Source organism: Pinus tabuliformis, chromosome 7, assembly GCF_031772625.1.
Source record: "Pinus tabuliformis cultivar Carrire ecotype Pingquan chromosome 7, CPIR1, whole genome shotgun sequence".
Lineage (NCBI taxonomy): Eukaryota > Viridiplantae > Streptophyta > Pinopsida > Pinales > Pinaceae > Pinus > Pinus tabuliformis.
In genome coordinates this window covers 211486735-211731148 of record NC_142293.1, presented here as the reverse complement: position 1 = coordinate 211731148, position 244414 = coordinate 211486735, and the positions used below count along the sequence as shown (strand labels likewise).

General features: G+C 37.8%; 3 protein-coding genes and 3 pseudogenes across 5 annotated transcripts; 2 read left to right on the top strand and 4 right to left on the bottom strand.

Annotated features, from left to right (window-relative positions):
• Positions 1-4076: 4076 nt before the first annotated feature.
• Positions 4077-5163, top strand: LOC149246604 (protein CPR-5-like). Its single transcript, XM_089455720.1, has 2 exons — positions 4077-4370; positions 4467-5163. Exons 1-2 carry the CDS (start codon positions 4092-4094, stop codon positions 5028-5030), a joined length of 843 nt encoding a protein of 280 aa, XP_089311846.1. The 5' UTR covers positions 4077-4091; the 3' UTR covers positions 5031-5163.
• A 13957-nt stretch (positions 5164-19120) lies between these two features.
• Positions 19121-21451, top strand: LOC149246603 (protein PIN-LIKES 7-like; annotated as a pseudogene).
• Positions 21452-30296: 8845 nt separating this feature from the next.
• On the bottom strand, positions 30297-34681 carry LOC149246602 (topless-related protein 2-like). Of its 2 annotated transcripts, XR_016265576.1 has the most exons (7): positions 34237-34681; positions 34025-34143; positions 33243-33404; positions 32584-32678; positions 32135-32474; positions 31018-32030; positions 30297-30838 (listed from the first exon to the last, which is right to left on the bottom strand). XR_016265576.1 is itself a non-coding variant. In XM_089455719.1 (5 exons), exons 3-4 carry the CDS (start codon positions 32707-32709, stop codon positions 32223-32225), a joined length of 378 nt encoding a protein of 125 aa, XP_089311845.1. In that variant the 5' UTR covers positions 32710-33404; positions 34025-34143; positions 34237-34681; the 3' UTR covers positions 31413-32030; positions 32135-32222. The 2 variants fall into 2 exon arrangements, 1 of the variants encoding a protein (XP_089311845.1); XM_089455719.1 differs by lacking the exon at positions 30297-30838 and having other exon boundaries at positions 31413-32030; positions 32584-33404.
• A 390-nt stretch (positions 34682-35071) lies between these two features.
• Positions 35072-129867, bottom strand: LOC149246601 (uncharacterized). 2 transcript variants are annotated; one of them, XM_089457981.1, is made up of 7 exons: positions 128998-129867; positions 40134-40375; positions 37492-37548; positions 37282-37317; positions 37063-37164; positions 35860-36975; positions 35072-35763 (listed from the first exon to the last, which is right to left on the bottom strand). In XM_089457981.1, the coding sequence occupies exons 1-7, from the start codon at positions 129167-129169 to the stop codon at positions 35200-35202; spliced, it is 2289 nt and encodes a 762-aa protein (XP_089314107.1). In that variant the 5' UTR covers positions 129170-129867; the 3' UTR covers positions 35072-35199. The 2 variants fall into 2 exon arrangements, with proteins under 2 accessions (XP_089314107.1, XP_089314106.1); XM_089457980.1 differs by having other exon boundaries at positions 35860-37164.
• Positions 129868-167913: 38046 nt separating this feature from the next.
• On the bottom strand, positions 167914-176231 carry LOC149246600 (protein PIN-LIKES 7-like; annotated as a pseudogene).
• Positions 176232-177453: 1222 nt separating this feature from the next.
• On the bottom strand, positions 177454-194619 carry LOC149246599 (protein PIN-LIKES 7-like; annotated as a pseudogene).
• Positions 194620-244414: the final 49795 nt, after the last annotated feature.

Genomic DNA, 244414 nt, shown 5'->3' with positions numbered 1-244414 from the left:
AGTAGCAAGCAGGCTTGGTGAAGGTAGTGGTGAATGCTATCATCTTTTGAAGAAGTTATATGCACTAAAGAAGAGTTGTAATTGAGGTTGTTGCTCAAACAAAGAGATTGGTATCTCTTGCTAAGTTGGTGTTTAGTGGTGGGGATCGGTGTCTCTAGTAGGTTCGTGCCTATGAATATTTGCGGTGGTGGGGATTGGTTTCTTGTGCCTACGAAGATCTATAAGAGTAGGTTGGTGCCTGCAGAGAATTATAAAGATAAGTTTTATTGTTTTCAATTGAAAGGGTTTCCACATAAATCTTATGTTCCATGTTCTATATTAATAGATCTCATATGTGATTGTTTTCTTATGGTTGATGAATGTTTGAATAAGTGAAAAAATTGTCTTATACTGATCCCCCCTCTTAGTATAAGCGTGTGCTCAACAACTTTGATGTTTTTGAATTTTGTTTCTAGATATGAATCATTGTCATTGCCATTTAGCTATATTTGCCCTTATATACTATATACATGAGCAAACTTTTCTTATTTGGTGGCTAAGGGTTTGTATTTACATTTTTTAATTAAAATTTGCATATTTTTTTGTACCTTTTAGTCAATCAATTCTTCATCCTAGTTTTTTGACTGGTCATATTGGAGTCCTGGTTAGATCCTTGGTTGGTTTCAATTGATTCTAACTTTGGGTGATCTCACTCAAATTTAAGCAACGCGAATCAACACATAATTGACCAAGTTGAATCTCGAGGCTACGTGGCCAATGACATCGAATGTAGTTAGGGCACATAATGAGACCATCCTACAATAGTAAAAATTGCCCATAATAGAATGCCATTTTTGGAGAAAGAGCTCGAGAAGGGGACTTCCATGTGATTAGTATTCACTACGTTGACCACCTTGTTGATCTCTTCTTTTAGAGGGAAGAGGTGATGAGAAGTGTCCACGATGTCCTTGAAGTGAGGGAAATGCTCAATATAAGTTCTAATGGAATAAAGGAGTTAAGAAGCTTCGGAGAACCAACACTCTTTATGTATAGAGAGGCCTAAGGAGTTAATCTCCTCTAAAGAGAAGAAACAGGATTTTCTTGGGAGCACCATTTTGGGGGTAGCAGTAAATTCGTGCTTGGCTTGATGAATTGATCTAGTTTAGATTATTTGATTCCATTTTCAACAAACTAATCCCCTACTAGGCTACTTCTTTCAAAAAATCTTTGGATATACACATGTTAGATGAAGTCATTAACCTGTCATTCAACAATGTGCTTGAAATGGTTATGCTCTCTACTTGGTACTCTAATGGAGGAATGCAATGTAGTATAATAGATTAGAATGGCATTTTATTAAGGTGTCCATGAGTTCAACTCGCCTATGGGATAAAACAACTTAAATCTCGTTGCAACATTACTTCTAAAAATGGAAGAAAAAAATAAATATGTGGAAGAGATCGTATCCCTTATGTGAATATCTGAAAGTGTTACATTATTCATTTGGATCTGACCCCCAAAGGTGGGTCATCTATTCCTATTATTTGTCTCCCAACTTCTCATGTGCATTATCCTTGTAGTGCTCTTTGCCCTGTCCTCTACTCGGGTCTCCCCAAATGTTTCTTCCCAACTTTTGTTTTTTAATGCTGCTACCTTCCTTATGTGGGAGAGAGGCAAGTAAAACTTTAGGCCTGAAGAAATAGGCTTCACAACCAACCCTTGGAGTTAATGAAAGGTGGGGAATCATACAGCCCCAGGAGAGGCATTCGTATTTGTTCTGGACAAAATTTTCTTATCTAGATTTAATGAATCATAGGAATGGAGTGTGGCTTCCTTAGTTTTGAACTTATTTGTGAAGTTTTTTATAATCTTTTCTGCAATATGAAATATATCTGATGTTTTACTTCTGAAGTGAAATGGGGAATTTTCTTTGTTGCTTTTGACTCATAAGTTACTGAGAAACTAAACCAGACAGGTTTTGGTGCTATTGTTCTCATAATTAAATTATGAATCATGATCCTATTTTCAGGTTTGGAAAGCAGTAATCAAAAGGGGAAGTTCATTTCAGCAGATGAGCTCCCAAGGGTGAGTCTTGTTTCAAACATCTGATTTCTCTAGAAATTAGAGGAATCTACCAGGGATTGATATTCTTGCATGATTTTAAAGAACCTACTGAAGCTAGAAGCTCTTTCTTTTTATGTTTCTTTTACGATTTACGATGGATTTGCATGAAGCATTCCTTTGTTTTTTTAAGCAATGTATTGTTTCTACAGTCCTATTAACCGTTCAGTGTTTATTACTGTACATTAATAAATATTTTATTTCATTTGTTTTAGCTATGAAGTTACACTTCAATTCTGAGCTAGTATAAAATCATGCACATGTTTTGATGTAATGTTGGTTGTCTTACATTTTTTAGCATCAATTTTTAATTTATATGTTTAAAATGGTTTAATGTATTATATGCTCAATGAATGTTTCAATTATACTTCAGTTTTTGTTAGTTTACAAAACTTTATCATATATCCTTTCATAAATATACACATTGGTTGATAAGTTAATATTGTTTGTCAATATCCATCCACCCTAACATAATTTAATACATACGATAATATATCATAACATTAGCAATGGAAAACTATATTGTTGGTAAAATACCACAAATACTTATTAATAATCAAGCTAAGATATGGCATAATATATTAATAATTATAGAATTAAACATTTTCAATTATAATCTTCTCTGTATTTTAGTTATCCCTGTAAGTCTATCCATTCAGGTTATGATTCTCGTGAATATTTAGCATGCCATACAGTTCTTGCATTTAGTTTTGCTGCATTTTACTCCTGTAAAAATCCTTTTCTTGTTTGGTCTAAACTGCTCTGTTGGATTGCTTTGTGTTAATCCATCATTTGATATATATATATTGCAGCTCATGGGACTGGCAATAAAGGAATCGTTGTCCCAGGTCAGTTTTATTTTCCAGAAAAGGAACCATATAGGTTTCATGTTTTACTCCTTAAACTATTATAGACGGAAGCAGAAATGTTGTGGCTGGAACTTAGGTGATGTTTTGCTTGTTCAGATCTTAAATACTGAAAGCAGACAGTTTGCAAATGACTTTGAAGCATCATTCAGAAGCACCTTCAACACAATGCGGCTAATGAAGCAAGCAATCCGTGATGATGATAAGATATCATGTGATTCTGAAGGAAAGTAGAATGCAAACCCATTTGGGCAGATGGCTGATAGTTCATTACGTGGTTTTGTAACAGATGTCAATAGTCACAACATGGTCGTAGAGTGTAAAACAACACGGAGGAAAAAACGAAGTAAGAAACAATGTCAACTGCAGTCAGATGAAATGGGGAAAATGCAAGAAAAAGTATGCAATCTCGATACTGCATGTGAGTATGCATGGAAGACTGGAGATGAAAATTGATTACCCAGTTTACAGGAAAACTTTTCGAAGCAGCAGAGCTTCATGAAAGCTGAATCTCAGGTTGGTAGCAAATTTTCAGAGGGAATCGAAAATTGCAAGGGTCAAGCCTCTGAAGATAACTATAAAGTTGTAGATAGTGAGGGTGCAACCTCGCAAGTAACTCTTGCTGGTAATGTGCAGCAGAGTAATTTTGATCATGTGAAGTCCGAAGTAAATGTCCATAGTTGTGGTGCTGGTTTTGGGGAAATTGAAAGAAGTAACTCGGTTATTAAAGATGTGGAAGTGCAGGCTGCACAATGTCCAAAGTTTTTAATGGATAATTCCTTTTCTGTATTGACTGAAAAGACTACAGCTACAGCAAAGGGTTCTGGAGAGAATAGTGTGTCTAATGTCAGAGCGGAAATACATGGGAATAAAGAAACATCAGGGATTCTAGTGGATTGTCAGAAGGTTGTGTTACATGGACATCCACAATGTGAGGAAATCTCCGATAGACAACTGAGGAATTTTTCTGGCTCTTTACCTGAAGCAGCTATGTTATCTGTATTCTCAGATAGAACGGACATTTCCGATTGACAATTTCGACAAAATGTTCTTAATGTATTTGATAAGTTTGTGAGGGAACAAGAAAGAAGCAACCAATTAAAATCACTCGAGCTCATGTAAAAAATGAAGCAATTAAAACTTGAAGAGGAACAACTTCATATTAATTCAGAGTCGAATATGTTGGCTAGGAACAAATTAATGTTTAACCATTCCAAAGCATTGTTTAAAGAGAGTGCATTCGTAAATGAAAAACAAAAGAGGGCATATGTTGAGCTTAGCAGACAATGTGCAGATGAATTGGCGACGGGGATGATACTCATGCTCCTTGCTTTAGCCTACGGTGTTTCAAGATATTCACGCTCACTCCTTTCAGAAGCGATCACATCATGCCAAGCCACCAAGGTAATTTAGTTGATGTGTATAATATCAAGTCTCAAGATAAGTTGTATATTATTCTTTACATTTCTGTGATTGTTGTTTTGTTCCAATTGTGTGTAGGAATCACAAAAGTCTTCGTGGTTTTCCAACCCAATGGACACTGTAACAGGAAGATTCCGAACTATTGCATGCGAAATTATGGTAATATCCCGTATGCTAGCAGGTGCTGGTTTTGTTTCAGTGATCGTCTATTTATTATTCCGCCACACAGTCACAAGCTCTAGTCAGGCTAAGCCAGCAACGATTATCTTGGTTTTACTAGGAGGCTTATGTGGTTGGGCAAGCAAATTCTCTGTGGATAGCCTGGGAGGAAGTGGATTTCATTGGCTTGTACATTGGGAACTGCTTTGTATTCTGCACGCCTTTGCCAATTGTTTTACATCACATTTATTTTGTTTTCTGAATGGCCCGACTTCAAACTCTAGTAGGAGCAGTTTGACACCCTCATGGATTCGTAAGTTTGTTTTCCATGCTACACTAGTTTTAGTTCTTCCAGTGATGGCTGGACTTATTCCGTTTGCTTCTGTTAGGGATTGGACAAAGCATTTTTGTGATATGTTCAAGGATCACGTCCTTGAACCAGTGAGCATGTCTCTGGCATATGGTCCAAGACGTTTTCTCTAGGTGTATTTCTGGAGCATTGTATTTTAGAGTGTATTTTAGGAACTGAACGCTGTCGTTAAGTCCGCAGCTAGCTGTGGATGTAAAAGCTTGTAAAGAAACACTTTCATCAACTGGCCACTTTTTTGTCATGATTCTGTGTACAGTCGTGCAAATCTTCTTAGTACAAGAAGTTGTTCTGTTCCATTTTTCTTGAGCAATAAGCAATCTCATATATTTATTGTAGCACTCAACTCAAATTCGCTGAAAGCTAAGTCTGATATCCATTACAAGGACACATGTTTCCATTTTAAGCCATGTGATCCAGTTAGTCATCATAATGATCATGCATATGGATGAATATCTTGAGGATTAAGACATATAGGAAGGGTATAAATTTGATAGGCACTCCTAAGGACACATGTTTCCATTTTAAGGCATGTGATCCAGTTAGTCATCATAATGTTCATGCACATGCATGAATATCTTGAGGATTAAGACATATAGGAAGGGTATAAATTTCCTGGGCACTCCTAAGTGTTTGTGTTTTTTTTAAACTGCCCTTTTCAGGATATTTATTTTTACCTCTCATTTAAATATAATGATGTATTATGTACTTTTTGTTATGAATATAAGAGCAACTTTTTTTATGAATATAAAGGTAGCCCATTCATAATATAGAATTATTATAAATTTGCATTTAAAATAACATCATATAATTTTGAATATATTTGAACTTTGACAAAACTTAACAGATTACCTTAGATTTAACAGCCTAGACATCATTCCAACTTCTTTTTATGCTTCATTCCCTCATAAATACAATCACTGTTTATGAACAACCAAATGTTGAGCAGGAAGCATGCAATGATACCAAGATAGATACAATTTATGGGAAGAGGAAAAGTGCTTAAAGCTGCAGTTCACATTCATATTAAATTCGCCATTCAAGAATCACACCCTAGCAGTAGGTAGAATTCCCAATATTTTCTCCCCTCAGTGGTAGCTATCTCAAGTCGCAATCATTATTTGTAGTTCATGGATACCATCCCCATTCTCGACATTTTGTGTATTTATATTTTAAAAAATATAACAAGGTGAATAGAAAAATGTAACAGCCAAAAGGAGTAAACTCAGGGCCCAATAAATCAAATGAATTATTAATTGTGTGAGGACTCGCATTCTCATGGCCATTATGTGAATCAACATGGTGTGGAATAAGGTACATTTGTACTGTTTCCCTAGTAAAAATTGTCATGTTTTAATTATGAGTAAAAATGATCTTCAAATTCAAGAGAAATTTTAGACTTTTTCATTTGAATATGCAATCAAAATTTGTGTGTTTTTTCATGCAGCAGATATCTTCAGCCTTTCACACACCTACTTTGCTTTGACATGACTGATTGTTGAAATTTATTAAAATGATATCATTCATCCATACACATGTATTTACAAATACAAGTTTCATTGAATTGAAATGCATAGCAAATGTAATACACAGATATTTGTACACTTAAATTTTCAGTTTGCCTTTTAATTTGACAGTTTAAGTGCACATCAAACATGCTGCAGTGTTAAAAAGGGCCCTCTGACGAAAAGTATATATATGGCTACTTGTAAATTTTCAATTTTAAATGCACATCAATGATGATGTGATAAATAAGAATATGTAAACACCCATCAAATTTAATCGTTGCATAGAGGTTTGTTGTTTTTTTGTTATATATCAATATATATTTGTCATTGGCATAGTTTCTACCGATTACAAATCATTAAACTTGACAATTGAATAGTAACTATTTTGAACACTAAGAGCTTAGGGATAGTCCCCTAATTCATGTCATCATTAAATTAAACAATTAAAACTATATAATAAATATATTAAATATGATATCAAGTTTTTAATTATTTATATAAGTTTTTAGATAAATTATTTAATTTATGTATCTTTTAAATATATTATTATTTTTTATATAAATGATGAATTATATATCCTTAAGTTTATTTTCAATTTAAAAGGTAATATATAAATTTATTTTAATATCATACATATGTAGTTAATTCTCATAGATAACACTAATAAGCTTAGTAGTAACAATGCTTAAAATTAAATGTATTAACAGTTGGCAATCTTAATGCATTAATAATTGATATTTTAGTTGGATGGTAGATTAATTGTTTTCTAGGTGGTTGGGCATCAACACCATGATGTAGGGCATGATTTCAATTGTTACATCATTAGAAGACTATATGTAAGGTCCCTAGAGCCCATGCTCGATACACACCTAAGGAATATGTGATATCGCATGATACTCCACTAGTCAAAATGGACGTTCGAGGTGCTCAATCCATGATTTGGGTGCCATGCTGAGTTGCGATGTGATGAGCACAATTGCACGACACTACCGTGCCCATATCAACAGGTAATGAATCATCTCATGCTACATCCATTGGTTAGTTGCACAACAATGTGCACAGGTCAATAAGAGTGATGTTGCGGTGGCCACAACCAAATTTGGGGTTTCCAATGTACAGCACACGAGCGAGATGGTTAGATTGAGTTGGAATGAAGCGCGGACAAGACATTTGTTAAACGCGTGTGGCGTGCAAGAGATATGTAATCTTGATTAGTTATAATTTGACATGGACACAAAATGAACGGGCGTGTGTTGTTCCATTCCACCCAACCAATGCAACAATTGATGGGCACATGCATCACATGTATATATTCAGAGTGGGGGAAATAAATCAATGGATAGCTCAAAGCACACAAACCACAGATCGTTCAGGCTGAGCGCGTGGTGAACTCCTCGTAGAGTTGACATGACAAAGAGCGTGAGGTGAAGGTTGTGCCCTATCTGTGAGGTAGAGGTGTGTGGGCCAAACGCTGGGGTTTTGTTGGTTTGTTCTAGGCCACTAAGATTATGTTTTGTGTTGGAACACGAGCCCCAAATTTTGGGTTTTCTCAAAGATCTAAAATTTGGGGATCGACAAAGTTGGGTTGGTTTTTGTAACAAAGTTTATTATTAAACTTATGATTTGAGTATTAGGATGGATAATTCCCATTTTACATTGTCTCTTGCATGTGGTGAACTTTTGCAATTGATCATAAGTAAAAGATTGGTTAAGTTAAATTTCAGTTAATAAATGAGCGAAGGCATGGTCCAAGTCTAGTATGCCCACTCTAGGCAATCCATTGGGAAGAACCGTGTTGGTGCCACATGGCGGGAGGATTTCTGGGACCTTGGGTTATGACGACATCTCTAGAGTCATGACACTATATAGGAAAATAAAGGGGGACATATTGCTACTGAATTCACATGATGGACTCTCATGCAAATAGAAGGCACATTCCATAACATCTCCTTCCACAACAATTAACAAGCATACTTAAATTTGTTTATTAAACAACGACTATTTTGATGTGAATTGATTGACCAAATTTTACCAAATTGACATAGCTTCTCTTCAAATGTGTCAAATTTCAAATTTGATCAATGAAATTTAGTGACTTAGATTGCAACTAATATATACATATCAAAGAAATGTTTTTAAATATTTTTAGATTATTTTTTATCCCATATAATGATATTGTCAAGATTCACAAGAAAGAGTGTGAGAAATGAACAAAACCAACACAAACCCAAACTCCACAATAAAGAGAAAAACAAACTAGCACTAGAGAAACGCGAGAGGATATATCAACTATGAAGGGTGCAAACCTAAATAAAGAGCGAACCAAACCACCCTTCACAAGATGATCAATTACAAAACCTTTAAGCAAAACCATTTATTAATGATTATTGATCACAAGATGATCAATTACAAGAGAGTTGTATTTATACATCACTTAAGATTGGGATGGTCTCCCCAAGAGAGGTTATCAACTTGTATGTATAAGGATGACCTTGATATTGGTTTTAACTGAAGCTTATACCATTTTCAACATCCACTAGTAAGCCAAATTAGCAGCCATGAAAAAAGTGATGAATACAAATATGAGTGAGTGATATGTTTTCCTTTAGGTTCTTCTCGCTCACACAAGGAAAAATGGCAAGGCATAATGTGGAGGAAAAGTTCCTCTGCAACTCAATCATTGAGCTATGTCTTGGGCTTGGGGGTGGGGCATACTACAATGAACAAAATATCCTCTTGTAGTGCACATGCCAAGTTTCAAGAAGATAACATTGTTGTAAGCTCAAAACTAAAAATAAAGATTTGAATTGTAGCTTTTGGGAGTAATTGTGAAGATTAACATGGAGCTTGAGGAGTTTTTGGCCATGGAAATCATTTTTTGAATCATAAGCACCATATAGAGAGCCACGTACAAACTCTTTCCCATGGTTGCAAATTTCGAACAACAAACTTGTTAAGAATTTAAAACAAATCCAACAAGCCTAAATGAATACCCATTAAGCAATTTTACATAGTAATTACAAAAGAAATGGTCAAAAGCTTTTATTTCATCAATAATGACAATAATATTCTATTTTTTAAGGTCACAGCCAAGCCAGACAACGAATTGGTGTGTGAGACCCCCTTGTTTATGGGCCAAGGGACCTGCCTTTTCGCAACAGTTTGACTGTTAAATTCTACGAAAGTGAACATACTCTACAACCCTCTAGATTTGAACCTATGACCTCTTGCAAGGAAGCAATGTTTTTAACCATTAGGCCCACTCAATACATCCATTGACGGTTTTATAGAAGGTTTATACCATTAAGGTTTATTCCCATTTCCTATCTTCCAGGAAATCCAAGAAGATAGCCCAAAAAAGGAGTCCATGAGGTCTTTCCAGTTGATAGAGCCTTTCTGGGATAAAATAGACAAGGATGATCTAAACCATGTAGTGACAAATTTCTTCTTTAAATACAACCTTTATAATTTGTTGCCACATATTGAAGCCATTTATTTTTCAACCTAAAATTTGATAGGGAACTTGCAACCGCCTCAGATATATGCAATAGCCCGCAAGCCACATATATCAGAAACTCATAGTTCGACCTAGGACCAAGACGTTTAGAGGCCACTAGAACTGGAGCTAGATCCCAGACTCCAATGGGACGCGCATCCTTCCAACCTTACTATGACGGGCCATGTCTCCAGGGACATGAACCCGGGTGGATGGGATCGCAAACCACTCCCTACCACTCGAGCTAAGCACCTGTTGATGACTAGAGCCATTTATTACTCTCCATAGAGTCTTCATAGATAAGGAAGTTCCAAACGTAAATGTATTCTTAAATCCCCAACCTCCAAAGAATTTAGGTAGAGAAAGGGATTCCCACCTAACCAGATGTACTCCTTTCTCCTTTTTTCTAGTCCACAAAATACTACACATTTTATGTCCTAATATATTAACGATAAATTTATGGATTTTTGAAAGTGCCATCCAATAAACAAGGTTACTTTCAAGGAAAAACTTTACAAGTATCACCCTTCCCCCAAAAGAGAGCCACATGAAACACTAGTTATAATTCTATGATCAACCTTTTTAAGGAGCCAAGTCCAATCCTCCTTTAAGTGACAATTTGGTTTCAAGAAAAATCCCAGGCATTTAAGACCTTTGGAAAGAAGCTCCACTTCAAAAGTTAGTATGGACTTTATGAGATTGAGATTTTCATCCTGGGCTCTGTTTTGGAAAAAAAAAGCAGATTTTTGTAGGCTAACCTCCATATTGGAGGCTTGACAAAAGAGAGAGATAATTTTGGCATAACATTCCCATTCAACAGAAGATCCATTTCCGAAAATTAAGATATCATAAAAAATAAAAATAAAAAAAGAAAAAAAGATGAGTTATTTGCATTGATCTAGTCACTTTGACCCCTTTTAAATTCCCAACACATTTGGCTTGAAGGATCAGTGTGCTCAAACCTTCAACTATTAACAAAAAAAGTAGAGGAGAAAGGGGACAACCTTGTCTCAGCCCCTAATGCTACGACAAAAGTTGAAATGGGAGCCATTAATCACCACTTCGAAATTGGTCGAGGTTACACACCCCATGTTCTAGTTGGTCACTTCCATATTAAGGCTAGTTTGAAGAGAATCAATCTAAAAGAGTCCAATTGACTTTATCATATGCTTTTACCAGATCCATTTTCAAAATGTGTGCATTGTTTTGTTTTATTTTTTTGTTCCTGTTTTTTCTTTTTCTTTAATTTAATAGAGTAGAGCGTTTCTTGAGAAACTCCATTAACATCGTGGATTTTCCTGTTTGGAAAGAAACTAAATAGTTTCAAAGAAATCATCTTAGCAAGTTTTTCTCTAAGATGAATGTATAATATATATGCAATAATCTTATATATTAAGTTACACAATGAAATGCCTGAAGTCATTAAAATTCTCAAGTTTTGAACTTTTGGAATTAGAGTAATAAATGTGGCATTAATAACACCTTTAATAGATCCTTTCCTTCTAGCTTCCTCCACCACATGTAAAATCTCATTCCCCATCAGATCAAAGAAAGCTAGGTATAGCTCTACTGTCCACCCATTTGGTCCGTGACTTTTATCTTGCAAACTACTTTAACACCCCTTAACTTCTTCCAAAGTTACATATTTGCCAAGTCTAGCGGAATCATCCTTGAAAAGAACTTTAGAAAATTTTGAAGTACTTTCAATTGGGCAGAAATATTATTAATACCAGGATTTGTAAAAATATCCATGAAATGCTCCTTTGCTTCCTTCTCTAAATATATTTGGGACCTTCTAATTATCCCCTTCTCGTCCTTAATCTCCTTGATAGAGTTGTGATTTATTCTATAGTTTGCAAACTAGTGGAATTTATTTTTTATATATATATTTATTTCCATCCTCGCCTTTATCCAAATAGCTATGCTTTTCATCCTTCATTCCTCTTCTTCTGACTTTAAGATCTGGGATATTTTTCTCTTCCAAATTGCAGAGGTAACCTCTTTAGGAAAAATTATATTCACATAAGCTTGAAAAATTCTATCAAATTCAGATTCATTATGTATAAGATTTGCTTTCTGATCTTGTTTTTTAAGCTTATCCCATTCCTTCACCCTAAGTTTTAAAAATTTCATCTTATACACCCAACTTTACATGGCTGAATCGAAAGCTTTGTTTGAAAGCTCTTGCTGACTCTTTCTCATTAGGGAAACAAAAGACACATCCTCCATCCACGTGGGATTGAATTTGAAAGGATAATGTATCTTATAAGTATCAAAGTCCAATTGGAGGAAGATTGGGGAGTGATCAGAAATGTTAGCCGGACAGGTCCAAGATTAGAACCTACCAAGACTTTTCAAGAGGGAATCAACCAAAAGGAATATTACCAATCTTTTAGCTATCCCACTCTCATCCACCCTGCTAGTTGTCTAGGCCATTCCCATAGGGGAAGGTCTGATATCAACAAGGTTAGAATCTTGAACCAGTGGAGAGAAATAAGGAGCTAAGGGGTCAACCCAGGCCCTAGCTCCCCAAATTTTAGAAGTCGAGATGGTGAAAGTGAGGTCCCCAACAAAAATGATGGGCTAATCAAGTAGAAAGCCACTTTCTTGCAACTAGTTAAAAAAATTTCACCTATTATCACAAGGTCCATAAAGTTAAGTAGCTTTATGGGGGTGTTCAATGCTTCTAGGGAGCCTTCCAAGATGATACTAGCCCATGAAAAGTAAGACTTAAGATCAACAACATTAGGATTCCATGTAGTCAACAGATCCCTTGATAAATCCACAATATTAATAGCACAAGTCTTTCAATCTAAACAAAGTTAAAAGGAAATAATCACAAGCTTTGCACCCTACCACCATTGTTTCCCGAATAATGACAATAGACATCTTATGATCTTTAGAGTTATTTTGAGGGAGTTTTTCTTACTTTATCCCCCACTCCCCTAATATTGATCAACATCACTATCACAGGGGACCTTCCTAAGAGGGCATCTTAGCTCTAAGCGCCCTTTGTTCCTCAGAGAAAGACATATTTTCGGAATACAAACCTCCTTTGATAGCACCCTCCTAGGCCAAGGCTTTCTTGTTATGTTTTTTCTACCTAATGGTCACATTGCTAAAGGAAGAGTTCAAATTCTGACCCTTCGTCTATTTAGGCTCTAGATTTGAGTGAACAGGGAGAGGAATGAGGTTTAAATTTTCTTTAAAGGAAGGAGATTGAGGAAGTCAAGCAGGTTTGAAGAGAACCATGTGCTAACACTAGGGGAGTATGAGTATGAGGGAGTAGAATCATACCCCAAATGAACAAGAAGGTCACCAATCAAGTCAGAGTTCCGAAAAGGCAAACCAGAGGAAGAATTAGTGAAACTATTGGTGCAAAGAGAGGACAATGAAACATCCGACTTCCTTAGCACAATGTTAACAAACTTTTCAAGACCAAAGAATTTTGGATAGGTCTTAGGTACCACCACCAAGTTAGGCAAAGGAGGGATATGATCATGATATAAGTTATTATGATTGCTAAGATTAAAAAATTCTATGTTATTAACAATGTAAGAAGCAGTAGAAGTACAAGAAGAAAAATGTGAAGTACCCATTTCAAACTTTTCTACCAATAATAGCTCCTCAGAGGAAAGAAGCTTTGACAACATGCTTTTGATTTCTTCCCAAAATGAATGATCATCCTTCAAGCAATCACTATGATCAACCCCTTTCAGATCACCAAGCCTAGGATGAAAATAATTTCATTGATAAACGAATGGAAGAAAATAAGAACCTTCAACATTAGAGCACTGAAACTATAGGAAAGCTCCACTGCTCACAGGGGGGCCCTGAATCATCCACACCTCCAACAACAGGATGAGACCCATGAGATTAATCCTTTGTGCTAGCCAAATCTTCAAAAGTAAGATTCCCATGAATATTTCCCAGTACTCCCTCCTTTGACTTTGCTAGAACATTTCCATCGTGAAACTCGACAAAAAAAATGTGTATTCAAGACCAAAAGAATCATGAATAATGGAGGAAGGTCCACCATAGAGTTTGACCGCCTGATTTTGACTTCAAAAATTAGGGCAAGAAGCCTTAAGACAACATACAATACATCTGAACAAGACTCTACAATAGTCCAAACACTGACGAAATGTCTTCCCATGTGTAATTTCAATCTCCCTTAGCAGATCGAATGTGAAAACACACTCCACCAAAACTCGAAGAATCCGCTTTTCAAACCTTACCAAGACCAAGTTGTCAAAGAAAATGAATTTGCCAATCACATTAGCCACCTTGATAATAATCTGCCTCTTCTGGAACTGCAAAGGAAAAGCCACAAGTTTACCCATAGGTTTTGGGTTTTAGGTTTCTTAGTGAAGGGGTCAAAATCCACGTGCCACCTCTTTAACCATAAGTTCCCACTGCTAATCACCCAGTTTTTGTGTAAAATCAGTGCCAAGTGATTCTTTGCTAGAAAGTGGAAGTGTTTCAAATTGTTGACAAGGAGACACACACACAAGGTGTAACCAAGTAAGGGTTTTGAGGACCATGTAACCCAAATCATGAGTTGGTCTGTAAGGAGATAAAATTACCAACCAAGGCCTTTCTAGAGAGGCCTCCATATGATCCAAATCCATGTCGACCCCAAATGTAAGAGTAGTTTTCTCCATGTGAGCCGTCAATGATTTTTCTTTTCTAGTGATTTTGTCTTGTCTCTGCGCTCTCACCGTGACCCTTGAATCTTGGAATTATTCCTGAAAAAGACAACCATCCCCGAAGAATGCAGAATTCGGTCTCTCCACAGGTGTGGAACCACATGACTAGAGTGTCGCAGAAGCCCTAAGCTTTGGAACTAATTTCTCAACAATCCACAAAATGGGTTTTGAAAGACTATTAAAAATTATGTTGCATTGGTTTTGGGGATGGGGGAGCGATGGTTATGTAGGACACATCCCCAGAACGGCTAGAGCGTGCCCCCAAATTTTTCAGTGGACGATGGCTTGGGGACGACAATATATATATATATATATATGCTAGAATTCAATATTAACATTTGTAGTGGTTTCAAGCTTGTAAGCATACCAAGCTATACTTCATAGTATTATGCACAGCCCTTACTACATGAGGGAGTGCCCGAAAACGGGCCGAACGAACAAGCACAAGTCACACGAGCAGTCACAACTTAGTATTTTTGGCACGACCACATGTGCTCTGACGCCCACAAGTGACACGACCGGACCCGCCTGAATATGTTTCCATGGGCGCCCAACTCGAACGAAGGCACAAAAGAGCGCTCGACAAACGCGTTGCACGAATGAGCACAAGGTACATAGGTGGTCACAACTTAGCATTTCTAGGACAACCTCGTGTGCTCGGGTGCCCACAAGTGACATGACCAAACCCACCCGAACGTTTTTCCATGGGCACCAACCCGCCCGAAAGATATTTGGGGTTTCCATGGGCGCATGCCCCAAACAAAGGCATGAGGAAGTGCTCGAAAAATGGCTGCATGAACATGCAGAGGACACACGGGCAGTCACAACAGCTTTTCTAGCATGGCCCATGTGCTTGAGTGCCCACACACCACTCGACCTGGCCCGCCTCACCCCGCCCCGCCCCACCCCAACGCATTTCCATGGGCGACAAGCACCCAAAAGGATCAAATTCCATAGCTTGCAAACCTCTTTTATCTGCAAAAAAATAAAATAAAAAAATGTACTTCAATTAAAAGGCGCTCCAAGAATGTCTCGAAATCCGAATATAACAAATTAGTTGGAACGACAATGTACCTAAAAATAGCTCGAAAAACCATTAAATGCAAAGAAGAAAACTCGGAAGAACGGGATGATATCATTTGACAAGTATTTATATATTAAATACCACCTCATTGTCATGTATAGGTAGGCATTAAGGCCACCTCAAGTAGATGGGCATATGTGTAGAATTTCTAGTTCAAACCTAGTGGTCATGTGTTTTTGGAAGCTAACTACATAGAAAGAATTGTAGTTTGTAGGTTATATTTTCGACAAAATGCCAAAAATTATGCGTTGAACATAGCATATGTGTTGGTCATGGAAGCATGATTTGGTTATAACCTGAGATTACATAAGTGGAGAAGGGATTACCCCTGTAAAGGGAAAACGTCCAGTGAGTACCATCACAGAGCAAGGGTTTCGCAGAGGAAGGGAAACTCAGAGCTAGGGTTTTCAGCAGCCATCACTTTGGTTTTCGACGAAGCTCTCCATGCCAAAAGACTGAGCTAGGCTTCTCACAAACTGGTCGCTGATTTGAGGTATGATTCTCACAAGCCTGCATCCACCAAAATCCAAATAACTCTGGCACCAACATGCCAACAGAACTAGGGATCACCGGCTCGGAACAAATGATTCACCATTACTGAGTTTGGGATCATCATCACAGAGCAAGGGCTTCACAAAGGTAGGGAAAAATCTGAGCTAAGATTGGTCAGAGCTAGGGTTTCGAGAGCTTCATGGCATTTTGCAGAAGAAAAGGAAATCGAATGAGATAACTCCCCACTGATAGCCACACCCAGAATAAATTACAAATGCAAAGGCGGAAATGTATATCCAACTTGTTCCCTATGGAAGTTTGGTCATTTCGGCGCCCGATGGAATTTTGGTCATTTTGGCGAATAAATTATTTAGCGGCTAAGTTGAACCCATCATTCATAGCCTATCGTTGATACCCTCTATGTATTTTATAGCTTATTATATAATCTATCGCTGATACCCTGTCTGTATTTGATAGTTTATGATGATACTCTATCTGTAGTTGATAGGTTATTGAGCTATTTGATATTATTATACCTTATCGAGATTTGATAGCCTATTGATGATATCCTATCGGTATTTGATAGCCTATTGATGATATCCTATCAGATTATGGGATAACTTATCAGTATTTGATAGTTTATCTCTGAAAGCCTATCGATTATGTGATAGCTTATCAATATTTGAAAGTTTATCTATGAGAGCTTATCGATTATGTGATAGCTTATCGGTATTTGATGGTTTATCTCTGATAGCCTATCGATTATATGATAGCTTATCTCTGACAACATATCGATTATATGATAGATTATCGGATTACGGTGATAATTTATTGTTGATATCTTATCGGATTATGGTGATGATTTATTGTTGATAGCTTATCAGATTATGATGATAATCTATCAGGGTATTTGATACCCTATTGGATAATGCTGATACGCTATCGGTATTTGATAGCCTATTGTTGATACCCTATTGGGTAATGTTGATACGCTATCGGTATTTGATAGCCTATTGTTGATACCCTATTGGGTAATGCTGATACCCTATCGATATTTGATAGCATATAATTGATACCCTATCGGATAATGCTGATACGCTATCTGTATTTGATAGCCTATCGTTGATACCCTATCGAATAATGTTGATACGCTATTGGTATTTGATACCTTATAGGTATTTGATACCCTATCGGTATTTGATAGCTTATCGTTGAGACCCTATCAGATTATGCTGATAGCCTATCGTTGATACCTTATCAGATTATGTTGATACCCTATCGATATTTGATAGCCTATCGTCAAGACCCTATCAGATTATGTTGATACCCTATCAGTATTTGATAGCCTATCATTGATACCCTTTCAGATTATACTGATACCATATCGGTTTTTGATAGCCTATTGCTGATACCGTATTGGTATTTGATATCCTATCGGTATTAGATAAGCTATAGATGATAGCCTATTTGTATTGGATAACCTATCGTTGACACCCGATCTGTATTGGATAGCCTATCAGTGATAACATATAATATTTATTAGATAACCTATCGGTGATAATCTACTTTTACTCTGATAACTTCTCCACTGAAAGGAAACACTGCTTATATGCCTGAGATAAGCGGCCAGATTTTGAAGATCCGATGGTCCATATTGCCCAAGATCCGAGGGTCCAGATCTGCCATTATCTGACAGCCCAGATCTTCCTGAGCCGACGGATCAAATCTGTCGATATTTGACGGTCCAAATATGCATAGATCAACGGCCCAAATCAACCCAGATCTGACGGCTCATATCTGCCAAATCTGACGGCCCAGATTTGACGATATTGGACGGTCCAGATCTGCCAAAATCGGATGGCCCAGATCAGCCAAATCAGATAGCACACAGTTTTTAGATCCAAAAGTCCAGATCTACTCATTCGGACGACTCATATCTATCGACATTTGACGGTCAAGATCTGTGTAGATTCGACGACCTAGATCTGTAAGATTTGATGGCCTAGATCTGTGCATATTGAACAGTCTAGATCTGCAAGATCTACGGCTCAGATTTTTTGGATCCGACGACCCATACCACTTGATATTGGGCGAACCAGATCGACCAATATCTGATGGCCCTGATCTGCCAAGATCTGACAACCCAAATTTGATGATATTGGATGGTCCAAATCTGCCAAAATCCGATGGTCCAGATCGGCCAAATCGGATGGCACACAGTTTTTAGATCCAACGGCCCAGATCTGTGTATATTGGATGGCCTAGATCTGCAAGATCTAATGGCCCAGATCTGTGCATATTGAACGGCCTAGATCTGCGGCTCAGATTTTCTGGATCTGACGGCCCATATCGCCTGACATTAGACAGCCCAGATTTGGCAAGATTGGACGGCTCATATTTTCCAGATCCAACGGCGCAGATTGGCCAAGACCCAATGGCCCAAATTTTCATGATCTAACGGTGCATATTTTCCTAGATCGGCCCAGAGCGGACTGTAAGGTGCTTGCATGCTTTAGCAGGGATGAATTGCTTCCTCTCGGTCTAGACCAGTAGCATCGTGCGCTAATATGTGATCTTGGACGCCTGTTCCAACAATGGCGATCTAGATAATGATGAAAGATTTATATACTGATGAAAGGGGACCCCGACTTCCTTGCCTGTGCTGAGCTTGGTAACAGAGGCGAATCCTCATGAGGCACAGGGAGAATCGCGCTTATATGCCCGATAACTTCTCAGTGCGACAACTTATCTGCAAAAAAATAAATTTCCTTATCTGCCGCATAGCTCATAGCTTATAGCTTACTTATAGGTCCAATAGACTTCTGGTAATACAACAAATTGAAGCGTGCCTTAATTTTGTTGGAATTCCTTACGAATATACGCCTGAGATGACAGGACAGATGATTAGTGGTGTACAATGACTACTCTTTTATTAGGATTTTGCAAAGTTGTGGATCGGCAGGTTTGGCCTCATCAATTGTAGAAGGATCTCTCTCCAGAGATATCCTCGGTTAGATCGTCTCTAGAAAATGGGGAAATTGGTGCTTTGATCGGCTATTTTCTTGGGGGAAAATGATTAAGTCGCGTCTGAAAAGCTTTCCATTTATTCATTTGTCTGCAAATAGAAGTCCAATCACACGAACTGTGTCACAGTTTGAACTGGTAATATTTCTAGAATTTATCTGGAAGGATCGATTGCATGGTTCTGCTAAGCATTGGTGGATATTGGTTGAGGGGTCCGAGAAATATTTTGATAGACTGTCAGAAGAACGAAAGAAACTTAGTGTTCATTGTATTTCAAAAATTTATATAGGGGAGATGGTTTACTTCATGGCAACATTTTTATACTACTTAAGATGAAGTTTAGCGATTTAATGAGATTAAGATGAAGTTTAGAGAAATAATGAGATTACTCATAGTGAAGTTACAATGTTTGGTTTTAGTTTTCATTTTATATTAACATTCCATTTTCATGGATTTCAAATGGAGAGAGTTGAAACATATAAAACTGAAAAGTCCAAAAAAGTTTGGAGTTTCCATTTGGTTGACTATATTTACTTTTAGATAGTTATACTCCTTATCCCTATTGTTAAATTGGATACGCTACTGAAAACAAACAAACAAACAAACAAACAAAAATCCTAAAGCCAATGTAAGGAGGAGACCAAAAGTCTAAATAAGTTTGTTTGGGAATTTAGATATATATGTTTCAAATAAAAGTTGATTCATATATTTGTGTTCTAGTCTGATATGAGGAGAACAAAAGTCTAAATAAGTTTGTTTGGGAATCTAGATATATATGTTTCAAGTAAAAATTGATTCATGTTTTTGTGTTCTAGTCTGATATTCTATTGGTTATTGCAGGTTGCAGGATTTATCGTTGGAGCATTCGCACAAGCAAACAAGCAAAGGCTTTACTTGTTAGTTTTCTTCTCCTCTTTGAGTAATCCAAGACTCCATTTCTTTACTGGGGTATGCATCTCTATGATCAATCTTTAGTACATCTTGTGTAATGTTGAATTTTATTTTATAATAATAAGTGAACATTATAGTTGCTACCTCCGATAGGTCATGGTTGAATGTATCGTTGAAAAACATAAGCGTTCAGTTCTTGAATTAGCTTACTTTCCTTTTTCTCAGCTTTTTCGTCAAGTATATTTGTTTCTAACCATTTCAGAATTGATTGATATTTGGTTGTTGGGAACCAATATGAAATGCTAGAATCAAGCATTTACACAACTAAATTTCTGATTGTCTATCTTTGGTGTAGAGATGGAACCATCCCAGGCATCACCTTTGTATTGGGAGGAAATTTAGTCAAATGTACTCTATATTTGTCTTGAAAATATTTATAGTCAGAATGTAGCGTTGTTGTTTAGGCTGGATGTGAAAGCTTTTGATTTTGTTGATCGTAATAATGCATTATGATTAACGATAATATATTTCCTTTTCCTTTTCATTGCTAAATGATGTATAATCCAACGCATGGCTATCTTTACAGGTTTAAGCTCTTTAAAGCTAAGACCTGTGATTATTGTACTAGTTATCTGTGTGAAGCTCGTATTACTTCCATTGATTGGAATATTCGTAGTTAAAGGAGCATCCGATCTTGGGTTATTTCCAGAAGATCCATTGTATCACTTTGTTATAATGATCCAATACGCAGTCCCACCAGCTATGAATATTGGTGAGTAGCATGGTTCACATATCTCAACTGTACATCCAATTTTAATCACATGATTTTTCCAATTCATCATCATATTTTCATTTCAACTATCCTAATAGTTACTTTGACAGCTCAATTTTTTTTGTTAATTTAAGAAGTCCCAACAATGGGACATGTTCTACTCATTGTTGTTTTATTATTTGATCAAATATTGAAAATTATAGAAATTAATAACTATCAGGTTACACCAAAATCAAGCAACTAGTCATTGTTATTTTATTATTTGATCAAAGACTAAAAATTATAGAAATTAAGAACTATCAGGTTACACCAAAATCAAGCAACTTATCTCATGCAAACAATTCTAGTTTGGTCAATACATATTTCTAATTTTCTAGTCTTTAAGCATATGAGTTCTTTCTGGCTAAGAGGAGGTGAATTTGTGTTAATGCGGGAACAATGTCACAATTATTCAATGTGGGGGAACAAGAGTGCTCTGTGTTTTTCTTATGGACTTATCTGCTGGCAGCTATTTCCATCATCTTCTTGTCAACAGTCTACATGTGGATATTGTTTCCATAAAAAAATTCTAAGTTCATTTTGTAAAGCTCATTGGATGCATCATTCAATGAATATTGAACACTGATTAGTGTTCTTTGGTTCAATTCATTCTTTATATTTATATAATGCATTGTGGAAATTCCCTTTTAAGAATATCATTCATCTTCTTCCCACTTGGGATGGTTCAAGAATATCATTCATCTTCTTCCCACTTGGGATGGTTCAATAGTTCTCTGGAAAGCATTATATATTCTTACCAAAAGTCTAAATAAGTTTGTCTGTATTGGAGTTTGTATTGGAGTTTTCAATAGTTCTCTGGAAATCATTATATATTCTTACCGAAAGTCTAAATAAGTTTGTCTGTATTGGAGTTTGTATTGGAGTTTTCATTAGATTGACTATATTTTTCAGATAGTTGTACTGAAATTACGAAAAATAACAAAATCCTAAAGCCAATATAAGGAGGAGACAAAGTTTGTCTATATTGGAGTTTTCATTTGATTGACTATATTTTTCAGATAGTTGTATTGCTTAATGCCTAATGTTAAATTGGATATGGGAGTTGCATACAATGTTTGGGTTTTACTTTTCATTTTACGACAAGTTGCAATTTAGCTTTGCTTGCTAAAGTGATTTATAAAAACCAAACAAAGTAGAAAAAAGAATATTCTAAGCTCTTCAAAATGTTTGGGTTTTAGTTTCCATTTTACGACAAGTTGCAATTTAGCTTTGCATACTGAAGTGATTTATAAAAACCAAACAAAGTAGGAAAATGAATATTCTAAGCTCTAGAGTTGAAACATATAAAACCGAAAAGTCAAAAAAAGTTTGTCCCTGTTGGAGTTTCCATTTGGTTGACTATATTTTTTTTAGATAGTTGTAATCCTTAATCCCTAATGTTAAATTGGATAAGCCATTTGGTTGACTATATTTTTTTAGATAGTTGTAATACTTAATCCCTATTGTCAAATTGGATAAGCTACTGAAATTAAAAAAAAAAAATTAACAAAATCTTAAAGCCAATGTAAGGAGGAGACCAAAAGTCTAAAGAAGTTTGTTTGTATTGGAATTTTCATTTGATTGCCTATATTTTTCAGATAGTTGTATTGCTTAATGCATAATGTTAAATTGGATATGCGAGTTGCATACAGTGTTTGGGTTTTAGTTTTCATTTTACGGCAAGTTGCAATTTAGCTTTGTTTTCTAAAGTGATTTATAAAAACCAAACGAAGTAGAAAGATAAATATTCTAAGCTCTTCAAAATGTTTGGGTTTTAGTTTTCATTTTAATATTAACATTCCATTTTCATGGATCTCAAATGGAGAGAGTTGAAACATATAAAACTGAAAAGTCCAAAAAAGTTTATCCCTATTGGAGTTTCCATTTGGTTGACAATATATATTTTTAGATAGTTGTACTCCTTAATCCCTATTGTTAAATTGGATAAACTATTGAAATTATAAAAAAAAAATAACAAAATCCTAAAGCCAATGTAAGGAGGAGACCAAATGTCTAAAGAAGTTTCTCTATATTCGAGTTTGTATTCGAGTTTTCATTTGATTGACTTTATTTTTCAGATAGTTGTACTGCTTAATGCCTAATGTTAAATTGGATATGCGAGTTGCATACAATGTTTGGGTTTTAGTTTTCATTTTATGACAAGTTGCAATTTAGCTTTGCTTGCTAATGTGATTTATAAAAACCAAACAAAGTAGAAAAATGAATATTTTAAGCTCTTCAAAATGTTTGGGTTTTAGTTTTCTTTTTATATTAACATTCCATTTTCATGGATCTCTCTCAAATGGAGAGAGTTGAAACATATAAAACTGAAAAGTTCAAAAAAGTTTATCCCTATTGGAGTTTCCTTTTGGTTGACTATATATTTTTTTAGATAGTTGTACTCCTTAATCCCTATTGTTAAATTGGATAAGCTACTGAAATTATATTTAAAAAAAAAAAAAAAAAAAACGTAAAGCCAATGTAAGGAGGAGACCAAATGTCTAAAGAAGTTTGTCTGTATTGGAGTTTTCATTTGATTGACTATATTTTTCAGATAGTTGTAATGCTTAATGCTAAATTGGATATGTGAGATGCATACAATGTTTGGGTTTTAGTTTTCATTTTACGACTAGTTGCAATTTAGCTTTGCCTGCTAAAGTGATTTATAAAAACCAAACAAAGTAGAAAAAATGAATATTCTAAGCTCTTCAAAATGTGTTTCGGCAAGACTAACGCTAACATAAACATACTATTCACACACTATGTATCACATGGATGCTTATCAATTTTATCACATCATATGGTCACAACCTTGAAGGGCAATCTTACAATAGACGAATTAAGTGTTGTGGATCCATCATCTAACCATATTTTTTTGTACCAATAAAGCATTAACTAAGTTTGTCACTATCTTCATTTAATCCACATTCATCTGGAAAATTTAGTTGGTTAATGGTCTAACCATGACACTCAAGAAGAGCATGTTTCCGAATATTTCACAAGGTTTATGTCATATTGCTACATCATCTTGTTGTTTTGTGCTAAAGAAGGTTTGTGTTAGTCATTCTTAATAAACAATCTCATTTTCAAATGACGTTCAGGCTATTACTTATATGACAAAAATATATGCATGTTATCAATTGCAACATGGTAAGGCATTACAATAGTGACCCAATAAACAAGTTGATAGGTTGTGGTTGGCTAATTTAACATAATCATTTTGAAAATAGTGTACAATGCAATTATGTGACCAAACATGGTGAATGAAACAATAATTTTAGAAAAGGTTTCCCTAAAGGGACATTGTGGTAGTGGTATTAAAGACTAAACTTATTTAAAACAAATAATGGTAATGGATCTAGGGATAAGCCAATACTAGGGAGAAATGAAATTCATGCACATGGAACATTTGCAATCATAATTTTGGTATTCATCTATTCAAAACATCATAATTTTGATATTTATCTATTATTGTCATTTTAATGTGTTATTAATAAATACATTTCATATGGTTATATCAAACATTTTTCAATTATCAATAAATTTTAGTTGTTCAATTTATGATTAAAGTTGAAATGATATTTTTGAAATGCATTTATGAATTTAATAGGTTGATTACAAAACATTAATATGCATACTAACTATTAAAATATTAACTTTAGTTTTTGAAGAAATGGAATGTCCATTATAAGGTACAATATTAAAATATTAACTTTAGTTTTTGAAGAAATGAAATGTCTATTATAAGGTACAATGTTGACTTGATAGATCAATTCAACAAACATTCTAATCCATTGCAAAATACAATATTATTATGGACCACGCAACTCAAACTAATTGTAAAAATCTAATATAAAATTGTTGTGATGCATCTCTTAAATGGCTCACTTAACTAAATTCAGATTCAAAACATAAAATTCATATAAAGATAAACATTGGATATAAAGCTAAAATGTTTCCACTACATAGTTAATATCATATAATAAAATTACAAATAATATTCAATAATAATAACTAGTTACAATAATTAAGACATCCGAATGCTATTGGCAAGCATGCAAGCTTTTAACATTGCTAATAGTTGAGTAGTGATTTCTTTTTAAAGAATAAATAGATTCTATTTCCTCTACATAATTTCAAGAGAAATTAATAAATAGCTCAAATTAGAGAATAATAATTATAATTATAATGAGAATATAATGAAATATTATTATTCTACAATGCATAACATTATATAAAAGAATCATTATTCAAATATTGCAAAGATATTCTCTTTACATGGTATTACCATTCTCATATGCATTGAGATTATTTGCAACCAAAAAACAAAACAAACAAAAACAACTAATTAATTTTTTTCTCATGCCCTTTATACAATGCCTTCTATTGAATTTGCATTGCATTTTTGAAAGGGATTTTGGAACCTTGTAGTAAAATCAAGCTGACATAAAAGTATCATCATTCAAATATTGCAAAATATTTCTCTTCATGATATACCATTTTCATGCACACATTATTTCCAATGATAACAGGAAACAAAATGTGAAAATTTTCTCCTACTCTTTATACCTAGCCTTTTGTTTAGTCTACTTTGCATTTTTGAAAGGGATTTTGAAACCTTATAGGAAATTCATGCTAGCTAGTTGGATATAGGGATACTATGTGTTGTGCAAAATAAAACTAGCCCACATTCACTTTACTGGCATCCCATCTTTATTGAAAGGGTATTTTAAAACCTTATAGGCAAATCATGTTGGCATAAGAGGCTCATCATTGTGAAAATATTATGTTTAGATAGTAAGTGTAATTTTTTGTCTTGCTGAGCGTCGGTGGATATTGGTTGAGGGATTCAAAAAATATTTTGATAGACTGTAAGAACAAAAAAAAGTAGTCTTTGTATTTCAGAAATTTATATAGAGGAGATGTTTTACTTCATGACAACCTTTTTATACTAATTGTCTTGAGTCAAACAAATCAAATCATTAGAGGATAATCCTTGCTTAAAGAAACACCACCCCCCCCCCCCCCCCCCCCCCCCCCCCCGGGGAATTTGGGTGCCAAAGTTTGAGCTGGTTCCCGATTGAGATTGTTATCTAGTTCAATGCCAACTTCCAACTTGAAGATTGCTCTTCATACCCACTTATGGTTTGCCCTTCTTTGAAGACTAATAAAATTGTTTTTTCATCTTACAACCCTGTTTGGTCTTTCCCAATTGCTTCCTACATTGGCACAGGGGAAAAAAATTAACCATCCAAACTCCACTTTTCTTGTAAATGAATAGAATACATCGCCTTTGAATTTGCATTTTTATGACATGAATGAACCTGCTAATCATGGCAAAAAGGAAGGGGCAGTCCTTCAATGTTTTGGCATGACCAATTTTCATCAATGAAACTTAGATATGTTATGCCTTCCATTCCATGAGGAGCATTTGCTATTATACAAGAGCTTTTTGAGCATGTCAAAGCTAACATAATTCTTGCAATCATGGGTGAACATGATCCTTGCAATCATTGGTGTATCTGATGCTTTTGAAAAATGCCTAGCTTGCAGAATGGTAGATGCCACCGTTTATGATAATGATGACAAATTTGAAGGTAGAGAGAGATGATATCCTTGCATGGATCTCCCACTCCCATAGGGGTAAGTGCTCACTTACCCCGATGTGCCACCGCACCAACCTTTTGATATTACTAGGCAAAACATATGGTAGTTTTCCATTGGATCTCATGAATGAATGACATTTTTTAAAGAGAATATATATATATATATATATATTCAAATCTATAACAAGAGATTAACAATCCTATCATAAGTAATAAGTAATAAAAGTTATACCAAATTATATGATTTTTTGAAAAATGAATTCATACCTCATATAATAGGTTTTATATGAATTTTTGAAAAATGAAGACGGAAATTAAAATCAATGCCAATGAAAGCATTGATTCATGATCATGAAATTTAGCTCTGTTTTTCCATATATTTAGAAGAATTTCATGATCAATAAAAAATCTTGTTAAACCCTATCAATAAGTAATCAATGTTTCATCAATTAAAATTATGTGTCAACCTATAAGAACATCGACTAAAAGGTCATTGAGCACAAGACATTATTTCCATTTGAAAACAATGTAGTAAATCAAAATGTCTCATTGCAAGGATGTTATTTCTTTTTGAAAACAACGTAGCAAATCAAAAAATCTCATTGCGGACATGTAAAAGGTATCAAAAGCTTCCCGGTTTTCAAACTTTCAACGTTATTTCCATTTGGAGTGTGTTGAATAAAGTTGTGTATGCTATAAAATAGGGCTTAACAAATGGAGAAGAGGAAACAATGTAATATATCAAAATGCTCCCTAGCAGACATGTAGATGGTATCAAAACTTCCAATTGAAGAATTTTTTAATTTCACTAGTTTTACTGCTAATCATATTCTAACAAGAACCTTATCCGATTGCTTCTTAGCAAAACAATGATGACAATCTGCCAATTTACAATAAGATATCCATTGATATTCATGCATTCGTAGATAGTTAAATCAAAATTTTCCCTAGCAAACATGTAATGGCATCAAAACTTCCAATTGAACATTTTTTTAATTTCACTAGTTTGATTGCTAATCATATTCTAACAAGGACCTTATCAGACATATAGATGGTATCAAAACTTCCAATTGAATAGTTTTTTAATTTCACTAGTTTGACTGCTAATCATATTCTAACAAGGACCTTATCCGATTGCTTTATAGCGAAACAATGATGACAGCCTAGCAATTTACAATAGGATATCCACTCATATTCATGAGTTCGTAAATAGTTACAACCGCTATAAGCATACGAGTCTTGTAAATAAGATAAACTTGGTAGTTCTGGTAAATAGCATAAACATATGCAACTACCAAGAGCATAAAGAAGCCTCTAAGTGTGCGAGTCTTGTAAATAGCATAAAACATCTAATAGCATAAAACTTGTTCAACTACAAATAGCATAAAAAAGCCTCTAAGTGTGTGAGTCTTGTAAATAGCATAAAACATCTAATAGCATAAAACTTGTTCAACTACCAATAGCATAAAGAAGCCTCCTATTAAGTTGATATAAAATAGCATAAAACATCTCCTATTAAGTTGATATAAGCATGCGAGTCTTGTAAATAGCATTTAAGTTGATATAAGCATTAGTCTTGTAAATAGCATAAAACCTCTGCAACATTGATATAAAAGCATGCGAGTCTTGTAAATAGCATTTAAGTTGATATAAGCATTAGTCTTGTAAATAGCATAAAACCTCTGCAACATTGATATAAGCATGTGAGTCTTGTAAATAGCATTTAAGTTGATATAAGCATGAGTCTTGTAAACAGCATAAAACCTCTGCAATGTTGATATAAGCATGCAAGTCTTGTAAATAGCATTTAAGTTGATATAAGCACGAGTGATGTAAATAGCATAAAGCCTCTGCAACTACCAATGGTAAAAAGGAAGCCTGATATCCAAAATGCATAAAACCTATGCAACTACCAATAGCATGCCGTTGAAGCCTCCTATTAGGTTGATATCCAAAATGTGTTATTACAACTTCACAAGGTGCCTCTGCAACTACCAATGGTAAAAAGGAAGCCTGATATCCAAAATGCATAAAACCTATGCAACTACCAATAGCATGCCGTTGAAGCCTCCTATTAGGTTGATATCCAAAATGTGTTATTACAACTTCACAAGGTAAGGGTCTCGTCAATCCCTTCCACAAGTCCATCAAAAACAAAACACAAAGGCTGCAGCAATATGAACATTATTGCATCAATTGAAAAACTGCAGCAATATGAGCAATATGCACAGTGTTGCATCAATCGAAAGGCTGCAACAATATGAGCATTATCTTCACAAGATAAGGGTCTCATCAATCCCTTCCACAAGTCCATCAAAAACAAAACACAAAGGCTGCAGCAATATAAACATTATTGCAGCAATTGCAATAATATGAACATTATGCAGTGATTGCAACAATATGAACATTATCACATGAGCATTAACTTCACAGGGTAAGGGTCTTATCAAAAACAAAACACAAAGGCTGCAACAATATGAACATTATTGCAGCAATTGCAACAATATGAACATTATTGCAGTAATTGCAACAATATGAACATTACCACATCAAGTGAAAGTTTTTTCTGTAAATATTTATATCAATATATGATATATGAGCATTATATGAACATTATTGCATCAATTGAAAGGCTGCAGCAATATGAGCATTATCACATAATTGAATGTTTTTTTTTGTAAATATCTATATCAATATATGAGCATTATCACATAATTGAATGTTTTTTCTGTAAATATCTATATCAATATATGAGCATTATATAAACATTATTGCATCAATTAAAACGCTGCAGCAATATGAGCATTATCACATCAATTGAAAGTTTTTTCTGTAAATATCATGACTATTATATGAGCATTATTGCATCAATTAAATATCGTGAGCATTATTGCATCAATTGAAAGGCTGCAGCAATATGAGCATTTATGAACATTAGTATCCGTGTAAATAGCAATATGAGCATTAATATCCGTGTAAATATCTCTATCAATGTATAAGCATTATATGAGCATTATTGCATCACTTGAAAGTTTTTTTTTTTTGAGAATTAATATCCATGTAAATATCTGTATCAATATATAAGCATTATATGAGCATTATTGCATCAGTTGAATTTTTTTTGTAAATACATTAATATCCATGTAACTATCTGTATCAATATATAGTATAAGCATTATATGAGCATCAGTTGTTTTTTTTTTTTTTTTGGGGCGTAAATACTCTAAATATCTGTATCAATATATAAGCATTATTGCATCAGTTGAAAGTTTTTTTTTCCCTGTAATTTTGTAAATATCTATCAATTGAAAGTTGTTTTTTTTTCATTATATGAGCATTATTGCATCCATTGAAAGTTTTTTTTTCATTATACGAGCATTATTGCATCAATTGAAAGTTATTTTCCTGTAAATATGTGAACATTATGTAAATATCAATTGAAAGTTTTTTTTTTTTCTTCCTGTAAATATCTGTATCAATATGTTTAAGCAATAATGTCATTAAACAAGAATGTTCCTCTAGTCAATTGCGGAAATAATATGTTTACCATAAAAAGTGCTGACTTAAGCCACGAAAATTAAAACACAGCCAACGTTGAATCAACTGCAGAAATCTGCATAATTAATGTTTTCACAATTTAATTACTTCAATCTCAACTCAATAATATTCAACCAGGTTTGTCTGAATGCACATACATATGACAAAAAACTCAGGAAAAAAACTCGTGTGGTACAAAGAAGGGTTTCAATGAGAAACCTCGGAAAGAACATTCATAAATTATGCTCCAATGACAGACTTTCAATTTTTACACGACCTATGTTCCAATAACAGATTTTCAATTTTTACTTGACCCAGAAAAAATTGGGACCAGGATTGCATTTTCATTTACGTTTGCTGAACAATATCTGATGAAAATTACAATCTTGATAGAATGTCTCAACAACTGGAACACAAGTGAGGCATTTCACTGACAAGACAAGTGAGGCATTTCACTGACAAGACGCTGCCATTATTCATGGTATTCTTGTAAATTAAGAGTGCACTTCAAATTGTTCTTATGTTTCCATTGAATTACCTTGAGGGTGGTGCCGAACCTTGGTTACTTAATAATGGATTTAATCCGACAGCACCATTATTTGGGGGAGGTCCAACACCCCATTTCCCTTCTTACTCTGAAGGCGCCAAAACATGAACTCTGTTTTTCCAAAAGCAAATTGATTCGGTTCGGACGGATGTGACTGTTTTTCCAAAAGCAAATTGATTCGGTTCGGCCGGATGTGATGCAAGCGAATAGGCACTACCGCTGAATAAATAACCAAACAATAAATTAAATCATAATATGCCTTGTCAAAATCCAAATCTAAAAAATAGATGTATCGAAATAAATAACCAAACAATAAATTAAATCATAATATGCCTTGTCAAAATCCAAATCTAAAAAATAGATGTATCGATCATGACAGAATGAAAGAGGCCATTTACCTGTTCATTCCCGATGGTAAATATGCAGAAGGTGCAATGGGGCAGTGAGGCCTCAAGCTTTCTGCATCAAACACTCCAACTGCACTTTAACAGAAGCTCGCATAAACTAGGACACTGTCGCATGAGTATAAGGCACTTGAAATAGGAGCAGATATTCATTGCATTAATCCTTGATCACAAGATGTCATTAATTCACATAGTACCATATGACTATCGGTGCTCTTCTCATTCCATTCTCCTCTAAGGAAGATGCATGGAACACTCATGTTTCCTTCAAATGAAGTTTGGATCTCCACTGGGAACTCTATTAAAGATCTCATCCTAGAACATTTTCTCTTCTACCTTGACTTGTGCAAAAAGAGCAATTTCTATGTAGAAAAATCATACTGGAGCTCTAACATTGGTAAGGGCGTAGTTCTAAGACTCGGACTCGAACTTCAACTCAATCTCTTGGATTCAATTACTCCGCTTTAACTCAAAACAACTAGGATTCAATAACTCAAGTTTCAACTTTCAACTCAAATCATTCTAGTTAATTTAAACTGGTCTGTTACCAAACAAGCACTAAAACCAAGTTGAACTGGTTATGTACCCAACAAAACCTCAAGTCAAATTAACTCGGTGCTATCAACTCAACTCGTTTAACTAGCTCCGAATCAAAAGAATCCAAGTTTTGAAACTAAAGTCAGGACCAACATAATAACATCTAAGTGGAGTTCAAAATCGAAATTTATTGCTCGCATAAACTAGGACGCTGTCGCATGAGTATAAGGCACTTGAAATAGGAGCAGATATTCTGCATCAAACACTCCAACTGCACTATCACAGAAGCTCGCATAAACTAGGACGCTGTCACATGAGTATATGTCACTTGAAATAGGAGCGGATATTCTGCATCAAACACTCCAACTGCACTATCACAGAAACTCAGAAGCTCGCATAAACTAGGACGCTGTCACGAGTATATATATGGCACTTGAAATAGGAGTAGATAGGGGATCATGAGGAGACCACTGCAAATGCAAACATGTAACAAGGTCATCCAATCAGATACAGAAGGTAAGTGACATTATATTATTGTCTATGTTTAATTTCAACACTGCTTACAAGTACTTACATAGCACAAGCGCTCCAACTTTCCAACTTGGAAGCATCATATATGGCAAAGCCGGCTCTCTTGCACAACCAACAAGTGATATCGATCATTATGAAACTGTACTCTTGTATCCCCCACTGGTGGTGACGATCTTCCTGGTTGTACAGCTTTTGACTTTCGCTTGTGTCACCCATGCCCCACGGGTATAATTGCCAAAAGACGTGGTTGTGAGCACATGAATATTTCTACTCTGGGCATCAGCTCCAGAAGATACCAACACATTCAAAAACATGTGAAAAGGCCCAGGTGAAAAAGACAGGCCTGTGAGTTGCTTTTGGTGGCCCTTGAGCTTTGCTTTTACCTGTAAAAATTGCAGCAAGTTCAGAGCAAGCCACTTAAAGGTGAGTTTTTGTAAAAGGGCACAATGAAGAAAAATGATAAGGATTGAAAGAGATATACACAGGCAGCACCTCATCAACTCGAACATTGTATATTTGAATTGATGAATCCTCGATGCCAATTGCAATGATGTTATTGTCCTGATGGTGGAAAGCCAGAAAAGTGGCTGCAGGAGGAGGTGGCATAAAAGTTGTCATGACCTAGCAGCAGAAGAAGCTAGGTAAAATAGAATTAACGAGAAGATTAGAAAGGCAAGCTGCCCAGTTTGGATGCCTATTCAAAAATGTTTTCTCTATCTATTCTGTTCTCCCAATTTCGATAACTACGGCTTTGCAGTCCAAAAGTGACAGGCAGTACCTAAGGATCTCTCCACGGAAGGATATATCTAAATCTAGTAATTGTACTAAAACAAAACAAAATGTCTTTCCGCGTTGTTTTTACCAGGTCAGGTCGACCTTTCAGGTGAATAAAAAAGAAGCAAACAACAACTACTAAAGAACCCCACATTTCCGGATGGATTCCCGTCACTCTGCAACCATTTCCATAGCTTATGGAGAGCACTGGATGTCAGTGCTAAGACAACAGCACTGGAATTGGCGTATATCACTTTTACCACCCGCAAGAAATAGCACATTACTTGTTTGGATCAATATCGACAGAATTTGTAGAACATAAAACTGTAAGTATGTCAAACTTTAGTGTTTTCTGTAATGGAGGGATGATTGCATACCTTGCTCGCTTGCATTCTGTCAGGCAACCTGAGAGACCTACAGTGACCCGAATCAATGATCTCAGTCAATTTCCAGTTCTTGCTCTTGTCTGTGAGCTCATCTAAAAGCCTTCATTTAAAATCTGGGGTTCGACTGTCTGTCTATACTACTCTGCACACATGCTGTCTCGAGTGTCAGAAAATTGTTAGAATTCATTGATCATATCATCCTATTCCTCTACAAGATATGCCAAAATAATGGCTAATAGAGCATGTCAAATATGCCAAAATAATGGCTAATAGATCATGTGAAATGGGAAAAGAACAAAATCCTATGCCATATGGAAACTTGAAAGCAACAATATCTGAACTCTTGAGTGAAAGTTTAGAAAATGATAAGATATAAAGCAACAATATCTGGACTCTTGAGTGAAAGTTTAGAAAATGATAAGATATATGTAACAAACTAAACTGAATAATGCTGGACCAATATTCTAGATCCTAATGAAATCATTCTAGGAGAAAGCTCTTACAAAATTGGTCATTGACAAATCCTATGGCATATGGAAACTTGAAAGCAATAATATCTGAACTCTTGAGTGAAAGTTTAGAAAATGATAAGATATAAAGCAACAATATCTGGACACTCGAGTGAAAGTTTAGAAAACGATAAGATATATGTAACAAACTAAACTGAATAATGCTGGACCAATATTCTAGATCCTAAAGAAATCATTCTAGGAGAAAGCTCTTACAAAATTGGTCTAGATCCTAAAGAAATCATTCTAAGAGAAAGCTCTTACAAAATTGGTCATTGACAATGCAGGTGGAAGTCTTTCTGAACGTTTCCGGAACGTTCTATAGCACTACGAAGGGAACCAGGAGCAGTGACTGCAGGAGGCATGGCATTCACAATTGGAGTCTGCATCGTAAAAATGACCTAGTTAGAGTTTAAACTTTAACATTAATTAGCAGTGCATGTACACAGTAAATGTGCATGGATGAAACAATTTACCTTTGTTGCCACTGTCTTTGGTGGCACCCTCGTTATCTACCAGTTTTGTATTCACATGAGGAAGTCAATACACATGAGCCATGAGACTGTCCTTAAAACCCCAAGTAAATATATATTCTCATCATGGAGATGAATTATATCATCACCAACATACCAACCACCTTACAAGAACACCACCTGAACCAAGATGTCCCGAAATTTTATTCCTGCAGCATCATACACAAAGCAGTCCTTCTACAATCCCCCAAGTGCAATGTTGAAATTCAGGATTATTTGGTTTCATTCATTCAAAGAAAAAACTAGCACTATAGTCTATAATAAACCCCATAGAGTCCATGCATACAGATCAACATCTATCTAATCAATGCCTTGCTTCCTTTCAAATAGAAGACTAATGTTATAAGAAAGTAATCTGAAATACAATTTTGTAGACAATACGATAGGAGTAATATATCATTTCAACCTGTAAATATGTTTTTATACATATTTTCACATCTTAGCAAAATGACCTTCAAGCTTTTCCAATTTCCTCCAATCCTAACCCAAAAAACACTGAGAAAGTCATTCATTGTCAAAGATAAACAACTATCGTCTCTACAAATTTAAGAAAACTAGTGAGATTGATCCTGTTCAAACTGAAAAGATCTACCATCTCTAATTTTTCCTTCATTTTCCCAGCTGATAGATGCTCAGCTTTTTCCTCATTAGAATTTCTTAAGTTCCTAAATTCAAGTTGAGCGCTACAATAAACATATGAGATTGCTTATTGCTCAAGAAAAATGGAACAGAACAGCTTCTTGTACTAAGAAGATTTGCACGACTGTACACGGAATCATGACAAAAAAGTGGCCAGTTGATGAAAGTGTTCCTTTACAAGCTTTTACATCCACAGCTGGCTGCAGACTTAACAACAGCTCTCAGTTCCTAAAATACACTCTAAAATACAATGCTCCAGAAATACACCTAGAGAAAATGTCTTGGACCATATGCCAGAGACATGCTCACTGGTTCAAGGACGTGATCCTTGAACATATCACAAAAATGCTTTGTCCAATCCCTAACAGAAGCAAACGGAATAAGTCCAGCCATCACTGGAAGAACTAAAACAAGTGTAGTATGGAAAACAAACTTACGAATCCATGAGTGTGTCAAACTGCTCCTACCAGAGTTTGAAGTCGGGCCATTCAGAAAACAAAATAAATGTGATGTAAAACAATTGGCAAAGGCGTGCAGAATACAAAGCAGTTCCCAATGTACGAGCCAATGAAATCCACTTCCTCCCAGGCTATCCACAGAGAATTTGCCTGCCCAACCACATAAGCCTCCTAGTAAAACCAAGATAATCGTTGCTGGCTTAGCCTGACTAGAGCTTGTGACTGTGTGGCGGAATAATAAATAGACGATCACTGAAACAAAACCAGCACCTGCTAGCATACGGGATATTACCATAATTTCGCATGCAATAGTTCGGAATCTTCCTGTTACAGTGTCCATTGGGTTGGAAAACCACGAAGACTTTTGTGATTCCTACAAACAATTGGAACAAAACAACAATCACAGAAATGTAAAGAATAATATACAACTTATCTTGAGACTTGATATTTTACACATCAACTAAATTACCTTGGTGGCTTGGCATGATGTGATCGCTTCTGAAAGGAGTGAGCGTGAATATCTTGAAACACCGTAGGCTAAAGCAAGGAGCATGAGTATCATCCCTGCTGCCAATTCATCTGCACATTGTCTGCTAAGCTCAACATATGCCCTCTTTTGTTTTTCATCTACAAATGCACTCTCTTTAAACAATGCTTTGGAATGGTTAAACTGTAATTTGTTCCTAGCCAACATATTCGACTCTGAATTAATATGAAGTTGTTCCTCTTCAAGTTTTAATTGCTTCATTTTTTGCATGAGCTCGAGTGATTTTAATTGGTTGCTTCTTTCTTGTTCCCTCACATTCTTATCAAATACATTAAGAACATTTTGCCGAAATTGTCGATCAGAAATGTCCGTCCTATCTGAGAATAGAGATAACATAGCTGCTTCAGGTAAAGAGCCAGAAAAATTCCTCAGTTGTCTATCGGAGATTTCCTCGCATTGTGGATGTCCATGTAACACAATCTTCTGACAATCCTCTAGAATCCCTGATGTTTCTTTATTCCCATGTATTTCCGCTCTGACATTAGACACACTATTCTCTCCAGAACCCTCTGCTGTAGCTGTAGTCTTTTCAGTCAATACAGAAAAGGAATTATCCATTAAAAACTTTGGACATTGTGCAGCCTGCACTTCCACATCTTTAATAGCCGAGTTACTTCTTTCAATTTCCCCAGAACCAGCACCACAACTATGGACATTTACTTTGGACTTCACATGATCAAAATTACTCTGCTGCACATTACCAGCAAGAGTTACTTGCGAGGTTGCACCCTCACTACCTACAACTTTATAGTTATCTTCAGAGGCTTGGCCCTTGCAATTTTCAGTTCCCTCTGAAAACTTGCTACCAACCTGAGATTCAGCTTTCATGAAGCTCTGCTGCTTCGAAAAGTCTTGCTGTAAACTGGGTAATCCATTTTCATCTCCAGTCTTCCATGCATGCTCACATGCAGTATCGAGACGGAATGCTTTTTCTTGCATTTTCCCCTTTTCATCTGACTGCAGTTGACATTGTTTCTTACTTCGTTTTTTCCTCCATGTTGTTTTACACTCTACGTCCATGTTGTGACTATTGACATCTGTTACAAAACCACGTAATGAACTATCAGCCATCTGCCCAAATGGGTTTGCATTCCACTTTCCTTCAAAATCACATGATATCTTATCATTATCGCGGATTGCTTGCTTCACTAGCCGCATTGTGTTGAAGGTGCTTCTGAATGATGCTTCAAAGTCATTTGCAAACTGTCCGCTTTCAGTATCTAAGATCTGAACAAGCAAAACATCACCTAAGTTCCAGCCACAGCATTTCTGCTTCCATCTATAATAGTTTAAGGAGTAAAACATGAAACCTATATGGTTCCTTTTCTGGAAAATAAAACTGACCTGGGACAACGATTCCTTTATTGCCAGTCCCATGAGCTGCAAGTATAATTGAAACATTCATTAAGAATATAATACATTAAACCATTTTAAACATATAAATTAAAAATTGATGCTAAAAAATGTAAGTCAACCAACATTACATCAAAACATGTGCATGATTTTAGACTAGCTCAGAATTTTAGACTAACTCAGAATTGAAACAAGACTCACCCTTGGTAGCTCATCTGCTGAAATGAACTGCGCCTTTTGATTACTGCTTTCCAAAACCTGAAAATAGGATCATGATTGATAATTTAATTATGAGAACAATAGCACCAAAACCTGTCTGGTTTAGTTGTTCAGTAACTTATGGGTCAAAAGCAACAAAGAAAATTCCCCATTTCACTTCAGAAATAAAACATCAGATATATTTCATATTGCAGAAAAGATTATAAAAAACATCACAAATAAGATCAAAACTAAGGAAGCCACACTCCATTCCTGGAGCATTGTATTTTAGAGTGTATTTTAGGAACTGAACGCTGTCGTTAAGTCCGCAGCTAGCTGTGGATGTAAAAGCTTGTAAAGAAACACTTTCATCAACTGGCCACTCTTTTGTCATGATTCTGTGTACAGTCGTGCAAATCTTCTTAGTACAAGAAGCTGTTCTGTTCCATTTTTCTTGAGCAATAAGCATTCTCATATGTTTATTGTAGCACTCAACTCGAATTTAGGAACTTAAGAACTTCTAATGAGGAAAAAACTGAGCATCTATCAGCTGGGAAAATAAAGGAAAAATTAGAGATGGTAGATCTTTTCAGTTTGAACAGGATCAATATCTCACTAGTTTTCTTAAATTTGTAGAGATGATAGTTGTTTATCTTTGACAATGAATGACTTTCTCAGTGTTTTTTGGGTTAGGATTGGAGGAAAAGCTTGAAGGTCATTTTGCTAAGATGTGAAAAGATGTATAAAAACATATTTACAGGTTGAAATGATATATTACTCCTATCGTATTGTCTACAAAATTGTATTTCAGATTACTTTCTTATAACATTAGTCTTCTATTTGAAAGGAAGCAAGGCATTGATTAGATAGATGTTGATCCGTATGCATGGACTCTATGGGGTTTATTATAGACTATAGTGCTAGTTTTTTCTTTGAATGAATGAAACCAAATAAGCCTGAATTTCAACATTGCACTTGGGGGATTGTAGAAGGACTGCTTTGTGTATGATGCTGCAGGAATAAAATTTCGGGACATCTTGGTTCAGGTGGTGTTCTTGTAAGGTGGTTGGTATGTTGGTGATGATATAATTCATCTCCATGATGAGAATATATATTTACTTGGGGTTTTAAGGACAGTCTCATGGCTCATGTGTATTGACTTCCTCATGTGAATACAAAACTGGTAGATAACGAGGGTGCCACCAAAGACAGTGGCAACAAAGGTAAATTGTTTCATCCATGCACATTTACTGTGTACATGCACTGCTAGTGATGCACCTTCTAAGAGACATCATCCAGAACCCGTGGCTCATTCCTGGGTTGCCACGTGTCTTGCTGACATAAGCCTTGACTGTTGACCATTGACCATTGACACTTGATCCACTTTCATCTGCATTTGAAGACTTTGATCCGAAGGCAAAACTGAATCCATTTTGGATCAATCAAGAACATAAACTTCTAACCCTAAAGCTCCATCAACCAAACATCTGCAACAATGATGAGAGAACCAAGTACTAAGAAAATCCACTACATAAGCCACATCTCATCCCATACTACTAGTATCCAACCCTTGGGTGGCTAGAACAAGGCAAGCATATGTGAGAAGACCACCTGGAAGCAAGCCCAATCACAATCCAACAAGAAGAAATGAGACTCCCCCAACCAAAGATCTCCATCAAATGATATAATGCCATGAAGAGATGGGGCTCCTTAAAGATGAATCCTCCCAAGTCAGACCAATAGCTCCAACAAACAAGAAGCAAATCTCCATCAATCTGATGAAAATCACAGGTGGAACCTCCTACAAAATGAGGTATAAAAGAGTAAAACTTCAGTGTATTGTTGCATGTGAGATTGTTGGTTTTGTTGTATTGTATTCTTGCTCAAATACATAGTAGCAGGAGGATGATAAAGTACAAACATAAGATAAACATGCAGCAGAATTTAAAAATGACACCAACGAAGGAATAAATAAATTTAAAGCATGTTGGTGAATCAGGTTGGCCATAGACTGACTGATTACAGACTGGTCCATAAAGTTATGCAAAACAAGGACCAGCCCAGCTGCTTCCTCTCTGTATCCTAAATACTACAATTCTTACACAATACCACAGCCTAAACACTATCTGCAAAATATGAGATATGAATACTATTTCTTAGCTAAACTGAATAATCAGATAATTAGGTTATATGAAATATGAACAAAATAATGCTCTTAGAATTTTTCTTGACTTGTCACTAACATCACCAATCAAAGGGGACAAATTAAAAATCAACTATATCCCAAATTCTCAGAAGGGCAATCTCAGAGTTCCATTAGCAAGTGGGAAGGATGCTTTCTAAACTTCTTTCAATCAGGTAATAAAATGTATGTAGCATAGCAATTTACAGGAACCATTTTGTTTATACAAATCACATTCTAATATTGCTACTGGCATAATGAAGTGTTCCCAGGGTTTGGTTCCAACCAGCTGAAACCATTTCTAGCAGACTTGTGTTTGGGTGTAATCTAGATCTACTTGGGATTTACACTGTGTTGCCACATCCATACTTCTGTTATGCTGGCCAATTCATCCCATTCCACTATGAATACAACCAATCTATAGAATTGAAATGCAGCAGGTTAAGGTTTCTATCATACTTACCTCAGCTAAAACAGAGGCAACTGCCATGCCAAGAGGATAGCCAAGAGCTCCAACCATATTGTCCTTTTGCAAATTTATAAAAGATTCTCTTCTATCTTGTTCATTTAGTGACTCTGCTGAAGTTGCACTTTCTTTGGAAGCAAAGAATTCAGCAATATTCTCTACTGCCATTTGTTTTGCTGAAGTTGCACTTTCTTTGGAAGCAAAGAATTCAGCGATATTCTCTACCCAACACGTCATACCTGCAGACACCATGGGTACAAATTTCAACTCAGAATATGTAATCCAGTCAAACCTAATTATTCTATAAGCCATTTCTGATTATAAAGGACTCCCAAAATTTGGAGCCATCACAAAACCTAGAGTCATGGATTCATTGGCATCAGTATGCAAGCATGAAGGATATCAATATGCATATAACTAAGAAATCTGCAACAGTTAGGTTTGCCAGTACAGGGGTACAGGTTGCACTATGTTCATAGTTCACACATACATAGCACATACACAATACATCCAACACAGGTATATACACACACATTTCACATTTACAGGCCTTGCAAAGCTGGTTTGAGGATTCTGATATAAAGAAACATAGGTCTCTTTCCTTGTGTGGTCTCCTGGACAGTTTCTCTTACTAGGAATGCTTCTCTTTTCCAGAAGAAAACCGTCTCCCCCACGGCTTCTCTAAAACATTAAATTCACCTATGAAGACTTAAAATTGCCTTCTAAGCTTAAGCCTCAAATAATTTTGGGCTCACTTGACATTGATAAGTCATTTCCCTCTTCATTCATTGAAGGTGCTTGTGAAAGGACCCCTGATGTCTGTGGGGCTGTAGGGGTTCTGATCTTATCTAATACTCGGTACTTATCCTTCAAAGCAAATCTGGGAAGGGGTACATAACAAAAGGTAGAATTATGGGCCCTCGCAGCTCTGCTTAGGATTGCCTTAGAAAGGAATTGAATTGAACTTTCATGTTTCTATTGGTTCAAAGCTAAGTTGCATGGAAACGGATACGGCAAATTTTCAAAAAATCTGGATATGATATGGCAAGAAATGGCACATAATAAATAAATAAAATATATATATATATATATATTAAAGATAAAAATTTCATATTTCAGAATCTAGATTAGATATAAACTTTAAAGACTAAAAATAGTAAATACATATTACATAATCAATATCATCTATGATTCTATTTCTATGATGATAGAGTGAAATGAAAATCAGAGTTCTGTAAACTTATATGATATATGAATCATGATATAAATTATAATCATATATCAGACTTCAAAAAACTTAAAAAGACAAGATAAGCGCACTGTAACTACTTATCAGTCATCCCACAAGATTAGTCAAGCAAATTTTATGCCAAGAGCAAACTTCAAACTCAAAGCACTAATTATATCAGCATGCTGCAATTTTATATCAGACCTTCTAGAGCTCATATGTCAATCAAAAATATGACGAGGTCAGCCCACGAGATTGCTCATAATTCAACACTAAATGCAAGGAAGAGAAGCAAATATATAGTTTGATGCTAAAGTTTAAACACATTAAAAGAGATGCCACTGTGAACAAGAAGCTAGACTGCTGTAGCCTACATCAGACCTCTGCAATTTTTGTATCAGACTACTAACAGTAAAGATTAGTCACCAAAACTTGTATAAAATGATAGCCAAATGCTTCACAATTATAAAATGAGTGTTCACTGTTATGTGACTAATTTAGAGTATGTTTAGGGTTGTTACTATGGCTTCTTTTGATGATTAAGGTCTGTAATAAATTTGTGGCATAAGACAGTGAACAAATGGGTGACAGTGGATGAGAAATAAGGCTATACAAGCAAGGGGGGATATCACTTCAAACAAAGCAGGAGATAACCAAACTGCTTTCTCTATGTTTTAAAGATACATATTATATCTCTATATACTTTAAAATTTTAAATCAGTCCCTGTAGAAGTGGACACTCTACACTGTACAGTCTTTGAAAAGTAGTAAAACTGTAAAACTTTATGAGCATGGTCAGAAGACAGAAGTATAGCAAAGGAGTGGAAAGAAAAGTGTTCATAAGGCTTCCAATCTGGTTTCCAGGACAACCAAATAACTGCATAGAAAAGCATGGAAACTGAGTACTACATTCATCTGGGACAACATAGTTAGCAAGTAAAGTTTAAACAAATAATAGTTTACATGCACATTAATTTGATGACTTGAATTGTCTTAAGCCCCTGTTTCAAGAAAATTCACCTAAACAGTTACATCTTACAGACCATCAGGAAGAAAAGCTTGGAGTATTTCTCAACTCAAACTATGATACTTTTTATTTATTAGCCCCAAAGTACTGCATAATTCTATATAGCAAATGGCAAATGGCGGCAAATGGCAAACGGCAAATGGCAAATGGCAAATGGCGGCAAATGGCAAAATGGCAAACAGCAAATGAAATGGCAGCAAATGGAAAATGAAATGACTTGTTTTAGCCTTTAGGTTTGCATAAGTTTAAAGTTAAAAAAATCCCGGTTAGCTGTGTTGTTCCCGGCTGGCAAATGCGGCCAATCCAGTAAAACAATTTTTTTTCCGGACAAAGCGTATCACGAAATTGGCATACGTTTTAATTTTTTTTAAATACGTTTCAACATTACGCAAAACGTTTTAATTTTTTTTAAACGGCAGGTATTTTTTACAAAAACACCGGTTGAAAAAAAAAACAGCCTGTATCCAGGGAAAAAAACGGAATAAAAACGTTTTTCCGGCATTTCATACCCAGATCCATATCTGAAACGGGAAAACGCCGTTTTGGGGGTTAGGGTAGCCGTTTCTGGCAACTTAGGTTCAAAGTTAATAATGACTGGATGTTGGCATCCAGTAGAGTGCAATATCTAGAATTGTATCCTTCTTATGGATAAGTAAAACTTCTGGAAAGCAGGTTTAAAAATGCCTTACTATCATATATTCAGGGAACTCAACAGGTTCACTGATTGGTTGTCAAAAGATTGGTTGTATAGTCATGAGGGTACTATACACTTGATGGAGCATATGTTGATTTGTAAGGGTCAACAAAAGAATCGATGGAACCAAATCTCACCCAAATTTTGAAATAGCCTCAGAAGTGTGCCAAAGAGGGATATAGTGCAATCGAGGAGTATAAAAACCAGGCACAGATGCTGAACACAGAAATACACAAATGTGCCTAAGAGAAAGACGCCAATCAAAGAGATAAGACCAAAATTAAGTGCACTCAGGGTTATAACACACTGTTTCAGATGAAGAATATCAAAATATGAGATGATACATATGAGAGCTTAAATTGTGTATTTATACACAGTTAAGTGGGGCATTCATTCGAGAGAGGCTTATCAGCCTATAAAACAAGGGCAAACAATCCAAGAGGGTTATTGAGCCTACATATCAAGTTTGACTAGTTCAGCCTTAACCATACCCAGTGATACAATAAAAGAATAAAGAATATGGCATTAGCCATAATCACAAGCAACAATGATACATGAGCTATGGCCATATGTACAGAGTACACTAATAATTCTAACAGCATAGAGACAAGGAAACCCTTCCCGTGGTTTCCAGGTCCATCGACATATGAGCTATAAAGGCCTGGGTTTTTTCATGTGTCATCTGTTTTTGCTGTAAAACTGTTTTGGAAATTTCTTACAGGTTCTTTTTCCTGTTCTGTTTTGCTGTACTTCTGTACCATAAATCTCAGGGTTCTGTCCCTCGACATCTTACTGATATTTGGATATTTATCAGCTGTTTTATTTTGGACTATAAATTCCTAGGGGTTTGTCCCAGAATATCTTACTGATTTCTGTTTTGAACAGTATTTTTAGGACATATACTTTAGATGTGCCCCCCAGCACCTACTGAATGTAACTTTCCCATTTCTGCCTTGCATAAGAAATAACGATATTTTCTTGGAGAAAAAAATACACACACGTGCTGTCAATTGGATGTAGCGCGAGTGAAAGTGAGGAAAATTTGTTACCCTCCCACCTTGGTTCAGATCCCACTTTGTGACATGTTTGCTCTAACTGAGCTGAATGTTGATGACCTTTATATGTTCTGTTACCCACCATTTTGTGGGTGATATCCCTAGAAAAAAAAATCTAGAAGATGGTCGGCAACCCCTTGGAGCCATCAACTAGCTTGTTGTGCCATTTCTCCGCCACCTAATCCAGCCATGTGGTCCCTTACCCATCTGTCATGGTCATATGTTTGAAGGTGGGCCTCCCAAACCTGAAGGTATGCCTTGTCATTTGGTAATTGAGTATTGTAGTTTACTTATCATGGAAACTTTTGGTCATGGATTAATGGGGGGATTCGGCGGAAAGAGTGGGCTAGGTCTGAGCTCTTGTCCCCTAAAACTCTTTTGGATATTAACCTTGGACCCTAGTCCTGTGGGATCTCTTTTACTGACCTTTGGGCTTTAGGGATGGTACTTCATGGGAAACCCTGATTTTGGTTGCATGGTCACGCTCCCTCATCCACACATATCACACCCCTTCCACTCATTATAACCCCATTCATCATTTCTCCCACCTGAGTCCATATTCCTCCATTGGGTTTGTTGTCGCACAAAGTGTATAGGCACCGCAACAACGCTCAGAGTAAGGGTTGTCACTCTAATCCTTACTCTGTTTAGACTCTCTCCTAGACAAGTCAATGGAAGTAGTCCCTAAGGTGAATAAATGAGAAAAGTCTATAAAACACAAGCTCTAGGAGACTTAAAGATGGACAATTTGACGAACGTAAATGAGTCCTGCTTAACTGAGATGAATAGATTAAACACTAATACAACCAAGACACAACCACAAGATAGAAATGAGTATAGATCAGTGCCTTAATATTCATAAACTAAATGAGAACAAGTTACGCAGAGCAATTTATAATGTAGCGAAGGTGACGATCATGAATGATTAAATGTAAACGCCCAAAACTGCAACATATCTAACAATTAAATCCCATGCAGGATAATGAAAATTAAATGCTAAGAAATGATTCTAGATTAAAAATGATTTTCTTCAATAACCCAGATCTAGAATTAATTATCTTTCTCCTATAGCCAATATAATTTTCAAAACATTAATTGCACTTGCCAATAGAGAAATCAATACCACAAAAATCAAAATTTACACTTAACACCAATGACACCAAGGAACTTTAAATTCGAATGTTAATTATCCCTTAGGCAATCAATTTAATGTGGTAAATGAAGAAATTAAATTTTTATGTGACAAAAGTAAATCAAAAGGGTTAATAAATTGAAATTTTAATGGGCCATAGGCCACATTAAATTTTTTAATGTGAAAGTGCAAATCCTCTTTTAATTTAATTCCTTAGCCATTCTAAAGTCAAAAAAATGAACTTTTTTAATTTTTTAGATTTTTTAATGCTTGTAAAAATTTTAAATTTTTTAATGTTTAAAAAAAAACAAAAACAAGGTCATAAATGCAACAAATGGTCGAGACAAACACATTTAGCACGTGGGAAAAAGCCAATAAATGAGCTCTACCCCATTATCATGGCCATGACCCTGGTTCCTACAGGCCCTAGATGAGCCTCCTTTATCATTCAGGAACCCATGACTGTCCCAACTCCTAGTGGGCAATGAACCGCCCTACCCTAAAGGGGGTATCCACTGCTATACCTTACACATCATGCTCTAATCCCATAAGCCTCGAGCAGTTAATCAAAAAAAAATCATAAAAGGAAAAAGGCATATAAAGAAAGGTGGAAAAATTAAGGTCGGGGCACCTCATGTACCACGATTGCTCCCTCCTATACAATATATGCCCAAGCGTAGGCTTCCCTTTTGCTAGCTACCCTAGTACCCTAGCATGTGGCTCAGAGTTGCCCCTTTTCTTTCCCTACTCCATTCATCTCTTTATCATATGCCACCACCCTTTGAAGGATGTACCTTGGACATACTATCCCCTTTAAAGGTAGAAACCACCTAATAGGATACTTGGTTAACCCCATTTGGAGCTTGGAGACATTAGCACATGCCAAAGCCCACTATGGAAGGGCATGCCATTATGAAGTGCCCACCTGTTGTCCATGGTTTGTAAGCTCTTTAACTCGATTTCCTTTGATGACTTGTTGTACTGGAAGGCTAGGGGACGCATTGGATCTTATGCAAGATTGCAGATGGTCTCCATTTTGGGTTTGGTCTCCCTATACGGGGTCCTAACCCTCCCGAGGGCTACATTGGCACATGTAGGGTGTGTGTTGAGAGCCATGGACCTCCACAGCAGTAGACAACACTCAATGGATCCCCAAAATGTTCAAATATTTCCCAAGATTCACCTATTGGAGGAGGAAGATGCACCTAGTTCACCATGCCCAGTCGGCCCCATAGTTGTACATACACTTGGCAAATGACCCAAGACTTGTATACCGATGTGGCATCACTTACATCATCATCTAAGCCCTTACAGATGGTCTACAAGCATCTTCGACCTACTTGGAGGCCCATGAGGTTACTTGTGTGCCCTCACACCCAATGGGAACACCACAAATTATTATTTGGAGAACAAGGGTCCAACCCCTTGTCCACTACTTTTGGGGGTCCTATTCATCATTGTGGCACTTATGGACTTCATCAAGCTTCTTAGAAGGCCCAACGACATGTATTATTGATCATTTGACCTCTTGAAAAGTTTATTCTTTTGTTTATCAGCTAGTTTGGTGGGCTTGTCACCAAAAGTTAGTTGTTTTGCACATTATTTTATTTTAGGGGCTAATGTAGGCCCAAGTAGCTAAATCGAACTCATTAGAAGTGTATAAATAGAAGTAATGAGGATTAATTTTAGCATCATCACTTGGATTTGGAACTAGTATCTCTTTAAAGATTTTCGCTATCTTTCTTGGAGGACGAGTTTTTGGAGCATGGAAGTTTTCTGGTCCGCAAAGCACCAGAAAAGGAGACCAGGTTTAATCTAGAATGCGCGAAAGAAACATTTATGGAAGCGAAGAAAATGTTTCGCTGACGCCTCTACTTCAGGGAGTCAAGAGAAGCCGTCTGAAGAAATGGACCCGTCCATGATTACCACATTCTTGGAGACCTGCATGAAACTGTTCCGCAATAGCAAGGTTGTCAAGGGACTGTAGGAGCTAATCAATAGGTGCGCTGGCAAAGAAAACGCTACTGACGAACCCCGCATAGTTAGAAAGCTTGGTAAGCATAAGGCAAGGATTGGACATGAGATGAGACTCACCGCGCAGACAGGAGAATATGAAATGGACCAAGTTATCTTGGACCTAAGGTCTGACGCGAATGTTTTGCCTAAACAGACGTGGGAGCGAATGGGGTGACCGATGCTACAATGGTCTCTGATTCAGTTAAGGATGGCGAATCAGCAAAAAATCACACCAATAGGGAGGTTGCAGGGGGTAATAGTTGATATTGAAGGCGCGAGCGCACTAGCTGATTTTGAAGTGATAGAGATTGTGGATGACAACAATCCTTACCCCACGCTCCTTGGGATCGATTGGACCACTGACATGAATGGGGTAATCAATTTGAAGAAGCGAAAGATGATGTTTGAGAAGAAATCGCTCCGCGTAGTGGTGCCATTGGACCCTGCAAAAGGACCGTACTATACTGAACCAGTCCGCGATTATGAAAGTGATGACGATTTGGACCAGATTTACAAAATAATGACACGGGATCAGGATTGGGTGAATCCGACAGCAGACGGACGTATTGCGTGGGACCGCGAGAGCTCCTACACATCAGATTCAGACGAAGAACTGGAGCACTGGCAGAATCGACTGCATGAAGTATCTACGTTGCGTTGTAATATGATGACCAAGTCATTGCGTTGTGTATCATCAGAGGTAAGAAATCTACCTTACTATGATGGGTTAACTGATGTTGATCACTTTTTGGATGCATTTGAAAAGGAAGTGCCAGAGAAGCATCGCTTCCAAGCATTGGATTAGGCGCTACGCCCTACGCCCGCAAGGTGGTGGGGTACGCACAAAGATAGTTTTGATGATTGGCACAAATATAGGAGGATGATGAGGGTCTCCTTTGGTCATCCAAAGGTGCGATTAACAGAAAAGTATGATGGAAGAAATGATTTGTGCGACCATTTGGCCAAATGGACTAAGTGTGTAGAGCGAAGCCTCAACCGGAGTGGGTCCATCTGTTTTGTCATACATTGGATGTTATACCAATGAATTGGTACTTGGAGACGGAACTTCACCATGGCACTAAAGAATGGGATATCCTGCGCCAAAGATTTTTTATGACGTTCAGTTTTGAGGATGGATTTGAGTCTATCGATGAAGCATTGCAGGAGGTTAAGACAACAATTTTCAGGATACCACAGGATCCTCTAGATTTGATTCAACCTGATTGTACTACCCAGCTGAGCCACGCGCTGGAGTGCTACAATGTGACAACAGAAGAAGATTATGAAGACCCGAGGAAGATTAATATCTTGGAGACTAAAGGTCACCGCGAAGTTGAAGGACCGCAGCTAGAGAACCCTGACATAACTGAGCCGCTCAAAACTAGACAGGTGAACATTGACACGGAGGCAGAGCCGAAGTTTGCAAATATTGGGGACTACTGGGATGACGCAACAGTAGATAAGGTCGCCGAACTACTCTGCGAATATCAAGATCTGTTTCCCACGAAGTTTTCAGATCTAAAAGGGATAATAGGGGTCCTGGGTGTCATGAAGATCACCCTAAAACCAAACGCCTATGAAGCAAAGACCTTACCGCCTCAATCCGAAGTACAAAGAAAGGGTCCACTTAGAGTTAGACAAGATGCTCACGACAGGTATTATTGAACCAGTGGAAGAATCTGATTGGGTGAGCCCAATAGTGGTTCAGGAAAAGAAGCAGAAGGAAGAAATAAGGATATGCATAGATCTCAGCAAATTGAATGATGCCTGCATGCATGATCCCTTCCCAACTCCGTTCACCGATGAGGTCCTGGATAATGTTGGCGGCAAGAAGCATATTTTCGTTCACTGATGGATTCTCTAGGTACCATCAGTTCAAGATCGCGCCAGAGGATAGAAGTAAGACGACCTTTGTGACTAAATGGGGATGCTTCCAGTATACGGTGATGCCTTTTGGGCTGAAGAACGCGTCGACAATCTTTTCGTGCATAGTCATCGCAGCGTTCAAGGATTTCATTCACAAATTTCTGGAGGTATACTTTGACAATTAGACAGTGTTTGGATTGGTAAAGAGCCATGTGGCAAGTCTGCGCTTGATGCTAGATACACGCCAAAGGTACCAGATTGCGCTCAATCTGAAGAAATGTTTGTTTTGTGTCCCTTATAGGATCTTGCTGGGCCATGTGGTATGCAGACACGGCTTGATGGTAGACCCTGCAAAGATCGCGATCGTAATCAATTTGGAGGTGCCAAGGAGTGTGAAATAGTTGTGCGCAACATTGTGGCACAAGGGATACTATAGGAAATTCATCAAGAGCTATGCCTAAATCACTTTGGAAAAATTGTTAAAGAAGGATATTACGTTCTGTCGGAATGAAGAATGCTAAAAAAGCTTGGTTGTGCTAAAGGAGAAAATGGTCACCATGCCAATCCTAGTCTTCCCAGATTGGAAGAAGGAATTTCATGTGCATGTGGACGCATCATGTATTGCACTGGGAGCAGTACTGACACAGGCCGGTGAAGGGGACTTGGATCACCCTATAGCGTTCGCAAGTAGGAAGCTATCCAAAGCTGAGAAAAATTATTCCACGACAGAGCGCGAAGGATTAGCTATGGTGTACGCGCTCCAGAAATTTAGGCATTATCTGTTGGGTGGACATTTTAAGATGTATACAGACCATTCTGCATTGAAATACCTAGTCAATAAGCCAGTGTTGGGGGGAAATACATGCAGGTGGTTGTTGTTGTTCCAGGAATATGATTTTGAAGTCATTGTGAAACCACAACGATTGAATGCAGGACCTGATCTTCTGTCGCGCATTGAAACTGGTGAAAAGCCTACTAATTTGGAGGAAGGACTGCTGACGCACAGCTCTTTGCAGTACGTGTCGCGGACAGCCACTTTGAAGATATTATACACTTCCTGACGACGGCTCCAGAAGAATATACAAGTCAACAGAAGAAGGTACTGGTGGTGCGTGCGACAAACTTTTCTGTCATTGCAAGGCACTTGTACAAAATGGGATCAGATGAAATATTACGACGTTATGTGCCAGAGTTTGAACGAAACAGCATCCTCGCTGAGGCTCATGGCAGAGCCGTGGGATGTCATTATGCGGGAAACACAACAGTGCAAAAGATTCTACGCGTTGGGCTATGGTGGCCGACCTTGCATAAGGATTCAAAAGCGTATTGTAGGGCATGCGACGCATGCCAAAGGACTGGCAAACCCTCGCGCAGGGATGAGCTCTCGTTGAATCCGCAGATATCGCTACAGCGGTTCGAGAAGTGGGCGATTGACTTTGTAGGACCAATTCAGCCTCCAGGGAAGAAGACGGGTGCGTGGTACATCATCACCGCAACTGAGTACTTAACCAGATGGGCGGAGGCACAACTTGTGAAGAACTGTACAAGCACGACAGCAGCCAAATTCATCTTTGAGTACGTGCTGAGAAGGTTTGGTTGCCCAAAAATTTTAATGAGCGATCGCAGTACACACTTTTTTAATGTAACGATCAGCGCGATGACAGAAGAGTTTCAGGTTTACCATCAGAAGAGCACAACCTATCACCCGCAGGCTAATGGAACAGTAGAAGCATTTAATAAGATACTGGAGAACGTGCTAACAAAGGTTTTCAATGTTCAAAAGGAATGACTGGGATGTGCGCGTACCCGCGGTACTATGGGCTTATAGAACGACTTGCAAGAACCTAACTGGATAAACGTCGTGCACGCTGGTTTATGGCATAGAAGTTGTGATGCCGATGGAGTACATTGTACCTAGTCTGCGCATAACAGCATTTACAGGAATGGCGGATCGCAGAGCCCTGGAAGAGAGGCTCGCACAACTAACAGAGCTTGAAGAGGATAGATTTCTAGCTGGATCCCCTGTTTTAAGAAACGGCCGTTTCGAAACCGAAACGGCCGGCTTGATCCGTTTCGCAAGCTCGGAGAGTGACCCGGCCATGGAAACGGTCCGGTTGGCCGAGTCACCCATGACTCGGCCGAGTCATTCAATGACTCGGCCGAGTCATGGGTGACTCGGCCAACCCGGCCGTTTCCGATATGACTCGGCCGAGTCACAAAGGAACGGCCCAGGCAGCGTAAACAGCAAAAAAAAATATTTTTTTAATGGATTTTTTAAATGTTTTTTGTTTGGTTTGGACCCCAAACAGTTATATGAATATGCTAAATGATTTTTGGGGTCCATTTCCCCCTCCCAAACCCTATTTAACACACCCAAGTGCTCTCATTCACTCACAGCAGTCTTATGCATTTGAGTGAGAGTCTTCTTTGAGAGTTAGTGAGCAGTTCTTGAGCTTGTTTTGGAGCAGCAGTGAGGAGTCTTGGAGGAGCATTGTAGCTGGAGTGAGGAGCTTCTTGGGCAGCCATTTGGAGCAGCATTGAGGAGCTGATTCTTGGAGCAAGCTTGAGGAGGCAGTTTGTGCTTGGAGGTATTTTTTTCCACCTCTATAAATCTGTTTTTGCTTAGTAAATTTTAGGTGCATATCTAGAAAGCTTAGAGAGTGTTTTTTGTCAAATAAATGAACATTGAATCAATGTTTTTTTTTTGTCATTTTCAGATTGTTTGCTTTCATTTCCTAGTCAAAAAATGGCACCTAGAGCAAGAGATCCTGCTTGGGCATATGTTGAAATGGTTGATAGTCAAATGCAATGCAAATTTTGCCATAGGAAAATTAAGGAAGGTCCTGGGGGCATTAATAGGCTGAAACAACACTTGGCAGGGATTAGAGGCCAAATTACCCCATGTACCTCACCAGAAATTGGGGAGATTAGAAAGAATTTGTTGGCCAGCTTTGAGAAATTTAAAGAAGATAAGGCTAGGCAAAAAGACATACAGGCTGAAATTGGAAGGAAGAGGGAGATACAAAAAATGATGGCTACCAACCCCCACTATGATTTTGAGGCATCCAACCCTTTCCGATATGTTCCTCCTTCTTTTGGTTCTGTTCAAGATAAGGGAAAGGGTAGAATGAATTTGAAAAAGGGTGATGTGACTATCAAAAGTTATTTCACTCCCTCCTCTCCATCAGATGCACATGGTCCTAAAGTTAGTAAAACTCAATGCAGCCCACTTTAGATGACCATTGGAAGAAAGAATTGAGGGAGACTGCTTGTGATTACATAGCTAGATGGTGGTATGATGCTGATATCCCCTTTAATGCTGCTCGTTCACCATATTATGACCCTATGTTTGATGCCATACATGCTGCTGGAAAAGGCTTCAAAGGCCCTAATATGCATGAGCTAAGGGGGTTTCGTTTGCAGAAAGAAATTCAATCCATTAATGAGTATTTGCAAGAATTCAGGGACTCATGGGCAAGAACAGGGTGTACCATCATGTCAGATGGATGGACTGATCAAAGAAACCATACCATCATAAACTTTCTTGTCTTCTGCCCACAGGGAACCATGTTTTTAAAATCAGTTGATGCATCTAATAAGATAAAAGATGGCCACTTGTTGTTTCAGCTATTGGATCAGGTTGTTGAGGAGGTGGGGGTGGCTAATGTTGTTCAAATCATCACAGATAATGCCTCTAACTATGTTCTTGCTGGTAAACTGTTAGAGGAAAAACACAAGACCATATTTTGGACCCCATGCACTGCACATTGCATAGACCTCATGCTTGAGGATATTGGAAAATTAGATTGGGTCAAAAACACTATAGATCATTCCAAAAGCATAACAAAATTTATCTACAATCATACATTGGTTTTGAGCCTCATGAGGAAACACACTGGGGGCAAGGATATTATTAGGCCTGCCATCACTAGATTTGCTACACATTTTTTGACATTGCAATCTATGCTTTCCCAACATAGAAACTTGCAAAAGATGTTTTCCAGTGATGAATGGAATCAAAGCAATTGGTCTAACAAACCAGAAGGCAAAGAATTGAAAAGGAAAGTCCATGAAGAAACTTTTTGGAGAAAGGCAGCAGAGATTGTGAAGCTTGTTGAGCCACTAGTTAAGGTGTTGCGGTTGGTGGATGGGGAAAGGTTGGCTATGGGCTTCATTTATGAGGCTATGGATCAAGCAAAGGAGCAAATAAAGACGGTATACAAGGATAGAGTGGCAAAGTATGGGCCCATTTGGGCAATCATTGATGAAAGATGGAACAATCAACTCCATCGCCCTATACATGCAGCTGGGTATTTTTTGAACCCACGATATCATTATAAAGCTAAGGAGTCAGGAGCTTTGAGGGGGGAGGTCAGAGATGGACTGGTTGATTGCATTGAACGCATGATCCCATTGGAGTCTGATCAGCTGGAGATACACCGACAGGCCAATATCTTCAGCAATGCAGCAGGTATCTTTGGGAAGAACCTAGCAAAGATTGCAAGAGAAGCAGATGAGCCAGGTAAACAAAAATTTCAATTTTCAAATTCTTAATAGTTTTACTTTTTTTTTAAAGTTTGTTAAATCGTTTATAATTTGAAAGTTAGATATAATTTGTAATTTTGTTGAGCTAACTCATTACACTCCTATGTTTTTTGCAGCACAATGGTGGGAGGCCTTTGGTGGCCATTGTCCTGAATTGCAAAGGTTTGCAATTCATATTTTGAGTCAAACTTGCAGTGCATCTGGGTGTGAGCACAATTGGGCTGTCTTTGAGAGGATTCACACAAAGAAGAGAAACCGTTTGGATCAAAAACGGTTAAATGATCTAGTTTTTGTCCAATACAACCTTCGGCTCAGACGAAACCATTTGCTGAACAAAAGACCTGATTCAGATCCCATTATGTTGGAAGACATTGATCCAACATCAGATTGGGTAGTGGAGAGTTGTCCAGCAGAGTTTGATCCTGATGAGGATCTTGATTTAGATTTAGATCTGGAGACATCAGTTGAACTTGAACATGCTGTTCAACTTCAGCCTATTTAGTTGAATGCAGATCCCAATCCACCAGCCTCAGTCTCACAGCCAGCAAGGACTCCAGTTGTAGGTGCCTCCTCTGCTCAGCCACGACAAAAGCGCAGCCGCATATCTACTCTATCTCAGCTTGCATCTGCTGCAGTTGCACAGCTTGCTAGTGGTACCACTTCTACAGTTGCAGTTGGGGATGATGATGATGAGGAGGAGCCATGGGGCCCCCTGTCTGACTCTGATCATGATGATCCAGAGATTGATCGACGTGATCTTGGCTCCTCTGACAGTAGCTACTAGCCAGTGGCCCAGTAGTACTGTAGTACTAGTACTAGAGTCTGGTCACCGTCATAGTTTACTTTTGTTGTAGAGGCCATTTCTAGCCTCCTTGGTCATGTGTTTTTTGTTTTGAGTCTTCGATCATGTATGACAGTTGACTATGTATTGCCATTGGGTACCATTTTGATATAATGGATTGGTTCATGAGCCTACTTTGATCATATGTTGTCTTCCATCTATATTATAATGCTGTGTGTTTGGAAACATGAATGAAAATCTTTAAAATTATGTTTAAAATCTTTAAAATTATGTTTTTTTATAAAAAAAATAAATATTTAATGTATTTTTTACAAGGACTGAGTCATTGAAATCGAGCCGGCCGAGTCATTACCGTTTCGAAGTCGGAGTCGGAGTCGATCCTCGGCCGAGTCGGAGTTGGAGTCGGAGTCTAAAAACATTGGCTGGATCCCATCAACAAGTTCAAAAGGAGCGGGAAAAGGCATGGCACAACCGGCACATCAAACTACGCACCTTCAAGGTAAATAATTTAGTTCTATTATATGACAGAAAGTTTGATAAATTTCCAGGAAAATTTCAGATGCATTCGTTGAGGCCATATGTCATCAAGGAGATTACCAATGGTGGAGCAGTTCAGTTGGTAAAGTTGAATGGAGAACCATTCTCAGGGCGAGTGGATGGCAACCGATTGAAGCCATACGTCGGCGATCCAGCTAGATGACTACATGATGGAAGCACAGTCATAGCGCTCCAGGCAGTTGAAAGCTGGCGCGGGACTATAAACTACACTGCCCGGGTTGGGGAGTTGCGCGAAATGAAGGCATGTCACAGCGTCAGCGAAAACACGCAGGGCGCTGCGCTATCCAAGAAGGGACCGCGCAGGGTAGCCGAAAAGTGACTGTTATGGTCACTGTTCATGACTTCACAGTGGGAAAATGGCTAAATGGAGCGCGGGGCGCATTTAAGTCGGAATTTAAGGGCGAGATCTGTGAAAATTTGCCGCCAATCCAGCATTTATGAACGAATTTGAGGGGCATGGTCGGATTTGAATTCGAAAATGCCTATAAATTACAAGTGGCTGCCCAGCAAAAAACACTTAGCATTTTGAGAATTGAGGTGTTGAGCTCTCAGGCACATATGAACCGTGAGTACTTTGAGGCTTTGATAGTGAGTTCAGCGTTTGAGAAGTTGCCAAAGGAAACGCAAGAGTTTCTGTCTAGTATCTTATCGACGCCCGCAGAAACCGTGATCGCTGGAGAAGCAATGGCAGCTGAGGGAACTGCCCCACAAGTAGTAATGGCAGCTGAGGGAGCTACCGCAGAAGTAGTAATGGCAGCTGAGGGCGCTGCCCCAGATGTTGCGAGCATCGAAGTACTGGCAGAAGTGCCTAAATCACCGAGGTCGCCCAGGCCGAGGCCTATGTCGACCAAAGAGGGTCCAAAAACAAAGAAAGATAAGCAGAAAGCGCCACAGCCAGTGCGCGCATCACCCAGAAAGCACCCACAGAAGGAAAATCCCACCGTACAAGAGAAGGGCAAGCTAGTTGACCTGGAGCCTGAAGAGGATGTTGAAGAAATCCATATGGATGAGGAAGACATTGACATGGGGGCGGAGGACGTTGACGTTGAGGGGTCCGACCCTATCTCTAAACTGCCCGAGTACATTCCTCCACGCAGAGGCAAGACAAAGGTTCCGAAGGACATTGATGAAAGCAAGGTCACACTGCATACAAGGACAAAATCGTCTTTGAAGGACCGCGCCTAGGGCGCGTCCCCCATTTAAAATTGGAGGATTGGGATTTGGCTGATACAGAGATGCATCGCGTCTTCTATAAAGACTTCGGTGTGGCCACATTGGAGCCAAGAAAGTGGGTAAAAGGGGTGGATAAGGCTAGTTTGTTAAACATGTTGTGGGTACCACATTACAACCGCATGCCCACAACCATGATAATGATCAAGCAGATGATGTGCTTGGTGCACGATGGGTACCTGTGGCTAGAGGAGCCGATACCAATCACTAACATGTTGATCCATAGGATCACTCGGCTGCTGCATGCAGGAAAAAATCAGGCCATGGCATTTGGGGGAAAGACAGGTGAGCGCGACCTCGTCGAAACAATGAAGGATAAATTTAAGCTCGCTAAGAAGCCACGCGACTACTCCATCACTAGCATAACCAAACCCGCGGTCAAGTTAGTCGCTCAAATCCTAGCAGGAGAGATTATGAGGATGTGTCGTGGAGATGAAGTGTTGGCACCAGTGGTGTCATTAGCGGCCCAATGCGCGGAGGGCATATAGTTCAACTGGGCAAGCTACCTCTGTATCGAGTTCCTCGCGAACTGCAGAGAGGCGCGGGATCAAAGCAAAACGTTTCACTATGCATGGTTGTTGTTGTCCATAGTGTTGGTCGCGTGGGAGTTACAAGAGGATAGTCAATTTCATTCGGTCGCCCAAGACCTACCGAAAGCAGCGAAGTTTGCTTCACTCTATGCTACGAAGGACCCCCAAAGGGTCATGGACAGCAAGGTCTTTTGGATCTTCATGGAAATGAATATCCACATCGACATCAACCGCAAGTTGCGATTGTTACCCACAGTTCTTGCTCAGCTGACAGAGTATGTGGAGTTCTAAGTGAACTTCCACCATGTCTCCATCCGCGTGCGGAAGGATCCTAAACAAAAGTGGTATGACCTTCCATACCTGGGTCCTGGCCACAAACGACGCGATTGCAGCGGTCCTCGGCCACTGGCCGACGGATTGGCGCACCGCTTCGGACTTGACAGCTGGGTCTAGCAAGTCTGCAGCAAAGCGAAAAAAGGAAGAGGCCAGGCTAAAAATGGAACAATTGGCCGAGAAAAGGAACGAGGAGGTTGAGGATAAAACCAAGGCAGAGCGCGCTACCGCGAAGCAAACAGGAGGACAGGAAGAAGAGGAGGAGCGCGGCTCTGACAAGAGTCAAAAGTCGCCTTCCCCGGAGACAGAGGAGGAAGAACAGCAATCAGAGCAGGGAGGAGCGGACCCGGAGACTACTCCATTCTGGATGAAGAGCACCAGGGAACAGGAGAAAGTAGGGTCGCGGAAGAAGTCCAAGGCCAGCAAGACTTCCCCTGACCCAATCACCTTGGCTAAAGGTGATTTGAACAACATTGGTCATGTGGTAAGGGACGCAACCATGCAACTGCTGCAATAGTTCGAGCAGCAGCAGAAACAAGCCTTGGGCGCCATTCAGACGGGTCTGCGCGAGCTGCAAATACAAGCATTGCAGGTACAGACCAATGTGGGACGGAGCAGCGTGGCGTCAACTAGTTTGGCGCCTGGCACCTTAGAAGCAGCAGGGATGGTGCGTACACTGGATCCCCGGGCAATAGCGCTGCCGGACGGAGCACTGACTATAAAAGCAGAAGCTGACAAGGCCACTGTCAGCGCCCTCAAGGGGGTTGGACTCAATTTGGTCGCGCTTCCAAGTGAAGCCCTTCACACTTTGCAGGATGGTGTGATCACAGAACTTCGGGCCCGCAAACAGTGCGCGCTACACATTATTAGTGAGCAGAGGGTGAACAACGCTCAGATGGTTGTACAAAAGAACTCCGCTGATAAATCTCTTTAAGGCCATCACGGACAAGAATGAGTGCACGACCAAGGTTGTGGCTGAGGCATGCAGGTCTATCCCAGAACTGGAAATTCCCAAAGATGAGCCAGTGGATGTGAGAATTCAGAAGCGAGTGTGCGAAGTGAGAACAAAGTTGGCAAAGGTTCAGTTTGAACTGAACCTTAAGATTGTAGAACTTGAGTTGAAGGCCCAGCCTTCGACTCCGCCAGAAGTCAGAGAGCAGCGTGAGGCAGCTGTTAAGGATGTCGTTGTAGCCATAGATAGCGCAGTAAAGGATTGCACTGCGCTCTTCGAGCAGTCACTCGAAGTAGTCACCAGCTTACAGGAAGATCCCAATGTGCAGAGGCTGGAAACAGAGGTGCAAGAGCTACAGCAGCGATATGACGAGGTTAAAATGACGGCGCACACCATTGCCATTACCCAAAGGCTAGCGAAGCTACAGAAAGCAAAGGCGTTGAAAGAGCAGGTGGACGCAGCACAGCACACCAAAGCATTATTGAAGGCTCGATTGAAGCCTTGGCTAGACGAAGCATATGTGCTCACAGCCACCATTGAAGGCAAACTGGCTAGTCTGTAGGAAACGCAGCAGAAGGTACAGGTAGATGGCGGAGGGCCAGCGACGAAGCAACTGGTCGAGCAAATGAAGCAAGCGGCAACACAGTGCACTGCCGAAGTTGCAGTGGTACAAGTGGAGCTAGGAGGTCTTCGCGACAAAATCTCCGCGCCAGCAGAGTGACTCGAGGGCAAGTCCCCAGATTTGTGTTGGGGCCTGTTGGGAACGGGTCCCCTGAGGTCAATTTTGGGGTTAAAAGCCCAAGTTCTGGGGTAGAAAGCCCAAATTTTGTAGGAAAGAATGTAAAGTCTCCGCATTTTGTGCCCACGGAACACGAAGATGTAAGCAATCAAAAAGGGTTTTCCGCCCTCAGTTTAGATAGTTGTGTCGGCTTGATGAGATCAGCCCTTGGTTCGCGGACCATGGGATTGTATAAAAAGGGAGTCTTAGAAGAGTCTAAGGCAGCTAAGTCACAAGTTTTGGTAGAATTCTGAGTAAATTCATGGGTCTGTGAGCACTAAGAGCGAAAAGTCTTAGCGTAGGAAGAGGCTCTGCAGCTGAGTGCGCAGAGGCCTAGGGTAGAAGTCTGCATCTGAGTGCGCGGACCCCTGCAATTGTGTGCGCAAGGTAGCCAAAGTCTGTACTGGAAATCTAGATTATCAATAAAGAGAAGTATTCTGCAATTATCTGTGTATGCGTTATTTTACTTTTGTTATGAATGTCACGATTATGTTATGAACTAATGCTATATTGATGTGCGAATCTATGTATTTTACTTTGTCATATGAACGCAAGTGGGAATATTTGTTTACACGAAGATCATCGTAATGCATGTTAAAATAACCAATACTAAAGCAAATCTGAGTAGATACAGAAGTAAGAGTAATTACCGAGGCGCGCAAGAGCCTGATCTATCTATTTAGGGTCTGCGAAGGTTGATCGAAGACCTTCACAGAGGCTTCAAGGACAAATAAGAGAAGTACTTTGGCAAGCCCTAAAGGGCTTATCGATCTACGTGAAGGAAGGTTAGGGCATATACCCGACATCACAACCATCTCAGGGTGCAGAAACTTGGTTGCTGCATCCCCCCATACTGCGTCGGGTGAGACTTCAGTCTACACTCAACGGATTGATGCCAAAAGGGCCAATAATGTAGGGATTTGCTTGGCTACTTAACGCTGAATCTAGGTCAGGGCCCATCAAGCCAACATGATGACATATCCATTGATGCCCTTGGGAAGGAAAAAATTATTTTCCCTTACATAGGGAGAGGTAGTTGGAAGTGCTCGATTTTCCTGTTAGGAAAGGCCCAATCTATGATACCAAGGAAATCGAAAAGGCTCCTCCTTATGATTCTATATTCAAATCACCTAAGCCTTTAGATTATGATTTTGGGAAAGAGAAACCTATTGGATATAACACGCCACCCTCCCCTTTACCTTCTTCCCTTGTTCATCATTTTGAGAGTGATTCTTGCGCTTGTTCTCATATGATCTCAAGTAACCTTGATCCCTTTCCCCTTTCTGAGTATAGTGTCAAGGAAGAACCCCTCATTAAATATTCTTTATCTCCTTGGGCACCCCCTCAAGATCATGATCAATCAATAACCTCCCCTTTCCACTGTGATCATCATAGGCAACCTACTCGTGTTTCTCCATCTCATCAATCTCCTGTTCCTACTAATCATAACCCTATAGAGGCCATAAAATATGACATAATTAATAAGGACCATCATATGCCCGAGGTTGACATCCATTAAGAGTTAATGGGCCTAATCGTTGACATCTCTATATTTTGGTTAGAAGAGATGATCTCATGGACTAGATTACATCCTTTTCTTACCTCTTTTCACATGATCATCCATGTGTGGGCATTCTATTTTCCTACCTCCCATCGGCCTTATCATCCATATGATTCTATCCACATTCCCTTTGGCATTTGCTACATGAGTAATCATATAGGATGGCATATTTATATTGATTTAATGATATGTTGGTTGCACTGGCTTTATTATTACACTTAGTATTAGTTTTGTACCATATGCATGATAGGGTAGGATGGATTGCATACAGATTTTCACATTAGATCTAATGTCATATGATGTTTCTCATGATAGATTAGCTGCATTTAGATTTAAAACTACATTTGAAAGTTTATTTTTATGAGTCGATTTTATGGGTCTAATCCAAGCATGTGCAATCATGAGACGCAGCGAAAGTATGTTGCCCCGTGTTTTCCATCTATGTGCAAGTAACAGGTCTACAGTGTACCAAGAGATTGTTGGTGTTCTCGTGACCTCCCGTTTGTGTAACTTCGCCCACTGTTTGATAGATCACGTCCCAGTTGGAGCCAGATGTTACCCACCATTTTGTGGGGGATATCCCTTCGCCCACTATTTGATAAATCACGTCCCAGTTGGAGCCAAATGTTACACCATTTTGTGGGTGATATCCCTAGAAGAAAAAAATTCTAGAAGATGGTCCTTAGCCGGCAGCCAGTAGCCCCTTGCAGCCACCAACTATCTCGTTGTGCGATTTCTCCACCACTTGAGCCAACCATGTGGTCCCTCACCCATCTATCATGGTCGTATGTTTGAAGGTGGGACTCCCAACCTGAAGATATGCCTTGCCATTTGGTAATTGAGTATTGAAGTTTAATTGTCATGGAAATTTTTGGGCATGGATTAATGGGGGGATTCGGCGTAAAAAGTAGGCTAGGGGTGGTACTTCATCGGAAACCCTGATTTTGGTTGCGTGGTCCCACTCCCTCATCCTCATATATCACGCCCCTTCTCCTCATTATAACCCCATTCATCATTCCTCCCACCTGGGTCCACATCCCTCCCACACCTTAGGTCGGGCCTGGAACGATGCCCCGAAGGTTGATGCAACTGAAAAGAAAAGTAAGAGCATAATTGGCCACATTCAACAAGAAAATGTACCACAAAATGCAAAAGATGGTCAGGACAAACACATTTAGTACGTGGGCAAAAGCCAATACATGAGCTCTACACCATTATCATGGCGATCACCCTAGTTCCTATAGGCCATAGATGAGCCTCCTTTATCATTCAGGAACCCATGATTGTCCCAACCCCTGGTGGGCAATGAACTGCCCTACTCTAAAGGGGTATCCATTGCTATACCTTACTAAGAAACATTTGGTGGTTTTTGACCTGGAGGGGGTTTTCCACCTAAAAACCTTGTGTCTATTGCTTTATCTTTCTGCATTGGTGTACGGTGTTGTCTACTACATTTTATATCTGATAAAGCATAATAATAATAATGTTGAAAAATAACTATGCTCTAAAAAAAATTAATAAAGTGCTAATTGCTAAGAAACACTGATTCACCCCCCTCTCAGTGTTTCCAACAATTGGTATCAGAGCAGGTTCCTTCAATAGCATCTTAACCGTTGGAACGAATATCTTTGAGTACAAAGGTGGGAAAATTGAAGAAGAAAGTCACCAAGAATTCAAAGGAAGTTTCAGGTACTGTAACAGTAACAGTCTCCAAATCTGAAGAAAATCAATTTTGTACACCAACTCCCGAATTTGATGAAGATAATTATTGGATATGGGAATCTAGAATGGTAGTCCATCTGGAATCTCATGATGTATGGCAATATGTTGTTTCTGGAGACACATCTACCGACAAAGCTAAAAGGTACAATATGAAAGCCATTAATGCCATTTTTAGTGTCCTGCTAGATCCTGTAAAAGCAAAAGTTCGTGAATGCTCAATGACCAAAATTCTTTGGGAAAGACTCCATAATTTCTACTCAAGGAAGCATGCAGGTCAAGGTATAGATGTTGACAATCACGCGGATCCTGATATCAAGGAATCAAACAATGATGACAGTGAAGAAGTTAAAGAAATGAGTGAAATAGAATTTCAAAATGAAGTCGTCAGAGTTATAAAGGAACTCAAGAGTGAAAAGGAAAGGGCTAAAATTTTGGAGGAAGAACTGAAGATAGCAAAAGGACATGTCATAAGACTTAACAAAAAGAATGAAGAATCTGAGGAAATTATCAACAGTCTTAGAATCCAGTTAAAAGAATTCGGAAAATTCGAAGAGTCGAAGAATCGTACACTCAAAGAAGAAGTTGCTCTATTGAAACTCCAAGTGCATGAAGCAGAGCACAAAGAGAAAGATTTGGCAAGTCAACAAAAGGAATTTGATAAAAGGTACGTATTTGAAGTTGATCAAAAGCAAAAGGATTTGGATACAACTATTACAAAAGTAGACAGTCTCAGGAAAGAAAATGAAAAACAGAAAGAATAGATACAGGTCCTCAACAAAGAAGCAGAAAGTTTACCCTTCTAATGCTACAAATAGAAGAAGCAGAAATAAGACAAATCTTGAAAAGTTGGTTTCAAGAAGACCTTGCTCAAAAGCAAGAAGAACTTAACGTAACCCTTAATGAAGTTAACAAGTTCAAGGAATCGCAAAAGGAACAGTTGCAGGCTATGGGCAGGACAGATAAAAATTGGCAAAAAGAGCAGGTAAGGCTCCAGTTGATGAAGGTACAAGCTCCACATCTTCACAAAGTGAGATTGAAAAAAACATTGATCAAAGTAATGAATGAGAATATAAAATCATCCAGGTACGTTCGTCCATTTAATGGTTATTGTTTTTCTTGTACTAACTTTGGACATATGGCTAAGGATTGTAAAGTTGTTGACAGGTACAATTATCAAGGACCACTGACTTTGAATGCATCATCTAGGTACGCATGTTCATTTAACAGTTATTGCTTTTTATGTACTGGCTAAGGACATATGGCTAGGGATTGTGAAGTATTTGGAAGGTACCATTATCATCCACAAAGCAAGTTTGCAAGATCATGAGACAGGCTTCATGATGTATTTGTCAGTAGAGAGTTCGTGCCAAACAGGCCAAGCATTGAATGTTTCAAATGCTATAACTATGGCCACATAGCTTGCGATTGCATATATCAAATGGAATCTCCTATGGACAACATTGAAGGCTTCAAATGTCATAACTATGGGAACAAAGCTCAAGATTACAGGTATAAGAAGGTATGGAAAGAAAAACAGGAACAAGAAGATCAAGCAGATAAGAACATCTCAGCAATCATACTTTCTAAATTCGTAAGGGCGAAAGGTAATGATGAATCAACAAGTACATTGGACAATGACACGAGTCAGGAGAATCCAACCGAAAAATTGGGTGATACATTATTATGAAGATATATTTGTGGCACAGGTCTACAATTGACAAATAGGCAACATGGGAAGAATAGCAGCATCAAGACAGATCTGTCAAATACATAACAGGTTTATGGGGAGAAGAACAATTTAAGGATTACAAGTCCACAGTGATCGTTATTCAAAGATTATTAGAAGAAGGCTTTAGGTCAGGGGGAGCACTGGCAAGTTACAGATCTACAGGATGCAGGCAGATTGTCGAGGGGAGTCACACTTTGCCATTAATATCAAAGGGGGAGAGAAATCATGAGAAGGAGATTGATGTCATGAGAAGAAGATGGAAGCATGAAGTCAGGGGGAGTTGTACTCGCGGGAGGAGTACGTGTGTTGCCATCAATGACAAAGGGGGAGATTGTTGGATAGTGTTGTCATTGATGTCAACCCTAGAGTTTGTATAGGTTTGACTTTGACCGAAACACCTGTCATTGATGTCAAATTGATAATGAATGCTTCTTATAATTGTCTGGATTACATCAAGTTGGCAACTCCATTGTTGGATATTTGAAAACCCTATTCCTAGGGTTTGGGTTCCCTGGACTAACAACGTACCCTGACTTTGTCGAGGGTTTTTGAAGTGGCAAATCATTGAGTTTGTCTTGGAGATCCATGTCATTGGATTCTCCTCATCAAGAAGTTTCTGATGATATGTGGAACGCCACGTAGTTCCTCCTGGTTTGTGAGATATTCACATTTTAAGTTGAAGACCCCAATTCCTAGGCTAAAACCCTAAGGGGTGGTGAATTGGCATTATTTCATTAGTTGAAGGCATCAAATATCAAAAATATGGGTCACTTGTCATATTTTGAGGAGAGATCATGTTTAGCGAGGGTATCCAACCAATTAGCACATACAGAAGATGCCCCTCATTAAAATGTCTACTCTTTACCAAAAGGGAAACACTCCTTCTTACTTAGGGCTTAAGATAATTAATAAGTTATGTTTATAAGAGACGTCAAAAACTCAAAAGTGATTTAAACTCCTCCAACGTATATCTTGTGAAGCCCCTCCAAAACATTATAAAAGAAGACCTAAAACCTCCCAAATCATATCAAAACAAACTTTCATGAGAGAATGTTATGAAATATTCGGTCATCCTGAGGTAGCGAAATTGCAGAGGGTAGGGTTTGGAATCCATGAGGCAAGAGGCAGCGAAAATTGCAGGAGGTAAGGATCTTGTTTTGTTTTTATTCCTTCTTTGGATTGGGACCTCACTGGGGCATACCTTCCTCTCATAACACTTGGATTATCCTTGGATCATTCTAAGTTTATTTCATACTTTAGAAATAGTGATCCTTGACCCTCTGTTAGGGCTTGCCTCAACACTATACAGTGACCTTACATCAACCATTTTTGAAGAACTTGATTAAGTCTTGTTATCATTCTCTTGGATCGTCTCTCACTAAGGCCAGAACAACCTCTTTACACTGCGGCTTGACCTCCTCTCTTCACAGATTAGGGCACAGTTCATATACAGCACTTAACGAACATTTCACCACAGACCTTCCTGGCAAGGATTTCTCTTGGATTGATATGAGACCTTTATTTCAGACCTTGGGCACACATTGTTCATAGATAAAAGTCTCCTTTTGTGGGTATTATCTCTGCAACATTACAAGACAGTGAAGGGTTAGGGTCCCTCTTGTACTTGTGCTTTACTTTTATATTGGAATTCGTTTGGTTCTAAAGGATTTGATTATTGGTTTGTAGTCTTGTGTTATGACCAGTCCTAGGAACCATATAGACAGTGAAACTATAATTTGACACGTAGACATATACACTTGAAAGTGACATATGTAAAGACACCTTAGTCAGAGGTCCTCTTGTCAATATATGACATTGAATTTCACCATAAGACGGTAGCAGTAATCTCTTTGTATATCAATGAGTAAACTCAGGAATCAAATGCACTAAGCTATTGATTAATTTACTTGTTGACAAACCTTTCATTGCATTTTGAACCAAAGTTCAGTAACAAATAATCATTGTGCCATAACACTCACCTCATGTGACCCTGCAACAATACAAAATAGTGAGATTGTAATGATGATAATGACTTTTGATGACTAGATTTTGTTGACATATAGACATCTTTGTGACAGTACTAGTGTAATAGTGAAAACATTGACATGACTTGACATAACTCTTTGCCTTGACTTGATGTAATGGCAACAGTGCTATTGTTCATATGATTTAGTAGTGGAACTATGCCATTCACTATAACGAATTGAGGATTGTAACAATAATACAGTAGCCTGATTGTATTGACTATGGTAACATGTACATTAACTATGTGTATGACAGCTTGACATATTGACATTGACTTGACACGGTGACTTGATGTATTGAAAGTTGTGACAATAGTTGACTTGACATAGTGACCTTGTAAGACAAGTGCAACAGTGAAATAAAGTAGTTCCTTGAGTGTAGATGTGCACATAACATGTGACCTCATGTTAGCTACAGTATTTGAATCATTGATGTAAACATTTAAGCAATAGAACTATGCCTATGACAATCAATATATATCTAATGAATTGACAGTGACCTGAGATACAGTGTTAACAATTGATGTGACTATACCTCTTGGTGTTCGTCACATGTGATGAGACAGCAAGTGACACACTGACATTGATATAATATCTTGACTTTGACTTGACATATCAGTGAGACAATTACATGACTTTTACATGACCTATTGACTTGACTCATATACTGGAACAATGAGTTTACACTTAGAGTTGACAATTGTTTTGACTTTGACTTAACACATTGAGTTGACAATTAGTCTTGAGTCTTGACCTTCACTTAGTAAATTGGTAGTATTGGGTCTGGTCAAGCATGTTGTAGCATGTCTAGTTGATGTGATGCATTGATATGACAGCAATTATGTAACAGTATTGCAGTTGGTTTATGACAGGCTCATTGGACAGTGATATACGTGACTGCAGTGGGTGATGATGGCTCCAGGACATTGACTATCTAAACAGCAGTGTTTACACATATGCTGGTAGCCCTCCCTTGGTCTAGCTTGAGAGCTTTGAAGGCAGGTCATAGGGATGACCTAAGGCTCCTGGGTTTGTGCCATTATTTGATAGCAATTCCAGATGTTTGCAGAATTATGAGCAGTTTGGTACAGTGCGGCAACGTGATGTGTTGACTGTCTCATCAGCATATGATGCTTATCCTTACATGAGCAGTGCAGTAAAGTGACCATTGCAGGTTCATTGGTTTGGTATAGCTTGGGCAGTGATCAGTGGTTGGGCAATGGAGTGGTCAGATTGAGCAGGGTTGTGCAAGAATGTGCAGTGTGATCACTATTGTGCATTGATCAACAGTACAGTTGCAGGACTTGATAGGATATACATCTTCAGCATAGCAGCATTCACTTATCTACTATCTTATTATATTGAAGCAGAGCATTGGGGGATCTAGTCTGAAAATTGTGAAATGTGGTCCGTCGGCTCGTTTAGGGTGGCAGGGTGGTGTGAGGCAGGTGATTAGAGTAACCTTCAAGTTGGAGCCTGAGAACACTTCAAGGAGAGAGGGTGGTGCTAGGGCAGGTCGTTCCCTGCACAGGGTGTTTTGGCATCCTTTCAGTTGGGTCTGATAAAATACAAGGTGATGAAGCATCCTTCTGACAGCAGCTAGTAAACAGAGTGTTGGGGCACTCGTCAAGTGCTGGTCTGACTCACAGGTCATAGGGGTGTCCTTCCAATTGCAATAGGATATTAGGGTGTAGTAGCGTCCTTCAAGTTGTAGCCTATAAATCAGGGGGTTACGACTTCCTTCAGTTGTGGCTGAGAACTTGATGTAATTTGTATTTCTTTTAAAAGAGAATAAGAAGAAAATTACTACGAAGCGTTTGGTGGTTTTTGACCCCAAGAGGGTTTTCCACCTAAAAACCTTGTCTCTACTATTTTATCTTTTTGCATTGTTGTATGGTGTTGTCTACTGCATTTTATATCTAATAAAGAATAATAAAAATGTTGAAGAATAAATAATGCTCTGAAAAAGATTAATCAAATGCTAATTGCTAAAATACTTCAGTATTTCCAACAGTTCTAGTATTGAACATGAGGTGGGTGGCAAGCTCATTCAACCTTTTCTTGGGATGGAGAATTTTTTTTCAACAAGAGAACATCTGAAAAAGTCAAAGAGAATACCTCTCTAGCTAAGAGAAAGCATTGAATTTCAGTAGTTGCGGTCGATATTCATTTATTTTAAAAGTCCTAAAAATTAAAGGAGAAGAAAACATAAATTTGATTTTTTAAGTTGTCTCCAAATTAAAGAGGGAAAACTCAACATTTGAATTTCCAAATTTCCTCCAATAATCGGCTCCAATTGCTTAAGTTGGCCCAACCCAAGGACATGTGCACTCGGGCACTCTAATCTACTATATATACACCATTCATTTCCTCCATGCGCACCAATTCGGATCACATCATCAACATATCTTTTATTTATACATACGAAGGAGTTAAGGAAAGACGTCGAATTTCTTTGAAGAAGTCTTTTGTGGCAGCCAAAGCATCTTGGTTTTGAGATTTGATCTATCTTGAACAACAGTTGACCAAAGTCCCTAAGGCATAGTTTGACAAAATTTCATGAGGTCAGGTTGGCCAAAGTTCTAAATGTTGAAGAATGTAAGTAGTGTCGGTCTTCATAATTGTATCCATTGAAAACTTCTAGGGTTTATGCCAAGTGTCATTGTCCATGTCACATTGTAAAAGACCCTTCTTGGGATTTATGTGTCAAAGAAGAAATTTATTTTATTATAAAATAAGTCAATTAGGCCTCCTCCACCAAGTTGGCCTCAAACTGGACAAGTCGGCCTAAACTAGGGGGTAGAATCACTATATAAAGGCAGCAACTCGACCTCGTTTGTCATTCACTCACAACAAGTTCGATCTGCAACTTTTGGGGCCAAAGAAATTGTGAATTCCAAGGAAGAAGAAGGAAAAGGATAGTGAAGGAGAAGAAGGTCTCTCACAAGCATAAGCAATTGAAAATTCTCTTTTCTCCCACACATGTGAAGCTGTGAAGCTGCTAGAGGGGCCGAAATTCTGAAGTTGCTGGGAGGCCGAAATTCTGTAGTTGTTGGTGAAGTTGGGGGTTGAAATTCTAAGTTGATGTTGGGTTGAAGTTGTTGGACAAGAAGAGACTACTGAAGTGTGCTAAAACATATTCGAAGGTTGACTTGATGGAGGAGGAAGGTTTTTTGGTCTAGGGTCTTGGTCTATCTCAGTTGAATTACTGAAGGAAGAGTTTTTGACTGGGTTTTACTTTTCCCCTATATAGGGGTTTTTCCATGGCTGTGCGCCTACATCTGGTGTCCTTGATCTTCGTGTTTTGGTTTTGGTAATTGCTTGATGAACTAAGATAAAAGAAGAACATAAGAAAGATAATAATAATTTAAAGAAATCATAAGTAATTATCAACAAGAGAAAACCTTTCTACCTTTCTGATATTCTAACATGGTATTAGAGCTGAGGCAAAGAAGGAAGAAAAAAGCAAGTTAAAAGATCTATTGAGGAAAAAGGAGATCAAGAAAAAGGGATCATATAAGGAGATAAGTCTACCATCTACAGGAACTATGTCAAACTCAATGAAGGGAGAAAACAAATTAGGAGAAGCCTCCAACTACAAGGCCTGGAAAAAGAGGATTGAACTCATTCTCAAAAAGAACAAAGTTTTGGATCTCGTTCAAGGAAAAATCAAGAAGCCTACAGATGAATCAAGTGAAGCAGAAAAAGCAAAGTTTAGAGAAATTGAAATCTTGGCTATGAACCTTATAGTGGATGGAGTTAAGGATAACCTATTTCCATACATATCCAACATAAATTCCGCTCAACAAATGTATGAGACTCTCTCCAAGTTATTCACAATCAAGATCATTGGTCATATAACAAGCCTCAAGAATGAATTAAGAACTGTTAAGATGACAAATGATGATATTGTTTCATCATATTTTATAAGGATATCTAGAATCAGACATGAACTCCAAGCAATAGATGCAGTTTTCCAAAAAAAGGAGCTCATAATTACTACCCTTCTAGGACTACCAAAATCTTGGAGTGCCTTTGCATTAGGACTTAAAAGTTAGAAGGATACTCCAACATTTGAATAAATGTGGAATGCTTTTCAAGAAGAAGCCAGAATATCGTTAGTAAACAACAAGGAGGAAGAAGAAAACACCTCAAATGCCTATTTTGCTCGTCACAAGAAGGGAACCTTCAAGAAGTTCAAAGGACCAAAGAAGAAAGTCGACCTATCCAAGATTGAATGTTACAACTGTCACAAGATGGGTCACTACAAAAGCCATTGTCCAGAGAATGCAAGAAATAAGAAGAGAGAGGGAACATGCAAATGTTGCTGATGAAGATCGACCCAAGAAGAACAAGGCAGAAGAATTAGAAGTCGGGGACTTATACTACTAAGTCCTCTCTCTCTCACATAGCCCTCTTAGTCTTTTATTTAGGTTTGATGTGCTCATTTTTGTCTTAATTTTTATACATGCACTAATAAAGAGGCACTTTGATTACAAAATAATGTTTTTCTCTAATAAAAGAAACCATAGCCAACATAAGTTCTTCTTTGAAGGCAACATTCTTGAATAAGTAAATGAATACAAGTACCTCAAAATCGATTTCAACAAGAAGCTTAATTGGGAGGAATGCAGAAAGAAGAAAATCTTAGGAGGGTGGAAAGCATTATAAGCACTTCAAAGCAAATATAGAGAGGCAACATTATGGGATTGTAAAACGATTAAAGTGTTTTTTGGACTCCTAGTTTGTCGAGTGATATTATATGGGTGTGAATTGTGGGCTAACAACATCCCTCTCTCAAAATGTTAACAAATTGAGAAAATCCAAAAATGCTTGATCATGAGCAAGTTCAAAATAAAAAGGTCGGTTCCTTATTAAATATTTATGCGTGAAACAGGAGTAGCTCCCATCGAAGCAATTGCTATGGTGCATCTTATGAGGTACCCAAAAAGAATTGAGCAAATGAGAGTAGGTAGATGGCCTAAAGTTATCTTCAATGAATGCATGAGTGAAAGAAACAAAAATCATGGATGAGACAAAACAACAAATGGATGCAAAAATAGAATATTTATCTCAATGTATGTCTCACAAATAGCAAGGAGTTAAATAATTTTGTTATGGAAAAGTTCCATAAGCGTATATGGGGAAAAGAGTTGGTTAGAAAGAAGTACTATGTTCAGGAATTCAACCCCACTTGTAATATTCAACAAAAAGAGTACATTGGTGATACTATTCCGTGGAGAGCAAAAATTCTTATTGTTCAATTAAGAACTAAATTGCATCAACTTTGGTGTGAAACGAGACAGTGGAAAAGACCTAAAGAAACTTGGGAAGAACAGTGTGTACTTTTGCACTTTTGCACTTTTGAAGCAGTGGAATAAGAGGAAAAACATTTCATTTTGAAATGTGATGCTTTAAAAGACATCATAAACAATTATGACAATATATTAGCATCGATTTCTTGAAATAACTTTTAAATTTCACCGCAAAACGCTCATTCATTCATATATTAAATTAACTTTATTTTCATTCAGCTTTGTTAAAATTAAGAGTGTTCCTCACCCGCCCAAACTTCTAATATACAGACCGGTTTGATTCCAAGCCGGTCAAAACTCTCCGTTTTCTTTTTGAATTTTAAAAGATGCAAGGGCAGACCTTTTCCAGATGATTTAATGGAGAGAGGCTCTGTGTCTCTGTCAAGCCTCATTATTATTGTCTTCCTTCTACCTATGTCGGAAGCAGAGTCGATCTCACACGAGCGTTCGGATAACAATCTTTCTATGGATGTTTCCATGGAAAACCATGAAAACCCATTGGGGATTGACCCAAAACAGGTCACACAAGAAGAATTTAAATTCGACAAACATGTAAGCAACGAATTTTCAGTGAGAAATGAAGTGGGTTTGGATGAATTGTCTCAGTGCATCCGAGTAGGCCAGGAAAAGGGCCCACTGGAGCGCTGGATAGACTGCTTCAATTCATCGGCTTCGCAGGTCAGAGCGGATTCTGACCATGTTTTGTTCTCACCCAAAACACAAAGTTCATTCATGGAGGACGAAAACCGTATACAGTTCTTGACTGTGGAGGAGCAAAGAGAGAAAGAGAAGGCAGCGGAGGAATCAGATACAATGGAATTCTCCATGTGTGTCAGCGGAATGCAGAGATCTCCCGCCAAATTCCTGCATTCTTCAACAGAAGGAGAGAACATTATGTCAGAAATTACAGAGCATGATACCGTGCAAGCTGATGGAATAGTTGGTATGAAAGAATCTGGATCAGTTATTAACAATAACGATAATGCGGATTCTGAATTGCAACCCCTGGATGGAGAGGAGCATGAAGCGCGCAACATGGAGAATTCAGCATTTGAGTATCTTAAATTGGCTGTAGAGATAGTATCTGATGGATCCAGCTTAGAGAAATCGGAACATGCGAACACCAATGGGGTTCGAAAACTTCTTCAAAGGTAATTGTGAACATATTTTCAGCATTGGGCCAGTCAAAGGTTCAATCTTTTTCGTGATTGTTTTCATTTTTATTTTTATGGTGAAAAATAATTTGAAATTCTACATTTTTAATTGATCGCAAGCTGTTGCTCTTCTTCACCTTCTTCATCTGGGAACCTGTTGGGCCATTGGACTTCTAGGAAGAGCAATAAACTTTGGAGGTTGCAATCCATACTTTTAGGCCACTGCTAAGAGTGCCCATCATGAATGGTCATATAGTTCAGTTGCAGTGCAGTGCATCAGCCAAGGGTAGGCCTTGGGTTTGATTCCTAGCTTGTCTAGTTTTCAACATGGTATCAAAGCGAGGCTGGCTGAAGTGTGGGTTGAGGGGCCTACTGTAGATAACAATCTGCGCAGCTAGATTGAAATCTTGGTGTTCTATTTTTGAATGTTGGATCAGAGCAACGCTTTCAAAAGAAAGAGAAAATGAAACTGTAGAACTTTTAGAATTCTAGCATTGGCCCTTTAGAAATTAGAGTGGATTAATTAGTCATATTTGTGGGTTCTCCATTTTAATTATCTCTCACTTTTAGAGTTATAGGATGTGGCCTTTAGAATGGATTATTTTGGCATATTTGTAGGTTCTACAGCTTAAATATCTTTCATCTTTAGAGTTTCATTTATCATATTCGTGGCAGTGTCAATCGCACATCAACCGCTGACTAATAATCTTTCTTTGGATGTGTCCATGGAAAGCCAAAGAGCGTCGACGGGGAACGATCCAGAGCAAGTCACACAAGAAGAATTGGAATTCGACAAGCATTTGGGCAATGAAGATTTAGTGAGTAATGAAGTGTATTTGGATGAATTGTCTCAGTGCATCCGAGCAGGCCTGGAAAAGGGCACATTAGAGCGTTGGATGGACTCCATCAATTCATTTGGTTCACACATCACATTGGATTCTGACCATGTTTCACCATCACCTAAAACACAAATTTCATCCACGAAGGAAGAAAATGGCTCAAAGGTCTCGATTTTGGAGGAACAAAGAGAGAAGCAGAAGGTAGAGGAGGATTCTGATACACTGGAGGCTTCTGTGTGTGTTAATGGAATGCATACTTCTTCTACCGAATTCCTGTCTTCTTCAGCAGAAGGAGAGAACACACTGGAGGCTTCTGTGTGTTTTAATGGAATGCAGACTTCTTCTGCCGAATTCCTGCCTTCTTCAGCAAAAGGAGAGAACACTATATCAGAAATAGCAAAGCTTGATCTTGAGCAAGCTGATGAAATAATGGGTATGAATGAAGCTGGATCAGTGATTAACAATAACGATAATGCTAATTTTGAGCTGTCGTTCCCAGAAGAAGAGGAACATGAAGTGCCCAACACGGAAAATTCAGAAGTTAAGTTTCTTAAACTGCCCTTAGAAGTGGAATCTGATGGACCCAACATAGAGAAATTGGAAGATGCTGACAGCAGTAGGGTCCAAAAGCTTCTTCAAAGGTGATTGCTCTACGCTCTTCCCTTTTTGTGAGCACATTTTCAGCATTGGGCCAGCGAAAGGTTAAATCATGCTATTGTTTTTATATTTATTTTTATGGTGAAAAAAATCTGAGGTTCCCTATTTTTAATTGATCACAAGCTGTTACATAAAAGTTTGATAACCAAGTGATGGTAAAAGTTATTGTGGTTCTTGGCCTTTTGTATTTACCTTGGGTCATTGCTAGAGGTGCCCATCATGAATGGTCATATACATCAATGCTACTATGGCGCATCAGCTGAGGGTAGTCCTCGGGCTTGATTCCTAGCTTCTATAGTTTTCAACATGTTATCAAAGCGAACCAGCTGAAGTGTGGCTTGAGGGGGCTATTGGAGATAACAATCTACAAATCTAGATTGAAATCTTAGTTGTCCAGTTTGCAATGTGGTACCAGAACAAGGCGAGGCTTTAAACTGGATAACCTTGTGCGTTATTTTCTGAGCCCGAGTCTCTCCAGGTTAATTTGATTTTATTTTTAGAATTCTATCCCATGGCTTTAAAGTTTAGAGCGAATTAATTTGTCATATTTGTAAGTTCTCGGGTCTAATTATCTTTCACCTTCATAATTATAGTATGTGGCCTTTGGATTGGGTTGATTTGTCATATTCGTATATCTATTTAAATCCTATTTTCATGTTAAGTCTAGGTCTTCTGTTTGTAGTTTTATGGGCATGTTTGTTGCATAAATGTTCTAGTGTAAGACTTGCTTTTCTTCTCCTAATTCTACCTCATAGCAATATAAGCTTATGAGGTTTGAGTATTGGTTATATTGGTTTTTGGTTTGAATATTGGTATTTTTCTGCAATGTATTCCAATATGAAGGTATCGCATTTGGCTACTATAAAATGTACAAAGATAAGCAAGGATTAGGAGTGCTAGGGTATCTTTGCGAGAACTTTAAAAGAAATAAAAGAGTACAAAGAGAGTGCCGAAAGTGATGCCATTGAAATGTAGAGTGCCCGCCAGGAAAAATTGGGTAGAGGTCTATGTTTAAAGGGTAACAGGGAAGCAACCCAAAACTAGCAAACTTGTCAATGACTTTTTCGGTGGCTCTTCTAAGATCCAAGGCTAAGGAGGAGTTTGTCCTAAGGTTCTTGCTATCCATTGGTGTTGGTTTTGTATCATTATGTCCTTTGATCATCTTAGTATTGGAGTTTTTTCTCATGATGCCTCTTGCAATTGGAGTTTTGCCGAGGTTGGAGGTAAGAGGTGCCAATTTTGGAGTTATACTAAGTTTATATGTAGAGGTGAACCATCTCATGAAGAAGCAAGATGACACATGTTTGGTTCTTGCACTATATCGAAATCCTCAAGAATCCACAAAGGTTTTTAAACAAGGAAAAATAACCACCAGGGATTTTATAATAGATAAAGCATCTAAAGATGAAATGGTCTTTTGCATACACAACCTCTTGATTTTTCAAGACATTCTAATCTGATAATCATTTCTAATGATTTCTTGTGTTCACATTTATCATTAAACAGTTACATAGAAGATCTCAAAAATAGAAACAATAATGACAGTAGGATCATAGAGAGACAACCAAACACGAGACACAAATTTTACCTTGGGATGTGTGGCAGAAGGATGGGGAAGTGTTTACGTCTCAAGGCAAGTATGCAAATGAGATACTCAGGAGATTCCACATGGAGAAGTGCAAGCCCTTGCAAACTCCTCTAGCTGTTAACTGGAGGAAGGAGGATGCTACTTCAGGTGAGGTAGTAGAGGCTATTGTGTATCGGCAGCTTGTGGTTTCATTGATGTATTTAGTGAGCACGCAACCAAATTTGTGCTTTGCGGTGAACCAGCTAAGTCAAGCTATGGTTCAACCTACCAAGCTGTTTTGGAAGGCAGTGAAGCATGTTTTGAGATACCTCAGAGGCACATCTCAATTTGGATTATGGTATAGACGATCAGAGGGAGTGAAGCTACAGGGCTTCACAGATGCAGATTGGACAGGGAGTCCATCAGATCGGAAGAGAACATCAGGAGGAATTTTCAACCTTGGTTCAGCTGCAGTTTCTTGGTACAGCAGGAAACAGAGATCAATTGCACTCAGCTCAGCAGAGGCTGAATACATGGCTGCAAGTCAGGCAGCATGTGAGGCCATTTGGATGCGGAAAATTCTAGTTGGTTTGTTTGATCAGAGGATGGATCCAATTGTGATCTATTGTGATAATCAAAGTTGTATCAATCTCTCTGAGAATCCAGTATTTCATGACAGGTCCAAGCATATCGACATTCGGTATCATCATCTCAAAGACTGTGTGGCGAGGAGGATCATGTTGTTGCAGTATATTGACAGAGGAGCAAGATGTTGACATTTTGACTAAGGCATTGTCAAAGTGTAAATTCGAGTTCCATAGAGACAGGATTGGGGTGGCAGATAATCCCTTTCTTGTTGAGAGGGAGTGTTGAAAATAGCAACAAGAAATGCTAAAAATAACATTGCTATAGATAGCGTTTCAGGATATATTCCAATTTTAATTTGTCCTTGAATTAAAATTTGAATTTAGTCTCACCAGCTGTTTGAAAATTAATTAATTAATTCATCTTAAGTTAATTAGTTGGAGAAATTCAAACATGAAGTCTTTGTGAAGACATGCAACAGTTATCCCTTTTATTGAGGAAGTTATCCCTTAATTAAGGAGATAAGGATGAGTTGTATTTGAGTTGTAATTAGTTAGCTCAGTTAATTGAGTTAAGTCCAATTAAATTGGTTCCAAACAGTTGGAGGAACTAATTGTGAGTTCAGTCAGTTAATGCATGCATGCATGCAACTAGTGTTCTCCAGATAACTGAATATTCTCTCATAAATAACTCATGCGTGTCAGTTCAGACAAAGACCCAGTTGAGATTAAAGGCAGGGATAATGTACTATCAGTTGCTAGGATTTTCCTATAAGAAAATCTCTTGCATGTAGAAGAAATTAATTCCTTCAGGATTGCGCAGTTTCTACAGAGGTCAGAGCAGTGTGTGAAGTGAGAATCACACATGTTACAGCTGGAGGACCCAGGAGAAACTACGCAAGGAAATAGGAGGCTTGGAGGACAAATGAGAAGACATCTGTGTTGTCTATTCTATCTATGGGCAGCAGTGAGGGATTGTACTAAGAGCTGGATAGCTTGAGAGCTAAAGCTTTGTGTAATCCTGAGATATTTCCACTTGTATGATAATACAGATAGCGGGGTTTTTAGTTGAGGCTTTCCCCAGAGTATTCTTCTGTGTTTCATGTGTGATTGAATCTTCTTCTCTGTTATATGTGTTCTGTTTGATCTTGCTCAAAATCGATTAAGCTTCCGCAAGTTTGATTGTAGAAGTAGATTAAGTATTTTGCTTTAGTACATTGCATTATCAAGATTAATCTATAGTGAAAATTTCTACAGGATATGTATGGAATTAGGTTATCCTTAACTCCATCCACTATAAGGTTCATAGCCAAGATTTCAATTGCTCTAAACTTTGTTGTTTCTGCTTCACTTGATTCATCTGTAAGCTTCTTGATTTTTCCTTGAACGAGATCCAAAACTTTGTTCTTTTCGAGAATGAGTTCAATAATTCAAATGAGATAGACCAAGACCCTAGACCAACAAACCTTCCTCCTCCATCAAGTCAACCTTCCAATATGTTTTAGCACACTTCAATGGTCTCTTCTTGTCCAACAGCTTCAACCCAACATCAACTCAGAAATTTCGGCCCCCGACTTTACCAACAACTTCAAAATTTTGGCCCCTCTAGCAGCTTCACCTGTGTGGGAAAAAAGAGAGAATTTTCAACTTCTTATGCTTGTGAGAGACCTTCTTCTCCTTCACTATCCTTTTCCTTCTCCTTCCTTGGAATTCACACTTTTTATGGCCACAGAAGTTGCAGATCGAACTTGTTGTGAGTGAGTGACAAATGAGGTCGAGTTGCTGCCTTTATATAGTGATTCTGCCCCCTAGTTTAGGCCGACTTGTCCAGTTTGAGGCCAACTTGGTGGAGGAGGCCTAATTGACTTATTTTATAATAAAATATATTTCTTCTTTGACAAATAAATCCCAAGAAGGGTCTTTTACAATGTGACATGGACAATGACACTTGGCATAAACCCTAGATGTTTTTATTGGAGACTTTGACCTAATAGTTGTTCGTTCATGTGAAGAGACAGGTCCTTTGCGTAGGTCGGCTTGTCTTTTTGGAGGGTCTACTTGCAAAATGGAGGGACAAATGACACTTTTCAAAAATTCAAATTTTCTTTTTTATAAGGGTCACGAAGAACATGCCCTTTTTCATCTTCTTTTGACCAAAACAAAGCATGAAGAACATGCTAGAAAATAATATTTTTTCTTCTTTTTGCTTTTACAAGAATTATATATTGATATAAGTACCATGACAATTATCAAGATTGAACCTAGTTACAATTTAAACACTCCCTCTTAATGAGGGAGGTATTCATAATGACTCATCGGGATCTTCTCAAGTTGAAGACTTTTATAAGAAAGGATCTGGGTTGATAATCATTAATGATGATAACATCCTCATAACCAACATTGTCAAAATACCAAGGCCTTGACAAGTAAGCTCTGTCTCTCCACTAAAGCATAGCAAAATGTTGGGAGGCATTCAAATAGGACACCACAGCCTCTCAAGGCACATACTACACCTATGTTCACCAAAGTATGTCCTCACAAGATCATTTCCTAATCCATTGTCACAATACGTGACACAAGGAAATATCAATCCCCAGACCAATCTTCTATCAGATCAATGTACTTGAATTATGGTTATTAGTCCTTATCACATTACAAATCTCAAGAATGTCGGTTCATGATGCTTATCCAATCGACCATTCTCCTTATATGTGTTCATGTACTAGACTTATTGTTGTTAGTCCTGGCCATAGTATATGACACATGGACAACAAAGGTGTCCATCCTCAGTCCCTCTCAACCTAAGAGGAGTAATCCACAAGCCCAATCTTGTGTTAAAAGTATGCATATTTTCCTTACATTAGCTACTTGTTTATCTATGGAGATATGTTGTAGCTTCTCATCTCTTATTTGCACCATACTGTTGAATCATAAAGCACTTTGACCTTCCATGAAAAACTAGGTTCTCTAACAATTTTTCTAGGGTATTACGATCGAATCCAACACATCGTCAAATTTTCCATCAAACATTTTACGGAACCAAACTGCTTCAAAGCTAATAGTACAAACTGCCATATCTTCTGGCTCGATGCAACGGAATCTTGCTTCATCTTTTTCCAAGAAACCATACTAGAACCAAACCATCAATAGTATTTGTATTTATCAGCACTACCAACCCCATTGATGTATCCTCAAGTCCCAGGTTGTAGTGTAAGATCCTTCATGTCAAATTTTGCTTCCAACACCCTAAGTCCATATTTCTTCTTTTGACTCTTGAATCCTTCTTTCCCAAAATACAAAATCTTCTTTAATTATGAGGCTCCTTTTTCAAGATCTTGGGATAATTTTTCTAATTGAGGCAATCAACATAACATGATCCTCTCCCTCTTACTGTCAGAACCTTCTTGCATCCATGTTGTCATTTGTTTCATTCTACAGTCAATCATGGCATACTTTAAGTTGACAACTCTTTGGTTCTTCTTCTAGTCCACATCTGGAAAGTCCTTTTTGCTTCAGCTGTTTCATTTGCTACCAATGTCCAGGAAACTCTTATCATTAACATGTAAGCCTTACTAGGAGGTTATAGAAGAACAAATATAATTAAGCACATGAAAATATCAATAGTAGAAATTAAAAAAGGCGATATAGAGTACTTATCTTCTGGGAAGTGAATCAACTCCTTTCTTGTAATCACCCTAATCCTCAAAATGACATTTTTGTCATTCTCAAGAGTCAGTGCTTCTTCTTTCAGTGGAAACCACTGGTCCTAGGGTTTTTTTCCTAGAGTTTTCAAACTTCTACTAGGGTTTACAAACCCTAGATGCTTCAATATCCAAAGTCTTCAATACCTGACAACTTTCAAATTGCAAGTTATAAATGTATACTAATGTGTCAATAACAAGCCCCAAAAATGCCATTTATATGCTTTCTATATTAGAGATGCAGCTCATCGATGCTTTTGACTGACTTACTCTAATTGTAGTACAAAACTTTGGCCTACATATGCAAAGAGAGAATATAACACTTGCCATATTGATTGTGTCTTTGTCCTCGAGACAAGAGACACATGCATTGTAGCATAAATCCATGAAAAATGATACACTTATAGATCTCTGAGATCATTCTTTAGATGAACTTAGGAGTCATTAGTTGTAAGAGAACTTAATCTAAGTCTATGTCGAGTTCTTGAAATAACAAGAAATTATATGTACCTCAACCTTACTTGTTCTCCATTTTTCCCTTCGAGTATGGGTACCACATTATAACTTCTTTGGGCTACTTCAAAGAGATATGCTTACAACAAACTCAGAATTCTCATCATGGTAGCTCAACTCTTCAATACTTTGCATAAGTGTCACAGTCCTTCGTATGAGCCAAGGGTATAGACATCTAGTATTCATTTGGAAACAAGAACAAGATAATTTGCTATGGATTAGATCCTCAACTATACTTCTCTTTGCTACAGACTTTGGACTTCATATCTTTGTGAGATGAAATGTCTTTATGGCTATTTTCACATAGCATATCTTGTGTCATAATTCGGATTTCGTGGATGTTATGTCATAGGACATGTCATTGTTCTATAATTTGGATAGAGTTTTCAAACTTGACCATTCTATAGGATGACAAAGATTGGACCTTTATAGTAAGAAGGAGACTTGTCATTGTACAATATCGAGATGCAACAGTGCCATTTTAGCTATATACCTTTGATCTACCATAGGACATGTCTTTACACACATGGATAATAAACATGTAGAGTTGGCTTTGATTCAAGGAGAAATACGGCCATGTCATTGTTCCAAAGAATTTCAGGTCACTATAGTCAATTAGGAGGCTCTATTATTTTTTTTGCTCAGACAGAAGACTCGAATCATCCACATAGCTCGGACCACTTATTCCTTGGTTTGGATTTAGATACAGTTCCACAGAGGTGACAAACTCGGATGCCATTTGTTAATTTTAGGTATGTTATATGCTAGAGCAATTTATTTCAGTTTCTTTTCCAGATTAGCAATCACATAAACATAAAGTAAACTGCAGATAGAACATAAATATAAATCGCAGAAGACAAGCCAAGACAAGAGGACAAAAGATGTTTCGCCAGCCAGGGACAAACCCCAATGTGGGGAAACCCTTGATCAATTCTTCTTTTATGTTCCTCAAAGTTCAGCAGAGAAAGTGAGAGAGATAGTACATTTACAATAGAAGTCAATATTTTGACTTTTGATATCGCATTAGATCAGTTGAAGACATATTGCTTCAACTGATTCTCTAAGGTGACTCCTTCACCTATCAGAGTGCTGCCTTTCGTCCATTTGCTGCACATAACCGTGTGACATCATGCTGTACTGCACATAACCATGTGACACCATGCTATACTGTACATAACCGCGTGACACCATACTGTACAGGTCCTCCTCACTGTTGCACCATTGAAGCCATCACTACAGTATCACTGAGATCAGTCTTGACATTATGTCAACGAGGTCTTCTTCAACATGATGATTGTGCCTTATATCTTCATCATCATTGAGACAGTGATCCTCATTAATGCTTTTCATCAAGTAGTCCTAGTTATTATATCATTCCTCCATTACTAGTTTGCTGGAGCTTTAGGACTATTTCTTCATATAGACTGTGATATTGCACCTTATGCCGAGACAGTAACATATAGAGCTAAATCTCAATGTGATGTATGATCTCTCTGTATCCCTGTGATCATCACTGACATTGACTGTTGTCTACTGCAGGAATACCTTCATGATCTTTATGTCCACATCCGAAACTTGTCTTAAAGATGAGCCCAGACTTGGTTATGGATACCACGTTCAGACTGTGAGTGTACCCAGACTTTGTTGTGGAGAACTTATTTGTTGCTCCATGCATCGAGGTTGTGACTGCACCTAAAACCCAAACCAGGTGCAGTTAAACCCTGCAGCTCCTCTCTTCATGACTGCGTCTGCTTTCTTCATGACTGTGGCTTCCCTTTCCAAGACTGCAGCTTCATGCGTTGACTGTGGTTACACCTCCTCATTGTTGCGGGTCCTCTTCTTCATAACTGCAGTTGTACGCCTTAACTGCGGCTTCACCTCCTCGTGACTGCGGTTATGACTGCGGCTTCCATATGAAAATCACTGCGTGTAGGGAGTCTCTGCCCTACGTATAAATGACTTCCAGAACAGCATATAACATTCATAATGACCAGCATATAACATCCATTATGAACAACGTATAGAGACATCATAGGTCTCCATGACCTATACATAAGTGTATTTATGATCTGCGTATGTCCTGCCTTTATGACCTGTGGCTAGGGCATGTTTGTACTGCGGCTAGGGCATCATACACTAGTGTATACTCTCAGCGTTTTTCCTTCTCCAAAAACCCAAAGACTTGGAGAGGAGATCACATGAAGAATGTCTCAAAATGACTTCATATCCTCTTATATTTATACTAAAAACGTAGAGGTTGAATAGACACGTCGATTGGGCTTCTGAGCCTACATAAGATGCTGACCGACTTAACAATTTGTCCATAACATAAATAAATTCATAACTTCATAAATACTTATCGGAATCGGATGATCTTTAGATCAATCCTACACCTCTCGATGAGAGGGATCCAATAAAATTATCAGCTGTCATCAATAAGATGACCCACATGGAGTTTGGCACTAGTTGCCAATTTTAACACCATTAGATTACCATACCACAAAGATGATGCTTAGATTTTCATAGATCAGATTGACTAACAATTGATTTGAATAGTATAGGTTGTAATATGGATTCGGACTTAGTTTCAATCTTAAGAACTTCAAAAACCCTTAGAGAGTTTGGAGTTCAGATTCCTTATTCCTCAAATCCCAATCTTAAAGATAGGATTACCACGAATTTAGCCCACTGTACCAACCACATAATTTTTTGTCAATATCAGAAACTACGCATAAGATAGTTGCCTAAAACTTTGCATAGCTCCCTTAGATTTGTATCACAGACTTCACATCCCATATATCGTATGCCTTTTGCAAAGAATTAGATACCTCATAGATCTTTCCAGGTCAGCATATTTCCACAAAAGCTAAACACCATAGGTCCACAAACAGTATGGAGGATAAGTGCCACAGAGAAACTCACATTGAAAGTGGTGACAATGTCTTCAAATCAATCTTTCAAATAGTCAATCCTAGCTCTAATACCATGTTCAAATTTTATTGAAAGATGAATTTCTAGTCATGATAAGTCATGATAATTACTTTTGACTTGTTTATATATGTTTTTCCTTTAGAATTTACTTCATTTACTTGTGTCATTAAGAAATTGTACATTTCATAGATATAAAAAAAGTGCACAAGAGGCAAGAGATGCCAAATATTAAGCTAGAAGCTAGGGAAAAACCCATAAGGTGAAAACCCAACAATCCTTGTAGATTTTTCGTCAACAAGAGAAATCCAAGTCAAACTAATTAGTGATCCAAATGCCAAGTCATCCCTCCATCTATCCATAATATTGTTCAAAGATTGTTCCACAAATATGTTCTTAGAATGATATGTTAGGTGCCCCGAGATCTGCCACAATAAGTTTCGGTTATGTGCCTCAAGATATGCCACAAGAACCTCAGTTATGTGCCTCAGGATCTGCCATATAAAGCTTGGTTATGTGCCTGAGGATCTTCCAAAGAAGCTCGGTTATGTACCTCAGGATATGCCACAAAAGCTCGGTTATGTGCCTCAGGATCTGCGATAGAAAGCTCGGATCATCATAGAGAGAAGGTGCCATAAAATACTCGCATTAACCAGAGCAATGTGCCTCAAATTTGTGTGCCACAAAGTCGAATTGTCTTCCACAAAAGAGACCCAAATGGATTTCCAAAAGATGGAGAATAGATGCCAACATATAGTTGTTCGTCCATGTGAAGAGACAGGTCATTTGGGCAGGTCGATTTGTCTTTCTTGAGTGACGACTTGGCAAAATGGAGGGACACACAAAATTTTGTGTCAACATCAGAAACTTCGCATAATATAGTTGCCTCAAACATGGCATAGCTCCCTTAGATTTGTATCATAGACTTCGCATCATAGATAGTTGCCTCATATTCATATCGTTTTTGCAGAGAAATAGATACCTCACAAATCTTTCCAAGTCAACATATTTCCACAACAACAAAAGAATTTATTCGTCGAAAGGGAACATCACTTAACCGCCTAATAACTTATACCTCATATAAATTATATGTTGAAAAGAACATTGAGGGGCACAGATCCTAGGAGCCTGAGCCCGCCACTTGTGATCCTTCGATCGCCCATATCGAAGGGCCCTCAACCCGCCACTTTTGACGCATCAAGAAGCATATATGAGGGCCTTGAACCCGCCACTTGTTGCCCATGCAACACCCAAATCTGCAATTAATTTGTGACCCATCCGGCGTGTTAATTCGATGAGTCTACGCCCACCATTTTTCAACATGTCAAAGCATCATAGGGGCCTAATCCAAGGGACTTGCACATACCACTTGTCTCCCATCGAGCATCGCAAGATTCAACAAGCCTAAGCCCACCACTTCTCCCCCATATAGAGAGTAGAGCCAAGGGCCCTGAATGTACCACTTGTCTTCCATCAAGCACTCAGATTTGAGGGCCCTGAGCCCACCACTTGTCGTCCATCAAGTGCCCAGATATGAGGGCATTGAACCCGCCACTTGGCACCTATCAAGAGAGAAAATATGAGGGCCCTAAGCCCGCCACTTAGCACCCATCAAGAGGACAGATTCGAGGACCCTGAGCCCGCCACATGTCACCCATGCACTTTACAGATCCAAGGGCCCTTAACCTGCCACTTGTTGTGCATGCAACACCTAGATCTGAGGGCATTGGGCGGGCCACTTGTCAACCATTGAGCGCCCAAATCCGGCGACCTTAAGCAGGCCATTTTTCACTTATCACGTGCGCAAAACCAACAAGCCTAAGCCTGCCACTTGTCATGCATTAGAGGGCCTTAAGCAGACCACTTGTCTTAAATGCAGTGACCTAATCCGAGAGACCTACACCCACCATTTGTCATCCATCAAGCACCCAAATCTGAGGGACCTAAGCCTGCCACTTGTCCTCCATCCAAAGCCCAAATCTGAGGGCCCTGAGCCCGCCACTTCCATCAAGTGCCCAAATCCAAGGGCCTTGAGCTCACCATTTTCGTCAAGCAGCTAGATCCAAGGGCCTTGAGCCTGCCACTTCCATCGAACACCCAAATCCAAGTGCCCAGAGCCAACCACTTGTCTCCCATGCAGTGCCATGATCCAAGGGCCCTAATCCCGCTACCTTTCACCCATCAATAGGGCAAATCCGAGGGCGATGACGGAAGCTGCAAAGTCAAAGCTGTCGTTGATGACGGAAGCTGCAAAGTCGAAGTTGTTGCTAATGCCGAAAGTTGTATAGTCGAAGCTGCTGCTAATGTCGGAAGCTGCAAAGTCTAAGTTGTTGCTAATGTCGAAAGCTACTAATAATGTCGAAAGCTGCCAAGTCGAAGTTGCTAGGGTCGAAGTGTTGCTGCTACTAGGTCGAAGATTGGATCGAAAAAGGACAGTTTGGCTTGGTATGGAGGTCTTTGTCTAGGTTGAAGAGTGTCAAGTAAAACTACTCAAGGAAGAGATTTTGACTGGGTTTTCCCCTAGATAGGGATTTTGCCCTGGCAGAGTGCCCACATCTTGTGTCTTCTGTTTTTGTGATCTTCATGCACACATAATTTGGTCGTTGCTTGATGAAAGATAATATAACAAATAAGCAAAAGAAGCCAACATAATTCACAAGTAATTATCAACATGGTATTAGAGCTAAGGTCAAAGAAGATTGATTTCTGAACATGGTATTAGAGGTAAGGTCGAAGAAGATTGAAGATCACTTTGTTGGCTTGAAGGAAACGATTACTCCCTCTATGATAAGAATGGGATTCAATACTGCAAGAAGTTGTATCCCCTAGGAAGTTCTTGGGTGCTCTTACAAGTTCTCTTAATAATGATAATGCATGGACTATTGATAATGAAGCACCTAGGAATATGACAAGGAAGAGTAATCAACTTCACACTCTATCAAAGGAATCATCTTCTCATACAGTGGAATCGGAAGACAACAAAAGCTATGCTATTGAAGGCCTAGGAGAAACTAATCTAAGGAACCTCTCGAAGTTGATTAAAGGATCATATAAGGAGACCTTATAAGGAAAGAAGCTTATCTTCAAGGATAATGTCTAACACAATAAAGGGAGAGAACAAATTAGAAGGAGCATCCAATTGCCAATGCTTGGAAGAAGAGGATAGATCTCATCCTTGAAAAGAATAAATTCTTGGATCTAGTAAAAGGAAAAGTGAAGAAGTCTACAAAATCAAGAAGTCTAAAGGGCCAAGAAAGAAAGGACAAGGATCAAGCAAACTTTGCCAAAGAAGTTTCACCAAAGAAGAACATGATGGAAGGACCCAAAGTCAAGGACCTATTTGTTAGGAACTCTTAGGGACTCTATCCCTTGCATGTCCTTCTACTCTAAGTATCCCTCAAGCTTGGAGGGAGCCCTTACCAACTTCCAAAAGATAAGTATCTTATTACCTTTTCATTTTTAGTTTGTATGCATTAAATATTAATCACATTTATATTCATATTTTCCTTGTTTAGGAAAAACTTGTTGAAAACTCAAGGAAGGAGGACTCACAAGACAAAGCATTGGAATTACAAGGTTTGTTAAGAAACAAAAAGGTATGTCTTAAACTATAATTTTTTGCTCTCTTCATGATATTCATTCTTGATAAAATATTACTAACATCATTGTGTCTAGCTCTCATGAATCATAAAGATTCTTGATTGGGTGATTCATCGTTAGATAAACCTACCCTCCTCATATCTCTGATTACCCCTATGTTACCCTAGAAAGTTTCTTTGTGAACCATAAACTACCTAGGGTTATTGTTGAAGTCAAAAGTAAATTGTTTGATGCCTTGATGATGTCATGTTTCGGATTTTGGTATGGGTATGGAAACCCTAATTTATTAAGGTTGAATGATGTATGAAATCTCAAACCTTTGAAGTATTGATAATCTAAGGTTTGCTATGTTTAATATTAAAACACTAGATCATTAGGGTTTGGTAGGGTGTATAAGCAAGACCCATCCGATCGAAACCCTAGTCTGATAAAGTTTGTTATTTGTGCCTTTGGGTTTGACTAACACATGTTACGATATTCTTGTACATGATGATGGAATCCTAGATGTATGAGTTGACCTAATCATTGACGATTATGAATCCTAGGGTTTGGAACTAAGCCCTAGTCGAAGTTTGATATTCTAGGATGATAGTGTCTATGCATTCTAGGGTTTTGTAGCTAAACCTTAGTAGAAGTTAAATTCTCTACCATACGATTTGACAAATCTGGGATTTATGAAAGGTTCATAAAAACCTAAAATTGTATTGTGATTAGTTTGATTGTTGAAAATTAGTAAATGAAAATCTAGGGTTTACATCAAACCTTAATAGAAGCTAGTCGTGTTGTTGATTGAGTTGTGATTGGTTTTGATTGTTGAATCTCATGTATGAAATCTAGGGTTTGTATGAAATCCTAGTAGGAAGTCTAACATATGAATTTTGAAAGTTGTTAGATGCATTGTTATACTAGTCTCTAGGGTTTGCTATATGTTATAAAAGAGTTTTTCATATCTCTAAAAGAAATATTGAAGCCCTAGATATAATGAGATTGATATCTTGAGTTGTCGATGTGATTTAAGATTTGTAACAAAACCTGGGCAAGAAGTTGAGGTATAGAAGTAAAGTCTCTCGTTGATTCTGTCTATAAATTCTAATGCTTCCATTATTGTATGATTTTGATGAGGTTAACTTCATGCTTCTATAGATTTGGTTGTACTTGTTATCTAAGTTATGCAGGTACATAATCTTCAAGATGGTGAAGATGTTCGTAAGTAAAGTTGATATGATAAGCATGATGAAGAAAGTTATATGAATGATGATGGTCATGATAACTTTGATGAGAATGATGGAAGCCATGAAAGATTCTTCGATAAAGAAGTTGATCTTCCGAGGTTAAGAAGGAGCTTGGGTATATTCCTTGTGTAGGAATGATTAGATCCTCCATGGTTAAGAGGAAGTGATGGATATGGTTCTCTACTTGATGTGCCATGCACTAGACCAAGACTAATAGTCGTAAGTCTTCGTGAAGGCCATAAGTGAGAGAAGGACACATCACTCTTGTCTTCATGGAAACAAATCTCGAATTAAGAGGGAGGGCATAATATAGTCATGATGGACGCCTTCAAAGAAGAAATTGGAAAATGTATTTTTGAGGGGCTGCTAAGATAAGAAAAGCCAGATCAGTGTGCAAAATATGTTGCTGCATGTGAAGTAGGAAAGGAAGATGTGTGATTAAGGAATCTTTTGTCAAGATTCATTTGAAAGTCCTACTATGATTAAGAAGCAACATCAGTTGTCTGAAATACCCCGAAGGTTTGTGTTTACTTATGTACATTTGAAAGTTTGTTACTAATTGGGGTTGTGCTTGTACAAGTAAATCTCTCAAAGGTTTGATAGCATCTTTTTTCATGCTTAGTGTTATCAATCAATTTGATTGGAAGAGATTTGTTACCGATTGTAATAATCGGGAAAGTTGAGGCTTTGTGTGTGAGACACATTGCCTGGGACGACATTTGGCCAGCACTTTGTGATGATGTCTAATTCCCAGAGTAGGGAGGGTGGCGTTAGTCATGGAGCTCTGACTTCGGATACCCACCTAGATCCCTGGGTTGATGGTTAGTAAGTAAGCATGATGATACCTAGAGAGTTTGAAAGCTTTAGTCCATCATAGTCCCACTTGGATAGATTGCCCTGGTCAGGAATTTAGTCTGTGGCATTGTGGTGCCTAAACTGTTGAGAGACCTTGGATAGATTGCCCTGGTTACGAATCTAGTCCATGGCATTGCGGTGCCTAAACTCTTCATAGTTCATATAGTTTAAGATCTTTCGTATGAATACCTCTCTAGTTAAGAGGGAGTGTTGAAAAATGTAACTAGTTTCGGTCTTCATAAAATGTATTTGTCAAAAGAATTTTTATTATTGTTACAATGACTTATTAAAGCATAGGCTTCATGCTAAGGTCATTATTTTATTAGTCAAAGTCCTAGGATTAATAAAGAGTCATTAGAGTCATTGTATATTTTATGAGACCCTTCTTGGGCTTTCGAAAGATGTAAAAAGAATTATTTTTGAGTCAAAAATGAATTATGTAACCTCCACACCAAGTCGGCCTCAAAAAGATCAAGTCGGCCTCTTCGACCTCATTGGAAGGCTATATATACAAGGCAGTTCGATTGCATTTGGGGCATCTCACTCTCTCTCACAGAGTTCGATATCCGAAGTTGGAAGCTAGGAAAAGTGCAAAGTTGAAGAAGTTGGCTAAAAGGAGTGCTAGTTTGGTCAAAGAATGAAGGGAAGGACAAAACCATAGTGTCAGGGTTGTGCAGCTAAGAAACTTACAAAGGGACCATTCCCTTTTACTGAAATCCAAACTACTGATATTCTTCAACTGGTCCATTCTGACCTATCTGGTATGTTGCCCGTAACATCATTGGGAGGATATTTATAGTATGCAATCTTTGTGGATGACTTCTCATGGAAAATATGGATCTATTTCTTGAAGAAGAAGGATGAAGTGTTCAAATGGTTCTGCTCTTTCAAAGCATTGGTGGAAAATCAAATAGGGAAGAAAATCAAAATATTGAGGACCGACAACGAAACCGAACATGAATCAAATGAATTCAATGACTTTTGCAGAGAGGTTGGCATTAAAAGGGAGACAATTGTTCCATACACTCCTAAGCAAAATGGCGTTGTTGAAAGGAAGAACCGAACAATCGTGGAGGCGACTCGTGCCATGCTCCATGATCAAAGCCTACCAAAGTTCTTATGGGGAGAAACTGCCAACACTACCATGTATGTTCAAAATAGGAGCCCATCAAGCATTGGATTTCAAAACACTTGAAGAAGTTTTCACTGGTAAGAAACCTGATGTTTCTCATTTTAGAATATTTGGTTATCCCGTGTATTTTCATGTGACTAAAGTGAAGAGAAACAAGTTGGAAGCATCTGCGAAGAAAGGTATATTTGTAGGCTACAATCAAAATTCAAAGGCATATAGAAATGATGTCCCTGGTCAAAGAGATGTGGAAGTAAGCCATGATGTCACCTTTGATGAAGACACTGCCATTGGGAAAGCCAGAGATCTCCATATCCCAAGGAAGGGCAACGATGATGCTGCAGAAAAACAAAATGAACCTCCGATAGATGAAACTACGCCCAAGGTTGAAGGCCCGATGGAACCCATTGATCCACCTCCTGGTGACCCTCTACCTCAAGGAAAAAACCTTTGTGGCTCAAAGATACTCTCGAAGATGTTGAAAAACACACTGCTCCAAGAGGGACATTTCGCGAAATTAAGAAGCCAAACAGGTATCAAGGGTACTTAGCTACTATGAGTATTATTGTTCAATCTGAGCCATGTACATTCGAAGAAGCCGTAAAGCACCAAGTCTAGAAGGATGCAATGAATGAAGAATATGAATCTATCATGAAGAATGATGTCTGGGAAGTGGTGCCTAGATCCAAGGACAAATCTATAGTCACCTCAAAATGGCTATACAAAATTAAACATGGAGTTGATGGGAGTGTTGAAAAATATAAGGCCAAGTTCGTTGCTCGAGGCTTCACTCAAAAGGAAGGAGTGGACTATGACGAGATATTTGCACAAGTTACCTGATATACAACTATCCAATCTACTATTGTTCTCTTTCCTCTCAAGGATGGAGCCTACATCAAATGGACGTTAAGACCGCTTTCTTGCATGCCTCGCTTAAGGAGGAAGTCTACTTGGAACAACCTTAGGGGTTCGAAGTACATGATCGAAGGACAAACGTATGCAGGTTAAAGAAAGCCCTCTATGGGTTGAAGCAAGCCCCTAATGCTTGGTATGAGAGGATTGATTGTTATCTTATGCAGTTGGTATTTACAAGGAATGATGTTGATCCTAACCTATACTTCAAAGTTGAAAAGGACATGCCTCTCATTTTGGTCCTTTATGTAGATGATCTCATTCTCACAGGTGCATACCTTCTCATTTATCAATGCAAGAGGGAGTTGGCTTCCGAGTTCGAGATGAAGGACCTAGGTCTGATGCACTACTTCCTAGCAGGGAAAATTTTAAGGATGGAAAATTATCTTTAAGTTTAAAAACATTAGTGAATCTCACTAGTCCCTAACATGCAAACTATAAAATGTTTATTGATATATTTGTAAAACTATTCAAATTTATAATGATTTTATATAGTCTCTATATAATGTTGGCGATTTTTAAGGTAAAATGATTTTATATTGTAAAATTTGGGCGAATGATTTTTATAAAAAATGAAAATTGGCGAATCTTTTTTGTGGGAAAATCATGGAAAATTAACCCACCTGCGAATATTAGCCCCTAAAATTTTCCATGATTTCTAGGCCTGGAGGTCTAGCAAAAGCCAGGTGAGATTTTCCTTTCTCAAGGAAAACACATTGTGAAGTTGCTCGAGAGATGTGGAATGGTGGATTGCAAGTCTGTGTTTACTCCGACGGAACTCAACTTCAAGAAGCTATGTAGAAGTGTTGTTGGGCCCGAATTGGCAAACCCTTCTGAATATAGACAACTTGTAGGGGCCCTAATGTGCTTGGTAAACTCTCGTCCAGACATATGCTCCATTGTGAATACGTTGAGTCAGTTTATGGTCGAGCCTCATCACATATATTAGATTCTTGCTAATAATCTCTTGAGATATCTTCGTGGCACAATCAACTATAGACTAAGATACACTGTCAGCAATTTGAGGCTACATGGATATACTGATGTTGACTAGGCTAGCAGTGTGGTGGATCACAAAAGCATGTCTGGATGTTGCTTCTAGTTGGGGTCTGCTTCAATTCCTTGGATGAGTAGGAAGCAGAAATCAGTTGCTCTAAGCAACGCCAAGGCTGAATACATTGCAGCTACTATAGCCTGTTGCGAGGCTATCTGGTTGAGGAAGCTCTTTAGTGAGCTATTTCAGCACATGTTGGATATCATCGTGATCTACTGTGACAACCAGAGTGGGATTCGCCTTTCAGAGAATCTTGTGTTCCACAACCACTCCAAGCACATTGATATCAGGTACCACTTTATCCGGGTATGGTACAGCGGGGAGCAATAAGGCTCCAACACATCAAGACTGATGAGCAGGTCAGAGACATCCTCACAAAGCCCTTAGGGAAGGTCAAATTCTTAGCCTTCCGAGAAAGACTTGGAGTCATGGAAAGACCCTCCTATGAGGGTCTCGCTTGAGTTGGACACTAAGCTCTAGGAGCTCCTAGGGGCTTGGGGTACATCTTGGAGCTATGAGCAACCATAGGGTGAGTGGTTCACATTTCCCTATTAGTGCGATATGTACAGGGTGAGTGGTTCACCTTCCCCTGTGATACCCCATGATGGTGGACATGTGTGTAGGGCAAGTGGTTCACCTTCCCCTACGTATAATAACACGTGTGTAGGGTGAGTGGTTCACCTTCCCCTATAATTGACATATGCATAGGATGAGTGGTTCACCTTCTCCAATGGCATATGCTCCCCAGCATACATCCTACCCATGTAGTCCGGGACTCATGGGAAGTACCTCTCATCTGGCCAATGAGTTGGGAAAAGTGGATAAGGACCATAGCACTACCGATGGACGCATCATGTACTATTGTACTCCCTATGTCTAGGATGCATGGTGTTCAACAACTTGATTTAGGATCAATTGAGGTTCTACCTCTAGACTGACTTTTGTCAGTGGAGAGTGGTAAGGTCTTGTGACTCACTCTCGATCAATTCTTCTTCATTATTACATCATGGTTCAGCAAAGTTGAGATGAGATGACAGAGATGGTACATGAAGACAGGATGGCAGTATGATCAATGATGGATTGGTAGGTGGAATTCTCTCTAGTTGAGAGGGAGTGTTAAAATTGGCAACTAGGGCCAAATTCCACCTTGGGACAGCTCATTTGATGGAGATGATGATTGCATTAAATTCCTTTTTTCGAGAGGACCAAAATTGATATAAATATCATCTCATTTGGACAAGCAAAAGTGTGATTTTGAATTTATGCCCACATATGTGCAAATTGTTCAGGTCGGCCACATCAACATGTAGGCTCAAGAAGCCCAATGGACGTGTCACTTCACCCTCAACGACTTGTATAAATATAAGTGACCTCTCACCTTATTTGGCGTCATCATCACTCACACATTCTTCTCTCTCCTTCTCTCATTGATTCGTACAACTACTGGGCTTATTTGGCATCATCATCACCCACACATTCTTCTCTCTCCTTCTCTCATTGGTTCGTACAACTACTGGGCAGATCTTTTCTCTCAGACGTGTATCAAAGAGGATAAATTTTTTTGGGCAAATCGTAAGGCCGAAATTTTAGAGTTGTTGTAGGGTTTGATGAGTGTCGACCAAACACTTTAACTCATCCTTTGACTACTTTTTTGTGGGAAAAAATCGTTTTTTGGCAAGCCATATAGTTTGGCACAGAAACCAAGGTGATCTAAGCACTTTGACGCAAAAATAATTGCAAGTTGATCGCAGATTTCAAGGCTGGATTTGACCAAGTTTGACTACCGACCTTGGGACTGTTTTGGGCTGATTTTGACCATCTATTCAGGTTGAGTTTGATTGGGTATGACCGAGCTACTGTGAGGATGTTTTACTACTATGTTGACCATCTTCGACTTTCTGGTTAGGACTGCAGTTGACTACAGATTTGACAGGGTTGTTTTGGCTTTGATTTGGCAAGTCAACTTTGACTTTTTGTGCTCGCTCTCTCTGTTGAACATTTGATATAATAATAAGAAGAATTGAACAAAGGGTTTTCCCCATCTTGGGGTTTTTCCCTGGCATCCGCCAAATTTGGTGTCATCTTGTCTTGGCTTGTCTTCTGCATTTTATTTTATGTTCTATCTATAGTTACCTTCAATGTGATTTATGGTTAATGTGATTGCTATTGGAAAACTAAATTGGAAATTGTCATTGGGTTGCTAAAGGAACATTGAAGTAATTGTGTTAAGCATAAAACTTACCATTGTTAACTAAAATTAACATGGTCTCTGATGGTGATGACACTTATTCCTATGACAAGAATGTTACTTCTTGTGGCAGTGATATGGCAACAGCGCTTTAGAGATCAGATCGTTAAGTTCATAAACGTAGTTGTGAACTGACTTGCGCTGGCCCTAGGAGGTAAACATAGTTGTGAACTGACTTGGGTTGGCCCTAGGAGGCAAACATAGTTGTGAACTGACTTGGGTTGGCCCTAGGAGGCCCGATGTGATTGATTTATCTCATTCGTACTATAGTTTGTATCTCAGTTGATCATTTGATGAATATCTAATAGAAGAAGAATCTGGTTGGGTTTTCCCCCCTTTTGGGGTTTTCCCTCGATCTCTGACCTAAATCATGATGAAAAGTTTTGAAAGTGCAATTATCTACAGTGGAGAACAATCAAGCGTAAAAATTAACAACTTAGCCTTATGAGGTCATTCACAAATAATCAGGAGTTATGACCTATAAGCTCCCATTTAGCTACTAGCTTCATTTCTCTTCAACCCATTATCAATTCTCAATTGGAGATGACAGGAATATTTATAGGAAATAGTGTCCAAATCCATTCAACGAAAAATAGGTAGGGTCAACTATTGCTCTATTTGTTATAGCAAATCCTTCTAGGATTCAATATATGCAAATTGTGTCATGAGGGAACCTTGGTGAAAGTTCTTAGGTTTGTTGATGGCAACAAGCCCACCATGGGTTACTCGTATGAGAAAAATGCACAGATCCAAAGATGTAGTCAACACATATATGAGGAGCAAGGTGAGGAGGGAAAGGAAAGAAGAAAAATGGAGTCGATGAAGCTCTAGGAGCACATGGCCAAGGGTTCCTAGTTGTTGTTGCTTTTCCTTGAGAATCTACAATATTGAGCAGTACGTCGTGAGAACCGTGAGAGCAGTTTGTTGATGTGTTGATGTTGTTGCAGATTTAGAGTTTCAAGTTTTTAGTTGTTGAGCTCGCTTGGTTGATTTGCTTTGTGCCAATTTTTTTATCTAGTGGTGTTTGTTATGCAGTCCCTAATTAAAACAAGCACGTTGTTGAGCTCAATGTTGGTACAATGGGCAGTCTTTCCAACCCTGGCATGGATGGTCATGGTTCTCTACTCTATGGTAGATTTGCAAAACGGGCAGATACAATTCATTCTCTTAATTTGGGATTTGCCGCCTCTGCAAAGACGAATGTTAATTCCCTTAAGGAAAGAGGATTGATTGGTAAATTCACCAGACTTTGACCCAATTATAGCTCTGTTTTAGAATGAGGGAGCCTATTATTACTTTATATTATGGAAAAATATTATTTTTTCTTTTGTTTTGAAAGCAAGGAGCACAAGGATCTAATTTACAAATCTGGGCCGTAATCATGGGCTCCACAGGAATGTTTCTAGTTTACTAGACTTTGGATTTTAATCCTTCCATGGAAATCTCTTATGCACCTATCTAGATTAGATTGTCGTATCTTCCCTCATTTTGAAACAACAATGGTATTTTCAAATCCATCGATAACAAGTTGGGCTGCTACATTTCTTTTTTTCTCTAATGGAAAATCAAGTGAGGCCCTCTCGAAGGGACCACACCACTCGGCCAAATTAATCCAAGCCTAGCCCCAAGAGGGTCAAGGAGAATTGAACCCGTGACCTCCCAATGGCAAGGTGCTTTAGCAACAGGCCATCGACCAATTAAGCTAACCCTCGGGGCTAAGGCTGCTACATTTCTAGTTCTAAGGGCAAGGATAAAACTTCTCTTATGTCAGAATTTGTGTTGAAATGGATTTTGCAAAAGGACTCCCTAAAGCGATTTAGTTTGGACTTGGGAGGCTAGTCCCAGGTTCACGCTCTAGATTGTGAGCAAGTTCCTTTTAAATGCATTTTTTGCCATGAGTATGGGCACTTTGCAAAACATTGTCCAAAAGCTATAGCACCTTAGTCTCCTTTTATCCCTTCAACTTCTCAAAGTAATGATGAGCAACAAGCATTCAAACCAATTTCAAGGAAGCACAAGAATCATTTCATTTAAGAGGCCTCATTTGAGCAAGTATGAATCTAATCAGCATCCTCCGGTAATAGATATGAAGCTTTGAAGTCCTCAACCAGATCAAGATCAAATAGCTTGGCTTCAGAGAACATATGTTCTCACGTTGAGGAAGAGACTAGTTCTAAGCTAAGTTACCAGAAAACGGATACGGGTACGGGGTTTGAAACGGATACGGCAAATTTTCAAAAAATCTAGATACGATACGGCAGGAAACGGCACATAATAAATATATATATATATATATATATTAAAAATAAAAAATTCATATTACCATTCATATTTCAGAATCTAAATTATCATCTATGATCTATCATGATTCATCATCATCAATTCAAGTTTCAACTTTCAACTTTCAACTTTCAACATATGCCATATGGCATAAACATTCAACATTGCCATCATCATTAACGATTATTATAACATTCATGATTCAAGTTTCAAGTTTCAAGTTTCAACATATCATCAAGTTTTTGTTTCAAATTTCAAACATCAAGTTATCAACATGACAAGTTACACAAACAATGATGAAAGGAATGTTGCAAGGCAAAAGAAGTTCGAGGAGAAAGCAGCAGCTTTGTTAGAGAAGTTGGTTGCATTTGTAAAAGATTGCAGACAAATAGAGAATGGAAGATGGAGGCCTGAAGCAGAGGATCCGAAAGTGCCACGAATATCTCTTCTTCAGACTTCTTATCCTTGTCTAATGATCCATGACACCGATGATTCAAAACATGCTGTTGTCCTTTTGGCTTGCCTCTTTTCAAGTGTTTGGATTTTATCTTTAATTCTATTTGATGATGCAAGGGTCACTCCCCATTTTATTGATTTTCTCTGTCAAATTAGACTCCAAGGAAAACGTGCATATGGTCGTAACTTTAGTTTTGGTTGTATGTTTGATCATGGTTTGATTGCCACACTTATCAAGAAATACCTTTGTTTGTTTCGGGTTCAATTCAAAATTTTGGATCTCATAAAGAGATGGGATACTTCTGTATTGTAGATCTGTTTATTAATGTTGGATAAATAATATAATGGTCATTTTAGCAATTAGGAATTTCATTATTCAATATTGTAGTCTACCTCTCTTATCATGACACACCAATAAAATAATGTACATATGTGTTAGGTAAGTTAATTGAGTGATAGAAGCTAGATACACTCTATAGCCCCTCAAGGTAAGTTATTTGAGTGATAGAAGCTAGATGCACTCTACAGCCCCTCAGTGCACTTTACAGCGTAGTACTGTTGAGATGTGTAAATTTATTAGCAGCATCATGTGGAATGGAATCTACAAAATGTTAATTCATGAATCATGGAGCTACAAGTGCAAAGATGCCAATATTTCAAGACAGTGGAAGACGTCTGTAGGCATCAAATTTGATAGCCAAATTTGCCCCTACAGCGATGGGTACTCTCCAACAGGCCAAAGATGTATAGTATATACTATACATTGGCACACACACCCACGCCCAATATCAAATATTAGTTTAGTTTATGCATATATATATATATATATATATATACAGTGTACACTGTACAGTGTACACACGTCACACATACATATATAGTAGAGGGTGTGTGGCATGTGCTCACTCACTTGTCTTAACAGGAAAATTGAAATGTAACCCCTGTAGGGTATTTTTATTTTATATATATATATAATAAGGCTCAATCCCCATTACAAGATTTTCTGTGCACTGTAATATTTATCTACAAGCATGTAAATACTACAGTAAGCTTGGATTTCTGCCTAATCATTAGCCTTGACTTCATACCCATAGTCCACAGGAGCAGGAGTTAACTTCCAGAATTTCACACAGATATTACTAGTAGTATCTAGGTTTCATATCTTCCAGTGCTCAGAGCAAATAGCAATTAGTAGAACAGTCACACATATGCGCATGTATACTCTTGCAACAAGGGATTGGATATATTAAATACCGTCAACCAATTGATGTCTCTGATGCATCCTAGTGGCATGCACAACTGTAGATGAATCGAACGATAAAATCATAAAAATAGACAGCTGGTCAGTGATAAGTTGTGTACCTTGTCCAACGATGCTGGCAGGTTCAAACTTCAGTCACTCCACGCAATGAAAATGACAGAAAGGCAATGTTCACTCAGCAACATTCCAGGGCAGCAATCACGCTTTCAGTCCAGGAATATTCCAATGAGCAGTTCCAAACTTCCAAAGTTCAGTGACAGGGAGCGAAACTCTCAGCGGCGGCACTGGGCAGTGAACTCAGCGGCAGCAGTCAGCGCTCTTGAGACTTGTCGTTTAGGGATTAGGTTAGGGTAGATACTAGTAACTAGAATGAATAATAAAACCGTGTCGTAAAGTGAAGTTCAAAACCTAAAATGCCAGATTTTGAAAATCTGTTCCCGGCGGGCAAGTGATAGCGACGAAACGTATTGAAATTTTTTAAATACGAATCACGATTTTGCTGAAACGTTTTGAAAATTTCGAAATACGTTTTAGGTTTTCCTGAAACGTATCAATTTTTTTTAAACGGGAGGTTTTTTCCTTGAAAACGCCTGAAAAACGTAAAAAAAAAAATCGATACGTTTCCAAATCACCAAAAACGTTTTTTAGCCGTTTTTTTGCCGTTTCTGGGGTGAATACGTATCTGATACGTAAAACGGCGTTTTGGCCCTTCAGGGAGCCGTTTCCGGTATCTTAGGTTCTAAGGCTATTGAAATAGCTCTCCTTCAAATAAAATGGAAGAAGAGGCCAGTTCAAAGAAAGAGAATGAGGTCAAGCTCTCATGTTCATCTAAATATTCATATGTTTTACAAAGCAATCAATGACTATCCCCTCCATTAACAAGAAATAGAAAGACCAAAGCAAGAAATCTCGAAAATCTAGCGCCCATCATTCTTTAACCTCCTGTGATTCTAGTGGGGGTCAATTCTGATTAAATATTAGAAATGTTTTATTTGTGTACCACTTGTGCAAGCAATTTGTAAGAATCTACTCTTGTTCTCGAGAAGCAATAGGCTCAAGTCTCATAAAGTCTAGTTTTGGATCCCCCCCACTTCTTCGTTTGTCGAGAGGATGGTTGTTTTACCCGCACCCTTTCTAGAATCACGAAAAAGTTTTTCCTTGTAGTATTCATCTCAATGTACTTCAACTACGTGTTCTAGTTGCAGATTTTACCTTAGTACAAATTTATTGTTCTAGTTAAAAAAGGTGAGGAGGGAAGCACATCATTATATGGGATTTGATTGATGATATATGGAACAAAATGTAGCATTTCACAGTTCACAAAGCAAGAAGTTCACATTGTTTTTCTCTAGTGAATTTCACTACAAGTTTCACCAATAACATTATTCACCAAGTTCTTTAGTTATTTGTAGAAAATGGTACTAGACCTATAGGCGCATGCAACCATATAGTTTGAGTTAAAGAATTACAAGATAGCTCTAGTATTATTTGGCTATGATATAGAAATGCGAGTAAGAACATTTACATGGCTAGATAAGCAATTTCACTTCAACTTTCCAATTGTATGATTGATTATTTAGCTTTAAAGTTCACATTTTAAATATTATTAATAACATTATATTGTTGGGAAATTTAATTTACTTGTTCTCTTTTTTGCAAAATCCATTTCAGCACAAAACCTCTTGTGTCAAAATTTGTGTTGAAATGGATTTATAAAAGGACTCCCTGAGGCGATTCAACTTGACTTGGAGGGTTAGTCCTAGGTTCAGGCTCTAGAATATGAACAAGTTCCTTTTAAATGCAATTTTTGCCATGAGTATGGGCACTTTGCAAAACGTTGTCCAAAAGTTATAGCACCTCAGTGTCCTTCTATCGCTCCATCTTCTCAAAGTAATGATGAGCAAGAAGCATTCAAACCAATTTCAAGGAAGCACAAGAATCATTCATTTAAGAGGCCTAATTCCAACAAGTATGAATCTAATCAACATCCTCCCTCCAATAATAGATATGAAGCTTTGAAGTCCTCAAACGCAGAAGTCACAATTCAAGAAGATCAACCAAATCAAGATCAAATGGCTTCAAAGAACATCAGTTCTCACATTGAGGAAGAGACTAGTTCTAAGGATATTGAAATGCCTCTCCTTCAAATAAAAAGGAAGAAGAGGTCAATTCGAAGGAAGAGAATGAGGTCAATCTCTCTTGTTCTTCTCCTTCATATTCGAAAGTTTTAGAAAGAAATCAACGATCGTCCCCTTCATTAACAAGAAATAGAAAGAATGAAGCAAGAAATCTCCAAAATATAGTGCCCATCATTCTTTAGCCTCCCATGGTTCTAATGGGAGGTCAGTTGCGATTAAATATTAGAAATGTTTTATTTTTATACCATTTTGTGCAAGCAATTTGTAAGAATCTACTCTTGTTCTCAAAAATAAATAGGCTCAAGTTCCAGAAGGTCTAATTTTGAATCTCCCCCAATTTCTTCTTTTGTCGAGAGGGGGATGGTTTTTTGCCCCCCTCTTTCTAGAGTCAAGGAAAAGTTTTTCCTTGTACCATTCATCTTGATGTACTTCAACTGCGTGTTCCAGTTGCAGATTTTTGCTTAATACAAATTTCTTGTTCTAATTAAAAAAAGGTGACGGGGGAAAGGCCAAGCACATCATTATATGGGATTTGATTGATGATATATGGAACAACATGTAGCATTTCACACTTCACAGAGCAAGAAGTTCACATTGTTTTACTCTAGTGAATTTCACTACAAGTTTCACCACTAACATTATTGGCCAAGTTCCTTAGTGTGTGTAGAAAATGGTGCTAGACCTATAGGTGCATGCAGCAATATAGTTCGAGTTAAAGAATTACAAGAGAGCTCTAGGATTATTTGCCTGTGATATAGAAATGTGGGTAAGAACATTTATGTGGCTAGATAAGCAATGTCACTTCAACTTTCAAATTGTATGATTGATTGTTCATCTTTAAAGTTCACATTTAGACTTACTAATAAGAGTATATTATTTGGAAATTTAATTTACTTGTTCTCTCTTTTCCTATTTTTTTAGATGTATGGTGGGATAATTATGGTGGACAAAGATCAAATCTTCAAAAAATTGTAATCAGTGTGCCAACACAATTGGAGTTTCTTTGAAAAACACACTCATGAAAGCATAATAAAACAGAGTATCAACATCGCAATGATATGATGCATGTTTACGACATCCTTTAATTATGGGTGGGGTAGTTGAAGAACCCACTTGATGTACAAGCCATTTACCTGGATGCGATTCATCCCACTTCTAACTCAATGTTGAGGAGGGTGAGAGACCTATTATGGAGGATTCATTTGCCTGGTTAGATAAGAAGGATGAACGAGCGCAAGACAGGCCAACTCACAACCAACCAATGCACAACCAACAAAATCAAGTGTAGGAACCACAAATTTCTAACTCCATTGGACATGCAAATCCAAGACCCTCCAGCAATAGGCCCCAAAAAAGAGCCAAAGGTCATTAACGCATCCATATTATAGTTTTATTTTTTGTTTTATTTTAAACGCTTGAATTTTAACTCAACCCTAGTCAACTATTGAAGGTTAATATATGACATATGTGACTGGACAACCTATATATGATAACTGAATACCTTTTTTTAATAATTATGTCACAATGTAATTATCTGATGATTTAAGTTCATGTTTTCATTTAGTTGAAAAATATTGCTTTATGAATCTTTTCTTGGTCGACAATTTTTTGTTGAATTTTCCCAATTTTCATTTTTCAAACCCCTACCAAGTTGATTGTGACTGAGATTTCTATAACAATACTCACAATCTTTAGGCACAAATTGCAATCCATTGACTCCTAAATCCATTTCAAGAAAAAATTCACCACACAAATCTATCAGCTTTCAAGTGACTCCAAAAGTCTTTACACCACATGTTTAGGGGTGCTTAATGAGATTTGGGATGCATGGTGTATGTTTAGCCCTTGGATGGTTTGAGGTGGATTTGCACATTGGATATTGCTTAATTAGTGATTGATCGACCTTAGTTAGGTGATTGCCTGGCATTCTTCCTTATGGCTTTGGAGTTCACTTAATAGCTTAAGTGGCATCCTTCATGATGGCCACATGATGATGTTGCTCGCTTGGAGAAAGTTGTCCTTAAGAGAAGGAGCATATTACATCTTTGAGGGGGGCATCAAGCGCTAGACAGCATGGGGTAGCTTGAATTCCTATATGGAAGCTTGAAGTTGGCTTGGGGAAACTTGGTTGTGATGGTGTTCATGCAAGGGGAGTGGACCTAGTGGAGTACATGGCTTAGGAGGAATGATGGAGTCCCATACAAGCATATGTGCTTTTGGCGAAGCATGGACACACCTTGTGTAGCTACCTCATCTTCAAGCCCTTATTGTGTATGACATCACCTTGGAGCTTGAGATGTGTACACTTGGAGTGGAGTGCTCCAATTGTGGCTGCATACACGTGTTTATTGTAGGTTGCTTATATGGGCATTGGCCTACATTATATTGATCTCCCTTACCTCCCATATACATAGAGGAAGGAGAGAATTCACCACATTCATTATTGTACTCATCATTCTTATTCACTATTGTGTTAGAGGAGACTAAGTTGCACGATACTGGGAAATGGATACACATTTTCAAAATGGAAACAACTAAAAATGTGAGCCCCCAAAAATTTGGAAAGGAGGAAACATGATGTGTGTGTGTGTCTATAAACAAAGAAAGACAAAAAATCAACCAAACACCAAATTGGTGTATGAGACACCTTTGTTTGTGGCATAAGGGACCTACCTCCATGCAACAATTTGATTGTGCTAAAGCCTACAGAGGTGCACATACTCTATCCCCCTCTAGATTTAAACCTATGACCTCTTAGGATGAAACACATGTTTTTAACCATTAGACACACTCAATATATACACGCACACACACATATATGCATGTGTATATATAGAAATATATATACATACATAGATATATACACACACACACACATATATATACATGTGTGTGTGTATAGTCTCATTTTATAAATAGCACATTATAGTGAGCCTTGAAAAGAAAGCATTACGAATAAATAAGCAAGAACATTTAAATGACAAGCAATGTTCCACCATTTCTTATATTGGGATCTTGATCAATATTATCACCCTTTGCATCTATCTCAATCCTTGAGGCACATTAGTCAACACCATGCAATTTTCATGAAACTACCTAATCCAAGCTTTAAAATATGGTAGAAAAAGCTTAACATACCTAATCAATGATTTTGGCTTGAGTGAAGAGTGCACTTTTGCTAAGGCCTGGGCAAAGGAGTCTAAAGATCAATATCACCAACATCAAGGTACATAAAGATCTTGGTGCTCTTAATTAAATGTCAATCCCATACCATTATACATGATGGAATCTAATGAAAATGTTGCAATCCTACCAATCCAAAAAACTGTTGAGTCTGTTGAATTTTGAATGAGATGTGAAATTCTACTTTCTCCATATCAAGTTTGATGAGGTTTGAACCACTCTCAAACATCCTGAAGCAATTAATGTCAACTTTAAAGAAAATTTGTTAGTCTTAGAGGCTTCTAAATATCTCATCAATTCATAATTAACCTTTAATGAAGCATTAAAACAAAAAAAGTGGATCCCAACAATCAAATTATGGCAAAGTCTGACAATTTTTTTTGGATACCTGTTTCAATCTGCACGAAACGCATTTTCCACACATTAATTGCATTTGATATGGATTGAAAAATGTTTTAAACACACTTTAGTCATGTTTCAACGTTTCAATACAGAAACCTGACTAGTACGAGGGGGTGTGTTTCCTACAACTTAGGTTAGAGATGTGACTAAGACAAGCGCACTATTCATTCTCTCTCTCTCTTATATCTTCATTTATATCTGCTTTCTCTCTCTCATGGAGTTGCTAAAGTTTCTTAATCATCTCACAACATCTCGAAGTCTACAGTTAGGGTTTCATCCCTTGGGGTATTGAAATTAGAGTGTTGAGATTAAACCCGAGCGATATATTTGGTGAAGAAGAAGAGGAGGAAAATATGTCTCACCTTGGAGGACTTGTTTGAGTGCTTAATGGATGTTGGAGCTCCTTGGTTGAGCTAAAGTGTTTTTTTTTTTTTGTTTTCCCCAGCTAGGGTTTTAGAGAGCTAATGGATTACACTAGCCTTGCAATAGACCTATGGTATGTACTCATACAACCACTTCTTAATGAAGTTCTCAGTTATTCAATAGGTGTGTAAATCACAAATTTGATTTTCTACCATCTACGTTCTTTATGCTTTGTAATTTCGAGCTATCTAGACTTCCCGATTTGACGTAAGGGCAATTACCTTAAATGATTTAACATCAATGTTATCCGAACTGAATCATTCACTGAACCAGCAAAGCCCAAAAATGTGAACTAGACCAAAACCTAAAAAACCAAGCAAAAAACCAATCAACCATAAAATACATAAATATACAAATTTTGAAAAAAAAATACATATTCATGTGCATCCATGTGAATCCAAACCATTATACACAACTATGCAAACTTTCTCATATATATAGCTAGTAAGGGTGCATATAACCAAAATAGCACAAAGTGCAATCCATCTCTAAACCAAAAATACATCAACAAACAGGTTCTAGATGACCTCTAGAGTCCAAAACAAATCATGCTACAACAAATACCTACATATCATCAAAATCATTGCCTTTATTGGGATCCTCATCATCACTATCACCCTCTAAGCATTAAAATAAGATAACAAAAAAATCTTAACATGTCAAATCGAGATTTTGTTTGAGTGATGTGTACATTTTTACTAGGATCGTGACAAAGAAGTTCAACAGTCAATGCCACCAAAACTGAGGTACATAGAGAGCTTGGTGCTCTTGATTAAATGTCAGTTCCATACCCTCATATATGATAGACTCCAATGGAAACATTGCAATCTCCCCAATCCAGATATCCTAAAAATTGTTAAGTTTGTTGGATTTTGAGTGGGACTTAAAATTCTACTTTCTCCATATGAAATACAATGAGGTTGGAACTACTCTCAAACATTCTAAAATAATTAATGTTAATGTTAAAAATTTAAGTAAAAGCGATAGATTTAACATTACCATTAATTGCATTGCATTAGTAAGGCCCTAAAGGTCGAATATGATGAAATATAACGTATCTATGGTCGACATTTCTCATTGCATACTCAAAGAAGAAATCAATTTTTGGTCACTTTCAAGTCAGCTCAAATAAGCCCTTCAAGTCGGCTCCTGTAAGATCATCATGTTGGCCCCATTAGGGCTAACTAGCCCTCACATGACGCCTATTTATACATGTTTGTTGGCAATCATTTCAATCATCATCAATCACAACTATTCAGTCTGCAATTACAAATAATTACAATCCTCTATTACAGAGATATTCACATGTGCGAAGAGGATAAAGAGGGTTCTTTTGACTACGGTTTGGATCTCCTCCAAAGGCTCGTTGACTACAGTGACTTGGGTCTGGTTGGGATCATCTATACTTCTATTTTGTTGACTCTTTTCTGGCCAAAGATTGCAGAGAAACTCGCTCCTTTTGAGGTGACATAATTCTGAAGTTGATCTAGGGTTTTGGACAGTTTGTTGGCAACTTTTGTGGTTATTTCAGTTGGAACTTCGACCTCCTATCACAATGACTTCAGGCTTATTTTTCGACCTCCTTGTGCAAACCTTACTCATTGACAAAAGTGGAATTTCTCTCCTTCTATGAGCAGACTTTGATTGGGTATTTCATTGTTGACTATTTTGGATTTGTTGGAACATTTTGATGTACTATTGATGGACTGAATCTCTCTCTCATAAGGAAAGAATTTTTGGGTTTTCCCATTGTGGTTTTGCCCTGGCTATGAACCTAATCTTGGTGTCCTTTGTCTCTTGCTTATTGTCTTTTGTTCATTGTTTACTATGATCTCTATTTACTCCTCTTGTTGAAGAATTAATGGTTGAAGTTTTTCATGTATAACTACTTGTTGAATAACGTATAAAGAATAAACAATTTATATCAACATAAGTAGTTATCAACTATGAAAAACTACTCTAGTAATTGCAACACTTGAATTTCAACAGAATATTAGGCTGCCCCACTCATAAATTATTGTTTTCTTTTAAAAAAATTGTGTTCCAAGGGTCCTTAGTCACATTGTACAAAACTAGCCAGTTCGGTGGAAAAAGGTCGATTAGGTACTGAACTAGTCTTTTCCAGTCCCTGGCAGTAGTTCAGACCAGTTTTTGCTTGAAAACAATCAAACCACCCAGTTCATTCCAGCCTAGTCCGACTCTTATAACATTGTTTAACATTGTAATCGAATAAGATAAGGGTTATTTTACTACTCGAAATAAGAGTTTTCAGTTTTGGTTTATGTATAATAAAATTTTCCTAGAGGGCTGAAACTTATCAAGAACACTTCAATATATTTTTCTCTTGGATTGCCTAGAAAATTGGGGCATTAAGAATTGAAATATTGTCCACTGCCACTGCTGTTTTATTTTGTATTTCATAACAACCCTGAGGCAAAGAAATAACTGTGCAACTTCAGTCGAGTTTGGGAAATGAGAATGCAAGCTTCTAATGAGAGGAATTAAGCATTCAAGATAGGATCCATGATGAAATTGTCCCAGTAAATTGTATCCACCAAAAATACATTTTCTATGTTGACTCTCAAGATGTGTCTTGGGGATATGAGAGATTTTGTTCACTTCAATGTCAAGCATTGCGAATTTATGTGAACCAATTGAAAAGGATTGGCGGACTAGTGCCTTTGTTGCAAGTCCTTTTGTTGATTTATTTTCTTGGATTTTAGAACAGATTTAAGTTTACATTTTTGTGAAACTGGGTTATATATTTTCTTTTATAGATGAATGTTACAAGTGCAAATAGTCCAAAAAAGCACAACTCATTTAACAGATTGGAACCTCAAGGTTGAGAAGCCGAGTTTCTATTTTGGTGTTTGATATCATGAATGTTTTCTTTAATATAAATGCCTAACATTGTATGCGTGTTCCTAAATACCATCAATCACCCAGAATCTTAAAGGATTTGAAGTGGTATTCTCTAGTTGTTTTTAAATATTTTTTCTCTTATTGTCTTTCTTCTTTTAGAAATTCCCTAAGCCAAAACAAATGCAGCTTAGTGTTGATTTTTTGGTAGCTTGGGAGGTACTCCAAGCCCTAGGGTTCAGGGTTTAGAGGTTGGATCACCACAAAAGTGCTTTGTGGGCTTGGAACCCAAGGTGTGGGCTTTGCACCCAAGCTTGTGGGTGTGAAACCACGAGGAGATTTTGACATGTGATGATTTGAGATGATAGAGGACCTCGAGAGAAGAAAGAGGCAACAAAAATCACTCAAATCCGAGGTGTCTATGATGAGATATTATTTTTTCTTTGTAGCTGGTGGGTTTTGTGGATGACAAGTCATGTATGCTTGTGTTGTATGACAATTGTACAAGCCCTCCATGATGGTTTGATGAAGCCCTTGTATTAGATATAAATATAAGGTGATTGTGAGGTCATTTCCTCACATCCAAGTGCATCACTTCATAGATAATACATCTCTTATGCAATCAAGCTAGAGAAGAAGGCTAGACGTGGAAGAGGAGGGCCTATTTTGTGTCTCTTGAGGTATCTTTCAAGGTTGAGAAGCTACAGGTAGGAAGTTGCAGTCCTTGAGGGAGTTTTGCATGGTGTCTTAGCCTTGTTTTGCATGGGATCTCTCTTCTACAGGTGGGTCGTAGCTCTAGAAGGCTAATTCAGGTAGGCCACAGGCCTAGAACAGCTTGGACAGGGGGCCGAAAGGTTGAGGAACAATCCAAGTAGGCCGCATGCCTTGTCTTTTGGGAGCAAGTGGCTCGTGAGGCAGGTTTGAGGGCTGGAATTAGCCCAAATCAGCTAAGGAGAGTGGAAAGAACTATTTGAAGGGAGGTCGCAGCCTTTGAGAAGGTATGGAGGTAAAAAAGAGAGTTGTAGCAGCTTGCCAACAACACTAACCAGGTGAACCAGACCTACAATTGTACTACATCAGCCTTTAAGGAGTAAGGAGGTATGTTATTGATGTATTTATGTTGAATTGATGCTAGTGATGAGGTCCTAGATTGGACATTGGTATTGGGCATTTGAGGTCTGGTGGAGGGTAGCGTGAAAGTGCCCAAGTCTGAGCCCTAAGTGCAGCAACTTGATGGGCAAAGGTGTTAAGTTTAGGTATGATCTATGCTTAGAGCAATTTATTTCAATTTTCACAGTTAGCTCAATATATTTTCCAGATTAGCAATCACATCAACATTAAAGTAAACTGTAGATAGAACATAAACATAAATCGCAGAAGACAAGTCAAGACAAGAGGACACAAGATGTGGTGCTAGCCAAGGACAAACCCCAATGTGGGGAAACCCTTGATCAATTCTTCTTATATGTTCTTCAATAGTTCAGTAGAGAGAGAGAAAGTACATTTACAATAGAAGTCAACACTTCGACTTGACAAGATAAGAACATAGATCTTCTCTAAGAAGATGTCTCATGAGGTAACTGATATGGACTCATGTGATTCCATCACCCTATCATAGTGTTGCATCATGTTGCACCATCATACCATGTCCATCATCACAGAGTTGCACCATGTTGCATTATTGCTGAGTTGTACCCCATCATGTTGTACCCATCTTGTTGCTCTTCATCATCATGTTGTTGCACCATATCATCATGTCGCACCTCCTTGTGTTGCATCTTCAAACTGTACCTTATTGTGCCCATCAAGCTGCATCCCCTTGTGCTACATCTTGATACACTTATCTTGCACCTTGGTATTGTTGCACCTTGATAAACTTGTGTTGCACACCCTGATACACATATGTTGCACCTTGATACATTGCCCATAACAACTCTTGCTATGGTGCTATGGCCTGCGGCCTAGCACATAGCAACAAACGTATAGTGTCCAATCATTATTAACACAGCAACATTTAGTCCATAGAAATGTCAATTCTTGAACAAGTTGTAACGCTACAATTCAGGGACTGGTTAGGGTACTGACCATAGTGCCTAACAGCCCATCTAAGCTGGCCTAGAATTGCTCTTAATGAGTGTGGTTGTTCTTCAATGGATACTGCCCTCCACGCTTCATCATTACAGTCTTCCTTGATATAGTAGACCTCCCAAATAGTCCCACTAATGAACTGTTGTAACCTTCTCTTTACTTGTGGCTAGGGCGGTCATGAGACTGCATATAAGGAACCATTCAGATCCCTTCTCACAACAATCTAAGGGCACATGAAACCCTCCACAAATGCGGCCTAGAATAGTGTTAATCAATGTTGTGAAAAGCGCGAGCGGGATTAAATCGGCGCCGGGAACGAATCGGAAAAAATCAGAAAAATCGGGAAAAAATCGGAAAAAAGCGGGAATTTGGTACAAAAATATTCATTTTTTTTCAATTTTTTTAATATCTAAACCATCTACAACATAAAATAAATACATTGACACATAAATATGATAAAAAAACTAATATATAAGATGTTTAATATCATTTCTAGCGCTAAAATCACACATAACATTGAATCATGTCCTGAATAGTAAGTCCTGACTCCTGAGTCCCAACTCAGCCTCAAAATATCAACAAAAAATATGATAATGTATCTCATCATGTCATAATGTCATATACAATAAAATGAAGTCTAATCCTATTGATTTCCTCTGCCCCTCTTGCGAGAAAATGCCACAGCTTTCCCTTTCCCTCTAGATGTAGATGTTGGTGCCTGTGCTGGTGGAGATGGCAGTGGAGTCTGATGTGCTCTAGAAGCTGAAGAACTAGAAGTAGGAGCTATAGGAGATAGACCACGTCCTCTACTGGTGGCAGGGGTAGCCCGAGCAGGTGGTGTCACCTGGAAACATTACAATCTCCCAATCCTGAAATCCTGAAAAACTGATAAGTCTGCTGGATTTTAAATGAAATCTAAAATTCTACTTTCTCCATATGAAATCCAATGAGGCTGGAACCACTCTCAAACATCCTGAGTCATTTCATGGTAATGTTAAAAATTTAAGTAAAAGGATGAAAATGAAGATTAAGGAGAATGTCACTTTTACTTTAAGAATTTAACATTACCATGAATAGCATATCCAGATTCCATACTAGGGCCTAGACTTTATCATTAAGCTGCCCCACTCAAAAATTATTTGTTTCTTTCAAAAAAAATTGCATGAAAAAACCCAAATGACCAAATGAAAAACCAAAAAAAAAATTATAAAATCGCGCTGTCCCAAGCCCCCACGATTTTTTCGTTAAAAATCACGATTTTTTCGAAAAAATCGCGATTTTTTGAAAAAAGCACGATTTTTTCAATAAAAATCGGCAAAAAAAAATAGGCGATTTTTTTGTATAAAAATCGCGATTTTTTCATTAAATCGCGATTTAATCGCGCTTTTCACAACACTGGTGTTAATGTCATTGCGTTTAGGCCTTCGTTCGGCCATGTATAGATTGTGTTTAGGGCACGTTTAACCCTTCCTTAGATATGCAGCTAACGCTCCTTTAAGGCCTCCTCATGTCTGCGGATTAGGGCTACCTTGTTGCGTGTAGAAGTTCCCCTAAACAATGGGTAGATCTCCCTTCTTTGTTGCGACTAAGAAACCTCTTTTGACTGCGGTTTAGGACATCCTTCAGCTGCGGATTAGAACCTCTTAGATCTGCGGCCAGATCTCCTACAAGCCTGTGGCTAGGGCTCTCCTAGATGACCCTTCTTTAGGGCTGCGAAGAAAGCATCTCCTCTAGACCTCCTCTTCCACTAAAAACCCAAACAAGTGTAGAGTGAGATCACAAGAGACGATTATCAAATGACTTGAAGTCCTCCTTTATTCACACTAAAACGTTGAGCATAGGTGGGGTTTATTTGGTCGCTGGCCGACCTTGACGAATTGTCCCATAACACAAATAAATTCATATCTCCATGAATACTTATCGGAATCGGATGATCTTTAGATCAATCCTACACCTCTCGATGAGAGGGATCCAAGAAAAATATCAACTGCCATAAATAAGATGACCCACATGGAGTTTGGCCCTAGTTGCCAATTTTAACACTCCCTCTCAACTAGGGAGAACTCCATCCGCTGATCCATATGTCCGACTGTACTATTTCTACCATCAGTGCCTTGCATTGCTCTGCTTTGCTTTGCTGGACCATGAAGAAGAAGAATTGATCGAGAATGTCTCATACCATTCTCTACTGACCTGAAGTCAGTTTCATCTTACTGACCCCAAGTCAGTTTTATTGATCCCAGATCAATATCACAAGAGAGTGTCTCAAACCACTCATACTGATCCCAGATCAGTTTCGTTGATCCCAGATCAATGAAGGTCATCCTAGCATAGGGAGTACGGTAGATACAACGACACATCCATCGATAGTACTACTATGGTCCTTAACCCCATTTCCTTGCTCATTGATCAGATGAAAGGTACTTCCCATGAGTCCCAAACTACATGGGTAGGATGCCTCGACAAGAGAACTAATCATCCTGTCCACAGGAGAATGAATCATCCTGTCCCACAGTCGCCACGAGAGAACTAATCATCCCGACCCACAGGACAACTAATCATCCTGTTCCACAATTGCCACAGGAGAACTAATCATCCCGTCCCACAGGAGAACTAATCATCATGTTCCACAGTCGCCACGGGGTATCACAGGGGAAGGTTGAACCTTTCACCCTGTACATAGCCCACCACCAAGGGACAGTGAGTCACCCTGTGGTCGTATGTCGTTCCAATAAGTACCCCAGCCCCCCAGAGCTCAATGCATGCAACATACAGGACCCTTATAGGCAGGTCTCTCAACGACTCCAAGTCGTTCGGGAAAGTCACAGATTTGACCTTTCCTCGGGGCTTTGACAAAATGTCTGCGACTTGTACATCAGTCTCAATGTGATGGAGCTTCCTCGCTCATCGACTTACCATATCCTAGATAAGGTAGTATCTGATGTCTATCTGCTAGAGCAATCATCGAATACAGGATTCCTCACTAATCGAGTCCCCCCTGGTTGTCACAGAGGATCACGATGGTTTTCATCGTGTACAAACAGCTCACTGAAGAGCTTCCACAACCAGGCAGCTTCACACGAGATCATACTCATAGCTATGTATTTAGTCTCGGCGGTGCTTATAGCAACCAACTTCTGCTTCCTGCTCATCCATTATATCGAAGCAGAATCCAAAAAGAATCAGCACTGAGAAGTGCTCTAGTAATCCTCCACACTGCCTACCCAGTCAGCATTCAAATAATCATGCAGCTTCATATTTCCGGCAGTGTATCTCAATCCATGAGAGATTGTGCCCTGAAGATATCTCAGGAGATTCTTGGCACCAATCTAGTGAGGCTCAACCAAATATGAGGTCACCATGCTAACTGCCAAGCATATATACGGGCGGAAATTCACCAAGAACATCAATGCAGATGAGTTTATGAAACTCAAAGGCATTTCCCAAATCTTGTCTGGCATCACCACCATATAACTTCTAAAAGTTAAGATTCTCGAGGTAGTCACGAGCTTGCAGTTTACCATTCCATATATGAAATCCAACTCCCTTTTACTTCTGCAAGTGAGAGGGTTTGCACCTGTCAGAAATAGGTCGTCCTTAGAAGGTGCCGGTATGATAGATCTATCATCCACAACCTTTAAACAATGGTTTGGATCGGCTTCACTCTTAGTGAATCTCAGCTTCATCTGACAGCTATCAATCCTCTCATATCAAACCCGGGGTGGTTAGCTTCAAGCCATAGAGGGCTTTCTTCCACCTGCATACATGAGATTCCTGATGAATCTCAAACCCCACGGGTTGTTCCAAACCTGTGAACCTGCTACATGAGGGGAATGGTCCCCTTGTGAGATTTTCCTTCGGTACATCTCAGACATGTGCCTTCATGCTCCTTTTGAATTCAGGCATTCCTGTCATCATCTGACTCACAAACCTTCGGTGCTATGTGTCAACTGACATGGTCCCCAATGAACTTTCTGCAATTTGATACAAATTGCCAACCCTGAACCCATGAGTAAAAGCATCTTTGAAAATTCTATTTTCGAACACATACCTTTCCATCGATGAATGCCACCCTGAAACCTTTGACTTCCATTGTCGAAATGGACACCAAGTTCTTCTTGCGATCAGGTACATAAAAGAGATTTTGTAAATGAATCGAGTTACCCTCATTCAATTGAGTGGTAACATTCCCTACACCCTTTCCATTCCCACGATTGTTTCCATCTCTACCAAATTAGAGAGAGCACCCTTCTATCTGATGAAGTGCCTTGAAGCACTATAATCGACAAGCCATATTCCCAAAGAATCTGAAGGAGAGAGCCAATACAAGATAGTGCTTCTTTATCTTGTCAGAAACAACATTTCATTCTTCATACCTGGGGTTCCTTGCTTTCTCTGAAGAGTCGGCCATTTCCTTGATGACCTGCATTACCTATCATTCCTCTGACCATTGAAGATGTCGATGGCATGATTGTTATCATCATCAAGTGATGTGTCTCTGCCATTCGGACACTCCTTCGCATAATGGCCGAACTAGTTATCTGCCTTTCCTTACACCCTGAGATCTAGTCTTCCCAATGAAGTGATCTTTAGGTAGGCCATGTTCCGTTGCGCTATTCTGATAATATTCTCTGCTTCGACCTCACCCTCGGTGAATTTGAAGAGGGATGAGGAATCCACAAATCCTTTTGTTCTTTCTCAACTGTCTTCGGTGATTGCTCTTTCACTCTTGCTTGGGCTTTGTCTTCACTCACCTCTGATACCCAGTGTTCCACGGGGACGTGTCCCCCAGGGTCGGGTGCGCGCACCCCTCGCACCCGGGACGGGAGTCTCTTGGGGGTGCGTTTCCCCACGCAACCTTTTCGGGGAGTCTTGGGGAGACGCAAGGGGGTGCGTTTCCCTAGTGTGGGAGTCTAGACTCCCCAAGACTCCCCAAAAAGGGTGCTTCTGGGCGTCCCCCTTCAGTATGGGAGTCTAGACTCCCCAAAAAGGGTGCGCCTGGGCGTCCCCCTTTAAATTTGTCTAATAAGACTTAAAAATTCAAAATTCAAAATCAAAAATTCAAAACTCAAAACCATTAAATTTTATTTTTTTTAAACTAAATAACTAAAACTTAAAAGTCTAAAAAAAAAATTAAAATTAAAACTAAATAACTAAAACTTAAAAGCCTAAACCTTAAAGTTAAAAGCTCATTTCATTTCAACCCAAAGTCATTTCCATTTCACTCTTAACTATTTTTGAGTTTGAACTTTGAAACTTTGAGTTATATAGATTTAGTGTTCAAACTTTGAAAATATACTAGTATGTTTTGCTTTCAATTTAGATTCTAGAATGATGGATGATGTATTTAGTTTTTAAATCAATGTAGATTGTAGAATGATGAACCATTGAATGATGAATGATATCGATCAATGTATTTGAATATTTTATTATTGATTTTTATTTTTGTTTTTCGAATCTCATGGTATGTATGAATAATAATTAATTCAATAATGAGACTTGTCACTTGAATATGTCATATGAATGATGTATGTACCAAAATGAATGATGAGGATGGATCAATGATTCAAATTTCAATTGTCTATTTAATATTTTTATGCTTTCATTATTGAACAGTGAACAATGAATATGAACTTGAATTATATATATATATATATATATATATATATACACCTCGACAACTCCCCGCACCCCCAAAATTTCCCTAAAATTTGAGGGTACTCCCACACGTCCCCCCTGTGCGTCTCCCCGCACCCGCGTCTCCCCACACCGGAGTCTTGGTGGAACATTCCTGATACCATGTTAAGTTTAGGTATGATCTATGTTTAGAACAATTTATTTCAATTTTCACAATTAGCTCAATATCTTTTCCAGATTAGCAATCACAACAGCATTAAAGTAAACTGTAGATAGAACATAAACATAAATCGCAGCAGGCAAGTCAAGACAAGAGGACACAAGATGTGGCGCTAGCCAGAGACAAATCCCAATGTGGGGAAACCCTTGATAAATTCTTCTTATATGTTCTTCAATAGTTCAGCAGTGAGAGAGAGAGAGATAGTACATTTACAACGAAAGTCAACACTTCGACTTGACAAGATAAGAACATAGATCTTCTCTAAGAAGATGTCTCATGAGGTAACTGATATGGACTCATGTGATTCCATCATCCTATCATAGTCCTGCATCATGCTGCACCATCATACCATGTCCATCATCACAGAGCTGCACCATGCTACATTATTGCTGAGTTGTACCTCATCATGTTGTACCCATCTTGCTGCTCTTCATCATCATGTTGCTGCACCATATCATCATGTTGCACCTCCTTGTGCTACATCTTCAAACTGTACCTTATTGTGCCCATCATGCTACATCCCCTTGTGCTGCATCTTGATACACTTATGTTGTACCTTGGTACTGTTGTGCCTTGATACACCTGTGTTGCATGCCCTGATACACATATGTTGCACCTTGATACACTGCCCATAACAACTATTGCTATGGTGCTATGGCCTGCGGCCTAGCACATAGCAACAAACGTATAGTGTCCAATCATTATTAACGTAGCAACATTTAGTCTATAGAAATGTCAACTCTTAAACATGTTGTAATGATGCAATTCAGGGACTGGTTAGGGTACTGACCACAGTCCCTAACAGCCCATCTAAGCTAGCCCAGAATTGCTCTTAATGAGTGTGGTTGTTCTCTAATGAGATGTTGCCCTCCACGCTTCATCATTACAGTCTTCCTTGATAAAGTAGACCTCCCAAATAGTCCCACTAATGAACTGTTGTAACCTTCTCTTTTCATGCGGCTAGGGCAGTCATGAGACTGCATATAAGAAACCATTTAGATCCTTTCTTACAGCAATCTAAGGGCACATGAAACCCTCCACAAATGCAACCTAGAATAGTGTTAATGTGATTGCGTTTAGGCCTGCGTTCAACCATGTATGGACTGCATTTAGGGCACGTTTAACCCTTCCTTAGATATGTAGCTAAGGCTCCTTTAAGGCCTCCTCATGTCTGCGGATTAGGGCTACCTTGCTGCGTGTAGAAGTTCCCCTAAACAATGGGTAGATCTCCCTTCTTTGTTGTGGCTAAGAAACCTCTTTTGAATGCGGTTTAGGGCATCCTTTAGCTACGGATTAGGGCTCTCTTTTGCTGCGGATTAGGGCTCTTCTAGCTACGGATTAGGGCCTCTTAGATCTGCGGCTAGATCTCCTACAAGTCTGTGGCTAGGGCTCTCCTAGGTGACCCTTCTTTAGGGCTGCAAAGAAAGCATCTCCTCTAGACCTCCTCTTCCACTAAAAACCCAAACAAGTGTAGAGTGAGATCACAAGAGATGATTATCAAATGACTTGAAGTCCTCCTTTATTTATACTAAAAAGTTGAGCATAGGTGGGGTATATTTGGTTGCTGGCCGACCTTGATGAATTGTCCCATAACACAAATAAATTCATATCTCCATGAATACTTATCAGAATCGAATGATCTTTAGATCAATCCTACACCTCTCAATGAGAGGGATCCAAGAAAAATATCAGTTGCCATAAATAAGATGACCCACATGGAGTTTGGCCCTAGTTGCCAATTTTAACAAAAGGTGGTTGCTAGGAGTGGCAGTTTGGAGGAGCTCAAGGTTTGGCCAACCAAGAGCAGATTGGATAGTTCGTGCTCATTGTTGGAGAAATGACGATGATGATAGGTGGTAGCCATCCTGCCCTATGTTAGTCTTCATTGGAGTGGTGCAAAAAGACTATAGTGGGAAGAAAAGTCCCAAAGAGCTAAGGAGAGCAGAAGTGGGTAGAAGTCTCAAAGTGTTGTTGCCTTGAATGACAAAGCAGCAGCTAGTGAGCATGAAGACCCTATGTGTTGGTTGTAGAGGGACTTATGATTAGCTAGAAGGCAGATTAAAAAGTTGAGGTTCAATGGCCTAAGGGACTTGGTGCATTGATAGAGGCAAGTGTTGCAAAACATAAGCAAAGGACCCGCAGTGTACAAGATACAACAAAGAAGTTGTGATTGTGCACTACTTCAACTAGATCTTCAATGTATCTTGTATCTTGTATTCTTGTACTAGTGGATATTTGAGGGCCATTATCCCTAGTACAGGAGCCCTAGACTGTTGTATTATCAAATTGATTAATATAACAAAGTTGGGTTATTGTAAAATTGTGTAAAAAGTTATGTATATTTTGTGCACTAGTAGATTTACTGTTGTATAATATTTCGTTGTGCAAAGTAGACTTGTTGTGATACTTGGTTTGGTAGCATTAGTGATTTAAGATTATATTCTAGACACCAATATCATGGGAAAATGACATTTAGGATGTTACATGCTTCAACCAACTTAGGACTGATTTCATTTCTGCTTTGGGAAAGAGAGGCACTTGAGAGAATTTTGGTGCAACTAAAACAACCATAGAACCATACCTTTCTCATGACACACCTTGATTAACTTTCTTTTTCTTTGATTGATAAATGACCCCTTGATTATAACTGTTAGCAACATGTTCTTCGCTTAGGTTAATTACTTCAATAATTCTTAAGAGCCCAGGTTTAATCCATTTTCTTTCATTAGCGATCACATAAACTATTATCTCATTAACAATAATTGAAGAAAGAACATAAACAACATATGCAAAAGACAAGCCAAGACAAGAGAACACCGAGATTGGCTCAAGCCAGGGAAAAACCCCAAGATGGGGAAACCATTGATCAAATCTTCTTATTATTAATACCAAATGTTCAGCAGAGAAAGAAAGGGAGAAAATACAAGGAATGATAAGGAGGTAGCCCAGGCAAGTCTTCCATTCTGCCTTCAAACAATAGCAACCAGATTCTGCCCTAACCAAAGATCAATAGTAGACAGAGCATCTACAAGGAAGTCTCCAAATAGAGTTTAGTCCTAGTTAAATTAGTGTGGCCTTCATAACTCATTATAATGAACCCAAAACGAATATATATTAGGTAGTCAAGCATGGTCAATGGGAGATCTCGAACCTGGTTAGGAATTGATTATAATCCACATTAGCCCATTCAAATTCCTTCAACAAGGTTTCCAATCACTGCGGCTAGCATCCTTCTTCATGTTGCCTATCATGGCTGCCTGTAACTTGATTTGTTGTGGGAATAAGTCCTAATAGCTCCTCCAACTAGCCCAAAATAGGCCTGTGGACCTCCTATAATTATTTCAAGGCTTGCGGCCTATCCAAACAGGGAGAAAACTACACAAACCATCCACTGATATGCCTCGGTCTACCCCGCTGCATTTCAGACCCATCAAATCCCACAAACAGATCTCCAAACAACACTTAGCTACCTCGACATTGTCCTCCTTGTGCTACGGCTCCCACAGAAGATGATAGCTTTGAGTTTGATGCCCAAACGGTGTGTCTAATGAGAATGGAGGACACCTATATATATAACAATTTGTCCTTATGGAGGTGAAGCCAACCTTGACACTTGGAGGCAAATTTGAATTTCAAATTTTCAATTTCCCCCTTAATAAGGTCATGTCTTATAGAATTTCTTTTAAATAAATAAATATTTTTCCTTATCCAAATTCAATGATCTTTAGGTCGATTTTGGTCCTCTCAAAAAGAGGAATTCAATGCCATAATTATATTCCCCAAAGGAGTTGTCCAAAGTGGAATTTGGCCCTAGTTGCCAATTTTAACAATAACAAAGTGGCCTACTTTTGGCTTTAGGTGTCACAACAAATGGGTATCTATTATGCCAAATTCAACTAGGACACTTACACAAAATCCGTGAGCCATCAAGGTCACTAGGACTTCCAACCAGGCAGTGGGACTTCCAACCAGTCACAGATGCAGTATTTACCTCTGCTAGCAGCATGAAAGTGGCAACATCTATAACGCCAAGGTCTAAGCACTAAAAGTGCTTGAATTGACCAATATATGACTGACGATTACTTTGTTTATGTTGATTGTGATGAAAAAACAGCATATGGCTAAGCTTTGTTCAAGAAACTGAGCTCATAAATCAATTGGGTTTCCTTGGGTTTCCTTGAACTAATTGGGTTTATGCTTTTGGTTATCTAGACAACAACGATATTTGAATGCTAAACAATACAGTAATAAAAATAAAGTAGACAGAGTAGAAAAATATATTCCACGTGTTCCAGCCACTCAAATAAGATATTATGGAGTCAGAGTTGTGCATGAATCTCAGAAGGATAAATTCAGGAACAATATCATTTTCAATTTCCTTTATCATTGATTAACAATATCAAATTTACATCAACAAACAATGTTTTGCAAGCCCCTTGTTTCTCAAATATAAAAATATTTGTAGTTCAGTACAACTAAATTTTCAATTTTCAACAAAAGCCAAACAGGATAACCAATTACAAAAAGAATTCATTGGAACAAAATAAAAGAACTCAGAACCCTGCTAAATAAATAAATATGTTACGGCTTTCTAGTTATCCTCTGCATATTTAAAAGCGTATACGAGCCTTCAAAGATGTATAGAGCATTGCCCATTTTAGAATATGATAAAAACTCAAATCGTCTCTAGGGCAATTTTATTAACTTGCGACCCGGATGCGGGTGACAATCCAGGCATTTATAATGATTAGACTGATGGGCGGCGAGAGGACGAGCCACATGGCCGTCTGCGTTCCCTCCCATGCCAGCCTGAGCCGAATTCATGGTGGCCTGCAAGCTTCATTTAATGGGTACTCTGGCCGAGAATTACCCATTATGCACACAGATATGGACTCCACTCGCCATAATGTTGCTCCTCCCCCCTGCTCCATTGCATTTGTCCGCCTCAGGCTGCTGAACCCTGTTCTCGCACTGTCACCGGGAGTCGTTGCTGGTTAGTAAGTTGTGTAGACCTTGGCAATGGGCATCACTACTCCCAAACCAGGCTCTGCAATTTGACATCAGCCCAGCCTTCCCTTGCTCATCCTCTGCTCAATTCATCAGCCAACTCCCCCACTGATAGCTCGGCTTGGCATTCTACCATGGCACGCATTCGTCACCGAATACGAAGCCGAAGAGGGGGAAGTCATGGTGGTAGTGTCTGCCCTCCTGCGACGCCAAGCCCTGACCCCGCCTCCCCCTCCCCTTCCCCTGACATTCCCAACCCACATGGCTCCCTCTCCGGCAGGTATCCTGATACCCGCAGTGGCCGTGGACACGCACAGCTTCAAGGTGTTTGCCGAAGAGACGTTGCGGTCCACACTGCCAACTTTCCTCTACCCCCTCACCCGGCTCCCCACTCGACCCAATTTCGCTTCCGCAGCACCCTGAATAGACCTATCATTACAGCCACCATCACCATCGTTTTCTCTGAAGAAAACGAGCCGCAGGATGCCCCGTCGGGAAGTACTGGAGCACAGCAACGGGAGGCTCACAGGCTCAGGAGTGATCGTGATTCAGGCAAGCAACCGATGGACGAGGAGATGGTTACCCTGCATGGCAAGGCTCTAGGTGGCGGTCAGCATGCTGTGGAAGGAAAATCTGGAGACACGCGACCACCTGGTGGCAGAATGGTTGACGCGTCAGGACCGCATGCAGCTACTGGCAGCTCTGGTGGCGTTCAAACTGCTCGTGGGCCACAAATCGGCGTGTCGGAGGAGGAGGATGACTGGTATCAGTATGCATGCCTCATCGAAGAGGAGCCCGCCCCGGACGACCTCAAGTGACGACACGTGGCAGCCAGGTGTCACCCTTATGCCAGCTGGGGTCTCCTCTGCTGACTGGCTCTTTTCTGTTATGGTTGTTCTGTTGAAACTTCTCTGGGTTTATTACCATGTTTTGATATTTCCTGTTTTTAAGACTGATAGCCCACATGTGGGTATTTTTGCCTTTGCGGACTGGTTTCCCCATCGATGGGGCAGTCAAGTTATTTTTTGATAGATGATGTTCAATACTGCTGAGGCCTGTGCTTCATTGTAAACATGTTTTGTTTCTTATTAATAGATTAAATTTACTTAGAAAAAAAAATTTATTAACTTGCGGTATGTTTAGAGCCAATGAGCTTCACGTTCAGTATTACTTAAAATGAACCAAATTTAATATACATGGTGGCCTAAAATTACGGTTTGGGGTTATTGACAACCATCATGCCCTAAAATTAAGGCTTCAGGTATATAGGCATACATAAAGACCTGAGGTTAGGGTTAGGCTTAAATCCTTCATGCAGAATCGGATTTCAGCCAGAACCCTGATCTGCCCCCCGAAACCCGCCATACCAATACAACTTTCTCTCTGAGAAACCCCAAATCCAAAACCCTGAAAACCCTAGACCAGCTGCAGTTTACAGCAAATCAAATGCAATCACCCAGAAAATATAAAACAAAAATCATCTGACCTCGATAACCAATAAACCTACAGTAGCGGTCTTCCAGAGCTCAAAATGCTTGTTGCCTCTACGGAAAAAATACTCGATGTAGATGAAATCCTTTTAATCTACAGACTATGCATTTTTCCAGAACGAAAAAGCTTAATTATATTATATAAGGTATATAATGGACAAATAGTACATCATGTGTGCTTGAGGAAATAGGAGCAATTTGTACAAAATATTCTAGATAAGATGGGAAAAACATGGCCCATCAGAATAGTCAGTCATTTAACTTGCAGATAGAAGACAAAAAACAGCTTCATAAAGGAATATAGTATCCTATGTCATAACAGCTATATTCAGATGTGTCGTTTTAACCTCGACAAAAAACATAAACACAAAACTTCAGTAGCCTGTAAAGATAAAAAACAAGACAGGGCATACCTGGGTTCAGTAATGAAAATTGTAGTTAAGTACCAAGGAGGAAAAATTCCTGGATGGAGAAAATTTTCACCTCAAATATTACCTTCATGTACCAGATACCTGATTTCGATAATTACCTTCATGTACCAGATACCTGATTTCGATAGGAGACATTTCTTGGACAAATTATCAGCTTGTTGGTTCTGAGATCTGTAAATATGTTGAATGGAGTTTCCTTCCATCCTCCTCCAAAGATACATAATTCTGTCCATCCAACCTACAAGATGAGGTTTATTGATAGGGCTCTTTCCCAATACATAATCAACAATGATTTTAGAATCTCCGTAAATCGTAATGGAATGAATGTTTAGGAAATGGCAGAAGGAGAGAAGTCCCGCGAGAGCCATCGCCTCGGCTTTGCAATTGGTACCCTTTCCCCCATTCCAGGAAATAAGATATTGTAAGTTTTCCTCCATAATGATATGAACCCCATAGCTGCAAGAACTATTTTGAGTTGCTCCGTCAAAATACGCTTTTGGAAACTTATTATGATCATGAGTTTGTTCTGTATGATTGGGCTTTTTTCTCTTGGAAGATTTTGCAGGTAGAGAGTTATAAAGGGATACAATACTATCGAGAACACCGATGAAGGCTCCTTTTTGTCCTTAAAAATAATATGATTCCTCCATCTCCATATGAACCATAGGACAATAATAACTATAGGCCGCCGGGACTCTTTCTGACAGCTCCACCAAATGAATGCTTCTTTTATAGAGGCATGAGCAGTATGAGGGAAACCAAAACAATCAGCCAGGGCACGCCAAAGTTGTTGAGTTTTATGACATTGAAAGAACATGTGGTAGTTGCTTTCCTCAGTAGATTTGCACATTAAACAATACCCGAGCCCAGACCAACTCCTCTTCTGCAAATTATCCCATGACAGGTTTTTGTTATGGAAGTCCAGCCATGAGAAGAATATGGTTTTGGAAGGACATCCAGATTTCCAAAATATTACTGGAAAGATTGGGGTATTAAGAGCAGCCTTTAAACTTATCATGTTTAAGTAAATATCCTTTGCACAAACAGGCACCATTCCCTTTGTGTTCTTCCAAATGAGGACGTCATCTTCCAGAGAACGGCAAATGCCACAGTTTCTCAAACAGTCTCTGATCTTCTCCCACTGCTGAGCTAATACATCAGACATCCCCATACTCTCAGCATCCTTCCAGAGAGGGAAAGGGCCCTGCCATGCTGCAATAAGCCTGTTCCAATAGAAATAACCTTTCCTATGAAAGAAATTTAGGAACATCTCAGACAAATTGATATCATCCCCCCCACTCAAGAATGGGTCTATCCCAATGAGCATCCTATTACCAGTCTGGAAACTCCATACCAAATTTTTTAAGTAAGCCTCTACCTTATGAAAACTCATCCATATTGTCGATCCGTAAGCGGATCCAATCTTTCCCAACCTGAACCAGTAAGAAATATCCTTGTTGGCCATATATTTTTTTTATTGTATTGCTCCAGGGACCTTCTCCGAAAATACCTCTCCAAAGAGACTTACATATTAATGCCTTTCCAAAGGTTCGCAGATCCAAGACGCCCCATCCTCCAAAACTCTTTGGCAAAGAGATATCTAATAGTCTAAATAGGTGATATTTTCTTTGCTCTCACTAACCACCCCATATAAATTTGCAGTTAACTTGTTCATCATATGAATGATACTTGTAGGAAGATAATATAAGTGAGCCCAGTATACAGCTAATTGAGTTAGAACCGATTGAGCTAAAACGACTCTACCTACCAAGGAAAGGCTTCTGAATTCCCATCCTGAAATCCTTTTATAATACCTGTCTAGTATCCATTGCCAGTCCGATTTAGCATATCCCTTAGCTTTTAACTAAAATCCTAAGTATTTCATTCTATCTTTGATGGACCGCGCCTCTATCCCAAATAGAAAGGACAGACATTCTATAAGTTCCATATTAACATCATTATGATAGAAAGATGATTTGGATTCGTTTATTTGCAAACCTGTAGCTTTTTGAAACCTTTCCAAGATGTCATGAAGACATTCCCAAGTAAGTCTACATAACACGCTGAAAATAAGAATGTCGTCTGCAAATAAGTTATGGGATGTATAATTATTTCTGCAAATCTATGGACGACATCTATTCTCATCAACCGCCTTGTTGATATGGAGACTTAATGAATTCATTGCCAAGATGAATAATAAAGGAGATAGGGAACAGCCTTGACGCAGTCCTCTGGCAGCTAAGAAATAAGAGGAAGAAAGCCCATTTATAATGATAGCATAATTAACTTGTTCCACACAGACCATGATCCAGTTTATCATATTAGATTTCAAACCAATTTTTGCAAGTAAACATCTCAGGAAATCCCAGTCTAGGCAATCATATGCCTTTCGAAGATCAATTTTCAATATGACTGCTTCACTTTTTCTCGTATGCATGGTGAACAGACTTTGTTGTGTGTTCACAACCGCATCCAATATATTCCTTCCTTTTAAAAAACCATGCTAATCCTTAGTTAAATATCTTGAAAAAGTGTCCTTAATTCTTTCAACAATGATTTTAGAAATGATTTTGAAGGATATATTACAGAGGGATATAGGTCTGAAATCCTAAAAGGAATCTGCTTCCGATTTTTTTGGAATGAGTGCTATTAGAGTGGAGGAAGTGAGCTGATGTATGCTGCCTGAAATTCGAGAGCCTTCAACCATCCTCAGCAGATCATGTTTAAAAAGGTCAAAGAAATGGATGAAGAATTCAATCATCTAGCCATCCGGGCCACACTTATCCTTCTTAAAGGATTCCATGACTCCTAAAAGTTCTTCCTCCGTTATTGGCTGGAAAAGGCACTCATTTTGCGCATCATCAAACATTTGTGGATAAATATCAATGCCCCGTAAAATGTCCTGTATCCTACTATCCCCCGATCTCTTATAATGATTTTCAAAAAATTTAACAGCTTCGTTTGAGATGTCTTATTGTGAGTGAGGAAAGCCTCCCTGACCATCATTTATCTTCCATATAGTGTTTTTCTCACGTCTGGAGCTTGCAAACCTGTGAAAAAATTTTGTATTCATGTCCCCTTCTTTAAGCCAAATAGCCCTGCTTTTCAGTCTCCATGATACTTCTTCCTGATCCAGGATCTTTTTCTTTTTCCTTTCAAGCTCTTTTATACGGCATCTCATATTAAATGGAAGTAAGTGAGCAACCAATACTCCAGAAATGCTGTTCAATTCCAATTGTATTTCCTGGAGAGCCATTCTGTTAAGTTGTCTTTTTTTGTATTGCCATTCTTTAACAATCTTTCTAATGGAAGATAGCTTATCCCTAAAAGTCATATATGGGGGCATATTATCTCTAGGAGATAAGTCCTTCCAAGAATTTTTTATAAGATCATTGAATTTCGGATCTTCTAACCATGGTCTGTTAAACTTGAACAGGTGCCCTTTTCTAAAACCCCTTTCTCTCCAACTAAGAAGTATCGGTTTGTGATCTGATATAAAGCAATTTTCGATGGTTGAAATCAGCATACCCAGTCTGTCAATGATGCTAACATGTAGAATAAATCGATCAAGTCTTTTAGCAATATATGCCCCTTCTATCCTTCCATTCTCCCACGTAGGTTGCATTCTAGGTGGATTTATGTCAACAAGATTTCTGTGTAACGGCTCATATTTAATACGATCAGCAAGTGAGTCTTTTTTCCTGCTTTTCCCCCATGTTTCTCCAGAGTTTAAAGTAACATTTAGATCCCCCGCAATCATTAAAGCTCAATGTCAAATATTTCTGATGAGAATAATTTATCCCAGAATGGGAGCCTATTCTTGTAGGGGGCGTAAATGTTCAAAATGTTAATAGGACAGTCCATGCCCCGAATAGAAGCAGAGATAAAGATGCCAGCAAAACATTTATATGCTTTAGCCCTAATCCAATCGGGGTCCCATAATACCACCACTCCCCCCGATAGACCATTAGCCTCAGAAGCAGCAATATGCCAGGTAGGGAACATTTTTCTGAAGTAGGAAATAGAAACAGGAGTACTATGCATGGTTTCCTAGATTAAGATAATTTTAGGCTGGGCCGAATAAAAAAGATTCTTCAGGGCCAAAAAAATTTGGTCTGGCCCAAGACCTCTTATATTCATAGAAAGAAAGAGAGTCATTGAGAGTTTTGCTCGGGCAAACTTGCTCTAAGAGGCTCATTCTCAGACAGATTGATGATAGGGACATCAATAAGAGAGAGGTCGCTTATTCCTTTGCCAGCAAAATCCATCCTGACCCTGAAGTGTCTGCTACCCCTATTGTTTTTTCTCCTCACCGTGATGTTTTTATCAGAGTTTGGACTTATATGAGGAGAAGAAGGTTTCCCAGGTTTATGAATAGTTAGGGGCCGAAGTTCAAGCAATTTTTTGTTCAGAAGGTAATAAAGGTCGCTACCTACAGAGTTAGTAGGTGAAGATACTGGGGAATTTAGGGGGGTAGCTGATACGTAAGGCTCTTTTCCTTTCTCAGATGGAATTTTTTTTTTTTGGTGACGGGGAGGATGATGGGATAAATGTAACGTGCGAACCCACAGTAAATTCATCGTACGAATGGGGGAGTGGATTAGGGGATGGAATTTCTTTATCAACAGGGGGTTCTGGAGGGGGCATGCAAAACTGGTTATAAGCCTTCTTACCGAGTGGGGAAGCTGACCTTCTGGAGCATTCATGCAAGATACAGTGGCTTGGAGGATTTAGAGACGGGGAAGAAAATTCTTAGAATTTAACTTACATAGGGACGGTGGAGTCTGGTTGAATTTATCTCCAAGAACAATTACCCTTACCGGCCCACCAAATTCGGTGGGAGATAACTGATTTAAGGTGATAGCTTTGACATGCCTATGATATGAGACTTCATCTTATATCTGTTTGTTGTTGGCTGGAATTTTCCTTGATACATCCGACCATGAAAATTGACAGGTCGACGAGGGCAGTTTTTGATTAAATGACCTGTTCTATGGCATGCCGAGCATCTGAATGGGACTCCCCAGAAGTCCAGTCTCTGATTTATCTTTAAGTCTCCCCAAGATAGCTCGATGTGATCTAGAAACCCACCTCTATAAGCTTTTTCTATGAGGATCCATGCCACACGCTTGTCATTTTCCCCAAGACATTTTGGATCAACATAGACACATCTTCCTATAGCATCTCCTATCTCAGTTAGAGTTTCCTTTGACCAAAATTCAAGAGGAAGGCCAAGAAGCTTGACCCATATCAGGTTGTTTAAGGGAGTGTTCTTCAACGGATTGTAACCAATGTACCATTTGTAAAGTGCGAGAAAGCTCCTTCCGTGTATCCATGGGAGATGTTGAATAATATCCAGATCTCCAGCACTCGAAAAATGAAAACAATACTAGTCTTGCATGAGTTTTGCTATTATAGTGATATAACCCAGCAGTGGTTTCCATTTAAGTCCAAGCCATTTTCGCATCATGGCTTCATCCATCTCTGGAAAATGCCATCGACCCACTAGGGCATATTCTTGGAGACTCGCAATGCGATCAGTCAGATAGATGCTGTCAAGTTTAATTGTCACGCGCATGGAATGGTTTTGACAAGCTTCAGGTTATTTTTACGACGAATCTATGGTTCACCGTCTATGTATTCCCTCCGTGGATAGTCGTTTTGGCTATCTTCCTGCACTTTCCCCACTTGTGACAAGTCATCACCATCCAGGTCATCAGTTGGTAGAGAGGGACAGACCACCATTTCTGCCAATGTGGACTGCCAATCTCTTGACTGGATGGCAGCACCGTGGCAGGCCTCGGCTTGAATACTGGCTCGCATGATAGCCTCCGTGGCCAATGTATCCGAGGAAAGGTCCATGCACCCAGACACAAAAGTACAAAGACGTCACACCCCCCGACTTAGTTAGAGGATCAGGAAATCCAACACGGATTCTTTCCAGATCGGGTTATAAATAGAAAATGACACTTACTAAACATAACACCAAGGGAAGTTATTGACAGGAGAGGGAGGGAAAGTCTCACATAAAGTGAAAACTGACATTCGAAGCCTCGAGAATTTAACAAACACGCTTTCCAGGAGAAAACGAGTTCTGATGTAGACAAAAATCTTCACGCAATAAAGAGTGGTGACGTTCTCATGTAGAAGATAAGAAAAGAAAAGAGGAAATTCAAAAAAACAACGACTGCTACTCACCAAGTAGGTCTGACAAGATCTTCTAAGGTACAATTTTCACTGAAACCCAGAAAATTTGAAAACCCGCCCAATGCTGAATCCGGCCTCAGAAAATAAAGACGTGAGTCGGGAAAGTTTTCCGGCCCGAAATAACCATGTTGACAGAAGAGAGCAGACACACAACTCTCGGAAGACCGAGGATTTCAAAACGGTAATCCGGAAAACTACAGCTTTAAGAGGAATTAGGAAAATTTATGCAGTAACAAATGCATCCCATGACCATTATGTCATAGCCACCCTACCAACCGGGAAAATTTTCAAAACGAAAATCCGGTACCGGAAAAATCAGTGTTCCCCTCGGGTCTGAGAAAAAATGCTTCAAAGCAATACAGCAACAGCAAATTTCATTGACACACCGCCATGGACCAATCTTAAAGCGTAAGTCTGTACATAGCTTGGATATAACAAAATAATTCTTGAGGTTGTTTATGGAAACCCACACCCAACCCAGAGAATGAAACCCCGACATAGATATTGAATTGGTAAACCTCAGGAATGTGTTAATGTCAGAGTAAAAAAATCCAATGTTCCAGACATTTACAGAAAGTTTAGAGCTATCCGCGAAAGATATAGTGAATAAAACAGTCCACATAAGGCTTGAAACATGTTTACATTATCCAGGTTCAAGAACAAAACAATGCAAACAGAAATAAACATGGGAGTTTTCATAGAAACTGACCTGTTCTCCGAGTGAAGAGCACCGCGAAACTTAGGGAGAAAAGAACTTCCTCTGTGCAGGGGCGCAAAAGAAGAAATATAAACTGTGGCGGTTTTGAAAACAAAGTTAATATATGAGCAGAAATGGGATATAACAGAGCAGAGATAGTTCCAAAAACACAGTCATCTGACATTCGTCCCCAGAGACGACCAACATCCCCGCATTGTAGAGTAGGCAGGGGATGAGCCAAACCCCGTGCAATAGCTAGGATCGTCGATATATGGAAGGTATCAAAGCCTGTGAGGGAGACACGTTGAGGAGGACAGAAGGCCAAGCGTCAACCTACCAAGGTGCATGCGAGAAGTGCATAGGGTATGCGTAGATAGGCGAGAAGCGTCGCGATTGGATCATATGCGGGCACGATCCTGCGGAATTGGCTGAACAGAAGGCCGGCAAGACATACCTGATTGGTCGCGTCTCAGTGCTCTCCACTCGGCGCTCACATGGACATTATTCGTGACCTAGCCCTACAGTCATATCGCAGACTGACCAAGGGGAATAAACAACTTTCTATCAGGCATGAAGGCTTCCCCTAAATTCAAATCAAAATGAGAGGGAGGGCAAGAAAATAAGGAAGGCCTGGCCGCCAGCGTAACACCTACTCACATTTTTTTTTTTTGGGGGATCGGGCTGCTCGTAAGAATCCTCTGTATAAACTCAAAACCTGCCTTTGCATTCCCGAGAGCCTTTGCGCAGGCGCCACCAACGACACATTCTATAAATTATGGTGCGAAGGCTAGAAGGTCTGTAAAACCAGCGAAGTACCAAGATTTCATTAAGGCTGAGGGAGGCATTGAATACTACCCAGTTGAATACCTACCCAGTTTTCACTAAATCACTGAGATAAATACAACGTCGTTTATGAGGTTAATGTGGTTAAATACTCATAATGCCGGTTCTTATTTTGTAATGTATTTTTTTAATTATTTTTTAAGCTCATATATTAGTGAAATATCATTATATTTATTATTTAATAAAGGATTAATTTTTTTCAATTTGTATATATTAATTAAAATGCTATTTATTAAACTTTAGAGAGTAGAGGGATGCATTAATCGCCTCAACATTAATGTATCCAAAACATTCACTTTGAGCGAATGGTGGCGCCTCGGGTTTGCCCTTTGTCTATCCACAATCTAAGAGATTGTGATGATGGAAAGTTCCTCTCAACTCGGCACTTATGGCCCATCAGGTTGTGGTACACATGTCCACTTAATGGCAATAATGGTTTGTCTGCTAAGAATGTTAAGAATGTTAAAAGTTTGGGCAACAGAAAGCAGGAATGTTGGTTGTAAACAACTAAAGGCAATAGATGACAGAGGGGTTAGTTAGAGCATCCTTTCACAGTCATTATGGTGAGGGAGTGTGGCAAACCTCATTGGGGAAGGAGAGGCAGAGGCAGACCACCTCTCCCTCCCCAGCACAGCCAAGGCATTGAACAATATGATGAAAGCATCCCTCGTCACTATTGACACCTAGTTGCATAACTATTTGATGATAACATCCCTCATCACTACCGATGCAGACCGAGAGGCCTAGGAGATGGGCATCACTAGTGATAATGTGTGGTCTCTCTACAATATGTTGGGTCGCCACCTCATAGACCAGGAAGATGTTACTATTGTGTTGGAGGGACATGTTTGGGACCTAGACTTCACATTTGTCATGCCTGAGTTGCGTTGCGAGCCATCATTGGTGCTTTGGGGCTTCAATTCCATCATATTTCCTCATCTACAAAGAGCTCCTCTCCACAGAGCCCTGTGGATTCTACCTCACAAGATACCAAACCTTGTAGGTAGCATACACGTCGCACTGAGGGCCAATCCTGATCGAGACCTCTACAACAACACAATACAATGGAGAACATTCTTATGGATCTTAGAACATCTGGCAGTAAGGAAGCTCATACTAGTGGCCTGAATGGTGTCACCCATCCTCTGCCTATAATGCACCAACCACCAATTGGGCACTCTTTGCCAATAATGCAACATTTGCCAATAATGCACCATTTGCCAACAATGCACCCTTCGCCAATTGAGCACCTTCACATGAGGACTATTGTAATGATCCTAATTCTCTTGCTAAGTAGGTGGACATCCCAGTTTCGGTACATGCATGTATATAGTGTGAATGAGATATTGTTTGCCTTGCATCTGTATGGACATTATAAATATTTGTATTACCCTATGGCTATTGTGAACACCTTATAAGTTATCTCGGTATACATGACCTTGAAAAATATTCTTAACAACTAAACTAACCCAATTCAAAGACACCAATTAGAAAAAAGGAACAACGGTAGAATGTGACACTATTTATCAATAAATGGTTCTTTGTATGAGGTGCACATTAAGGTTATACGCCTAATTTTATTAATAGGATTGGATAGAGTACATATGATTCAACATAAACCTGATCTAGTGGATATAATTCAACAAGCGAGAGTGAATAAACGAGGATAGGCTCACAGACATGAGGTTCATGGTGTAGTGAAGGAATCTCTAACCACCGGCAGATATTAGAGGATTCTTGCCACATGGTGGAGGATATTTGCAAACACATTTTTCCGAACCAAGAATGAGCCTAGAAGAAAGTGTCAAATGGCAGAAAAATTTACTAGCCTGCAAACCCATCAACGGTGACAGGGCTAAGAGGGGCAAGGGGACACCTCTAACTAGTCCAGCATGGTTGGGCCATAACTACCATGAGTAGGAGTTGAATAGTAGAAAAGGAGGGAGTCATGAGAAGAGAGGGGGGGCACGAAGAGCTAAAAGTAAAGGTGGGTAGTGAGAGAGATAAAAGGCAGTAGCAAAGAAAGGGAAGGGACTCGCAGTAGGGGGGTAAACGTGATACCCCATAAGGCATGCGATGGAGTGTACAATTACACGTGCTCATTTCACCCTTTTGTTTAATAGTTGCGGTCATGGTTGTACTCTAGATGGCACTTCGTCCTTACTGCAACCACGATATGCTCTCGATTCCTAGATTGTGGTTGCCTAGCTCCATCACACTAATCATCTGTCCTTTTATTGAAATGTTAAAAAGGGTATGATTTGTTTCTATTAACTTTTTGTTTTTCACGATTCGTGTGGAATGTTCAGTTCCTGCTACTAACAAGATAAGGATTTCTTAAAATGGCAGATGGTAGAACTATAACAACTAAACTTGTCAATACCTGGATTTATTAGAACCATTTAGAATGACTTTGCCCTAATTGATACGATGTTATGTTTACTTATTAAAAACATATTAAATGGTTGAAGCTTTAACAGTATTTTGGAACGATTATGAAAGTTGCAACAAACTTCAAACCAGGGATGAGACTTAAACCCCATGGAGTATTTGGTCTCTGAACATAATAGGATGGATGCACCATTGTAAGAGCATTACTTAAACATCATTTGAAAGCAGAAGTTGGTCATTCTTGCAGAAGTGGGTGGGGGCTTTTGTTCTTGAGATCTCTTAAAGACTAGTGGGTGGAGAGTGCAGACCTCTGGCTACCCTAGACTAGTCTCCTCGATGGGTACTCAAATTGCAGTAGACTTTGGATTCTCTACATTGGGTGGAGTTACTGAAGCAACAACCACATAGTGGAGGTAAGCCTCTAGAATCCCATATCTGAGTGAGGGTGGAGGTTATCACCTTTGGAGCCCCCCACTAGCTGGTGGGTGGAGGTGCACTACTTTTGGAGTCCCTAAACTGAGTGAGGGTGTAGATTCTCATCTTTGGAACCCCTCACAAACTAGTGGGTGGAGGTGGTTGCCTCTGGAGTCCTTAGACCAACTTGTAATGAAGTACCTTTTTCCACAGGGGGGAGGTCGAATTAGGCCTCTAAAATACTTGAAGGTCTAGACACGAGGATAGGAGAGTTATGAGTCTGGCCTCATGCCCATTATAGGTCACACACTATTGAATGTCTTAATCACCAAGGTTGTTCAACACATCTAAATGGTTCCAACTCACCTCTATGTACTAAGTTACAGAACAACATAGCTGACAAGCAGAAGTGGCTTTCTTGTTATGTTGATATCTCAGTATGATAACACATGGTTTTCCTGACATATGAACCACGACAATCTTCCTAGACCAGTTTACTTGTTAAGTGCTCAGATTTAGCACACTCTAGACTCCCAACATTAGGTGGAGTTGCTAAATAATCGTAAGGTGGAGATTAATATTTGGAATCCCTTAAGCAATAAAGTGCGGAGACAAATATATGGAATCCCTAGCGTGGTCACTAGGACATACTCATATGCTAGATAACTGTAGTTGTGACAGTCTGCCAATGGTTGGTAGAAGAACTATTGGCCTTACACCAATGACCATATAGCAGACCCATTACCTTGATATCCCCTTCATGACTAGACCATTCACCTGATTGTGCATGATTACACTAGGTATGTTCTTCATGTATGCCACATGCTTGAGTTGTTTAAGTGTTGTGTATAGTTATTAAATCTGCAAGGTGTGGAATAGTCAGCATGATGCTAAAAACATGCACAAGGATTCAAAACAGAGTACTAAACATTAGACACAGAGGTTAAATAACTACATTCCATAAGTCACACGCCCAGTACAAATCTCTTTGTCATTATGCCAACACATGCCTCTTTAAGTTTGGTGTAGCATTCTAATGGATTAGTTTCATGATGGAAGGTCTTTGTTGGTTGTGTTAACTAGTTCTAAGTATTCTTTTGTTCATGGAATGTCATAGTGATCCCATCACTTTGTTAAATAATCTCATACAGTTTTAAGTTCCAACCTTACAATAATGATATTTTTCTCTTGGGAAAAAAGCATTTAAATGGCTAGATACAACAGTGAAATCTGAACGTTGTACCTAAAATAATTCTTAGTTGATGCACTTGTGCACTGTGTAAAAAGGGTCCTTCAAATGTTCAAGGCTAGTGTCAATTTCCTTGACATTGTTGAATATAAATCGATGAAGTATGTAGGTCTGCTCTTTCACTTATTTGCATGATAATCTTCACATCGCTCCTCTAAAATCATAGATAGAAGATTGCAATAAGTTAACACCTTTTGATGCCAAATAATGAGCTTAATTTTGGAAACAATCTCGTTGCATTTTTAGGAAGGATCTGTGCTTTTTCTCTGAGAATTGCATAAGTTAAGCACCAAACGTATAGAGGGTTGTTACTTTTTCTCACATGCACATAGTGAAAATATGTAGCTGATTTTTACTTAATGTACAATATAAATCCCTAGCATTTTCGTGCTATTACGTAGAACCTTAAAGGCGTGCAATGGTTAATTGCCTTGATTATCGCTAGTATTCATTTTTCTCCCCTAAGGACGTGATCCTCTCAAGGAGTGTGTATCTACCAGAGGGTAGAAAAGTTCATAATCTTTTCACATGGATAGCCAAAAAAACACAAAGATTGTGTGTAAGTTTTGTAGCTATAAATTGCATTGCCATCTTATACAATCACAGAATATTGACATAAACCGTGTAGGAATTAATATAATTAGAGTTATGTGTTGTTCACCATGATGTTTTGGGGTAAATAATTTACTATAGGTAGTATGTAAAACAAAATCAGAGTTATGGGTTGTTCACCATGATATTTTGGGTAACTATTTTATTGTTGATGGAATGTAAAAACAATACATTGTCATCTTACATTTACATTGGGTATGTTGTTAGAGATTTTTGAACTAACACTATGCAATGAGTGTGATCTGTCCAACATTTCGAATGGTGACTCCATCCATCATCAAGGACCGCATAGAGAAATATGAGTTAACAATTGTTGGAGACCTTATATAGGAAAATAGTTGAATGTTGGATAATGGTCAATAATTTTTTTATTTAATAGAGTAATATTTGACGAGTGTTTTGAGATCAACAACTATTTAAATGTTGGATTAACAGTGATAATTGAATTAAATGAATAGTTGAAATTTGGACAGTTTTTTGAAATTTCCAACAAAACAAAATCAAGATTATGATTTTTGAAAAAGGATTTAGAGAAATTATGAAATTAGCAAGTTTAGAAATAAGATATTTGATAATAAATTTGTGTTTTTAGTTTTTAATTGAAAATGGGGATCTAGATAAGAATAAAAATTATTGAATTATCATCAAGAAAATAATAATTAGTATATATTAAAAAAATGGAGATAAAAATGAAATTAATAATGATTAGGACTATTGAAGATTTTGAATTTTTTGAAAATTAACAGGACTAGAAAAATATTTAAAAGTTGTTATTTTTAATTTAAATTTTATTTTTTTAGAGAGTTGGCAAGAGGATCTAGATAAGAATTAGGGAATTATAATCAATATGTGGAACCTAATAATATGGGCACTATTATATAAAAATTCAGTCAAGAATTGTTGATTAAATGTGTCTATCTGAATCAGGATTAGATCAAAGAAATTAAGATAGGTAAGGGGGGTTTGATAACATCAAAAATATTAAATTATAAAGGGTTGATGTCCCAAAAAAGGACCATGAGATTAAAGGGAAAGGCTTGAACATAACACAAAAAGAGGGAAATGGCAAAGAATATATGTAATTATAGATATTAAATCAAAATTAATTGGATGGCCACAATTTTAACCAAGATGAAGGGAAGGATAAAGAGGAAAAAACAAAGTTTACGGATGGGTGAGATGGTGGATGACAGGCTTCCAGGATTGGCTGAGCTTGTAACCATCCTGCCCATTAAAGTTATTAGGGTTCTTCTCGATTTCTAGGGCTTCTCGAATAATATGGGAGTTGTTGAAAGGAGCAGAGGCTATGATTTTGGATTGATTAAAACAGTTTAAGTGCTACGAAAAGCATAAAAATCATGTTTATACCCCACAAAACCCTCATGTGATTATTTCGATCGACCAAAGATAGTTTAGATCCCATGCAAAGATTAGGGGTTTATGAAATTCCTTGTTCCTGTGGAAAAACTTACATTTGTCAAATGGGACGTCCTTTCAAAGCCCGCCTCAAGGAACACTTTGCTGACACCAACCACAATCGACTTTCAAAGTCAGCCATTGTTGAACACTCTTTTAATTCCAAGCACTTAATCAATTTCAATCAATCCAAAATCATAGCCTCTACTCCTTTCTACAACTCTCATATTATTCGAGAAGCCCTAGAAATCAAGAAGAACCCTAATAACTTTAATAGGGAGGATGGCTACAAGATCAGCCAATCCTGGAAGCCTGTCATCCACCATCTCACCCATCTATAAACTTTGATTTTTCCTCTTTATCCTTCACTTCATCTTGGTTAAAATTGTGGCCATCCAATTAATTTTGATTTAATATCTATTATTACATATATTCTTCACCATTTCCCTCTTTTTATGTTATGTTCAAGCCTTTCCCTTTAATCTCCTGGTCCTTTTTTGGGACATCAACCCTTTATAATTTAATATTTTTGATGTTATCAAACCCCCTTTACCTATCCTAATTTATTTGATCTAATCCTCATTCAAATGGACATATTTAATCAACAATTATTGATTGAATTTTCATATAATAGTGCCCATATTATTGGGTTCCATGTATTGATTATAATTCCCTAATTCTTGGAAATTTCAAAAAACTGTCCAAATTTGAAATATTCATTTAATTCAATTATGACCGTTAATCCAACATTTAAATAATTATTTATCTCAAAACACTAGTCAAATATTACTCTATTAAATAAAAAAATATTGATTGTTATCCAACATTCAATTATTTTCCTATATAAGGTCTCCAGCACTTGTTAACTCATATTGTTCTCTGTGGTCACTGATGATGGATGGAGTCACCATCCGAAACGTTGGACAAATCATACTCATTACACAGTGTTAGTCTGGAAATCTCTAACAATATGATTGACTGTGGAAGTCTCCAATCACTCATTGGGTATGTTGTTATGTGAGCAATGGCTCTCGAACTTAGGCAAAGTATAATTTTAGGAGTAACCATGATACTGGACTTAATAAGTAGTCGCAAAAGAATTAACAAGGGAATTAATTGTGAGTGGTGTTGTATGCAAAATCCACCTTCACCAGTTTCCTCACCCACGATTCTGATTGCATAATTTGACTACACTACTACATAAAGCAATAAATACTTGTCATGTGTTGTCATGGAAAATTGAAGAGTCATTATTGGTTAGGTAGTTGAGCATGGGTTTCTTTGGTGACTTATAGATACACTTGTTACTTACACATACAACGTCGTCTATCTACTCAACGCATGTGTTTGAGGATGATCAAATGTGTATGAGAATGAAGGATTTATAAGAGGAGGTGTCAAGAAGTTTTATATGCATAAATGAATTTTGGGCTTGCTTTGTGTCCATAGATCAAGACCACACTTGTCACTGCAGGTGAGCTCAAGTATTTTCTATGTTTGATGTGAAGTTAAAACATGGTCTACTTGTAATTTGGTCAGGGTTGCTTAGTGTTGAACCTACAAATGCATAACTACCCAGATTTAACTTTTTACCAAGATTTAATATTCAGCCCATATTTCATGTTTTACTCCCATATTTTGTTTCATTCGAGTATTTTCATCATTGTATACCTTAACTACAATGAAACCACTGCCTATGAGTGGTTATTGATGGTAATTTTGTAATAGGTAGCATGTTAGAAAGACAACTCATTTTTGACATTACCAATGGTTGGAAAGGAACAAAAAACAGAAAAGGAAAGGAGACCTTAGATTCCATTCCCAAGACAGTACATTGGGAATCGACTCTTCACAGTAACCACCTCACCTTATGAGGGTGATAAGGCGGTTGGTTTCAAGTGATATCAAAGCTCCCAGGTTCAACATTTGGACCTAATGGGATTTATTACGAAAGGAATGGGAACTAAAGGCTAGAATCAAGAGAATGTCCATCTTTGACCACCTCTCAAAGATGGAGAAACTTGGAATACAATTAGGTGAATAATCATCGTGGTATGAATCACCAATGATAAGTTAAAAATTACAAATTGAATAAAGAGATGTATAGGAGGTTCAAGGAATTATCCAAGTTGTAGTCACTACATAAGCATGACATCCTTAGCCCTACATTGACATGTATAATGAATTTCATGTATGATCTATTAGAGTTGAATTAATGCTAATAAGGTATGATGTGTGATATGTGACGGGGTTTCTCCTGCAATTGAGGCATGGTCGTAAGTACTATGCCTTTGTAATGCCTAGATGATGTCATGTAAAATGATGTGTGTGTAAAAAAATCCATGGGAAGAGCTAGTCATAAAACTAACATTTAGCCTTGCTTGTGAAACACTGGCAAGAATTGTTGGGTTGCTTTCTTTGTGCATTTCTGTCAAAGAGAGAAATATTTCTTAAGGACAGTGATATAAGTTGAGAAACAACTTTTGTAGGAAAGGTTTTGAACCGAAAGGAAAAACAGTACGAAGGGTAGAACTTTAAGAGCACCCAAACACATTTGTCCATATGATTGGGTATGTTTGCATATTATCAATAAAACAAGACTGCAATCAGGAAGTGATAATCCAAGAAGGTAGGAAATAAGAGGGGGACACATATCACCCCTTTGGTGCAGAGGAATTCATAAATCCTTTAGGGACTAGCTGGCATAAGTCTTCAATGCATGCTTGAATGCAATGCAAACTTGACATGTCCTCTTGGTGGCTAAACCAACAAGTGAAACCAAATAGTGACTAAAAGGGTGTACATTAGTCTTGCACCCTATTAACTAATTTTAGCCAAAGTAAGACTGATAAATATTCAAACCACCTTATGTATACTTATCCCCTAGGTTGGGTAAATTTTCTCTATGAATTGTTGAGAAGGTGGAATTGTTTGAAGTGACATATTTACCTCTTTCTATTGTTGTTTCATATCATGTTTTACAATGACCTGAAGGTTGAAAACTTATAGGGATAAGACCCATGACACCTTCTAGGCTAAAAATGAGAACTTTTGTGTCGTGTAGAACTATGAATTTCATAGACACCTCCATGCCAAGACATTGTTTATGAATCTATAATGGGTGCCAAATTAGTAGTGCAATTAGTGCACAACAAGGCAAACGGGTGAGAGGAAGTGCTCAAAGTCAAATTCTCTAAGAGGCCATGAGGACTTGTTGTCTCAAAATTCCCACTGGCACATATTTACTTCAAGACTTCTTAGACAACTATGAGCTTTGTCATTATAAAGTTGTAATGGTTGTTGTCTATAAGCTCACGATAGTGGTTTATTCGGGTTCAAGAGTAGTTAGACGTACCTGGGCTCTTGAGGGACTTTTAAACCATTAGTGAAAATTATGAGTTCAAGATCTCAGTAAGAAAAAAATGTTGTAGTTAATGCACTTATCAGTTTATCATTTGAATGTATTTATTATGCACTTACCAAGTTATCATTTAAAATCATCTCTAGGAAATTGGCATTACAGACACCGAAGGTAATGTGTATAATGATTTTATATAGAATTTTGACAACTTTCCGTTAGTAACAGTCAAGGGAGTATAACACAACTTTGTTGTGTTTTATTCAGAAACCCCAGGGTTTGGATGATATGTACGACATATAACTGTGTTGAACCTCTTGTTTCACTTCTCCACAAAGATTTCATCTCGGTTCAAGAGGTAGGTGCATGTACCCTTGACAAGATATTGGATGATAAACAATGTGTAGATATTGTTGTTGCTTCTTGTGTTATGGCTCCTCTTATTTGATGAGTAGTTGGTATGGGTGATTCATTATGTGAAGTTGCAGTAATATGACTACCACCTTCGCTTGAGATTCTCAAAACTCGTGTAATTGATTATACTTTGAAATTTTTTATCGTTATGTCTAATTCTCCATGCTCTTATTCGCAGTTCCATTACGAGTCTTGGATCCTAACAAATACAAATAGTATAGGAAAAGGTGTAATGTTAGCTTGACTTGTGGAGCCCTCTTTTCCTAATACTGATTTGTCCAAAGTGGAGTACAACATATAAGGAAAACATAATTAGAAACAACTTTAAACATATTGAAGAAATCCCAATGATTTGGTCACCAAAAAACTCAGCTTAACCAAGCCATTGAGTGAGTATTATTTCTTGAATTGCCATCTCAAACTGTACAACAACTTTAAATACTAACTTTGTTCTATTTAAACATGTGAATCAATTAATTTATTTCCAAAAAATATAAATAAATAAATAAATAAAAAATAATAATTTTCAGGGGTATGTTGTAAGGAGGTATGTTACAAGTGGAAGTATAGCCACTTGATCTCTCACAGTGAGTGCAAGTTTAATGGTGAATGCAAAGTGGAATTAGGAAGAATCACCAATGTTGCCAAGGTATTCCTTCCTTCACTTTAAGATGGCAAAGTACCAACCCTAGCATAATTTCTCCAACCTTCCTAAACCCACGAATACATGATGCTAGTGCAAGGTTGTGAAGTTAATATCAATCTGTACTAATATTGGTTCTAGTTGATTAGTACAAATTCATATGACAACTCAATTAACTTGATTTTAAAATGCTTAAAATGGTCAACACTTTAGAAGTTTCCCTTTCCTCAAGGATGATGTAGGTGTTGTCATGCTTTTATATTGCCATAGGGCATGAGCATAATAGATCCTAGGTCGGGTATGATTGTCCTAAACCATTCATAACATTAGTAAAAGTTGCTACAAGCTACTGCCTTTTCAATAGGTAGGCAAGATATCCAACAACCAAATTAATACATAAAGCTCAATTAAAGAGACTGATATGAGGCAATGTAATTGAGTGAATCCACCCATCAGTAGAACATATGCAAAGGTATACTTTCATGGACAGACACTAGACATACCTGTCTACATCTACAAAGAATTGGAGTCACATGACTAGAAATATAAAATGTAGCATAATGGCCACTATACCTAGGGAGCTTACTCGACATAATGGCTAGAATGAATGACAGAAAAATATGACCAAGCCTGTAGGATGAGATCAACTTTTGCTAATACTTCTAAAAGCCCAGTTTAGAGATGTTGGTTCTATCTTAAGAGTCGTATAAACAAGAATACAAGAAGTCCAGATGCTTCAATCGTATCTCAATTATCCTTCGCTGGAATGTGTGGTTACCATGTGCTCAACATGTATAGTTGCATTCTTTCGTGTTTTTAGAATTTGGTTTATATGATTGGTGTTGGGATTTGCTTATGATATATGTTAGGCTAGCCCTAAGATTTTTTGTACTATGATTGGTGTTAGTAGTCTGCTTCTTGCCCACATTTGAGGCTAGTAATCTTAGAGAAGGTTGCACCCATTTCAAGGGATTAATTGTTTGTCACATTTCATAGTGTTATATTTTGTTGTGAATGAATGTAATTTTCTTATTCACATACTTGATTAACTACACCCTAAGGGTTGTTGTATTGAACCAGATTTTCTTTTTGGTATTTATTTAGTTGAACTTGCCAAAACTAAGGTTTGCATACCTAAATATTTTAGTGCAACCCTGAGTTTGGAGGTTTTGTGTAAATTGAGGTAGCAATTTGAGAACTAGGAAGCCTTTCAAAACCTCTACAAATATCATTTAAACATTGGGCTAGGCTAATAATGTCCCAGTGAATAATTCTGACATAATAGATCTTGAAGGGAGTTGTTTCCTAACATCCAAGGGCATTGGTTTCCCCACTAGAAGAGATGGAACTAGGGATGAATTGAGAAAATGTGGAATGCTTTCCCAATTGATAACGCACTACAAGTTTCCATCTAACAGTACATGGCGATGTCAAAAATCTCTAACCCTTCCCTTCTAATTCAAATATGCATGTTATGGTCCTATGAAGGTCACAATGAGCATGCATGATCACCTTACCTTGTGTCTTTAATACCAATTTAACCATTGCCTTCTTGCTAAGCCCAAAGATGAGTGCATTATAACTAAGTGTCGAGCCATGGCGAAGAATGAAAAGAAAAACTTGTTGTAGCACAGAGGGATCAAGCCCTGAAATTATAAGAAAGATTGGGCAACCTCATCCTTTTGCAGATCAAGCCCTAGCCACAGAAACATCTAATTGGTGTGGATCTCCCTCTAACGCGATTGGTCGCGAGAGTGTTGACATGGCCCGAAGGTGGAACCTGGAAGGAATACCCTGAAAGATTGTTGCAGGAGGCAAAAGGGGCTAACTGAGATGGTGACAATCGAGACATGCTGGCGGCCACGCAACCTCGATTGTTATGTTATTGGTTAGGGAGGGACCTGCTTGATAGGTCATCACATTAGGTTTCCCCAAAGCACTCGCATAAGGTGCAAGCAGAAGGGAGTGGGATGAGGTGGCGGTGCCACTAAGTGTCCCAATTGGGAGCAAGGGTCGTTAAGGGGTGTGGCCCACCAAACCAACGTGGCCAAAAGATAGAACCCAGAGGTCTTACCCCAAAACATTTCTAAGGGCATGAGCAAAGAAAAGTCGAGTGAAAAGAAGTGGGATGATGTATCCCATAAAGGGGATACGTGGTTGGGCCCGCACTGTCATTGTGGTGCTATTGGGTTAGGGACTGGCCACTTGCTAAGTCAGCGCGACGAAGTTCACCCGGAAATTTAAAGTAGGAGTCAAATGTAAAGCGTCAGGAGGTAAGCTAGCGGGATGACGTAAGTCACTCCACACAATGGTACGCACCATCCTATTGGTGGAGAAGGGTCCCGCCAACCATGTTGGCTCGATGCCATGACCCCATAAGAGATTAAGAGGGTCGACAATTTGCAAGCGTCAGGATGAAGGCAAACGAGATGATGTGGGAGTGGTAGTGGTGGCAGCGAGGAGTTGGTTGTGGTGGATCAATGGGGAAGAGGCCATACAACCCCACCATTCAATAAGCCTGGTAAGTGAAACCTGGCGGGAAGTAAAAGGGGCGCTTTTGGTAGTGCGCCAGAAGGGACCGAACGGTGTGACTTCGGTCGGCTGCATGGCCATACACACAAGCCCGACAGAGCTCTCCTTAGCGAGAGGAAGGACCCAGAGCCAGGTCATCCCGACATTGTGCTGGAATAATTGCAAGCTTCCGGAGAGGATGAGTGGGGTAATGCATCCAATAGGACCCACCCGGAAGGTGTAACTTCGGTCGGCTATGTGGCCATACACACAAGCTCGACAAAGCTCTCATTGGCGAAGGAAGGACCCAAAGCCAGGTCAACCCGACTTTGTGCTAGGATAATTGCAAGCTCCGGGAGAGGGTGAGCGGGGTGATGTGTCCAGTAGGACCCACCCCAATGCAGGGAGCAGAAGTCATTTGATTTTGGCGGGCATAGTTAGTATATATATGGAACCATTAACTTAGAATTAACGAAAAAAATAATAATAAATAATTAAATAAAATAAAATAAAATTAATTAATTAATAAATTAATTAATTATAACTACCCCATTCCTCTAATAGTAACACCACCTAAGGTGAGGGGTTAGGTGACGTTACATATATTTATAAATATATTCACAGTGGCTAGTGCTTCAAATTTGGATTGCGGGCTTTATTGATCAGTTGGAACAAATGTTGGTGACATTGTAGTTTGGGAAGTGGAATCTCGAGAAAAATTAGCTTGCAGGACCTTTAAGGTTTGGGAAATTTGGCCTATTCCATTCACATGCATGTAGATGATTTTTTTTATAAATTAATTTTGTAATTTAAATTGAAAAAATGCACATGTATGAATTGATCTTGAAAATATTTTAGAGTTCTTTATTGGAATTGATCATTAACATTGATCTTAGGTAAACTCTTATACATGTTTTGTTATGTTTTTATAGGATGCTCTTGTGAAAATTCCACTTGTATCAGCGAATCGTTATATTTGGAGTCCAGATGGGGCAGTCCTTGGTAACTTAATCTCCACTTTTATTCCTTAATAAGATGTTTTGATATCATTTCCTTCTTTATACAATAATGTGAGTGATTTGTAATAATTCCATCTACAAATGCCTCTAACCTCCTTTTTGGTTGGTTGCACACCAATATAATGGTGTGCTACGCCCTCTATTCAGATATTGACATGCTTGCATTTGTGTTGTAGGAGTTGTGTTTTCCAAGCATATAGTTCACATATATTCTTAATGGTGCGCTACGCCCTCTATTCAGATACTGACATGCCTGCATTTGTGTTATAGGAGTTGTGTTTTCCAAGCATATAGTTCACATATATTCTTATACTGGGGCAGGCGATTTGAGACAACATCTAGAGGTTTGCTTACATGCTTAAAAGCCAACCTGTACATTCTTTGTAGGTGTGTAAAATTAAGTTTTTATTGAAAGTATAATCTATTAACATTGATACAATTTAAACAAATTGACACACATGCTGGTGGTGTGAATGATATTGCCTTTTCACACCCCAGCTACCAACGTTTCATAATAGTTACATGTTGGGATGATAAGACCACCAAGGTAATCTGCTTTCTCATATGTGTCAAGACTCATTCTAATAGTAGTTTATTTATCTATATATGAGAATTTTAAAAAAGAAAAGGAAAACAATATTGTCTATGCTCGCAGGTGTGCAATGCAGTAACTGGTCAAAATCAATACACATTTGAAGGCCATGAAGCAGCTATATGCTCTGTATGTTTTGTTTGTCCTCACCACTAAACATATAGAGCATATAGCTGCTTCATGGCCTTCTACAACTATTGATTGAAAGATCAAAGCCTAGTTGTATGATCTTGCGGGACATAGGGTGGACTATAATGCTCCGGGCCTTATAGTGCTGATGGAACAAGGTAAAATGTTAACTTGGGATGGTGTCTAGTTTGTAACGTGTCTTCGTGTGGATCTAAACTGTACTTTCTCCAATTTTCTATATTTGCTCTGTCAAGTCCATGTCCTTTCTGAAGTTACAAGTATATAATCATTTGTATTTTTTGTTAGGCTTTTCTCTTGTGGAACAAGTAAAGATGGTGACTCACACCTAGTTAAGTGGTTGAGTGGAATGAAAGTGAGGGTCTACTTTTAGGAAGTGTTCCTTAGGTGTTGTGCAATTTGATACAACTAGGAATAGGTTCTTGGCAACTGGTGATGAATTTCAAATAAAGTTTGGGAAATGGATAACACCAACATCCTAACAACAATTGATGTTGAGGGTAGTTCGGTAAGAAGTTATTTTTGGAGATGAGGATGGTTTATTTTTAGAGTTTCAAAACATTATTTTAATTTTTCTTGATCACATCTCAATGTATAATCTTGCTTTATTTCCAAAAAGCTCCAGGCTAGTCCCCGCCTTCGTTTCAATGAAGATGGTTCCCTATTGGCAGTCATAATGAATGACAATGGCATAAAGAACTTACCCAACGCAAAGGGATTTCACTTAATTTGCATGCTGGAGAGTAGATCCTTTGAAGGAACAGGCTGCCACCAGAGACAATGGCAACAAAGGTAAATTGTTTCGTCCATGCACATTTACTGTTACTGTGTACATGCACTGCTAATTAATGTTAAATTTTAAACTCTAACTAGATCATTTTTACGATGCAGACTCCAATTGTGAATGCCATGCCTCCTGCAGTCACTGAGGATGGTCTAATTTTAGAGTTTCAAAACATTATTTTAATTTATTTTTTTATCACATCTCAATGTATAATCTTGTTTTATTTCCAAAAAGGTCCAGGCTAGTCCCCGCCTTTGTTTCACCGAAGATGGTTCCCTATTGGTAGTCACAATGAATGACAATGGCATAAAGAACTTACCCAACGCAGAAGGATTTAGCTTAATTTGCACGTTGGAGAGAAGATCCTTTGAAGGAACGAGGGTGCCACCAGAGACAATGGAAACAAAGGTAAATTGTTTCATCCATGCACATTTACTGTGTACATGCACTACTAATTAATGTTAAAGTTTAAACTCTAACTAGATCATTTTTACGATGCAGACTCCAATTGTGAATGCCATGCCTCATGGCATAAAGAACTTACCCAACGCAGAAGGATTTAGCTTAATTTGCATGTTGGAGAGTAGATCCTTTGAAGGAACGAGGGTGCCACCAAAGACAATGGCAACAAAGGTAAATTGTTTCATCCATGCACATTTACTGTGTACATGCACTGTTAATTAGTGTTAAAGTTTAAACTCTAACTAGGTCATTTTTACGATGCAGACTCCAATTGTGAATGCCATGCCTCCTGCAGTCACTGTTCCTGGTTCCCCTCATAGTGCTATAGAACGTTCCAAAAACATTTGGAAAGACTTCCACCTGCATTGTCAATGACCAATTTTGTAAGAGCTTTCTCCTAGAATGATTTCTTTAGGATCTAAACCAATTTTGCAAGAGCTTTCTCCTAGAATGATTTCTTTAGGATCTACAATATTGGTCCAACATTATTTAGTTTAGTTTGTTACACATATCTTATCATTTTCTAAACTTTCACTCAATTGTCCAGATATTGTTGCTTTATATCTTATCATTTTCTAAACTTTCACTCAAGAGTTCAGATATTGTTGCTTTCAAGTTTCCATATGGCATAGGATTTGTCAATGACCAATTTTATAAGAGCTTTCTCCTAGAATGATTTCATTAGGATCTAGAATATTGGTCCAACATTATTTAGTTTAGTTTGTTACATATATCTTATCATTTTCTAAACTTTCACTCAAGTGTCCATATATTGTTGCTTTATATCTTATCATTTTCTAAACTTTCACTCAAGAGTTCAGATATTGTTGCTTTCAAGTTTCCATATGGCATAGGATTTTGTTCTTCTCCCATTTCACATGCTCTTTTAGCCATTATTTTGGCATATTTGACATGCTCTATTAGCCATTATTTTTGCATATTTGACATGCTTTATTAGCCATTATTTTGGCATATCTTGTATAAGAATAGGATGATATGATCAATGAATTCTAACAATTATCTGACACTCGAAACAACATGTGTGCAGAGTAGTATAGACAGATAGTCGAACCCCAGATTTTAAAAGAAGGCTTTTAGATGAGCTCACAGACAAGAGAAAGAACTGGAAATTGACTGAGATCATTGATTCGGGTCAGTGTAGGTCTCTCAGGTTGCCTGACAGAATGCAAGCAAGCAAGGTATGCAATCATCCCTCTATTACAGAAAACACTAAAGTTTGACATGCTTACAGTTTTATGTTCTACAAATTTTGTCGATATTGATCCAAACAAGTAATGTGTTATTTCTTGCGGGTGGTAAAATTGATATACACCAATTCCGATGCTGTTGTCTTAGCACTGACATCCAGTGCTCTCCATAAGCTATGGAAATGGCCACAAAGTGACGGGAATCCATCCGGAAATGTGCGGTTCTTTAGTAGTTGTTGTTTGCTTCCTTTTTATTCACACGAAAGGTCGACCTGACCTGGTAAAAACAACGTGGAAAGACATTTTGTTTTGTTTTAGTACAATTACTAGATTTAGATATATCCTTCCGTGGAGAGATCCTTAGGTACTGCCTGTCACTTTTGGACTGTAAAGCCGTAGTTATCGAAATTGGGAGAACATAATAGATAGATAAAACACTTTTGAATAGGCATCCAAACTGGGCAGCCTGCCTTTCTAATCTTGTTGTTAATCCTATTTTACCTAGCTTCTTCTGCTGCTAGGTCATGACAACTTTTATGCCACCTCCTCCTGTAGCCACTTTTCTGGCTTTCCACCATCAGGACAATAACACCATTGCAATTGGCATCGAGGATTCATCAATTCAAATATACAATGTTCGAGTTGATGAGGTGTTGCATGTGTATATCTCTTTCAATCCTTATCATTTTTCTTCATTGTGCCCTTTTACCAAAACTCACCTTTAAGTGGCTTGCTCTGAACTTGCTGCAATTTTTACAGGTAAAAGCAAAGCTCAAGGGCCACCAAAAGCAACTCACAGGCCTGTCTTTTTCACCTGGGCCTTTTCACATGTTTTTGAATGTGTTGGTATCTTCTGGAGCTGATGCCCAGAGTAGAAATATTCATGTACTCACAACCACGTCTTTTGGCAATTATACCCGTGGGGCATAGATGGGTGACACAAGCGAAAGTCAAAAGCTGTACAACCAGGAAGATCGTCACCACCAGTGGGGGATACAAGAGTACAGTTTCATAATGATCGATATCACTTGTTGGTTGTGCAAGAGAGCCGGCTTTGCCATATATGATGCTTCCAGGTTAGAAAGTTGGAGGGCTTGTGCTATGTAAGTACTTGTAAGCAGTGTTGAAATTAAATATAGACAATAATATAATCACTTACCTTCTTTATCTGATTGGATGACCTTGTTACATGTTTGCATTTGCAGTGGTCTCCTCATGATCCCCTATCTACTCCTATTTCAAGTGCCATATATATATACTCGTGACAACATCCTAGTTTATGTGAGCTTCTGAGTTTCTGTGATAGTGCATTTGGAGTGTTTGATGCAGAATATTCGCTCCTATTTCAAGTGACATATACTCATGTGACAGCGTCCTAGTTTAAACTTTATGCGAGCTTCTGAGCTTCTATGATGGTGCAGTTGGAGTGTTTGATGCAGAATATCTACTCCTATTTCAAGTGCCTTATACTCATCCGACAGCGTCCTAGTTTATGCGGCAATAAATTTAGATTCTGAACTCCACTTAGATGTTATTATGTCTGTCTTGACTTTAGTTTCAAAACTTGGATTCTTTTGATTTGTTGGTAGTTAAACGAGTTGAGTTGATAGCACCGAGTTAATTTGACTTGAGGTTTTGTTGGGTACATAACCAGTTCAACTTGGTTTGAGTGCTTTTTTGGTACCAATCTAGTTCAAATTAGCTAGAATGATTTGAGTTGAAAGTTGAAACTTGAGTTATTGAATCCTAGTTGTTTTGAGTTAAAGCAGAGTAATTGAATCCAAGAGATTGAGTTGAAGTTCGAGTCCGAGTTTTAGAACTATGCCCTTACCAATGTTAGAGCTCTAGTATGATTTTTCTACATAGCAATTGCTATATTTGCACAAGTCAAGGTAGAAGAGAAAATGTTCTAGGATAAGATCTTTAAATAGAGTTCCCAATGGAGATCCAAAATTCATTTGAAGGGAACATGAGTGTTCCATGCATCTTCCTTAGAGGAGAATGGAATGAGAAGAGCATCGATAGTCATATGGTACTATGTGCATTAATGGCATCTTGAGATCAAGGATTAATGCAATGAATATCTGCTCCTATTTCAAGTGCCTTATACTCATGCGACAACGTCCTAGTTTATGCAAGCTTCTGAGCTTCTATTAAAGTGCAGTTAGAGTGTTGATGCAGAAAGATTGAGGCCTCACTGCCCCATTGCACCTTCTGCATATTTACCATCAGGAATGAACAGGTAAATGGCCTCTTTCATTCTGTCATGGTCGATACATCTATTTTTTAGATTTGGATTTTGACAAGGCATATTATGATTTAATTTATTGTTTGGTTATTTATGTCGATACTGTTGACACCTAATCATCAGGATTGGGTGAATATAATGTAAATAAATAAATAAGTAATATGAACAGTCATCGGGAGATGAAGTGAATAGTCTCCCTCATGTATATAATAAACACCAACCTAAAGGAATAACATGAATTGAATTTTGTGGAGTTACTACCTGGCCTAACATGGTATCAGAGCCAGTCCTAATTTTAGTACTTCTACCCTTGTAACTCCCTATTCTGCCTATGTTCTACCTTGCAGGAAAAACTCTACTCCTCTACTCTCCATTCAAAAGCGCTGCCCATATAAACGTTGTGGTGTCAGTGCCTGACATTTTCTCTCAAGCCTACCTGTATGCTTGTCTGCTACGTTGCTCGATACCTGCCTTCAACCATTGACTACGCCCTTTGGCTCCCTGGATTGTTCATAATTGTCCTCCCTGCACGTTTTTTTCTTGGGTGCAACGTCTCTCTGTTTTACAGAAGAAGAGCGTTGAATCTCTATGATGAACGCCCAGCTCCCACAAAGAAATCTCATGCTCCACGCATTCGCTCATTTCATATAATCAGCATAAGGTTTTCTGCTCACAAAGAGGGAGTGAAACAAAAGAAGTCCGACGAGCATTGGTATCTATAGTATGAGCGTTGATTTTCCTTTTTAAATCCATGTTGGCATATGCGTTGAGTACTGTTTTTTAAATGCTGCATGTAATATGAAGTTGCTTCTGTTTTGAAGAACGCTGGTGGTCTAGTTTCTTGAGTGCGCTGTACAGTTTTTTGAATCCTGTGTGCTTGATAGCTGCCCACCTGCGTGCGAGAATCAAAGCACACCTGCGTGCTTCATAGCTTGATAGCTGCCACCTGCGTGCGATATCAAAGCACACCTGCGTGTGAGAATCAAAGCTTTTGAAGATCGATCTACACGTGAAAGGGTTGATGCAGAAGTTTTTGGTATATACGTTGAAACTTATCTTGCTATTGAAGAGGTCGTATTTCTCCTGCGTTGAGGAATTGTATTGCAACTTGCTGTGTTGAAAAGCTTAAATCAATTGAAGAAAGGTGCATGAACTGCGTTGAAGGCTGTGACTCCTGGTACTCTGTTTGGTAGAACCTGTAGGTCAATCTGTTGGAATGTGCATTCAAACCTTGTGTGTACCCTGATTGAAACTCATTCGTTCGGTCCATACACTTTGCTGCAAACAATCTTGGTATGTGCACAATGCACCATATTGTATGCATTAATTAATACTGTGTAAGACTACATTATGGCAAGATTGCGTTATGGCATGTTATGCTTTTCCATATACCATAATGGCACACGAATTCATTGAGCTCTTAATGGACATATATCACATTATATAAAATTACCATTGGGGTATATGGAAGGTATATGTTGGAGCCTTTCATTTAGTTCTCGCATAAACAATGAGGTGAGGGAAATATGTTGCATAAAGGTGTAGCCTATTACCTGCGGTCTAAGAACACCGTTGTTTTGGTGCATTAACTCGATGACCGTGCTTGGTATATGAATATTGTGGAATATGTTATAAGGAATATAATATATATTGCATGATATATGAATATTGAGAGCTTGCAGTTGATTCCATTTTGTAAAGACATAGCAAATTACTATTAGTGTTTTGCTACGAATATTGTAATTATTTTTGGGCTCAGTTCAAATTTTATGATGGAGAAGTTTGTTGAAAAAGAGAAGGGTTTTCTGTCTTCCGAAAAAGTTGTGTGTCCTACACATAGAGAGAATAATCTTGCTCAAGATTCTTCTAGAGGAAGAGGTGGTCGAAAAGGAAGAGGAAGAAATTTCAGAGGCAGGGGGGGCAGCCACTCTCAAGGAGAAAAGACAGATTTGCACTGCATACGCTACAAAAGAAATGGATCACATGATGCCTCTACATGCAAGCTACCATGGGACAAAATTGAGCAGCAAAGAAACCAACAGAAAGGTAAAATTGATGATACAGACAAAGGTAAAGCACCTGAATCCGCTCACTATGTTGTGGCACAATGTAATATTGGAGTAAATGAAGATTTATTTAATGCTTCACTTGCTTCTTGGAAAAATGATTGGTTGCTTGATTCAGGAGCAACCTGCCACATGACTTATAGAAAAGATTTTTTTTTAAGAATTTAATGACAATGTTGATGGAGCAGTGTACTTTGCAGACCAATCAAAAATCAAGCCATCAGGGCTTGGCACAATCAGGCTTAAATTGCCTGGTCTTCCAGACTTTCTTCTGTATCATGTTCTATATCTCCCACAGCTCAAGAGAAACTTGTTGTCCTTGGTTCACATCCGCCAGCAAGGTCACTCCATTCATATGTTTTATGGAAAGCTTGAGGTAAGAAAAGCATCTAACCACTCACTTGTCATGAGGGGAATAGAAGAAGAAAGGCTTATCAAGCTGCAAGGTACCTTTGCTCGTGCACAACATTTCTCATACACTTCTCATCATGAAGAAGGTACACTTCCATCAAGTTTATTATGGCATGCTAGATTTGGACATTTGAACTATGACAACCTTCGCTTGTTGAAGAAAAATGGTGTTGCTGGTTTGCCTACAATTCCTAGGAAACTTAAGCAATGTGATGCTTTCATTCTAGGAAAGCATAGCAAATAGTCTTTTCATGATTCACATTCAAGAGCACATAGAAAACTTGAACTCATTCATTCAGATTTATGTGGTCCAATGCATGTTCCTTCTGCAAATGGAAATAAATATATGATGACATTTATTGATGACTACACTAGAATGTGTTGGGTTTATTTATTGAAGAACAAATCTGATGCTTTTCAAACATTCAATAACTTTCGTAAATGGATTGAAAATGATGCACAATCTCATATTGGGTCTATTCGCACTGATAATGGAAAAGAATACACATCAAATGAATTTGAAAACTATCTTCGCAAACATGGGATCAAGCATCAAATAACTACGCCTTATAATCCCCAACAGAATGGTGTAGCTGAAAGAATGAATAGGACAATCTTAAATATGGTACGATCCATGCTTTTCTTCAAAAATGTAAAGATAATGTTTTGGGCTGATGTTGTTCTATGTGTTGCATATATAAAGAATATATGTCCATCTAATGCTATTAAAAACAAGACTCCATATGAAATGTGTTATGGACATGTTCCTTGGGTAAAGCGTCTCAGGGTTTTTGGTTCCACCTGTTATGCCTTGATACCAAAGGTACATAGAAACAAACTTGGTTCTAGAAGTTGTAAATGTATCTTCCTGGGGTATTCAAACACCTCCAAAGCATATCGTCTCTATGATGAAGTAAATAAAAAGTTTGTTGTATCTAGAGATGTAATTTTTCTTGAATCATCCAAAACTAACAATGTTGTTGAGCGGCAACTTGATCGCTTGGATAGATTCGCAAAAGCAAAATCATTTCAAGAATTTGATAATCAGATTCCACATCTTGAAGGGAGGATTCCTATACTAGGTCAACATGTGGAATCTTCTTCTGAAGAACACTCTCCCCTGCATGAATTTCCAACAACAGATGATGCTTTAAGTGATGTAATTGATAGAATTGGGAGACTCAATCTTGATTCATTCCCAACTCAATCAACGGAGCAGGCTGGACCATCTGAGAAAGGTCCCCCCAAGTGGTTGACAAAGACACTTGAAAGTGTTCATCCTAATGAGGTTGGAAAGTCAGGAACTAGAAATTCAAACCGGAAAAATGGAGGTGATGTAGATGACTCTAATTCACTTGTTGATATGGATGTTTCTTATGATTGTGAATTGAACTTGTCTACAGATTTTTAAACCAACTTCCTTCAAAGAAGCTGCTTCTCATGATGAATGGAAAGAAGTGATGCAAAAAGAGTATGATGCCCTCATAAAGAATGGTACTTGGAAGCTGGTTGATCCTCCATTAGGAACCAAACCAATTGGCTGCAAGTGGGTCTACAAGAACAAGCATAAAGCTGATGGCTCACTTGACAAGCACAAAGTTAGGCTTGTGGCAAAAGGTTTTGCACAGAAGGAAGGGGTCGATTATGAGGAGACTTTTACCCCCACAGCAAAATGGGCTACCATTCGGACACTCTTTGCCCTAATAGCTCATAACGGTTGGAAAGTCCATCAAATGGATGTAAAAACTGCTTTCTTAAATGGAGATATAAAAGAGATGTTTTTATGTCTCAGCCTGAAGGATTTGCTGTGAAAGGACATGAACATAAAGTATGCAAACTGGTAAATTCCTTGTATGACCTCAAACAAGCACCGTGAGCCTGGTATGAAAAACTAACTGAGCATCTTTTGAAACTCAATTTCAAACATTATGATCTTGATGATGCAACTTTATTTGTCCAGAAAGTTGGCAAAACAGTTGTATATCTTGTGGTATATGTAGATGATCTTTTAATGATAGGGAACAATGAAAGCTACATTGCATCCATAAAGAAGGAATTGGGAAAAAGCTTTGAAATGACTGATTTGGGTTGTGTTCATTACTATCTTGGCATTGAAGTAACCCAACATCCGAAGTCCATATTTCTTTCTCAAAAGAAATACATTGGAGAATTGTTGAACAGGTTTGGCATGATAGAATGCATTCCTCTTACTACTCCAATGGAACAAAAATTAAAGCTCACATCTATTGAAGGAAAAGAATTTGAGGATGCAACAAAGTATAGATAGCTTGTAGGAAGTCTCAACTACCTAACTACTACCAGACCAGACATTTTGTTTGCTGTTGGAATTCTCTCTAGGTTTATGCAAAAGCCTTGTGAGGGACATTGGTCTGCTGCAAAAAGAGTTCTAAGGTACTTGAAGGGAACTCAAGAATTTGGAATCAAGTATACACAGGTGGACGACTTCAGCTTGATTGGATACTCTGATTCAGACTTCGATGGAGACAAAGAAACTGGGTTATCTACTTCAGGATATGCTATGAGTCTTGGATCAGGAGTTGTCTCCTAGAGATCACGCAAACAATCAGTTCCAGCAAATTCCACAATAGAAGCAGAATACGTGGCAGTAGCTGAAGCAACAAAAGAAATTGTGTGGCTCAGGAAAATTCTTGAAGATTTGCAGGTAAAACAAGTACAATCAACTCCACTCATGATTGACAATACCTCTACAATAAAGTTGGCCAAGAACCTAAAGTTCCATGATCGAACGAAGCAAATCAATACTAAATATCATATGATTCGACATCATGTTGAGGCCAAAACAATCCATCTCCACCATTGTTCCACTAATGAGCAAATTGCAGACATCTTCAGCAAAGCACTTGGAAGAGAAAAGCTTGAACGATTCAGAATGATGCTTGGACTCACCAACATCCCTTCAGATTAAGTGGGGCAATGTTGACACCTAATCATCAGGATTGGGTGAATATAATGTAAATAAATAAATAAGTAATATGAACAGTCATCGGGAGATGAAGTGAACAGTCTCCCTCATGTATATAATAAACACCAACCTAAAGGAATAACATGAATTGAATTTTGTGGAGTTACTAACTGGCCTGACAGATACATCTATTTTTTAGATTTGGATTTTGATAAGGCATATTATGATTTAATTTATTATTTGGTTATTTATTCAATTTATTTTTTGGTTATTTATTCAGTGGTAGTGCCTATTAGCTTGCATCACATCCGTCCTAACCAAATCAATTTTCTCTTGGAAAAACAGAGTTCATGTTTTGGAGCCTTCAGAGTAAGAAGGGAAATGGGGTGTTGGACCTCCCCCAAATAATCGTACTGTCGGATTAAATCCATTATTAAGTAACCAAGGTTCGACACCACCCTCAAGGTAATTCAATGGAAACAGAAGAACAATTTGAAGTGCACTCTTAATTTACAAGAATACCATGAATAATGGCAGTGTCTTGTCAATGAAATGCCTCACTTGTGTTCCAGTTGTTGAGACATTCTATCAAGATTGTAATTTTCATCAGATATTGTTTATCAAACGTAAATGAAATGTAAATGAAAATGCAATCCTGGTCCCAATTTTTTCTAGGTCAAGTAAAAATTGAAAGTTTGTCATTGGAACATAGGTCATGTAAAAATTGAAAGTCTGTCATTGGAGCATAATTTATGAATGTTCTTTCCGAGGTTTCTCAATTTCTATTTTTGAAACCCTTCTTTGTACCACACGAGTTTTTTTCCTGAGTTTTTTGTCATATGTATGTGCATTCAGACAAACCTGGTTGAATATTATTGGAGTTGAGATTGAAGTAATTAAATTGAGAAAACATTAATTATGCAGATTTCTGCAGTTGATTCAATGTTGGTTGTGCTTTAATTTTCGTGGCTTAAGTCATCACTTTTTATGGTAAACATATTATTTTCGCAATTGACTCGAGGAACTTTCTTGTTTAATGACACTATTGCTTAAACATATTGATATAGATATTTATAGGGGCAAAAAAATAAATAAAAAAAATTGATATTTACATCATATTTACTAGGGAAAAAAAAACTTTCATTTTTTTTTTTTTCAACTGATGCAAAATGCTCGTATAATGAAAAAAGGAAAAACTTTCAATTGATGCAATAATGCTCATATAATTCTTATATATTGATATAGATATTTACATGGATATTAATGCTCATATTGCTATTTACACGGATACTAATGCTCATAAATGCTAATATTGCTGCAACCTTGATCCGGATTTATCTGGAACGCAATAGATTACAGAGATGCGATAACCATAAATACAGAGATGCAGCGGAAATAATACTTCATTTCATTAATGGAAAATACTGAAATATGCTTACAACCAGAAATGGAATAAACCAGCTAGGGCGATGGTAGCTTATCTCTGAGAAGAGATGTGTCGGCTACATGCCTCTGAACTGTTCCGAACTGTGTTACAATGAGGCTCGAAGGCCTATTTATTGTTGAGAAACAATGGAAAACCCTTCACATCCCGAAACCTAACCCTAGAAGATGAAACGCCAAATTGTGGGCCCCGTTTGGGTAAATTGGTACATCAATTTCCCGGGGTCGTAACTTTGGCATACGATCTCCGTTTGACGCGTACGATAGCTCGTTAGAAATATTTATCCAAGCACTACCACTTTGGGATGCAACATGGGTCCATGGACCCATGTTGCCCCAGATTCCCAAAAAAACGTCGTTTAGGGCCTCAAAACGGCTCCGGAAGTTCAGGGCCCGAAAAACTGCTAAAAATAGTAAACTGTGCTACAATTTAGGAAACTGAAAAAACTGAAAGAGACAGTTGTGGGTGTCCAAATGGGATAGGTGGGTGGCCACCAACATCCACCTGGATCAAACCTTTCAATTGATGCAATAATGCTCATATAATGGTAATGATATCTGCAGAAAAAACTTTCAATTGGTGTGATAATGCTCATATTGCTGCAGCGTTTTAATTGATGCAATAATGTTTATATAATGCTCATATATTGATATAGATATTTACAAAAAAAACATTCAATTATGTGATAATGCTCATATTCATATAATGTTCATGTATTGATATAGATATTTACAAAAAAACTTTCAATTATGTGATAATGCTCATATTGCTGCAGCCTTTCAATTGATGCAATAATGTTCATATAATGCTCATATATCATATATTGATATAGATATTTACAGAAAAAACTTTCAATTGATGTGATAATGTTCATATTGTTGCAATTACTGCAATAATGTTCATATTGTTGCAATTGCTGCAATAATGTTCATATTGTTGCAGCCTTTGTGTTTTGTTTTTGATGGACTTGTGGAAGGGATTGATGAGACCCTTACCTTGTGAAGATAATTCTCATGTAATAATGTTCATATTGTTGCAATTACTGCAATAATGTTCATATTGCCGCCCTTTGTGTTTTTTTTTTGATGGACTTGTGGAAGGGATTGATGAGACCCTTACCTTGTGAAGATAATGCTCATATTGTTGCAGCCTTTCGATTGATGCAATAATGTTCATAGTGCTCATATTGCTGCAGTTTTTCAATTGATGCAATAATGTTCATATTGCTGTAGCCTTTGTGTTTTGTTTTTGATGGACTTGTGGAAGGGATTGATGAGACCCTTACCTTGTGAAGTTGTAATAACACATTTTGGATATCAACCTAATATGAGGCTTCAACGGCATGCCATTGGTAGTTGCATAGGTTTTATGCATTTTGGATATCAGGCTTCCTTTTTACCATTGGTAGTTGCAGAGGTTTTATGCTATTTACACCACTCGTGCTTATATCAACTTAAATGCTATATACAAGACTTGCATGCTTATATCAACATTGCAGAGGTTTTATGCTATTTACAAGACTCATGCTTATATCAACATAAATGCTATTTACAAGACTCACATGCTTATATCAATGTTGCAGAGGTTTTATGCTATTTACAAGACTAATGCTTATATCAACTTAAATGCTATTTACAAGACTCGCATGCTTATATCAACTTAATAGGAGATGTTTTATGCTATTTTATATCATCTTAATAGGAGGCTTCTTTATGCTATTGGTAGTTGAGCAAATTTTATGCTATTAGATGTTTTATGCTATTTACAAGACTCGCACACTTAGAGTCTTCTTTATGCTATTGGTAGTTGAACAAGTTTTATGCTATTAGATGTTTTATGTTATTTACAAGACTCACACACTTAGAGGCTTCTTTATGCTCTTGGTAGTTGCACATGTTTTATGCCATTTACCAGAACTACCAAGTTTATCTTATTTACAAGACTCGTATGCTTATAGCGGTTGTAACTATTTACGAACTCATGAATATGAGTGGATATCCTATTGTAAATTGGTAGATTGTCATCATTGTTTTGCTATAAAGCAATCGGATAAGGTCCTTGTTAGAATATGATTAGCAGTCAAACTAGTGAAATTAAAAAACTATTCAATTGGAAGTTTTGATACCATCTATATGTCTGATAAGGTCCTTGTTAGAATATGATTAGCAATCAAACTAGTGAAATTAAAAAAAATTTCAATTGGAAGTTTTGATGCCATTACATGTTTGCTAAGGAACATTTTGATTTAACTATCTACGAATGCATGAATATGAGGGGATATCTTATTGCAAATTGGCAGATTATCATCATTGTTTTGCTAAGAAGCAATCAGATAAGGTCCTTGTTAGAATATGATTAGCAATCAAACTAGTGAAATTAAAAAATTCTTCAATTGGAAGTTGTGATACCATCTACATGTTTGCTAGGGAACATTTTGATTTATTACATTGTTTCCTCTTCTCCATTTGTTAAGTCCTGTTTTATTGCATACACAACTTTATTCGACACACTCCAAATGGAAATAATGTTGAAAGTTTGAAAACCGGGAAGCTTTTGATACCATCTACACGTCTGCAATGAGATATTTTGATTTACTACATTGTTTTCAAAAGGAAATAACATCCTTGTAATGAGACATTTTGATTTACTACATTGTTTTCAAATGGAAATAACGTCTTGTGCTTAGTGACCTTTTAGTCGATGTTCTTATAGGTTGACACATAATTTTAATTGATGAAACATTGATTACTTATTGATAGGGTTTAACAAGATTTTTTATTGACCATGAAATTCTTCTAAATATATGGAAAAATAGAGCTAAATTTCATGATCATGAATCAACGCTTTCACTGGCATTGATTTTCATTTCCGTCTTCATTTTTCAAAAATTCATATAAACCAAATTATATGAGAGGTATGAATTCATTTTTCAAAAAATCATATAATTTGGTATAATTTTTATTACTTATTACTTATGATAGGATTGTTAATCTCTTATTACTTATTACTTATAGATTTGTATATATATATATATATATATATATATATATATATTCATTCATGAGATCCAATGGAAAACTACCATATGTTTCACCTAGTAAGATCAAAAGGTTGGTGCGGTGGCACATCAGGGTAAGTGAGCACTTACCCCTACGGGAGTGGGAGATCCATGCAAGGATGTCATCTCTCCCTCTACCTTCAAATTTGTCATCATTATCATAAATGGTGGCATCTACCATTCTGCAAGCTGGGCATTTTTCAAAAGCATCAGATACACCAATGATTGCAAGGATCATCAGTGTTCAAAAGCATCAGATACACCAATGATTGCAAGGATCATCGGTGTTCAAAAGCATCAGATACACCAATGATTGCAAGGATCATGTTAGTTTTGACATGGTCAAAAAGCTTTTGTATAATAACAAATGCTCCTCATGGAATGTAAGGCATAACATATCTAAGGTTCATTGATGAAAATTGGTCATGCCAAAACATTGAAGGACTGCCCCTTCCTGTTTGCCATGATTAGCAAGTTCATTCATATCATAAAAATGCAAATTCAAAGGCGATGTATTCTATTCATTTACAAGAAAAGTTGAGTTTGGATGGTTAGTTTTTTTCCCTATGCCAATGGTAAGAAGCAATTGGGAAAGTCCAAATAGGGTTGTAAGATGAAAAAACAGCTTTATTAGTCTTCAAAGAAGGGAAAACCATAAGTGGGTATGAAGAGAAATCTTCAAGTTGGAAGTTGGCATTGAACCATATAACAATCTCAATCGGGAACCAACTCAAACTTTGGCACCCAAATTCTAGGGGGGGTTTCTTTAAGCAAGGATTATCCTCTAATGATTTGATTTGTTTGACTCAAGACACTTAATTAGTATAAAAAGGTTGTCATGAAGTAAAACATCTCCTCTATATAAACTTTTGAAATACAAAGAACACTACTTTTTTTCATTCTTCTTACAGTCTATCAAAATATTTTTTGAATCCCTCAACAAATATCCACCGACACTCAGCAAGACAAAAATTTACACTTACTATCTAAACATAATATTTTCACAATGATGATACTCTTATGCCAACATGATTTGCCTATAAGGTTTTAAAATACCCTTTCAATAAAGATGGGATGCTAGTGAAGTGAATGTGGGCTAGTTTTTACTTCGCACAACACATAGTATCCCTATATCCAATTAACTAGCATGATTTGCCTATAAGGTTTCAAAATCCCTTTCAAAAATGCAAAGTAGACTAAACAAAAGGCTAGGTATAAAGAGTAGGAGAAAATTTTTACACATTTTGTTTCTTGTTATCATTGAAAATAATGTGTGCATGAAAATAGTATATCATGTAAAGAGAAATATTTTGCAATCTTTGAATGATGATACTTTTATGTCAGCTTGATTTTACTATAAGGTTCCAAAATCCCTTTCAAAAATGCAACGCAAATTCAATAGAAGGCATTGTATAAAGGGCATGAGAAAAAAAATAATTATTTGTTTTTGTTTTGTTTTGGTTTTTGGTTGCAAATAATCTCAATGCATATGAGAATGGTAATACCATGTAAAGAGAATATCTTTGCAATATTTGCATAATGATGCTCTTATATAATGTTATGCATTGTAGAATAATAATATTTCATTATATTCTCATTATAATTATAATTATTATTCTCTAATTTGAGCTACTTATTAATTTCTCTTGAAATTATGTAGAGGAAATAGAATCTATTTATTCTTTAAAAAGAAATCACTACTCAATTATTAGCAATGTTAAAAGCTTGCATGATTGCCAATAGCATTTGGATGTCTTAATTATTGTAACTAGTTGTTATTATTGAATATTATTTTTAATTTTATTATATAATATTAACTATGTAGCAGAAACATTTTAGCGTTATATCTAATGTTTAGCTTTCTATGAATTTTATGTTTTGAATTTGAATTTTGTTAAGTGAGCCATTTAGGAGATGCATCGCAACAATTTTATATTAGATTTTTACAATTAGTTTGAGTTGCGTGGTCCATAATAATATTGTATTTTGCAATGGATTAGAATGTTTGTTGAATTGATCTATCAAGTCAACATTGTACCTTATAATAGACATTTCATTTCTTCAAAAACTAAAGTTAATATTTTAATATTGTACCTTATAATGGACATTCCATTTCTTCAAAAACTAAAGTTAATATTTTAATAGTAAGTATGCATATTAATGTTTTGTAATCAACCTATTAAATTTATAAATGCATTTCAAAAATGTCATTTCAACTTTAATCATAAATTGAACAACTAAAATTTATTGATAATTGAAAAATGTTTGATATAACAAAATGAAAAGTATTTATTAGTAACACATTAAAATGACATTAATAGATAAATATCAAAATTATGATGTTTTGAATAGATGAATACCAAAATTATGATTGCAAATGTTCCATGTAGATGAATTTCATTTCTTCTAGTATTGGCTTATCCCCAGATCCATAACCATTATTTGTTTTAAATAAGTTTAGTCTTTAATACCACTACCACAATGTCCCTTCAGGGAAACCTTTTCTAAAATTATTGTTTCATTCACCATGCTTGGTCACATTATTGCATTGTACACTATTTTCAAAATGATTATGTTTAGCTAACCACAACTTATCAATTTGTTTATTGGGTCACTATTGTAATGCCTTACCATGTTGCAATTGATAACATGCATATATTTTTGTCATATAAGTAATAGCCTGAACGTCATTTAAAAATGAGATTGTTTATTAAGAATGACTAACACAAACCTTCTTTAGCACAAAACAACAAGATGATGTAGCTATGACATAAACCTTGTGAAATATTCAGAAACATGCTCTTCTTGAGTGTCATGGTTAGACCATTAACCAACTAAATTTTCTAGATGAATGTGGATTAAATGAAGATAGTGACAAACTTAGTTAATGCTTTATTGGTACAAAAAAATATGGTTAGATGATGGATCCACAACACTTAATTCGTCTATTGTAAGATTTCCCTTCAAGGTTGTGACCATATGATGTGATAAAATTGATAAGCATCCATGTGATCCATAGTGTGTGAATAATATGTTTATGTTAGCATTAGTCTTGCCGAGACACATTTTGAAGAGCTTAGATTATTCATTTTTCTACTTTGTTTGGTTTTTATAAATCACATTAGCAAGCAAAGCTAAATTGCAACTTGTCGTAAAATGAAAACTAAAACCCAAACATTGTATGCAACTCGCATATCCAATTTAACATTAGGCATTAAGCAGTACAACTATCTGAAAAATATAGTCAATCAAATGAAAACTCCAATACATACAAACTTCTTTAGACATTTGGTCTCCTCCTTACATTGGCTTTAGGATTTTGTTATTTTTTAAAATTTCAATAGTTTATCCAATTTAACAATAGGGATTAAGGAGTACAACTATCTAAAAAAATATATTGTCAACCAAATGGAAACTCCAATAGGGATAAACTTTTTTGGACTTTTCAGTTTTATATGTTTCAACTCTCTCCATTTGAGATCCATGAAAATGAAATGTTAATATTAAAATTAAAACTAAAAGCCAAACATTTTGAAGAGCTTAGAATATTCATTTTTCTAGTGCGTTTGGTTTTTATAAATCACTTTAGCAAACAAAGATAAATTGCAACTTGTCGTAAAATGAAAACTAAAACCCAAATATTGTATGCAACTCGCATATCCAATTTAACATTAGGCATTAAGCAATACAACTATCTCAAAAATATAGGCAATCAAATGAAAATTCCAATACAAACAAACTTCTTTAGACTTTTGGTCTCCTCCTTACATTGGCTTTAAGATTTTGTTAATTTCTTTTAATTTCAGTAGCTTATCCAATTTGACAATAGGGATTAAGGATTACAACTATCTAAAAAAATATAGTCAACCAAATGGCTTGTCCAATTTAACAATAGGGATTAAGGATTACAACTATCTAAAAAAAATATAGTCAACCAAATGGAAACTCCAATAGGGATAATTTTTTTTGGACTTTTCAGTTTTATATGTTTCAACTCTAGAGCTTAGAATATTCATTTTCCTACTTTGCTTGTTTTTTATAAATCACTTTAGCATGCAAAGCTAAATTGAAACTTGTCGTAAAATGAAAACTAAAACCCAAACATTTTGAAGAGCTTAGAATATTCCTTTTTCTACTTTGTTCGGTTTTTATAAATCACTTTAGCAAGCAAAGCTAAATTGCAACTTGTCGTAAATTGAAAACTAAAACCCAAACATTGTATGCAACTCCCATATCCAATTTAACATTAGGCATTAAGCAGTGCAACTATCTGAAAAATATAGTCAATCAAATGAAAACTCCAATACAAACAAACTTCGTCTCCTCCTTACATTGGATTTAGGATTTTGTTATATATATATATATATTTATTTAGATTGTGAGAGATTTTTAGCGAAAATCACATGGAGTACCATTTGTCGACGCGTTTCAAACCAACTAGTGTGGTTCATCGTCAGGACAAGATGAAGAAACAGATCCAGCTTAGCATGCTAAATAGTCTGAGCGGAGCCTCCAACAACTAACTAAACCAACGGCTAGTTTGACATTAGGACCGGGGTCAAAATTATTATATTAGTTTAATTAGTAAGATTTAGGACCAGTATCTATAAAAATAAATAAAATATTATCGAGGGTATTCAAGAAATATTATTAAAAATATAAGTTAGTTAGAATTTAGATAAATAAATGACCTTATAATATATGAAAAAATTAAATGCCTCAATAAAAATATATAAAGCAGTTATATTTAAAAGTATTATTAAAAATTAAAAGTTAATTAATAATTAAAAGGAAAATTAGGTGCATAAAGGACCTTATAATAACAGAATATAATAAAGAATATCAAAAGATGTTACGTTAGTTAGAAAATTAGTTAAAAATAATTAGATTATAATTTAAATGGAAAAATTAGTTATATAAAGGACCTTAAGGTAATAATAAAAAATATATATATAATTAGTTGAAAAGAGAGCTAATTTCTAAGTATTATCAAAGTTAAAAGCTAATTGGTAAAAAGTGATAATAAACTAATAGATAAACAAAATTAAAATAAAAATAAAAGGGAAAATTAATTAAATAAAATAAAATAAATAATATTAAAAAAAATACATAAATAAATAAAAATAAATAAATAATAAATAACATAAAATAATAAATAAATAAAGAAATATAAATAATAAATAAATAAGTAAAAATAAAAATAATAATAATTAAAAATAAAGATAAAAGAAAAAACTTAAAGAGGAGGGTGGAAAAACGACTAGGACGAGAGTGCAGGGACCCAACACCTACTGACTTTCCAGCCATCCTCTCTATTGAGATTGCTTGGTCTCTTTTCAATCTCAAGCGCTTCCCCAAATTTTCGATGATGGAGATTCGAGACCTTAGCAATAACACTAGCCTCCTCAATACAAACATGATGATTGGTTTTCTCAGCATGTTCAGCTAAAGCGGAAGGCTTAGCTCTCCTATGCCTAAGATCCGTTGCGTGCTCGCTAATCCTTTGATTAATGGAGTGACCAGTCTCCCCAATATAGGGGGTCCCACATGAACAAGGGATCAGATAAACGCCCTTCATATCCTTAGGGTCGATCGGATCCTTCGCTGATCTGAGGGACATACGAATAGTGTTCAGGGGCCTAAAGGTCACAGGGATACTATGCTTCCTGAGAATCCTTCCAATTCTATTGGTGGTCCCTTGAACATACGGAAGATGGACACCAGGAATTCGCTCTTTCGGTTCTCTTTTAGACCGAGAATTCTTGGAAGCTTTAAGGAAATCCCTCTGACCCATGTATCTACTATAACCATTCTCAACAAAGACATCAAACAAATGGGATTTTTCTTTCTCAAAGCTCTTCTTGTCCGAGATCCTTAGGCCCGAGTAGCAAGGGTATTGAGAACACCCATCTTTTGAGCCGGGAAATGGTGGGAACTGGCATGAAGTTACTGCTCCGTATGAGTTTTCTTTCGAAAAACTTGATGGGTGAGGGAACCATCACTATTCTTAGAAATACGAATATCAAGGAATGGAAGGCATCCATCAACTTCCTGCTCCTTAGTGAACTTAATGGCTGAGGATTGCTTGTTGAGATGATCAAAGAAGAGATCAAGTTCATCCTGGCCATGAGACCAGATGAAGGATTCTCAGGAAGCATAGTATCCCTGTGACCTTTAGGCCCCTGAACACCATTCGTATGTCCCTCAGATCAGTGAAGGATCCGATTGACCCTAAGGATATGAAGGGCGTTTATCTGATCCCTTGTTCCTGTGGGACCCCCTATATTGGGGAGACTGGTCGCTCAATTAATCAAAGGATTAGCGAGCACGCAGCGGATCTTCGGCATAGGAGAGCTAAGTCTTCCGCTTTAGCTGAACATGCTGAGAAAACCAATCATCATGTTTGTATTGAGGAGGCTAGTGTTATTGCTAAGGTCTCGCATTTCCATCATCGAAAATTTAGGGAAGCGCTTGAGATTGAAAAGAGACCAAGCAATCTCAATAGAGAGGATGGCTGGAAAGTCAGTAGGTGTTGGGTCCCTGCACTCTCGTCCTAGTCGTTTTTCTGCCCTCCTCTTTAAGTTTTTTCTTTTATCTTTATTTTTAATTATTATTATTTTTATTTTTACTTATTTATTTATTTATTATTTATATTTCTTTCTTTATTTATTATTTTATGTTATTTGATTTTTATTTATTTATTTATTTTTTATTTTTAATATTATTTATTTTATTTTATTTAATTAATTTTCCCTTTTATTTTTATTTTAATTTTGTTTTTCTATTAGTTTATTATCACTTTTTACCAATTAGCTTTTAACTTTGATAATACTTAGAAATTAGCTCTCTTTTCAATTAATTATATATATATATATATTTTATTATTACCTTAAGGTCCTTTATATAACTAATTTTTCCATTCTTGCAAAAACCTATTATTGAAACCCATGCTTCAAGAAATACAGGTATTAAAGTCATCTTTTAACTCTTTCTCCATATGCCATATCTACAGGGACAGCAATGATGACGCGGACAAGCTTTCTAAGGAAGGTTTGCAGCAAGTTCTGGGAGGGTGGAAAATAGTGGAAGATTGTCAAGGACAGATAGTTTCATCAGATGTGCCGCCTTATACTTAACTCTTCAGCTGATGCTTTGGTTTTTGTTTATTATCTCTTATATATATGCTTAGACTATTTCACACAGACTTTTTTATACAAAAACTCGGTTCCATATATATTTTTTTGTGGGCTGTTTTCCTCTCTGTTGAGGAGGCCCAAAGGCTGAAATGTAATGTTTGTATTACTGCTTTTTGATCTGTCTCTTAAAGACGAGTCCATCTCTGGGTCATAGCTGTTTTGCCACAGCTGTTTTATACTGCAAATCTGCTCTGATTTCTGTGTTCATAAAAACAGAAAGGAGACTTTTTTGTGTTTGTATGCTTGGTCTAGCAAGCAGTTACTTACGGAAATGCTCAGCATATGCAATGTAACTTTTTATTCTCTTAATAAAAAGTTCGCTTTTTCTTCGGAAAAAAAAAAAAAAAAAAAAAAAAAAAAAAAACAAAACAAAACAAAACAACAACAACTAATTTTTCCATTTAAATTCTAATCTAATTGTTTTTAACTTATTTTCTAACTAACATAACATCTTTTGATATTCTTTATTATATTCTGTTATTATAAGGTCCTTTATGCACCTAATTTTCCTTTTAATTATTAATTAACTTTTAATTTTTAATAATACTTTTAAATATAATTGCTTTATATATTTTTATTGAGGCATTTAATTTTTTCATATATTATAAGGTCATTTATTTATCTAAATTCTAACTAACTTATATTTTTAATAAAATTTCTTGAATACCCTCGATCATATTTTATTTATTTTTATAGATACTGGTCCCAAATCTTACTAATTAAACTAATATAATAATTTTGACCCCGGTCCTAATGTCAAACTAGCCGTTGGTTTAGTTAGCTGTTGGAGGCTCCACTCAGACTATTTAGCATGCTAAGCTGGATCTGTTTCTTCATCTTGTCTTGACGATGAACCACACTAGTTGGTTCGAAACGCGTCGACAAATGGTACTCCATGTGATTTTCGTTGAAAATCTCTCACAATCTTGATATGGATCACAAAAGCTTGAACTCTATATATTTATTTATTTATTTTTTATTTATTTTATTTTTATTTTTTTAATTTTTAATTTAATTATATATATATATATATATATATATCTATATATATATATATATATATATATATATATATATATATATATATATATATATATATTTTCAGTACAACTATCTGAAAAATAAAAATATAGTCAATCGAATGAAAACTCCAATAGAAACAAAATTATTTAGACTTTTGGTAAGACTATATAATGATTTCCAGAGAACTATTGAAAACTCCAATACAAACTCCAATACAGACAAACTTATTTAGACTTTTGGTAAGAAGATAGAATGACTTCCGGAGAACTATTGAACCATCCCAAGTGGGAAGAAGATGAATGATATTCTTGAACCATCCCAAGTGGGAAGAAGATGAATGATATTCTTAAAAGGGAATTTCCACAATGCATTATATAAATATAAAGAATGAATGGAACCAAAGAACACTAGTCAGTCTTCAATATTCATTGAATGATGCATCCAGTGAGCTTTACAAAATGAACTTAGAATTTTTTTATGGAAACAATATCCACATGTAGACTATTGACCAGAAGATGATGTAAATAGCTGCCAGAAGATAAGTCCATAAGAAAAGCACAGAGCAGTCTTGTTCCCCCACATTGAATAAGTGTGACATTGTTCTTGCATTAACACAAATTCACCTCCTCTTAGCCAGAAAGAACTCATATGCTTAAAGACTAGAAAATTAGAAATATATATTGACCAAACTAGAATTGTTTGCATGAGATAAGTTGCTTGATTTTGGTGTAACTTGATAGTTCTTAATTTCTATAATTTTCAGTCTTTGATCAAATAATAAAACAACAATGACTAGTTGCTTGATTTTGGTGTAACCTGATAGTTCTTAATTTCTATAATTTTCAGTCTTTGAACAAATAATAAAACAATAATGACTAGAACATGTCCCATTGTTGGGACTTCCTAAAATTAACAAAAAAAATTGAGCTGTCAAAGTAACTATTAGGATAGTTGAAATGAAAATATTATCATGAATTAGAAAAATCATGTGATTAAAATTGGATGTACAGTTGAGATATGTGAACCATGCTACTCACCAATATTCATAGCTGGTGGGACTATGTATTGGATCATCAAAACAAAGTGATACAATGGATCTTCTGGCAATAACCCAAGATCAGATGCTCCTTTAAATACGAATATTCCAATCAATGGAAGTAATAAGAGCTTCACATAGATAACTAGTACAATAATCATAGGTCTTAGATTTGAAGAGCTTAAACCTGTAAACATAGCCATGCGTTGGATTATACATCATTTAGCAATGAAAAGGAAAAGGAAATATATTACCGTTCATCATAATGCATTATTACAATCAACAAAATCAAAAGCTTTCACATCCAACCTAAACAACAATGCTACATTCTGACTATAAATATTTTCAAGACAAATATAGAGTACATTTGACTAAATTTCCTCCCAATACAAGGGTGATTCCTGGGATGGTTCCATCTCTACACCAAAGATAGACAATTAGAAATTTAGTTGCGTAAATGCCTGATTCTAGCATTTCGTATTGGTTCCCAACAACCGAATATCAATCAATTCTGAAATGGTCAGAAACAAATATATTTGAAGAAAAAGCGGAGAAAAAGGAAAGTAAGCTGATTCAAGAACTGAATGCTTATGTTTTTCTACGATACATTCAACCATGACCTATCGGAGGTAGCAACTATAATGTAAAATTCAACATTACACAAGATGTACTAAAGATTGATCATAGAGATGCATACCCGAGTAAAGAAATGGAGTCTTGGATTACTCGAAGAGGAGAAGATACACCAACAAGTAAAGCCTTTGCTTGTTCGCTTGTGCGATTGCTCCAACGATAAATCCTGCAACTTGCAATAACAAATAGAATATTAGACTAGAACACAAAAACATGAATCAACTTTTACCTGAAACATATATATCTAGATTCCTCGTATCAGACTAGAACACAAATACATGAATCAACTTTTATTTGAAACATATATATCTAAATTTCCAAACAAACTTATTTAGACTTTTGGTCTCCTCCTTACATTGGCTTTTTTTTCAGTAGCTTATCCATCTCGGATTACTCAAAGAGGAGAAGATACACGAACAAGTAAAGCTCGTGCGACTTTTGGTCTCCTCCTTACATTGGCTTTTTCTTTTTCTTTCTCAGTAGCTTATCCATCTTGGATTACTCGAAGAGGAGAAGATACACCAACAAGTAAAGCCTTTGCTTGTTTGCTTGTGCGATTGCTCCAACGATAAATCCTGCAACCTGCAATAACCAATAGAATATTAGACTAGAACACAAAAACATGAATCAACTTTTACTTGAAACATATATATCTAGATTCCCAAACAAACTTATTTAGACTTTTGGTCTCCTCGTATCAGACTAGAACACAAATACATGAATCAACTTTTATTTGAAACATATATATCTAAATTCCCAAACAAACTTATTTAGACTTTTGGTCTCCTCCTTACATTGGATTCTTCTTCTTCCTCTTCCTCTTTTTTTTTTTTTCCAGTACCTTATCCAATTTAACAATAGGGATAAGGAGTACAACTATCTAAAATATATATATAGTCAACCAAATGGAAACTCCAATATTGGCTTTAGGATTTTGTTTTTTTTGTTTTTAGTTTCAGTAGCTTATCCAATTTAACAATAGGGATAAGGAGTACAACTATCTAAAAGTATATATAGTCAACCAAATGGAAACTCCAATATTGGCTTTAGGATTTTTATTTTATTTTATTTTTATTTATTTATTTATTTTAAATTTCAGTAACTGATCCAATTTAACAATAGGTATAAGGAGTACAACTATCTAAAAATATATATAGTCAACAAAATGGAAACTCCAAACTTATTTGGACTTTTCAGTTTTATATGTTTCAACTCTCTCCATTTGAAATCCATGAAAATGGAATGTTAATATAAAATGAAAACTAAAACCAAACATTGTAACTTCACTATGAGTAATCTCATTATTTCTCTAAACTTCATCTTAATCTCATTATATCGCTAAACTTCATCTTAAGTAGTATAAAAAGGTTGCCATGAAGTAAACCATCTCCCCTATATAAATTTTTGAAATACAATGAACACTAAGTTTCTTTCGTTCTTCTGACAGTCTATCAAAATATTTCTTGGACCCCTTAACCAATATCCACCAATGCTCAGCAAAACCATGCAATCGATCCTTCCAGATAAATTCTAGAAATATTACCAGTTCAACCTATGACAAAGTTCGTGTGATTGGACTTCTATTTGCAGACAAATGAATAAATGGAAAGCTTTTTAGACACTACTCAATCATTCCCCCCCTAGGAAAATAGCTGATCAAAGCACCAATTTCCCCATTTTCTAGAGACGATCTAACCGAGGATATCTTTGGAGAGAGATCCTTCTACAATTGATGAGGCCAAACCTGCTGATCCACAACTTTTCAAAATCCTAATAAAAGAGCAGTCATTGTACACCACTAATCATCTGTCCCGTCATCTCAGGTGTCCATTCGTAAGGAATTCCAACAAAATTAAGGCATGCCTCAATTTGTTGTATTACCAGAAGTCTATTAGACCTATAAGTAAGCTATAAGGTATGAGCTATGCGGCAGATAATAATAATATATATATATATATATTTTTTTTCCTCCGCAAATAAGTTGTCGCACTGAGAAGTTATCAAGCATATAAGCGCGACTCTCCCTGTGCCTAGCGAGGATTCGCCTTTGTTACCAAGTTTGGCACAGGCGGGGAAGTCAGGGTCCCCTTTCATTAGTATATAAATCTTTCAGCAATATATCGATTGCCATTTTTGGAATAGGCGTCTGGGATCACATATTAGCGCACGATGCTGCTGGTCTGGACCGAGAGGAAGCGCTTTGTCCCTGCCAGCACATGCAAGCACCTCATAGTCCGCTCTGGGCCAATCTAGGAAAATATGCACCGTCGAATCATGAAAATTTGGGCTGTGAGATCTCGGCCAATCTGCGCCATTGGATCTGTTGGAAATAATACTGAGAGGGGGGGGTGAATCAATATTATCAGATCAATCAATCTTTTTCAATGCTCAAAAACATATACGCTACTTCAATTAAGTGAACCCGCGTGTACACGCTACTGTGTCTAATGAAACTCGCGTATATCCAGAGATCTTATAATTCAGTTAGCTTAATCTTCAGTAAATGCATCAGATCATTATTAAGCATATTAACAGTAAACAGGTGCAGTATAACAGAACAGATCATCACACAAAAGCCACACACATGAACACAAAGATATAAGGTGGAAACCCAATGTGGGTGAAAACCACCTGCTGCAAGTCATCTCAATCTTCTTCTTAATAAGAAAATCCTTTTACAATATTTGTACTGGTGCAGTCTTATACCAGTACGGGAGCTACAACCCCCTTTGCTCTTGTACTAGCCGATCCATTTACTAGTACGCAGGCTACTACCTGCTACAATGCTCCAAAGATCTCCTTTAGCTTTTGTACTAGCTTAGATACTAGTACGTAGGTGCTTGCCTACAATCTTCTCACCTCCAGGTACCACGTTTCATCAATTTTCAGACTGGATACACTGAAGCACAACACATAATCTGCAAGGCCACTTTTCATCCAATTTTCATACTGGACCCATAACTATCATTGAAGCTCAAAACAATCATCAAACTCTGAATCACTGAAACCCTGTTAACAACAGTCACCAGAACACAGAGCAGACACAGAACTCTGTAATAACCATCAGATCCATCTGCAACTTCAAATATCAAGCTTTACAATGTATACGCTACTTCGATGAATCAAACCCGCGTGTATACGCGCTTTTGCCAAAGACAACCCGCGTACAGATCTAAAAATAATTTCTCATAACTTGCAGCTGTACCAGACATCAGTCATACTCATAACATTTATAGAACAATACATGCGTCAGTATGTAGATCTAGAATAAGCATCATAAAGATAGTTCATTTCAAACCATTTGATCCCGATCTCTCCTTAGATCTAGTTCTCCATCAACCGGTGAGATCTCTCCTTAGCTCAGATCAAGCAATGCATCATCAACCCATAACCCTGCATACTGGATCTAATGCTTCATCAGATATTCAAGACATTTCAGATACACTTGCCTAATGATTTCCTTCCCTTTATATAGCCTTAGGCCTTGTTCAATACCAAGAGCCAAAACCATAGAAATCCAATACCATCAACTTCAAAACTAGGGATCAACACGTCCGCCGAGACGCCAAGGTCCAAAACCATAGGCACAACTTCCAAGGAATAACCGCCATGGACCAAAGGTACTTTTCCACATACACGCGCTTTTGCTGAAGCCAACCAGCGTGTACACGCGACTTGGGCTTAACGAACCTGCGTGTATGAACTTTCTCTTCTTCTTATAGTCTGATCATCAATTCCTTGCTACTGACCTTCTGTACTATGATTTGTCATCAGTGAGGTTTGCCATCAAGGACAACACTTATCTCATAATGCCAACAGGATCTTGAAAATATGGGCTGTCCAATCTTGCCAAATCTGGGCCATCCAATGTCAGGCGATATAGGCTGTTGAATCTGGAAAATCTGAGCTGCAAATCTTGCAGATCTAGGCCGTTCAATATGCACAGATTTGGGCCATCAAATCTTGCAGATCTAGGCTATCCAATATACACAGATATGGGTCGTTGGATCTAAAAACTGTGTGTCGTCCGATCTGGCTGATTTGGACCATCGTATTTTGGCAGATCTGGACCATCCAATATCATCAAATTTGGGTCGTCAGATCTTGGCAGATCAGGGCTGTAAGATATCGTTCGATCTGGTCCGTCCAATATCAAGTGGTATGGGCTGTCGGATCCAAAAAATCTGAGCCGTAGATCTTGTAGATCTAGACCGTTCAATATGCACAGATCTGGGTCGTCAGATCTTACAGATCTAGGTCGTCCAATCTACATAGATCTGGACCGTTGGATCTAAAAACTATGTGCCGTCCGATTTGGCCGATCTAGACCGTCACATTTTGGCAGATTTGGGCCGTTCGATTTTGGCAGTTCTGGACCATCCAATATCATCAAATCTGGGCCGTCATATTTGGCAGATATGAGTCGTCAGATCTGGGTTGATCTGGGCCATTGATCTATGCATATCTGGATGGTCAAATATTGACAGATTTGATTCATCGGCTCAAGAAGATTTGGGTCGTCAGATAATGGCAGATCTGTACCCTCGGATCTTGGGCAATATGGACCATCGGATCTTCAAAATCTGGGCGCTTATCTCAGGCATATAAGCAGTGTTTCCTTTCAATGGAGAAGTTATTAGAGTAAAAGTAGATTATCACTGATAGGTTATCCAAAAAATATTATATGTTAAACTGATAGGCTATCCAATATAGATCGAGTATCAGCAATAAGTTATCCAATACAAATAGGTTATCATCGATAGCTTATCTAATACCGACAGGATATCAAATACCGATACGGTATCAACAATAGGCTATTAAATATCGATATGGTATCAGCAATAGGCTATCAAATATCGATACGGTATCAGTATAATCTGAAAGGGTATCAATGATAGGCTATCAAATACTGATAGGGTATCAGCATAATCTGATAGGGTCTCGACGATAGGCTATCAAATACCAATGGGGTATTAGCGTAATCTGATAGGGTATCAATGATAAGCTATCAACATAATCTGATAGGGTATCAACGATAGGCTATCAACATAATCTGACAGGGTCTCAACGATAGGCTATCAAATACCGATAGGGTATCAAATACCTATAAGGTATCAAATACCGATAGTGTATCAGCATTATTCAATAGGCTATCAAATACCGGTAGTGTATCAGCATTATCCGATAAGGTATCAATGATATGCTATCAAATACCGATAGGGTATCAGCATTACCCAATATTGTATCAACAATAGGCTATCAAATACCGATAGCATATCAGCATTACCCAATAGGGTATCAACAATAGGCTATCAAATACCGATAGCATATCAGCATTACCCAATAGGGTATCAACAATAGGCTATCAAATACCGATAATGTATCAGCATTATCCAATAGGGTATCAAATACCCTGATAGATTATCATCATAATCTGATAAGCTATCAGCAATAAGTTATCACCATAATCCGATAAGATATCAGCAATAAATTATCACCGTAATCCGATAATCTATCATATAATCGATATGCTGTCAGAGGTAAGCTATCATATAATTGATAGGCTATCAAAGATAAACTATCAAATGTCGATAAGCTATCACATATTCGATAGGCTTTCAGAGATAAACTATCAAATACCGATAAGCTATCACATAATCGATAGGCTTTCAAAGATAAATTATCAAATACCGATAAGTTATCCCATAATTCGATAGGATATCATAAATAGGCTATCAAATCCCGATAAGGTATAAGGTTATCAAATATAACCTATCAACTACATATAGAGTATCATCATAAAATATCAAATACAAATAGGGTATTAGCGATATATTATATAATAAGCTATCAAATACAGAGAGGGTATCAACGATAGGCTATGAACGATGGGTTCAACTTAGCCGCTAAATAATTTATCCGTTGAAATGACCAAACTTCCATTGGGTGCCGAAATGACCAAACTTCCATCGAGAACAAGTTGCATATACATTTCTGCCTTTGCATTTGTTATTTATTCTGGGTGTGGCTATCAGTGGAGAGCTATCTCATTCGAGTTCCTTTTCTTCTGCAAAATGCCATGAAGCTCTGGAAACCCTAGCTCTAACCAATCTTAGCTCAGAGTTTTCTCTACCTTTGTGAAGCCCTTGCTCTGTGATGATGATCCCAAACTCAACGATGGTGAATCATTTGTTTCGAGTCGATGATCCCTAGTTCTATTGGCATATTGGTGCCAGAGTTTTTTGGATTTTGGCTTCTGGGTTTTGGGCGGATGCAGGCTTGTGAGAATCCTACCTCAAATCAGCGATCGGTTTGTGAGAAGCCTAGCTTAGTCTTTTGGCATGGAGACCTTTGTTGAAAACCAAAGTGATGGCTGCTGAAAACCCTAGCTCTGAGTTTCCCTTCCTCTGTGAAACCCTTGCTCTGTGATGGTACTCACTGGACGTTTGCCCTTTATAGAGGTAATCCCTTCTCCACTTATGTAATCTTAGGTTATAACCAAATTGTGCTTCCATGACCAACACATATGCTATGTTCAACGCATAATTTTTGGCATTTTGTCGAAAATATGCTACAAACTACAATTCTTTCTATGTAGTTAGCTTCCAAAAACACATGATCTCCAGGTTTGAGCTGAAATTCTACACATATGCCCATCTACTTGAGGTGGCCTTAATGCCTACCTAGACATGACAATGAGGTGGTATTTAATATATAAATACCTGTCAAATGATACCATCCTGTTCTTTAGAGTTTTCTTCTTTGCATTTAACAGTTTTTTGAGCTATTTTTAGGTACATTACCGTTCTAACTAATTTGTTATATCCGGATTTCGAGACATTATTAGAGTGCCTTTTAATTGAAGTACATTTTTTTTTTAATTTTATTTTTTTGCAGATAAAAGAGGTTTGCAAGCTATGGAATTTGATCCCTTTGGGTGCTTATTGCCCATGGAAACGTGTTGGGGCGGGGCGGGGCGAGGCAGGCTAGGTCGAGTGGTGTGTGGGTGCTCAAGTACATGGGCCATGCCGAAGAGCTGTTGTGACTGGCCGAGTGTCCTCTGCGTGTTCATGCAGTCGTTTGTCAGGCACTTCCTCGTGCTTTTGTTCGGGGCATGCGTCCATGGAAACCCCAAATATCTTTTGGGCGGGTTGGCGCCCATGGAAAAACGTACGGGTGGGTCTGGTCATGTCACTTGTGGGCACCCAAGCACACGAAGTTGTCCTAGAAATGCTAAGTTGTGACCACCTATGTACCTTGTGCTCATTCGTGCAGTGTGTTTGTCAGGCGCTCCCTCGTGCCTTTGTTCGAGTTGGGCGCCCATGGAAACCCCAAATATCTTTCAATAGGTTGAGTCGTGTCATGTATGGGTGCCCATGGAAACGCATTCAGGCGGGTCCGGTCGTGTCACTTGTGGGCGTCAGAGCACATGGGCCGTGCCAAAAATACTAAGTTATGACCGCTCGTGTGACTTGTGCTTGTTCGTTCGGCCCGTTGTCGGGCGCTCCCTCATGCGGTAAGGGTTGTGCATAATACTATGAAGTATAGCTTGGTATGCTTACATGCTTGAAACCGCTGCAAATGTTAATATAGAATTCTAGCATATATATATATCTATATATATATATATATATATATATATATATATATATATTGTCGTCCCCAATCCATCGTCCACTGAAAAATTTGGGGGTGTACTCTAGCCGTTCTGAGGATGTGTCCTGCATAGCCGTCGTTCCCCCATCCCCAAACATTGTATGCAACTCCCATATCCAATTTAACATTAGGCATTAAGCAGTACAAATATCTGAAAACTATAGTCAATCAAATGAAAACTCCAATACAAACAAACTTTGTCTCCTCCTTACATTGGATTTAGGATTTTGTTATTTTGTTATTTTTTTTTAATTTCAGTACAACTATCTGAAAAATATAGTCCATCGAATGAAAACTCCAATACAAACTCCAATATAGACAAACTTATTTAGACTTTCGGTAAGAATATATAATGATTTCCAGAGAACTACTGAAAACTCCAATACAAACTCCAATACAGACAAACTTATTTAGACTTTTGGTAAGAAGATATAATGATTTCTAGAGGACTATTGAACCATCCCAAGTGGGAAGAAGATGAATGATATTCTTGAACCATCCCAAGTGGGAAGAAGATGAATGATATTCTTAAAAGGGAATTTCCACAATGCATTATATAAATATAAAGAATGAATGGAACCAAAGAACACTAATCAGTCTTCAATATTTATTGAATGATGCATCCAATGAGCTTTACAAAATGAACTTAGAATTTTTTTATGGAAACAATATCCACATGTAGACTATTGACTAGAAGATGATGGAAATAACTGCCAGAAGATAAGTCCATAAGAAAAGCACAGAGCAGCCTTGTTCCCCCACATTGAATAATTGTGACATTGTTCTTGCATTAACACAAATTTACCTCCTCTTAGCCAGAAAGAACTCATATGCTTAAAGACTAGAAAATTAGAAATATATATTGACCAAACTAGAATTGTTTGCATGAGATAATTTGCTTGATTTTGGTGTAACCTGATATTTCTTAATTTCTATAATTTTCAGTCTTTAATCAAATAATAAAACACCAATGATTAGTTGCTTGATTTTGGTGTAACCTGATAGTTCTTAGTTTCTATAATTTTTAGTCTTTGATCAAATAATAAAATAACAACGACTAGAACATTTCCCATTGTTGGGACTTCCTAAAATTAACAAAAAAAATTGAGCTGTCAAAGTAACTATTAGGATAGTTGAAATGAAAATATTATGATGAATTGGAAACATCATGTGATTAAAATTGGATGTACAGTTGAGATATGTGAACCATGCTACTCACCAATATTCACAGCTGGTGGGATTGCGTATTGGATCATTAGAACAAAGTGATACAATGGATCTTTTGGCAATAACCCAAGATCGAATGCTCCTTTAACTACGAATATTCCAATCAATGGAAGTAATACGAGCTTCACACAAATAACTAGTACAATAATCACATGTCTTAGCTTTGAAGAGCTTAAACCTGTAAAGATAGCCATGCATTGGATTATACATCATTTAGCAATGAAAAGGAAAAGGAAATATATTACCGTTCATCATAATGCATTATTACGATCAACAAAATCAAAATCTTTCACATCTAGCCTAAACAACAATGCTACATTTTGACTATAAATATTTTCAAGACAAATATAGAGTACATTTGACTAAAGTTCCTCCCAATACAAGGGTGATGCCTAGGATGGTTCCATCTCTACACCAAAGATAGACAATCAGAAATTCAATTGTGTAAATGCTTGATTCTAGCATTTCATATTGGTTCCCAACAATCGAATATCAATCAATTCTGAAATGGTCAGAAACAAATATACTTGATGAAAAAGCGGAGAAAAAGGAAAGTAAGCTGATTCAAGAACTGAATGCTTAAGTTTTTCAACGATACATTCAACCATGACCTATCAGAGGTAGCAACTATAATGTAAAATTCAACATTACACAAGATGTAATAAAGATTGATCATAGAGATGCATACCCCAGTAAAGAAATGGAGTCTTGGATTACTCGAAGAGGAGAAGATACACCAACAAGTAAAGCCTTTGCTTGTTTGCTTGTGCGATTGCTCCAATGATAAATCCTGCAACCTGCAATAACCAATAGAATATTAGACTAGAACACCAAAAAATGAATCAACTTTTACTTGAAACATATATATCTAGATTCCCAAACAAACTTATTTAGACTTTTGGTCTCCTCGTATCAGACTAGAACACAAATACATGAATCAACTTTTATTTGAAACATATATATCTAAATTCCCAGACAAACTTATTTAGACACTCGGTCTCCTCCTTACATTGGCTTTAGGATTTTTTATTTTTATTTTTAATTTCAGTAGCTTATGCAATTAAACAATAGGGATAAGGATTACAACTATCTAATATATATATAGTCAACCAAATGGAAACTCTAATATTGGCTTTAGGATTTTGTTTTTTTTTTGGTTTTTAATTTCAGTAGCTTATCCAATTTAACAATAGGGATAAGGAGTACAACTATTTAAAAATATAGATAGTCAACCAAATGGAAACTCCAATATTGGCTTTAGGATTTTATTTTATTTTATTTTGTTTATTTATTATATATATATATATAGATATATTTTTAATTTTTAATTTTTATTTATTATTATTATTATTATTTTTAATTTCAGTAGCTTATCGAATTTAACAATAGGGATAAGGAGTACAACTATCTAAAAATATATATAGTCAACAAAATGGAAACTCCAAACTTTTTTGGACTTTTCAGTTTTATATGTTTCAACTCTCTCCATTTGAAATCCAGGAAAATGGAATGTTAATATAAAATGAAAACTAAAACCAAACATTATAACTTCACTATGAGTAATCTCATTATTTCTCTAAACTTCATCTTAATCTCATTATATCGCTAAACTTCATCTTAAGTAGTATAAAAAGGTTGCCATGAAGTAAACCATCTCCCCTATATAAATTTTTGAAATACAATGAACACTAAGTTTCTTTCGTTCTTCTGACAGTCTATCAAAATATTTCTCGGAACCCTTAACCAATATCCACCAATGCTCAGCAGAACCATGCAATTGATCCTTCCAGATAAATTCTGGAAATATTACCAGTTCAACCTGTGACACAGTTCGTGTGATTGGACTTCTATTTGTAGACAAATGAATAAATGGAAAGCTTTTTCAGACACTATTTAATCATTTCCCCCTAGGAAAATAGCTAATCAAAGCACCAATTTCCCCATTTTCTAGAGATGATCTAACCGAGGATATCTTTGGAGAGAGATCCTTCTACAATTGATGAGGCCAAACCTGCCAATCCACAACTTTGCAAAATCCTAATAAAAGAGTATTCATTGTACACCACTAATCATATGTCCCGTCATCTTAGGCGTCCATTCGTAAGGAATTCCAACAAAATTAAGGCACGCCTCAATTTGTTGTATTACCAGAAGTCTATTGGACCTATAAGTAAGCTATAAGCTATGAGCTATGCGATAGATAAGGAAATTTATTTTTCCGCATATAAGTTGTCGCACTGAGAAGTTATCGGGCATATAAGAGCGACTCTCCCTGTGCTTCGCGAGGATTCGCTTCTATTACCAAGTTCAGCACAAGCGGGGAAGTCAGGGTCTCCTTTCATCATTATATAAATCTTTTAGCAATATCTTGATCGCCATTGTTGGAACAGATGTCCCGGATCACATATTAGCGCACGATGCTGCTAGTCTGGACTGAGAGGAAGCGCTTCGCCCCTGCTAGCACATGCAAGCACCTCACAGTTCGCTCTGGGCCGATCTAGGAAAATATGCACCATCAGATCACGAAAATTTGGGCCGTCAGATCTCGGCCAATCTGCGCCATTGGATCTGGAAAATATGGGCTGTCCAATCTTGATAAATCTAGGTTGTCCAATGTCAGGCGATATGGGCTATCGAATCCAGAAAATTTGAGCCACAAATCTTGCAGATCTAGGCCGTTCAATATGCACAGATCTGGGCTGTCAGATCTTGCAGATCTAGGCCGTCCAATATACACAGATCTGGGTTGTTGGATCTAAAAACTGCGTGTCACCCGATTTGGCCGATTTGGACCATCGTATTTTGGCAGATCTGGATCGTCCAATATTGTCAAATTTGGGCTGTTAGATCTTGGCAGATCAGGGCCGTCAGATATCGGTCATTTGGTTCTGTCTAATATCAAGTGGTATGGGCAGTTAGATCCAAAAAATCTGAGCCGTAGATCTAGACTGTTCAATATGCACAAATCTGGGTCGTTAGATCTTACAGATCTAGGTCGTCCAATCTAAACAGATCTGGACCGTTGGATCTAAAAACTGTGTGCCGTCCGATTTGGCCGATCTGGACCATCAAATTTTGGCAGATCTGGGCCGTCCGATTTTGGCAGATCTAGACTGTCCAATATCGTCAAATCTGGGCCGTCAGATTTGGCAGATATGAGCCGTCAGATCTGGGTTGATCTAGGTTGTTGATCTATGCATATCTGGATCGTCAAATATCGACAGATCTCATCCATCGGCTCAGGAAGATCTGGGCTGTCAGATAATGGCAGATCTGTACCCTTGGATCTCGGACAATATGGACCATCGGATCTTCAATATCTGGCCGCTTATCTCAGGCATATAAGCAATGTTTCCTTTCAATGGAGAAGTTATTAGAGTAAAAGTAGATTATCACTGATAGGTTATCCAATATATATTATATGTTATCACCGATAGGCTATCCAATACAGATCGGGTATTAGTAATAGGTTATCCAATACAAATAGGCTATCATTAATAGCTTATCTAATACCGATAGGATATCAAATACCGATATGGTATTAGCAATAGGCTATCAAATACCGATATGGTATTAGTAATAGGCTATCAAATACCGATACGGTATCAGTATAATCTGAAAGGGTATCAATAATAGGCTATCAAATACCGATAGGGTATCAACATAATCTGATAGGGTCTCGACGATAGGCTATTAAATACTGATAGGGTATTAGCATAATCTGATAGGGTATCAACGATACGCTATCAACATAATCTGATAGGGTATCAATGATAGGCTATCAACATAATCTGATAGGGCCTCAACAATAGGCTATTAAATACCGATAGGGTATCAAATACCTATAAGGTATCAAATATTGATAGCTTATCAGCATTATTCGATAGGGTATCAATGATAGGCTATCAAATACCGATAGCGTATCAGCATTATCCGATAGGGTATCAACGATATGCTATCAAATACCGATAGGGTATCAGCATTACCCAATAGGCTATCAACAATAGGCTATCAAATACCGATAGCGTATCAACATTACCCAATAGGGTATCAACAATAGGCTATCAAATACCGATAGCGTATCAGCATTACCCAATAGGGTATCAACAATAGGCTATCAAATACCGATAGCGTATCAGCATTATCCAATAGGGTATCAAATACCCCGATAGATTATCATCATAATCCGATAAGCTATCAGCAATAAGTTATCACCATAATCCGATAAGATATCAACAATAAATTATCACCGTAATCCGATAATCTATCATATAATCGATATGCTGTCAGAGATAAGCTATCATATAATCGATAGGCTATCAAAGATAAACTATCAAATACCGATAAGCTATCACATAATCGATAGGCTTTCACAGATAAACTATCAAATACCGATAAGTTATCACATAATCGATAGGCTTTCAGAGATAAACTATCAAATACCGATAAGTTATCCCATAACCCGATAGGATATCATCAATAGGCTATCATATTGCGATAGGATATCATCAATAGGCTATCATGTCGCGATAGGATATCATCAATAAGCTATCAAATCCCGTTAAGGTATAAGACTATCAAATAGCTCGATAATCTATCAACTACAGATAGAGTATCATCATAAACTATCAAATACAGACAGGGTATCGGCGATAGATTATATAATAAGCTATAAAATACAGAGAGGGTATCAGCGATAGGCTATGAATGATGGGTTCAACTTAGCCGCTAAATAATTTATCCACCGAAATGACCAAACTTCCATCGCGAGCCGAAATGACCAAACTTCCATCGGGAAGAAGTTGCATATACATTTCCGCCTTTGCATTTGTAATTTATTCTGGGTGTGGCTATCAGTGGAGAGTTATCTCATTCGAGTTCCTTTTCTTCTGCAAAATTCCATGAAGCTCTGGAAACCCTAGCTCTTGCCAATCTTAGCTCAGAGTTTTCCCTACCTTTGTGAAGCCCTTGCTCTGTGATGATGATCCCAAACTCAGCGATGGTGAATCATTTGTTCCGAGCCAGTGATCCCTAGTTCTATTGGCATGTTGGTGCCAGAGTTTTTTGGATTTTGGCTTCTGGGTTTTTGGTAGATGCAGGCATGTGAGAATCCTACCTCAAATCAGCGACCGGTTTGTGAGAAGCCTAGCTCAGTCTTTTGGCATGGAGAGCTTTGTTGAAAACCAAAGTGATGGCCCTTGAAAACCCTAGCTCTAAGCTTCCCTTCCTCTGCGAAACCCTTGCTCTATTATGGTACTCACTGGACGTTTGCCCTTTACAGGGGTAATCCCTTCTCCACTTATGTAATCTCCACTTATGTAATCTCAGGTTATAACCAAATCATGCTTCCATGACCAACACATATGCTATGTTCAATGCATAATTTTTGGCATTTTGTCGAAAATATCCTACAAACTACAATTCTTTCTGTGTAGTTAGCTTCCAAAAGCACATGATCTCCAGGTTTGAGCTGAAATTCTACACATATGCCCATCTACTTGAGGTGGCCTTAATGCCTACCTAGACATGACAATGAGGTGGTATTTAATATATAAATACCTGTCAAATGATACCATCCCGTTCTTCCGAGTTTTCTTCTTTGCATTTAACAGTTTTTCGAGCTATTTTTAGGTACGTTGCCGTTCTAACTAATTTGTTATATCCGGATTTCGAGACATTCTTGGAGCGCCTTTTAATTGAAGTACATTTTATTTTATTTTATTTTTTGCAGATAAAAGAGGTTTGCAAGCTATGGAATTTGATCCCTTTGGGTGCTTGTCGCCCATGGAAACGCGTTGGGGTGGGGCGGGGTGAGGTAGGCCAGGTCGAGTGGTGTGTGGGTGCTCAAGTACATGGGCCATGCCGAAGAGCTGTTGTGACTGCCCGTGTGTCCTCGTTCATGCAGCCGTTTGTCGGGCACTTCCTCGTGCCTTTGTTCAGGGCATGCGTCCATGGAAACCCCAAATATCTTTCGGGCAGGCTGGCGCCCATGGAAAAAAGTACGGGTGGGTTTGGTCATGTCACTTGTGGGCACTCGAGCACACGAGGTCGTCCTAGAAATGCTAAGTTGTGACCACCTACGTACCTTGTGCTCATTCATGCAACGCGTTTGTTGAGCGCTCCCTCGTGCCTTTGTTCAAGTTGGGCACCCATGGAAACCCCAAATATATTTCAGCGGGTCGAGTCGTGTCATGTATGGGTGCCCATGGAAATGCATTCAGGCGGGTCTGGTCGTGTCACTTGTGGGCATCAGAGCACATGGGGCCATGCCAAAAATACTAAGTTGTGACCGCTCATGTGACTTGTGCTTGTTCATTCGGCCCGTTGTCGGGCGCTCCCTCATGCGGTAAGGGTTGTGCATAATACTATGAAGTATAGCTTGGTATGCTTACAAGCTTGAAACCACTACAAATGTTAATATTGAATTCTAGCAGATATATATATATATATATATATATATATATATATATATATATATATATATATATATTTTGTCGTCCCCAATCCATCGTCCACTGAAAAATTTGGGGGTGTGCTCTAGCCGTTATGAGGATGTGTCCTACATAAACGTCATTCCCCCATCCACAAAACCAATGCAACATAATTTTTAACAGTCTTTCAAAACCCATTTTGTGGATTGTTCAGAAATTAGTTCCAGAGCTTAGGGCTTCTACGACACTCTAGTCATGTGGTTCCACATCTGTGGAGAGATCGGATTCTGCATTCTTCGGGAATGGTTGTCTTTTTCATGAATAATTCCAAGATTCAAGGGGTCACGACGAGAGTGCAGAGACAAGACAAAACCACTAGAAAAGAAAAATCATTGACAACTCGCATGGAGAAAACTACTCTTACGTTGGGGGTTGACATGGATTTGGATCGTATGGAGGCCTCTCCAAAAAGGCCTTGGTTGGTAATTTTATCTCCTTACAGAACAACTCATGAGTTGGGTTACACGGTCCTCAAAACCCTTACTTGGTTACACCTTGTGTGTGTGTGTCTCCTTGTCAACAATTGGATACACTTCCACTTTCTAGCAAAGAATCACTTGGCACTGATTTTACACAAAAATTGGGTGATTAGCAATGGGAACTTATGGTTAAAGAGGTGGCATGTGGATTTTGACCCCCTCATTAAGAAACCTAAAACCCAAAACCTATGGGTAAACTTGTGGCTTTTCCTTTGCAGTTCCAGAAGAGGTAGATTATTATCAAGGTGGCTAATGTGATTGGCAAATTCATTTTCTTTGACAACTTGGTCTTGGTAAGGTTTGACAAGTGGATTCTTCGAGTTTTGGTGGAGTGCGTTGTCACATTCGATCTGCCAAGGGAGATTGAAATTACACATGGGAAGACATTTTGCCGGCGTTTGGACTATTAGAGAGTCTTGTTCAGATGTATTGTATGTTGTCTTAAGGCTTCTTGCCCTAATTTTTGAAGTCAAAATCGGGCGGTTGAACTCTATGGTTGATCTTCCTCCTTTATTCATGATTCTTCTGGTCTTGAATACACATTTTTTGTTGTTGTTGGGTTTCACGATGGAAATGTTTTAGCAAAGTCAAAGGAGGGAGTACTGGGAAATATTCAAGGGAATCTTACTTTTGAAGATTTGGCTAGCACAAAGGATTAATCTCATGGGTCTCATCCTGTTGTTGGAGGGGTGGATGATTCAGGGTCCCCATGTGGGCAGTGGAGCCTTCCTATAGTTTGAGTGCTCTAATGTTGAAGGTTCTTATTTTCGTCCATTCGTTTATCAATGAAATTATTTTCATCCTAGACTTGGTGATCTAAAAGGGGTTGATCATAGTGATTTCTTGAAGGATGATCATTCATTTTCGGAAGAAATCACAAGCATGTTGTCAAATCCTCTTTCCTATGAGGAGCTATTATTGGTAGAAATGTTTGAAATGGGTACTTCACAATTTTCTTCTTGTACTTCTACTGCTTCTTACATTGTTAATAACATAGAATTTTTTAATATTAGCAATCATAATAACTTATATCATGATCATATCCCTCCTTTACCTAACTTGGTGGTGGCACCTAAGACCTATCCAAAATTCTTTGTTCTTGAAAAGTTTGTTAACATTGTGCTAAGGAAGTCGGATGTTTCGTTGTCCTCTCTTTGCACCAGTAGTTTCACTAATTCTTCCTTTGGTTTGCCTTTTCGGAACTCTGACTTGATTGGTGACCTGCCCATTCATCTAGGGTATGCTTCTACTCCCTCATATTCATCCTCCCCTAGTGTTAGCACATGGTTCTGTTCAAACCCGCTTGACTTCCTCAATCCCCCTACTTTAAAGAAAGTTTAAATATCATTCCTCTCCCTGTTCACTCAAATCTGGAGCCTAAATAAACGAAGGGTCAGAATTTGAACTCTTCCTTTATCAATGTGACCATTAGGTAGAAAAAACATAACAAGAAAGGCTTGGCATAGGGGGGTGCTATCAAAGGAGGTTTGTATTCCGAAAATATGTCTTTCTTTGAGGAGCAAAGGGTGCTTAGAGCTAAGATGCCCTCTCAGGAAGGTCCCCTGTGATAGTGATGTCGATAAATATTAGGGGAGTGGGGTATAAAGTAAGAAAAACTCCCTCAAAAGAACTCTAAAGATCATAAGACGTCTATTGTCCTTATTGGGGAAACAATGGTGGTAGGGAGCAAAGCTTGTGATTATTTCCTTTTAACTTTCTCTAGATTGGAAGGCTTGTCCTATTAATATTGTAGATTTATCAGGGGATCTGTTGACTACATGGAATCCTAATGTTGTTGATCTTAAGTATTACTTTTCATGGGCTAGTATCATCTTGGAAGGCTCCCTAAAAGCACTAAACACCCCCATAAAGCTACTTAACTTTATGGACCTTGTGATAATAGGCAATTTTTTTTGAACTAGTTGCAAGAAAGTGGTTTTCTACTTGACTAGCCTATCATTCTTGTTGAGGACCTCACTTTCACCATCTCGACTTCTAAAATTTGGGGAGCTAGGGCCTGGGTTGACCCCTTAGCTCCTTATATCTCTCCACTGATTCAAGATTCTAACCTTGTTGATATTAGGCCTTCCCCTATGAAAATGGCCCAGACAATTGGCAGGGTGGATGAGAGTGGGATAGCTAAAAGATTGGTAATATTCTTGATTCCCTCTTGAAAAGTCTTGGTAGGTTCTAATCTTGGACTTGTTTGGCTAACATTTCTGATCACTCCCCAATCTTCCTCCAATTGGACTTTGATACTTATAAGATACATTATCCTTTCAAATTCAATCCCACGTGGATGGAGGATGTGTCTTTTGTTTCCTTGATGAGAAAGAGTCAGCAAAAGCTTTCAAACAAAGCTTTCGATGCAACCATGTAAAGTTGGGTGTATAAGATGAAATTTTTAAAACTTAGGGTGAAGGAATGGGATAAGCTTAAAAAACAAGGTCGGAAAGCAAATCTTATACATAATGAATCTGAATTTGATAGAATTTTTCAGGCTTATGTGAATACAATTTTTCCTGAAGAGGTTACCTCTGCAATTTGGAAGAGAAAAATATCCCATATCTTAAAATAGGAAGAAGAGGAATGGAGGATGGAAAGCATAGCTATTTGGATAAAGGCGGGGATGGAAATATATATATATATAATTCCACTAGTTTTCAAACTATAGAATAAATCACAACTCTATCAGGGAGATTAAGGACGAGAAGGGGATAATTAGAAGCTCCCAAAAGGATTTAGAGAGGGAAGCAAAGGAGAATTTCATGGATATTTTTACAAATCCAGGTATTAATAATATTTCTGCCCAACTGAAAGTACTTCAAAATTTTCTAAAGTTCTTTTCAGAGGATGATTCTGCTAGACTTGGCAAATATGTAACTTTGGAAGAAGTCAAGGGGTGTTAAAATAGTTTGCAAGATAAAAGTCACGGACCAAATGGGTGGACATTAGAGCTATACCTAGATTTCTTTGATCTGATGGGGAATGAAATTTTACATGTGGTGGAGGAAGCTAGAAGGAAAGGATCTGTTAAAGGTGTTATTAATGCCACATTTATTACTCTAATTCCAAAAGTTCAAAACCTGAGAATTTTAATGACTTCAGGAATTTCATTGTGTAACTTAATATATAAGATTATTGGAAATATCTTATACATTCATCTTAGAGAAAAACTTGCTAAGATGATTTCTTTGAAACTATTTAGTTTCTTTCCAAATAGGAAAATCCATGATGTTAATGGAGTTTCTCAAGAAACCGTCCACTCTATTAAATTAAAGAAAAATAAAAAACAAAATAAAAAGATGCACAAATTTTGAAAATGGATATGGTAAAAGCATATGATAAAGTCAATTGGACTCTTTTAGATTGATTCTCTTCAGACTAGCCTTAATATGGAAGTGACCAACTAGATCATGGGGTGTGTAACCTCGACGAATTTCGCAGTGGTGATTAATGGCTCCCATTTCAACTTTTGCCGCAACACAAGGGGGCTGAGACAAGGTTGTCCCCTTTCTCCTCTACTTTTTTTGTTAATAGTTGAAGGTTTAAGCACACTGATCCTTCAAGCCAAATGTGTTACGAATTTAAAAGGGGTCAAAGCGACTAGATTAATGCAAATAACTCATCTTTTTTTTTATGATATCTTAATTTTCAGAAATGGATCTTCTGTTGAATGGGAATGTTATACCAAAATTATCTTTCTCTTTTGTCAAGCCTCCAATATGGAGGTTAGCCTACAAAAATCTACCTTTTTTTTCCAAAACAGAGCCCAGGATGACAATCTCAATCTCATAAAGTCCATACTAACTTTTGAAGTGGAGCTTCTTTCCAAAGGTCTTAAATGCCTGGGATTTTTCTTGAAACCAAATTGTTACTTAAAGGAGGATTGGACTTGGATCCTTAAAAAGGTTGATGATAGAATTATAACTAGTGTTTCATGTGGCTGTCTCTTGGGGGAAGGGTGATACTTGAAAAGCTTTTCCTTGAAAGTAACCTTGTTTATTGGATGGCACTTTCAAAATCCCTAAATTTATCATTAATAGATTAGGACATAAAGTGTGTAGTATTTTGTGGACTAGAAAAAAGGAGAAAGGAGTAAATCTGGTTAGGTGGGAATCCCTTTCTCTACCTAAATTCTTTGGAGGTTTGGGATTTAAGAATACATTTACGTTTGGAACTTCCCTATCTATGAAGACTCTATGGAGAGTAATAAATGGCTCTAGTCGTCAATAGGTGCTTAGCTCGAGTGGTATGGAGTGGTTTGCCATCCCATCCAACCAGGTTCATGTCCCTGGAGACATGGCCCGTCATATTAAGGCTGGAAGGATGAGTGTCCCATTGGAGTCTAGGATCTAGCTCCAGTTTTGTTGGTCTCCGAACGTCTCGGTCCTAGGTCGAACTATGAGTTTTTGATATATGTGGCTTGCGGGCTATTGCATATATCTGAGGAGGTTGCTAGTTCCCTATCAAAATTTTACGTTGAAAAATAAATGGCTCCAATATGTGGCAATAAATTATAAAGGTTGTATTTAAAGAAGAAATTTGTCACTACATGGTTTAGATTATCCTTTTCTATTTTCTCTCAGAAAGGCTCTATCAACTGGAAAGACCTCATGGACTCCTTTTTGGGGCTATCCTCTTGGATTGCCTAGAAGATAGGAAATGGGAATAAACCTTAATGGTATAAACCTTCTATAAAACTGTCAATGGATGTATTGAGTGGGCCTAATGGTTAAGAATAGTGCTTCCTTGCAAGAGGTCACAAGTTCAAATCTAGAGGGTTGTAGAGTATGTTCACTTTCATAGAATTTAGTAGTCAAACCATTGCGCAAAGGCAAGTCCCTTGTCCCATAAACAAGGGGGCCTCACACACCAATTCGTTGTCTAGCTTGGCTGTGACCTTAAAAATAGATTATTATTGTCATTATTGATGAAATAAAAGCTTTTGACAATTTCTTTTGTAATTACTATATAAAATTGCTTAATGGGTATTCATTTAGGCTTGTGGATTTGTTTTAAATTCTTAACAAGTTTGTTATTCGAAATTTGCAACCATGGGAAAGAGTTTGTACATGGCTCTCTATATGGTGCTTATGGTTCAAAAAATGATTTCCATGGCCAAAAACTCCTCAAGCTCCATGTTAATCTTCACGATTACTCCCAAAAGCTACAATTCAAATCTTTATTTTTAGTTTTGAGCTTACAACAATTTTATCTTCTTGAAACTTGGCATGTGCACTAAAAGAGGATATTTTGTTCATTGTAGTATGCCCCACCCCCAAGCCCAAGACATAGCTCAATGATTGAGTTGCAGAGGAACTTTTCCTCCACATTATGCCTTTCCATTTGTTCTTATGTGAGCGAGAAGAACCGAAAGGAAAACATGTCACTCACTCATATTTGTATTCATCACTTTTTTCATGGCTGCTAATTGGGCTTACTAGTGGATGTTGGAAATGGTATAAGCTTCAGTTAAAACCAATATCAAGGTCATCCTTATACATACACGTTGATAACCTCTCTTGGGGAGACCATCCCAATCTTAAGTGATGTATAAATACAACTCTCATTTGTAATTGATCATCTTGTGATCAATAATCATTAATAAAGGGTTTTGCTTAAGGGCACCTATCAAGTGTAGGTCCTTGTGAATGGGTTTATTTTTCTCTTTAGAATACTTTGGTTCACTCTTTATTTAGGGTTGCACCCTTCATAGTTGATATATCCTCTTGTGTTTCTCTAGTGTTGGTTTGTTTTTCTCTTTATTGTGGAGTTTGGGTTTGTGTTGGTTTTGTTCATTTCTCACACTCTTTCTTGTGAATCTTGACAATATCATTATATGGGATAAAAAATACTCTAAAAATATTTAAAAACATTTCTTTGATATGTATATATTACTTGCAATCTAAGTCACTAAATTTCATTGATCAAATTTGAAATTTGACACATTTGAAGAGAAGCTATGTAAATTTGGTAAAATTTGGTCAATAAATTCACCAATCAAATTAGTCGTGGTTTAATAAAAAAAATTTAACTATGCTTGTTAATTGTTGTGGAAGGAGATGTTATGGAATGTGCCTTCTATTTGCGTGAGAGTCCATCATGTGAATTCAGTAGCAATATGTCCCCCTTTATTTTCCTATATAGTGTCATGACTCTAGAGATGTCGTCATAACCCAAGGTCCCAAAAATCCTCCCGCCATGTGGTGCCAACGCGGTTCTTCCCAATGGATTGCCTAAAGTGGGCATACTAGACTTGGACCATGCCTTCTCTCATTTATTAGCTGAAATTTAACTTAACCAATCTTTAACTTATGATCAATTGCAAAAATTCACCACATGCAAGAGATAATGTAAAATGGGCATTATCCATCCTAATACTCAAAACATAAGTTTAATGATAAACTTTGTTACAAAAACCAACCCAACTTTGTCGATCCCCAAATTTTAGCTCTTTGAGAAAACCCAAAATTTGGGTCTCGTGTTCCAACACAAAACACAATCTTAGTGGCCTACAACAAACCAACAAAATCCCAGCGTTTGGCCCACACACCTCTACCTGATAGATAGGGCACAACCTTCACTTCATTCTCTTTGTCATGTCAACTCTACGAGGAGTTCACCACGCGCTCAGCCTGAACGATCTGTGGTCTGTGTGGTTTTGGCTATCCATTGATTTATTTCCTCCACTCTGAATATGTACATGTGATGCACGTGCCCATCAATTGTTGCATTGGTTGGGTGGAATGGGCCAATACACGCCCGTTCATTTTGTGTCCATGTCAAATTATAACTAATCAAGATGACATATCTCTTGCATGCCATGCGTGTTTAACGAATGTCTTGTCCGCGCTTCATTCCAACTCAATATAACCATCTCGCTCACGTGCTGTACATTGGAAACCACAAATTTGGTTGTGGCCATCACACCATCACTCTTATTGACCTGTGCACATTGTTGTGCAACTAACCAATGGATGTAGCATGAGATGATTCCTTACTTGTTGATATGGGCACGGTAGTGTCGTGTAATTGTGCTCATCACATCACAACTCAGCATGGCACCCAAATCATGGATTGAGCACCTCGAATGTCCATTTTGACTAGTGGAGTATCGTGCGATATCACATATTCCTTAGGTGTGTATCGAGCATGGGCTCTAGGGACCTTACATATAGTCTTCTAATGATGCAACAATTGAAATCATGCCCTACGTCATGGTGTTGATGCCCAACCACCTAGAAAACAATTAATCTACCATCCAACTAAAATGTCAATTATTAATGCATTAAGATTGCCAACTGTTAATACATTTAATTTTAAGCATTGTTACTACTAAGCTTATTAGTGTTATCTATGAGAATTAACTACATATGTATTATATTAAAATAAATTTACATATTACCTTGTAAATTGAAAATAAACTTTAGGATATATAATTCATCATTTATATAAAAAAATAATATATTTAAAATATACATAGATTGAATTAATTTATCTAAAAACTTATATAAATAATTAAAAACTTGATATCATATTTAATGTATTTATTATATAGTTTTAATTGTTTAATTTAATGACGAATATTACCTATTTTCATTATTCGATGAACGAGAACATGAATTAGGGGACTATCCCTAAGCTCTTAGTGTTCAAAATAGTTACTATTCAATTGTCAAGTTTAATGATTTGTAATCCGTAGAAACTATGCCAATGACAAATATATATTGATATAGAACAAAAAAACAACAAACCTCTATGCAACGATTAAATTTGATGGGTGTTTACATATTCTTCTTTATCACATCATCATTGATGTGCATTTAAAATTGAAGATTTACAAGTAGCCATATATATACTTTTAGTCAGAGGGCCCTTTTTAACACTGTAGCAAGTTTGATGTGCACTTAAACTATCAAATTAAAAGGCAAACTGAAAATTTAAGTGTATAAATATCTGTGTCTTACATTTACTATGCATTTCAATTCAATGAAACTTGTATTTGTAAATACATGTGTATGGATGAATGATATCATTTTCATAAATTTCATCAATCAGTCATGTCAAAGCAAGGTAGGTGTGTGAAAGGCTGAAGATATCTGCTGCATGAAAAAACACACAAATTTTGATTGCATATTCAAACGAAAAAGTCTTAAATTTCTCTTGAATTTGAGGATCATTTTTACTCATAATTAAAACATGACAATTTTTACTAGGGAAACAATACAAATGTACCTTATTCCACACCATGTTGATTCACATAATGGTCATGAGAATGCGAGTCCTCACACAATTAATAATTCATTTGATTTATTGGGCCCTTAGTTTACTCCTTTTGACAGTTACATTTTTCTATTCACCTTGTTATATTTTTAAAAATATATATACACAAAATGTCGAGAATGCGGATGGTATCCATAAACTACAAATAATGATTGCGACTTGGGATAGCTACCACTGAGGGGAGAAAATATTGGGAGTTCTACCTACTGCTAGGGTGTGATTCTTGAATGGCGAATTTAATATGAATTGGGCCCTTAGTTTACTCCTTTTGACAGTGACATTTTTCTATTCACCTTGTTATATTTTTAAAAATATAAATACACAAAATGTCGAGAATGCGGATGGTATCCATAAACTACAAATAATGATTGCGACTTGGGATAGCTACCACTGAGGGGAGAAAATATTGGGAATTCTACCTACTGCTAGGGTGTGATTCTTGAATGGCGAATTTAATGTGAATGTGAACTGCAACTTTAAGCACTTTTCCTCTTCCCATAAATTGTACCTATCCTGATATCATTGCATGCTTCCTGCTCAACGTTTGGTTGTTCATATACAGTGATTGTATTTATGAGGGAATAAAACATAAAAATAAGTTGGAATGATGTCTAGGCTGTTAAATCTAAGGTAATCTGTTAAGTTTTGTCAAAGTTCAAATATATTCAAAATCATATGATGTTATTTTAAATGCAAATTCATAATAATTTTATATTATGAATGGGCTACCTTTATATTCACAACAAAAGTTGCTCTTATATTCATAACAAAAACTACATAATGCATCATTATATTTAAATGAGAGGTAAAAATAAATATCCTAAAAAGGGCGGTTTTAAAAAAAAAACACAACACTTAGGAGTACCCAGGAAATTTATACCCTTCCTATATGTCTTAATCGTCAAGATATTCATGCATATGCATGAACATTATGATGACTAACTAGATCACATGGCTTAAAATGGAAACATGTGTCCTTGTAATGCATATCAGACTTAGCTTTTCAGCGAATTCGTGTTGAGCGCTACAATAAATATATGAGATTGCTTATTGCTCAAGAAAAATGGAACAGAAAAACTTCTTGTACTAAGAAGATTTGCACAACTGTACACAGAATCATGACAAAAAAGTGGCCAGTTGATGAAAGTGTTCCTTTACAAGCTTTTACATCCACAGCTAGCTGCAGACTTAACGACAACGTTCAGTTCCTAAAATACACTCTAAAATACAATGCTCCAGAAATACACCTAGAGAAAACGTCTTGGACCATATGCCAGAGACATGCTCACTGGTTCAAGGACGTGATCCTTGAACGTATCACACAAATGCTTTGTCCAATCCCTAACAGAAGCAAACAGAATAAGTCCAACCATCACTAGAAGAACTAAAACTAGTGTAGCATTGAAAACAAACTTACGAATCCATGAGGGTGTCAAACTTCTCCTACCAGAGTTTGAAGTCGGGCCATTCAGAAAAAAATAAATAAATGTGATGTAAAACAATTGGCAAAGGCGTGCAAAATACAAAGCAGTTCCCAATGTACAAGCCAACAAAATCCACTTCCTCCAGGCTATCCACAGAGAATTTTCTTGCCCAACCACATAAGCCTCCTAGTAAAACCAAGATAATCGTTGCTGGCTTAGCCTGACTAGAGAATAGACGATCACTGAAACAAAACTAGCACCTGCTAGCATACAGGATATTACCATAATTTCGCATGCAATAGTTCGGAATCTTCCTGTTACAGTGTCCATTAGGTTGGAAAACCACGAAGACTTTTGTGATTCGTACACACAATTGGAACAAAACAACAATCACAGAAATGTAAGGAATAATATACAACTTATCTTGAGACTTGATATTATACACATCAACTAAATTAACTTGGTAGCTTGGCATGATGTGATCGCTTCTGAAAGGAGTGAGCGTGAATATCTTGAAACATCGTAGGCTAAAGCAAGGAGCATGAATATCATCCCCGTCGCCAATTCATCTGCACATTGTCTGCTAAACTCAACATATGCCCTCTTTTGTTTTTCATCTACGAATGCACTCTCTTTAAACAATGCTTTGGAATGGTTAAACTATAATTTGTTCCTAGCCAACATATTCGACTCTGAATTAATATGAGGTTGTTCCTCTTCAAGTTTTAATTGCTTCATTTTTTGCATGAGCTCGAGTGAATTTAATTGATTGCTTCTTTCTTGTTCCCTCACAGGCTTATCAAACACATTAAGAACATTTTGCTGAAATTGTCAATCAGAAATGTCTGTCGTATCTGAGAATACAGATAACATAGCTGCTTCAGGTAAAGAGCTAGAAAAATTCCTCAGTTGTCTATCTGAGATTTCCTCGCATTGTGGATGTCCATGTAACACAATCTTCTGACAATCCTCTAATATCCCTGATGTTTCTTTATTCCCATGTATTTCCACTCTGACATTAGACACACTATTCTCTCCAGAACCCTCTGCTGTAGCTGTAGTCTTTTCAGTCAATACAGAAAAGGAATTATCCATTAAAAACTTTGGACATTATGCAGCCTGCACTTCCACATCTTTAATAGCCGAGTTACTTCTTTCAGTTTCCCCAGAACTAGCACCACAACTATGGACATTTACTTTGGACTTCACATGATCAAAATTACTTTACTGCACATTACCAGCAAGAGTTACTTGCGAGGTTTCACCCTCACTACCTACAACTTTATAGTTATCTTCAGAGGCTTGGCCCTTGCAATTTTCGGTTCCCTCTTAAAACTTGCTACCAACCTGAGATTCAACTTTCATGAAGCTCTGCTACTTCGAAAAGTCTTGCTGTAAACTGGGTAATCCTTTTTCATCTCTAGTATTCCATGCATGCTCACATGTAGTATCGAGACTGCATACCTTTTCTTGCATTTTCCCCTTTTCAACTGACTGCAGTTGACATTGTTTCTTACTTCGTTTTTTCATCCGTGTTGTTTTACACTCTACGTCCATGTTGTGACTATTGACATCTGTTACAAAACCACGTAATGAACTATCAACCATTTGCCAAAATGGGTTTGCATTCCACTTTCCTTCAGAATCACATGATATCTTATCATTGTCACGGATTGCTTGCTTCACTAGCCGCATTGTGTTGAAGGTGCTTCTGAATGATGCTTCAAAGTCATTTGCAAACTGTCTGCTTTCAATATCTAAGATCTGAACAAGCAAAACATCACCTAATTTCCAGCCACAACATTTCTGCTTCCATCTATAATAGTTTAAGGAGTAAAACATGAAACCTATATGGTTCCTTTTTTGGAAAATAAAACTGACCTGGGACAACGATTCCTTTTTTGCCAGTCCCATGAGCTGCAATATATATATATATATATATATATATATATATATATATATATATATATATATATATATCAAATGATGGATTAACACAAAGCAATCCAACAGAGCAGTTTAGAACAAACAAGAAAAGGATTTTTACAGGAGTAAAATTAAAAAAAACTAAATGCAAGAACTGTATGGCATGCTAAATATTCACGAGAATCATACCCTGAATGGATAGACTTACAGGGATAACTAAAATACGGAGAAGGTTATAATTGAAAATGTTTAATTCTATAATTATTAATATATTATGCCATATCTTAGCTTGATTATTAATAAGTATTTGTGGTATTTTACCAACAATATAGTGTTGCATTGCTAATGTTATGATATATTATCGGATGGATATTGACAAACAATATTAACTTATCAACCAATGTGTATATTTATGAAAGGATATACGATAAAGTTTTGTAAACTAACAAAAACTGAAGTATAATTGAAACATTCATTGAGTATATAATACATTAAACCATTTTAAACATATAAATTAAAAATTGATGCTAAAAAATGTAAGTCAACCAACATTACATCAAAACATGTGCGTGATTTTAGACTAGCTCAGAAGTGAAGTGTAACTTCATAGCTAAAACAAATAAAATAAAATATCTATTACTGTACGGTAATAAACACTGAATGGTTAATAGGACTGTAGAAACAGTGCATTGCTTAAAAAACAAAGGAATGCTTCATGCAAATCCATCATAAATAATAAAAGAAACAGAAAAAGAAAGAGCTTCTAGCTTCAGTAGGTTCTTTAAAATCATGCAAGAATATCAATGCCTGGTAGATTCCTCAAATTTCTAGAGAAATCAGATGTCTGAAACAAGACTCACCCTTGGTAGGTCATCTGGTGAAATGAACTGCCCCTTTTGATTACTGCTTTCCAAAACCTGAAAATAGGATCATGATTGATAATTTAATTATGAGAACAATAGCACCAAAACCTGTCTAGTTTAGTTGCTCAATAACTTATGGGTCAAAAGCAACAAAGAAAATTCCCCATTTCACTTCAGAAGTAAAACATCAGATATATTTCATATTGCAGAAAAGATTATAAAAAACTTCACAAATAAGATCAAAACTAAGGAAGCCACACTCCATTCCTATGATTCATTAAATCTAGATAAGAAAATTTTGTCCAAAACAAATACAAATGCCTCTCGTGGGGCTGTATGATTCCCCACCTTTCATTAACTCCAAGGGTTGGTTGTGAAGCCTATTTATTCAGGCCTAAAGTTTTACTTGCCTCTCTCCCACATAAGGAAGGTAGCAACATTAAAAAACAAAAGTTGGGAAGCAGCATTTGGGGAGACCCGAGTAGAGGACAGGGCAAAGAGCACCACAAGGATAATGCACATGAGAAGTTGGGAGACAAATAATAGGAATAGATGACCCACCTTTGGGAGTCAGATCCAAATGAGTAACGTAACACTTTCAGATATTCACATAAGGGATATGATCTCTTCCACATGTTTATTTTTTTCTTCCACATAAGGGATCTGATCTCTTCCACATATTTATTTTTTTCTTCCATTTTTAGAAGTAATGTTGCAATGAGATTTAAGTTGTTTTATCCCATAGGTGAGTTGGCCTCATGGACACCTTAATAAAATCCCATTCTAATCTATTATACTACATTGCATTCCCTCCATTAGAGTACCAAGTAGAGAGCATAACCATTTCAAGCACATTGTTGAATGACCAGGCTAATGACTTCATCTAACATGTGTATATCCAAAGTTTTTTTGGAAGAAGTAGCCTAGTAGGGGATTAGTTTGTTGAAAATGGAATTAAATAATCTAAACAATAGATCAATTCATCAAGCCAAGCACCAATTTACTGCTACCCCCAAAATAGTGCTCCCAAGAAAATCATGTTTCTTTTCTTTGGAGGAGATTAACTCCTTAGGCCTCTCTATACATAAAGAGTGTTGGTTCTCGGAAGCTTCTTAACTCCTTTATTCCATTAGAACTTATATTGAGCATTTCCCTCACTTCAAGGACACCGTGGACACTGCTCATCACCTCTTCCCTCTAAAAGAAGAGATCAACAAGGTGGTCAACATAGTGAATACTAATCACATGGAAGTCCCCTTCTCGAGCTCTTTCTCCAAAAATGGCATTCTATTATGGGAAACTTTTCCTATTGTAGGATGGTCTCATTATGTGCCCTAACTACATTCGATGTCATTGGCCACATACCCTCGAGATTCAACTTGGTCAATTGTGTGTTGATTCGCGTTGCTTAAATTTGAGTCAGATCACCCAAAGTTATAATCAATTGAAACCAACCAAGGATCTAACCAGGGCTCCAATATGACCAGTCGAAAAACTAGGATGAGGAATTAATTGACTAAAAAGTACAAAAAAAAATGCAAATTTTAATTAAAAAATGTAAATACAAAGCCTTAGCCACCAAATAAGAAAAGTTTGCTCATGTATATAGTATATAAGGGAAAATATAGCTAAATGGCAATGACAATGATTCATATCTAGAAAGAAAATTCAAAAAAATCAAAGTTGTTGACCACACGCTTATACTAAGAGGGAGGACCAATATAACACAATTTTTTCACTTATTCAAACATTCATCAACCATATGAAAACAATCACATATGAGATCTATTAATATATAACATGGAACACAAGATTTATGTGGAAACCATTTCAACAGAAAACAATAAAACTTATCTTTATAGTTCTATGTAGGCACCAACCTACTCTTACAGATCTTTGTAGGCACAAGAAACACAAATCCCCATTACCGCAAATATTCATAGGCACAAACCTACTAGAGACACCGATCCCCACCATTAAACACCAACTTTGCAAGAGATACCAATCTCTTCGTTTGAGCAACAACCCTTAATTACAACTCTTCTTTAGTGCATATAACTTCTTCAAAAGATGATAGCATTCACACTACCTTCACCAAGCCTACTTGCTACTTCTTCCTTCACTAGGTTTGCTTGTTGCTTTTGCCTTAGCCAAGTCTACTCACTACTTTTTCCTTCACCAGGTTTGACCGAAATTTGAATCTCTAAATGAAATTTATGGTAACTCTCCCAAATATTGTTTTTGACCTCTACCCAAGAACTTGTACATGTCATGTATCCAATTTCGCGAATATGATTATGAAATTTTTACCTAAAGTACTATAATGTCCCCCAATTAATAATTTTGCTAAGGGAAATTCTTAAATTTGCAATTTTGGTGAATAATAAATATTTTTAGATAATTTAAATTAGGAGAAATAAGTTTTGGAGGTATTAAATAAATTTTGGAGAAAAGGCAACGGTTGGGACTTAGGAAAAGAAGAAAAATTAAAGTGAAGGTAAGTTGTGGAGATTACCAAGAATGGAAATTGAACCATGGGAAGAATCAAACCATGGTATCAAAGCATAGTGTGAGAGAAATGTTGGCATTATGATACATATGTTGTACTTGATGGCAACCCACTCATCTCAGATGATAAATTATAGTGCAGCAAAGTTCACGCACTTTCATGAAGATAAAAGTTTCTTTCATGAAGATAAAAGTTTCCTTCATGTAGAGAAAAGTTCATGCACTTATATGCAGAGAAAAGTTTATTTCATGTAGAGAAAATTTCACGCACTTTTATGCAGAGAAAAGTTTATTTCATGTAGAGAAAAGTTCACGCACTTTTATGCAGAGAAAAGTTTATTTCATGTAGAGAAAAGTTCACGCACTTTTATGCAGAGAAAAGTTTATTTCATGTAGAGAAAAGTTCATGCACTTTTATGCAGAGAAAAGTTTATTTCATGTAGAGAAAAGTTCACGCACTTTTATGCAGAGAAAAGTTTATTTCATGTAGAGAAAAATTTCACGCACTTTCATGCAGAGAAAAGTTCCTTTCATGAAGAGAAAATTTCACGCACTTTCATGGTTGGCTCATGGTATTAGTCCGACAGTTTTTGATCCTATGGTTTTGGTCCGTGGTATTGCATCCAAAAGTGTTGATCTCACGCACTTTCATGGTTGGTTCATGGTATTAGTCCTATAGTTTTTGATCCTATGGTTTTGGCTTGTGGTATTGCATCCAAAAGTGTTGATCTCACGCGCTTTCATGGTTGGTTCATGGTATTAGTCCAACAGTTTTTTGATCCTATGGTTTTGGACCGTGGTATTGTGGAAGGCCTAAGACTATAAAAGAGGAAGGAGATCATTTGGCAAAGCATCATCGAATGAATTGAATATCTAATAAGTGCTAGATCTGAAATATTTGTGATTGGGTTATGGTGCAGATCTGGATTTGAATGAAGGAGGAACCTTAGCACATAAAGAAGGACAAGTTCTTTTGATGGGTCATAATCTTTATGCTTGAATAATAGTATCTTTGCATGATTTTGATCTGTTGTATGAGGCGCATGCTTGATCTATAAATCTGACAATCTGGGTTAATTAGTGTCTGAATATTTGAAAGAAGGAATTATCCTTTATAGATATGCATGCAGGTTTCAGGTTGTTGAAGTAGCGTATATCTTTAAATTATGATCTAGCTGCCTCTGTCTATTGCTGCAGTATTCTGGGTTCAGAATTTGGTGTGTGGTTACTGTTACTGTGTTCTGGGTACAACTGTTAGAGAAGTGTTTACTTGATTCAGTGCTAATTGGGAAAGGAGATTGTTTGATGCAGATATACTTGATGATTGATTGATGTTCATGGATCCAGTCTGAAAATTTATGAAACGTGGTCCCTGGAAGAAAGAGAAGGTTGTAGCCTTCAGTAGGCCAGCACCTACGTACTAGTATCTTGGCTAGTACAAGAGCTAAGGGGGTTGTAGCTCCCTTCCAGGAGAAGCTGGAGAACGAGAGAGGGTTGTAGCTATCTGCAGGTTGTAGCCTACGTACTGGTAAAGGACCGCACCAGTACAAAATCATTGTAAAAGGAGTTTCTAATTGAAAGAAGATAGAGACATATTGCAGCAGGTGGTTTTTACCCACATTGGGTTTCCACCTTATATCTGGTGTTCTTTTGTGTGACGATTTGCTTTTCTTGTTCCTGCTCATTATTTTATGATACTGACATACAAAGTAATGATCAATAATTGAAGAATTATTCAAAGTATAAATAAGGAAGATAGATTGATAAGAATTTGATAATACTGATTCACCCCCCCTCTCTCAGTATTATTTCCAACAATTGGTATCAGAGCAGGTCCTTCTGAAGAAGCTTGATCGCTTGAAGGAAGATCTAACATCATGAGCAACTACGAGAGGGAAGCATCAATCAAGCCACCGATTTTTGATGGAACAAACTTCGTATATTGGAAGGTAAGAGTTACTGCCTATCTTCAATCTTTGGGTACAGAAGTATGGGACATTATAGAAACAGGGTATACTTTTCCATCAGCTACTCCTACAGATTCAGCTGAGAAGAAGAAATATGAAACAAATGCAAAGGCGGTTAATACTCTTCTAGGATGTCTATCTCAATCTGAATTCATGAAGGTTATGCAATATAAATCCGCAAAAGAAATATGGGACAAGATTGTTTTGAGCTACGAAGGAGATGAAAAGGTAAAACGTGCAAAACTTCAAACCCTCAGGATTCCGTATGAGAATCTTAGAATGTATAATGATGAAAGTGTGGCTAACTATTTCCTTCGGGTAGATGAGATTGTTAATTGTATGAAAAACTTGGGTGAAGAAATAAAAGAGGCTATTGTGGTTGAAAAAGTCCTAAGATCATTGTCCCCTAAGTTTGAATCTAAAGTGTCTGCAATAGAAGAAAAGGAAAATCTACGAACTCTTACTATGTCTCAGCTACACGGAATTGTAACTGCTTATGAAATGAGAAAAGGAGGTCCATCAGACAGGAGAGAAGCTGCTTTTAAGGCTTCAGGCAAAGGAGACTACTATGAATCAAGTCACGTGCCAGAAGAAGAAGAAGAATCAAATTTTGTCAGAAATCTTCAACGGGGTACTGGAAGGTTCAGAGGTAAGCTACCTTTTAAATGTTTTGCTTGTGGAAGAGTAGGTCATTATGCTGCCAAATGTCCTCATAAGGATAAGATTGACAAAGGAAAGGAACCTGCCAGATGGAACAAGAAACAGAATGCAAATAAGAAAAGCTACTACACTCATGAAGACAGTGATGGTCTATCAAATAGTGATGAAGATGAACGAGGTAATGACTATAAACTTTTAATGGCATTTGAAGATGATGATTACATGGATGCTATAGATGTGGATAGTTTTTATGAAGAGATTTCTAGACTTAAGACATGTATAGAAGAAAAGAATATGATCATTGATACTCTACAATTTCAAATTGATGAAAAAGAAAAATATCTTGAAAAGTTAGAAGGTGAAATTGTTGGCCTTAGAAAAGAAATTGAGAAAACAAAGGCTATTAATCTTAAGTTTGTCAAAGGATCTGAAACTCTAAATGAGATCATCAATGTACAACGTTCTCCGCTAAACAAGACAGGTCTGGGGTATAATGGAGAAACATCTCAAGCATCCACCTCAAAGAGTTATCTTGATGCAGCAGGAAGGAATAAGCAAAAGCACAATGGAGATCACCAGGTAAAGCAGGGACGAATTACATCAAGAACGAACAAAGACTATCAGGTAAACCAGGGGCAATCTGTCTTAAGGATGAACAAAAGCTACAACCAGCCATAGGTAAAATCTTCTCAATTTGCTTCAAGAATGGATGACAATAGAAATTACAATCATTTGGCCGGTAGATTTGATAATCGCAGAAGTTTCTTCAATGGGCAATGTTTCTCTTGCCATAACTTTGGTCACAAAGCAGCTCAATGTGTTGCATATAAAACAATCATGACTAGAGAAGCTCGAAAACAAAGAAGTATGATTGGAATTACAAAAAGGACCTATAACAACTTTTCGGCTCTTGAAAATGAAGTTGAATGTTCTATTTGCAATAACTTTGGTCATGAAGATTCTGAATGCAGGAGTAGGTTTCAGCAGACAAAGGAACAAGCCTCAAGCACCAGAACATGGAGAATAAAGGAACCACAAACAGAAAGATGTGGGGTAGCATTTTATGCAGAAGGATAAGAAAATCTATGGTACATTGAAGTGGATGTTCGAAACATATGACAGGTGATAAAGAAAAACTTGAATCATATTCTGCTTTAGAAAAGGGAAAGAAAGTCTCTTTTGGAAATGATACTCCTGCAGCTATAAAAGGAAAAGGCACTGCTCAGTTAAAAGAAAAGGTCAAAGCTGGAAATGTTTTGTATGTTGATGGATTGAAGCATAATCTTCTAAGTGTCAGCCAGATGTGTGATCAAGGAACCGAGGTGATATTTAGATCAAACGGATGTCGTGTTCGTGATCTTGATACAGGTGAAACAATGATCAAAGGTAGAAGAACTCCAAATAATCTATACATATTTGAAGAAGGACAAAAACAATGCTATTTGAGCAAGGATGATGAACACTGGTTATGGCACCAGAGGTTGGGGCATCTAAGTTTTTCACAAATAAGGAAAGCATGCAAATATCAGGCAGTTCGTGGTCTTCCAGATATCAAAATTCCAGACAACACCATATGCAAATCATGTCAGTTTGGAAAGCAAACCAGAACTAACTTTCCAGAGAAGGAAGGATCAGCTAGCATGCCTCTTGAGCTAGTCCATACAGATGTATGTGGTCCATTTAGGAAAAGGACACCTCGAGGAGAAGAATACTTGATATTATTCATTGACGATTTCTCCAGGTTTGTTTGGTTAGGACTTATGAAGCACAAAGACGCATTCGAGAAATTCAAATCCTTCAAAGCCTTGGTTGAAAATGAATCAGGTTACAAAATTAAGTGCCTCAGGTCTGACAGAGGTGGGGATTTTACCTCAAATTAATTTTTCGATTTCTGTGAAGAACATGGGATAAGAAGAGAATTCTCTACAGCTAGAACTCCTCAGCAAAATGGAGTGGTGGAAAGGATGAACAGAACAGTCCAACAAATGGCTCGTGCTATGCTGGATGAGTTTGGAACTCCCGCAACTTTCTGGGGTGAAGCCGCATATGCTGCGGTTGTTATTCTCAACAAAAAAAATGTCTGAGTGAACAGCACTCAAACTCCTCATGAGCTCTGGTATGGTGAGACTCCTTCGGTAAAGCACTTCAAAATCTTTGGGAGCAAATGCTATATTAAGAATACTGATGAGCAACTTGGCAAACTTGAACCTAGAGCAGATGAAGGCATTCTTCTTGGTTATTCTCCACACAGCAAAGCATATAAGTGCTACAATAAAAGACTTGGAAGAATTGTTGACAGCATTGATGTAGTGGTTGATGAAAAGGGATACATTCCTAGGCAAGTAAATCATGAAAATATCGAAGAAGATGAAGACTACCCTCAAAGACAGAATGATGAAGAAGAAGAACTTCAAGAAGCACCAGAGGAACATATAAGGATAGAAGAGAAGACTCCATCCCGGTACGTTCAGAAGAATCATCCAGAATCTCAGATTTTGGGGCAGAAAGAAGCAGGTGTACAAACAAGAAGAACAATTGCAGAAGCTTCAAGCTATTTGGCATTACTCTCCTCCACTAAACCACAAAATGTAAAAGAGGCATGCAAAGATGAATGTTGGGTCAAAGCAATGGATGAAGAACTTGAGCAGATCGAAAAGAACAACACTTGGGAGTTGGTTCCTAGACCAAAGGATAAGAATGTTATAGGGACAAAATGGGTCTTCAAAAATAAGTTGAATGAAAATGGGAAAGTAATTAGAAACAAGGCAAGACTTGTTTGTAAAGGGTATGCGCAGCAAGAAGGAATAGATTTTGAGGAAACTTTTGCTCCTGTTGCAAGACTTGAGGCCATCCGAATGTTCCTTGCTCTCTCAAGCTTTCAAAAGTTCAAAGTATTTCAAATGGACGTGAAATCAGCCTTTCTGAATGGAGACTTAGAAGAAGAAGTATACATTGAGCAGCCAGATGGTTTCATTCTTGGAAATGATCCAAATCTTGTATGCAAACTGAAAAAGGCTCTCTATGGTCTTAAACAAGCTCCAAGGGCGTGGTACTATCGTTTGGACAAATATCTTCATCAACAAGGTTTTTCAAAAGGATCAGCAGATAGCAATCTTTATATAAAAATTGAAAATGACAAATTGCTAATACTTGTGTATGTAGATGACATTATCTTTGGCAGCAATGAAGAATCTATGAGTCAAAGCTTTGCCTTGGTGATGCAGAAAGAATTCGAAATGTCCTTGCTTGGAGAATTGACATATTTTCTTGGCCTGCAAATCCAACAAAAGGAAGGAGGGATCTTCTTGTCTCAAACCAAGTATCTCAAGCATATTTTGAAGAAATATGGCATGGAAGATGCAAAACCAGTATGTACACCCATGGTCACAGGATGTAGCCTCAGTGCAAATGATGAATCAGCAGCAGTACATCAACCAACCTACAGATCTATGATTGGAAGTCTACTTTATTTGACAGGTACCCGACCATACATCATGCATGCAGTGGGAATAGTTGGAAGATTTCAGGCAAATCCAAAGGAAACTCATCTTCAGGCAGTAAAGAGAATCTTCAAATATCTTCAAGGGACTCAAAATTATGGCTTATGGTATCCTAGAGATACAGATCTCACACTTCATGCTTATACTGATGCAGATTGGGCCGGAAGCATGGATGATAGGAAGAGCACAAGTGGTGGTGCATTCTTTATGGGTTCCATATTAGTATCTTGGTTCAGCAAGAAACATAGTTCGATTGCCTTGTCTACAGCTGAAGCAGAATATGTTGCTGCTGCATCTTGCTGCACTCAACTCCTTTGGATGATGCAGACCTTGCAGGATTTTCAAATCACTTGTACACCACCCATCTCCATCTTATGTGATAATACAAGTGCAATCAGCATTTCAAAGAACCCAGTCATGCATTCAAAAACCAAGCACATACCAATCAAGTATCACTTTCTCCGGGAACAAGTGCTTGAACAAAAGGTCAAGTTGGAGTATGTTCCTTCTAAGGAAAAGGTTGCTGATATACTCACCAAACTATTGCCTAGGGAGACCTTTGAATACCTCAGGCAAAAGCTGGGGGTTGTTGATGCATCATCTTGTTGTTGAATCTCTTCTGATTGTTGGTTGTACGCAAGGATCATCTGAATTATATGCGTACATGTGCTGGGTTGCAGATTGATCAAAGATTGAATGGCACAGGTTCAGGGGGAGCATATCATGCATTGTTGGCATTATGGAGGAAGTACAGAAGGAGATCATGGATGCTGGTATGAATATTGCTGCAATACATCTCTATCTCTTTCATGGTCATTTATGGTGTTTGATGGATTATGGTTCTTCTTTGCAGATCTGGTTTATAGTCAGGGGGAGCATGTTCTTAGGGGGAGCATAACCCTTTGCCCTTGATGTCAAAGGGGGAGAATGATTGGTTGTTGTTGCCATCAAGTCCAAAGGGGGAGATTGTTGGCATTATGATACATATGTTGTACTTGATGGCAACCCACTCATCTCAGATGATAAATTATAGTGCAGCAAAGTTCACGCACTTTCATGAAGATAAAAGTTTCTTTCATGAAGATAAAAGTTTCCTTCATGTAGAGAAAAGTTCACGCACTTATATGCAGAGAAAAGTTTATTTCATGTAGAGAAAAGTTCACGCACTTTTATGCAGAGAAAAGTTTATTTCATGTAGAGAAAATTTCACGCACTTTTATGCATAGAAAATTTTATTTCATGTAGAGAAAAGTTCACGCACTTTTATGCAGAGAAAAGTTTATTTCATGTAGAGAAAAGTTCACGCACTTTTATGCAGAGAAAAGTTTATTTCATGTAGAGAAAAAGTTCACGCACTTTCATGCAGAGAAAAGTTCCTTTCATGAAGAGAAAATTTCACGCACTTTCATGGTTGGCTCATGGTATTAGTCCGACAGTTTTTGATCCTATGGTTTTGGTCTGTGGTATTGCATCCAAAAGTGTTGATCTCACACACTTTCATGGTTGGTTCATGGTATTATTCTTGTAGTTTTTGATCCTATGGTTTTGGCTCATGGTATTGCATCCAAAAGTGTTGATCTCACGCACTTTCATGGTTGGTTCATGGTATTAGTCCAACAATTTTTTGATCCTATGGTTTTGGACCGTGGTATTGTGGAAGGCCTAAGACTATAAAAGAGGAAGGAGATCATTTGGCAAAGCATCATCGAATGAATTGAATATCTAATAAGTTCTAGATCTGAAATATTTGTGATTGGGTTATGGTGCAGATCTGGATCTGAATGAAGGAGGAACCTTAGCACATAAAGAAGGATAAGTTCTTTTGATGGGTCATAATCTTTATGCTTGAATAATAGTATCTTTGCATGATTTTGATCTGTTATATGAGGCGCATGCTTGATCTATAAATTTGACAATCTGGGTTAATTAGTGTCTGAATATTTGAAAGAAGGAATTATCCTTTATAGATCTGCACGCAGGTTTCAGGTTGTTGAAGTAGCGTATATCTTTAAATTATGATCTAGCTGCCTCTGTCTATTGCTGCAGTATTCTGGGTTCAGAATTTGGTGTGTGGTTACTGTTACTTTGTTCTGGTTACAGCTGTCAGAGAAGTGTTTACTTGATTCAGTGCTAATTGGGAAAGGAGATTGTTTGATGCAGATATACTTGATGATTGATTGATGTTCATGGATCCAGTCTGAAAATTTATGAAACGTGGTCCCTGGAAGAAAGAGCAGGTTGTAGCCTTCAGTAGTCCAGCACCTACGTACTAGTATCTTGGCTAGTACAAGAGCTAAGGGGGTTGTAGCTCCCTTCCAGGAGAAGCTGGAGAACGAGAGAGGGTTGTAGCTCTCTGCAGGTTGTAGCCTGCGTACTGGTAAAGGACTGCACCAGTACAAAATCATTGTAAAAGGAGTTTCTAATTGAAAGAAGATAGAGACATATTTCAGCAGGTGGTTTTCACCCACAATGGGTTTCCACCTTATATCTGGTGTTCTTTTGTGTGACTATTTGCTTTTCTTGTTCCTGCTCATTATTTTATGATACTGACATACAAAGTAATGATCAATATTTGAAGAATTATTCAAAGTATAAATAAGGAAGATAGATTGATAAGAATTTGATAATACTGATTCACCCCCCCCCCCCTCTCAGTATTATTTCCAACAAGAAATCGAACCATGGTATGAGGAAGGGAAAGCAACAATAAAAGGAAGGCTAGAGCCTCATTTTGGGTATTCTATTTTGGCATTTCATTTCTAACTTTGGAGCTTGCTTGAGCTACTTAGCCAAGTCAACTAGTGTTGTTTAGCACAAGGAATTTCGAAGCGGAAACTCCACCTCTACCTTCGGTGAACTTCGAGTCTCACCCTAGGAGAGAATTTGGGAGCTTATTACAAAATATTCACTTAGAAATTTATTATTTCTGGATGCAAAAGACAAAATCTAGAGGTTATTTGGCATCATCTTTCTATTGCAGGTTTCAAGTATTTGCAGGAGATTTTCTACTGGTTAGAGGAGTTTAGGACCATTTTTCAGAGATGTTCCTGTATCTTTTAACTGCGCTGAATTTTCTCTTATAGAGCATGTGCAGGGGTTGGAGAACAAAGTTTTTTGTTGGTGTTTGGTGTTGATATTTGCTGGGGGTTTTTAGTTGGGAGTGATAGCTATTTATTGAAGGATATTTGTGTACAATTTCTCAGCCATTTGTAGGAGATTTTCTAATTTCTCAACAGTTTCTCTTTGGTTGGGTGCAAAACTGTGTAGTTGGGAGATTTGCTCTATTTTGGGCATTTGGGAGCAACTGGAATCAACCCAAATTATTTCTAGGTTTTGTTGGTTGGTGTGTGAGAAGCCTATAGCTAATTTTATAGAATTTTCCGGGTAATATTTGGGCCAAAATCGTACATTCATATAGTAGGTCATATTGTGGGTTCAATTTTGGCTTGGAGTCAGGCCAAAATTTTTCTGGGTTTTACTAGTTTATAGGAGGGGAGTCTGTGGCTACAATCTCAGGTCGATCCGAGCATTATTGGGGTCAAAATTTCAGTTTCTTATATAACAACAACAGTAGCAGCAATATTATTTTCTAAGTAATTTGCACATTTTGGGGCTTTCCAGGTCAGCTGAAATTAGCCCAAGAATTTTCTGGGTTTGGTAGATTTGGGTGAGAGAAGCCTCCAGTTAATTTTGCCTAATTTTTGGAGCAAATTTGATGGTATAAATCACAATTCACCTCCAACAACAATAACAAAAAAATTTGGGCAGTGCGTTGGGACCATTTTTACTTGGGAGTGGGAGCAAAAACGGTTGCGAGAGCGACATTTTCAAAAGCTCCCATAGCGTTTTTTTATATAATATATATATTTTTTACTTTTTGATACATATATGTAAAAAAAAAGAGATTGATCATTGAACCATATAATAACAATCATCTAGAAGTTATAATCTTCGTCAACCATGTCCACGAGTTAGTAACATACAACATGTTGAGTCTCATAGCGTTTTTTATATAATATATATTTTTTACTTTTTGATACATATATGTCAAAAAAAAAAAAAAAAAAACAGAGATTGATCATTGAACCATATAACAACAATCATCTAGAAGTTATAATCTTCATCAACCACGTCCACGAGTTAGTAACATACAACATGTTGAGTCTCATGAATCATGATTCATCAATCTTAAAGTTTCAACTTCAAGCATTCAAAATTGAAAATTCAATATATAACATTTATCATCATTGATCACCAAAGTTGTACTTGTAAGCTAAGTTTAACCATTACAACAAATAGTATCTAACATGAAATAAAATGTTATAAAATGAAACAACTTTCACGAAGCATCATATTCACAATTCATTACCAGTGAGTTATAATTGCCAACTTCAAACTTCAAACTTAAATTGTCATATATTGTTTACAAAAAATAACATAATAAATATGAAAGAGTCAACAGTTATGAAAACTACTAGAAACTAGAAAAGACAAGTAAATATATTATCTACTATTTCATGTGGCCCTTGCCACGAGAAATGTCTAATTTTTGAGCAGGTCATGGTGGTCTTCTAGGAGTCTCCTCTCGCACGGACCCACAACCAAAACTAGAAAGCACATGCCCTCCACATGAGGGTGTAGATGGAGGCGGCGACAGCAAAGGAACAAGACTTGGAACTTGAGCATTGCTATTGGATGGTGGAGGTGGCATGGTTGTTGCTTCATCTTCCTCTCTCATAAGTTCTGCTTCCAGTTCTTCAAGATGTATAGTGCCTTCCTCCAAATTATCATCCTATGGGTGGTTGTCCCAAATTTTATATGTTGGATCCTCATAAGCCCGATCGTAGTAATGACTCAATAACCTCAAGTTGTAGTGTATATAAACCAAGCTTTTTACTCGGTTTAATTGAGTTTGTTCTCACATTATGTATGAAGTAGGTGCTCCAACACCTCTCTGCAGAAGAAGCATTTACAACCCGTGAGAGAACTTTTTTTGCCAGTTTTGGCAAAATTCCCTGGTTGCCATATGCCTCCCACCATGTGAGAGCATCAAATCTATCTCTATCTTCCATTGCATGGAAGGAACCAAACAAACCAGTGCAACTGAAGTATCTTCCTAATTCAAGACGTAGACTAGCACAATCCTCCTTGTCAGGTATCAACTTGTCTAATTCTTACAAATATCCTATGGATACCTCTTCATCTATATGGGGTTTGACCCTAACCCCACCCCTTGGTGCAGGTTGGCCCAACCAAGATGCATAGTAGTATTTTGGCGTAAGGATATACACCAAGGCATGTAGTGTAACATTAAGTTTATCCCATTGTGTACACACACAATTGTGAATCAGTGTATACAAGTTGGGATCATCTTTATGAACAATATCTTTTATTTGCCCCAACATGGTATCCATCTGCTCATACACCTCCCCAATCACTGGTTTCTTTGTATCTGCAAACCGAATCATGTGATAAATGTTGGGCTGTGTTATATTCTTTCCATGACTAGCCCATGTAGTTAATCAGGGGTTAGAGGGGGGGAGGTCACAGGGGGTTTGAGGCGTACCTGTAACCCCACTTTATGGGGTCCGAGGTAGCGCCCCGGAAATTTTTTGTTTTGGACCCTATGTTAGGTTGGGCAGACCCACCTATGGTTTTGTGCATGATTTTCGCACATGTTTTTGGACGCGATGGTTTTCGGTCCATGGTATTGGACGCGATGGTTTTTTGGTCTATGGTATTGGATGCTTCGGCATGTATAAATATGTATTATAACATTGAAAGGAACATAATGAAAAATCAAGCTGGTAGTCTCGGTTTTGGGATCCAGGGGAAATCTCTATGTATATGTGTTTTATGTGTTATGCTCTCGCATTGTTTATTTTCTGTGTCTTAGAATTCATATGCAGGTAATTTCTGTATGGGGTTAAAACCTACATTTGGTATCAGAGCAGATTTGGCTTCAAGGGGACGCCTTTGTTACTGAGGGGTTTCGCTCAGGCCTGTGGTAGACCTTGTTCAGTAGGAGATCTGCGAGATTGATTCTGGTGGTGAAACAAGATGGCGAGCAGTGGAAAGATAGAGATAGAGAAATTTAATGGTCAGAGTTTTGAGTTGTGGAAACTCAAGATGGAGGATTTGTTGGTGGATAAAGATCAGTGGATCGTGGTAGATCTGGGTACTAAACCAACAGGAGTGTCCGATGAAGAATGGAAGAAATTGGATCGGAAGGCAAAGAGCACAATACGATTGTGTGTCTCAGATTCAGTATTGCTGAATGTATCAGGGGAAGCTACAACAAATGCTTTGTGGGACTAGTTAGGGACTTTGTACCAATCTAAGTCTCTGGTGAATAAACTGTTCCTGCAGAAAAAGCTGTATAACCTGAGGATGAAAGATGGAGACTCGGTGACAGAGCATCTGAACGCATTTAATACTGTGGTAAGTCAGTTAGGATCTGTTGATATTAAAATTTCAGATCAAGATAAGTGCATCAGTTTGTTGTGTTCTCTACCAGATTCATGGGATAGTCTAGTTATTGCAATATGTAGCAATGCAACTGCCTTGCAGTTTGATGAAATAGTCCCAGCCTTGCTAATGGAGGAGATGAGATGGAAAAATATGGAGAGCCAAAATGGTGATGCCTTGTTTGTACGAGGACGGTCCCAGAACAAAAACAAAAATAAGTCATTGAGTGGGAGATCTAAATATAGAGGGAGATCTAAATCTCTAGGAAAACCTGTAAAGGTGGTGTGCTGGAAATGCGGAAAGGAAGGCCACTTCAAAAGGGACTGTAAATCTAAAGCTCCTGACAAAGGAAAGGGATTTGATGAGGCTCCTTCTGCAGAGGTGAAAACCACCTCAGATGAAGGTGGGGATGTGTACTTAGCTTCTTCAAGTACACATGTAGATCATGAGGCATGGTTGATTGACTCAGGTGCATCCTTTCACTTCACTCCCCATAGAGAGTGGTTATGTGAGTATGAGAAATATGATGGTGGTGATGTCTTTTTAGGGGATGACAGGAAGGCTAGAATCATTGGTCGTGGAAAAGTAAAGTTGAAGCTGCAAGGTGGAAGGGTTAGAACACTTTCAGGTTTTCTGCATATTCCTACATTAGCTAGAAATCTGATTTCTGTTAGCAAGCTGGGTGATGTAGGTCTAAAAACAGTGTTTGAGAAGGATACCTACAAGATGGTTCGGGGAGCACTGGTATTGATGTGGGGAGTTCAGATTGGAACTCTATACAAGCTACAAGGTAGCACGATTGTTGATGGGTGCAACAGTTCTATGGTTCCTAAGAGTGGAGCAGAAAATCTAGTGGTCTCTGGAGAGAAGACCATGTTGTGGCATCAAAGGCTTGGACATATTGGAGAGAAGGCCCTTCGAATACTTCATGGTAGAAGGTATGAGTAATAGCTCTCTAGATTTTGATTTCTATGAAAATTGTGTATATGGGAAGCAAAATTGAGTGAGTTTCCCCTCTAGTAGTAAGAGGGTGAAACAGATATTAGAGCTTGTGCACAATGATGTGTTTGGACTTGTGAAGGTTCCATCACTGGGTAAGTCTGTGTACTATGTATCATTTATAGATGACTTCTCAAGGAATACACGGATATATTTCCTTAAGAAGAAATCTGAAGTCTTTGACAAGTTTAAAGAATTTAAGGCTCTGGTGCAAAACCAGACAAAGAAGAAGATAAAGGTGCTGAGGACAGATAACAGTGGAGAGTTTTGCAGTAAGGAATTTGAAGGATTCTATAAGAACTGTGGTATAGCATGACAGAAGACTACTCCATATACACCTCAACAAAATGGAGTTGCAGAAAGAATGAATAAGACGTTGATGGAAAGGGCAAGAAGCATGCCTAGTGGTGCCAGGTTAGGATAGGAATTCTGGGTAGAGGCGGTGGATACTGCATGTTACCTGGTCAACAGGTCACCTTCATCAGCATTGGAGGATAAGACTCCACAAGAGGTATGGACTAATAAGAAACCCTCTCTTTCACATCTGAGGGTATTTGGATGTGATGGATATGTTCATGTTCCAAAGGAGAAACAAACCAAGTTGGGTAGTAAATCTGAAAAGTGCATCTTTATTGGGTATAAGGATGGTTTAAAGGGTTATAAGCTTTGGAACCCAGTCACACGGAAGGTTGTGTACAGTCGAGATGTGGTGTTCAGAGAGGTGAAGGATGTTATTAAACATGAAGTCCAACCAAAGGAACCTGAGAAGATAGAGTTTGAGCTTAAGGAGGAAGAATCAGACTCTACATCAGAGGAGGAATCAGAATATGAAGAGCCACAAACTCCGAGTGTGAGAAGATCAGTTTGAGAAAGAAGGAAGCCAAAAAGGTATAGTCCATCTTCTTTCTATTCAAATTTTGCTTTGTCTGTTACTGATGATGATCCCAGAACTATGAAGGAAGCAGTGGATTCAGAGGATGGAAAAATCTGGAAAGAGGCCGTGGTTGATGAAATGGCATCTTTGCACAAAAATGAGGCTTGGGATCTGGTGGAGTTTCTAGCTGGAATGAAAACCATTAGCAACAAATGGGTGTTCAAAAAGAAGACAAATGCAGAAGGAAAGGTGGAGAAATACAAAGCTCGGTTGGTAGCAAAAGGTTATTCCCAGGTGTCGGGAATTGATTTTGGTGATATTTTTTCTCCTGTTGCCAAGGTGACTTCTATTAGATTACTTTTATCTGTTGCTACTGCTTTTGATTTTGAGGTAGAACAGATGGATGTGAAGACAACATTTCTTCACGGGGATTTGGAAGAGGAAATCTACATGAAGCAACCTGAAGGCTTTGCGGTGAAGGGTAAGAAAGAACTAGTATGCAAGTTAAAGAAGTCTTTGTATGGGTTAAAACAGTCACCAAGGATGTGGTATCAGAAATTTGATACGTTTATATAGGGACTTGGCTTCACCAGAAGCAAAGCAGATCACTGTGTGTATTTCAAATTAATTGGTAACCGTGTTATTTATTTGGTCTTGTATGTGGATGATATGTTGTTAGTTGGAAATGACAAAGAAATTATCCAGGATTTGAAGACCCAATTGTCCTCCAAATTCAACATGAAAGATCTTGGTGCTGCAAACTATATTTTGGGCATGGAAATTAAAAGAGATCGGAAAAAGAGGAAGCTCTGGTTAAACCAGAGGAAGTATGTCGAGACAATACTGCAGAGGTTTAATATGAAGGATAGTAAATCGGTGAAGGTTCCTATTCATGTAGGTGTGAGGTTATCTGCTGAACAGTGTCCCAAGACACAAGAAGAGGAAGAGGACATGTCCCGTGTTCCATATGCAAGTGCAGTTGGTAGCCTGATGTATGTAATGGTCTATACTAGACCATACATTGCACATGCAGTGGGAGTATTGATTAGGTTTATGTCAAAACCAGGGAAGGAGCACTGGACAACAGTGAAGTGGGTTTTCAGGTATTTGCGTGGCACTAGTGATTATGGTTTGTGCTACCAAGGAAGACCAGAATTGGACAAAGTGTTGGATATTCATGGCTTTGTTGATGCAGATTGGGCTGGAGATTTGGATCAGAGCAGATCTACAAGTGGGTATGTGTTTAACCTATTTGGAGGTGCAGTTAGTTGGACGAGTAATAAACAATCTGTGGTGGCATTATCAACTACAGAGGCAGAATACACGGCAAGCACTCATGCAAGCAAGGAAGCAGCTTGATTGCAGAGATTGTGTTCAAGTATGGGGCTAGTACAGAAAGCTTTAAGGATATACTGTGACAGCCAAAGTGCAATTTTCTTGGCAAAGAACCCTGCATATCATTCAAAGACAAAGCACATTGATGTTCAGCATCACTTTGTGAGGGATATGGTAGAAGGCAAAAAGGTGTTGATCGCAAAGGTGGACACTTTGAAGAATAATGCAGATGCATTGACAAAATCTGTGAGCTTTGAGAAATTCTCTTGGTGTAGAGAAAAAATGGGCGTTGCAGGGCGGGATAAATGATTAAGCTCTCTTGTGGCCCCCTTTGGAAAGAAAACAACAAGTGGGAGAATGTTGGGTTGTGTTATATTCTTTCCATGACTAGCCCACGTAGTTAGTCAGGGGTTAGAGGGGGGGAGGTCACAGGGGTTTTGAGGCATACCCATAACCCCACTTTATGGGGTTCAGGGCAGCACCTCGGAAAATTTTGGTTTTGGACCCTATGTTAGGTTGGGCAGACCCACCTATGGTTTTGTGCATGATTTTCGCACATGTTTTTGGATGCAATGGTTTTCGGTCCATGGTATTGGACACGATGGTTTTTCGGTCCATGGTATTGGATGCTTCAGCATGTATAAATATGTATTATAACATTGAAAGGAACATAATGAAAAATCAAGCTGGTAGTCCCGGTTTTGGGATCCACGGGAAATCTCTGTGTATATGTGTTTTATGTGTTATGCTCTCGCATTGTTTATTTTTTGTGTTTTAGAATTCATATGCAGGTAATTTTTGTACGGGGTTAAAACCTACAATAAATGGGCTTGGTGAATTCCAATACTTGCCTCACACGTGCCCAAAACATACCATCAAGAGCTATCTCCTCCACCTGTTCAAAACCTTGTCTGTCAGCTACATTTGTAGCCCTTTCCTTTAATACCTGCCAGTGTGGACTTGATACCATGCTAGCCAATGATTTTATTACCTTCAAAAGGTGCCTGAAGCTGAGGTAATAGCTACCGAATCTAGTCCCCACAATCTTCAACAACTCCAATCTTGAGTGACTGCGAAAAAGGCCATGGGTATTGCTATGATTTGTAATAAATTTTATCATTTCTTTCCCTCTCTTGTACAAATCACCAATCCATTTGTATTGTTGGTTTTTGTTCTTAACAATATCATGCATCAAAAGATTCATTGTGTGAACCAAACACCCAGACCGAAATATGTTGTGGTATTTATCCTCGAATATTGCTTCCGCTGCCTTATAATGAGGAGCATTATCAGTGATGACTTGGATGACATTATATGGCCCAATACATTCAATTCTTTCAACTAATGGTTCTGCAATGTTGATGCCGGTCTTGAAGTTGTCTGAGTAATCATATGCTGAAGGAAAAAGAAAGATGGCACCACTAACAGACACAGCAAGAACACTTATCAATGACTTGCCTTTTACATTTGTCCATCCATCAGATACAATGGACACCCCATGGTCAGTCCAAGAATTTGTCATTCTACTCAAAGAATGTGATATTTTTGCTTTTTCATGATCAAGTCCAATGGTTCTAGCCTTGTCATACCCAGGGCTCTTGTATCCTTTAGGGGCATCATTTATGGCAGAAACCATTTCCTGCCAATAAGGTGAGCGAAGAACATTGAATGGTATCCCACATGCATAGAGAAACCTGTAAGATTTTGAATCCACATCATTCCTACACCCTTCATCAAGGAAATCTGATATGGTTCTACGCCTTAAACTTGGTGACCTTGTGACTCCATATCCACTGCCATGGGATGATGCTGAAGGAGTTCTTTGTGCATGTGATTGTGAGCTTGGTTAAAAGAAACCCTTTGATTTTTTAGATTTGTATTGGGCTTCCTCCTCTTCCCTTATGTATTTGGCTCTATCTGCTGTTGACACACTTATACAAGTTTTGTTTCCTATTTGTTTATCTCCATCCCATGGCCTTTTCCCACAGAGGTGCTTTCTAGCATGAGTGTATGAACCTGTGTAATTATTGTTGCAATGGGGGAAATGAAATTTAGTGGTTCCACCCCCTTTCCCTGCTTCAGGCCTATTAACATATTTCCACAATGGGGTTTGGTCTTGTTTAGTTTTTTGAGCTGAATCATGTTCACTCTCCTCTAGCTCCTCCTCACCAAGGTACTCCTATCCGGGGTTTTCATCATATCCACTATAACCCACTTCTTCATCCCCTTCTTCATTTTCAACCCTCCTTTGTCTACTCTCCAACACCATAATAACCAAAAAATGAACCAAGAAGAAGAAAATGCCAAGAAATATAACCATGATGTTTGAAATTTGAAGTTTTGAATCTGCAAAAAAATGGAATGGGAAATAGAGAAAAAAAATTATTTATTTATTTAGGAATGAACAATAAAAAAAAAAAATTGCTAGAATAGAGTGTAGAGCCTACCTCTTTGGCCTCCAATCTCCCCTTGCAAGCTCTTCAATCTCCCCTTGGATGCCTCTCCTTGCTCCTAGCTCTCTCTTGCTCTCTCACTCTCTTGCTCTCTCTCTCACTCTCACTCTCTCAAATGTAAAATGAAATGAATATGAGGGAGAGGGTTTATTTATATTACCCCCCTCCTTTCCCTTCCCTCCCTCCCTCCCTTTATTTTCCTCGCCATCGGATTTTTTTCCTGGTCGGCCATTTGTTTGTTTGTTTTTTTTTTGTGGGCGTCGCTCATCGCCGGCGGGAGTGGTCGGGAGCGATCACTCCCCGATCGCTCCCAGGTTGGAAAAATCGCTCCTGGAGTGACGCTCCCTAGTTCAAATTGGAAAATGGTAGGGAGCGTAATTTTTTTTTAGGGAACACACTCCCGAAATTGCCGCACTCCCGACCCGCTCCCGAGTCACTCCTGCCCAGAGCGTGGATTGGGAGCCGGATCAGGTGGGGGGGGCTCCCCTGCAAGACTGATTGGGACTAATTAAGCCATTTACATTGGAGTTTGCTTAGATATTCACCTAGGTATTGCATGCTTGCATTAGCAAGCCTAGGTTCTATCATTCCTTGCCAATTATGTACTCAAATTTCTGTATTCATAAAATGGCTCAGTTGTTTGGCTCAATTTCTTGTGTATTTTGATGTGCATGTTTGGAATTTGTTTATTGTTGTTGCTTCCTTGTACATGACTATGATTTTTGGTTTAAATTTCAATTTGGAACATTACAGGGACATTTGTATGTCTTCTCAGGGCTTTGAAAATTTCACAGTCTGAAAAGAGTCACAAAAACAAAGTTATAGCAAAAACGTCAAAGTGACTTGTTTGACATTGATTTTAGGACCATACAAAAACACTAAATTCCACAAAGCATATCTCTAGAAGTATAGCGAACCAAATTCTGAAATTTTGACTGCATGCGCCCATAGATATCGCCTCCATCACCTCAAAATTTCATAGTCCGAAACAACCTAAAAATAAGCCATAGCGAAATTACAAAACTGATTTGTTTGAAACTGATTTTAGGAGCATTCAGGAACCCGAACTTATACATGGCATATCTCAGAAAATATAACGTATCAATGTCTGAAATTTTGACCACATGTACCCAGAGATCTCACCTCCGTCTCCTCAAAATTTCATTGTCTCAAATATCCAATACAATAAGTTACAGTGAGAAATCCTAACTATTGAAAAATAATGTAGCTATACTCGGCTTTTTTCATTGCAAAAGAATAAAGAAGAAATTAATTTGTGTCATCTACAAGATGGCCCAAACAGACCTACAAGTCGGCTCCAAAGGGATCTTCATGTTTGCCCCATTAGGGCTAATTAGCCCACACATGATGCCTATATATATGAGCTCTTTGGCACTCATTTTAGCCAACCAACTCATCAAGCATTCGATCTGCAATTAGACAAGTAATACCACACATGCAAAGGACGAAAAGAGGACTATTACAGCTGTGTTGACTTTCTTTTGGTATCTACATTGAAGTTTGGCTTGGGTTTATTCACATTCATTCCATCACAAACCTAATCTCTTTGAAAGCTGAATACCTCTAAAAAGTTTGTTGATTCTTGGGACTGTGATTTCATTCTTTTGCAAGACGTTGAATTGGGTTGACTGAGGTTTTTTGACAGTAAATTTGGGCCGAGCTTCTGTGGACATTTCAGGACTATTTTCGGCCTCTTGTGACAAGGATATCAAACCATAATTTTGGCATCTTTGTGCAAACCTTATTCATTTGACAAAAGTTGATTATCTCTCTTACTATTGGCAGAATTTGACTGGTATTTCATTGAAGATTGTTTTTGGATTTGTTGGAACGATTTTGATATAACTTTGATGGACAAAACCTCTCTCTCATAAAGAAATAATTTCGGGTTTTCCCCTTGTGGGTTTTGTCCTGGCAATGAGCCTAATCTTGGTGTCTCTTGTCTCTTGTTTATTGTCTACTGTTCATCGTCTACTATGACCTTTATTTACTGCTCTTGTTGAAGAATTAATGGTTGAAATTTTTCATGTATAGCTACTTGATTAAAGTATAAAGAAGGAACTGTTTGCATCAATAGAAGTAGTTATCAATTGTGAAAAAATATTCTAGTCAATGCAACAATAGAATTTCAACATGGTATTAGAGCGAAGTTGGATTCAAGAGTAGTATAGCCTAGTTATAAGGCAAGATCAATTTGAGTTTGAGAAGGGTACTTCTATGGATGGATAGTCGAAATTCTTTGTACATGCATACTATTACCCTTCAGTTTCAGACCTCCGAATTTCTATTCTATAGCATTACGAAGGTATGAGGTTCTAGTCCAAGCCACAATAGAGATCCGAGGCTCTTACATGGCAAATAATTTGAAGCATTTATATGACTACATGAGAAGGGCCAAAATCCTTTTGTAGTGATTGTCGAGAGAAGGACAACTTTTCCTAAATGGCATCGATATGCTTGCGGACCTGAGGCATTGTCTCTCTGAAGAAAGTGAATGCCCCATGACATGATACTAGCCTATTCTCTAGGCAAGCCTCTTATAGCAATTCATGAACTCATTGTGAGCTCTGTGGCGAGGTCTCCAAGGCAATTGAAGGGTAAACAAATGAAGATGACCTTCATTCTCCATCTCTTCTAAAACCTGATCTAAGTTCAAATCCTATACTACTGATTAGATCCAAAGAATAAAGTTCAGAGGCTCTAAGGTCTATGCCCCTTATTCGAATTAGTTGGAGAACCTTGCTTGCTTGTGGTCTGAGAAGATCTGAGGTTGATATCTGTAATCCGTGCCTGATCCTTCAAAATGAACTGAGTCGGATACTAGGGTTGTTAAAAAGTATACTTCAAAGTTGCCAGATGTTATAGTGAGTATGTTGTTGTAAGATCCGAGCTGTTCTGAGGTGAAAAATGCTACAATTGCTTGATCCATGCATTACATAGTTTACATGATCTAGTGACAAAGGTATGTTATATGGAGTGCTCAAATTGCAAAGAGTATATATAAATGTTGCGAACTTCGGCATTGGGATAAAATCGGCAAGGGTCCAGAAAACCAAAAAATCGTAAAAATTAGGAAAATATCGGTACAAATCGGCAAACATAGGCAAAATTAAAATCAATAAAAATATCTGTAAAGTCGGCAAACATCAGCTAGGCCAAAAAATCATGATTTCAAGATCAAATCAGGATGTTATCGAGATGTTCTCAACACTAGTATATATTGCGTATAGCATGTACAACATAGTATGTATGTGATAATCGAAGCCATCTCCTAAAGTATGACAGTATATGATGTGAAGTACACTGGAGTATGTATGTGAGTATGTTGTAGCAAGGTACATGATCCAAATTTGCTATAATAATTGCTAAATAATGATGCGAGTTTCAGTACGCCCTTATAATATGTGTGTCATTAACAGTGATTCGTAGAGAAGACTTGGCAGACAATGTATATGACATGGAAGACACCCTTGGTATGTATTACATTGCAGACAATATGGCAAACAATGTATATATGACATGGCAGACCCCTTGGTATGTATGACATGGTAAACAGTGTGTATGATATGGCAGATTGTATGTATGACATAGCAGACTGTATGTATGACATGGCAGATAGTAATATGATTGTGACCTGAGTTTTACCCTGTGAATAACTGAGCTGTTACAATCCATCCAAATTGTTACAGTACCTCTAGGATATGCTATGAGAGACACATTTAATATAAATTAAGAGGTATGTAATGTATAGTAGGTACGTAATGCTTGCATGAGTAACAGTGATCAGAATATGTATAATTTGGGTGTGATTTTGATGATATATACTCTTGTATAAGTTCTCGAACATATGTTTGATATGTCAGTGGTATGATGCAACATTGATTGACTTGACAATAACTTGATATGATAATGAAACTTGGACACTATATGGGACTAGGTATATCCCACATTGATGGTATATGTCAATAAGGTAGTAATTTCAATAATATGCGATCGGTGTATTCCAAAAGGAATTATAGTCATCTTTAAGGATGTGCTCCTATGGCCAAAATTTTTCCTGTTGCATTAACAAAAAGAACCAAGTCTATCATGGGCAATGATTGTAGCATGCAGGATTTGTGACAAGTCTAGGCTCCAAGTTGCCTTACATCTCTAAGGAATTCGATTACATGAATTGTGTGGAAGAAAGAAAGTTGAGTATAGGAATACTACTTGAAGTCAAGAACCTCAAATACAGTGCCTCATATAAATATTCTAGCAGAAGAAGGACGATACTCATTGCTAAATAGCCGACCTATAGCTCCACTATAAGTCTCCAAATTGAAAGGATTGTTTTTGGTTTCATGTTTTGGCTGAAGACTTGCAGATATCTAAGGGTTTGAACAAGAAAGTCCTAGTGTTTGTAAAGCCCTAGGATTCCCATTGTTAAAAATGATGAAGAATGTGAGAATGACCGATGAAGAATAAGCATTAGGGTTTGGGATTAAAACCCTATCAAGTCAAAAGGAGTTGCAAATGAAAAACCTTGGGCCTGTGGATTAATTACTTGCCTAGATCCTGAATGAGTTGACATCTTGGTAATGAGTTTGATTTGTAGGATGGATGAAATTTATGATCTGTCATGGAGAATAGTGTACCATCCCCTTGATGATGACATCATGCCCTAACATTATGACATCCCCTTCTTGATACTTGGAAGGCTGACATGGGCACTTTTATGGATCACATTAGGTTTAGGGGGCCTTGCTATTATGCATCCATTTCATGAGAACACATGACCTTTGGGATGAGATGCACCCATTAGAGCCATTTATTGCACTTTTCAAAGAGAGACGCTCCTTTTGGAGAATGAGGTCACCCTTAAATAAAATTTAACTTGCAAGTGTGGGTTAATTGAGGCATTTTTTTTATGTTACATCATTTATTTAGCTATCGTTTGGGGATCAGTTTATGACCTCTCCAACTTGTAATCGTGATTTATTATTATTTTAGGGCTTTTAGGCTAAATTAGGGGAAATCAACTTAGTTAGCCCAACATAAATAGAGGGAAGTTTATTTGCCTTGGATAATTGTCACACTTGGAGATAAATGGCACTAGCTAATTGATCTTTTCTCTCTTATGTACTATGGAGCACTAGTGCAACAAACTTCTTATGAAGGATGTTTTGCAGATGGTTATCTCTTGGATGATTATTGGTAAATTCTTTGATGATATGTGCTATGTTAATGTATGTATCTTCTTCCATCTTGTTCTTGTTTATGAATTAAGATTTAATGAAAATTTCACCATGGTTCTGTTAATGTTTTATTGCTCTAAAATCTCCTTGCAAATGATTTTCATCAAGTTTCTATTGAGGTGACCAAGGTTTAGCTCCTTCCCTTTCAATATCCAATGAAGAGAAGAGGATACTAGGGTTAAAAAGTTGAATAACACATATTTGTCTTCCTCAATTTCTTTGAAATCACATCCATCTCTTTTCTTCCATAGATTTTTACTCATGGACTCTACTAGTCCTAGATTGAGAAAGGCTCCAGTCTTATCCCCTGTGCTAATCATTCAAAAACCCTAACTATTTTTATATTATATTTTCTAGAATAAATTATGACTATATTACATCAAAATCATCCATTTCAACATTATTTTCATCAGAGTTAGACTTGTATGCATTTATTTGGAAAAGTAAAAATACCATTTTTATGCAGTTTTCAGACACAATTTAGGGCTAACATCAAGGACTTATTGTGCTGCTATATGTATTTTCATTCAATGAAAATCGTTGTAATTATTTCCTCTATTTATTCTTTATTTAGCACTAATTTTGCACTTGTTTATCATAGATTCTAAGGCTAAATTTTGTTGTTGTTATAATGTTATTTGCATGATGTAAATTTGCTGGTTAAAACTCTATTTTACAATAGCCAATTGTAATTTCTTGATTGCATGTATTTGGGAACCCATTTGAGCCTCCATTGGTTAGCTTAAGCCTTCTAGATTGAACCATAGGAACTCTTGAACTTGTCTACTTGGAATTAAAACATAAATCATAAAAAACCCAAATCATTGTACTTATCCTTGGGGGAAATCATGGTGTAGAACCCTTAGGAGGCATTTAGCCTAAGTCTATTTGTGTTACTTGATCCCTAAGATCTAGTAGGGAAGCCTCCTTGTAGTGGATTGTGTCCAACCACATAAACGAGGGGAGTAATTATGGGATGTGACAGTGGTAACTTTCCCATTGTTGCTCTCAATCTATGTTGTTTAGTGAGGCTTTGCTTTGGATTTTCGGTAACAGTCTCTATGACCAAGACATTGAAGGTGGCTTGAATAATGTTAAACTTCCATATATCCTCCATAAATCATGGGATGCCTCTATCATTAAAATTGGCTAGTCTCACCTTGAGCCACATAAACAATCAATGCAAGGCATGTATTAGCTTTCACAATTTATGTGAGTAGACTTCCCCATGCTTACTAATCACATGCAAGCTTGTCTTCAAAAGGTGGTTACATATAAAAGCAATGGATTCACATTACACTTGGCTCAAATGACTCCATACCATAGACTTCACATATGTGTCAAACCAAAGGCAACTCTATAGAATTTGACCCATGCGATAGGACATCCCCTTCTGATGGTAAATTAGAACCCACGAAATGGAGACATAAAGAAATATTACAAGGTGTCTCCACACAATTTCCATGCTATAATGTTTTGAGTGTGAATGAGGACGGATGAACCCAACACAAGGTTGCTTCATTTGAACAATTTGGCCACAACTAAAATGTGTTGACCCCATATCATGGCCTTTAACATTGTACTTGTGGGCAAGTGGAGTATAAAAACTCAGAAAAAAACACATATATTTTATTAATAACTCAATGGTGATTATTGTTTGAATCATTAGTTGCTTCACAGTTATACAGGTTCTTTTTTTCTTTTCCCTTATAGCACATCTATGTTTAGGGTCCCATTTTTCGCCACAATGTTTGCACTTGCCTTCTTTCATTTTTTGCATTTCGAAGTTAGATTTTTCTCCTTCGCGAAGATGTGGTGGAACATATTTTGTATTATCCGTGTTCGCAATTTTGGGAAACCTTCGTCTCAAATATACTCTATCAACTTTTGGCCACTGCATATTTTCTTGCTTCTTTTCAGCTTTTTTTGCCTTCTGTCTTGCTACTTTTATAGAAGTGATGTCATGAAGCTCAAGCTCGGTCTGGAGATGGGATTTAAGTCCCATGATGTATGACTAAATGAGACAAGTTTCTGATAATCCAAGTACTTGTGTAGCTAAAGTTTCCCATTCTCGAGTGTATTCATCCACATCTCCTTTTTGTTGCAGTCTGTTGAGTGCTGAGAAGAACTTTTCTTCCTTGACACCTTGGAACCTCTTAAAGAATGCATTTTTTAATTTCTTCCCACTGATAGCAAGTGTCGTCTTTTTCCACCACATATACCAATTATATGCTTCGCCTCCCATTTGCATGGACACATGCCTGATCTTTTCATCATCATTGTCAATACTGTAAACCTCGAAATATTCTTCTACTTTATTGAACCATGCAACACTACACTTCTCGTTACCATCAAATTTGGAGAGCTCAAGTTTTGCTCTTCATTGATATGTAGTAACTGGTGGAGTGAAGAAGGGGTACTGATTCACGAACTGCATATTTGAGTATTGATTCCAGAGTTGCATATTTTGAAAATTCATATTACTATTTTGCTGATGGGGTATGGACGATGCTTTTGGACACTCGGGTTTCTCATGTGAGTCTAACGAGTTTGATGTATCTGACAAATTGAGATGTTGAATACATTCATTATTTTGGGTATTTGATCGGGTGTAATCTTCAACTTGTCACAAATATAGGTCAACATCACCATTGCTTGATTATGATTTAGATCCACCTTATTTAAAAGAATTGTATGATCCTTTTTAAATTTGTTATGGTTCTGCGCGAGCTGACTTTCTATTCTCTTGGTTGTATCCTAGAGCTCCTCGATTTTTTTGGCATGTCCAGTTACTTTAGTCTCCAGATTTATCAATTTTTTATTAAAATCAACCATTGACATTGACGACGACATTGAACGGGTATATGGTGGTGTATATTTATCCAACTTTAACCTTTTCCTCTCTATATATATATTATTATAAATTTATAAACATATTATTTATTTATTTTTAAACCTTTTTTTTTAACTAAATAATTATAAACAATATAATTATTTAAAAACTATTAGACTAACTATATAATTATAACCTTAGTATAAATAAATTTTAAAAACACTACGTGCAGTCGGAGGCTCGAGTAGAACGGCGGATGCACGTCCGGGCCGAAGCCAGAGATGGTGGCATGATGAGGTGAATAGGTAGTCGGTTTCGAGTGCTGTCAGAACAGGGACGGGGGACGAGCGCGATGGGTTTTGGCTTTTATGAGCGGAAGATAGCGGAGCCAAGGTACAGAGTATCAGGTATCGATGCTAGACTGCGGTACAAAAAACTAGGGACACGACAGAAAAATAGTGGCACAACGTACAGGAACAACGAATGGTGATAATATGAAGGAAACAGGGTGTCGAATGGATAGAATAGTCGGCGGCTGGGAACAAGTGACTAGAAACAATGAGACAAGTACGATGGAGAAGGATGATGCGGCGTGGAGCAGTGAACTGTGTAGTGAGAATTTTTGCCGAGAGCCATAAACCCACTCTAATACCAAATGGAGTATAAAAACTCAAACATAAACATATATATTTTATTAATAACTCAATGGTGATTACAGTGAATGAGGACTCAAGCTTTAATATAGCCCAAGAGCCATTACATGAGGGGGCATGATCTTTGATCGTGCCCCTTAGTCTAAAAATGGAGTTAAGTTGGTAGAATAATTTTATAAACAACAGCAAGATAAGGTGCACAACTGCCTTAGGTTGCATTGGTATCTGAATGAAGGGGGCAATAACCTTTAGTTTTGTCAACATATCTACCCTTCATTCAAATAATACAAGGCCACTTTCATTTATGTTCCCATCAAGGTATAAAGTAACACTTCATTAGAAGGTTAGATGGTTAATATATGGGATAGAGAGGAGATGGACAAATAAAACATTATAAGTGCCTCAATGTGTTCTATGATCTATTGCATAGTCTTGCTCCAATGAAGATAAGGTCTAAGGTGTAGAAAGGGCATGGCACCATTAAAGTAATAATATACTTACCTCCACATGTGTGCCAATAAGGAGTATACCTCACAAAGGTTTTGTACCATGAAAGCTGAAGTAGTACCCTAATAAACTCCACCATAAGCCAAAGTCATAACAAAAAGAGATCAAGAGATGCATGAATGTCAGGTTAGGCTAACCATGAACAACATAATCACCCACCAGTGATATTCCATAGCACCAAATAACATCTTACAATCATAAACTAAAGCATCAATGGTCTGTTAATGAAAAAGGTACTATAGACTATGTGTAAATTTGCTTATGTTACTTAATGCAACGGATCGAAAAGATTGCGAATAACATAAACACATAAACAATTACAAAGCACATTCAAACACATCAACACAGCCAAATTTAATAAAGGAGTTCACCAGACTTCCTGGCTACGTCTCCTGGTCCTTTCGCTTCTAGTGCTGACCTCTTTATTTTGTCTTCAAATTGTTGTTACAAGTATGAGCTCCAAAACAGAGTCTCAAATAAGAAAATGGACTTCACCCCTGTGTGCAGCTTGAGATTTCAAGTCAAACGAGTATAAACTCGACCATGTCTGGTCACTATGACCTCCAGACCCCCTGGAATGGTCCAAAACCATAATTGTTCGTTCTGTTTTGGTGATATGGTAATATATACCATATGTAGTTGCAATCTACAGTGAATGTGGGATAATGCGATAACATAAAATCAAAGGTCCGACGGTCGTGGGATTGACCTCGACTGTCCAGCCTTTTTTCGGCAGAGATCCTGACAACCAAGTCCCGTCCGATCCAATGGTTATCACGTCACCCACTCGCCAACTGGCTTGGCCAATCTCCACCATCGATCAATCCCACATTATCCAACGACTATCGCGTCGTCCACTCACCAACTAACCTAGACGATCTCCTCTGTCGATGTAACCCAGCCAATCGAACGGCTGTCACGCAATCTAGCGTGAAATCTTGCACGACCGATATTAGACCAAGGGCACGTGAGAAAAGTGGTTTTCTCATGCTACGTGTCGCCCGCTAAAGTTAATCGTGTGAATTTTCGAAAAACCGTTTACCACCTTTAGGGCGCGCAGGATGCCACTTCCCACTTTCCTGCTTGAACTCAAACTCTTTTTAATCACCACATTACGTCCGTTTGAAATGCTAACCTTTTTGCATGCTCTGACGCGATATGCATCAATCTCCTTTGATTAGACGATCACCACTTCCCTGCAATTTCCATCAATTTTAGCAGTCTGCCAAATTTATTTCTCATTTGCCACATTGGGATTTCATGCCAACATTGGGCAAGTCCGGGCTGCTATGTGTTAGCACCGGATTGGCCCATGTGAACCAATCACAAATTGCCACGTCATCTTCTCTGTTGACATCATCCAGAACCCGTGGCTCATTCTCGGGTTGCCACGTGTCCTGCTGACGTAGGCATTGACTGTTGAGCATTGACCGTTGACACTTGATCCACTTTCATTTGCATTTGAAGACTTTGATCCGGAGGAAAAACTGAATCCATTATGGATCACTCCTCCCAACTGGAAGCTTTTGGTCCACCAAAAGTTGGTTTTAGTTGTCGAGTAAGTGAGGATAAAGTTCCCTCACTTTTCCAATCTCTATCCATCGTGCTTTACTTGGATTTGTACCTTTGAGTCCAACTCGAAGATACTCAACATTTCCCCATCGCGAAGTTCTTATCCTCTCGTCAAGAACTATGTCCTCCTGTAGCTCATTGAGATACTCGGGCAAAAGATCTTCAATGGAAGGTAGCTAACCTTTCTCTTCAGGATCTTCAATCAATGAAGGTTCATACAATCGCAAGTTTTCAACATTTACGACGGAATAGATCTGCATATAAGTTGGTAGATCTAGGCGGAAAGAATTTTCACCAATTTTGTCAAGTATTTTGAAAGGACCATATCTAATTGGTTTCAACATTTTACCTTCCCCTTACAGTCTTTCTTTGTTGATGTACAACCAGACTTGATCACCAACTTGAAAACTATGCTCAACTCAATGCTTGTCATGTCGCGCCTTATACTTTGCTTGGCTTCTTTCCAGCTATTCCTGTACTGCCTGGTGAATTTCCTGGATTTTTTCAATGAACTTGGTTGCTTTGTCCACATCACTGTGTCCATCAACTGCTATGTCTTTACCAAAGAAAAAATCCAAGGGAGACTTTGGTATAAAACCAAAACAAGTCTCAAAAGGAGATCTTTGAGTAGAAGAATGTTTTGCATGGTTGTAAGCATGCTGCACATAACACAAATGCTCATCCCAAAGTTTGGGATGCTTGCTGCAATATCCTCGAAGAAACTGTATCACTGTCCTGTTGACCACTTCTGTCTGACCATCTATTTGCAGATGAAATGTTGTGATCTTCTTTAACTTTGTGTCCATTAACTCCCATAGACTTGACCAAAATTTCCTGACAAATCGAGAATCTCGATCAGATATAATAGAAGTGGGTAACCCAAAATGAACCCATACATTTTGAAAGAACAACTTTGCAGTTTGTTCAGTTGTGCCTTGTTTATTACATGGTGTCAAAATACACATCTCACTGAACCTATCCACAACTACATACAAATAATCATGACTCTTTCTAGACTTGGCAATCCCCCAACAAAATCCATGGATACACTTTCCCAAGGACGAGAAGGAATTGGAAGTGGAGTATACAAGCCTAATTTTCTATTACTTGGCTTGCTTGTAACACACATAGTACATCCTTTAATATATCTAGAAACTGTCTCATTCATTCGTGGCCAATAGCAGAATCTTTGTAATTGTGCAACTGTTTTACTTACACCAAAATGACTTGATATGAGAGAAGTATGTGCTTCCCGAATTATATTAACTCTTTCAGTTTGTGGAATGCATAACTTTCCAAAATGATATAAGAGTTTTTCCTTTATGAAATAATCCAATTCTTCTACCTGCTTTCCATGACTTAAAGTTGCATATACATCCTTAAAATCTGTGTCTTGAGCATATTGTTCAATGTAACTTTCATGAATTACCGAATTATGCTCAAGTATTGTGGATGCATTTATAATTGGTCTTGATAACATGTTTGCAACCTTATTATGTATGCCTTTCTTATATCTGATAACAAGATGAAATTGTTGTAGAAAACCCATCCCCCCGTAATGTCGTGACTGTTGCAATTTAGTTTGTGAGTGTAAATATTGTAGTGGTTGATGATAAGTATGTATGATTGTTTCTTTACCCATTATGTAATGTTTCCACTTTTTAACACTCTGAACTAATGCATAAAATTCTTTATCATATGTAGGATAGTTAACTATTGTTGATGTGAATGTCTCAGAATGAAAGCATATAGGCTTTCTGTGCTGCATCAACACTGCCCCCATGGCATATTCATTTGCGTCTGTCTCGATCTCAAATGGATGCTGAAGATCTGGCAGTGCTAGTACTGGCGTTGTACTGATCCTTTCTTTTAATGTGTCGAAGGCTTTCTGTTGTTTGCCTCCCCACTGAAACACCTGTTTCACACTTGTCAAAGCATGTAAAGGAGCTGCAATCAAAGAAAAGTTAGCAATAAACTTTCTCCAATATTTCACTGTCCCTAAGAAACTTCTAACTTCTATAGCAGTATTGGGTTTAGGCCAATTTACAATGACTTCAACCTTAGAGGGATCTATCTTCAATTCACCACCCCTACAATATAACCCAAATAATTCAAAGATGTTCTGCCAAATTCACATTTTGACAGTGTTACAAAGAGATTTTCTCTTTTCAAAACATCTAAAATATGCTTTACATGCTTTACATGTTCATCCCATGTTCTATTGAAAACAAGGATATCATCTAAATAGACTATTACAAAATCATCAATGAATGGTCTAAATACATCATTCATGACTCGCATGAATGTAGCTAGAGCGTTAGTTAAGCCAAAAGGCATAACCATCCATTCATAGAGTCCTTGCTTTGTTTTGAAAGCAGTCTTCCATACATCTTGTTCTGCAACTCTGATCTGATGGTAGCCGCTTTGCAAGTCCAATTTAGAGAAGTAAACTGCATCTTTTAACTGATCTAACAAATCATCAATACGAGGAAGAGGATAACGATTCTTTACTTTGATTTTATTTAATGCTCTAAAATCAATGCACATTCTCCACGAATAGTCTTTCTTTCGCACTAACACAATAGGTGATCCGCACGATGATGTGCTTGGTCGAATAAACCCTTGATCGAGCAACTCCTATACCTGCTTCTTTATCTCTGCATTCTCTAGAGCTGATAACCTGTACATTCCAATGTTAGGTAGTGGAGCATCTTGCTGCAAATAAATCTCATGTTCTATCTCTTGCTTGGGTGGAAGCCCTTTAGGCTCTTGAAACAAAATATCATAATCGAAAACAACTTTAACTAGATCAAGTTTCTGTTTAGGATTACAACCTTGGAATGCATCGGATTTATCAATATCCTTTGCTTTTACAATCATAAGTAAAAATTGTTTACTTGAATTTACAATTCTTTTCATTTGTCCTGAATTTATGAGAGAGAAATTATCTTTGAGTTTATGAGCCCTTACAATATATTCAATTCCATCCTTAGTGAGTTGATACTTATTTTTAGTTCGATAGAAGATAGTGTTTCTATCGTACAAGTATGGAATTCCTAATATAATTCCACATATGTCCAATGGGACTATGCCTAACTCAACCTCATCTACAAACTTTGACCCAATAGCAAAACGAAGTTTACATTGTTTCGTAACTTGTAGCATAGTTTTATCACACACCCAACCTAATGGATATGGCTTTTTATGAGGTTTTATTTCGAAACCCAACTTCTTTACAATTGCTTCAGAAATCAAATTAACTTGTGACCCACTATCAAATAATGTATCAATTTTAGTATGCTTGGAAATGACTCTAATATGAAATAGCTCATTTCTTTTCCTCTCATCATTATCATTATCAATAGAATGTGAAGAAGTACTTGTAGATGCTTTAGAATCTTTACCTTTTATACTTGTAGCTGTAACCGTTGTCTCGTCACCTGAATCTGATCCCAAGTCCTTTTGAATAGCAGCAACATTCTTTCGCTCTTTACTCCCGAACTTCTTAGGCTTCAATTCTAGATGCAATGACCAGCAGTGTGCCTCATCGTGTCCTTCCTTCTTACAATGAGTGCATGAAGGTTTATCCTTCTTCACAGTGTTTGTTTTCTTCTCTTTCCATTTCAGTTTCTTCTTGCCTTTATTCTTGCTTTCAATAGGTTTGGATGATTTCCCAACATCTTGGGTTACATTTTTACCTCTAGCTTCTAGATGAGTTGCTTGAACTGATACATCATCTAAGCTAGTTGGATTAAACATAAGTATGGTATGCCTCAAATAACTATGAAGACCACCTATGTATTTCAACAATGTCTCTGGTGAGTCTAATGATATGCCTAATGTTAAAGCTCTCTTACGGAATTCCTTAGAATAACTTTGAACACTTTGACCTTTTAATTGACATAGTGTTTGCCAACTCATCATTGCTTGTTGCATATAATCCAAAGGATAAAATTGCTTTTTAATAGCAGAAACAAATTCATTCCAAGTTGAAATGATTTTACCATGCTTTTGGAGATCTGTTTGTATCTTGCCTTCCCACCATACAAGTGCGGTTCCTCCAAGTCGAAGGCTAGCAAGCTGGATCTTCTTCCTTTCTGAAACAACTTTCTGCACCCTGCAATATACCTCAATTTGTCTCATCCAATTGTCAAGCTTTTCAGCGTTAAGCTCTCCATCATAAATTGACAAATCAAATTTTACATCTAATTTGATCAAAGAGGATTTCTTTTTCTTCTTCTTACAAGAACTAGTTTTATGAGAAGAAGACGATGACGACGATGATGGTGATGATGGAGGAGATGGTGGAAGCTTTTCCCTTGTCTCTTTATCTGGAGGAAAAATAAGAAAAGGTTCCTCTGCTCCTTTGTTTGGTTTAGGTGATGAAGTGCCTTCACCTTTACCCTTTTTCAACTCATTATACATCTCTTCCACCATTGCACGTATCATCATGAAAACTTATCGTCATGAAACTATCCAAGAATTGGGATTCTGATCCAAGAGGAGTTTCATTTTCCATCCTTCTTTGTGAAACCCTTCCAATCTCTGGATTCGCCTCAACAAATTCACCTTCACCTCATCTGAGCGTCAACCTAGTAAGCATTCAAATCTCCACACAACCTTGTAAAACCTTAAAAACCTTGCTGCTCTGATACCACTTGATTCGTTAATGAAAAAGGTATTATAGACTATGTGTGAATTTGCTTATGTTATTAGTGCAACAGATCGAAAAGATTGTGAATAACATAAACACATAAACAATTAGAAAACACATTCAAACACATCAACACAACCAAATTTAATAAAGGAATTCACCAGACTTCCTAGCTACGTCTCCTGGTCCTTTTGCTTCCAGTGATGACCTCTTTATTTTGTCTTCAAATTGCTGTTACAATTATGAGCTCCAAAATAGAGTCTCAAATAAGAAAATGGACATCACCCCTGTGTTCAGCTCGAGATTTCGAGTCAAACGAGTATAAACTCGACCATATCTGGCCACTGTGACCTCCAAACCCCCTGGAATGGTCCAAAACCATAATCTTTCGTTTTGTTTTGGTGATATGGTTATATATACCATATATAGTTGCAATCTACGGTGAATGTGGGATAATGCGATAACATAAAATCAAAGGTCTAGCGGTCGTGGGGTTGACCCCAACTGTTTGGCCTTTTTCCGGCAGAGATCCCGATAACCAAATCCTATCCGATCCGACGGCTATTACGTCACTCGCTCGCCAACTGGCTTGGCCAATCTCCACCATCGATCAATCCCACATGATCCAACGGCTATCGCGTTGTCCGCTCACCAATTAACCCAGACGATCTCCACTGTCGATGTAACCCGTCCAATCGAACAGCTGTCATGCAATCTCATGTGAAATCTTGCATGATCGATATTAGAGCGAGAGCGCGTGAGAAAAGTGGTTTTCTCGTGCTACGTGTCGCCTGCTAAGGTTAATCGCGTGAATTTTCGAAAAACCATTTACCACCTTTAGGGTGTGCGAGATACCATTTCCCACTTTCCTGCTGGAACTCAAACTCTTTTTAATAACCACATCGTGTGCGTTTGAAATGCTAACTTGCTTGCATGTTCTGATGCGATATGCGTCAATCTCCTCTGATCAGAGGATCACCACATACCTGCGATTTCCGTCAATTTTAGCATTTTTCCAAATTTCTTTCTCATCCGCCACATTGGGATTTCATGCCAACATTGGGCAAGTCCAGGCTGCTATGTGTCAACACCGGATTGGCCCGTGTGAACCAATCACAAATTGCCACGTCACCTTCTAGGAGACATCATCCAGAACCCGTGGCTCATTCCTAGGTTGCCACATGTCTTGCTGACATAGGCATTGACTGTTTACCATTGACCGTTGACACTTGATCCACTTTCATCTGCATTTGAAGACTTTGATTCGGAGGCAAAACTGAATCCATTTTGGATCAATCAAGAACATAAACTTCTAACCCTAAAGCTCCATCAACCAAACATCTGCAACAATGATGAGAGAACCAAATACTTAGAAAATCCACTACATAAGCCACATCTCATCCCATACTACTAGTATCCAACCCTTGGTTAGCTAGAACAAGGCAAGCACATGTGAGAAGACCATTTGGAAGTAAGCACAATCACAATCCAACAAGAAGAAATGAGACTCCCCCAACCAAAGATCTCCATCAAATGATATAATGCCATGAAGAGATGGGGCTCCTTAAAGATGAATCCTCCCAAGTCAGACCAATAGCTCCAACAAACAAGAAGCAAATCTCCATCAATCTGATGAAAATCACAGGTGGAACCTCCTACAATATGAGGTATAAAAGAGTAAAACTTCAGTGTATTGTTGCATGTGAGATTGTTGGTTTTGTTTTATTGTATTCTTTCTCAAATACATAGTAGTAGGAGGATGATAAAGTACAAACATAAGATAAACATGCAAAAAAATTTAAAAATGACACCAACGAAGGAATAAATAAATTTAAAGCATGTTGGTGAATGAGGTTGGCCATAGAGTAACTGATTACAGACTGGTCCATAAAGTTATGCAAAACAAGGACCAGCCCAGCTGCTTCCTCTCTGTATCCTAAATACTACAATTCTTACACAATACCACAACCTAAACACTACCTACAAAATATGAGATATGAATGCCATTTCTTAGCTAAACTGAATAATCAGATAATTAGGTTATATGAAATATGAACAAAATAATGCTCTTAGAATTTTCCTTGACTTGTCACTGACATCACCAATCAAAGGGGACAAATTAAAAATCAACTATATCCCAAATTCTCAGAAGGGCAATCTCAGAGTTCCATTAGCAAGTGGGAAGGATGCTTTCTAAACTTCTTTCAATCAGGTAATAAAATGTATTTAAAATGGAAATTTACAGGAACCATTTTGTTTATACAAATCACATTCTAATATTGCTACTGGCATAATGAAGTGTTCCTAGGGTTTGGTTCCAACCAGCTGAAACTATTTCTAGCAGACTTGTGTTTGGGTGTAATCTAGATCTACTTGGATTTACACTGTGTTGCCACATCCATACTTTTGTTATGCTGGCCAATTCATCCCAATCCACTATGAATACAACCAATATATAAAATTGAAATGCAGCAGGTTAAGGTTTCTATCATACTTACCTTAGCTAAAACAGAGGCAACTGCCATGCCAAGAGGACAACTAAGAGCTCTGACCATATTGTTCTTTTGCAAATTTATAAAATATTCTCTTCTATCTTGTTCATTTAGTGACTCTGCTGAAGTTGCACTTTCTTTGGAAGCAAAGAATTCAACAATATTCTCTACTGCCATTTGTTTTGCTTGAGTCAAAATTGGTAGAACTAGCCTCAATTTTTCAAAGGCCATTATGCTTAACCCAATCGAATAGAAAAACAAACTGGAGATAACCAAAGAGATGAGCTTCACATTCCTTAGTAAATATCCCAACACGGCATATCTGCAAACACCATGGGCACAAATTTAACCTCAAAATATGTAATTGAGTCAAACCTAATTATTCTATAAGCCATTGCTGATTATAAAGGACTCCCAAAATTTAGAGCCCTCACAAAACCTAGAGTCATGGATTCATTGGCATCAATATGTAAGCATGAAGGATATCAATATGCATATAACTAAGACATCTGCAATAGTTAGGTTTGCCAGTACAGGGGTACAGGTTGCACTATGTTCATAGTTCACACATACATAGCACATACACAATACATCCAACCCATGTATATACACACAAATTTCACATTGTATAGGCCTTGTAAAGCTAGTTTGAGGATTCTGATGTAAAGAAACATAGGTCTCTTTCCTTGTGTGGTCTCCTGGACAGTTTCTCTTACTAGGAATGCTTCTCTTTTCCAGAAGAAAACTGTCTCCCCCACAACTTCTCTAAAACATTAAATTCACCTATGAAGACTTAAAATTGGCTTCTAAGCTTAAGCCTCAAATAATTTTGGGCTCACTTGACATTGATAAGTCATTTCCCTCTTCATTCATTGAAGGTGCTTGTGAAAGGACCCCTGATGTCTGTGGGGCTGTAGGGGTTCTGATCTTATCTAATACTCGGTACTTATCCTTCAAAGCAAATATGGGAAGGGGCACATAACAAAAGGTAGAATTATGGGCCCTCGTAGCTCTGCTTAGGATTGCCTTATAAAGGAATTGTATCGAACCTTCATGTTTTTATTGGTTCAAAGTTAATAATGAATGGATGTTGGCATCCACTAGGGTACAATATCTAGAATTATATCCTTCTTATGGATAAGTAAAACTTCTGGAAAGCAGGTTTAAAAATGCCTTACTATCATATATTCAGGGAACTCAACAGGTTCACTGATTGGCTATCAAAAGATTGGTTGTATAGTCATGAGGGTAGTATAGACTTGATGGAGCATATGGTGATTTGTAAGGGTCAAAAAAAGAATTGATGGAACCAAATCTCACCCAAATTTTGAAATAGCCTTAGAAAAAATACACACACATGCTGTCAATTGGATGTAGCACGAGTGAAAGTGAGGAAAATTTGTTACCCTCCCACCTTGGTTCAGATCCCACTTTGTGACATGTTTGCTCAAATTGAGTTGAATGTTGATGACCTTTATACGTTCTGTTACCCACCATTTTGTGGGTGATATCCCTAGAATTTTTTTTTAGAAGATGGTCCTCAGTCAATAGCCCCTTGGAGCCATCACCTAGCTTGTTGTGCCATTTCTCTACCACCTAATCCAGCCATGTGGTCCCTTACCCATTTGTCATGGTCGTATGTTCGAAGGTGGGCCTGCCAAACCTGAAGGTATGCCTTGTCATTTGGTAATTGAGTATTGTAGTTTACATATCATGGAAACTTTTGGTCATGGATTAATGGGGGGATTCAGCAGAAAGAGTGGGCTAGGTCTGAGCTCTTATTCCCTAAAACTCTTTTGGATATTAACCTTGGACCCTAGTCCCGTGGGATGTCTTTTACTGACCTTTGGGCTTTAGGGATGGTACTTCATGGGAAACCCTGATTTTGGTTGCGTGGTCACACTCCCTCATCCACATATATCACACCCCTTGCGCTCATTATAACCCCATTCATCATTCCTCCCACCTGAGTCCATATTCCTCCACTAGGTCTGTTGTCGCACAAAGTGTATAGGCAGTGCAACAATGCTCATAGTAAGGGTTGTCACTCTAAGCCTTACTCACTCCATTTAGACTCTCTCCTAGACAAGTCAATGGGGGTAGTCCCTAAGGTGAACAAATGAGAAAAGCCTGTAAAACACAAGCTCTAGGAGACTTAAATATGGACAATTTGACGAATGTAAATGAGTCCTGGTTAACTGAGATGAATAGATTAAACACTAATACAACCAAGACACAACCACAAGATAGAAATGATTATAGACCAGTGCCTTAATATTCATAAACTAAATGAGAACAAGTTACCCAAAGCAATTTATAATGTGGCGAAGGTGACGATCATGAACGATTAAATGTAAACGCCCAAAACTGCAATATATCTAACAATTAAATCCCATGAAGGATTATGAAAATTAAATGCTAAGCAATGATTCTAGATTAAAAATGATTTTCTTCAATAACCCAGATCTAGAATTAATTATCTTTCTCCTATAGCCAATATAATTTTCAAAACATTAATCGCACTTGCCAATAGAGAAATCAATACCACAAAAATCAAAATTTTACACTTAACACCAATGACACCAAGGAACTTTAAATTTGAATGTTAATTATCCCTTAGGCAATCAATTTAATGTGGTAGATGAAGAAATAAAATTTTTGATGTGACAAAAGTTAATCAAAAGGGTTAATAAATTGAAATTTTAATGGGCCATAGGCCACATTAAATTTTTTAATGTGAAAGTGCAAATCCTCTTTTAATTTAATTCTTTAGCCATTATGAAGTCACAAAAATGAAGCTTTTTTTAATTTTTTAGATTTTTTAATGCTTGTAAAATTCTTAAATTTTTTAATGTTTTTTTAACAAAGACAAAAACAAGGTCATAAATGCAACAGATGGTCGAGACAAACACATTTAGCACGTGGGAAAAAGCCAATACATGAGCTCTACCCCATTATCATGGCCATGACCTTGGTTCCTACAGGCCCTAGATGAGCCTCCTTTATCATTTAGGAACCCATGATTGTCCCAACTCCTAGTGGGCAATGAACTTCCCTACCCTAAAGGGGGTATCCACTACTATACCTTACACATAATGCTCTTAACCCTTGAGCCCCGAGTAGTTAATAAAAAAAAGTCATAAAAGGCAAAAGGCATATAAAAAAAGGTGGAAAAATTAAAGTTGGTGCACCTCATGTACCATGATTGCTCCCTCTTATACATTATATACCCAAGTGTGAGCTTCCTTTTTGCTAGCTACCCTAGTACCCCAGCATGTGGCTCAGAGTTGCCCCTTTTCTTTCCCTACTCCATTCATCTCTTTATCATATGCCACCACCTTTTGAAGGATGTACCTTGGACATACTATCCCCTTTAAAGGTAGAAACCACCTAATAGGTTACTTGGTTAACCCCATTTGGAGCTTGGAGACATTAGCACATGTCAAAGCCCATTATGGAATGACATGCAATTATGAAGTGCCCTCCTATTGTCTATGGTTTGTAAGCTCTTTAACTCGATTCCTTTGATGACTTGTTGTACTGGAAGGCTAGGGGACGCATTGGATCTTACGCAAGATTGAAGATGTTCTCAATTTTGGGTTTGGTCTCCCTATACGGGGTCCTAACCCTCCCGAGGGCTACATTGGCACATGTAGGGTGTGTATTGAGAGCCATGGACCTCCACAGCAGTAGACAACACTCCATGGATACCAAAAATGTTCAAAGATTGCTCGAGATTCACCTATTGGAGGAGGAAGATGCACTTGGTTCATCATGCCTAGTCTGCCCCATAGTTGTACCATACACTTGGAAAATGACCCAAGACTTGTATATCGATGTGGCATCACTTACATCATCATCTAAGCCCTTACAGATGGTCTACAAGCATCTTCGACCTACTTGGAGGCCCATGAGGTTACTTGTGCGCCCTCACACCCAATGGGAACACCAAAAATTATTATTTGGAGAACAAGGATCCAACCCCTTGTCCACTACTTTTGGGGGTCCTATTCATCATTGTGGCACTAATGGACTTCATCAGGCTTCTTAGAAGGCCCAACAACATGTATTTTTGATCATTTGACCTCTTGAGAGGTTTATTCTTTTCTTTATCAGCTAGTTTGGTGGGCTTGTCACCAAAAGTTAGTTGTTTTGCACATTATTTTATTTTAGGGGCTAATGTAGGCCCAAGTAGCTAAATCAAACTCATTAGAAGTGTATAAATAGAAGTAATGAGGATTCATTTTAGCATCATCACTTGGATTTGGAACTAGTATCTCTTTCAAGATTTTCGCTATCTTTCTTGGAGGACGAGTTTTTGGAGCATGGAATGAATTTTGATGTTTGGATAATTTTGATGTCTTGGAGCTTCTTGATGGCAAGTTTTTTGGATGGTTGGATATATTCTTATACGTGTAGGTACATTTTAATGCTATTCTTTCTTTCTAATTTTGTCACATACATTGTTGTTGGGATTTCGCTATACTAGGGCTTATTTGTTGCATCTCTTATGTGAAGTTGTGGAAATTTTGTTTCTGGATAGTGAATGCTTCATTTATGGGCCACGTATAATGAATGAATGTTCCTTGAGATGTTTCATTATTGAAATTCGTCTTGACAAGCCATCTACCTTGCAAAGCGAAGTATAAAGTGTTTGAAGTTTCTTTTGTTGTTGCCCTAGTGCCAAGCAAAGTTGTCTTTGAGGCCTCCTTGACCTAGAAAATTTGAATGTCCATAGTCATAATTCTACCTGACTCCAATCTCGCCAAAGGATTAGGTACTAGTCCACCCAATGGTGATCACCTTAAACCTATTTTCCTTCTCCCCTTTCCTCTTCTTTAGGTCTAGTCCTCTAGGTCACATAGGGCATCAATTATCTCACAATTGATCCATCCAAATAATTCGATTTTTGGTCCCCAATTGCGTTGTTGTGTCCTCAAGAAGCCCTCCAAATTTCATAAGATTCTGATGGTGGGATCTTGAGATATCACAAGTCCTAGCTCGAAGACCAATTCTTTCCCTTGGTTTCCCGTAGGCTAGAAACCTCACTAGGATCCTTACACTGCCTTTCATTGAAAATTCTTTCCTTGATCCCTTTCCCCTCCCTAATTAGGTCAAGCATATCATTGGTTGCTAAATCCTATCCCCTTTACCAAACCTCGCATCCACTTGGTCCCTTGTGGTCCCATGCACTATCAAGGTTAATTCTTCAAAGATCACTCGGAACCCAAGTTTCCACAAGAATTCTAGGACTTAGGGATCTCATTTATAAGACACAAGATACTCAAAATCTAACCCTAGAAATTTTTCCCAAGCCCTTCCTAGAGAGCCTTCCATCTTGTCTTTCAAGACAAGCAAGCCACATATTTGAGCCTCTCTTGTGAATGGGGTTCCAGGATCACCCCTTGCCGTATCATTGGTCCATCCATTTCGTGACCCTTATAATAATGGGTCTCCTCCCATCAGTGAAAATCTGTAAAGAGTAGGGAGCATTAGCCAAGGTGACAGTGGGCTATCACTCCATTGTTGCCCTTAACTTAGTAGCAACCCTTCAAGGATCCCCTTTTAGGACCCCTGCTAGTTTGAGAGGTAACATTTTGGCGTAGTTGTTGGGGACATGAAACGTGTGTTTTGTTCCTCATATGACATATTGACATAGCATTATTGACGACTCCATTGGAAGAACGAAGCCTTAGTTCTTCATTCAACTTTAAGGTCGATGCTTGTAGGGTGAAGCAAGCATTTTTCTAGGCATCTTTAAATTCACCCGGCGACTCCTACATATTTTTCATGTATATCTCAAATAGGTTGTCTTTCTTTGATAAATTTCCTGCTTTGGACATTGCTAGCATCCCTAGGCACTCTAATGATGTCACGGGAAGGATGGTACGTGGAGTGCTCATGTTTGATGGCGATCCACTCTCTGCAATTGACCACGTAAAAATATTTAATGCAGATGCTTCAAGAGAGGAGGTTGTTCACCAAGATGTCCTTATTTTGTTGTTCATGGGATCTCTCGGTGGTCATAACTCATGGTTGCATGATCATGAACCTAAGAGCATCTCATATATTGAAGAGTTCATTGATGGATTTGTTAGACATTTTCAAGTATGCCCCACATTAAGCATCCAAGAGGCAGCCTTCATTGACCATCATCAAGACATTGAAAATCTAAGTAATGAGCAAGAAGATGAATCCTCCTCTGGTCCACATGACGAAAAGGATGATTTTGAGAACACATGTTGGGAAGGATGAAGTTGAGACTAACCTTACCTTTCTTGAGGATATTACTCATGATAACTCTCTTTTTGAGAGCCTTGACGAAGGTGATCCCAATGGCCCCTTAGAAGATGATATTGGAGATTACTTCCATATTGAAAAGGAGAAATGGGAAATTGTTGGTCCTCAATTTGATTGTGCTCCCATTTATGACACCAACAAGGAGGATGAGGCTGAAATTGGTCCTCCCTTTCTCTCGGGTATTATTTATGGTGTTGGGAACGCGTCCCCTGGGGTCAATTTTGGGGTTAAAAGCCCAATTTTGGGGCAGAAAGCCCAAATTATGTAGGAAAGAATTTAATGTCTCCACATTTTGTGGCCACAGAGCGCAAAGATGTAAGCAGTCAGAAAGGGTTTTCCGCCCTTAGTTTAGATAGTTGTGTCGACTTGATGAGATCTGCCCTTGGTCCGCGGACCATGGGATTGTATAAAAAGGGAGTCTTAGAAGAGTCTAAAGCAACTAAGTCACAAGTTTTGCTAGAGTTTTGAGTAATTTCATGGGTCTTTGTGAGCTAAGGGCGAATAGTCTTAGCGTAGGAAGAGGCTCTGCAACTAAGTGCGCGGACCCCTGCAGCTGTGTGTGCAAGGTAGCTAGAGTCTGTACTGGAAATCTGGATTATCAATAAAGAGAAGTATTCTACAATTATTTGTGTATGCATTATTTTACTTTTGTTATGAATGTTGCGATTACGTTATGAATTAATGCTATATTGATGCACGAATCTATGTATTTTGCTTTGTTGTATGAACACAAGTAGGAATATCTATTTACGTGAAGATAACCGTAATGCACGTTAAAGTAACCAATACTTCAGTGAATCTGAGTACATATAGAAGTAAGAGTAATTACAGAGGCGCGCAAGTGCCTGATCTATCTATTTAGGGTTCGCGAAGAATAATCGAAGACTTTCGCAGAGGCTTTGAGGACGAATAAGAGAAGTACTTTGATAAGTACCTAAAGGGCTTATTGATCTGCGCGAAGGAAGATTAGGGCATATAGCTAACATCACAACCATCTCAGGGTGCGGAAACTTGGTTTCTGCATCCCCCATACTACTTCGGCATCCCCCATACTACTTCGGGTGAGACTTCACTCCGCGCTCTGCGAATTGATGCCGAAAGGGCCAATAGTGTAGGGATATGCTTGCCTACTTAACGCTAACCCTGGTTTAGGGCCCATCAAGCCAACAAATGGTTCTGTTGCTGAGACTGGGATCTGCATAACGAGATGTGTGATGTCAGATCATTGGAATCCAACTAAGAAGGAGATTGAAGACTGGTTGGATAGAAAGATCCACGAACTCATGGCGCAAGAAAGAAAGAATCTGTGATTGACGAAAGAATAGTGGTTGGACAGATATCTATACATAGAGATACATGAAATCTTCTTTTTTTCCTTCCCAATTGAAATATACGAGTGGATTGCGAAGTTGGCAGACGGCCAAGGGAGGTGGAGGCTTAACGGTTTGATTGTTTGGACCTTGGAGTTAGTGCGAAAATTAGAAGCCTATGAAGATAAGATCATGCACATTGTCGATCATTGGATTGACCGTATCATAGGAGGGTTTGTGACAGAGTTTGCAGTCGATACTTCGGTTAGTTACAACAAAGCAAAGCACCGCTTCTTCAAAGGGTCACAAGGTAAGTATTTGAAATCGTTAAATACTTGTATTAAGATGCTCTTGTGTGAAAATTAGGTTATGCAGTTACCTTTATGTTTGGGGCTACGCAAAGTGGAAGGACTTTCAGGGACGGAGGAAGAAAAGGCCTTGAATATAGCCCGTTGATTGAGCCTCCTCTGAGTGATGATGAAGGAGCAGCACAAGCTTCTCCATTGAGCGCTATTCAGTTGATAAGACAGGGATTCTCACGAATACCTACACCACCTCCATCCTCACCTCATCCACCCACACTGCCTCCATCCTCACCTCCACCACTTACCC

Coding starts and splice junctions, on each gene's coding strand:
- LOC149246604 (XM_089455720.1), top strand. CDS start 4,092: ATGAAGCAATTAAAACTTGAAGAGGAACAACTTCATATTAATTCAGAG. Junction 4,371..4,466: donor CATCATGCCAAGCCACCAAG/GTAATTTAGTTG, acceptor AATTGTGTGTAG/GAATCACAAAAGTCTTCGTG.
- LOC149246601 (XM_089457980.1), bottom strand. CDS start 129,169: ATGTCAGATGACTGTGTTTTTGGAACTATCTCTGCTCTGTTATATCCC. Junction 40,376..128,997: donor GCTCTTCACTCGGAGAACAG/GTCAGTTTCTAT, acceptor TGGTGTCTGCAG/GTATGACGTGTTGGGTAGAG. Junction 35,764..35,859: donor CATCATGCCAAGCCACCAAG/GTAATTTAGTTG, acceptor AATTGTTTGTAG/GAATCACAAAAGTCTTCGTG.
- LOC149246602 (XM_089455719.1), bottom strand. CDS start 32,709: ATGACAACTTTTATGCCACCTCCTCCTGCAGCCACTTTTCTGGCTTTC. Junction 32,475..32,583: donor ACAATGTTCGAGTTGATGAG/GTGCTGCCTGTG, acceptor CAATTTTTACAG/GTAAAAGCAAAGCTCAAGGG.